This window comes from Marmota monax, unplaced genomic scaffold (assembly GCF_021218885.2).
Source record: "Marmota monax isolate L192 unplaced genomic scaffold, Marmota_monax_Labrador192_F-V1.1 WCK01_AAM20220418_F8-fsc00228, whole genome shotgun sequence".
Taxonomy (NCBI): Eukaryota; Metazoa; Chordata; class Mammalia; order Rodentia; family Sciuridae; genus Marmota; species Marmota monax.
Genome location: NW_026695240.1, coordinates 2,828,520 through 3,065,783, shown reverse-complemented (window position 1 = coordinate 3,065,783; position 237,264 = coordinate 2,828,520). Strand labels below are relative to the sequence as shown.

Sequence of the window (237,264 nt, the reverse complement as noted above, 5' to 3'; positions counted from 1 at the left end):
CTCACCCAGAATTGATTTCTTATTGTTTTTTTTAAGAAGTTGAGGAAAACAGGAATACAAAGAAAAATATAAAGACTATTTCAATGCTATTTTAATCCTGCTGACCAGAGATGACAGCTTTCAAATTATTACAACAGATCTTTCCAAACTTATAAAGTGTAATCATAACCCTGGTGCAGTGGTGCACAGCAGCCCAGGGGGCTGAGGCAGGAGCATCACGAGTTCAAAGGCAACCTCATTAATTTAGTGAGGGCCTAAGAAATTAGTGAGACTCTATTTCTAAATAAAATACAAAAATAGGGGATGGGAATGTGCCTCAGTGGTTAAGTGCCCCTGAGTTCAATCCTTGGTACCAAAAAAAAAAAAAAAAAAACCAGTGCAGGGCAGGGCTGTAGCTCAGTGGCAGAGTGCATGTGTAAGGCACTGGTTTTGATCCTTAGCACCATATAAAAATAAACAAAGGCAATCTGTCCATCTGCAACTACAAAAAAAAAATTTAAGTGCAATAATAATAGGCATGGTATATCATAATTTTCTTTTATCATGCCGGAATGTACCATGGGAGTCCAGTTTGGTGGTGCAAGCCTGAAATCTCAGCACATCGGGATGCTAAGGCAGAAGAGCCGAGCATGGTGACGCACACCTGTAATCCCAATGGCTTGAGAGGCTGAGGCAGGAGGATTGTGAGTTCAAAGCCAGCCTCAGCAAAAGCGAGGCGCTAAGCAACTCAGTGAGACTCTGTCTCTAAATAAGATACAAAATAGGGCTGGGGATGTGGCTCAGTTGCTGTGTGTCCCTGGAGTCAATCCCTGGTACTCCCCTCCCCCGCCAAAAAAAAGGATACTAAGACAGAAAGATCACAAGTTTGAGGCCAGCCTCAGCAACGTAATGAGATACTGTCTCAAAATTGAAAATAAAAAAGGGGGGGATATAGCTCAGTAGTACAGTATACCACTAGTACCCACTCAATCCCCAGGGATTGAACTCCAGCACATGGGAGTGGTGTTCAATACCTGATACCCCCAAATCAAAATATACCATGATTACTATTTCAGAAAATAGCATCTTTATCATTATTTTTAATGCTGTTATAATGTCTGGCTGTCAACTTGTGACAACTATTATGTTGTCAAATAACTACTGACAAACATGGTATACATTGAAGCTTTTCAATTATAAAAGTTGTCCTCTAAATACAACTGTAATGCTTTTTTAAAAAAATTATATGTGGAAATAATGAACATTTTTCCCTATAAAATCTTGCCAGTACATTTCCAATCCTTGTTGTAATCATGTTATCAGTTTGTTTTTTTCTTCCAGAATTTTTTAAAAAATTTATTTATTTTTTAGTTTTTAGGTGGACATAATATCTTTATTTTGTATTTTTATGTGGTATTGAGGATTGAACCCAGCGCCCCGCGCATGCCAGGCAAGCGGGCTACCGCTTTAGCCACATCCCCAACCCCCACTTCCAGAATTTTACTGTATGTACATACATATATGTATGTGTATATATGTAAATACTTATAGAGAAATGCAGTTGCTTTATAATTTTCTGTATAAATATGTATGGATATATACTATTGTGTGTGTTGGGTTACTCAGAAGTAAATGAATTAAGAAATGCAAAGTGTTGGGACTGTTTCTACTATGTAATAATATCTAATGAAAGTTATCCAATACTGATATTAGTAGCTTTTATTGCTATTATTGTTTGTGGAAAAGATTTTAACAATGCTATATACCATGGTTTATATCAGAGAATTCATGATGAGAATTTTAGAAAAGCTATTCATTATTTTGTAGAAAAGTTGCCACTGATTCAGGAAACAGCTGTCTGTTGCTATTCTCTCAATCAACATGGTGGCATTCATAAAAAAAGAGCGGCACCATGCAACCAGTCTTGGTGGATTGGGAGCCACTGTTTTCAAAGAAGTGCTGGAAAGGCTGATTCCCCTGCGTGGGGCAGAAACCAGAAAAGCCATGGACTGGGCATGAGGCAGGTTTCTAGCATTGGGTCTCCCATGTGCTGGAGTTTGGAAAGAACATTGATAATGTTTTGGAATAATTTTTTAAAAACTTTTTTAGTTATAGATGGACATAATACCTTTATTTATTTATTTATTTTTATGTGGTGCTGAAGATTGTGCCTCACATGTGCTAGGCAAGCGCTACCACTGAACCACAACCCCAGCCCTGGGATAGTTTCTTGATTCAGTAGGAATACATCTCCTTTGATGTGGTCTCCAACATTCCAGGCACATTCCCTGTCTTAGGGTATTTGCATTTGCTGTTCCCTCAGCCTGGAACAATTTTTTCCCAAAAGTTGCATTATTAGATCCCTCACTTCCATCAGGTCTGTATGCAAAGGTCACATTTGAAGACTTTCCTGGTTACTGTATATAAAATCTCATTCCCCTATTATTTAATATTCCCTTGTCTTATTTATTTTTTGCCTTTTTTTTGGTACTAGGGATTGAACTCAACCACTGAATCACATCCCCAGTTCTTCTTCTTTCTTCCTTTTTTTTTTTTTTTGTAATTTATTTAGAGACACAGTCTCATTGAATTGTTTAGTACCTCACTATTGCTGAGGCTGGCTTTGAACTCATGATCTCCTGCCTCAGCCTCCTGAGCCTCTGGAATTAGACGTGCGCCACCATGCCCAGCTTATTTTTTGGTCTTGACAATTAATGTTTCCCTTCTGTTTTCTACTCTCCAGATCCTAAAAGAGTGCCTCAATCATAGAAAGCACTCAGTTTGTATTTATGTATAAATGAATATATTAATTCTATTTAGTGGAAAATTTGCACCAAGTGTGTCTGAATGTACAGTCATAAAGCCTAGCAGATACATGTTTCCCTGAGAAGGTAGTAGGGTCTAAGATGACCCCCACTGATCTCAGCTGACTGGTAGTCTGAAAACGGAAATTACTCACAGAAGTAGAGTATAATGGTGATTCAGAGGCTGGAGGGTGGGGAAAGAGATGTTGGTTAAAGGGGACAAGTTTCAGTTAGGATGAATAAGTTCTGGAGATCTGTCAGACAGTGTGGTGACTAGAGTTAATGTATACTTAGAAACTGCTAATAGATTAGATCTTGATTGTGCTCACCATACAAGATGAGGTGATGGATATATTAATAAACATGATTTATTATGTCACAATGTATACATATTTCAAAACACTGTTCACTATATATAATTCGTCAATTATAAATTAATAAAGCTGGGGAAGAGGTGGGATGTGATGCACTGAGGATATATCACTTCTGTGGTATTATGATTTGAATATGAGGTGTCCTACAAAAAGCTAAGGAGACACTGTAGCAATGATCAGAGGTGAAATGATTATGACAGCTGTAGCCTAATTGGTGGATTAAACTATTAATGAATTAATAATCTGAAAGGACTTCTGCACTGGTTGGTTTTTGGCAGGTGGGGCATGGCTGAAGGAAATGCCTTTTGGGGTTTATATTTTATCCCTGATGCCTCCATCTCTCTCCTTCCTGGCTACCATGAGCTGAGCAGCCTTCCTCTGCCATACCTTTCTGCCATGATGTTCTGCCTCACCTCTGGCTCAGAGCAATGGAGTCAACTGACCATTGATTGCAACTGAGAAATGGTAAGCCAAAATAAACTCATATTCTTAAGTTGTTCTTGATAAGTATTTTGGTCATAGCAACAAAAAGACAACTATTAATGTGGTATATAATGTATAACCTTAATATAATAAACTCACATTGAGAAAGATGCCACAAAATAATTGGCCAGTATTCTTCAAAAAATATCTAAGTTATGAGACAAGACAATACTGAGGAACAGTTGCATGTTGGAGAATAAAGAGAAGTAGCAAGTAATGTGGGACCCTGGACTGGATGTCAATCTAGACAACATTTGAATTCAAGTAAGGACTAAAGTTTAATTATGATTATTATATTAATGTTAATTTCCTTTTTCAGAAATTCAACTGTGGCTATATATTAATATAGAAGAAACTGGGTAAAAACTAAGAATTGTTTTGTTTTATTTAGTACCAAGCATTGAACCCAGGGGCAATTAACCACTGATCCACATCCTCTGACCTTTTCATTTTTTATTTTGAGATGGCCTCACTAAATTGCTGAGGCTGGCTGCAATCCTCCTGTCTTAGCCTCCTGAGTTATTGGGATCATAGGCATGTGCCACTGTGCCCAGATTATAAGAATTATGTTGTAATGTTTTTATAAAAGTCAAATTATTTTAAAATAATATTTTAATTTTTTTAGTCATCAATGGACATTTATTTATTTGCAGTGCTGAGAATCGAACCCAGTGTCTCACACATGCTAGGCAAGTGCTCTACCACTGTACTACAACCCCATTCCTAAAAATAAATTTAAAAAAAAAAGATATTACTTGGGGGTTTCTCAAAGCCTTTCTTTTGCTCTTCAGATCTGCACCTTTCCTTTTATCCTCTTGATGTCCCCAGGATTGAGTATGAGGAAAGGGAATAGATCAGGCCAATGTGCCATCTTGTCAGAAAATAGAAACATTTTCAATGCTTCATGTATTTAGAAATGTCTTTCCTCTTTATTTTGTTTTACAAATTACAAATGCAATATATGTTAACAAGTAATACAAAACAAAGATATACAATGAAATAAGTACTTATATTCCCCTTCTCCACCAAGGTAACCAATGCTAACAACTTGGTTGTCTATCCTTTCACAATTCCTTGTTCATGTAAACATATACATGCATATATACACATAGGGGAGGTTATTTTTTATTTATTTTTGACAGTGCTGGGGATCAAACCCAGGGTCTTGTACATGCTAGGCAAACACTCTACCACTGAGCTACATCCCCACTCAGATTTTTACTATAAAAATAGAATCTCATACACTATGCAGTTTGTCCAGTTCACTTAACAATATACCATAAACATCTCTACATATGAGAGTTCTAGCTCCCTTTCCCTATTCCTATACCCAAATTTCTTTACTTATTCACACATTTGAGATATACTTGGTTCGGTCATTTACATGGTTTTCCTTTTGTGTCCCTTTTCCCCCTCCTCCTTCTCCTCCTGATTCGCCATAAGCTGCATGCATTACCCACCCCACAACCAATGCAGTCTTCCATAATTTTTCCATGCATATAAAATCGTACATAAACATACATGGATACATGTTTATCCTTTAAAAACAACTAGAGACATTTTGTTACTCATTTACAAAAAGGGTCATATTTTATATACTCTGTATCTATCCATCTTTTTTTTTAACTGAACATTGTGTAATTCCATTCAAGTCCACTAGCGTAGTTTTAATTTGTCCACTTTATTGCTTGCATAAACATTCTATGTGATGGATATTCCTTCACCCAATTTCTCCACCAATAGGGCATTTATATTGACTCTAGTGATTTTTTTTTTTTTGTCATGAGGAACAATTTTAAAATAAATGTTCACTATTCTTTGTGTATTGGAGCATATGTGTGTGTGTATGTGTGTGTGTGTGTGTGTGTGTGTGTGTGTATTTGTTTGTTTGTTTGTACTGGGGAATGAACCTAGGAGTGCTTAACCACTAGCCACTCCTGGCCCTTTTAATGTTTTTATTTTGAGACAAGGTCACCTTGAACTTGAGAGCCTCCTGCCTCGGCCTCCCAAGTCACTGGGATTACAGATACCACTGCACCTGGATGGGACTTTTACTTCTAAGAAGATTCTCCAAATTGACAAAAGTATTTTAAGTTTTAGAAGATATTACAATATTGTTTTTCAAAAAAGCAATTTGAATTGCTTTTTGAAATTTAAGTTTCAAAAAAAAAAAAAAAAAAACTATATTAAGAACAATCTTTGTTCTGAAAGCCAAAAGCAATCTTGAATAGTATTATCTCATTCCAACTTTAACCTATATTTCCTAAAAATGATTGAAGCTAAACATTTTTTAAAATATTTTTTTAGTTATAGTTGGACACACTACCTTTATCTTATTTATTTATTTTTATGTAGTGCTGAGGATTGAACCCAGTGCCTTGCATGTGCTAGGCAAGGACTCTACTGCTGAGCCACAACCCAAGTCCCAAAGCAAGCATTTTTTGATAGTTCATTAGCTACTATTCTCACAAGTGTATTTAATATTCTTGGCCATGTCAATTTGAAAAATCCTTTCTCCCTAATTACCTCTGAAAATATTTCCCCCAATTAATTACCTATTGATTTTGTTGGCCGCATCTTTACTATTTATTTAATTAAATGCAGTGCTGGAGAATTGAACCCAGCACCTCACATAAGCACTCTATTCACTGAGCCACCACCCCAGCCCCTTTTTAATGGCTTTTAAGTGTCCTATGTTAGTAAAGTTAATCTTTCTGAACTGCTAGATTGTGTGGTCTCTGACTTATTTTAAGAATTTTTAAAAAATATTAAATCTAAACCCACCTGGAATTTGCTTTTGGATATTATTTGTGCTATTGATCCAACTTTTTATTTTTCCAAATTGAAAGACAATCGTGCCATAATTCTTTTTAAAAAACTAGTTTTCCACCCCCCTGTGGTTTGAGAGTATATGTTTTCTACACATGAAAATTCATATACACCAAGGTCTACTAAATTTTCTATTCTGTTCTATGGATATATTTTATTTATCTGTTCCCTTGCCAATAGTTCATTAGCATGATTTCATGTTGGCTTCTGGTAACTGGTGGACTGGTGTGCCATATTCATTAGTAATTTCATTAGCATGATTTCATGTTGGCCTCTGGTAACTGGTGTGCCATATTCTTTTTTCATATGGTTGTTCTCTAGATTCTCAGGCTTTTATTTTTCATATTAAATTTAAGATCATTTCACACATAAGTAAAAAATCATTTAAGGCAATTCTAAAAAAACATATAGTTAATAGGTGTTATATTGTTAGTAGACAGAACAGCTCTTGATTTCTGTCATCCTACATTCTTAGAAAATTACCTTAAATTAAAACAAATAAAATCTCTTTAGTTATTGGTATCCAACCATATCATCAGCAATCAGGGATAGCTTTACCTTTTCCATTGTTTATATTAAATATTTTTCTATTGCCATCACTGGAATCTCCAAGACAACATTAAACTACTGATTTTAAAAATATGACTTCAGCTTACCATATACTATGAGACTTTGTTAAAGAAATCCTTTTAAGTGGTTACTCTTGGTTACAATTTAATTTATAGGATATAAGATTAAATGCCTTTTTTAGAATTTTTTTTAGTTGTAGATGGACATAATACCTTTATTTATTTATGTTTATATGGTACTGAGAATCAAACCTCACATGCAAGGCAAGTGCTCTACCACTGAGCTACAACCCAGCCCCTTAAATGCCTTTTATCATCTATTGATAGTTAAGAGTCTTCTCTTTATTAACCTTATTGATATATTTCCCATTACTGATCTGGCTCTACATTCTTGGGATAACTCTTACAAGGTCATCATATTATATCATTCTTTAGGTATATTATAGCTGAATTCTATTTGCTGTAATTTTATTATTTCTATATTCATGAGTAAAACCAATAAGGAGTTTTCTCTTTTCCAATTATATCGACTTCATAAAATAAACTGGATTATACAATCTATGGATTGAAATATTGTAAAAACACTGGTAATGCTTTCTTTAGAAGAGTGGACAGAATTAATCATGAAGTTATTTGGGCCTGAAGCATTCTTAGATTATAAATCCTTAATCACATTACCAAATTCTTCAATGGTACTTGTTATATCAAGTTTTCTATTCCTCCTTCCTTTCTCCCTCCCTCCCTCCCTCCCTCCCTCCCTCCCTCCCTTCCTTCCTTTCGCACCAGGGATTGAACCAGGGGTGCTTAATCACTGACCCAAATCCCTAGCCCATTTTATTTATTTAGAGACAGGGCCTCATTAAGTTGCTGAGGCTGGCTTTGAACTCTCGATCCTCTTGCCTCAGCCTCCCAATTGCTGGGATTATAGGTGTGTACCCATGCCCAGCTACAAGTTTCTATTTCATATTGCAATTTATATAACATATAGTTTGCTAGAGAGGATCCATTTCCTTTATTTTAAAAACATTTTTATTTAGAGTTATACAAGAATCTTTTTATTACTCTTTTAATCATGTCTATATCTGTGATTATATCTCTTTTCATTCAGATCAGGCAATCATACAGGGAGGCAAATCTTGAAAAGTATGGATTTCAAGTCCATTTCTTTTCTTATAAGGACAACATGGCAGCTCAAAGAAGCAGATGTTTTTAAAACACTGGAATGATGGAAAACTTGGAGTACAGTGTCCAGGACAATCACAAGGAAAGGTATGGGGGGAAAAAGTGGATGCTGCATCAATTTGCAATAAAAAAAAGAAATTCCACTTAATTGATTTCTGTGTAAAATATTTCTGAATTCTAAGACCTGTACAAAAGGTGTCTCTTATGCTAGGTGTGGTGGCACATGCCTGCAATCCAAGCAACTCTGGAGGCTTAAGCAGGAGGTCAAACTCAGCAATTTAGCAAGACCCTGTCTCAAAAAAAAAAAAAAAAAAGTAACCCTTCTAAGTTGCTGAAAGATATTTTTAATTAGTACCAAGAAAATAAAGTGTCAATTATAACAGGGCAACACTTGTTTTGGTCAAATATTGTACCCAGTAATGAACTTTACAAGTGTTTTGTTTATACAATGTCAGGATGGTAAACTATTCCTTAGCTTTCATTTTCAACATAAACAACCACACTTTCAGTATAGTTTGTAATTGGCATCAAAATACATTAAAAACATTGCTTTATTATTCAGAAAAGGGGTCAATAACAACTGCTTTGCCATTTATGTTTATTACAAACAAGGCAGAGAAAATGCAGCTGGTGTAATATATTAAGAGTTCTCAAAATAGTTGGGCTGTAGTGTTATTATTTTTTAAATTGTTAACACAATAAAAGATACTGGTGATATTTAAAATGGAAAATTTTGGTAAAATGCACTCTAATAGACTGTGACATAGGGTTTGACAGTCATGATTTATATTAAATTCACATTTACAATGCTAAAATACAAATAGTTTTTATTATGCAGCTCGCTGAGGAATGTACCATATATACTTCTAAGTCTCTTTGCATACATTTTGTGTTCTGCTTGCATTCTATCTAATAAATCTTTAAACTTTTCTCTGCCAGAGTAACCATGTGTATATATCATAAAGTATTTTCTCTAACCTTTTCTATATGTTCATATCAAATTGGAGCATGGTTTCCCTTGTAATAAAACTCTTTTTGTCCAAATTCATTAAATTGGTAAATTTCTCCTACAGTTGAATTCCTCCAAACCCAATGAAACTCTGTGTCTTGCTCAAGGCTTTTCCACAATTATTAAATTTTCATTCCTATAGGCATTCTTCCTAGCATGAATTTTCTGATGTCTACTGAGGTTTGGCTTCTGATAGAAAGCTTTGCCACATTCATTACAACCATAGGGTTTTTCTCCTGTGTGAGTCCTCCAGTGTTTATTGAGGCATGACTTCTGGCTGAAACATTTTCCACATTCTCTGCAACGATAGGGTCTTTCCCCTGTGTGCATTTTTCGATGTACATTGAGATATGATTTCTCACCAAATGACTTGCCACATTCACTGCACACAAAGGGTCTCTCTCCTGTATGTGTTCTCTGATGTTCTGTGCGATGTGACTTCTGGGTAAAGGCTTTACCACAAAAAAAGCATTCAAAGGGTCTTACCCCAGTATGAATTCTCTGATGCTTAATAAGTGTTGACTTATGTGAAAAGGCTTTCCCACAGTCAGTGCATCCATAAGGCTTTTCCCCCGTGTGACTTCTCTGATGCCTAATGAATTCAGACTTGTAGCAGAAGGCTTTCCCACACTCACTGCAGACATGGGGTTTCTCTGTAGGTGGAACCCTCTTTGGTCTGTACACAAGAGAATTGGTTGTTGCTGGTTTATACATAACTGCTGGATTACAGCTGAGAGCTTTCTCACACAGACGGCAACCCCAGGGCTTTTCTCCATTAGATCTTCTATCATGGTCTGTACGCTGTACCAATTTCTCATATCCATAACATCCATCTTGCTTTTTTGTAGAGTTTTTCTTACAACAAATCAAGTCTAAATTATGGTTCAAGCTCTTTCTACAAGAATCCCAGTTATTAGGGTTTTGAATTGAAGAAAAAAGATCAGTGCTCAAAAGTGGTATTTTCTCAAACTTATTACATTCATGGGGTTTTCCCGTGGGCAGTATTTTCTTGCTGATGAATGCACCTTGCCCCAGAAGCACATCTTGCTGTCTATTCCTCTGGATATTAACTGACAAGAAGTCTTCTGTAGAAAGTACAAGTGAATCATCCCTTATAAATGTCTGTACTTATGATCTGGAATAAAACTTTAGAAATGCCCTCAAAATTTAAAGGATTCACAGAACTTGAAGAGACAGAATGAATGATATCTGAAGAGCACAATACAAGGGAGAAGAGTTCTAGGAGTGGTGAATATTGGGAACACTAGCACAAATAGAGGGGAGTACATGCAGAGAAATAATTCCAAAGAAGATGGGATGATGCACAGCAGGGGTTGGCAATGAGGGCTTTTGTTTTGTTTTGCTTGTTTGTTTTCTGCTGAACTGGGGATTAAACCTGTTACACTCTACCACTGAGCTATATCCTCATCCCTTTTTGTCTTTTACTTTGTTGAGACAATGTCTCCATAAGTTGCCCAGGCTGGCCTTGACCTTGTAATCCTCCTGCCTCAGCCTCCTGGGTAGCTGGGTTATAAATATATTGGTGGCAATCATGTTCTTTAAGAGCCAGACAGTGAACATTTTAGGCTTTGTGGACCATTGGGTCTTTATCACAATTAGTCAATTCTCCCATTGTAGCAGAAAAATACGAACCATATGTAAACATATGACTCTGGCTGTGTTTCAATAAAACTTTATTCACAAACATAGATGGCTGATCTGTAGGCCATGGTTTTCTGAACCCTGCTATAGAAATACAGTTAAATGTTGTACAGAACCTTGCTATTCAACACAAGGGTCTTTAAGGGGGCACCTTTGGCCTTATTTGGGAGCTTGCTAGATATGCCTATCTCAGACCTTACTCCAAATCTGCTGAATCAGAATTTATTATTATTTTTTAAATTTTTTTTTAGTTGTAGATGGACATGATACCTTTATTTATTTTTATGTGATACTGAGGATCAAACCCAGGGCTTCACATATGCAAGGTGAGCACTCTACCACTGAGCCCTAGAATTTATTTTAGCAAAATGCCTAAACGACTAACATGTCAGAGTCTGACAAGCATGGATACAGAAGTTATCAGAGTTTATCCTGACAGGCTAGCTAACTATAAATAGCAAAGTGCACTAAGGATACTGTATTTTAGTAATCTGTTTCTTTCCTAATCTTATTATTTTTTATTTTTATGTGTAAAAAAATGGATATTCAACACTGCTTAAGAAGTCCATGGCACAAAAGCAATTAAGAACCCCTGACTTAAAGGCACGCAGGCATGAGATAAACTGGACATGATTTTAGGAGATGTCAGTGAAAAATGGGGAGAAAGCCATTTCTATAGAAAGAAAAAAAACAGCATATGTGGGAAGAACAATCAGAATGGTAGAAGAGGGAGACTCTAAATGGGCACACACAGGTATGGTCTGGGATGAAATACAAGGTGAAGCTGAGTGCTGCGGTGCACGCCTATAATCCCAGCTCCTTGGAAGACCGAGGCAGGATTTCAAGTTTGAGGTCAGCCTAGGCTATCTGGCAAGATTCTATCTTTATAAAAATTTTTGGTAAAGCACCCCTGGATTCAATCTCTAGTATATATATTAAAACACACACACATACACAAAAGGAGGAGGAGGAGGGGGAGGGGGAGGGGGAGGAGGGAGGAACGCAAGCAAGGCGTGAGGAACAGCTAGGACAAATAATGATGACCTTAGTTTTTTATATACAAAGAACAGGGTAAGTGGGCACTCCTGTGGAAATGATCTACAGACTGGTAAAATGGGAGCTGGATGAGGGTACAAAAGGCAAAGGAACCAGTTACGTCGTGTGGTCTCAGAATGTATGAGTTCTTTAAAGTGACATGACTAGGAAGAGAATCAACTTATGAAAACCAGGAAAGGCAGCCCCTTGGAAGGAGAAGGCTGGATGTAGAGAATACAGAGCACTTAGAAAGCAAAGCTGATAAGGCATATTTTTTGTGGGATTTGCAGTTATAAAATTCTCAAAAGAGGGAGAAGAATAGTTGGTAGCCAGGTCATCTTGGTTTCAGGAAGATGGATGGGCAGTTCAATGAAGCAGAAATACACCCCAGAGGACACCAAGTGTAGAGGTCAAGAGCAGTGGTTCTAGAACCTGATGACCTGGATTCCAATTCTTGTTCTGTCCCTTACTTGTATGTTCTCTTATCATTCCTGATTTGTAAATGGGGTAATAAAGTAACCTGGGTTCACAGGTGTTGTAAGGGTTCAATCAGTCGATCCATGTGAAGTGCTCAGAGCAGACCACAGCACATGGAGAACACAGGCTGCCACCCAATAATTCTAATGCTGTACTGCTACTGCAACCCTGCAACCTGATGGGAGTAGTTAGAAAATGTTTTGAAGAGAAATACTAAAATTATTAGTTTTTTAGTTTATATAATATTTAATTCAATTGTGTAGTTAACGACAGCAAAATATAAGTGGTATAAAGAGATCTAGGAACAGAACAGAGGTCCCATTCAGGGCCTATTCAGGAATTGTCTCTTGCAAAACCCATACTTGTTTGTTTGATTTTTTTTTCTTCTTTTCTTTTTTTTGGTACTGGGGATGGAACCCAGCAGCTTTGCTGCTGCATTACATCCCGAGTCCTTTTTATTTATTTATTTCTTAGGGCCTCACTAAGTTGCTAAGGCTGGCCTCGTTCTTGCTATCCTCTTGCCTCAGCCTCCCAAGTTGCTGGGAATACAGGCTGTGTACCCCTGTGCTTGGCTAACCTCCCCTACTCTTGTGGAGAAGCAGTACTTCAGAGGCATCCCTAAAAGTGGGTCACCAAGGGGCTGGGTCTGTAGCTCAGCAGCAGAGTGCTTGCCTAGCATGCGTAAGGCACTGGGTTCGATCCTCAGCACCATGCAAAAAATAAACATATAAAATAAAGGCATTGTGTTTATCTACAACTACAAACAATTAAAAAAAAGTGGGTCACCAGGGCTGGGATTATGGCTTAGTAGTAAAGTGCTTGCTTAGCACATGTGAGGCACTGGGTTCAATCCACATAAAAAAACTAAATAAACAAAGTTACTGTTTCCATCTACAACTAAAAAAAAAAAAAGAAAGAAAGAAAAAGAAAAAAGTGGGTCACCAACCCTTAATGTACCATGGGTATTGTTGGAATATTTTACATTTAGAAAATTCTGAGGGTTAATTGTAAGTAGTTAAAATGGGCCCAGTTTGCTGGGTGTGTTAGTGTATTCCTATAATCCCAGTGACTCAGGAGGCTGAAGCAGGAGGATCAAAAGTTCAAGACCTGCCTTAGCTTTAGCAAGGCCCTAAGGACTTAGCAAGACCCTTTCTCAAAAATAAAACAAACAAAAAAGGGGTTAGAGATGTGGTTGAGTGGTTAAGTGCCCCTGGGTTCAATAACCAGTACCAAAAAAAAAAAAAAAAGGACAGGGCCCAGCTCATCCCATGTGGAGTTCCCTGCTTCCTCCTCTGCAATCCCATACTCTTCCATCTATAGGAGTACTTCAATTTGAGTTCAAGAAGTAAGGAAATGAGGGGTAATAGACTGTGGATACAGCAGGCAGATCTCCAAGGCATTTCATTGAGAAAGTGTTAGAACAGAGAGCAGGAATGCAAGAATCATAGAATTATTTGTGAGAACACCAGAATGTTTATGACACATGAGGGATACATGACCTCAACAGATAGACCAAGGATTCTGGATGAAGGGAGACGGACCAAGCACATAAGGGCAGAGCTGAGATTTAAAGTGGAGGCAGGAGGAACACACCCAGATATAGTGTGGGGACACATGGAGGTCAAAGTGTCATCAAGAAGGTTGAGGTGTTCAGAAAAATGTCAGGCAATACCCTAAACAAAACTTTAAAGGTGCCGGCTTCCCATGGTACCCCTTCTGCTAGAGTTATCACACTTACCCTGACAATGGCAGCCCGGGCACACTGCCTCACAAATCCATGGTGCTTCTTCCTGCTCCAGCCTGAGGATCACATCTGGTTTGGTGCCTTCATAACCTGTTCCAGGAAGATAACCCAGGCTTTGGGCTGAGCTCCTTGGTCTTCAGAGTCTCTCAAGCAGCTTTGAATGCTGCACAACAAATGCTCTTGGGAGGGAACTGTATACTCATCCAGAACCAATGGAATTAGTAATCTAGGATGATTGAAACTCAGGCCAAACCCACTGAGGCAACACAGCACAAAGGTTAGAAATGCCTTCTGTAGCCAAGCTGCTGGGATCAAATTCTGGCTCCACTGTGTTCCTGGGGGGTGACTCTGGGCAAATCAGTGCACTTCTCTGTGCCTCGGTTTCCATTTGTGCAAAATAATGGTACTTAAAAGTACCTACACCTCATAAAGTTTTTTTAAAAGGTTTATTTCCAATCTTTTCTTGCTCTCTGACTTTAGGCTACAGTGTGATGGGTACAACTAACATTTTTTAAAAATCCAACATTCTGGCTTTCAATGCCACTTCACTATGTAGATAAAGAAATACTGTGGAAAAGTTAAAATATAATGTTTAAGAAGCTGACTAAATCTATATGCTTTTAAAATGCTAGTATTTGGGTATTTTCTGTAGGAATAGTTCGACTGAAGTTATTTTCAGAACTGTCCTCTGGTATTGACTACTAGAAGGTCAAGAAGCACTTCTACTGTAGTTACAAAATGGTATCCTGCCAGGTCTGGTGGCACATGCCTATAATCCCAGCAACTCAGGAGGCTGAGGCAGGAGGTCAGCCTTGGTAACTGAGCAAGTCATGTATACTCTGAATTGTATAATGAAGCTGTTCTTACCCACTGAGACCAGGTTACTATAGGTCTCCAGCATTACGTCCCGATATAGGGCCCTCTGAGCAGGATTCAGCCGGCGCCACTCCTCTTGGGTAAAGCCCACAACCACATCTTTGAATGACACAGGTCTCTGCTGAAGCTGAAATGACAGTAAATTATGTGGAAAACTGTTGGTGGAGGTGGATGGTGTTGACTTATACTTCTCACAGGTCACAGCTTATCAAGGCCATCTACCTAGGATGTCCTTTACATTCCTACCTTTGTGCTATATTTGGTGGCAAAGATAAAAATCATGTTGGAAGCCACCCGCCCATTGTCATTCATACTTTGAGTCAACAACCCACCATGTGTGGCCTAGTGCTGGCTGGTGGGAACACAGTGATGGATGATTCCTGACCTCATGGGGCTACTGTCTGGCATAGGGAGAACAATTTGTAGAATCATCAGCATGGAAGTGTCATGACAGCTGTAATGGCAGGACACCTATGCTATAGCATGCAGAGAAGGAACTTTTCCGGGTCTGGTTAAGCTTCAGAGCTCAGGGCTGTGTGGACTTGAGTCTTCTCTACAGGAAGTGAAGAGCACCCCTTGCAGGGAGCTGTGTGAACAAAGGCATGGAGGCAAAACAGTGATTTTAAAGGTGGCAAGTTACTCAGAGATATGGGCAAAGTACACAAAGGCCTTTGAGTGATGAGATGATGGATAAATGTGTGCACAAAGCACATCTGGGAGGACATGGGTGAGTGACATGGTGTGATATAACTCTAAGCAGACTGGAAAGTTAAGGTGCATATTGTATTCCTAGAGTAACCACTAGAATCATAATGCAAACAGGTACAGCTGAAATAAAGTGGAGTTCTAAAAGATGTTTAATGAGTCCATACAAACACACACAAAAAAAAAAGAAAAAGAAAAGAAAAAAGAGAGAGAGGAAGAAGAATTAGAAGAAGAGGAGGAAGAGGGGAAATAGAAATAGAAGATGTACAACCCTATAATCCCAGTGACTCAGGAGGCTGAGGCAGGATAATCGCAAATTTGAAGCCAGCATCAGCAATTTAGCCAGACCATGTCTCAAAAAATAAAATGGGGGTGGGGTGGGGTTGTAGCTCAGTGGTAGAGCACTTGCCTAGCATGCATGAGGCACTGAGTTTGAGCCCCAGCACCACATAAAAATAAAACAAATGAAATAAAGGTATTAAAAAAAGAGTATTTAAAAAAAACTAAATGAACTGGGAATGTGGTTCAGTGGCTAAGCACCCCTAGGTTCAATCCCAAGTATCACAAAAAAAAAAAAAAAAAAAAAAAGTAGGTAGGAAGATTATGTTCTGGGGTACTACTGCATAGCAGGGTAACTATAGTTAACAAAAATGTACTGTATAGTCAAAACAGCTAGAAGAGGGTTTTTGAACACTTTCACCACCAAAAAATGAAAAACATATGAGGCAATGTGTACTTTGCTGTTCCTGAGTCAACTTTGTTTTAAGAGAGTTGGTCTCTTGTTGCTCATTTTAGGTGAACATCTAACATTATGTATGTGGATTACAAATGACAGGGATTTAGAACTTCCTATGACTCTGACAACAATAGCAACACTGTCATATCATTGGGGAGCAAAGGACTCCAGAGTTTTTGCATGGGAAACACTAATGAACCTCTACATTAATCTTATTTCTGCGTTTATTATTGTTAAGAACTCTACCATATTACTGCTTCTCATACCTTGGGTGCAAGGATCACCCAGAGCCATTTAAAAACAGAATCCCAGGACCACCCATAGAAAACCCTCTCCAGGAAGTCTGGGGTGAGGCCTGCCATTCTGTATTTCTAACAGCCTTCCAAGGAGATACACCTGGCCACTCTGTAAGCAGCAGCATTGTTCTGCCTCAGCCTCTCAGGAAAATGTCTTCATAAAGAAGCACCTTGAAAAGCTAGCTTTCCCCTAGAGATATACATGTGCTTCTTCTTCAGGAGCAATGCAAACCAAGCACTAATTTGTCTTTGCCTTTTTGTGGAACTCCAAGGAAAATCACAGTTACTGACCTCTTCTTGGATTCTTTACTTTGTACATCTGTATTCCAAACAAGAAATGTTCCTTGCATTGGTGCTCATAATATCAAACTTGAAAACTACCTGAATGTGCATTAAACCAGAGACTAGCTAAGTCAGTCATACCCCATGTATTCTCTATGAAGTATTATATACCTGGTTAAAAAAAAAGTTGTTTTAAGTACTAATACTATGGGTATAGCAGTATGTTTAAGTGTCTTTTCATCATGTTTACGTGTAGAAAGGGGGCTGTGGTATTTCACCCAAATCCTCCTGAAAGACTGGATGCTGCAGGCTCGAAACCTTTCTGAGATTTATCTTTGGCCAGTGGGAACTTCCTACCACAGTTCAGGAATATATCCCAGCTCTACAGTTTCTTTTTTTTTTTTTTTTTTTTTAAAGAGAGAGAGAATTTTTTTTAATATTTATTTTTTTAGTTTTCGGCGGTCACAACATCTTTGTTTGTATGTGGTGCTGAGGATTGAACCCGGGCCGCACGCATGCCAGGTGAGCGCGCTACCGCTTGAGCCACATCCCCAGCCCTACAGTTTCTTTTTGTTTGTTTGGTAGTACTGGGGATTGAACCCAGGACCTTGAGCATGTCAAGCAAGTGTTCTACTACTGAACTACATCCCCAGACCTTTCTTTTTATTTTATTTTATTTTTTAATTTTTAGACAGGGTCTTGCTGGCCTCAAACTCCCACCTCTACTGGTACGACAGGTGTACTACCATGCCCAGCTACCACCATGTTGTAAGATCAGCTCAGGCCTCTGTTTAGAACTCCCTCTGCCTGATCCTGCTTTCTTCACTGCCTCAGGGGAATTCCAAGATCCCCCTCAATAAACCCTCTGTGTTAAAATATCCATCTCCAAATCTGTTTTCCTGAGAATCAGCCCATGACAAAGTGTCTATGCGTATAATGGGTACATTGTTTTCTAGAACACTTTCCCCAAGAAGGGAAATTTGGCCACTTATTATCACACTCACCTGGTACTCAATCATTTTCTGCTGTTCTTGGAAAAAGAGTGGAAACCTGTGAAGGTAGAGACGGGGAGGAAGAGGATGGAGGAAGAATAGAAAACAGCTGTGAGGATCAGATCTGACTTGGAACTTGCAAATTCCCTATGTAAATCTTCTGTGTTTTAAATCACTGTGGTAAAAAAATAAAATGGTTGCCATTCAAGTCAGAATGTGAACGCATAAAAACAGAACTTTTAAGGAGGAAAAGCTTCTACTAAAAAATAAGTAGAAGTTTAAAAAAAATACCCTTAAAAATTAAATAATTAGATCTAAATGTATTCTGAACAAGGGATAACTTATAAAAATATTACAAAGAACTCTGCCACGCGACCAGCGCAAGCTTCATAAAAGAAGGTTCGATGCATAAGAAATTGCTAGTGAGTTTTAAATTAAAGAGTCAGACTCTCATTACCTTTAACACAGCTCCAAGACTGCTTCTCCTAGCTCCCGCCTCCAGCCAACTAAAGTGGTGGCGAGGTTTAAAGAAGAGACTAGCAAGAGAGGGACATGCCAGGGAGTGAGCTTTTATTGGGGAACAAAAAATTCAAGGGAAAAATCCCATCCAATGAAGGTTAAGGGGGGCAGCATCCAAGGTCAGGGCCGGCCATTGGGTCTTCAGGTCAGTGGCCAGGCACACCTCTGCACGGACAAGTCCTCGGACCTGGGAAAGGTGTGGGATGGCTTTAACACAGCTGTGTCTAAGTGCCTGTCACCCAGCCAGGGAGGTAATTCAAATCACGTGCGAGGATGGCCTCCCACAAAGAACCCAAAGAAAAACAAACTCACTGTAAAACAGTAAAATATACTCAAAATATGGCCCTAAATAATTAATGGAAGCTATACCTTGTTATCCATTTAGTAGATTATTCAATGTGGTCGTAAAAATAATTTTAAGGGGCTGGGGTTGTGGCTCAGTGTTAGAGCGCTTGCCTAGTATGAGTGAGGCACTGGGTTTAATCCTCAGCACCACATAAAAATAAAAAATAAAGGTTATTTTGTCCACCAACAACTAAAAATCAAAAAATTTTTTTCTTTATTTTCAGTGCTGGGGATTGAACCCAGGGCTCTGTGCATGCAAGGCAAGCATTCTACCAACTAAGCTGTATCCCCAGCCCAAAAAAACAAATATTTTAAAAATATAATTTAAAAAAATAATTTTCAGGGACTGGGTTTGTGGCTCAGTGGTAGAGCACTCGCCTTGCATGTGTAAGGCCCTGGGTTCGATCCTCAGCACCACATAAAAATAAATAAATAAAATAAACATATTATGTCCAACTAAAAAAAATATTAAAAAATAATAGGGGCTAGGGTTGTGGCTCAGTGGTAGAGCACTCACCTAGCATGCACAAGGCACTGGTTTCAATCCTCAGCACCAAATAAATGTAAAATAAAGATATTGTGTCCACCTAAAACTAAAAAATAAATATTTAAAATAATAATAATAATAATAATAATAATAATTTTCAAAGCCAGGTGCAGTGGCATAGTCCCAGCTATTCAGGGGGCTGACACAGGAGGATCACTTGAGTCCAGGAATACAAGTCCAGCCTGGGCAATATAGTAAGACCCTCAACCGGAAAACAAAAATAAAAACAAAAAACAATTTTAAACATAAAACAATTATGTTGTTTTTAATCCAGATGTTTAAGAAATACTATGACTTGACAAATTTTAAAAGAAAATGGCAAATTATAGTTTGAGAGTATAAACAAATATTTTCTGATGAACCTGAATGTTTAATTTTAGAACTGTGCTAAAACCACCAATATAATAAGGTCTAAGTTTTCAAATTAGGTTTTTGTGGCCATTCTCACTGAAGTGATCTAGAAAAGCCTAATATTCCCAGCTAGCATCCAAATTATGAACTCTACTACTAATTTTCAACAAATAGAAATGGAGCTCCTTGGAAAATGGCTGATTATACATCTGGAACAAAGATACAAGATATACCTCCACAATTTTGAGCATCAAAAAGCAAGGATACTACCTCAGTGGGTGGGTCATGGCAAGGGACACAGGAGCTAGCCATAAGAGACTCCAGCCATACAAGAATGAGTGTTAAGACTGGTCATATCTACTGAAGCTAAACATATGAATATCTTATGGTCTGGTGCTTTCATATGAATGCACATGTCACAGAATTTTAGCCTGTAAAAACTATGAATTTGTAGTGATATTTAAAAATCACAATATTAAATCCAATATTTTTTTTTTTTTTAAAAAAGAGCTCTGGGATTGATCACTACACAAAAGGAAGGTGGGGAGGGATGGAAGAAAGAAGAGACACTAAAGTGTCAATTAAAGGCAGCATGTGATCCTGATTGGATCCTGGAACAAAAAAAGAAAAGTAGCTATAAAACGACATTATTAGCTGACATGTGAATATAGACTGTCTTACACAACAGCCTTAAATCAATGTTAACTGCTTGGTTCTGAAAACTGCTGGCTATGTGAATATTCTCATTCTTAGGAAATACACACTAAGGTATTTATGGGTAAAGGAGCATCATGTCTACAACTTAACTAAAATAGTCGAGGTAAAAAAGGATAAGAACCTCGACTATTTTAGTTAAGTTATACTCACACACACACACACACACACACATCAAAAAGCAGTCACATGGGCTGGGGTTGTGGCTCAGTGATAGAGTGCTTGCCTCATACACGTGAGGCACTGAGTTCGATCCTCAGCACTGCATAAAAATAAAATAAATGTATTGTGTTCACCTACAACTAAAACAATATTTAAAAAAACACAGTCACATATCACAGAGAGCATATCACACACATATCTCTCACATACACACACACACACGCATACACATAGCTTTATCTAGATGAATCTATATGAAGGATACGTATGAGCCCTATACATAAAAGATACAAAAGTAATATTCTTTAAAGTTTTCCAAATAAAAATAATTTCCAAATAAAAATAATTTTTTAAAAAAATTACAGACAGTAGGTCCACAGATCCCGCTACTACCATCATTCTGAGGTTTCAGGGATTTTTCTGCCACTGGTTCAAGACAGAATTAATTCCCCATACTCCTTGAGGCCAAGTGAAGTGGCACAAATGACAAGTGGCCACATACCATCCCGTACGATGATAGAATGAAAAGCTAGACAGATGTGCCTCTGAAAGAACATGCCTATCACATCTACAATGTGACCATGGCCTTCCCTGACTCTCCCTCACTCTTAGTCTCCCTGGATCTTGGGGTCAACTCTTCTCCCATCATTTAGCCACAGAGGTTCCATGGAAGAAGGAAAAGAATAACATCCTTACGTTGGTTCTTGCTTCTAGCTCAGGGATGATGCTGTTTCCTTATACCTGGCAGGCAGACTTTGCTCTGGCAAGAAGTCTGGGATTGCTGTGTGTGATGGCACATGTCTGTAATTCCAGTGGCTTGGGAGGATAAGGCAAGTTCAAAGCCAGTTTTTGCTAAGCAACTCAGGAAGACCCTGTCTCTAAATAAAATATGAAAATGGACTGGGAATGTGGCTCAGTGGTTAAGTGCTCATGGGTTAAATCCCAAGTACAAAAAATAAAGAAAGAAAGAAGTCAGCCAATCCCAGTTGCTTGGGAGGCTGAGACAGGAGTATTGCAAGTTCAAAGCCAACCTCAGCAAGGTGAGGCACTAAGCAACTCAGTGAGATCCTGTCTCTAAATAAAATACAAAATAGGGTTTGGGATGTGGCTCAGTGGTTCAATGCCCCTGAGTTCAATCCCTGGTACCCCCCCCACACACACCATAAACAATGTCTTGGACCTTGTTGACCCCTTCATATGAGGATTTTTGTTCCAAATTTCCTGTTCCTAGACCAGATGGGATCTTTTACTTGGCCTGCCAACCCCTGACAGTTTCATCTCACAACATTCACTCACCCTTAGCTGCAGACACTGGCGGGGTCTTCTGCAGGGGTGGACGAATTTCTGTGGCCCTGAAGGCTGTCAGGAGCTGGATAGCCCTACTGTCCAGCAAGATGGCAGGATCCAAACATCTGCAGGACACCTGGGAACCTGAAAATAAGCAGATCCCTTGGTGAGTATCAGCCAAGTCTCCCTCCCCAAATATTTCCTGGGCCTCAAGGGGAAAGCCTGCAGAGACCTGTGGAGAACACAGCTGAGTGATAGTTCTGCTCTGGATTTGAGTATTTCCAGAAAGACCTGAGCCTGGGAGTGACAGACACAAATTTGAAGCCAAGAATTTCTCTGATTGCTGGAATCTAGGTCAGACACTTTGCCTCCCTAGGCCTATTTCCTTATGTGTAGAAATAGAAACAGGCTGTCAGGTGCTAGACAGCCTGGGTTCAAATGCAATCTCTAACATTTATTGGTGTGTGACACTGCATGAGCTACTTAGTCACTCTGTGTCTCAGTTTCCCCATTACTTACTTCTTATTTTTCCCTTCTTTGACTTACAATGAGAAAAAAAGACATTTTTCTCATATATTGTCCACTTGCCTCTCATAAACAATCTATTATGTTCTTTTTTGCTCACTTTTTGAAACCAGGGATTGAACTCAGAGGTTCTTAACCACTGAGTTACATGCCCAGCCCTCTTAGTTTTTTATTTTGAGACAGGGTCTCATTAAGTGGCTTAGGACCTTGTTAAGTTGCTGAGACAGCCTCAAACTTGCAATCCTCTTGCCTCATCCTTTGGAGTTACTAGGATTACAGGCATATGCTACCATGCCTGGCTGTATATTCTTCTTTCTTTCTTTTTTTTTAAATATTTTTTTAGTTGTAGTTGGACACAATACCTTTATTTTATTTATTTATTTTTATGTGGTGCTGAGGATCGAACCTAGTGCCTTGCACATGCTAGGCAAGCGCTCTACCACTGAGCCACAGCCCCAGCCCTCTTTCTTTCTTTTTTTTTTTAAGAGAGTAAAACTTTATTTTAGGGCTCAAAGTTTCAGAGGTTTAGTCCATAGACAGCTGACTCCATTCTTTGGAGCCAGAGGTGAGGCAGAACATCATGGCTGAATAATGTGGTGGAGGAAAACAGCTGGGAACATGGCACCAGGAAGCAGAGAGAGAGCTGTCCTCACCTTGACAAAATGTAAACCCCAGAGGCACACCTACCTCCCAATGACCTACCCTCCTCTAGCCACACTCTACCTGCTTATACTCACCATCCAGCTAATCCCTACCAAAGGATTAATGCACTGGTTGGGTGACAGCTCTGATAACCCAATCATTTCACCTCTAAGTCTTCTTGCGTTGTCTCACATGAGCTTTGTGGGGACACCTCATATCTAAACCATAACATTCCAGCTCATACCTATCTCTCAAGGCAAAATACATTTAGTCCATTTCCAAGAATTCCCATACAGCTCCAGGATTGCCCAAAAAGTCCAAGTCCAAAGTCTCCTCTGAGACTCAAGGCAAACTTTCAGCATGAACCTCTGTAAAAGCAAGTTACAAATATCCAGTATATAAAGGTACAGAGTAAACAGCTCCATTCCACACAGGAGAAATAGGGGCATAAAAAGAAGGGATGGGACCAAAGCAAGACTGAAATCCAGTTGGGCAAACAAGTCCTGTGGTTCATGTCTGGCATCTGGAGCGCGTAGCATGGTGATGTTCTCTGTCCAAAGCCAGCTCCACTCTGGCTTTGCTGGCTGCAGCCCACATGGCCTCTCTCTTGGCTTGTTTCTGCTTGGTTCCTGCAGCTTTCCTCATATTTCCACATTTGAAATGTCTGGTATTACACTTAATCTTGGGGGGTCTCCACTGCAATTTTGGCTTCCTGCTCACATCTCTACAGGGGCTGCCTACAGGGACTTCAAGCCTGCTACAGCCTGCCTGGCCCCCTAACTCCAGAATTCTGCATTGCTGCAGAACCAGCACCACATGGTTGGCACCAAGGTCTGCCACCATCTCTAGTAGTAGCCCAGCCCCCAGGGACCATGGCTTCAGCAGCCTCTGAGTACCTGTGTGGCTAAGCATGGTAGAACAACTTCCTAGGCCCCTCTGTATAGTCTCTCTGCAAAGGAATTTTTACTTTTACACCCTTGAGCCTGAGATGGGTGTGGTCTTGCCAATGCTTTAGATATACTCAAGCCATCTTTCTTATTGTCTCTGGGCAGTCATTAGCATTTCTTTAGTGGCTATAATGTCTTTAACAACCACATTCCTTAGCTCCAGTTTTAAAAACTGCAAAGTTTTTAAAATCTTTCTGCTTTGCTTTCTGCTCCTGACTATCACAATTAACTTGGCTTTATAAAAGCCACCTAATCGATTAGTATAAGGGAAAAGAATGAAGGTACAAGGAACTTCATCTTAGTTTTACTTGTAAAAATAAAATATTGGAAGCAATAAAAATGTCTTAGCAATTGAAGAATGATAATGATAAACCACAGAATGGAACATTAGGTAGACATAATGTCTACCTGAAATAATAATAATTGAAGGCTGGGGATAGAGCTCAGTGGTAGCTTGCTTGGTTAGATGTGCAAAGCCCTGAGATTCAATACCTAGCACTGAAAACAACAAATAATGACAATAACAATAATAATGAGGATGATGTAAAATCTGGGTGTGGTAGTAAACACCTGTAATCCCAGCTCCTCAGAAGGCTCAAGTAGGAGAATCACTTGAACCCTAGAGTTTGAGACCAGCCTGGGAAACAAATCAAGATTTTTGTCTCAAAAACAAAACAAGGGCTGGGGATGTGGCTCCAGTGGTAGCACGCTTGCCTGGCATGCACGAGGCACTGGGTTCGAGCCTCAGCACCACATAAAAATAAAATAAAGATATTGTGTCCACCTAAAATTAAAAAATAAATTTAAAAAAACTAAGAAAGAAAGAAGAAATAAATAAAAATGGAGAAGTATGAAGGTACAAGGAACTACTCACTGACTTGGAAGAGCATTTGTGATATACACTGATGTATAAATTATAACAGTGTGAAAGCAAGATTTTTTTTTTAAAAAATTATGTAAGTCTAAATCTATGAAGATATGGACTGCTGTTTTTTCTGAGTTAAGGAATTGAAAGGAATTTTCCTTTTTGATGCTTTAATTTCTTGACTTTATCAATATCCTCATGTTTATATATTTATTTGAATACATACTAATATCAATAGTAATAATAGTAAAAATCATGATAAATCAAAATAAGCAGTTTCACAGAGGAATGCAACTGTTCTTAGGAAAGAACAAATAAAACTGTGATGCATTGAATAAAATAAAACATTATTGAAACTGAGAAGGTAGATATAGGAAAAAATAAACTGGGCTTGTATTTATTAGGCCCTGACCTCAAATAAGGTACTCAATTATTTCCACATATTGACTCATTCAATCCTCACACTCTCCTCTAAACCAGGTACTACTCCATTTACAGACAGGACATAGTGCCCTGCAGAGGTGAAGTAATTAGGCAGCACTGAGATTCAGATCCACTGCAGACCATGTGCTTTTGGTTTCTCGGTTTTACTGTCTCTCCAAGAGAAGATAGGTTTCTCTTCTTCTTCTTCTTTTCTTATTTTTAGTTGCAGATGGACATAACACTTTTTAAATTTATTTGTTATGTGGTGCTGAGAGTCGAACCCAGTGCCTAACGTGCTAGACAAGCACTGTACAGCTGAGCCACAACCCCAAGCCCTAGGTTTCTCCTCTTCTTCTTCTTCTTTTTTTTTTTTTAAAATATGTTTTAGTTGTAGATGGACACAATACCTTTATTTTATTTGTTTATTTTTATGTGGTGAGGGGGATCAAACCCAGTGCCTCACGCATGCTAGGCAAGCGCTCTACCACTGAGCCCCAACCCCATCCCTAGGTTTCTCTTCTTAAAGAACTATACATCTGATATGCACACTGAATTGAACTAAAATCACCGCTAGCCTTCGATTCTAAAATATAAAATTGATACAGATGGTGAAACTATGAAGAATTTTTTCTCCAAGATGTTTTCTTATGAAGGTCTGAGCTTTGGCTCACTATCTAACACAACATTTTTAAAGTTTTGTTAAGTTTCAAATATGCAGCCCCTATCTTATTTTGTTGATACTGTACTTTGAACCCAGGCATGCTTTACCACTGAGCTACATCCCCAACACTTTTAATTGTTTATTTTATTTTAAATATTTTTTAGTTGTTGATGAACCTTTATTTCATTTATTTATATGTGATGCTGAGAATCAAACCCAGTGCCTCACACATGCTAGGCAAGTGCTCTACCACTGAGCCACAACCCTAGCCCTAATTGTTTATTTTGAGACAGGGTCTCACTAAATTGCCAAAGTTAGGTTTGAACTTGCCCAGCCTCCTGAGTACCTAGGATTATAGGCATGTGCCACCTGGCTACAACCCCTATTTTATTGCAAAAAGGACATATTACTACATTCATACAAATAAATGCAAAGAAGATAAAGGATAATAAATGTAGAAGGAATTATGTAACTACAAAATCACCATTTGGCAACTATAATAATAGTAATTAATTCAGCCCAGAATCATTATGGATTCTTGCCTAACACTAGTGGAAGAAACTTTGAGCTTATTTACATGGTCTCAAATGATCTCTCCACAAGTTAGTTATTAATATAATTTTACAGTGGAGAAGTCTGGTGGACATAACCTTAACCAGGTGATTAAAGTTAACATCACCATTAATGTGACAAACTGACAATATCATGTACTTGATGGAGCACATTGAAAAGGATACAACGTTACTTTTGTGGTATTCTTGTCAGAGATGTACAACATGACTCTCAATAAGAGGAAAAATCAGAAAAATTCAAATTGAGGTACATCCTATAAAAATAACTGGCCTCTACTCCTTATAAATGTTATGGTCAAAAATGATAAAATATAATCATGAGAAAATTGTCCGAATTAAAGCAGTCTTATTGTGCTGTAGGTGTAGATCAGTGATAGAGTGTTTGCCTAGCACACTCAAGACTCTTGGTTCAATCCCCAACACTGGAAAACAAACAACAAAACAAAAACAAAAACAAAACAAAAAACAACAAGGAGTCCAAGGAATCATGTAATCCTAGATTGGAATCCTGGATCACAGAGAACATAAAAGACATTACTGGGCCAAGTGGAGAAATCTAAATAAGGCCTGTGATTAGATAATAATATTTTAATTTTAATATTTATGCTTTCAACAATTTTATTGTGGTCATGTAAGAAAATGTCCTTGTATTTAAAAATTTTTTTTATTTGTACATGGACACAATGTCTTTACTTTATTTATTTTTATGTGGTGCTAAGGATCGAACCCAGTGCCTCACACATGGTAGGCAAGATCTCTACCACTGAGCCCCAGCCCCAGCTCTGTCCTTGTATTTAAGGAGCCAAAGGGTAAAGGATCATGTCTACAAATTACTATCACATGGGTCATAAAACAAATATGCACATATATACAGAGAAAAAGAAATTATTTGCACACATAGCAAAATGTTAACAGAATCAAGATGAAAGATATAACAGGAATTTTTGTTCTATTTTGTAACTTTTCTAAGTCTGAAATTATTTTAAAACAGAAGCAAACAAAACAAAAAAACCACCTTTGTTTGTAGAAAATGAACAAGATGGAAGGGAAGACCTGTGAGTTGAAGGAAGAGGTTCACTTTTTCTCAGATACATCAGTTGAATGTGAGAGACAGAAGCTTGTTCTCCGCCTCAAAGTAAATGTACCATCTTCCTGGATCCCAGCACAACAGTCTCCCTAAACATGCAGCATTTTTTGAGCCCTTATGCCTTGGACCCAGGCCAGAAACCCCTTTAAGATCTGTTTTCCATTTGCTTTGCTCAGGTCTCTGCATACAATGGTCAGTCCCTAAGAGATAGAGGATTTTGACCAAAGGAACTCTGAAATTCCAGACTATCTGTTGAGAAGAGGCTTCCTCACTTGTCAATTTGTTGAACTTGTTAACTTCACTGATAGGATCTTGGCCCGCAAATCCACCCCAAACTCTATGAGTCCACTTCATTGTGCAAGTTTTTGGCTTGTGGAGAGAATAACCTAAAACAGGCAATCTTAGGGGCTGAGGTTATGGCTCAGCGGTAGAGCACTCGTCAAGCACATGCAAGGCACTGAGTTCGATCCTTAGCACCACATAAAAATAAATAAATAAAATGAAAGTATTGTGTCCAACTATAATTTACACACACACACACACACACACACACACACACATATATATATATATATATATATGTATATATATTTTTTTTTTTTAAAGAAAAACAGGCAATCTTACATGGCCAATTTTATCCTGGTGTTCGGCTTCAGATTATATGATTCAATTTGAATCATATCACATTCAAATTATATGAATATATGATTTAATTCAAATTCAAAAATAGGCAAAAATAATCTATCAATCCCCTAATGAGGAAAAATAGGTAATATACCCTAATAGATACAACCAAAGAAAATGAAATCACTATGTTGAACAGACAACTATACTTCCATGTTTATTGTAGCACTACTCACAATAGCCAATATTTAGAATAAACCTAAATGTCCAACAGATGAATGCATAAAGAAAATGTGGTACATATATACACAATGGAATACTGTTTATTCACAACAAAAGGATCAAATCCTGTCAGCTGTGATAACATGGATGGACCTGGAGCACATTATGTTAAGCAAAATAAGCCAGATACAGAAAGACAAATACTATATGATTTCACTCATATGAGGAATGTAAAGAAGTTGATGTCAAGCCAGGCAGGGTAGTAAATGCCTGTAATCCCAGTGGCTTGGGAGGCTGAGGCAGGAGGATCACATGTTCAAAGCCAGCTGCAGCAACTCAGCAAGGCTGTAAGCAGTTTTGTGAGGACCTGTCTCAAAATAAAAAATAACCCTGGTGCAGTGGAGCACACCTGTAATCCTAGCAGCTCTGGAGGCTGAGGCAAGAGGATCATGAGTTCAAAGTCAGCCTAAGCAACTTAGCAAGGCCCTGTATCCAAATAAAATACAAAAAAGTGATGGAGATGTGGCTCAGTGATTAGGTGCCCCTGGGTTCAATCTCTAGTACCAAAAAAAAAAAAAAAAAAAAGAGAGAGAGAGAGAGACAGAGAGAGAAGTTGTTGATTTCATGGAAGTAGAGAATAGAATAGTGATTATAGTGATTACCAGAGACTGAAGAGGGTCAAAGGAAGGGAAAGATGGGGAAACGCTGGTTGATGGGTACAAAGTTAAGAGTAGACAGGAGGCTGGGCGTGATGGCACACACCTGTAATCCCAGTGACTCAGGAGGCTGAGGTAAGAGGATTCCAAGTTCCAGGCCAGCAACTTAGTGAGGCCCTGAGTAACTTAGTGAGACCCTGACTCAAAGTAAGAAATAAATAAAGGGCTGGGAATATAGCTCATAGTTAAGCACCCCTAGGTTAAATCCCCAGTACAAAAAAAGAAAGAAAGAAAAGCAAAAAGTAGAGAGAAGCAATATGTTTTGGTGTACTACTGCAGAGCAGGGTGTCTATAGTTAACAATAATGTATTGTATATTCAAAATAGCTAGAAGAGGGGCTGAGGTTGTGGCTCAGTGGCAGAACGCTTGCCTTGTATGCGTGAGGCCCTGGGTTTGATCCTCAGCACCACATAAAAATAAATAAAAATAAAAACATTGTGTCCATCTCCAAAACAAAATGCTACAAGAAAGCTTTTGAAAGCTTGCACCACAAAATAATGATAAATATATAAGGCAATTTATACTTTCCCTGATTTGATCATTATACAATGTATACATGTATTGAAACCTCACACTATACTCCATAAGTATAATCGACACAATTATAATGTGTCGATTTAAAAAAAATAGCCAGGCATGGTGCCACACACCTGTAATCCCAGCAATTTAGGAGGCTGAGGCAGGAGGATCGCAAATTCGAGGCTAGCCTTGGCAATTTAGTGAGGCCCTAAGCAACTTAGTGAGAACCTATCTCAAGATAAAAAATAAAAAGGGCTGGGGATGTGGCTCCTTGGTTAAGTACCCCTGGGTTCAATCCCTAGTACACCCCCCTGAAAAAGAAAAGCAACTAAAATTAATCCATTGTTTTAGATACCCAGAATACCTCTGGGTGGCCTTGGGCACTGACTAGTAAAAAAGGCTTTAAGAAATAATATATATATACACATTTATTTTATTGGGGGGGTATCGTTGATTGAGCTCAGGGGCACTTGACCACTGAGCCACATCCTCAGCCCTATTTTGCATTTTATTTAGAGACAGGGTCTCACTGAGTTGCTTAGGGTTTCGCTAAGTTGCTGAGGCTGGCTTTGAACTCTCGATCCTCCTGCCTCAGCTTCCCAAGCCCTGGGATTACAGGTGTGAACCACTGCGCCCAGCTGAAATAACATATATCTTGATCTAGGTTGTGGCTACATGATTCTGTAATATAAAAATTCATTAACCTGTACCCTTAAGATAAGCATATCTGATATATGTAAGTTATATCTCAGTTTTTTAAAAGGAATATTTAATTACCTGGATGAATGTCTGTTTTAGAAATGAAATATTCTAGATTGAAACTTAAAAAGTTTGTTCAAACAGAGCTACATCTTGCTTCTATACTATTCTATTCCCCCAGTGAGAGTTCAGTTAAATTAGAATTCAAAATAGGTCAAATTAGCTTGTGATATAAGAAGTTGGGAGAAAGGTTCCCATTGGCTGGGTGACTAGAAGGGAGCATCATGAGGACCTTCAGGGTGCTATAATACTGTTTTCTGATCTGAGTGTATTAATGACCAGTGCTCCCTTTGTGACAATTCATTAAGCTGTATATTTATGTTAATTTTTGCATGCATCTTAAATCTCAATAAAAGGTTTATGTTACCATTATTTGCTCCCAAATGTAATACTGAGCACAGTGTTGGTAATAAGGGAATTTGCTTGGAGAACAAGGAAATACCTGAACACCTTATTCTGGCTTATGACTTCAGCTTACAAAACAACTACTTATGTTTTATTCTGTGCAACTGAAAAATACTCTCTGACCTTAAAATTAAAAATTTGTCCTGTATGGTTTCTGATATATATTACCTGCCTTAGCTTCTGGCTTCCTCTATTTCTTAAGATATTATAAGCATTTTGTGTTGTCTAAAGATAACATAAGGACTGAAAAACTTTAAAATCAATTAAAATATTGTTTCAGCAATGCACCTTTTCATGAGGTTAAAATCTCTTTATTTCCATTTTATTTGTAATCATGTCTCAGCCATCTTAGTGACTATTAGTTCAATTTTAACTTAATAAACAACACTTTCTAATAGTAGCTTTAAATTTTGTTTTTATCTTTATTGAATTGCTCTACCAGTACTCATAAGGAACTGATTCATGGAGGTCAAATGTGCCATTCCTAAAAAATACATGACAAGATGAAATGACTCTTAGAACACAGTGAATTCCAGATCTAGTTTCTTTTCCTGCGGTAATTTTGTTTTTTTAATTATTCTTTTTTGTTGTAGATGGACACAATATATTTTATTTATTTTTATGTGGAGCTAAGGATTGAACCCAGAGCCTCACATGTGCTAAGCAAGTGCTCTACCCCTGAGCTACAACCCCAGTCCCTGTGATAATTTATTTTTAAGATGAATCTAGATAAAAGCATTTTCCAAACTCAGTTTGCTCTCTCAGCCAAATCTTACATTATTAGTTTAGATACTTACTCAGTAAATTCTTTGTTGTCTAACCACAGGCGCGGTCACACCCATCTTGGTTGCGTCCAAGTAAGAAACCAGGCTTACTCCTGGGATGCTGTCACAGATGGACATGTCATTATTTTTCCCCAGAAAGAACACTAAAGAAAACATTAAAAGAAATATGCATCAAATTCCTGACAAGAGCAAAAGAAGCCATATCTTTAATAACATGTTACTTTAGATAAAGTTTAGCACTTGATTTCTTTTAAAGCATTTTTATCGTGGTTAACTTTTTAAGATGGAAGTTTCAAAAGAGTTTCTAGGTGGGCCAACAAGAGGGATCTGATGCAACTGGCTGCTCAGCAGAGCAGTGTCAGAAGGGTGAAATGTTTTCCCATTATGCAGGGTGGCAGCCTCAAATTCTTGATTCTCCTGTCCCCTACCTCTGAATTTCACAGGCCTCCTCATCACCAAACCCCATAAGCGTCCTAATCATTGACATAACATGTTCCCACTCATGGGCCCCCATTCTCTGATCCCCAGAGATTCTTGAAGTTACTGATATTCCCATATGTCCAAATCTGACCACAAAACTGTGGTCAGAGACTACAAAGTTCACTGATACAATCCGGTTGCCAAACAGCAAATTATACAGATCCTAATTATGAGCCCACACTGACCTCGATATTCCAATGACCCAGGATCAATAGCTGACTTCCACAGTCCCACCCTTTTGAACAACTCAGAGTTCCAATCACTGACCCCCCTGATTACTCTTCATTCCCTGATCTACAAAAGTTCAATTATTAACACCATCAGAAACCCCAGTGGTGATGTAAAGTCTGAATCACTGATGGTCCGAAGCCCTAATGCTCTCCAAATCAATGCCTTCTAAGAATCCCACTTGGCCCCAGACCCATGAAAAACATTATAACTGACCACGCATCCTGCCAATCAAGACACTTCAAAGAACCTTCGTTTATTAATTCCAATACATTCGCAGAACATCTTCACAGAGCCCCTGACACTGACTCCTACAAACCTCCGTCCCCCGCTATGGCTCCCCCAGAGACTCGGAACCCAATCACAGCACCCCTCAGTCCCTTCGACATTGACCCTTACAGGTACCCATAACTGATCCAGTTAGGCCACCGTAGTCCCCGGTCACCATACTAGACATATCACCATACTTGACTGTTTCTCACACTGACCATTCCCTTTTATCCTGGATCGGCGCCTTTAATCTGCAATCGCCCTACCATACACCCTCACCGTGGTATAAGCTCTTCCCATCCCTAGTGACCCGTGCGCAGCCTCAGTCGCGACTTAAGAGATTGTCAGCCGCCACCCGGTAACCTTCCAGAGAACAGGATTCTGGGGTTTCAAAGCTTTAACGGGAGGCACGATGGCGGCGCCGGCATGATGAACACTGGATGGGGGCGGCCATTTTTAAAAGTCTACCGTACAACGTATGACTAAACTCTTTTCTAGACCAGAGGATGCGGCTCTAATGGAGAGAGGAACCAAGTGCCCCTGGGTCTCTAAACACAGAGGTCGCCCCTGCTTTGAGACAAAGACACCCAAGCCTCCTGTGACCAATATGGCGGGGCTCGGATCTCGAACCTGAACATTCTTTGTCTCCATTAGCTGGGACAATGAAGATGACCGCACATTTTGATTTCTCCCATGCAACGAGTACGGCCGTCTTTTAGGAGGGGCTCTCCTACAGCAAGATAAAACTTTTCCGGGGCCAGCCTTAAGACTTGGAGAGCAGCGAAGTGACTGGTTCTCAGAGGGTCTGAGGTGATCTGAGGAAAGGGCGTGGCTTCATAGAGTGGGCGGGGCGGGATAGAAGTTCTTGCCAGTTATTGGTTTGGGGGGGGGGGGGGAATATTGAAAGTGCGGTCTTTATCTTAGGTGGTTTGCCTCAGAACCCGACCTGAGACAAGAATGTAAAAGCAAGCAGTTAATTTGATAGGTAGAGGATGGGAAAGTGAGACAGGGAGGAGGAAAATCAGTAGAATGCTTCAATGAGCACATTGCCCATGAGCTATGGGAGCTCTGTGTTCTGGAGAACCCAGAGTGTTGTGTAGAAATCACCTCCACATTGCCCCACCCAGGGTCGATGAAGCCGAGACGTTTATACGCCATCTCCCCTTCCTTATTGTTTACGAGCTACATTACAGGCGTTAAAGGTCCAGATTTTCCAGCCTGCTTCATGGGCTGTTCTCGGGAAGGGTTTGTAGGTGCATTTATTAAGACGCCGGCGCTCTGCATCTGGAAATGGTGAGCACCCCAGGGAAGAGCTTGGGTATGGACAGCATTCTCTAGAGTCCTTCCTTGAATACCGTGTAAAGCAGTGTTGTGCACATCACAGGCATTGGAATATCTCTAGAAATGGTTGCTTTGCAAAAAAGGCAAGAACATTCAAGGGTGTGGGGTTTTTTTTTTGGGGGGGGGTTACTGGGGATTGAACTCAGGGGCACTGGACCACGAGCCACATCCCTAGCCCTATTTAGTATTTTATTTAGAAACAGGGGCTTACTGCGTTGCTTAGTGCCTTGCTTTCGCTGAGGCTGACTTTGAATTCATGATCCTCCTGCCTCCCAGGCCGCTGAGATTTGGTTTGCCACTGCGCTCAGTGAAAATAGGTTTAAAAAAAAAATCCTAATTTCAATTGGTCATCATAGCAATGGGGTACAACCTCCGAAATGGTTTCCAATGATTCCCACCTCCTAGTATTCACCCACTGTGTACACCCCACTCACATCATGCCAGAGTTGGTCTGTGAGATACAATACTATACAAACTAATACAATCACGGTTTAGATTAGGTTATAGAAGACATTTTTACTTGTCTTGAAGTATTCCCAATACAACCCAAATAACTTACTCTGGAGAAGTTAATTGCTGTTTTGGTCAGTTTTGTGTAGCTGTGATCAAAAGACCTGACAAGAACAATTTAGAGGAGGAAAAGTTTTCTGAGTGCTCATGGTTTCAGAGGTCTCAGTCCATAATCCACTTACTGTATGGCTCTGGGCCCAAGGTGAAGCAGAACATCAAAAGGGCTGTAGGGGCTGAGGTTGTGGCTCAGCAGTAGAGCACTCGCCTAGCACATCCAAGGCTCTGGGTTCGATCCTCAGCACCACATAAAAATAAATAGGTAAAATAAAGGTATTGTGTCCAACTACAAATATATATATATATATATATATATATATATATATATATACACACACACACACACATACATACATATACATGCTGCATAGGAAAACAGCTCAGGTCATAGTACCAAGAAGAAGAGAGAGAGAGCTCTGCTCACCTGGGACAAAATAAAAACCCCAAAAGCATGCCCATTTCCTCCATCCACATTCTACCTGCATATGTTTACCACCCCGTTAAGCCTAATCAATGAATTAATCCACTGATTAGGTCACAACTCTCTTAAACCAATCATTTAACCCCTGAATGTTCTTGCATTTTTGTTTCACTCATGAGCTTTTGGGGAATACCAAGCCATATCCAAACCATAACAGTTGCCATGTCATGAGAACACTGAGAAAACCTGTGGAGAGGCCCATGTAACAAGGACTAGACTTCCAGCCAACAACTGGGAGGAAGGAGGCCTTCAAGTGGATCATCTTTGCATCAGATTTTTCCTTTCCAATGAATTCTTGAGACAACTGCAGGCCTACCCAATAGTTTGACTGCAATTGCCTGAAAGTCGGTCAAAACCATCCATCCCAGCAGCTCAGTGGTGGAGTGCCTGCATACACAAAGCCCTAGGTTCCATTCCCAATACCACAAAAAACAAAACAATCAAAGCCCCACCCAGCTATAGTACCTGACCCTAAATTTATGTTTGTTGGTTTAAGCTTATGAGCTTGGGATAATTTGTTATGCATCAATATATAACTTCAATGCGGTGGTAAATATATTATCATTTACATTTCCGAATTCCTTAAACAAGTTCCTAAACTTGTGAGATTGTCTTATCAAAATGAAATTATTAGCAGTTTCCTCTAATTTTACCAAAATTGAATTATTAGCAGTTTCCTCTTCTTCCACATGATAGAAAAATTAAAGACCTACCTGGACATAGTAGGGCCTGCTTGTAATCCTTGCAAATCGGGAGACTAAGTCAGGAGACTCACAAGTCCAAGGCCAGCCTCAGCAACTTAGCAAGACCCTGTCTCAAAATGAAAAAGAAAAAGGGCTTAGAGTGTAACTCAGTGGTAAAGTGTCCCTGATACAATCCTCCCACCAAAACAAACAAACAAAACAACAACAAAAAAAACCAAAGCCTGTGGCTGTGCTTGTCTTTTAAATTTTAACAGTATTGCCAGCGTGGTGGCACATGTGTGTAATCCCAGAGGCTTGGGAGACTGAGTCAGGAGGATTGTGAGTTCAAAGCCAGCCTCAGCTAAAGCAAGGCACTAAGCAACTCAGTGAGACCCTGTCTCTAAATAAAATAGGGCTGGGGATGTGGCTCAGTGGTCAAGTGCCTCTGAGTTCAATCCCAAGTACCAAAAATAATAATAATAATAATAATTAAAAAAAATAACAAAGAGCTTAAGAGCCTTGTGTTGTTTGAATTAATATAACTGGTTTATAGAGTGCCTATTAATGCCTGGCCTGTTACTGTCTCACTCATTTCAAAGGCTGCTCTCCTTCTAGGATAGTTTGATGAAATAGTCATAATTGGTAAACTGTCAGTCATGAAGGCAGAGGGAAGAAGAACTTTGGAGGATCTTTTGCTGGAAATTAAATGCCCTGCCTCAGAATCTACATATATATCATTTCCTCTCATTACTCATTGGGTGGTTACATGGTCACCCTACCATGATAGTAGAAATACAGTCCAGAAAAGGGACAACTGGGCTGGGGTTGTGGCTCAGCGGTAGAGCGCCCGCCTCCCACGTTCGAGACCCTGGGTTCGATCCTCAGCACCACATAAAAATAAATAAGTGAAATAAAGGTGTTGGTGTCCAACTACAACTAAAAAATAAAATATTAAAAAAAAGAAAAGGGACAACTGGAAATATTAAAAACTGCCAACATTAAAGACTGCTGCAAACACTGTGAGAATATTTTATAATACCCAACTTACAAAAACTGCAGAGTGAGGTGACTTGTCTGTAATCACTCAGCTATAAGTAAGGCAACAAGAATCAGAGACAGATATGTCTGTTGTGTTGGTTTTCTTTTACACCTGAGATAAAACAACTTTTTAAAAGGTTTATTTTGGCTCCGTTTTGGAGTTTTCAGTTCATGATTAATTGGCCCATTGCTTTGGAAACGTTGTGTGGTAAAACTGTTCATTTCATGGCCAGTTGGGAAAAAGAGGAAGAGGAAGAGACAGGATCCCACAGTCTCCTTTTAGGGCAATGCCTCCAAGAACCCAAAGACCTCTGACAGCCCCCACCTCATAAAGTTTCTACCACCTTCCATATCCCAACAGGCAGCATGGGCTGGGAAGAAAGCCTTTAACACATAGGCTTTTGGGGGGAACATTCCAGATCTGAACTGTAGCATCTGTGTTAGACAAAGTAAAGGATCATACTATTATTAAAGTTGATTTAAAAATCTCAATATATCTAAGACACTGAATTAATGAGCAAAGAAGGGGCTGAGAACTCCAATAAAAGCAGAGTACTCAAGGAGCTGAAGTCTGGATGGGGAAGGAGAATGCCTGGATAAAGGACAGGAGTAAAAGAAGAGTGTTTATAAAATAGTCTATGGTGTATGGTCACATTTATGACATGCTCAAGAATAGACAAAACTTAGGGCTGGGGTTGTGGCTCAGTGGTAGAGTGCTTGCCTAGCATGTGTGAGGCACTGGATTCGATTCTCAGCACCACATTATAAACAAATAAATGAATAAAGGTCCATCAATAACCAATAAAAATTTAAAAAAATAAAAAAGGATAGACAAAACTATTGAATTAAAAAACAGAAAGTGGGCCTGGGGTTGTGGCTCAGTGGTAGAGTGCTTGCCCAGCATGCATGGGGCACTGGGTTCGATCCTCAGCACCACATAAAAATAAATAAAGATATTGTGACCACCTAAGACTAAAAAATAAATTAAAAAACATTTTTTTAAAAAAGAAAGCAGTCAACTTGAGGGGTTATTGACTCAGAAGGGAATGGAGAATTGTGTGAAGAAAATATTCTACCTTGTTTAAGATGGCAGTTTCATGCATCTATATATTGTCAAGATTTATGAGAGTGAACATTTATGATTTGTGCATTTATTATATGTTAATTATACACTAATTTTTAAATGAAAATACAAAAGGTTCTGAGTATTGAGTGATAATGTGGTCCCAAAACAAAGAAGGGGATGAGAGAAGTGATAGCTTCATCACAGTCCATGGAAAGATGGACCCTGTCGACTGCTCATCACTTCAGCACTTATGCTTAATATAGTGCCCTCTTTAGGCAGAGGGACTTGAGAAAGGAGCCCTCTGGGCAGACTTAGTTCCAAGGATTTGTGGCTTGCAAATTAAAGGTTGTGGGCTAACCCAGCCTGCACCGACTTCTTTCTTGCTTCCTTAGCCTGATGTGTATAGGTCCAAACCTATAGAATATATGTGGTGACCCTGGACATTGTCATCATTTAAAGGGTCCAGGAGATAGTAAAGGCTGGTGGCCAGACACTGGAAATCACTTGAGACAGCCCTGTAGATCCTAGACATTAATGTAAACTTTTCCATGAAGTTTTAGTTCAAAGGCATGTCCTTAAGTCACTCTTCTTTTCTCCGTCATTGTGTAGGTTCTGCAGTTAGGTTACACTTATCATAAGGGAAAGTGAAGAATAAAATCAAGAGTACCTTCCTTGACCTCTGGAACATCTCTTCTAAAATGAGTACCTCCTGAGATTTTTGTCTGGAGGCAGAGGTGTTGTCATCTGTCGGGACAGGTTGCCCCTGAGGATTAGGGGGGAGCTTCCTATTCCTACCTGTCCTAGGCAGCACCTGATTAACCAGGCCTTTAAAAACCCAGGCAAAAATGACTCCTGAAGCTGAGCCTTAGGGATCAGAGCAGCCCTGAGGAATATAGGCAGTCCTGTCCTCCCTGTCCCAAGGCAGACTCCTGCGGGAGACACCCTGGAAACCCTCAAGGCGGGCCTCAGACGGCCATCTGGTGCGGCCAGGACTCCATACGCTGCTTCTTCAGCCTAGCAGCCTAAGAAGGTTCCTGCTCCCCAACCCCTCAGATGCACATCTCTAGGCAACACCGTGGTCACTGTGACGCAAGCGCAGGGTCAAGCACGCGCAGGCGAGTGGCAGGGCCTGTTGAACACAGGGAGCAGGTTTTCTGCAGGCTGCCACTAGGCAGGTGGAGGGTAGTACTGCAGTATTCAGGGCGGGTCCTCTGCCTCGCTCCCCTCGGAATGCAATCCGCAATCCGCCAGACCTCTGGGTTGCTGCTCGGCCCGGTCAGTCGTGGCAGTTTCACATGAGGTGGGCACGCCTGAAACTAGTCTGTGGATCTGATTCTACAATGGATGGAAATGATGTCTTGGATGATACTGGATTGGAGAATGGGGCCCGTACAATTGAGAAGATTCTCGAGTCCCCGATTGAAATTGTTAACTGAGAACTCCTTGACTCTGAGCCCAGTGCATCACTTGGAGATGGGCCTGGGCCAACCTGGCCCTGGCCTCAAACCCTAGGGGCCCCAGTATCTGAGAATAGTCTTCCGTGAAATGAAATGGTGCATGGGTACAAACAGAAATGCAAGGTACCGCAGTGATTCACGGGCAGGTGCATTGGCAACCCAGAGAGGGAGTGGGAGAGTGCTTCACGAGCAGCTTTTGGTCCTTCCAAGACTTAAGGTGGCACCAAGGCCCTCTTTCCACTGGCAGTTAGGACAATCTCCTGCCCCAAGAAGCCTCATGAAAAGAAACTATCTGGAACCAAAGGAGGAGTCGTGCTGAAGGCCACGCTAAGGTCTGAGACAAGGAGAGATCCTCGCACTACGGGCCACCAGACCTCTATCCCATTTCTTGGTGAAAACAGGGGGACCCGAAAGTTTCATAACGTGTAAGCAGTCACATGCAAGGAAACAGGAACTGGGTATCACTACAGAATAAAAAGTGCAGAGGAAATGGCAAGTCTGAGGATGGCTGCATTTGAATGAATCTTCAGATTCTAGAACATTGTTAAACGAATGGGCTCTGAGATCAAGGTTCACCTTCACACAGAAGGTATGGAACCCAGAACACTGAGGTCATTTTGTTTGTTTCTGAGACAGAGTTCTGGCTGCTTTGCTCAGGCTGGCCTCCAACCCATGATCCTCTTGCCTCAGCCTCTCCTGTAGCTGGGCAGGACTCCACACACTGCTCAGTATATGTGGATAGGGCCTGGGGCTGTAGCTCAGTGGTAGAGCGCTTGCCTCCAACATGTGAGGCACTGGGTTCAGCCTCAGCACCACATAAAGATAAAGGCATGCTTCCAACCACAACTACAAAAAAAGACAGAGAAATAAATAAATATATGTGGATAAAGAAACACTAATGGAACTTATCCCCAAGGATTTTGTCCTATAATTGGGAAATCTTATTTGTTCATAACACAAATTAAGGACCATCAAAGATATTATTATAGCTATATATTATTCTGTTGTACTGGTGTAGCAAATTTCCCATTCTCCCTTGCTAAGCGCAGCCCTATGACTAAATGAAATGTCATCATAAGTGATATATGTAATTTTCTTTTTTTTTCTCTTGGTACTAGGGAGTGAAGCCCAGGGGTACTTTAGCACTGAGTCACATCCTCAGCATCCCCCACTTTTTTAACATGCTAGGCAAGCTCTCTACCACTGAACTACAACCCCAGCCCTATTTTTTGAGATAGGGTCTCACTGATTTGTTGAGGGCCTCACTAAATTGCTGAGGCGGACATGAACTTGCAATCCTCCTGTCTCAGCCTCCAGAGTCACTGGGATTAAAGACATGCACCACCATACCTAGCTGTAAATTTTTAAATAATTTCCAGTCTTCTCTGCTTATAGCCACGTATATACCCATGTTAAAACCCATGTTTATAGCAGCATAATTCACAATAGCCAAACTATGGAATGAGCCTAGGTGTCTGTCAGTGGATGACTAGAGAAAGAAAATGTGGTATAACTAAAAAGAATTTTAAAAAAAGAAAATGTGGTATATTTACACAACAGAGTTTTATTTAGTCATAAAGAATGAAATTATGGGGCTGGGGTTGTAGCTCAATGGTAGAGCGCTTGCCTCGTATGTGTGAGGCACTGGGTTCAATTCTCAGTACCGCATATAAACAAATAAAGGTCCATTAATAACCAATAAAATACTTTAAAAAAGAATGAAATTACGTCATATACAGGAAAATAGGTGTAACTTGAGAACATTGTTAAATAAAAGCCAAACTCAAAATGTCGAGTCATTTTATCTCTTATGTGGAAGCTAGAGTGGGAAAAAAGAAAAGGTTCTGTGTGTGTGTGTTGTGTGTGTGTGTATTGTGTGTGTGTGTGTGTAGGGAGCTCTCAGGAAAATCAAAGACAGATCAGTACAGGAAAGAAGGACTGGGGAAGGAGAGGAAAAGGGAAAATACTGAGGAATGATATTGGCTAAATTATATAGTTATTATCGTGTACTTGTACCAACAATATATAACAATTCCACCATTATGTATAAAAATATGGAAAAAAACCTTTTCATACAGCCTTATAGCTAGATGGACAACTTGACTGGATATGAAATCCTTGGTCCTCTTGATAGTCTCAGTTATTCAGGTATTAGTTTTAGAGCCTCTCAAAGTAAGTGGTAGTTAATTTCTTCAATATCCTTAATTGCTTCTTTTCCCATTTAACTTGTAAATAAAAATATGAAAAATGTTAGACTGTTAAATGTTATCCAAAAATCTGGATATTAGCACGGTACAGTGGCCCACACCTGTAATCCCAGCAGCTTGAGAGGTTGAGGCAAGATTGTGAGTTCAAAGCCAACCTCAGCAAAAGCGAGGTGCTAATAAGCAACTCAGTGAGACCCTGTCTCTAAATAAAATACAAAAATAGGGCTGGGGATGTGGCTTAGTAATTGAATGCCCCACTACCCCACCCAAAATCTGGATATTGATTATAACTCCAGTGACTAAATGAATTTAGGCATATCTCTTTTAATCCAGAGTTACTGTGTGTCTTCATTCTTATGTGGGACCTACTTACAATCTGAAGTGAATTTCAGTCTCCACCCCAAGCTTCTACTTTAAAGGCCTCATACCATTTCCCTTCCAGTTTCCTTTCACCACTGTCCAAATATTTTATAAAATATTAGTATACTACCATTAAGTACTGCTAGGAATTAATATGTATAATGACTCCATGTAACAAAGATAAAAATCATCTCAGAAAACTGGGTTCAGAAAGGATGATAATTGGTGCATCACAGTCCTAGACATTTAAGCTGGCACAAAAGGAAATAAGTCATTGTGCATACAAAATGGGCAATGTTTTAATGTTTTTAATTTTAAACATTAAAATGATGATGGGAAAGCTAATTAGGCTTAAAAAGCCCTTAGGCTTTTATAAAAGCCTTAGAATTTATAAAAAGTCTCAATCAGGGAAGAAGTCTTCAAATTTTCAACAGTGGTTATCTCTGGGAATTCATTATATGTGAACTTCTTTTTGAAGAAAATGGTGAATATAGGAACACCACAGACATGACTGAGGCATAGTAAAGAGATAGTTGACAAAAGCATACATCACTTACTCTTTATTTTTATTATGAAATAAATAGAAAGATACAGAGAATAAGAACCCACCCATACACCCACAACCAGCTTTATCAGATTTTAAGAATTGACTATTTGCTTATTTTAAAAGAGAAATATATGATTAAAGAGATTTCCCATTGTATTCTTTCCCCAAATCCCATTTTCCTTCTGCCCTAGAGACCACCTGTTTCAGGTTTGATTATGTCCATTAATGCATTTATATTCTCCTAATATTTAGCCATGGAAAATATAAGTAACATTGATTTACATACTTTCACCCTTTATATAAATAGGTGATACTCTATCATACAAAATACTCTCTAGCTCAATTTCATTAATACTATTTTTGAGATTTATCCATGTTGATAGTAATATTATCCATCTTAATTTGCATTGCAATGTATATTCAGCACAATGACTAATTGCTTTCAACTTTTCATTTTCACAAACAGTGTTTCAGAGGGCCTTCATGTGTATCTCCCCAAGACATAAGGAGACTACAGAGGAAATGCTGGGTCAAAGATTAAATTCTCACCTTTATTAGATAATGCCAAATTGGGCTAAATACAAAAACTTCCAATAGCATTGTATGAATGTTCCTAAAGCTCCATATCTTTCCAGTAATTGACACTGTGATGCTTTTGCCAATGTGATTTAAAATAGTTCACTGTGGTTTCATTTTGCATATCCCTTACTAGTAATGATGTATAGGGTCAATTTTTTTAGTGCTCCCCAAATCCTTTCTCTGCTGGTGTGAACCATCATTAACATATGGAAAGTTTTCACAAATATGATACATACAACAATTTTCTTGCTGTTCTTAAGAATTTACACTTCAGCTAGGTGCAATGGCGCACTTATGTAATCCCAGTGACTTGGGAGAATGAGGCAGGAGGATTGTGAGTTGAAAGCCAGCTTCAGCAATATAGTGAGGTCCCAAACAAATTAGTGAGACCTGTTTCAAGATAAAGAATAAAAGGGGCTGGGGATATGGCTCAACAGTTACCTGGATTCAATCCCTAGTACCAACATAACAACTTGTGAAATTAAAGGGCAAAAGAGTCCATTAAGAACAACTGTGGGAGGCCAACCTTACGGGTGACTGAGTTACACTCCCCAGCTGGGTGCTGAGGCGCTCAGTCACAGAAATGGGTGTGTCTTGCTACAGCCCCATGGGTAAAGCTATGCTCACCTGTTCCTTTGTAATATAACCCCTTGCCCTGTTTAGGATAGAATCTTCCATGTAAGTGCCTTGTGTGTGTCCCCTTCTCTTACTGTGCCGTTGGGTGTGGCCTACCCCGGTGTCAGTCAACCTGCTAACAGTGGACATCATGAAGATAGACTCAGCCCCCTGAAACCTGAACCCTTGCCTCATTTGAATAGCTTCTCCTCAATAAAAGGGGTCAGCGCATGCCCTCACTCTCTCTTCCTGCGGACACTTAAGGTCAGAGGAGCCGTCACAGCAACCCCAAAGAAAAAGGTATTTGTGTCTCTTGGGTGGTTATTTCGTGCAGCCCAGTTAGCCCAGTTTAACTAGAGTGACCCCTGAGCCTTTTAGTCGCGAGAACAGAAACCCGGCAAACAACTCACTTTATTAGATTCAGTCTCTTCAGCCTAGGCTATATAATGCTCCTCAATTAATTTTGTTATTCTTCAGTTTTCTGGGGTTAGAAAATCTATTGTTTTAGCGCTGGGGCTGTAGCTCAGTGGTAGAACGCCCGCCTCACATGGGTTCGATCCTCAGCACCACATAAAAATAAATAAAGATATTGTGACCACCTACAACTGAAAAAAAATTTTAAAAAAAGAAAATCTAGGGCTGGGGTTGTGGCTCAGAAGTAGAGAACTCGTCTCGCATGTGCGGGACCCTGGGTTTGATCCTCAGCACCACATACAAAAATAAACAAGTGAAATAAAGGTGTTGTGTCCAACTACAACTAAAAAATAAATACTAAAAAAAGAAAATCTATTGTTTTATATTTAAGTAATAATTTAATTGTTTCAGCCTCTGGAATTTAACTCCATTGAGCACATGATTTTCTATTGTTCATGGTTGTCTTCTCATGCCTCAAATAGTGTCTAGCAAAGACTAACTACTTGACAGTCATTGAATGAATGAAAGCATATATTATCTATATTAGCCTATTGTTGTATGCCTTTGATTACCTTTCCATTTTGATTTCAATTTTGAAATCCACAAACTTTACATTTTTTGTATAATATAAGATGACTTATGTTTTCAAAATTACCTGAATTCACCCATACAATTAGTTGGGGTTGATGCTTTTTTTTATGGCACCTATGAATTTTTTTAAGTTAATAATGACCATTTCTATTATTTCCTTGACCTAAATTTAAGTTCTGTATTCTTCCTAGTGAATCCTTATTTTCTTTATTTTATTGGTTTATACAAGCCATTCTCTTTAGAAACTTTCTAAAACTGGTTATAATAGTTCTACTACCTGTGTCTATATTGATTATTCACTCAGAATATAAAGACTGTCTTATGTTCTAAAATTTTTGTTTTTCGAATTTTGGTCTGATGTTTCCCAGGGATGCTATCTACCTTGTCCACTAATGAATATTGTCTTAAGTCTGAGGAGTGAATGAGTTAATGTATGTTGAGTATGTATAACAGTGCTTAGTGCATAGTAGGCACCCAATACATATTAGGTTATCTGATATTGTTGACATTCTATATGAATTATTTTACATGCAAATTCCTCACTTAATAGGCAACAATTTACAACAGACATAATTTCATTTAATACATTTCTACAATAGAGTATCTTTTGTCATCCCTATTTGAAAAAAAAAATCCTGATGTTTAGATAATTAAAACAAGTTGTTCAAAGTCACACAATGCCATTAGTAGTGATTTTCCAGAATCCAAGTTCTTAGTTCTGGGAAGTACCTAGTGCCTAGAAGAGACTGGAATAAAATAAGGCTATGTGGAATGTAAGAAACAGATAATGGAGAGCCTCATTGACAATTTTAAAGGTGATGACAATTTTAAAGGAGATTGAATTTATAAGACTTGGTGATTGGTTGGATTGGGTGGTTAGTTTAAAAACAATAGCTAGCAAAAATCAGTTTTTTAAAAAATATTTTTTAGATGTTGATGGACCTTTATTTTATTCATTTATTTATATGTGATGCTGAGAATCGAACCTAGGGCATCACACATGTTAGGCAAGTACTCTACCCCTGAGCCACAACTCCAGCCCTGCAAAAAAACAGTTTTAACTAGAGAGATGTTAATTCTTAGACTTTAAAACTTCAGTTTGGGTGCATTATGGGAAATGGATTTAAGGGTGGCAAAAAAAGAATACCAGAAGGCACATTAGAAAGCTATTACACTGATCTATGTGAGATGAATCTTAGACTTAAGGTAACAATATTAAAAATAAGGAGTAAAAGTTCCAGAAATATTTAGGAGATTGAATTTATAAGACTTGGTGATTGGTTGGATTGGGTGGTGAGAAGGATTCCCCAATGTGAATTCTCTGATGATGAGCAAGGTGTGCATGTTGCCTGAAGGTTTTCTTGCATTCTTTACATTCATAGGGTCTCTCTCCAGTATGAATTCTTTGATGTTGGGCAAGGGATCCACAGTAACTAAAAGCCTTTCCACAAACATTACATTCATAAGGTTTTTCTCCAGTATGAACTCTCTGATGTTGAGTAAGGGATGAGTCATTGCTGAAAGCCTTCCCACATTTAATACACTCATAGGGTTTCTCTCCAGTATGAACTCTTTGATGTTGAGCAAGGTAGGCAATCTGGCTGAATGCTTTCCTACATTCCTGACATTTATAAGGTTTTTCTCCTGTATGAATTCTCTGATGTTGAGCAAGGTGTGAATTCTGGCTGAAGGCTTTCCCACATTCCTTACATTCATAAGGTCTTTCTCCAGTATGTATTCTCTGATGTACAGTAAGGTATGCACGAAGGCTAAATGCTTTCCCACAAACATTACATTCATAAGGTTTCTCTCCAGTATGAACTCTCTGGTGTTGAGCAATGGATGATCTATTGCTAAATGCTTTCCCACATTCAATACATTCATAAGGTTTCTCTCCGGTGTGAACTCTCTGATGTTGAGCAAGATAGGCAAACTGGCTGAAGGCTTTCCTACATACCTTACATTCATAAGGTTTTTCTCCAGTATGAACTCTCAGATGTTGAACTAGATGTGCATTCTGGCTGAAGGCTTTCCTACATTCCTTGCATTCATAGGGTTTTTCTCCAGTATGGATCCTGTGATGTTGAACAAGGTTTGATCTCTGACTGAAGGCTTTCCCACATTCCACACATTTATACGGTTTCTCTCCAGTATGAATTCTTTGATGAAGAGTAAGGGATGAGCTCTGGCTAAAGACTTTTTCACAATCATTACATTTCAAAAGTTTCTTCTCTGCATAGACACTCTTGGGTTTAGTACCCACCAAACTGTTTTTTAAGCTTTTCTTATATGTTTCATGTTTATATACTTTCTCCTCTTTGGGGATTATCTGCTGTGTATGAAGCAGGGTGTTCTGATGGAAACTTCCCCAAGATTTGTTATATTCTTCTTTTCTCTCATCAATAAAGGCTTCTTCATAAGGGATTATCTCTTTCTTGAAATATGTCTTCTGATTTCCTGGTTGCCTTTCAAGAGGGCCTTCACATTTCCAGTCTTCTCTCAAACTGGAGTACTCAAACCCAAAGCTTGTAAGTTTTTCCATTATATTCTGGGATGATTGTTCTTCATAAAGTTCCTGCTTTGGCATTAATTCTTTAGTCTCATACATAGATTCCCAGCCTGAAAAAATAAGAAGAAAAAAATGTCTCTTCTATTCTGTGCCAGAAAGATCATTTCTTAAATTACATTCATAAAGTTAACCATGTAATCTGGTTACACATCTGTAATCCCAGTGACTTGAGAGAGGCTGAGTCAGGAGGATTGTCAGTTCAGAGCCAGCCTCAGGAACTTAGTGAGGCCCTAAGCAACTTACTTAGACCCTATCTCAAAATAAAAAAGGGCTAGGGATGTGGCTCAGTAGTTAAGCCCGTCTGGGTTCAATCCCTGGTATCGAAATAAAGTTAACCATGTGAATTTTATAGCAAAGAAACCCAAAAGAACATTGGCTATCCTAGTTTTGAAGTGGGCAAGAAGAGAAAGTGAAATAAGTTGAAATAATTGAAATGATAAATAAATTTAGAAACCTGAGGAGGAATGATTAGAATTATAAGAAAATCAGTAAGGTCAATTTCAGGGCAAGAAGGAATTATGGATATGGTTGGATTCGGATATAATTTTAGATCTATGTTAAGAATACAGACATGAATATAGTCTCCATTCTTATAGCTGTTTCATTTAAGAACATTCATTGGGAGCTGGAGCTGTGGGCTCAGGGGTAGAGTACTTGCCTGGCATGTGTGAGGCCCTGGGTTCGATCTTTAGCACCACATATAAATAAATAAAAGATCTATTGACAACTAAAAAATATCTTTAAAAAAGAACATTTATTGAACAAATACTTAGATTAAATATTTAGTACTAGACACTGTCCTAGATGCTTTTAATGCCATAAAACAAACATTTTTACCTTCATGGACTTTATTTCTTAGAAGGGACTGAAAATAAGTAAGTAAATTTTATTGTACATTAGAAGAAACTAAGTGCTTCAGGAAGAGGAAAGCAGGGTAAGGGAAATCAAGAGTGCTGGTGAAGTCAAAGGTAAGAATCATTAATAAGTCAGGCAGGTGTGGTGGTGCGCGCCTATAATCCCAGCAACCTGGGAGGCTGAGGAAGGAGGATGGCAAGTTCAAGGTCAGACTGGCTCAAAATAAAAAATAAAAAGGGCTGGAGATGAGGCTCAGTAGTAAAGCACTCCTGTGTTCACTCCATGGTACCAAAAGATAATAATTCATAAGTTAACATTCAAGCAAAGATATGAATGAAGTAAAGAAATTAGTCACCTATATTTTTAGGAAAAAAACATTTTGTGCAGAAGAGAGAACCAGTTTAAAAAGATGTAAAAGTAGAAACATACCTAGTGTATTCAGGGAATAGTGGGAAGGACTACTCCTTTTCACACTAGAAGTATGGCTAGAAAGGACTGAGTAGTAGGAGATGAAGCTAGGAGGTAAAGGGTGACCAGATTATTTAAATTTTATAGGCATTTTGCTCTGAATAGTCAGATGGAGTGTTCTGTGGGCAGTTGCTGTATTACGAAATTATTGTAAGGTAGGAAACAAGGGGAGAAGTAAGGAGACCTATTCGAGTCATTCTGGTGAGAGATGATAGCCATTCACACCAGATAGATATTAGTGGAGGTATGAAGAGGTGGTAAGATCCTCAGTATATTTTATAGGTAGATCCAAGAAGATATCCTGACAGACAGGATACGACATGTGATAGAAAGAGATGAATCAAGCATAATTTCAAAGTTTCTGATCTGAGCAATGAAGTATAGAGTAGCTATCAATGGTGATATGAGTATTGCAGGTCTGGGCAAAAAGGTCTGAAAGATCTGGAGTTCAGTTTTAAATGTTTTTAAGGTGTCCTTTAGAGTGGGCAAATGAACACATGATGCTGGAAGTTAAGAAGTAAGTGTGGACTAGAGATTTAAAATTGGAAGTTGTCAGCATATAAGATGGTATTTAAAGATGTATCTGAAAAAATGAGTGTAGATAAAGAGAAGAGGAAAGAGCAAGGAATGAACCCTAGAGCACTCCCAACATTAATATATACAGGAAAAGAGAAGAAATCAGCAAAAGAGAAGTGGCAAATGTAAACAAAAAGGAGTCAGGACTGCAATAATACCTCATGATAATAAAGGTATAACAACTTGTTTCATGAATATTCTGAAAAAGAATCAAATATACTTCAACATAAAAAACAAGGTATTAAAATATATTAGATAAGGAATGTCAAAAATAAATAATAGTAATAATAAAAATAAAAGTAGTTATTAAAAAGAATTTTGTGGGCTGGGGTTGTGTCTCAGTGATAGAGCACTTGCCTAGCATGTGTGAAGCACTAGGTTCTATTCTCAGCACTGCATGTAAACAAATAAATAAAAATAAAGGTCCTCAACAACTAAAAAAAAATTGGAAAAAAAAATGAATTTTGTTTATGTGGTGGTTTGGATAAAACCCACAAATGATTTTTAAAAAGAGGGCACATAATAGAACATAAGGGCTATGGGAGAGGTTATTGTTTATACATCTACATTTTTATCTAATACAAATGTATTTTCCAATTTTAGAATAAATTTAAAAATAAAATAATTAACATTAAGAAGATACCTTTAGCACTGACAACACCATCACCAAATGGGGAAAATTCGATAGAAATAAACTTTACAAGAAATGAGCAAAATCAAGTCAGGCGTGGTGGTGCACATCTGTAATCCCAGCAACTCAGGAGGCTGAAGTGGAAGGAAATGAGACCCTGTCTCAAAATGAAAAATAAAAAGGGCTAGGGGATGTGGCTTAGTAGTAAAGCACATCTTAGTTAAATCCTCTTTACTAAAAGAAAAAAAAAAACCTTGAAAAATTAAAAGGTAGAGGGGTGTAGATCAGTGAGAGTGTTTGCCTTACATCCAAGAGGCCCTGGGTTCAATAACTAGGTCCAGGAAAGAGAGAGAGAGAGAGAGAGAGAGAGAGAGAGAGAGAGAAGGCAAGAGAGAGAAAAAACAAAAGGTTGTTGAATTTTGTCAAATGTTTTTCTTTATTAATTAAAATGATCATGTGGTTTCTTTCATTCTATTATTAAGGTGTTTTATATTGATCAGTGTTCATATGTTGAAGCTTCCTTATGTTTCAGGAAGAAAAATACTCTGAAAAAGAATCAAATATACAAATATACCAAGAGCTATGTTTTGAAAAGATAACAAAACTGATAAACCTTTAGCTAGATTGACTAAGGAAAAAAAATAAAGAGAGAAGACCTAAGTAAAATCAGAAACAGTGACATTACTATCACTTTTACAGATGGGATTACAAGACAGTACTATGAATTGCTGTATGCCAGCAAACTGGGTAACTTGAATGAAATGGACAAATACCTGAAAGCTCAAACCCAAACAAAATCATAACATAATGGAAAACCTGAACAACACTACTATAAATAAGGAGACTGAGTCAATCATTTGAAATCTCCAACAAAGAAAAGGCTAGGATCAGATGGCTTACCTGATGAATTCTGTCAAACATTCAAAAAAGAGTTTATATCAATACTCTTCAAACAGAAAATCGAAGAGCAAAGATATCCAAACACATTATATGAGGTCAGCATTATCCTGATACCAAAGCCAAACATATTATTAAGAAAACCATAGATTGGTATTTCGTAAGAATACTGATGCAAAAATCCTCAACAAAATGCTAACGGAATTCAACTGTATACTGAAAGAATTATACAATACAAAGTGAGAGTCATTCCTGAAACATAAGGAAGTTTCAACATATGAACACTGATCAGTATTAAACACCATAATAACAGAACGAAAGAAAACACATGATCATTTCAATTAATGAAGGAAAACAATTGACAAAATTCAACAACCCTTTGTATCCTTTCAACTTTTCATGGTAAAAACTCTCAACAAACCAAAAACTACAAGAAAACTTCTGAAACATAATAAAAGCTGTATAGGTCTGAAAACCTCACAGCACAGATCACATTTTCAATAAAGAAAGACTGAAAATATTCTTCCAAGATCAGGAACAAGGCAAGAATGCCTCCTTTGTCCCTTTTATTAAATCACAGTACTTGAAGTCCTAGCTAGAGCAATGAGGAAAGATCAAGAAATTAAAGGCACCTGAGTTGGTAAGCAATAACTAAAATTCTACCAAAAAACTACTAGAACCCATAAAAGAATTCAGCAGAGCTGGAGTCATAGCTTAGTTTCAGGATACAAAATCAATACACAAAAACAGGTGCATTTCAGACACTAACAACAAATTATCTGAAAAGAAAATGAAGAAATAAGGAATAAACTTACCTAAGGAAGTGAAATACTTACATCCTAAAAATTAAACAATATTGCTATAAGAAATTAAAGATACCAATATATGGAAAGTCATCCTCTGTTCATTCACTAGAAGATTTAATATTAAGATGTCAAAACTTCCCAAAACACATGTGAGGCAACTGCTCTACGACTGAGCCACAACCCCAGCCCCCATGAATAGTACTTTTAAAGTGCTTTGAACAGTGGGACTGGGGTTGTGGCTCAGTACACGTGTTCAATCCTCAGCACCACATATAAATAGACAAATAAAATAAAGGTATTGTGTCCATCTACAAATAAAGTGTGTGTGTGTGTGTGTGTGTGCGCGCATGCGCGCGCGTGGTTTGAACAATTCCATCTTATAGTATGAACTCAATAACTATTAGCTGCTATTAATAATAGTAGTTTCCAAACTAATTTTTTCTGAATGATCACTTCATTTACCTTTAATCAACATTTTTGAATTTTCATTTTAAACAGGGTTTGAATCCTATTCCCCAGCTCACTCCCCAAGATGCTCAGGTGTTATTTGTATGTATAAATAATCAAACAATTAACAGGCTAGTAGCAGAAATATGATATAGCTATAGAACAACACATTTGAAGAGAAAGCTGACATCAGAGAAGCTCAGAGAAAAGGTGAGAGGCAGAAGAGTACAGGTAACTGTTAATGAAAACAGAGGTCAGCAGCTAGAAAGCATTGAAGGGAGAAGAGACTAAGAATTTAGTATTGCAATGTAGGAAGGAGTGTCAGATAGACATAAGAAACAGGTCAAATGAAAGACTAATGTTCATTGTAAACATTCTGTCAACTCCATTCCCCAGGTCACTTCTCAGTTGCCTCTACCCAATCCTTTATGTCTTTGATCAATTTTCTAAGAAAAAAACTTTACTATGTAACTATAGTTTCAAAGGACATATTATTAAATTTCGTTGATTAATATTATTAGATGAATCACACAAATATACATTATCACATGTATATAGTTTAAATAATAGAAAAAAAATCTATTTACTACTACTATGTTTTCTTTTGTGGTACAGGGAATTGAACTCAAGGCCTTGCACATACTACACAAGTATTCTACCACTGAGCTACAATCCCACCCCTTTTTATACTTTTATTTTGAGATAGGGTCTTGATAAGTTTCCCATGTTGGCTTCAAATTAGCAATCCTCCTGCCTCAGGCCTTCTGAGTAGTGGGGATGACAGGCATGCACCACTATGCTCGGCTCCACCTAACTGCTTCTTAGCTTGAGAGAAAATGGTCAATGCCATTGCAAGCCCTTGAGGGCCTCTTTGTAATGATACATGACTCCTCTACCATGGCCCATCCCACCCTCACTGGGTATCCATTATCTTATGATTTTGCTTATCATGTCCTGGCTTTTCTTTATAGTTGTGAGATCCTAAAACAAAATGTACACGTGTGTGTGTGTGTATGTGCATATATACATATATATATATATTTAATCCATATTAAAATTCCAACAATCTTTTTCTAGAAATAGAAAATCTGAAGGAATTATTAATAGCACAATGGTGAAAAACTGAAGAAAGTCAGAGGTCTCACACTTTCTGATTTCAAAATTTACTACAAAGGTACAGTAACTAAAATAGTGTTCTACAGACATACAAACCAATGGAATATAACAGGGAACCCAGAAGCAAACCCTCACATATGTGGTTGAATTATTTTCTGCGAGAGAACCAAGACCATTCAATGAGAAAGGACACTCTTTTCAACAAATGGGTTTGGGGAAAGTTGGGTATCCACATGAAAAATAATGAAGATGGACTCTTACCTTACAAGGTATACAAAGATTAACTCAAAATGAAAAAAAGAAGACCTACTCTATAAAACTCTAAGAAGGAGGGGAAAAACTTCATAACATCAGATTTGACAATAAGTTCTTCGATATAACACTAAAAGCAAGGCAACAAAAGAATAAACAAATTGGACTAAAAACTTAAAACTTAAAAAAAATATATTTTTAGTTGTAGATGGACACAATACCTTTATTTAATTTTATGTGGTGCTGAGGATCAAACTCAGTGCCTCATACATACGAGGCAAGGGCTCTGCTATTGAGCTACAACCCCAGCCTTCAAATCTAAAACTTTTGAAAGTGAAAAAGCAAGTAACAGAATTGAAGAAAATATTTACAAATCATTTATCAGATAAGGGATTAATAATCAGAGTATATAAAGAACTCCTACAACTCAACAACAAAAACCTAGTTCAAAAATAGGCAAAGGACTTGAATAGACATTTCTCCAAAGAAGATATTCAAATAGACAACAAACAAGCACTTGAAAATATATTCAACATCATTAATCATTACGTAAATGCAAACCAAAATCACAATTAGGATGGCCACTATTAAAACAAAATGAAACAAAACCAGAAAGTTGGTGAGGATGTGGAGAAAAGTGGAATACCTGTGCATTGCGGGTAAGAATGTAAAATGGTGCAGCCACTATGGGATACAGTATGATAGCTTCTTAAAAAATTAGAAATAGAATATCATGGGAATCTAACAGTTCTACTTCAGTTCTACACTCATTCATAACCGTGTTTTACACACTAGCCAAAAGGTGGAAGCAACCAAAGTATCCAACAATGAATGAATAAACAATGCGGTATACACATAAAATGAAATTTAATTCAGACTTAAAAGGGGAAGAAATTCGGACATATGCTACGTGAATGAACATATTAAATCCCAAACACAGTTAAATATAAAGAGGACTAGGGAGTATAGCTCTGTGGCAGACCTCGTAGTTTATCATGTATGAACTATAGGGTTTTATCCCCAGCATAAATAAAATAAAACAAACAACAAATTTATATCTAGATACAATACTGAAAATAGAATAACAAGGGCAAGAGAAGAAAGTTCTTAAAAGTAGGAAGGAATAAGACATTAATGAGAGTTGACTTCTTTAATATCAATAACAAAAGTCAGAAATGTGTGGAAAGACCTTAAAATTTTTTTTAGTTGTAGATGGACACAATACTTTCATTTTATTTATTCATTTTTATGTGGTGCTGAGAATTGAACCCAGTGCCTCACACATGCTAGGTAAGCACTCTACCCCTGAGCCACATCCCCAGCCCCTGGAAAGATATTTCTAAAGAGATTAATATCTATCAATCTGTTCTTGTATGCGAGACAGAAAAATCAACACACAAAACAAATGAACAAAGCAATAACAACAATAGCAAAATAGTTTATATGAATAATATGCCTCTAAAATATTTATAAATAATTTGCTTTTGCAAAAAGTTCTGGGATAGAATGGTGAAAAAAGAAAATGACAAATATAAATCTATACAACACAACAAAACAATGTTCTAATGTATAACTTCATAAGAGAAAATAAATTATAACATTAAAATAAAGCCAGGTTCAGTGGTACATGCCTGAAATATGAGAAGCTCAGGACTCAGGGGCAGGAGAATTGCAAGTTCAAAGCCAGCCTCAGCAACTTAGCAAGAGTCTAAGCAATTTAGCCAGACCCAGTCTCAAAATAAAATATAAAAAGGGCTAGGGATTTGGCTCAGTGGTTAAGAGCCCCTGAATTAAAAAAAAAATCATTAAGTACACATAAGATTTGTCCAGAACAGTCAATGAAATTAATCAAATGAACATATATCAAAAACTATGCTCAGCTGTGGTGGTGCACACCTGTAATCCCAGCAGCCTGGGAGGCTGAGACAGCAGGATCACAAGTTCAAGGGCAGCCTCAGCAACTTGGTGAGGCTATGAGTAACTCTGCAAGACCCTGTCTCAAAATAAAAGAATAAGAAAGACTAGGGATATGACTTAGTGGTAAAGTGTCTCTGGATTCTGTTCCCAGTACCAAAACAAACAAAAAAAGTTAGGGTTAGGGATGGGGTTATGGCTCAGTGGTAGAGTGCTTGAGTAACACACATGAGGCACGGGGTTTGATCCTCAGCACCACATAAAATAAAATAAAGGTGTTGTGTCCACCTATAACTAAAAAGAAATAAATATTTTTTAAAATGTGGTACTTTATATACACAATGGAATATTACTCAGCATTAAAAGAGAATAAAATCATGGCATTTGCAAGTAATGGATAGAGTTGGATAACATTATGCTAAGTGAAGTAAGCCAATCCCAAAAAACCAAATGTTTAATGTTTTCTCTGATATGTGGTGCTGATCCACAGTGGGGATGGGGCGGGGGGTGGAGCATGGGAGGAATGGAGGAACTTTGGATAGGGAAAAGGGGAAGGAAGGGAAAGGAGGGGACAGGTGGGTAGGAAAGACAGTGGAATGAGATGGACATCATTACCCTAAGTACATGAATGGAGACACAAATGATGTTATTCTACTTTGTGTACAACCAGAGACATGAAAAATTGTGCTCTATATATGTACTATGAATTGAAATGCATTCTGTTGTCATTTATAACAAATTAAAATAGATAAATAAATTTTTAAAAATTTTAAAAATAAAAAAATGTAGTACTTAAAATGGAATAGGATGAAGCTCAAAATCACACACATAAATATAGTAAAATTTGATATATTACAAGGTAACATTCAGAACCACAGGCAAAAAGAGATCATTTATTCAATAAACATCTAGGACATTGATTTTTCATAAGGCACAGAAATTAAATTCTTACTTCAAATAATCCTCAAAAATCAATCCCAACTGGATCATGGGCCTAAATATATAACAAAAATCTTTAGATGACAAATTTCAAATATTTATATGACCTCACAACATACCTAAGAATAATTTCTTAAAACTATTATAAAAAATATGAACTACAAATATACAAGAAAAATATATATGTATTGTCATACATGCACGTGCACACATACATACACACAAACACTTTCCTTAAAATGAGCAAATGACTTCTTCACAAAAAAAGAAATCCTAATGGCTATTATAAATGGGAAAAGATGGTCTATATCTTTAGTAATCAAATTGTAAGTATAGGGATATTATTTACCTAACAGGTTGGCAAAAAATCTTGAACTCACAAATTATGAATGTTGAGCAATGGGTGCTCTCATACACCACTTTTTGAAATGTAAATTAGTACAAGCATTGTCTAATAAATTCATGGCTACACTGTCTACATGAATTCCAGCATGTGTACACCAGCAGTCATGTATAAGGTTCACAGAAGTAACATTTATAATAATATAAAGTGTAAACAACTGAATTGACCATCAGTGGATAAAATCCACAATGGAGGACATTTAAAAAAAATTTTTTTTAAATTTATTTTTTAGTTGTAATTGGACACAATACCTTTATTTCACTTATTTATTTTTATGTGGTGCTAAGGATCGAACCCAAGGTCTCGCACGTGCGAGGCGAGTGCTCTACCGCTAAGCCACAACCCCAGCCCTAAAAATTTTTTTAAAAATCAATCAATTTGGGCTGGGGATGTGGTTCAAGCAGTAAGGCGCTTGCCTGGCATGCGCGGGGCGCTGGGTTTGATCCTCAGCACCACATAAAAATAAAAATAAAGATGTTGGGTCCACCGAAAACTAAAAAATAAATTAAAAAAATAAATCTATGGACCACAGCTATAAAAGTCAACATGGATTAAATCTCAGGGACATAATTTCAATTATGAAAGAAAAAAGGTCACTGAATCACATGCATAGAATGTTTTCATCTATAAAAAGAATGTGTATATATATATATATATATATATATATATATATATATATACACACACACACACATACACACACACACATACATACAGGATATATAAATATAAATATAAATAAATACATAAAGTTGAGAATATATATACTCAGTATATATATATATATATATATATATATATATGAAAATATACTATGCATAAATATACTATTTATATTTCTCTCTATCTCTCTCTGTATATTTTCAACTTTTTTATTCCCAATTCTTTTTATTTTTTGAGACAGGGTCTCACCAAGCTGTGGAGGCTGGCCTTAAACTTGCGATCCTCCTGCCTCACCTCCCGAGTTGCTGTGTGCCACTGCACCCAGTTATATTCTCAACTTTTTTTTTCTGACTCTCATTATTGAGATTTTATTTATTTATTTTTAGATCTATATGACAGTAGAGTGTGAGTATAACTTATTCTAATTAGGTTCCCATTCTTGCAGTTGTATGTGATGTGAAGTTTCACTGGTATATTCTTAACTTTTTTTTTTTTTTTAACATTTTTTAGTTGTTGATAGACCTTTATTTTATCCATTTATTTATATGCAGTGCTGAGAATTGAACCCAGTGCCTCACACATGTGAGACAAGCACTATACCACTGAGCCACAACCCCAGCCCCATTCCCAACTTTCTATGGAAGAAAACATACTATGTGTGTGTAAATGTATATATATATATATATATATATGTATACATGCACATACACACACACACACGTGTGCATTTTGTTTTAGGATCTCACAACTATAAAGAAAAGCCAGGACATGATAAGCAAAATCATAAGATAATGGATACCCAGTGAGGGTGGGATGGGCCATGGTAGAGGAGTCATGTATCATTACAAAGAGGCCCTCAAGGGCTTGCAATGGCATTGACCATTTTCTCTCAAGCTAAGAAGCAGTTAGGTGGAGCCGAGCATAGTGGTGCATGCCTGTCATCCCCACTACTCAGAAGGCCTGAGGCAGGAGGATTGCTAATTTGAAGCCAACATGGGAAACTTATCAAGACCCTATCTCAAAATAAAAGTATAAAAAGGGGTGGGATTGTAGCTCAGTGGTAGAATACTTGTGTAGTATGTGCAAGGCCTTGAGTTCAATTCCCTGTACCACAAAAGAAAACATAGTAGTAGTAAATAGATTTTTTTTCTATTATTTAAACTATATACATGTGATAATGTATATTTGTGTGATTCATCTAATAATATTAATCAACGAAATTTAATAATATGTCCTTTGAAACTATAGTTACATAGTAAAGTTTTTTTCTTAGAAAATTGATCAAAGACATAAAGGATTGGGTAGAGGCAACTGAGAAGTGACCTGGGGAATGGAGTTGACAGAATGTTTACAATGAACATTAGTCTTTCATTTGACCTGTTTCTTATGTCTATCTGACACTCCTTCCTACATTGCAATACTAAATTCTTAGTCTCTTCTCCCTTCAATGCTTTCTAGCTGCTGACCTCTGTTTTCATTAACAGTTACCTGTACTCTTCTGCCTCTCACCTTTTCTCTGAGCTTCTTTGATGTCAGTTTTCTCTTCATATGTGTTGTTCTATAGCTATATCATATTTCTGCTACTAGCCTGTTAATTGTTTGATTATTTATACATACAAATAACACCTGAGCATCTTGGGGAGTGAGCTGGGGAATAGGATTCAAACCCTGTTTAAAATGAAAATTCAAAAATGTTGATTAAAGGTAAATGAAGTGATCATTCAGAAAAAATTAGTTTGGAAACTACTATTATTAATAGCAGCTAATAGTTATTGAGTTCATACTATAAGATGGAATTGTTCAAACCACACGCGCGCGTGCACACACACACACACACACTTTATTTGTAGATGGACACAATACCTTTATTTTATTTGTCTATTTATATGTGGTGCTGAGGATTGAACACGTGTACTGAGCCACAACCCCAGTCCCACTGTTCAAAGCACTTTAAAAGTACTATTCATGGGGGCTGGGGTTGTGGCTCAGTCGTAGAGCAGTTGCCTCACATGTGTGAAGCACTGGGTTCAATTCTCAGCACCACATACAAATAAATGAATAAAATAAAGGTCTATCAACAATTTAAAAATATTTTTTAAAAAGTACTATCCAATTTTGGAGATGATAAAACAAAAAGCACAGGTTAAAGGGCTTGGATTGTAGCTCAGTGGTAGAGCATTTGCCTACCACGTGTAAGGCTCTGGGTTCGATCCTCAGCACCACATACAAATAAATAAATAAAATAAAGGTATTGTGTCCATCTACAACTAAAAATATATTTTTTAAAAAGCACAGGTTAATTAATATTCCTAAAATTTCACTGGCATGTAAGTTTCAGGCAGGATTTGAACCTGGTACTTCATTTAGGGCTATCTGAATGGCTCAAAATCGGGAAAAGTTGTTTGTTTCATTTTGTTTTGTATTGGGGATTTAAACCTCCACCAGCCCCTGCTCCTTTTTAAGTATTTTTTAGTTGTAGAGGGATACACTACCTTTTTATTTATTTATTTATTTTTATGTGGTGCTGAGGATCGAACCCAGTGCCTCACATTTGCTAGGCAAGTGCTCTACCACTAAGCCACAACCCCAGTCCCCCTTTTACTTTTTTTAAATTTTGAGACAGGGTCATATTAAATTGCTCAGGCTAGCCTTGAGCTGGCAGACCTCCTGCCTCAGCCTCCTGAGTCACTGGGATTACAGGTTTGTGCCCAGCTTGAGAAAGATTTTTTTAGAGACTGGAAGAGGAGGGCTGGGGATAGAGCTCATGGTGGAGCACTTGCCTAGCTAGCATATGTGAAGCCCTGGACACAATCCCTAGTGCCAGAAGAAAAAAAGAAAAAGAAAAAGAAAAAGAAAAGACTAGGATAAGATTATGAAACAGAAACGAAACAGGACTCAGAGAATATTAAACAAGTTATAAGAAAGAAGAGGGCAAAGTGTGAAAGGAGAGTTAACAATAACACATGTGGGAGAACATCCTAGAAGGCCCCAAGTTTCTATTAAGCCCTAGAACATGTGAGAGTAGGCCCACAAATAATAATGAAGAGGTGATTTCTTTGAATCAAACTGAGCTGTCATTTGCAAAGGTTTTTTTTGTTGTTGTTTTTCAGTGCTGGGGATGGAACCCAGGACCTTGTACATGCGAGACAAATGCTCTGCCAATGAGCCACATCCCCATCCCACCTGCAAAGGTTTTTTCCTGCCTATTCCTCTTCACTCACCTGAACACAAGCCATTTGTGAACTCTCTCTTCACCATCCATGGCTCTTTTCCTTGTTCCAACAATAATATCACATTTGGCTTAGAAAAGCAAAGACCTGCACATATGGAAAGAAACAGTACTTGGTCATGCTGTGGATAGCCCAAAACTCAGACTGGATCCTTGGACAGTCAGGGAAGATGGAGCTTACAGGAAGTCAAAGAAAAATGTGTAAAGGACATGTATCAGAAGGACAGGGAAGATAAAGCTTCAGACATAGGTCAACAGTAGACTTGTCCACTACCAATGTCACAAACATTAAACCATTTGTTTGGCACAGCCAGCAGACACTTTTAGATAGCAGCTATCCAAAAGTTTACAAAGGTGGTAGCAAAGAGCACCTTATGAGTACAAGTACAGTTCTGTAAGGGGAAGATATCCTTACCCAATGACACCAAGATTCTATAGTTTTCCAACATCACATTACTGTATAAATGCCTCTGAGAGGAATCTAGACAATTCCACTCTTCTTGGGAGAAGTCTACAGCCACATCTCTGAAGGTCACCAAATCCTGAAAGAAAATAAATGAATTAACTTCCTCCCTTATCATACTCACCTCATTTACTCTGACCCAAGCATACAGGGTTCTCCCTTATACTACATCCTTAAATACGTCTGCCGTGTTCCCCCTGAGGGCCTACGTCTCAGATTTTCTGTATGAAAGAGAAATGCTGATCAGGCATGATGGTGCACACCTATAATCTCAGGTACTAAGAGGCTGAGGGAGGAGGATTTGCAAGTTTGAGGCCAACCTCAGCAACTCAGCAAAATCTTGTGTTGGGAGCTGCCCTGGATGCAAATGTCCTTAAGTCCTGAAGCACTGGGTTCCGACCAATTATTGCCTTCAGTCTGGAACAGCAGTGCCAAGTAGCAGTAACTTGGGTGTTACCCTGCTTGGATAGTGAGGTGTGGCTCTAGGTGTAAGCATCACCCACGGGGAGGAGAGGGTTTGAGCTACATTCACCTGTTCCTTTGTAATCCTACCCCTTGCCTCATTTGAATGGCTTCTTCCCAATAAAAGGGTTCAGCTCATGCTCCTTCTCGCTCTCTTTCTTGCCTGCCTTGCCCCCCTTGTGGGAGCTGCAGCTGAGGAGTGGGCACTAACTCAAAGGAAAGGTACTTTCTGTGTCTGTATCTTTATTTATTCCCCAAATTCACTTGGAGTGATCCTGACTAGTTTAGTCATGAGACGCAACAATCTTGTGTCAAAATAAAAATAAAATAAGGACCAGGGATATAGTTCAATCCCTCATATCTCTCTCTCTCTCTCTCTCTCTCTCTCTCTCTCTCACACACACACACACACACACACACACAGCCATGCTCCTAATCCAATCCCCTGTTCTCATAACCCTACTTTATTTTCCTTCAAAGTACTTATTTTGTTATTATTGTCTGTCCTCTTTCCACCACTAAAATTCAACCTCCATGAGGGCAGAGTGCTTTTGCTTTGGTCACTGGTGTATCCTCAAAGGACAGCATGTGATCCACATGAGGCATTCAGATACCGAATAACCTGAATCAATGAATGAATTGTTTGAAAATTTCAAGAGCTATAGGGGTTTAAAGAGTGACATCAGGAAGTATTCGGCATATTTCTAAAAACCAAGCATAGAAAATCATCAATTCTATTAAAATTCAAATACTTGAATCCAGATTTTTGAGTTTTTGTGTAAAGAAATGTGTTTTGGGCTGGGGTTGTGGCTCAGTATAGAGCGCTTGCCTAGCATGTACGAGGCCATGGGTTCGATCCTCAGCACCACATAAAAATAAACAAAATAAAGATATTTTAAAAAATAAAAAATAAAGAAACTAAAATTTAAAAAAAGAAAAATGTGTTTCTTTAATGTGACCACTTGCTGATGCAACTAATATAATGTGTGAACTTTTAATTAATTTTTGTTTTTACAAAAGTAAAAGATGTGACTATGTCAAGGGCAATAAAAAAATGACTTTTTGTTATATTTGATAGTTTTGTCTCCATTAAAGGAACTGTACCCATAGAAACAAAAGTTTCCCAGAGTTTTTCAACTCAGTAACATTTTTTTCTCAATTATATGAAGTACAATGTGAATAGTTTCCTCTCTACAACTGCTAAAGGTTTGGCTGGTATGGTATATATTCTTACCAAAATGTTTCCTTAGCTTATATAAACATATGTAGTAAATGTACACATTTATATATGACATTTTTCACTGATTCTTTGATTTAAATTAATTTACACAGTCAACAAAAATAAAAACCAAGTCAATATAAGGAGTTTAAATTCTAAACTTAAAACATTTAACCCCTAACAAATTATGATAATATAGTTATCCTTCATATTTGTGTGTTCTACATCTGCATTGGGATAAAAATATTTTTGGAGAAAATATTGTCTGTATTGAATTGTACAGATATTTTTTCTTGTCATTATTCCCTAAACAATGCAGTATAACCACTATGTACATAGCATTTAGCATGTATTAAATATTATAAATAATCTAGAGATGACTTAAAGTATATGGGAGGGCTGGGCACGGTGGCGATTGCCTGTAATCCCAGCAGCCTGGGAGTCTGAGGCAGGAGGATCATAAGTTCAAAGCCAGCCTCAGCAAAAGCAAGGTGCTAAGCAACTCAGTGAGACACTGTCTCTAAATAAAATGCAAAATAGGGCTGGGGATGTGTCTCAGTGGTCAAGTGCACCTGAGTTCAATCCCCAGTACCACCCCCCCAAAAAAAAATTTTTTGGGAGATTATATGAAAATATTATACTAATTTGTGACAGAGACTTGAGCATTCTTGTTTTTTTTTTTAAAAGATTCAAGGTTTTATTTATTTTTTAATATTTTTTTTTTTAGTTTTAGGTGGATACAATATCTTTATTTTATTTTTATGTGGTGCTGAGGATCGAACCCAGGGCCTCATGCATGCCAGGCGAGTGCACTACCATTTGAGCCACATCCCCAGCCCTTTTCTTCGTTTTTTGTATTGGCAGGTGTCCTGGAACGAATACTCCAGAGATTCTGAAGGACAAATATACTTCAAAAATCATTCATAATTAATTATCAATCAAACCAGTCTGAAGCAAAAAATAGTTCCCTTCACTTTTTGCCCTTAGAAAAACATGGCTTCTAGCTAAATAGACTAATTCTCTGATGCCCTGTCATCTGATGACTCTTATTTCCCACATTTCTTGTGCCATGGTATTTGGAAGTGATGCAGGTGACCTCTCTACTCCTCACATTGTTTCCAGACCATTTCCCCCTTCCGCCCTTTTAAAAGACAATTCATTTTAAACCTCATGAAATCAGACCATGTCATTCACCATCCCTCCTTATTTTAGCTGTCTAACAATGCCCAGTAGGTATCTCTGTCATTCCTCGAACACTTCAGCACCTGGTTCATTGTCACTCTATTCTTATCATAATATTTGGCCATTTCAATATCCATATAAGTAACTCCCAACAACTTGGTCTGTTAGTCCTCCCCTGCTACAATAATCTTGCCCTCCATACTTCCATAGTCATTTACTTTCATGACCAGACCTTATCAGTAAGCATCAATGCCTCCCTAATTTCCATTGTTCTACTCTGATTTATACCTCCTATATTTCAAGTGTTGCCCTCTAATACCCAGTCAGGGTAACTCTGAACCCACTAGAACTTATAATTCAATGATCTTACCACATTTTAACCATTCCTCATCCCACACAACCTCACTTTGTAATACAACAATTTGTGATAATCATCTCTTATTTTCTTTTTTAATTTTTTTATTGGTTGTTCAAAACATTATAAAGCTCTTGACATATCATATTTCATACATTAGATTCAAGTTGGTTATGAACTCCCAATTTTACCCCAAATACAGATTGCAGAATCACATCGGTTACACATCCACATTTTTACATAATGCCCTATTAGTAACTGTTGTATTCTGCTATACATCCCCCCTCCCTCCCCTCCCATCTTCTCTCTCTATCCCATCCACTGTAATTCATATCTCTCCTTGTTTATTTTCCCATTCCCCTCACAACCTCTTATATGTAATTTTGTATAACAATGAGGGTCTCCCTCCATTACCATGCAATTTCCCTTTTCTCTCCCTTTCCATCCCACCTCATGTATCTGTTTAATGTTAATCTTTTCTTCCTGCTCTTCCTCCCTGCTCTGTTCTTAGTTGCTCTCATTATATCAAAGAAGACATTTGGGATAATCATCTCTTATATATAACCTCAACTTCCCTGCCCTTCTTTTGATTGTACTGATTTGGTTAATCACAGCCATCTGTCCACTTACTCTGTGCCTACATCCAGCAGAGCTGAACTTCACTGGAGAAAATCACACCAACTATGCTAACTAGTTTCACTTTAAATTTATGATCACTAATCTCAAGTGAGCCAAAATGCTCTCTTACATGATACATTTCCTAGCGTGTTTGTTTCCCCACTCCTTTAAATGACCACTTGATACTTTTCCTCAAATCTTCAATTCCTCCTTCTCCTCCATCCTGACTCTCATATGATGATTTGGTGTTCTGTTTGTTTTTTTCTCCTAACTTAAATTTCTACTTCCATTCTTGTCCTCTTTTAGTCTATTCAAAACAGACACTATTAAAAACAAAAGCCATTTGAAGAGAAATTCCACAAACTCCCTTAACGCCAATACATTGACCATACCCACATACTCTAACTTGCCCCTATTAATATAAATGAAAGCTCATTTTCCTAGAAAAGGCTAGCCTCTCAAGCACATTTTTCCAGCAATTCCCTCCTCTCCCTTTATCTTCGAAATGTCCCTTTCTACTGAATTGTTAACATCAGACTTCAAAACATACCCATTGTGTGAGTCAGCTTTCTGCTACTGAAACAAAATACCTGCAATAATCAACTCATAAGGAGTTTAAATTCTAAACTTAAAACATTTAACCCCTAACAAATTATGATAACAGCTCCTGGTTTCAGAGGTTTCAGTCCGTGGTCACTTGGCCCTACTGTGCTGGAAACTGTGATTGTGCATTATATCACAGTGGAAGTGTATGGCAGAGGAGGTGCTCACCTGATGGGGCGGGGGGGGGGGGAGGGGAGAGAGAGAGAGAGAGAGAGAGAGAGAGAGAGAGAGAGAGAGAGAGAGAGTGTTAAGGGTCTCAAAAATCCCTTTCTAGGACATACCACTAATGACTAAGGTCTTCTACCACCTCCCTCTAGTGCTACAGGCTAGGGATCAAGACTTTAGCATGTGGGCCTTTGGGGGACATTCAAGATCCAAAGTATAGCACCCACTATTCTGAAACCTAGTTAACCACACTTTTTCCTTAAGTTATCATCCATTTTTCTCCTGTCCTTACAATAATTTGAAAGAGTTGTCTATGTTCTTTATTACTTCCATTCACATCCCATCCCTATGAAGAATATCATGAAATATATGTTCACAGGATTACTATGGCTGCTCCATTGAGAATAGACTAAAAGAGAATAAGAATGGAAGTAGAAATTTAAGTTAGGAGAAATATAGCATTAATCCAAGTGAGAAATGATTCTGAACAGAATGGAAATGCTGGTAGTAAAAAGTAGTCTGATTCTAGATATGTTTTAAAGGTAGAACAAACAGAACTTCCTAATGGAAGAGTTTAGCTTGTGATAGGGGTGTAATATAAGAGTTTCTTCGTTGATTTCCCTTTTTCTATCCTTGTTCCATTCATTTTATTTTAAACAGCAACCAGAGTGATCCTACTAAAATGAGAATCAAATGTCACTCATGCTCCCAAACTTCTATTGGCTCATTTCACTCAATTTGAGAAATGTTTGCATTTGAGATATTATGAAACCAAATGAAGATGTTGAGTAGCCAGTCAGATATAAAAGTCAAGTTCAGGAGAGAGGTCTAAACTGTATACAATTTGATGGTTGTTAGCATAATAGATGGTATGTCAAGCTATGAGATAGGATGAGATCATCTAAGAATGAGTTTAGATAGAGGAGGAGGACCAGCACTAAGCCCTGTGGTATCCAAAGTTAATAAGTTCTTAATAAAAGTCCATTGAAGGCTTGAATGATGTTTGGGAAAGGAGAAGAATGAAGAAGCTGGCTTGTATCTGTTATCTGAGGGAACAGGATGCCAGGAAGAGGGAATAGCAAGTGCAAAGCCATGCATTAAGAATGTATCTGGAGGGCTGGGAATATAGATTGGTAGAGTGCTTGCCTCACATGCATAAGGCCCTGGGTTCAATCCCCAGCACCACCAAAAAAAAAAAAAAAAAAAAAAGTATTTAACTCATTACACGGAAGTTAGAACTGACTGAATGGGTGAAATTAGATAAAGTCAAGGGGGATAGTCAGTAGGGCTCTGCAGGCCATTCTTTTATTCTGAATGAGATGGCAAGAGTTTGGAGAGTTTCCTCCCTCTCCCCGGTGCTGGGGATTGAACCCAGGGCCTTGTGTATGAGAGAAACACTCTACCAACTGAGCTATATCCCTAGCCCCTATTAGAGAATTTTGAGAAGTGAAATGATTGGCTACTCAGAAAGTTTCAGCAGAAGGAAAGTTAATATTTGTTTGTTTTGAAAAGCAAGACGGTACTTCAGGAAAGAGAAAATTCTAACTCACCTGGTACATGGCATTAAGAAGTTCAACAGCCATTCTTTCTTCCTCCTGGCTCTTCACTTGAGAAATGGCAGTGACCTCAGTTGACTGACATGGGAAAGGGAACATGAGAAACTTTCCTTGCAGCATCCAGAATTACCAGGCTAGACTTTTAGGCTTCTCTTCCTTCTGTTTGCAATCTTCCCTCAAATAAAGAAAGCATAAGGAAGAGCTAGGAATTTATTTGCATACAGTTTAATCCATTCCTAAATCACGTCCCAATTTATCATTTAGCGTATGACTTTCAGATTTAACAAAGACTCTGAGGAGTGTAATCATTTACATAAAAGACAAGTAACAAATAAGAGCATCAAGATCAGCTAAAGGTTTGACTGACTCCACAGTCCTCCTTTTCAACAGATCAGTCATTCCGAAATTTGGTGGCACACTGAAGCACTTGGCTAAGACACTGAGTGGCACACAATCTAGCTCAGTCCCTCCTATACCCCAAATCTAAAAACTATTACAGTGTTAACGACGGCTTCACACACGCCAGTTAAAGGCCAGGGGCATAAACAGTTTCAAACAGGCAGCCCCCCCCCCCCCCACACACACACCTCATGCCTCCAACAGTTAGGGTATCAGGGGCGGGGGGTGTCACACACTCTAGTCACAAAGAGGCCACGGGGACTGGAACCACGGAGGGTGGAGAACACCTACCCACTCCCGCCCCTTTCAATCTCACCCTCTCGGTACCACCGGCTCACCCGCACCCACAGTCACACAGACACGACGTGGTCACGCACATCGGGTGACACTCTCACAAGGTTCGGTACCGATCACAGTCTCACACGTAGAGTCACTCAGGGGACCTGGGAACGGGTGTCCGGGAGACCCACAGGCCATTTCTCGGCCCACACCCTCACCTGCAGAACTGAACTGCGGGAAGATCCCGTTCCCGTCCCAAGGCTCAGGGAGTCTCCGCCACTCTGGCCTCGCCCGCCTCGCTCAGCTGGACGGAACCCTGCCTAGCGGGCCAGGAAAGAAGCACCTCAACTCCCTCCGCCCGGGAGGACACAAAGAGGCCGACGGCCCAGTTCCCGCGGGGGCCGCTGGGAAACGTAGTCCGGGGGCAGAAAAGGCCGCAGCCTTGCTGAGTCCGGCTCCGCGGGAGCCACTCCGGGCTGGGTTCTCCAACTCCTGCCGCTCCCTGGCTTTCCAGAGCGGTGTCCGAAAGTCTTGATTTCTCTGGTCTCTTACTGGGCCGGGCACGGGGACTAGGCTGAGGGTCAGATTAGACGGTCTGGGTTTGAAGTGCGCAGAAAAGGCTCGACACACCTCCCTTGGCAACCTGGGTGGGGAACCTAGAGTGCGCGCTCGCCGCAGGGGAAGAGGTTTGCGCCTGGACCGCGGAGGGTGAGTGCCGAGTTCGTAGGATGCGCGGGAATACTCGAAGAAACGGGGTGCAGGGAGGAAAAGGGCGCAGGTGTACGATGCTTCTGCCCAGTCCTGCTTCCCCGCCCCAAGGCCTCTTGTCCCGGGATGGTTACCGTGAAGACTGGGAGAGGCGCGGATAGGGCAGAGAGTGTCACCCTCGGCAGGTGGTTTCTGTTTTTGTGACTTGGTGACAGTGGGTGTGAATGGTTTCCCTCCCTAAAAAGGCTCTTCTACCAGGTTTCTTGAAGTTTCTCTTACTGCATATATACAGATAGCAATGTCACACCTTCGAAGAGGCTGTTTCTAATGACGCCTCTCCCTCACACTCCACAGCTCCTTAATCTTTGTACTCTCTTAGAACACTTAATATTTAAAGTTCTTATTTATTGTCTCCCCTCAAGTCATCTGATTGTGCTTTTGCGTGTGAACACATGACCATTTGTGTCATTATATTGTGAATGTAATTGTATGAAACTTTGTGTTGGGATGAGCACACTACATTTCTATGATCATGTGTATGATTGTTACATGTATGTGACATTTTTTAAGCATATAAAGCAGGGTTTATTTTAAAAGGGGTAACATAGACTTATTCAGGGAGGGAGAAGAGGACCATACCTAGTATCATGGTATTCCAAGAAGTGAAAGTGTTCTACCTTTTTATATGAACTAGACTTCCTTTGTTCTCCTGCTCTCTTCCCGGTATCTGTCTTCTTCCTGCGTGCTAGGTCTAGGAACTGCTCCGTGGGATGGCCAAAAGGTGGGAAACTGGTGGCCTGGAGGGATCAGGGAGGAATGATCAGGGCAGGAAGTGGGCCCAGGAAGAATTAATTTGCAACTCCCTGTATGGAGGGACAATTCCTGGGACAGGTTATCTTAGCAATGGGTTGGAGCTGGGGCAGGTTTTTGATAGGGGTAGAGGAAGGGCTCTGAAGGAATTAACTTTTCAATCCCTCCATTCTCTGGATTTGACCCTTGCCTATCTGCCTGCCTAATTCTGGCTCCATTCCCCCATGTAATTTTAGGACCTCCTTACTACTGTGGCTGCTTCCAGCTGAGAGGGGTTGACATGGGTGGGGCAAGAATGTATGTGACATTTTAAATGTAAACTATGGGAATGTGCTGGGATAGGGACTGATTTGTGGAAATGGAATAGGAATGTTTGTAACAGACCTTGGAATTCTGCTCTGTGGTATAAGATTACAAACCACCTACTGTGTGCCATATGCCTTTTGAGTTGTTGGGAGAGACACAGAAACTTTCAAACAATAGTGAATAGGCTGGGCCTGTTGGCACATGCCTGTAATCCCAGCCTCTGGGGAGGCTGAGACAGGAGGATTGGGAGTTCAAAGCCTCAGCAAGAGCAAGGTACTAAGCAACTCAGTGAGACCTTGTCTCTAAATAAAATACAAAATAGGGCTGGGGATGTGGCTCAGTAGTTGAGTGCCCCTGAATTCAATCCTTGATTACCCCCCCCCCCCAAAAATTTCGAATAGAATATTAATGAGCTGAAGGGTAACTTCAAGAGGCTTAATAGATGTGTAATTGTGTAGTACATGGAAATATGGGTGTACACAAAGAAATAAAAAGCACTAGAAATGGCAACTATGTGGTAAAAAAGTAAGACATTGTTAAGTCTCTCCAAGAGATAAATTACTGTTTAAACAAAAATGAAAACAATGTAATTTTGAGTTTATAACATGTATAGAAACAATTTTTGTGAAAATAATAGCATTAAGGCCAAAAGAAGAGAAGTAAATAGAATTATTAACATTCATGTATTCTGTGTAACAAAATATCACTTAAACAGTTATTGGGGTATTTGAAAGATGTACAGTATAAAACATTTGAAAAAGATTAATAAAAGTCAATAAAAACACTAGCTATATCAGGAATGAAAAAAAATTTCTTTTCATTCCTGATATAGCTAGTCTACATCCTCTAGATATTAAAATAATTAGAGGAAATTACTAGCTTTACAACAATAACTGAAAAATTGGATAAAATGTATAAATTCTTGGGAAAATATAATTTACTAAAATCAATAAAATCCAAAAAAGTGACTGGATACCATGGTACACAACTGTAATCCCAGCAATTCTGGAAGTGGAGGCAGCGGGATCACAGGTTCCAGACTAGCCTCAGCAACTTAATGAGGCAATAAGCAACTTAGTGCCAAAATATAAAAAAAAAAGTAGTCTCACAGGAGCTGGGTAGAGTGCTGTAAGTCAATGGTAGAGTGCTCGTCTGGCATGTGTGAGGCACTCAGTTCAATCCTCAGAACCACATATAAATAAATAAAATAAAGGTATTATGTGCATCTACATCTACAAAGGTATTATGTGCATCTGTTTTTTTTTTAAAGTAGTCTCAAAGTATAAAATATCTTAGTCTCAAAATATAAAATAAAAAAGCAGGAGATGTAGCCCAGTGGCAAAGCATCCTGGGTTGAATTCCCAGTACCAAATTTTTTTTTAATCTGATAAATTAATCTATTATTTAAAAAAGAAAAAAATGGGCTGGGAGTTGTAGCTCAGGGGTAGAGCACTGGGTTCACTCCTCAGCATCACATAAAAATTAACAATCAAAATAAAGATATTATGTCCATCTATAACTAAAAAATAAATAAATAAAGATTGAGGTTCTAGGAGGAATCTTGTGATTTCTCCCTTATTTAAAAAAGAAAAAAAGAAAAGAAAAGAAACAACAGAGCTGGGAGTATAGAGTGCTTGCCTAGCAATGTGCATGTACAAAGCACTAGGTTTAACCCTGAGTACTGCAATAATAAAATAAAAGGAGAAAACAGCCCTGACAAAGAAATGCTAATAACCAGTGGGATTTTACCATAAAGTACTGCAAGAAAGCAATAAAACCAGCCAGGTGTGATGGTGCACACCTGTAGCCCCAGGTACTCAGGAGGCTGTGGCAGCAGGATCACAAGTTTGAAGCCAGCCTGAACGACTTATATTCTGTCTCAAAATTCAAAACAAAAAGAATTGGGGGTGAATCCCACTGGTGGAGTGCTACCCCTAACCCTTGGGTTCAAACCTCAGTAACACAACATAGACAGAAAAACAATAAAATCAATATTGTACACATTTTTTCAAAGACAGAAATCAGAAAGTACTTATTAACCCATTTTATGAAGCCAGCATAATCTTAGGTTCAAAACCTGAAAAGGAGGGCTGGGGATGTGGCTCAAGCGGTAGCGTGCTCGCCTGGCATGCATGCGGCCTGGGATCGATCCTCAGCACCACATACAAACAAAGATGTTGTGTCCACCGAAAACTAAAAAAAATAAATATTAAAAAATTCTCTCTTTAAAAAAAAAAACCTGAAAAGGACAATACAGGAAGATAAAATCATGGATCAACTGTCTCATGAGCATGGATGCAAAAATCTTTAATGGAGTATTAACAAAATGAAAGCCGTGATATATAAAAAGGGTAATATATAATGACCAGTGTGATAGGTCATTATATATTGTGACACCACTGTCTCACACATAAAGTCACCCAGAGTCCTAGAGATGGATGTCCAGGAGACCCACAGGCCAATTCTCAGTCTACTCCTCACCTGCAGAACTAAGCTGCAGGAAGATTCCTGCCCCAAAGTTCAAGGAATTGCCTCTGTTCAGTTGGATGGAACTCAGCCTCAGTGGACTCTGAATAGTAGTAAAGTGTTAGAGTTAACATTTGGAAAATCGATTAATGCAACACATTTCATTAATAGAAAAATAACCATTTTGATGTATGAAAAAGCATTTTACAAAACTCAACACTTTTTCATCATTAAAACAAACTTTCAACACTCATAGAAGGGAACTTTATAACCTAACAAGGGCTGGGGCTCTTGTGGCAGCTCAGTGGCAGAGCGCTTGCCTAGCACATGTGAGTCACTGGGTTTGATCCTCAGCACTGCATAAAAGTAAAAAATAAAATAAAGGCATGCTGTCTATCTACAACTACAAAAAAAAATTAAATAATCTAACAAAAAACAGTGTAGAAACTTACATGAGAGAATATACCTAACAATAAAATATGGACAATGTTTTTCTCAGCAATCGGGATTGTGAAAAGAATATTATGATTGCTTTTATTCAACATTGTATTAGCAGTCATAGAGCAAAAAGCAAGCCAAAGATAGGAAAGATTAAGATATAAAAGCCTAAAGATTGTCCAAGAAGAAATAAAACATGATTTCAGGAGAAAATTATTGTGTACAGCCAAGTGCTGTAGTACATACCTGTAAACCTAACACTTGGTAGGCTGAGGCAGGAGAACCACAGCCAAACTCAGCAGTAGCAAGGCGCTAAGCAACTTAGTGAGGCTATTTCAAAAATAAAAAATAAGGGGCTGGGGTTGTGGCTCAGTGGTAGAGTGCTTGCCTAGCATGAACAATGCACTGGGTTCGATCCTCAGTACCACATAAATATAAAACAAAGATATTGTGTCCACGTAAAACTAAAAAATAAATATTTTTTTAAAAAATAAAAATAAAAAGGTCTGGGATATAGTTCAGTGGTAAGAAGAGTACAATCTCTAGCACCAAAAAAAAAAAAAAAGAGGTTTCTGTACAAAACTAAATGAATGAACCAATGTATTACTATTAATCAGTGAATTTAGCAAAGTCTCTGGATATACGAGAGTAAAAGATTGAATGCACATATGCAACTGTTAAACAAATTGAAAATGATATTTTAAAAATGGTCCTCCTAAATCTTATAGATACTTAAGGAGATACATAGCATAGATCTATATTCATGGGGGTAACACAGATAAATTATATTATGTAAGACTTTATGTGGAATGAATAATTATTAAAGCATTACTCTTCCAAAAACTTCTTTTGAAATGTCAACTACTTATCATATATCTAAATAAAAATGTGCAAGACATTTATATTGAAATATCACAAAGTAATGTTGATAAAAATTAATAATTAAAAATGGAGGGATATACTCTGTTCACGAATTAGAAGATCCAATAATGTAAAGAGGTCAAATAGTATCAAATTATTTGTAAGAATCAATGAAATCAATAAAATTTTCAGTAGTTTAAAAATATGTATACATAGTTGGGTGCAGTGATGCTTGTCCATAATCTCAGAGACTCAACTCAGTAGGCTGAAGCAGGAAGATTGCAAGTTGGAGGCCAGCCTCAGCAATGTAGTGAGACCCTGTCTCAAAATAAAAAAATTAAAAGGGTTCAGTGGCAGAGAGCCCTGGTTTCATTCTCCAGTATAAGAAAAAAATGAAAATATGTATATGCCTATAGAAATTGAGAAGCTTATTCTGGAATTCATATAGAAAAGCAGAGGACTAAGAATAGTGAAGGCAATTGAAGAATAATGACAAAGTTGGAGAACTTATTATAGTAAATAAGATGACCTATTTGGTGTAATGTACACAAACCAGCCAATTAAACAATAGAGAATCCAGAAACAGATGACACTTGTATGGTGCATTTGTTTTCTATTGCTGTGTAACAAATCACCACAAAGTTTGAGTTCTGTAGATCAGAGTTTGGTCTCTCTCCTTTGAGTCTCAAAAAGCTTAAAACCAAGCTGTCTGCCAGGCTAGGCTTTTATCTGGAGGCTCTCTGGAGGTCTCCACTGGGAGGATGACTGTACTTTCACACTCACTGAGGTAGTCAGCAGGAATTTTTTTTTTTTTCAGTGCTGGGGATTGAATTTAGGCCCTAGCATATGCTAGGCAAGCACTGTACTACTGAGCCACATCTCCAGCCCCCTCCCCTCAGCAGAATACATTTTCTTTTCTTTTGGTTATAAGACAAGGTCTCTTGTCCACCTTCAGCTGAAAGGCTGCTCTCAGCTCCTAGAGGCCATTTTTAGGTCCTTTTCCCTGAGACCATTTCATCTTCCAGCCAGCAACACTGTTTCAAGTCTCCCTATGCTTCACGTCTCTGAATTCTCTTTTGCCATCGCCAGGGATGATTTTTTTTAATAGTTGTAGATGGACAGCATGCCTTTATTTTATTTATTTATTTTATGTGGTGCTGAGGATTGAACCCAGTGCCGCACACATGCTAGACAAGCACTCTGCCACTCATAGCCCCAGCCCAGCCAGGGATGATTTTTTACTTCTAAAAAGTTCATATAATTAGGTTAGGCTGACTCAAATAATCTCCTTATCATAGGTCAATCCATTGGTAGATTTGTGTACACCTGCAAAATCCCTTTTGCTATGTAATATAACTATATGCAGATCATGGAACTCTTTTTAGAATTCTGCTTAATTAGTATGATTACTGGATTTATGTCACAGACAACTTTGTGGCAAAGAAATGGTGAACTTTTCAATGGTGCCAAAGTCAATTGGATAGCCAAATAAAAAAAATTATATATTGATCCCTACTGCACACAATTTAGAAAAATTTAATTTCAGATAGATTGCAGATATGATTTTAAGAGGTAATTTAGGCAATCTTTATGATATGGAAAATGCAAAAGATTTATTAAACAGGAAATAAAATCAGTAAATATAGGAAAGGTTAGTGAATTGGACCATAATAAAACTAAGATATTCTCATCATAAAAAGACACCATTAAGACACCTGGGGCGCATACCTGTGAACCCAGTGACATGGGAGGCTGAGGAAGAAGTGCAACTTCTAGACCAGCCTTAGAAACTTAGCAAAACCCTCAACAACCTAACAAGACCATCTGAACACTTTAGAAAAAGGACTGGGAATGTTTCTCAGTGGTAAAGTGCCCCTGGCTTCAATCCTCAGTTTTTCGCATGCACATGCAAAAGACAGCTTGGGGATGTAGCTCAGTGGTAGAGCACTGGCCTACCATGAGAGAGACCCTGGATTTGATCCCCAGTATCAAAAAAGACACCATTAAAAGACTGAAAAAAGCAATTTTCAAACAGGGAGAATATATTCACAGTACATATATCTCAGAGGATACTCACCCAGAATCTTTAACTCATATAAATCAATAAGAAAAGTTACCCACAAGATACTCATACATTGCTGGTGGGACTCCAAATTGGTGCAACTATTCTGGAAAGCTGTATGAAGATTTCTAAATCTTGGAATGGAACTACCATTTGACCTATCATCCCACTTCTAGATTTATGCCCAAAGGACTAAAAATCATCATACTACCATACTACAGTGACACAACCACATCAATGTTTATAGCAGCTCAATTCACAATAGCTTAAACTATGGAAACAACCTAGGTGCCCTTCAATAGATGAATGGATCAACACTGTGGTACATATATACAATGGAATATTATTCAGCCTTAAAGAAGAATGAAATTATGGCATTTTCTGGTAAATGGATGGAACTAGACAAATAAGCCAATCCCAAAGAATCAAAGGCCGAATGTTTTCTTTGATATGTGCATGCTAATTCACAATGTGGGGGGAGAATAAAGGTATTTTGGACTAGACAGAAATGAAGGGCAGGGGAGGAGATATGGGGGTAGGAATGATAGTAGAATGAATCAGACATTATTACCCTAGGTCCATATATGATTACATGACCTGTGTAACTAAATCATGTACAACCATACAAATGAGAAGTCATACTCCATTTATGTATCATGTGTCAAAATGCATTCCATTGACATGTATAGCTAATTAGAACAAATTAAACATATATTTAGGGGTTGGGGTTGTGGCTCAGAGGTAGAGTGCTAGCCTGGCATGTGAGGCACTGGGTTCCGTCTTCAGCACCACATAAAAATAAAATAGAGGGGGCTGGGGATGTGGCTGGAGCGGTAGCGCGCTTGCCTGGCATGCATGCAGCCCAGGTTCGATCCTCAGCACCACATACAAACAAAGATGTTGTGTCCGCCGAAAACTAAAAAATAAATATTAAAAAAACTCTCTCTCTCTCTTTAAAAAAATAAAATAGAGGTATTGTGGCAACATACAACTAAAAAATGTATATATATATATATATATATATATATATATATATATTTAAAAATATATTTTAAAAAGTTACCCACTAGGTAAATGAGCAAAAATTTAAAAGTAATTAATGATAAAACTATGTAAAGCTAATCAAGGGAATGCAAATTAAAACCAACTTATAGGGCTGGGGTTGTGGCTCAGTGGCAGAGTGCTCGCCTAGGGTTCGATCTTCAGCACTACATAAATGTAAAATAAAGATATTGTGTCTACCTAAAACTAATAAATAAATATTTAAAAAACCCAACTTGTAATAATACCACACAACCATCACATATGCAAAAAGGATAATATCAGATTTAGCAACCATATAGGGTACCAGAATCCTCATACACTATTAATAGGAATTTTACTTGGTAGAACCATTCTGGGACACTGTTAGACAGTATCTAGTGAAATTTGACATGTGGCCATATGATATAGTAATCCTACTCTTAGTATATATCCCAAAGAAGTGAATACAATTTTGCCCAAATAATGTTGTGAAAATTAACAGTAACACATTCCGAGGGTAATGCATTGATATGCTAATGGGTTCCAATGAATTAAGCCTTTTAGCACCCCCCCTTTTTTTTTCTAGGAATTGAACCCAGGGGTATTTTACCACTGAGCTAAGTCCCCAACCCTTTTTATTTTTTGTTTGAGACAGGGTCTTGCTATATTGCTTAGGACCTCGATAGCTTGTTGGGGCTGACCTTGAACTTGTGATCCCCCTGCCACTGTTATCACATGAAGAAGCCATGTTCAGTCTTCTAAAGGATGAGAGAGGCTACCTGGAAGAGAATAAAGAATCACCATAGTAACAGCTATGGAATGGTTTTAAAGAATCGGGGAAATCTTCAAAATAACCCACGTATCCACTAATAAGGGAACATTTAAATAAACTATGACATATCTCTACAATGGAGTATTATTCACTTATTTTTTATTAGAAGGGGATATTCTATCTACTTATGTGCAAAGAACTCCAGGATGTATTACTAATGTGAAAAGAAAGGAAGGTCCAAAACAGTGTATATAGTATACCACCTTCTACATAAAATAGGAATGGCAGGGGTTGTGGCTCAGTGGTAGAGCACTTGCCTAGCATATGTAAGGCCTGGGTTCAATCCTCAACAGAACATAAAAATAAATAAATAAAATAAAGGTAATTTGTCCATCTATAACTAAAAAAAAATTTTTTTTTGGTAGCAAGGACTGAACTCAGGGGCACTATACCACTGAGCCACATCCCCAGCCCTCTTGTGTATTATATTTTAGAGACAGGGTCTCACTGAGTTGCTTAGCACCTTGTTTTTGTTGAGGCTTGCTTTGAACTTGTGATCCTCCTACCTCAGCCTCCCAAGCCACTGGGATTACATGCATGTGCGCCACCATTCTGGGCTACAACTAAAAAATGTTTTTTAAAAATAGGAATGATAGGAAAAATAAAGGTATAATAGAAGAATCAGTTATATATAGAGAAGAAAATTGTATTCCACCACTAGAATTAAGAAAGGATTAAGCTTATGTTCATGAAATAGAGCAGTATAAAGAGGAAATGTAGTAATAAAATTAGAAAGATAATAGCTTTGCTTCTATTTACCACCCATAGACAAAGAGCACCCCAGGAGTGAGGATATTCTTGTTTCCCATAGCACTTTGCTTTCCCCCATCTTAATCCAGTTAAACCCACAGAATTTCTAGAGAACAATGAACAAAAAATAATCCTTGAAGAAGCTTGTTGGGAAAATGAAGTTTAAGCCTCTGACTTTTGGACTTTTTTTTTTAAACTTTTTTTTAGATGTTGATGGACATTATTTTATTAATTTAATTATATGTGGTGCTGAGAATTGTACCCAATGCCTCACACATGCTAGGCAAGCATTCTACCACCAAGCCACAACCCCAACCCCTTTTGGACTTTTTTTTATGGTGTCCTTGGGTGCAGGGCTCTCCCAACTAAGGACTCAGGTGAACATCTAGCTCAGAAACACTATCTTTTGGAAGTGGGGTACTGTTCTATTGGGTCTTGTGATGGCTCCTCTGACCTTAGGGGTCCGTGAAAAAAAGAGAGAGCACTGCTGAACCCCTTTTTTATTATTATTGGGGAGAAGCCATTCAAATGAGGCAAGGGGTAGGATTACAAAAGGAATAGGTGAGTGTAGCTCAACCCCAGTGGGCACACGTACGCCTTGCTATCAGAGCTGGGACAATGCCCAAGTCACTACGAAATGTAGTAATTGGTCAGAACCCCCAGGATCAGGAATTGAAGGTCATCCGCATCTAGAGCAGCTCCCGAAAGGTCTTCAAATAGTAGTTGAAGCAAAATAAACTTTTACTCTTGTGCATTCGGAGTAAATTTCCAGGGTATTTTTACATTTCATTTTCTTACTGGGCTATAATAATTTCAGAAAGCAAATGTGTCTACTTTACTTTTGAATGCATCTAAAATCTCCTGACACAGGTCTTTGACTTTCCTAGATTTCTAATATTTGAGCTAAAGAATCCATTTTCAGAAATGAGACTATGGAAATAACTGTACGTATGCTGAAACATATATATTCAAGGGAAATTCCATAAAGTATGATTTTTATTTTTTGATACCAGGTATAAATAACCCAGGGTGCTTAACCACTGAGCCATATCCTAGTCCTTTTTATGTTTTATTTTGAGACAGGGTTTTGCTAAGTTGCTTAGGGCCTTGATAAGTTGCTGGGGCTAGCTTTGAACTTGTGATCCTCCTGCTTCAGTCTGTGGAATCGCCCAGATTACAGGCGTGTATCACTGTGCCCGGCCATAAAATATGATTTAGGACAATTTTTTTTTTTAAAAAGGAATCTGAAACATCAGGCTGTGTTGTATAAACCATGATATACCAGAAGGAATGTTCCTAAGCTTAAGAACAGTGCCCACAGCAAACTGGGTATAGGAAGGACAGGGAACAAACTCCAAAATGAATCACTATCTGCCCCAAGTTTTAAAATATAGGAAATGTCAGGCGGCTCTCATGGAGACAGCTAGCATGAGGCTGGGGAGCGCTGAGCCACCCATTGTGCCCTGTGATGCCCAGACTAGTCAGCATGGCTAAAGGTGACCCCAAGAAACCAAAGGGCAAGATGTCTGCTTACGCCTTCTTTGTGCAGACTTTGAGAGAAGAACATAAGAAGAAAAACATAAGAAGAAAAACCCACAGGGGCTGGGGTTGTGGCTCAGCAGTAGAGCGCTAGCCTAGCCCTTGCGAGGCACTGGGTTTGATCCTCAGCACCACATAAAAATAAATAAAATAAAGATATTGTGTCCAACCAGAACTTAAAAAGTTTTGGAAAAAAAAAAAAAAGAAGAAGAAGAAAAATCCAGAAGTTCCTGTCAATGTTGTTGAATTTTCCAAGTAGTACTCTGAGAGGTGGAAGACAATGTCTGGGAAAGAGAGATCTAAATTTGATGAAATGGCAAAGGTGGATAAAGTATGCTATAATCGGGAAATGAAGGATTATGAACCAGCTAAGGGAGGCAAGAAGAAAAAGGACCCCAATGCCTTCAAAAGACCACCGTCTGGATTCTTCCTGTTCTGTTCAGATTTCCGCCCCAAGATCAAGTCCACAAATCCTGGTATCTCCATTGGAGATGTGGCAAAAAAGCTGGGTGAGATGTGGAATAACTTAAGTGACAGCAAAAAGCAGCCATACATCACTAAGGCCACAAAGCTGAAGGAGAAATACGAGAAGGATGTTGCTGACTATAAGTCTAAAGGAAAGTTTGATGGCTCAAAGGGTCCTGCTAAAGTTGCCTGGAAAAATGTGTAAGAGGAGGAGAAGGAGGATGAATAAAAAACTTTATCCATCTCCTTAGAGTAGGGGAGCACCATGATTGACACATCTTATGTGAGATGTGTCTGTTATTCTCATTAGGTTTAATTACAGAATTTGATCACGATAGTAGTCTCTCAAAGTGCTCTAGAAATTGTCAGTGGTTTACATGAAGTGGCCCTGGGGTCCAGAGCACCCTAAAACTGTATCAAAGTTGTACATATTTCCAAACATTTTTAAAATGAAAAGGCACTCTCGGGTTCTCCTCACTCTATGCATTTTGCTGTTGGTTTGACAAGGCATTTGAAGATGTTTCTGGCACTTTTTAAAAAATTTGTAAGGTGGTGTTAACTATATGGTTATTGGTTAGAAGTCCTCAGTTACCAACTGTATGTATCTATAGTCTGTAAAAAGAACAAAACAACCAAGACAAACTCTTGATGCTCCTTGCCTAGCGTTGAGGCTGTGCGGGAAGATGCCTTTTGGAGGGGCCATAGCTCAGGATGTGCACTGTGAGGCTGGACCTGTTGACACTGTGGTGGGCATCCATTTAGCTTCATGTTGTTTTATTTTTGTATGTAGTGATATAGCAATCTGCTGCCTTTGTTAGTTGTAGAAAAAGGGGGGGTCAGCTGGCATGAGAAGTATTTAAATTTTTTTTAGTTAAGTACAGTAGATTTTAAACTTTGTTTTCAAACAAACTGTAGAACTCTTCATTGTCAGCAAAGCAAAGAGCCACTGCATCAATGAAAGTTCAAGAACCTTCTGTACTTAAATGCAATTTGCAATGTTGTTATTTTTTTTGTATGTTTAGAATGCTGAAATGTTTTTGAAGTTAAATAAACAATATTACATTTTTAAAAATATAGGAAATGTTATGTCCTGAAATACAAGCAGGTCTTAATGGTATTAATTTAATTAAAAAAAAATGAAACAGAAAAATAGGAAACCCTAACACTTTTCTTGGAGAAAAGCAGAGCTGAGGAAGGAAGTAGGAGTCATGAGACACCAGGTCTTCACTTATAACTGTCCCACAAAACAACTCAGAGGGTGTGCTCCACATCCAACCACCTGCATTAAAAGAGAGATTAAAACCATTTTGTTCCTTATTGTGAAAGAGAAAGGTCAGGCTCTCTACTGTGTGGGACTCCATTCTTCCCCAAGTTCACAGCAGCATACTGAGGAGCACTTTGGACTGGAAGTACTGTATGTTCTAAAGTTCATTAGGCTTATGTAGGAGTTCCAGTGTAAAATCTCGATTGGGGAAAATGAGAATTCCTGATATTTGAGCCTCTTTTCTTCTCAAAGAGCCTACTTTGCGTTTTTGACTGAAGTCTAAACTTCTGATTTGATCTAAACTCCTGATGAGATCTGTAAATCTCTGGCCTCAGATAAAAACTGTTATACTTGAACTGTCACTCTTGGAAACAGCTTTACCCGAATGAACCCTTTCAATTCTCACTGAAATCCTTTGAGGGAGTTACTATTTTCTCTTAATTAAGACTATTAAGAACAAAGGCAGAGAATTTAACCAGTTAGTCCAAAGTCACACTGCTGGTAAATGGCTGAGTCTGTTTAGAATCCAAATAGTCTGGAGACACTACTCCATCAATCATGCACAATTTCAGGTCATCAGTCCAGTAACACTGTCACAGATACAATCCAGGATTTCGGAAAGAATAGACCAATGTATATCATTTCAGCCGAGTTAGGTGGAGCATGCCTGTAATACCAGCTACTGAGAAAGCTGGGGCAGGAGGATCCCAAGTTCGAGGCCAGCCTGGGCAAAATTAGTAAGATCCTGGGTAAAAATAAAACTATAAAGGACTAGGAATGTAGTTCAGCAGTAGAGCGCATGCCTACCATTGTGTGAGGCCCTGGGTTCAACCTCCAGCACCGGGATCGCGGGAAGAAAAAGAAAACAAAATGCCGTTTCCGATCATGTTGCAGGTCAGTGACGAGAACACATGACGCGACCATTGCGTCACACACACACAATCACATACACACAATCTCAAAATTCACCAAACTCCAAATTCTGTGGCCGAAGTTTCACACAAACACAGTCATATTACATCACTTCTTCACAGTGCCGCTGGAAGCTTGACGTTCAGACCGACCGGGCCTCCAAGAACCTTTAATCTTTCCCCACCTTCACCTCAAAGGAGCATATCAGTCTAGGGCGGAGCCCCCACCAGACGGAACTAAACTGACTGAGCTGCGGGACTCTCACGGACCACATAGCCTAACGCCTTCAATCGGCCGATCCAGCCGACGTAAAGAGGAAGTGCCTTTTTACAGAAACTAGTGTTGTGCCGGGAAGGTTTCTGGGAGCTGTAGTCCCCAGTAAGAAAGCGGCGGACCTCTTCAGATTCTTCTCAGTATCAAGTTGCGCTCCCAGGCTCTTAAAAATGGGTTTCAAGGGAGGCAGCTCCCACAAAACCTCAAGATGATCCTCTGGCGCGGAGCCGCGTGCCCTTAAATGCCGCCGTTTGCATTCACACAGCTTGTAAATAGGAAGACCAGTCCTGCAGGGGTGAGCCGCGGGGTCCTCTGGGAAGTGTTACCCGGTATCTAACGGATCTGGCCTAGTGTTGCTCTCCGCCACTGCCACCGCCACCGCCGACCTAGGTGGCTCCCTATGATAGCCCTCGCGGGCCGTGCCACTTGGGCGGCGCCGGAGAGTGGACTCGCGGCCTGTGTCAGTGGGCTGGGTGGTGAGTCCTCGGAAACCCTGGAGCATGGAGCCTGGGACTCTTTGTGCTGGGTGGGAGTAGGGGCCTGCGGACCCGCGCAGGTGTCGTTGGAAGAGGAACGCGGTGAGGGGCGATGCCTGTGTGGTTGGTTCCCTGGGACCGTGGCAGTGGCGTGTGAAGGACCGTGACCGCATGGCGTGCTGTGATTGGCATTGCGCTTTCCCTTTTATGTTTAGTTGTGATCGTGGCTGCGAACATGCGTGACTGTGGGATCGAGAGTGAATGAGACACTGCGAGGACGGAAGGTAGGGTCGGGTTTTGTCGGTAGATGAGACTGAACGGGTGCTGCATTTGTTTCGTTTTGGTAATTGGAAGTGTATTTCTATATGAAACATCAATAGCCCCAACACTTGAATATTTTATTATTTTTAGCCTTGTTTTCATATATTAGGTGATTTATGTACGTGCGAAATTCATTTTCCTTACTCCCCTCCACTCCCCAAATCGCAGAATACAGAAAACCTCAGAGAATAAAAATCATTCATAATTCTACCAGCTTCACTACCACTGCCAACATTTATTAACCATCTTTTTACCCTACCCTTTGTGAATACATAGGCATGCATTTCTCTTTTTACATATGTGCATAATGACTTAAATATTGCAAGCTAACTTACACATATTCTATAACCTACTTTCTCATTTAACAATACATAATTAGTGTCTTTACATTAAACTATTACAAATTTATGCCTTCATTTTAGTTTTTTTTTTTTAATATCTTTCAATACATTTATCCCTGTTGGGTAGGTTGGATCTTTTAACTTATTGCAAAGTGTTATCAACACTTTGCTTATTAGGAACTATTTGGCACATTTCATAGTGGGTTTTTATTTTTTTTGGTTCCAAGGATTAAACTCCTCGGGGGCACTCAACTTCTGAGCCACATCCCCAGCCCTTTTTTGTATTTTATTTAGAGACAGGGTCTCACTGAGCCCCACTGTTGCTGAGGCTGGCTTCCAACTTGGGATCCTCCTGCCTCAGCCTCCCGAGCCCCTGGAATTACAGGCATGGGCCACTGCACCCAGCTTCAGAGTGCTCTTTTTATTTTTTTAAAATATTTATTTTTTAGTTGTACACAATGCTTTTATTTTGTTTGTTTGTTTTTATGTGTTGCTGAGGATCGAACCCAGGGCCTCACGTGCTAGGCGAGCTATCTACCGCTGAGCCACAACCCCAGCCCAGAGCTCTTTTTTATTCATTATTTTTTTGAGGGGGTGGGTAGTTTCCTAGAAGTGGAATTAATAGATCAAAATATATGTCCCAAAGAATTCCTAAATCTCTCCAATTATTCCCAATGTAAGAGTCCAATAATATGCATTATTATTGTCATTATTATTGTGATAACAATAGATATTATATTGTCTATGATAATATAATATCTATTGTTATCACACTCATGATAACAATAGATATTATAAATAATAGTAATCTTTGTTAACCTCATAGTTACAATTTTATTTTGCTATAGAAATTTAATTTTCGCATATTTGATTACTACCGAAGTCAAGCATTTTTAAAAATCTTTGTTTGTGTGTGAATTATATGTTTTCTGAAGTAGTGTTCTCTTTTCAAATTTCTTTTCCAGAGTTGTTCTTGCATTAAGGAGTATTCATAGACTCACCATGTATTGAATGCTGGCTGTGTAGCAGGCACAAATCCTAGGTGCTTGGGATATAAGTGTGAACAAGAGACAAACCTCCTGATACCATGGTACTTACGCTGTTGTGGGCCAGATAATAAACAAGGTAAGTAAATTAAATATAAAATTTATTAAATGGTGAAAAATGCTAAGAGAAAATATAATGTGGGAGCATATTTAGAATTAGAGATGGGAATTAGTGTTTTAGATGGGGCAGTCAGAGAAAGCATCTTAAAAAGATAGTAATAAAGATGTAAAGGAATAATTTATGTGTATAACTGTAGAAAGGTTATCACATGCAAAGGGAATAAGAGTTATAAAAATCCTGAGGTGGCAACATGCTTGTGGTTTAAATAAAGCAAATGAAGTGGGGAGAGTTGGGGGAAAAGAGAGATGAAATCTAAGTGGAGAGGAGGGCAGATCAGGTTTGGCCTATGGAATGTAGTAGTGATTTTGGCTTTGATGGGAAGCTGTTGGAGAGTTGTGCATGGGAGTTACATTATCTGTTTACACTTTATGAGTAGTGCTTTGTCTGCTCTGGTGAGAATGGACTACTAGAGAAAGAATGAAGAAAGGGTAGAGAGGGAGAAAGGCAAGAAGCAGAGAGACTAGTTAGGAAACTATTGCAATAATCCAGGGATATTTGAGTTGTTATTCCTGGTTCATTTAATTGTCAGAAAAATTTCCTAAGAAATAAATTTCCTTCATCAGCTTTTACTCACTCTTCTGCACTGTATGTGCAAGAGAGAATAAATGGATTCTTTCTATTTGTAGGGTTTTGGGATATTGAATTTGTTCCTCTCATCTCTTAGTCTTATTATTACCATTATATATTCATCAATTTTAACATCTTTTATGTGGTTTCAAATATTTACAGTTACTTTCATATATATATATATATATATATATATATATATATATATATATATATTTGTAGGTGGACACAATACCTTTATTTTGTTTATTTATTTTTATGCAGTGCTGAGAATCAAACCCAGTGCCTCACACATGCAAGGCAAGTGCTGTACCGCTGAGCCACAACCCCAGCCCCACAGTTACTTTTGTTTTGAAGCTCATATTCCTCATCTTTGTTCACTCTTCAGAATAGCTTCTGAGTCCTTTGAAAACATCCCCAGTAGTCTTTGATAGTGTCCTGCATTTATTTTCTTTTTGACACACACACACACACATATTTTTAGTTGTCAGTGTACCTTTATTTTATTTATTTGCAGTGCTGAGAATTGAACCAACTGCCTCAAACATGCTAGGCAAGTGCTATACCACTGAGCTACAACTCTAGCCTAGTGTCCTACATTTCTGTTATGATAGGAGACCCTGGATCATTTGGAACATTTACTGCCTGAGGCATGAAGTCAGTTTTTTGTGAGGTACCTTGATTCCTTTTAGTAGGAAATGGTATTTTAAGACCACAGTTATAGGGCTTGGGTTATTGTTCAGTGGTAGACCACTTGCCTGGCATGTGTGAGGCACTAGGCTCAATCCTCAACATCACGTTAAAAAACAACAACAACAAAAAAGAATAAATAAAATGAAGGTATTGTGTCTTTTTTTTCCAGAACTAAAAAAAAAAAAGAAAGAAAATTTAAAAACCCACAATTGTAGTGCTTATTACTATTATTATTTTTTTTTTAGAGAGAGAGAGAGAATTTTTTAATATTTATTTTTTAGTTTTTAGGCAGACACAACCTCTTTGTTTGTATGTGGTGCTGAGGATGGAACCTGGGCCACACGCATGCCAGGTGAGCGTGCTACCACTTGAGCCACAACCCCAGCCCCTTACTATTATTTCTAATTTTTGTGTGCTTGCGTGAACAGAGCTAAGAAATATTTTCTTTTTTTTTTTTTTAACAGTTCAATTAAGATATAATTCATACACATTTTACCCATTTAAAGTAGACAATTCCAAGACTCTGTCTCAAAATAAAAAAATAAAAGTGGGAATTAATGAATTCTAGATAGGGCAGAGAGGTGGGAGGGAAAGGGAGGGGGCAGGGGATTAGCAAGGATGGTGGAATGTAATACACATCATTATCCAAAGTACAAGTATGAAGACACAAATTGGGTGTCAACACACTTTATATACAAACAGAGATATTAAAAATTGTATCATATATGTGTAATAAGAATTGTAATGCATTCCGCTGTTATTTTTTTTAATCAATAAAAAATAAAATAAAAGTGGGGCACGATATGGCATGCCTACGATCCCAGTGGCTTGGGAGCCTGAGGCAGGAGGATCACAAGTTCAAATTCAGCCTCAGCAAAAGTGAGGTGCTATGCAATTCAGTGAGATCCTGTCTCTAAATAAAATACAAAATAGGGCTGGGGGTGTGGCTCAGTGGTCAAGTGCCCCTGAGTTCAATCCCTGGTACAAATAAATAAATAAATAGATAGATAGATAAATAGATAGATGGATAGAGATAAATAAATAAATAAGCAAGCAAGCTAGCTGAGGATGTAGCTCAGTAGAGCTCCCTTGGTTTCAATTTCCAGTACCTAAATAAATGAAGTATACAATTCCATTAAAAAATATACATATGTGTGAATGTGTGTGTGTATATACACACACACATTCACACATATGTATACATACATACACACACAGGGCTGTGAAACTATCACCACAATAAAATTTTAGAACATTTTTTTTGTCTCTGCTAAAAGTGACATTGTACTCATTAGCAGTTATTCCCATAATATTCCCTCATTCCCACCCAGCCTAACCAACCATAATCTGCCTTCTGTCCCTTTACATTTCTTTAGCATATTCCAAACATTTCATAATGCATGAAGTCAGACAATCATGTAACCTTTTTGGATAGGCTTTTTTTCACTTGTCATGGGTTCATTAATCTTATAGCAGGAAATATATTCTTAACAAAATAGACATGAGTTCATACTGTTCTTTCTATTATTTAAAATTTAGAATTACAGGATTTTAACTTTGGTATTGTTTTTGTATCTTTTATTTGCTTACCTATCCATCCATATATGTATGTATAAATAGATAGTTTCAGGCCAGGTTTAGTGGGGAATGCCTATAATCCCAGCAGCTCCAGAGAATCAGGCAGGAGGTTTGCAAATTCAAAGCCAGCCTCAGCAATTTAGCAAGGCCCACAGCAACTTAGCAAGACACTATCTCAAAATTAAAAAAAAAAAAAAATTTAAAAGGACTGGGGATGTGACACAGCAGTTAAGCGCCTCTGGGTTCAATCCCTGGTACAAAAAAGTAAAGTTTCAGAACAACTTTATCAGTACTTAACATTCCTACTAAAACTAATTTTACTTTTTTTTTTAATTGGTACTAGGGATTGAATTTAACCTGAGTCAGTTAGTTAAAATGGTACTCAACCACTAAGCCACATCCCCAGCCCCATTTTTGTATTTTATTTAGAGACAGAGTCTCACTAAGTTGCTTAGGGCCTTGCCAAATTGCTGAGCCTGGCTTTGAACTTGTGATTCTCCTATCTCAGCCTCCTGTGTCACCGTGCCTGGCTCACATTTCTTTATAGATCTATTGTTATAAGGGTAGATCCCTCTAGGGAAGTTTAGTCCAATTATTGTGCTTTAAAATAACTAGAAGTAATTTCTCTTTGGTTAAGCTACAAACTGATAAATGATTCACTTTATTTGTTTTATTTTGCTTTTGCTTTTTAGGTATAGCTTTTGTTTTATAATTATATAAAATATTTATATGGTTAGAAAGTCAAATATATAAAAATCAATTATATTAAAGTATATATATATAAAACAAATATAAAAAGCAAAGAGAGGGCTTGGGTTGTGGCTCAGTGGTAGAGTGCTTGTTTCACATGTTTAATATCCTGGGTTTGATAACCTAAGCACCACATAAATAAATAAAATAAAGTATTGTGCCCATCTACAACTTAAAAAAAAAAAAAAACATAGGGCAAAGAGAAGTCTTGTGTTTATTCTGTTAATGTCTCTACCACCTTGTTCTTTCCATATTCCTTTTAGTTACTTTTTTAAATTTGTTAATTTTTATTTTTATTTTTTTTAGTTGTATATGGACATAATAACTTTATTTTTAAGAGGATTGAACCCATGTCTCTCACATGCCAGGCATGTGCTCTACCACTGAGCTACAACCCCAGCCCAGTTATTTTTAGGTTTTTAAATTTAAGCAATCATTTGTAGCTTTCTAACCTTGTTCTTTTTCATCTCATTTTCTCTAGCCCTTTCATCTTAAATAAATTTGAGGGTTGGCTTAACAAGTTGACTTATATATTTTTTTTGGTAATTATGATTGGAATTACATTAATCTTGTAGATAATATAGGGAAAATGGGCATCTTTGCCAACCTGACTTTTCCTATTTTTTTTTTTTTTTTTTTTTTTTTTTTAAATTTATTTTATTTTATTAGTTTTCGGCGGACACAACATCTTTGTTTGTATGTGGTGCTGAGGATCGAACCCGGGCCGCACACATGCCATGCGAGCGCGCTACCTCTTGAGCCACATCCCCAGCCCCTTTTCCTATTTTTAAAAGTTGAGTACAGGAGGCAGACACCTATAATCCCACTGACTTTAGAGACTGAGGCAGAAAGATTGTAAGTTCAAGGCTAGCTTCAGGAACTTAGTGAGGTCCTAAGCAACTTAGTGAGACCCTGTCTCAAAATAACAAAATATAAAGCATTGGGGATATGGCTCAGTGGTTAAGCTCTCCTGGGTTCAGTCCCCAGTAACCCCCGCTACCCCCTGCCCGAAAATTTACTCATTTAGTTCACTTTTATGAACTTCTATAAATGGAAGAAGTTTTCTTGGTTAGGCCCTTACACAGCTTTTGTTTGGATTATTTCTAATAATGTCTCAGACTTTTTGTCATTTTTATGAATTCTGAATAGGTTAGTTAAAATGGCATCCAGATCTCCTACAGTGTTTCAGTCAACTTTCTCCTGGTATTTTCTTTGGTATAACTTTTGTCTCCCAGAGTTCTGTAAAGTTAATTCTGACAGGATTTTGTTGTTGTTGTTGTTGTTGGTACCAGGGTGCTTTACCATTAGCCAGGCCACACTCAAGAGTTCCCTCTTATTTCATTTTTGTTGATGTTACTCCCATTCCCATCGCCATTTTGTGGTACTTGGGATTGAACTCAGGGCCCTTTACAATTGAGCTATATTCCCAGCCATTTAAAAAAAAATTTTTTTTTAAATTTTTTAATATTTATTTTTTTAGTTTTAGGTGGAGACAATATCTTTATTTTACATTTATGTGGTTGTGAGGATGGAACCTAGTGCCTCATGCATGCCAGACAAGCACTCTATCACTGAGCCACAACCCCAGCCCCATTTTTATTTTTTGAGACAGGATCTCACTAAATCGCAGAGGCTGACCTGCAACTTGTGATCCTCTTGCCTCAGTCTCCCATATAACTGGGATTACAGGCATGTGCCAATGCAACTGACACATGCCTTTCTTTTTAAACTGTTTATGTTTAAAGTGGGGCTTTTTTGTGGACACATATAATTAGGTCTTGATTTCTCATCTCCTCTGCGAATCTTATCTTTTAATTGGGGTTTTCAGACATTTTACCCTTGTAATTTTTTGTACCACTGATTAAATCCACTGAGCCACATCCCCAGCCTTTTTATGTTGTGATTTTTTTGAGACAGGATCTCACTAAGTCGCTTAGAACCTTGCTAATTTGCTGAGGCTGACCTTGAACTTGCTATGCTCCTGCCTCAGCCTCCCATGTAGCTGGGATTATAGGCATATGCCATGAGCACAGGGCTACCCTTCTAATTTTTTATGCAGTTGGATAATATCTACCATCTTTCTAATTAAATTATTTTGTTCCATTTGTTCTACTTGCTTTTGTTTTCCCCTTTTTGTTTGGTCTTAATTGAAATTTTTATATGATTTCATTTAATCTGTTTTATTATATAATTTATACTTCTTTTTAAAACTTTTTAAGTGTTGCCTCTGAATTTTCAATATTATTTTTAACTAATCTAAGTTCACTTAAAGAAAGTGCTAGACTGCTTCATACACAGTGTGGAAGCCTTATAACTGAGTGTTCCCAATTTCTCTTTCCCATTCTTGTTGACATTCCTGTTATTCAGTTCACCTATCCATGTGCTATAATCAGCCACTACATTGTTATCACTGTTGCTTTAAATGAACATTTATCTTTTAGATCAATTAAGAATAAAAGAACCAAAATATTTTTATTTTACTTTCATATTCCTTCCTTGTCTTCCTTTCTTTATGTAGATTCATTTTTTACATATAGAAATTTTCTTCTTCCTGAAGAATTCCTTCTTAATAATTTATTCAGGGTAAGTCATCTTGATAAATTATCTTAGTTTTTCTTTGTTTGAGAAAGCATTTTTCCTATTCATTTTTTTAAATATTTTATTTTTTAGTTGTAGTTGGACACAATACCTTTATTTTATTTATTTATTTTTATGTGGTGCTGAAGATCAAACCCAGGGCCTCACACGTGCTAGGCGAGTGCTCTACCTCTGAGCCACAACCCCAGCCTCTCCTATTCATGTTTGAAGGATGATTTCTTTCTTTCTTTTTTTTTTTTTTTTATTTAGAGACAGGGTCTTGCTGAGTTGCCTAGCACCTTGCTATTGCTGAGGCTGGCTTTGAACTTGAGAGCCTTCCTCAGCTTCCTGAGCCACTGGAATTACAGGTGTGCACCACTGTGCCCAGATCAGGATAATTTTCTTCGACAGAAAATTCTAAGTTGATGGTTTTTTTTTTCATTCCACTCTTCTTGCTTGGGTGCCATTGTGCCTCACTATTTAAAGTTCATTGCACAAACTTTACTATATCTTTTCATATGTAAATTATTGTGCCAGGCCTAAAAACATGAAGCCATATGAGCAGTCCTTCCCATAAATGGTTCACAATCCTAGGAAAATAGACAAATCAACTGATACTGTTGCAGAGTGAGAAATGCCACAAATTGGGCAAGTTCAAGTGGTACAGGAATATAAATAGATTCTATAGATACAGATATCCTAGTCAAGTGATAAAATGTTTTTTTTTTTTTTCTTTAAGAACAGGAAAGCATTGATCAAAGGAAAGATGAGCTGGTCAGAAATCAGGAGATGGTTCTAGGTATGGGAACATGATGTGCAGTGGTTAGGAAGCAGTTAGTGTTTTGTGTATTTTAAGAAAGGCAAGTCATTGTATATGGCTGGAGTTTAATTTCTGGGGGTGAAACGCTGCCCCTGTTCAGTGTGGGTGGCTGAACCAAAGTCACTCATATGAATTTGGGATGATGCAAAATACCACACAGACACAAAATACCTTTTATAAGCTTCAGGATGGTTTCCCCATCTCCCGGCCTCAGGCTCCCCAAGAAGGGGGCAAGAGAAGATCACAAGAGGCTGGAGAGAGAGAAAAAGAGAGCGTGCGCACTTTAGGGAGTGGGCTTTTATTTGGGGGGATGCTGTTTCTTAGAACATTCTATCTGAAAAAGGCAGAAGGGGTAGGATTACAAAGGAACAGGTGAGTGTAACTCAACCCCAGCAGGTGATGCCTACACCTGGAGCCACGCCTTTTTATCTGAGCTGGGGTAACACCCAAGTTACTGAGGAAGACAATAATTGTTCAGGACCCGTGTGTCAGGACTAAAGGCGCATCCATCCAGATCGTCTTCCCACAGTGAAAGATAAGACTAATAAGGCATTCAGACAAAATTGTTAAAGAAGTCACATTGAAGAAGTGTAAGCAGGAGAGTGTTTAAGATGTGTTTTATAGGTATAGAATTATTGATTAAATCCTGGAATTTTTTTTAAAAAAGGATTTAAAAGATATTTTTGAAATAATTAGGAAGATAGAAATAGAGATAATGTATTAAATTTTATTACTTTGGCAGAGTTCAGTAATTTTGGTGTGGTAATGGCAGTATGTGTAGGAGAATTTCATACTTTTTAGAAGTACAAACTGAAGGAGCTAAAGGTAAAGTTTTTGTTTTTAGAGAAGGAAAGAGTAAATGTGGTAAATGAAAGCAATTGTTAAATAAATTGTTAAATACAGGTGAAGGATTTCACAAGTATTACTTGCATTTATCTTTCAATATTTCTGTAGTTTGAGTTTTTAAAATTAGATGTAAATTGGGAGAAAAGTATGCATATAAATGTGTTTATAAATGTGAGCTAGAGGAAAGGAAGGTTGGAGACAAACTATTTTTGGAAGCTTATTTCTCATTTTCAACCTCTTATCTAAAGAAAAAGTTCTGTTAATAGGGAGTTCTGTTACTTAATACTTAACAAAGATGAGCGGGAAACTTCCTCCTCAAATGAGAGGGCCCCGACATTCCCTAAGAGCAAGGAAAGGCTTATAAACAAACCTTGGTCCTTTCATTATTGACTTTGTTTGCAAAAGCCTATTTCTGTTTGTTTATTTTATTTTATTTACTTTTTGCTGGGGAGGGTACCAGAGATTGAATTCAGGAGCACTCAACCACTGAGTCACATCATCCTCAGCCCTATTTTGTATTTTATTTAGAGACAAGGTCTCACTGAGTTGCTTAGTGCCTCACCATTGCTGAGGCTGGCTTTGAGTTTGCAGGCCTCCTGCCTCTGCCTTCTGATCTGCTGGGATTATAGGTGTGTGCCACCATGCCCAACTTTATTTATTTTAAACTAGTGATTTTATTATTTGAAGTGAATAAACATACATGGATATACATACATATTCAGACCTTAATACACACACATACATGCATCCGTATCTATATATATTCACATATGCAAAGACCCAAAAATATATTCTTTTTCTACATATATGTTTTTTCCCCTGAAGGTTGCCAAATGATATAAAATGGGAAGTAAGACAGGCATGGTGGTGCACACTTGTAATCCCAGAGACTCGGCAGTCTGAGGCAGGAGGATCACAAGTTCAAAGCCAGTGCCAGCAACTTAGTGAAGTTCTAAGCAACTTAATGAGACCCTGCCTCAAAAATACAAAATAAAAAGGGCTTGGGTTGGTTGTGGCTCAGCAGAAGAGCACTTGCCTAGCATGTGTGAGGCACTTGGTTCGATTCTTGGCACCCTATATAAATAAATGAATAAAATAAAAGCCCATCAACAACTAAAAAGATATGTATAAATAATTTTTTAAAAAGGGCTGGGGATGGGACTCAGTGGTTAAGCACCTGGATTCATCTCTTGAACCAAATAAATAAATAAAGTAGAGAGTAAGACACTGTTTTGCTCTAGATACCCATTCCCCTTCTATCAGGACAAATACTGTTTGTCTCTTATTTATCTTGGATCTATATGTATTTTGACTATTTTTAAAATTGTGAATAAAAAAGCTTGACCATTTTCCCAGAAGAACTGTTACATTATTCACAATTTTCTTCTGAGCTGTTAACTCTTTTGGGACCTTCCTTATCATTTCAATCCCATGTCTTGGGTGTGAGCTGAGAATCCAATCCCTCTCCCTTATTAGGAATGTAGTAATTTCCGTTTGTTTCCTCATTTGTAGAATGGAGCTCTAATTTTTAATAAAAAGTAAAAAATTAAGAATGTATTTCAAGCCTGGCAGTGCTGATCTGTAATTCCAGTGACTTGGAAGGCTGACACAAGAGAATCACAAATTCAGCAACTTAGTGAGATTCTAGTCTCAAAATAAAAAATAAAAGGGACTGGGGGTGTAGCTGAGTGGTAAAATATCCATGGGTTCAATTCCAGCACCCCGGGCCCTTCAAAAAGAAGAGGAATGCATTTAAGTGTATATGTGGACTTTGCTTCCTGGTGAAAATAGCCCTTCCTCCCATAACTCTAAAGTTGGAAGTATTAGAATACTTTACATTTTGGTACTTGTTTGTACATGAAATTTTGCTTTTCATATTGTTACAATCATACAAATATGTATATCTGCAAATTGATTCTAAATATAAGCATAAAATATAAAGCCTATTTCTTTTTTTTAATATTTACTTTTTTTTTTTTTTTTTTTTTTAGTTTTAGGTGGTCACAATGTCTTTATTTTACATTTATATGTGCTGAGGATCGAACCTAGTGCCTCATGCATGCTAGGCAAGCACTCTACCACTAAGCCACAACCCCAGCCCTAAAGCCTATTTCTTAATGTGGACCTTTATTAATGAAGTTTTAAAGTCACTGCTTTAGAACATTTTGAAGGGCTGGAGTTGTAGCTCAGTGGTAGAGTGCTTGCCTCGCATGCATGAGGCTCTGGGTTCGATCCTCAGCACCACATAAAAATAAATGAATAAAATTAAGATTTTGTGTTCATCTACAACTAAAAAAATATTAAAAGAAAAGATTTTCAAAACCGTGAAAGACAGACATGGCAAAAAACTACATTTATTTCTTTTTCTTTCAAGCTCTCCACTAAAATAGCAATAAAATAATTTAAAGGGTATTAGATGATAAGGGAAAAAAGTAAAAGAAAATGAAAATTCCATGGTTGAGAATTTATAACATCATTTTAAAAGAAGAAAATTGAACAAAGTACTTAGAACACTACCAGAAACTACAATTAAATTGCCTACTGATGGGGCTGGGGATGTGGTAGCGCGCTCACCTGGCATGCATGAGGCACTGAGTTCGATCCTCAGCACCACATAAAAATAAAGATATTTTAAAAATGGTCAAGATGGTAAATTTAAAAAAATAATAAACTGCCTACTGAGGACAATACTAAAAAGAAGTGAACTATTAATATTACAATACCTCTGAAAAAACTATAGACCTAAATTTAGCAGGTACAGGGCAACATGGGGGGGGGGGTGTGCTGAGCTAAAAAGTGGGATTAGAATTTTTTTTTTTTTAGAGAGAGAGAATTTTTTAATATTTTAGTTTTTGACGGACACAACATCTTTGTATGTGGTGCTGAGGATCGAACCCTGGCCAACCGCTTGAGCCACATCCCCAGCCCAGGATTAGAATTTTGTAATCAATTATTAGACTGCCAGGGACCCTTTCCACACCCTTCATAGCCAGGTGATTATACTGCTTCTACCTCACAGAAGTGAAGGAGTGTGGAGGTATATTTTTCTTAAACCTGAATCAGAAAAGTCTAGACTTTGTTGACTCCAACCAAAGTAGACGATATGGGTGAGGTTTGGGATTGAAGTGGGAATTTCAGTCTATATTCTGAAAAATGTGACTCTCCTGCACTCTTTCTCTGGCCTTCTTTTAGAAAGTGGTAGCAAGTTAACTGATTTTCCTTTAGAGAAATGTGTGACCCCCCAAAGGAAAGAATTCCAAGAATTGATATTTGGCAGTCCCCAGTGAAAAGATTAGTTTATTATCCCACTGGCACATTGAAGCCCATCCAGCCAAGAAATGAATCATATACACAGACTTTATAGTCAACTTTGTAATGCCTCTATTAAATATGAACAATTAGGGATCACGGTAGAGTTGAAGAATATATCTATCATGAAAGAGAAAAACCTAAACAATTAGAAGGAAGAAATGTGAAGAAAATAATAGAGGAAACAAAAACTTTTTTTTTCAAACAGCAAAAAGCAAAGTATCTTCAAAGAGATATCAGATAGTAAATCTATTTAAAATAGCATTTAATGCATGAGAAAGATGGCCTCAATATTATATATGATGTCTGAATTAAGGATACACACATATGTCATAAAGATAGATAAGAGCAAGAAAATCTCTTAAGGAAGAGAAAAATGAAAATTTAAGGAGGCAAAATATAACATACTTAGATGATCAGTTTAAGAAATGTCATCCAATTCATGAATTGTACAGAAGGGAAAAATAAAGGAATTACAACAAAAAGTACAATAAAGTTTCCTAGATTAATATCTACATTGAAATACTCTACTCACTGAGCATTTCAATGAGAAAAAAAATAACTACTAAAAACAAACACAAGAAGGGCCAAAAACTTACAGAGGAAAGAAAATTAAAATGATTAATACTTTCTGTCACCATTATTATTCTTTCCAGCAGCATTAGAAGTCACTGGAGACATTTCTTCAAATCCCTGAGGAGAAAGGGTTTCTTTTAGAAGCCTACAGTTACCAAAAATTGTCATTTGATATGAGAGCAGAATAAAAAATGTTTCCAAACCTGCCAACCAGATTGAAGAGGAAACAAAGTAAGGACACTTTTGAAGGGGCTGGGGTTGTGGCTTAGTGGTGGAGTACTTGCCTAGCATGCCTGAGGCACTGGGTTCGTTTCTCAGCACCGCATATAAATAAATAAAAAGGTTCACTGACAACTAAAAAAAATATATTTTTTAAAAAAGATACTTTTGAGAAATTAACTTTTGGTGGGCTGGGGTTGTGGTTCAGAGGTAGAGCGCTCGCCTACCATGCATGAGGCACTGGGCTGGATCCTCAGCACCACATAAAAATAAAATAAAGATATTGTATCCACCTATAACTAAAAAAAAAAAAAAGAAATCAACTTTTGGACTGTTGTAGAATGCAGCATTGGATCCACAGAGTTTAATCCTATTCTTTCATCACTCAGCAGGAGCTAAAGTCCTTGTTTTATCTGTCACCTGCCTCCCTATTCCTTATGTTTTAAACATACTTTGCAAAATGTGGTGGTAAGACCTAGAACCTAAGGATACATGGTAATAGTAGTCAGGAGATTAGGAAACTGTTGGGGTGATGATAGAAATAAAATATTTTTATCCACTGTGGAGCCATGTTTCAGCGTGCTAGTTAACTCCAGCTGTTTAGAGAATTGCTGTGGTTAACACTTCCAGGAGTAGAGTTCTCAATGACTTTTAGGTAATCAAAATTTTGATTCAACCAAGCATGGTTTTAAAACAATATTCCTATGTAGGTGGTATCCAAGTCATTATAAATAACATTTGATATCAATATAATATCTAGGCTGTGAATTTGTTTCTGAAATTATTCTGCTTAACTTTGAAATCCTCCAATATACTGTATTCTCTTTTCTCTGAAGCCTTGCCTATTGCCATCACTTGCCTATAATACTTTCTCACCCCACACTCACCCTAGTGACTTTACTTTATACTATTATCTTAATCCTAACTTTGTGTAAAAGGTGTTTTTGCCCAGTGTCAAAATAAACTGAGGGACTTTTGCTCAGTGCTGTCCAAGCACACACTTCTCAAAGGTTTTTAATTGAGGCATCTTTAGGTTTCTCTGAGTGATATATAGACCTAGAAAGTCATCCTTACGATGAGGAAAAAATCTGGACAAACTACAAATACTGACTTTTCTTGATCTTGTCAAAGAACTGAGGTCACAGGACAACCAAGTAATTTTGAATCTGGGTGAGAACAGATGGCTTGCTGGGAAAGACAGGACTCAAGTTATACTTCCCTAATATGAACAATTCCAGACAGCACATAAGCTAAAAAGAAAAAAATTTTAGCAAATCATTAAAGATTGAATGCAAGCTAGTAAGAATGTGAAACTACTAGGTATTTGCAAAATTAGAGAGTTTTCAAATTGTAGACTTCTCCAGAAATGTCTCTAAGGCACTCACAGGTAGGATGAGGTAAGTACTAAGAAATTTTTCCTTGTTTTTCTAGCTGGAAATGAGGAATAGCAGTCCAGACCTTCCTTCCCTGTCTCCCCTGTAGAACAGAAACTTTAATCTACATAAAGAAAAACAGCAAAAACTGTTGCCTTAGGGTACTTGTGGAAACTGCAGTTTAGGAAAGCGACCAGTAACAGAAAAGCACTACCTCTAGGGGTAGGGGAGGAATGTGTGCTAGGTCTACCACTACAGCTGGAGGAGAGGCAAGAGTACTTGTGAAGGCCACATACCCAAGGTTCAGAGACTCAAGCCAGTCCAAGATTGAGGCTTAGTGATAACTCCTACCTGGCCCAGACCAAGATAATAAGAATCAAGGAAAAACAATAGAAGAATGCAGCTGGGAGGTCTTCAAGAGAGATTTTCTATGGAAAGCAAACAGAATACTCAAAGCAAAGGAAGAATCGTTCATTGAGAAAACAAGCATGGCAAACCAACCCTTACCTAAACAAAGATATTAAAAGAATTTGAAACCACTAGTGAATTGGGAGTAATAATAGCAATGACAAATACATTGACTAGATTATCATAAATTCATGCAAAGGAAAGCATGTCCTCTTGATGCACAAAAATACTTACCTTCGTATCTTTTTTTGTTATCCAAGGTGTCTAGATTTCAACAAAAATTAGGAGGCATGTGAAATGCCAAGAAAAAACATACCTCAATGATACAAAACAAATAATTATAACCAGACTTAAATATGACAAAGATGTTAGAAGAAACCATCAGTAATTTAAAATAACTGACTAGCCAGGTGCAGTGATGCATGCCTATAATCCCAGCAACTTGGGAGGCTGACTTAGGAGGATTGCAAGTTCAAGGCTAGCATAAACAACTTTACAAGGCCCAAAGCAACTTAGTGAGACCCTACCTCAATATGAAAAATAAAAGGGCTAGGGATGTAACTCAGTGGTAAATCTGGGTTTAATCCCCAGGACATTAATAAGAAAATAAATAAAGTAATTAATTAATAAAATAGCTACTATATAATGAACCATATGGTTAATTGCAACAGAAATGGAAACTGTATGGAAGAATCAAATAGAAATATTAAAAATCAAAATCATAGTTAACAGAGATCAGTAATGCTTAGAACAGGCTCATTAGTAGATTGGACACAGCTGAGGGAGGAATCTGATTTTTTTTTTTTAAAGGTAGGTCAATAGAAGTTCTACAAACTGAAGCACAGTGCAGAAAAGGAGGGGGGAACAGAATAGAGTCTTTAAGAGCAATGGAACATACCTACAGTCTCACATAACTGTAATTGGAATCCTAGGAAAGAATGAGGAAGAGAATAATTGAAGAAAAATGGCTGAGGATTTTCCATAATTGGCGACAGTAAACCATAGATCCAAGAAGCTCAGAGAACAACGAGCAGGATGTATGCCAAAACAAACATATGTCTAGGCATATCTTATTTAAACAGTTGAAAACCAAAGATAAAGAAGAAATCTTGAAGGTAAGAGAAAAAGAAATTGCCTATGAGGAACAAACATAAGATTATGTATATAATCTTATCAGACACCGTGCAAGCTAGAAAATTCAAAGAAACATTTTTTAAAAAAATATTTTTTAGATGTTAATGAACCTTTATTTTATTCATTTATTTGTGTGTGGTGCTGAGAATCAAGCCCAGTGCCTCACACATGCTAGGCAAGTACTCTACCACTGAGCCACAACCCCAGCCCATCAAACATTTTTAAAGTACAGAAAGAAAAAGAAGTTGTCAATCCAGAACACTATATCTAGCAAAAAAAAAATCCTTCAAAAATGAAGGAGGGAAGTGACATCAGCAAGGTGGTAGAGTAGGAAGGCTTGGACCCTTCCCCATTCCCCCAAACACTTCCATTCAGTAACAGTTCATGGCAAATTTCCTTTATGAGAAAACAGAAAGCAATTGAAAAAGCCTCTACATCCAGGAGAACATGAAACCAGACTCACTGAAGCCTGAAAGCAGATTTAGTACAACTTCTTGCTGGACACTCTGCCCCTGGTAAAGCTATATAACCAGCACAGGATTTTTTCACTCCCAGGCTCACCCAAGAGAGGGGAGGGGATCATTTGCAGGTCCACTGCCCCATCTTCTGGAGTGGGCTCCTCAGAGGACTGGCTTTTGTCATACCAAACTTGAGGTCTGAGGAGTCTGGCATAGCCTTGCTGCTCAGGGAGGATGGAGGCAATAGCAGGCTGGTAGATATCATCAGTCCTCCTCCACTGTTCAGCACAGGGCTAGCAGATAACATGTCTCAGTTCTTACCTACCTTCTGGGGAAGGAAAAAGTTGATCTGTTCATTCCACACCTCAACTTCTCAGGGGCTGCTCAAAGAACTAGCATCTCTCTTGTCAGTTTTAGAATTCTGAGAGGACTGGCACAGGGGAAGATGCAGATGGTATCCTGGGCTGGTAGATGGCATAGCTCCCCACACACTGGTTTGGCACAAAGTGAGGAGACAACTGCAGTTGCCCCTTAAGAAGATAGAAGCCCCTAAAATCTCTGACCAGGCTACTTGGTGGAGTCTTCTCCTGTTCAAGGCCAGTTCGTGAAGACTAGGAGAGGGACCTACTTTGTCTAATATACAGACAATACAGGACAAGAGTGTCAAAGAAAATGAAAAATAAAAAAAGAAAAACAGGCAAAGATGTTCTAAACAAAGGAAAGTGATTGGTTTTCAGAAACTAACCTTAATGAAATGGAGTTATATGATTTATCTGATAATTAAAAATAACTCTCTTAAAGATCCTCACCAATGTCAAGAGAACAGTGTATGAATGAAGTGAGCATTTCCACAAAGACAGAAAAAATGTAAGAAAATGCCAAATTATGGAACTAAAGAACACATCAATTGCATTGAGGAAAAAAATTCATTAAAGAGATCAGCACCAGACTAGATCAGGCAGAAGAAAGAATCAGCAAGTTCAAAGACTCTGGAAATAATTCAATTAGAGAAGCAAACTGAAAAAGATTAAAAAGAGTGAGAAAATCTTAAGGGAATTATGATGTCCCATCAAGCAGACCAGCTTGTACATTATGGGAATTGAAGAATAGAGGCAAAATGGTCAGAAAGCTGATTTTTTAAAAAAGTGGCTGAAAACTCCCTAAATCTGGAGAAGACTCAAGGAACCCAAAGAACACAATTAAGACAAAACCAAAAATAAGAGCACCAAGAGAAAAGCAACTTGTTCCATACAAGGGAACTTTGATAATGTTGTCAATGGATTTTTCAACAGAAACTGCAGGACAGAATAGAGTAGAATGATGATATTCAAAAAGCTAAAAAATTGGGGCTGGGGTTGTGGCTCAGTGGTAGAGCACTAACCTAGCACATGGGAGGTCCTGGGTTCGATCCTCAGCACCACATAAAAGTAAATAAAATAAAGATATTGTATGCAACTACAACTAAAAAAATAAATATTAAAAAAAAGAAGCCAAAAAATTAACCAACCTAGATGCCCTTCAGTAGATGAATGGATTAAAAAATGTGGCATATATACACGATGGAATATTACTCAGCAATAAAAGAATAAAATCACGGCATTTGCAGGTAAATGGGTGGAGTTGAAGAAGATAATGCTAAGTGAAGTTAGCCAATCCCCAAAAAACAAATGCTGAATATTTTCTGTAATATAAGGAGGCTGATTCATAGTGGGTTAGGGAGGGGGAGCATGGGAGGAATAGACAAACTCTAGGTAGGGCAGAGGGGTGGGAGGGAAAGGGAGGGGGTAGGGGTTTAGAAATGATGGTGGAATGTGATGAACATCATTATCCAAAGTACATGTATGAAGACACAAACTGGTGTGAATATACTTTGTATACAACCAGAGATATGAAAAATTGTGCTCTATATGTGTAATATGAACTGTAATGCATTCTGCTGTCACATATTAAAAGATTAATTAAAAATAACAAAAAAGCTAAAAAATAATTAATTAATAAAAACCAACTAGTAATACTATACCCAGCAAAACTTCCTTTAAAAATGTAGGTAAGAGAGTTGGGGTTGTGGCTCAGTGGTAGAGCCCTAGTACATTGAGGCACTGGGTTTAATTCTCAGCACCATATATAAATAAATAAAATAAAGGTTCATTGACAACTAAAAAATACTTCTAAAAATGTAGGCGAGGGCTGGGATTGTGGCTCAGTGGTACTTGCCTAGCACATGCAAGGCCCTGGGTTTGATCCTCAGCACCACATAAAAATAAACAAACAAAATAAAGGTATTGTGTCCAACTACAACTAAAAAATAATAATAATTAAAAAAATGTAGGCGAGATAAAACCTCCCAAATGAAAGATGAGATAATTCACCACACCACCACTAGCAAGTTAAAATGGAAAAGCACTAAATTCAACATGATAGTATAAGATAGGAGGAAACTAAGGCTGGAATGTAGCTCAGTAATAAAATGTTTGCTTAACATTCTCAAAGCCCTGAGTTCAACCCCCAACTCCAAATAAAAAAAAAAAAAAAGAAAAGACAAGCTGAGCGTGGTGGCACATGCCTGTAATCCCAGTGATTTGCAAAGCTGAGGCAGGAGGTTTGCAAGTTCAAGGCTAACTTCAGCATTTTAGTAAGGCACTAAGCAACTTAGTGAGACATTGTCTCAAAATCTCTGGTACCAAAAAAAATAGGAAACTTATTTAGTTAAATATATAGACAAATGTGTACTGTATTATTGTAAGGACAGGCAAATCACTTTCAATTGTAGTGTAACTGTTAAAAGACAAAAGTATTAAAAATAAATAAAATATGTTAAAGGATACATAATATGAATAGATGTAAATTGTGTGAGCAATAACAAAGTGTGTGGAAGAAAAGTTAAAATATATTTTTGTATGTAATTGAACTTAAGCTATTATAACCTTAATATAGACTTCCGTGTATATATAAAATGGCCCTCAGGCAACCAACCATACTTGCAAACTATTGAAGTTATGCAAAACAAAAAGAGGAGTCAAAACACATCAATATAAAAAAATCAGCAGAACACAAAGGAAGACATCAAGAGAGAAAAAAAATGAAGGAACAGGACTAATAGAAAATAACTAACAAAATAGCAATAGAAAAATCCTTTTCTAACAATAATTACAGTAAATGGATTAAACTCCTCAACCAAGGGACACAGACTGAGTAGATGGATGTAAAAACAAGACCCAAGTATATGCTGCCCAAGAAACTCACTTATTATTTAAGGACATAAATAGGCTGAAAGCGAAGAGATGGGGGAAAAAAAAAAATAATCCAAATTTGGGCTGGGGCTGTAGCTCAGTGGTAGAGTGCCTGCCTCACATGTGTGGGGCATTGGGTTCGATCCGCAGCATAAAAATAAATAGGAGATGATATTGTGTCCATCTACAAGTAAGAAAATATTTTAAAATAAATAAATAAAATAATAATAATAATATAAATTATAATTGTAACCCAAAGAGAGCAGGGTGAGTAGACAAAAAAAAAAAAACTGAGTCAAAATTTATGAGTTGAAGGACATTTTCTAATGAGAAAAGGCAGATATAACAGTTATAAATATATGTGCATCCAACACCAGAACACCCAGATCTATAAAGGAAACATTGACAGAACTGAAGGGAGAGTTGCATGGCAATAACATAGTAAGAAACTTAAATATCACATTTTCTCTTCTCCCTCCTCCTCTTTTTCTTCCTTCATTCTTCCTCTTCTTTTTTTTCCTTCTTTGTCTTAGTTGGGATTAGAGTCATGTTCCACCACACCCAGCTTAATACCTAATTTTTAATAATAAATGATACATCCATTGAGAAGATCAATAAAGAAACAGGGTTTTAATAACACTATAGGCCAACTGGACCTAACATACATAGAATGTTCTACCCAACAGCAACAGAATACCTATTCTTCAGCACAAATGGACCTTTCTCCAGGATACATCACACGTTAGATCACAAAACCTTAACAAATTTAAGAATATCGGAGTTTTACAAAACCTTTAAGGAAGAATTAATACCAATACTTTTCAAGTTATTTCAGGAAATAGAAAAAGAAGGAGCTCTGCCAAATTCATTCTATGAGGCCAACATCACCCTGATTCCGAAACCAGACAAAGACACCTCAAAGAAAGAAAACTACAGACCAATATCTCTGATGAACATAGATGCAAAAATCCTCAATAAAATTCTGGCGAACCGGATACAAAGGCACATCAAAAAAATTGTGCACCATGATCAAGTTGGATTCATCCCTGGGATGCAAGGATGGTTCAATATACGGAAATCAATAAATGTTATTCACCACATCAATAGACTTAAAAATAAGAACCATATGATCATCTCAATAGACGCAGAAAAAGCATTCGACAAAGTACAGCATCCCTTTATGTTCAAAACATTAGAAAAACTAGGGATAACAGGAACTTACCTCGACATTGTAAAAGCTATCTATGCTAAGCCTCAGGCTAGCATCATTCTCAATGGAGAAAAATTGAAGGCATTCCCCCTAAAATCTGGAACAAGACAGGGATGCCCTCTATCACCACTTCTATTCAATATAGTTCTCGAAACACTGGCCAGAGCAATTAGACAGACGAAAGAAATTAAAGGCATAAAAATAGGAAAGGAAGAACTTAAATTATCACTATTTGCAGATGACATGATTCTATACCTAGAAGACCCAAAAGGGTCTACAAAAAAACTACTAGAACTAATAAATGAATTCAGCAAAGTGGCAGGATATAAAATCAACACGCATAAATCAAAGGCATTTCTGTATATCAGCGACAAAACTTCTGAAACAGAAATGAGGAAAAACACTCCATTCACAATATCCTCAAAAAAAATAAAATACTTGGGAATCAACCTAACAAGAGAGGTGAAAGATTTATATAATGAAAACTACAAAACCCTAAAAAGAGAAGTAGAAGAAGATCTTAGAAGATGGAAAAATATACCCTGTTCATGGATAGGCAGAACTAACATCATCAAAATGGCGATATTACCAAAAGTTCTCTATAGGTTTAATGCAATGCCAATCAAAATCCCAACGGCATTTCTTGTAGAAATGGATAAAGCAATCATGAAATTCATATGGAAAAATAAAAGACCCAGAATAGCAAAAGCAATTCTAAGCAGGAAGTGTGAATCAGGCGGTATAGCGATACCAGACTTAAAACTATATTACAGAGCAATAGTAACAAAAACAGCATGGTACTGGTACCAAAACAGGAGGGTGGACCAATGGTACAGAATAGAGGACACAGAGACTAATCCACAAAGCTACAACTATCTTATATTTGATAAAGGAGCTAAAAGCATGCAATGGAGGGAGGATAGCATCTTCAACAAATGGTGCTGGGAAAACTGGAAATCCATATGCAACAAAATGAAATTGAATCCCCTCCTCTCGCCATGCACAAAAGTTAACTCAAAGTGGATCAAGGAGCTAGATATCAAATCAGAGACTCTGCGTCTGATAGAAGAAAAAGTTGGCTCCGATCTACATATTGTAGGGTCGGGCTCCAAATTCCTTAATAGGACACCCATAGCACAAAAGTTGATAACAAAAATCAACAAATGGGACTTACTTAAACTGAAAAGTTTTCTCTCAGCAAGAGAAACAATAAAAGAGGTAAATAGGGAGCCTACATCATGGGAACAAATTTTTACTCCTCACACTTCAGATAGAGCCCTAATATCCAGAGTATACAAAGAACTCAAAAAATTAAACAATAAGAAAACAAATAACCCAATCAACAAATGGGCCAAAGACCTGAACAGACACTTCTCAGAGGAGGACATACAATCAATCAACAAGTACATGAAAAAATGCTCACCATCTCTAGCAGTCAGAGAAATGCAAATCAAAACCACCCTAAGATACCATCTCACTCCAGTAAGATTGGCAGCCATTATGAAGTCAAACAACAACAAGTGCTGGAGAGGATGTGGGGAAAAGGGTACTCTTGTACATTGCTGGTGGGACTGCAAACTGGTGCGGCCAATCTGGAAAACAGTATGGAGACTCCTGGGAAAGCTGGGAATGGAACCACCATTTGACCCAGCTATTGCCCTTCTTGGACTTTTCCCTGAAGACCTTAAAAGAGCGTACTACAGGGATACTGCTACATCGATGTTCATAGCAGCACAATTCACAATTGCTAGACTGTGGAACCAACCCAGATGCCCTTCAATAGATGAATGGATAAAAAAAATGTGGCATTTATACACCATGGAGTATTACGCAGCACTAAAAAATGACAAAATCATAGAATTTGCAGGGAAATGGATGGCACTAGAGCAGATTATGCTTAGTGAAGCTAGCCAATCCCTAAAAAACAAATACCAAATGTCTTCTTTGATATAAGGAGAGCAACTAAGAACAGAGCAGGGAGGAAGAGCAGGAAGAAAAGATTAACATTAAACAGATACATGAGGTGGGATGGAAAGGGAGAGAAAAGGGAAATTGCATGGTAATGGAGGGAGACCCTCATTGTTATACAAAATTACATATAAGAGGTTGTGAGGGGAATGGGAAAATAAACAAGGAGAGATATGAATTACAGTGGATGGGGTAGAGAGAGAAGATGGGAGGGGAGGGAGGGGGGATGGTAGAGGATAGGAAAGGTAGCAGAATACAACAGTTACTAATAGGGCATTATGTAAAAATGTGGATGTGTAACCGATGTGATTCTGCAATCTGTATTTGGGGTAAAATTGGGAGTTCATAACCAACTTGAATCTAATGTATGAAATATGATATGTGAAGAGCTTTATAATGTTTTGAACAACCAATAAAAAAAAAATTAAAAAAAAAAAAAAAAAAAAAGAATATTGAAATCAAACTAAGAATCTTTTCTGACCATGATGGAATGAAATTTGAAATCAATATCAGAAAGAAAACTGAAAAATTCACAAATACATTGACATTAACAGAGTTTTGAACAACCATTAGCTCAAAGAAGAAAATTAGAAAATATTTGAGATCAACAAAACCAAAAGTACAACATGTGAACACTTATGGGATATAGCAAAAGGACTAAGAGTGGGTCATAGCAATAAATCACTACACTAAAAAGAAATAAGGCCAGACGGGTGGCCCACACCTGTAATCCCCAGTGATTCGGGAGGAGGCAGAGGCAGGGATATTGCAAGAGGTCAGCCTCAGCAACTTAATAAGGCCCTAAACAAATTAGTGAGATCCTGTCTCAAAATAAAAAGTTGGGCTAGGATCTAGCTCAGTGGTAGTGTCCCTGGGTTCAATTCCTAGTACCAATAAATAAATATGAAAAAATGATCTTAAATAATAAACACCTAAATTTAAATCTCAAGGAATTAGAAGAAGAACAAACTAAGACCAAAGATAGCAAAAAGAAGAGATGAGAGTTGAAATAGAAAAATTACATCAATGAAAAATAACAGTATTTTTTGAAAAAAATAAAATTGACAAACCCTTGGTTAGACTGAGGAAAATTAAAAGAAATAAACAGAAGACTTAGGTAAATCAGAAATAAAAGTGAAGTTATACATTTGATGACACAGAAATTTAAAAGATCATAAGAGAGTACTGTGAACAATACTCAGCAAACTGGATAACCTAGAAGATGTAAACTCATGGAAACTTAGAACCTACTAAGTCTAAATCATGACGAAATAGACTTTTGACTACTATTGAGATTGAATCAGTTATCAAAGTCCTGCCAAACGAAAACAGCTCACGGGCTGGGGATGTGGCTCAAGCGGTAGCGTGCTCGCCTGGCATGTGTGCAGCCCGGGTTCGATCCTCAGCACCACATACAGAGATGTTGTGTCTGCCGAGAACTAAAAAATAAAACATTAAAAAAAATTCTTTCTCTCTCTCTCTTTAAAAAAAAAAAAAGAAAACAGCTCAGGACCAACTGACTTCACTGGTGAATTATACAAAACATTTAAAGAAGGGTGCAAATCCTTCTCAGAAATCTCCCAAAACATTGAAGAGGACAGAACACTTCCAAACTCATGAGATCCAAATTAACAAGATACCAAAGCCAGAAAAACATCACAAAAAATGAAAACTACAGGCTAGCATTCCTTAGGAATACAAAGGCAATTCAAAATACTAGAAAACTGAATCTGATCATTAAAAGGTTATAGAGCATGATCAAGTGGAATTTATCCTTGAGAAGGTTCAAAATATGAAAATCAGTTTATGCAGCATACCATGTTAACAAAATAAAGAACAACAACAAAAAAAGAATAAAGTCACATGATCTCAATAGATGCTGAAAAAGCATTTAACAAAATTTGACACTCTTATGAGAAAACATTGAAACAAATTAGGTATACAAGGAATGTATAGCGACATAATAAAGGCCATATATGACAAGTTCATGGCTTACTCCATACTTAACTATAAAAAGTTGAGAACTTTTTCTCTAAAATCAATATTAAGATTAGCCAGTCTTGCCACTTCAACGTAGTACTGGAAATTTGCATCATATTGGATATATAACAAGAGCCAGTAGAGAAGGCAAAGAAAGAAAAGGCATCTAAATCAGAAAGGAAAAAATAAGCCAGGCACGGTAGCACACGCCTGTAATCTCATTGGCTCAGGAGGCTGAGGCAGGAAGTTTGCAGGTTTGAAGCCAGCCTCAGCAACTTAGGGAGGCTATAAGCAACCTAGTGAGACCCTGTCATAAAATACAAAGAGCTGGGGATGTGGCTCGGTGGTTAAGTGCCCTTGGGTTCAATCCCCAGCCTCCCCACCAAAACAAAAAGAAAGGAAAAAATAAAATTGTCTCTGTTTGCAGTATAACATGATCTTTAAAAAAAGAAGAAATGAATTCACTACAATTGCAGGATATAAAATCAACATGCAAAAATCACTTGCATTTTTGTATGCTAATTATGAACTATTAGAAAAAGAAATTAAGAAAAAATACAGTAGCACTAAAAGGAATAAGATACTTAAATAGGGAATTGAAAGACTAATATACTGAAAACCACAAAATCTTGGGGAAAATAATTAAACAACAAAAGCGGAACGATGTCCAATGTTAGTGGGTTATACAAATATTGTTAAAATGTCCACACTACTTAAAGTGATCTACAGAATCAATGCCAAAATAGAAAAAGTTTTATAAATCATGAAACCACAAAAACTACAAATATGTAAATCAATCTTGAAAAGAACAAATCTGAATGGATCACACAGATTTCAAAATAGAGTATAGGGGACTGGGGTTGTGGCTCAGTGGTGGAGTGTTTGCCTCGCATGTGTGAGGCAATGGGTTTATTTCCCAGCACCACATAAAGTGAATAAATAAAAGTACTGTGTCCATCTACAACTGAAAAAATATTTTTAAAAAATAGAGTATAGAGGGGCCAGGGTTGTGGCTCAGTGGTAGAGTGCTTTCCTAGCACATGTGAAGCACTGGGTTAGATCCCCGGCACCACATACAAATAAAAAGTAAAATAAAGGTATTGTGTCCAATTAAAAAATAAATTAAAAAAATCACAGGTAAGAAAAGCTGAAACAAGTGAGACTACATCAAAATGAAAGGTTTCTGCATAGTAGAGAAAAGCACAGAGGGAAAAAAACTGTGAAAAGGGTTTGCATGCCATATATCTGAGAAAGGGTCATTGTTCAAAATGTATAAGGAACTTCTACAACTCAGTTGTAAAAACAGAAATAGAATACATGCAAATGGCCAGCAGGTATATGAAAAGATGATCAACAACATTATCAGGGAAAATGCAAATAAAATAAAAAACAAAATGAGATATCATCCCCACCTAACAGGTGGTTATTATAAAAAAAAAAAATCAAGGAGCTGAAATTGTGGCTCAGCAGTAGTGCTCACCTGGCGCAGGCAGGACCCGGGTTCAATCCTCAGCACCACATAAAAATAAAGGCATTGTGTTGTGTCCATCTACACCTAAAAAAAATAAATATTTAAAAAAATCAAAAGGTAACAATAGTTGGTGAGGATATGGGGAAATTAGAATCTTTATACTGTTGGTGGGAATATAAAATGGTATAGCCTTTTGAAGCTCCTTAAACAATTAAAAATACAGGGGCTGGGGTTGTGGCTCAGTGGTAGAGCACTTGCCTATCATGTGTGAGGCACTGGGTTCAATTCTCAGCACCACATAAAAATAAATAAAGGTACTGTGTCCATCTACAACTAAAAATACTTTTTTTGAATTAAAAATAGAACTACCATATGATTAAATAATCCCACTTCTGGGTATACATCCATAATAATGAAATCAGAGGAATTTGAAGAGACTTTATCACTGCTATGTTCATTGCAGCACTTAATATCCAAGATATGGAAAAAGCCTAAATATCCATAAACAGATTAATGGATAAAGAAAATGTGGTACACAAGAAGAATGAAATTTGAAGAAATTATGCTAACATGAAACAGCCATAGATAAATACTGCATGGTTTCACTTATTTGAGGTATGTTAAATAGTCAAATTCATAGAATCACAGTTGCCAGCCAAACTATAGAACTAGCCTAGGGGCTGACGACAGGGAAAATGTGGAGTTATTAGTGGGCATAACATTTGAGTCAAGCATGATTTATAAACTCTGTAGATCTGTTATACGTTGTACCTAAAGTCAACAATAATGTATCATACACCTAAGATCTCAAGTTTCCTGACCACAATGAAATAAAATTTTAAAAAGAAAGAAAAATAAGGACTTCCTTAGACAAATAAATTCATTTTCCGCAGACCTTCTCTATAAGAAATGCTAAAGGAAGTTTTTGTTTTTTGTTTTGTTTGTTTCTAGCAAATAGAAAATAACCAGGAGGATGGTGGACCTTAATTCAACTATCTCAATAATCAATTTAAATATCACTATTAAATAACACATCAGTTAAAAGATAAGATAGAACTTACCACCTTTCATAAAAGCATTTGTCTAGCTGCTATCTATAAGAAACCATTTTAAACATACAGATGGGGTCGGGGTGTAGTTTACTGGTAGAGTGTATGCTTTATAAATGCAAGGCCCTGGGTTTAATCCCCAGTACCCAAACACACACACACACACACACACACACACACATACACTCTCTCTCTCTCTCTCTCTCTCTCTCTCTCTCTCTCTCTCACTGAATGGTATGGAAGAATATACCACAGAAATACAGTAATAATCAAAAGAAAAATAGGGTGTCGATTTTAATATTAGACAAAGTAGGCTTTAGAACAAGTAATATCATCAGGGAGATATTACCTAATAATCAAGGGAGCAGTTCTCTAAGAAGGGATAATACTTGTTAATGTGTATGTAGCTAACAACAGAGCTTCAAAATAAATGCAAAAACTGATAGAATTGAAAGGAGAAATAGGCATACACACAATTATTAAGGACTTAATACCTTTTTCATAGCAAAGAATAAGGAAACCAAACCCCTCTCTCATTAATTGATGGAAAACGAAAGAAGAAGAAAATCAATAAGATTTCAGAAGACCCCCCGCAAAACATCAGTATTCAAATGTTGAATGTCAGTTTTTCAACGGACATTTGACATTTATAGAATACCAAACAGCCAACTACATGTCGTCTTCTTTTTTAAAAAAATTTTTAGTTGTACATGGACACAATACCTTTGCTTTTTATTTATTTATTTTATATTGTGCTAAGGATCGAACCCAGGGCCTTGCATGTGCTAGGCGAGCACTCTGCCACTGAGCCACAACCCCAGCCCCTACATATCTTCTTCAAGTACATGTGAGCATTCATCAAGATAGATCATATATTGGAACATAAAACAAGCCTCAGCAATTTTTCAAACAGTAGAAGTCATTCAAAGCATGTTCTCAGACCATAGCTGACTAAAAGTAGAAATAAAGCACAGAAAGATACCTAGAAAATCTCCAAATAATTGGCTATTAAATATACTTCAAAACAGGGCATGGATAAATGAGGAAATCTTAGAGGAAAAAATACTTTGAGATACTTTGAAAATGAAAATACAGTATATCAAAATGTGTGCAGTAAATTAGTGCTTATATGGAAATTTATGGCATTAAATGATATAAATAATTAGAACTCCAATTAGTACTATACTTCTACATTAAGAATCTAGACAGGAGGCATTCTTCTTGCAAACCAAGGAAGCAAGAAGCAATGCACACTTCTCCTTCTACCCTAAGACTTAGCCTGCTTCCCATTGTCCCATCCCTCTTGGGAGGGTACTAATAAGAAATATTGTCTGAAGTTTCACAGAAATGCCTCAGCATGGCCCTATTCAAAGCCAACCAGAACATCTTTCCTGCCACACCAGGCCCAACTCCCACTACACATTCCTCCAGTATGCCCCTGAACTGGGTTGCAGCAGATGTTTTCTCCATTAACTCAACTGGATACTTTCAGAAAAGATGGGAAATCCTGACATAAACCATCTTAAGTAACACAATTAGGGGAAGAGAACATCTACTCTGAAGGAAGAGCAAGAAATTATTGAACATGGCTACACATTCTCTTTTGTGTCCTTCCAATAATCTATTTAATTAAATTGTCAAACTGATTGACATGTTGTCCATAATACACCATTATTAGTATTTTAATATGTACAAGATCTGGAAGATTTATACTCTTTGTTTCCTTCTTTCTTTTACCGACGTTGGGCTTATATTGTTTTTATGCCTTAGAAGTGCTGATTTTAATTAGAGAAAGGCTAATCAAAACTACACTGAAATATCATCTCAAACCAGTCAGAATGGCAGTCATCAAAAATACAAATAATAATACTGAGGAGGATGTGGAGAAAAAGGAACACTTTTATACTGTTGGCAGAATTGGAAATTCTGCCACTATAGACATTCAACCACTATGGACATCAGAATGGAGGCTTCTCAAAAGACTAAGCATGGAACCACCATATGACCCAGCTATTCCACTCCTCGGTATTCTGAAGAATTAAAAGTCATCATACATGCATAGCCATGTTTTTACAGTAATACAAGAGCCAAACTATGGAATCAGCCTAGGTGTCCATCAACAGATAAATGGATAAATAAAATGCGGTTATACATAATGGAGTTTTATTCAGCCATAGAGAAAAATGAAATTATGACATTTGTAGGAAAATGGATGGAACTAGAGACCATTATGCTAAGTTAAATAAGTCCCAAACTTGGGAAGGTTAAGTGTCGTGTGTTTTCTCTTATGTGGAAGCTGGAGAGGAAAAAGGAAAAGAAAAATGGGGGTGGATCTCATGAAAATCAAAGTGAGGGCTGGGGTTGTGTGCCTCAGCTGTAGAGCACTCACCTAGCACATGCAAGGCCCTGGGCTCGATTCTCAGCATCACATAAAAATAAAAGTATTGTGTCCAACTACTTCTAAAAAAATAAATATTAAAAAGAATCAAAGGGAGATCAGTAGAGGAAAGAGACCAAGGGGTTAGAGGTTCAGAGGGAGGGGGAAGTGCTTGGAAATGATATTGACCCAATTATATTGTGTATTATGTGCATGTGCAAACATGTAACAACAAATCTCATCAGTATGTACTTAATACATAATAAATGTAATGCCCCAATAAATGTGGGGAAAAAAGAAGCGTCTGTTCCAGGATGAACATTAGCATGCAAGGACCTACATTTCTGTGAAATATTTTAATTGCACAACACAACTTTTTAAAAGTTATGTTCTAATTTTCACTGAATTTGTAACTTCTTTTGTATTTGAGAATAAGGTAAGAACATACCCTCTCATCTCTTCTATTAGCATTGTATTGATATTCCTAGCCTGTACATTAAGGGAAGAAAAAAAATAGTCATATAGATTAGAAAGTAAAGGGCTGGGGGGGGGGAGCAAATCAAACTCAAAGTAATAAAAGGATTTTTTTTTTTTTTCTCACAGTACTGAGGATCAAAGCCCGGGCCTCCTGAATGCTAGACTAAGGAAGCAATATTAATGATTAGAGCAGAATTCTATTAAAAAATAAAAGAAAATCAGTGAACCAAAATCAATTTGAAAATCATTAACTGTGTAATTCACCATAAAGGGGACTGAAGAACCATTTGTACATCATCCCAATTGATGCAGAGAAAGCACTTGACAAAATTTCTTGATTCATGTAAACAAAAATAGAAACAAAAAAATCCTGGATCTATCTTTACTAAAGTGTATCTACAAAAATTAACTTCAATCATTAACTCATCTTTTTGAGTTTGAGATACTGAATAAACAATGCCTGGCCTCATCCAAACAGTGGGATAGTTTTGTTTGGTTTTGTTGTTTTATTTTGTTTTACTAGTAAAACAACAACAACAACCAAACAAAATCCTCACACCAGCATACTAGCCTCAGTGACTACAGATACTGTGAACCATCACCACTTGATTTTCATTCTCTCTGTCCCCATTGATCAACCCGCAGCCTCCTTTTCTTCCCAAGAAGACGGAGGTCTATGTTAATATGTGATTGAAGTCCTTCCACAAGCTTGCTCTGGGGCCTCTATGAGTAATTCTGTCCCTTCAGAGTAATATCAGTATTTTCTGGAATGTTGACACTGATTGCTAATAAAAGTCTTCATTCCAGCAATGGATGCAGCCTATAAAACGGTTTCAACTAGATATTATAAGGCCAAAGTCAAAAACAAGTTACTCAAACACTGTAATCTGATTGGTTTAGGTAAGTGGATTTAAGTAGACTATGGACTCTGACGCTGTTTTATTTGTATATTAATGTTGAATAAATAAGTATGTTGTAGAGTGTAAGAGCCAGATATCTCTTGCAGGAAAAGAAGTTACAGGGCTTGGGTTGTGGATCCGTGGTACAGAGCCTGCCTAACGCCACATTAAATAAATTAATTAATTAAAGTTATTATGTCCGTCCACAACTAAAAAATGTTTGAAAAAGAAAAAGAAGTTACAAATAAGCCAAAAGGAATATTATAATGAACCCGTTGGCTCTGGACTAAAGTTCAAAATAACAGTTTGAAGTTGTGTTTAATATAAATGAAAGGTAGATTCAGAAATATGTTTTTTACACGAGGGGTGCTTGTCGGTTTTAAAAGAGAAGCACACTTGCTCAGAGATAAGGGAGGCGGAGGAAGGGAAGTGGATGAGGAGGGAGATGAAGAGACTTGCTTTGTTCGGGAAGGGATCCTTGACGAAAACTGAGGGCTTACCTCCCCTCAAGCACACACGCACCACCCCAATTTGTTACCCCTTTGGTTTGCTCAAATTACAAAACGTGCCATTTTACCACTAAACTTGTTGTACTTAGAATAATTTTTGGCTGAACCTAATAGGGTATTAGACAATGAAGGCATTTTTTATCTCCCTTACGACTGTGCCAGGCGCAGTGGCGCCCACTTGTAACCCCAGCAACTCTGGAGGCTGAGGCAGGAGAATCGCAGGTTCAAAGCAGCCTCAGCAATCTAGCGAGGGCCTGAGCAGCTTAATGAGCTCCTGTCCCTGAGTAAAAAACAAAAAGGGGGATGTAGCTCAGTAGTTAAGGACCCCATGGGGTTCAATGGCCAATAGCAAAGAGAGGAGAGGATGGGGTGGACACTAAGAATGTGTATGTTGGTGCGTCATAGCGGCGGGGGGGGGGGGGGTGCGTCACAGCCGGCAGAAAGCCGGGGTCCCTTTGTTTGTGTTAGGTGAAGACAGAACCAGAGCTGGTGCGGCAGTGGACTTTGTTCTGCCAGGAGCTAAAGATTACTGTAAATGTGTACTTGTCAGTCACCGGTGATGACCCAAATCGACATGACATGCTGGTCTAGTTGGTCTCAGCATTTGAATCTGGCAAAGATCGAACAGGGGGCTCGGGGACTCCCTATGGACTGGCTGTTCCCTGAGATTCCAAGCTAATCTGAAACACGAATAGGTTCAGAACTTCAAAATACTACAAGCAGGTTTTAAGAGGATGGGAGTTGACAAAATTCCTGTGGATAAATTAGTAAAGGAAAATGCCAGTACAATTTTGAAGATTGAGTGGTTGAAGAAGTTTTTGATGCAAACTACGGAGGGAAAAAGTATGACCTTGTGGCTGCCAGACAAGGTCAAGGAACTGTATTGGCTTCCTTATTGCTCCAGCTCTGAACAAACCGAAGAAACTGCTGAAGAAGTTTCGGTCCACAGAGCCCATCACCGCAGAAAACCACTGTGACTCCTAAGGCTGGCCCAGGGTGGTGCGAAAGAATCCTAGTGTGGGCAACAGCCCCACAAAGTGGTCAAATCGATGTAGCAGATCAACGTGTTGAAACTTACTGTGAGGACTTGGAGAAAGAGATTTCTACTTCAGGAAGGTAAGGAACATTGGACTGATTTACCAGGAGAATGAGGAGGCAAACCTCCCTGCATTGCAGAGGACTGTAGAAATTTCCTGCCATAGATGAAGGTTTTGTGATACATGATTGAGGCCCACCAGAGAAACAAGAGTATTAACAGCCTGGACTAGCAGAGCAGCATCGGAATTTCGTACTCTAAATTATGTGCTTAAATGTGAAATACACCCTTTTACAATTCTTAGGGGACCACTTTTTTGGTTTATTTTTGTTTTTGTACATCCGCCACATCCGCAGCCCTTTTTGTATTTTATTTAGAGACAGGGTGTCACTGAGTTGCTGTGGGATCTACAAGGCTAGGGTGTTTTCAGTATCTGCCATCCACATCTCTCCACTATCATGCGAATACTTTGCCAGTGTACTAATCTATTTGGAGATAAAATTCACTGATGTGTTACAAAATGTGAGTTTCTTTTGCAAAAAATACAGTACCATGTCTGGGCTAATTATTAATATTTAAAATATTTCTGTCCTTAACTCTCCCTCATTTTCTTTGCCCATGGCCTATTCACTCCCTTTGTCAAAATTCTGCAAATTTTTCTCAGTAGTTACCCACTGCTGAGATTGTTCAGTTCATGATGTGTTTGTATTGATTTGTCTATGGTGGTAGCTTATGTAGGAAACAAATGTTTTATGATCAAATTGCTGTGTAATACATTATCTGTGTGGAATTCAAAGAAAAACCCACACTTATTAATTAATAATTTAAAAAAAATGCAGGTAACTAACCATTGTTCCAATGGTACTGTTTCTCTTCTGTGACCTTTTAGACTTTTGTGGACATAAAATTCTATTTTATTAGGAACCCATTTTCCACCTAGTCTTTCTTGACAGGATTTCTGTCTACTTTTAAATATTTTCTAAATAAAATTAGGTATTTCAAGAAAAAGAAGGAGAATACTGTAAGATTCCAGTCTATTTCAGTGGTTTCTTATATCATCAAATCTTCATTTTTTTTTTCTTTGATCCACCGCCTTTAACTGGTCACTGTTGGTTCCTATACCTAACACTTCAAGGTTATAAAGCTAACTGCCAGATATTTATTTTTTTAAATTGTTTTGAAATTGTAGATGGACAGCCTGTCTTTATTTTATTTATTTTTATGTGCTGCTGAGGATCAAACCCAGTGCCTCATGCACGCTAGGCAAGCACTCTACCACTGAGTCCCAGCCCCAGCCCCCAAGTATCCATTTAGATGTGAGCCATTCTCATATCCATGTCTAAGTCAAAAGGAAAGAGTTGAGCTTGATTATAATGCCTTTTTTTTTTTAATCAGAAAACAGCTGGGGATATACCGTTTAGTGGTAGAATGTTTGTCTGGTATCCACAAGAACCTGGGTTTGATCCTCAGCACCAATAATAATAATACCAGAAAACAATTTTTTATAACTCCTCCCCTGAGCAGATATTATCTATTATCCAATACTGTTTCATATGATAACTCAGCTGTCAGGGAAAATAACTGGCAAAAGGGAATGAGATTGCCCTCCTTAACCTAGATTAATCATAGTTCATCCCTGGGAGAAGGCAGATTGCCACTGTGGCAAAATTGAGGGTTGATTTGCAAGGACTAATGTGTAAGCATTTAGACAGTCACAGTGTCTATTATAACTTCACAGTGCTGGTGCAGGCATGCGGTTCTCTATCCTTAGCAAGATACCAAGTTTCTCACAACATTCAAGCTTTCTAGATGTCCTGAGGTGACAGTGTATCATTAAAAAGTAGAGCCAGTGAATTAGCCAACTTGTAAATTTTACATCTTTTTGTTATACCTGATGGAAAAGATGCATCCTGGACATGGAATTGTGATGCCCTGGGCAGTGAATATCAGGACTGTCGATTAGGCTGCAGCAGAGGGGCAGAAGGAGCATGTAGGGAAAGGCAGGAGCAAGTGCTCAAGGATTTACATTTTGCTCTGACCACTGCTGTAGGAGCACTTGCATTCACTAGGAACGTCTTTCTTGCTAATATTTTGATAGTAGAAATCTCATAATGAACATGTTTGGGGGGCTGGAGATGTGGCTCAAGTGGTAGCGCTCTGGCCTGGCATGCGCGAGGCACTGGGTTCGATCCTCAGCACCATATTAAAAAAAATAAATAAAGATATTGTGTCCACCTAAAACAAAAAAATATATATTAAAAAAAGAAATATGATTGGTGTACTCTGTTGTTTTGTCTCATAAATTGAGGATTAAGGGAATACATTATTTTAGTTGTGACTCTGCTAATAATACTTCTGTCTAGAGGTCTGTTGCCATTTCTGTGTTCATTGAAATTTTTGTACCCAAGAAAGGCCCCAGTTTTTTCCTAACAAATTGAATTGGTACAGTATATTCTTGTATAGTATATTCATGTAGCTCTGGGATTTTGAATTAGTGAATATTCGTGATGTGTGGAAAAGCATGATACACTGATCTCAGTCACACAAAATGGGATGCTGTGTGTGTGCACACAGGACCTGGAAGGACACATCCAACTAAGCTGCTCATGACTGGATGACTATTCTTTGCTTTTATTTTTCTGCTTCCTATAATGCACATATTAACTTTTTAAAAAATAAAAGCTGTTTTAAAAACATGAAGGGAAAAAAGAAAAAGATACCAAGTTTTCCTTACAGAACTTCACAATGCTGGTGCAGCTGCTCAGAAACCATCTTATTCTGCTATCTCTTTAAAGTTTCATTATAATGATTGTAAGAAACCAATCCCAGGGTTACAGTGCTTATTATTGGCACAGGAAAGACTAGAAGGAAAAATCTCTTTGCTCCCAGGCAAATTTCCTTTTCTCACTATAATTTATCTGGCCAAATTTTCTTTTAAAAGATCTTTTTAGGGAAAATCTTCAAATGAACAACAAAAGTTATTTAAAATAAGTCAACAACAACAAAAATTGTTAGACAGTAAAGTAATAGATGTAGACTTAATGGTGCACGCCTATAATTTCAGAGACTGGAGAGCTGAGGCAGGAGGATCACAAGTTCCAGGCCAGCCTCAGCAACTTAGTGAGAACCTGTCTCAAAAAAAATAAAAAGGACTGAGGATGTAGGTCAATGGAAAAGTGTCCCTGGGTTCAATCCCAGTACCCCTGCTCCCATGAAGCTGTTTTTTCTGACACAGAGTTATTGATATATTCATGGGGTATCTCTCATATATGCATTCCTGTTCCTATCCATCCCACAACTAAGTTCCCTAGAACCATACTAGTTATACTCTGTGGGTGTGAATATTTTTGACCTTTCTGATAGATCCAAGTATCATTCTGCTAGAGGTGGTGTTTAATGTACCTATGGAAACAGGTTTCTGAAACACAAGTCAGGCCTCTCCTAATTAAGGACTTTTACTCTCTTCCCCAGCTCTGCCTCTTTGGACCCTGTCCCTTTCTAGAAAGAAGAGGAAATGACTGAGTCCCAGGTAAATATTAAATTTTCTCTTTGTTCCCTGCCTTATTCTGCAATGCAGTTTTAAGGAGATGGCAATAATCCATATAGTAAATTAGAAAGGCCTATATATAAAAAAAAAAACATTTTCAGAGGAAATAGAAGATTAAAACTAGGGAAGAGTTCAGATGTGGCTATTTTATGAAATGGGTCCATTCAGAGAGATTAGGCTTCAAAAATGAATTTCATTAAAAAAGTTTTTAGTTTGTTGATGGACTTTTTTTATGAATTTCATTTTTATAAGTACAGCAAACTAAAGCAGAAATTCATTACTTAATTTTCATTGTACGTACACAAAAAAACAAACATTTCCTAACAGAAATAAGCTTTTCTTTTTAAAAAATATTTATTTTTTAGTTATAGTGGACACAATATCTTTATTTTATATTTATATGGTGCTGAGGATCAAACCCAGTGCCTCATGCATGTTAGGTGAGCGCTCTACCTCTGAGCCACAATCCCAGCCCTAGAAATAAGCTTTTTTTATTGCCACTTTGATTAATGAAAATTGTGTGACTTATTATAATCGATAAGCTAGCTTTCAGTTGGTCTGTTTTGATCAAAGATAAAATAAAGAATATCTGAATTGCCTTAGCATTAGAATGCAAGTGAACATCAGAAAAAAAATTGGAATAAAATATAGTATTTCATATGATAGAATACTACACAATAAAAAAGACTACATTACTGGTACATGCAACAAGATGGGTAAATCTCATCAACAGAGCAAAAGAAGCCAGAAACAAAAAGTATATACAAAAGGTTTCATTTATATAAAGTTCAAAAGCTAGTAAAACTAATCTACTTTGATAGAAGTCAGAATAGTGGTTCCTTATGAGAGGGTATTTACTGGGAAAAGGCATGAATTAAGCTGAAGTGTTAAAAATGTTTAGTATTTTGACTTTGAGTAAACATGTCTGTAAGTGTCTCAAAAGTGTATCAGGTTGTACACTTAACATCAGCACATTGTACCACATTAATCTATGCATGCCATACCTCAATTTTAAAAAATTAGACTATCTGAAGAAAGATGTGGGCTATGTGGCTTTCAAATGACCCTATGTAATTGTCTTTTTCAGTGGGCATTTGCTTCTGATAGAGCCACAATGTAAAGTAATAATTTCTGGTAAATTCTTGTAAGTGTAGTTAACTAGACTGTGAGCAGGGAGTGTGTTTTACTTTGTTTTCTGCCCTATCTTCATCACCTAGTACACATTTTGTTTGAATATTCATAGTTTTAATGAATTGAACCCACAATCCCTTATTTCTTTTTTATTGACCCTTAGACTAAGTGATATTCTAATTCCTCTTCACGGATAATTCCTTTTTCTCAGAATTTAACCCTTTTGCTTCACACTTCTTTTGTGATCTTTCTCTCTCACATTTACCCTACACTCTCAGATATTGAACATCTCTCTCACTGCCTTTTCACCCTCAGCTCAAAGCTTTTTTGTACTGAGATATACAGTGTGTCTTTGATCTCAGTTAATTTCATCATATATTATTATTCAGTTATGTAAATAAACCACATTTTATTCATATGAGTTCCTGTTAATGGGCATTTAGATGATTTTTATGTTAGAAAAATTATAAGTAGTTGCTGTGAACTTTATTGTAGATGTCCATTTTGGACACATGCACATGTTCCTTAGGATATATACCAAAAGATGAACTTCTGCATCATAAGTTATATATGAGGTCAACTTTTATTGAAAACAGTTTTCCAAAGTAACTGTCAACAAATATACCCTAACAATATCTGAGGGCTCCCAGTCACTCCAAGATAACCTTCTTGAGTATATTTTCTATCCTCACAAGTTTGCCTTTTTGACATAATATGAACTCATAGGTGATAAAAGAGAAACTCAATTAAATCTGGGTCTACAAAAACTGTATTCTTTTTGATACAATAACCATAAATAAAATAAACCAATAACAATTTTAGTAATATATAGCAGACTAATCTAGTATTTAAATATATTTATAAGCCAGTAATTAAAATGAAATCTGGTAGAAAACTGGGGACATGAAAGAAATTATTTGCAATTGAAAAAATAAAAAGGAAGGGCTCATAAAAGTTACAAATAATGATATAAAGAATGTCAAAGTTTTACATAGATTATAAAATCTTCATAAGGAGTCCAAGAGGTGAATACTCTCATTATTTCCATGTTTCAAATACAATGGATAAAAAGGATAGAAAGATTAAGAAACTTGCTTAAGGTTGTAGATTGTATTAGAATCAGGAGTCTGAACAGTATTAATGTGGAGCCTTTGTTCCCAGCCACTTTCCTCTATGACTTCAGCTACCCTCATGATTAATAAAATGCAAATAAGATTTTTTAAACTATCAGATTAATCTAACTTACGAAAGACCAATCATACCTCAGATCTGGTCACTGAATAATACTACTGTGGGTCATGTAGCCCACATCACGTTATCTCTTACCTGGAACTACTTTGGTACCTTCCTACTGATCTCCCTTCATTTATCACTGATCATCTATAGTTCATTTTCTGTAGAACATTGAAAGGGAACACTGAAAACCTAAGGCATTAACTTCCCTGCTTAAAATCATCTCATGGCTTCCCATTATGCTTGGGATAATGTCCTTCACCAAACCAAACCCTTCAGGATATGCCTTCTGCCTCCATCTTTACCACTGTCTTGTGCTATACTGGTCTCTTATCTATGATGTTTCAGCCACATTGAATTTTCCCACCTCTGAAGAGATAAAGTTTATACCTAAAGAAACAACTTTAAACATATCATTATGTTTTATTATCCTGCATATTTTTTATAACTTTATTTTTTATGTGGTACTGAGGATCAAACCCAGTGCCTCACACATACTAGGCAAGTGCTCCACCATCAACCACAACCCCAGCCCACCATCCTGCATGTTTATATGACTCTCTTTATTCTGGTTGTAGCTGAAATATTACCCTCTTCAACAGCTTCTGTTACCAAATTCAAAGTATATTATTTAAACCCATTATCTTATTACATTTTAATGATTTATTACTATTATACTTTGTCTTGCTTATTCACTCATTTATTTTTTCATTTCCGTGTGCCCTAAGTATAATGTAAGTTCCAAGAGGACCAGAATGTTGTCTTTCTTACTGCTATCCTTAGTATCTAAATCTGTGCTGGATACATTCTAATAACTAGGTAATTATTATTATTTTTAGTTGTAGATGGACATAATATCTTTATTTATTTATTTATTTATTTAATATATGGTGCTGAGGATCAAACCCAGGGCCTCACACCTTTGAGGCAAGTGCTCTACCACTGAGCTACAGCCTCAGCCCTCAGTCATTTATTTTTTTGATTTAAAAATAACCCCAGAGCTCAAGTAAGAATTTCATGATATTCATAATGAAAAACCTCAAGTACTCCTAGACCCTAAATTAGCCTATAAGCTATTAAACAATATTTTCATTTTAACCTTTATGAGCTTCTCTCATATGTGGAAACTAGAGAGAAAAATGCAAGAAAACAAAAAGAAGGGGAGGGCTGTGGCTGTGGCTCAGTGGTAGTGCACTTGCCTGGCATGTGTAAGGCACTGGATTCGAGTCTCAGCACCACATATTAATGAATAAAATAAATGTCAATCAACAACTAAAGAAATATTATTTTTAAAATATCTTTATTTTATTGTTTATTTTTATGTGATGCTAAGGATTTAACCTAGTGCCTCACACATGTGAGGCAAGTGCTCTAGCACTGAGCTACAGCTATAACCCTATAGAATTATTTTTTAAAATTAAAAAAAAAATAGATGGGTGCATTGGCACATGCTTGGAATCCCAGCAGCTCGGGAGGCTAAGTCAGGAGGATCTCAAGTTCAAAGCCAGCCTCAGCAAAAGTGAACAACTCAGTGAGACCCTGTCTCTAAATGAAGATGTGGCTCAGTGGTTAGTTAAGTGCCCCTCAGTTCAATCCCCAGTACCCAATAAGTAAATAAACAATAAGTAAATAAACAAACAAATAAATAAATAAAACAAAACAGAAGGAAACCAATAGGATAAAGGGGATTGGAGAGGGACAATGGGAGGGAAAGCAAAGATATTGGGAAATGAAATTGAACAAATTATATTAGGTCCATGTTTGAGTATATCACAATGAATCCCACTATTGTGTATAATTATAACCCAATAAAACATTAAAATAAACAAATAAATGGACTTTAATTGGGAAAAGTAAAATCTGTCAAAGACTATTTTAAAGAATGGACTCTGTCCCTTTTCCATTGGCTTTTCCTGCCTAGCATTTCTATTTTTATTTTTTATTTTTTTAATGTATATTTTTTAGGTATAGATCGACACAACACAATGCCTTTATTTTTATGTGGTGCTGAGGATTGAACCCGGGTCCTGCCCGTGCTAGGCGAGAGCTCTACCGCTGAGCCACAATCCCAGCCCCAAGCCACAATCCCAGCCCCTCCTGCCTAGCTTTTTTAAAAAATAACTTTCCTAAGTATAGGATTCTTTATTTAAAGCTGCTTTTTTTTTCTTTCAACACTTTGAATATATTGTCCCTTTGTTATTTGGTCTCCATTGATTCAGCTGTTAATTTTATTGTAATTCCCTTGAAGATAATGAAGTTTTTCACTTGCTGCTCTAAGATTTTATCTTTACTTCAACCTTGAACTATGATGTGTCTAGGTGTGTACCTTGTTGTTTATCCTACTTGGAGTTTGTCTAGCTCCTTAGATAGCAGTGTTAAGTGTTTTTTACCAAATTTAGTAAGTTTTTAGTCATTATTTCTTACAATATTTTCATGTACTTTCCTCTCTTTAAAACTTCATCCTTGGGCTGGGGTTGTGGCTCAGTGGTAGAGTGCTTGTCTGGCATGTGTGAGGCACTGGGTTCTATTCTCAGCACCACATAAAAATAAATAAATAAAGGTATTGTGTCCATGTTACAACTAAAAAATATATTTAAAAAACTTAATACTTGGGCTGGGGATGTGGCTCAAGCGGTAGCACGCTCGCCTGGCATGCGTGCTGTCCGGGTTCAATCCTCAGCACCACATACAAACAAAGATGTTGTGTCTGCCGAAAACTAAACAATATATATATTAAAAAATTCTCCCCCCCCTTTAAAAAAAACTTATACTTTAGTACTGAAATCATATATATTTTGATGCTTTTACTGATGTCTCATATTCCTCTGAGTTTGTATTTACTTCATGCTTTTTTCCTTCTTCAAAATGCATAATTTCTGTATTATAGATATTTTGTATTTTATTGATGCATTATAACTATACATAATAGTGGGACTTGTTGTTATGTATTTGTACATGCACACAATATAACAATGTCACCAGTTTCTTTCCATAGGACCTCCCCCTTTCCTTCCCCTCTTCCCTCACCCTGCTCCCCTTCCTCTACTCTTCTGGTTTCCCTTCTGTTTTCATGAGATTCCTCACCTTCCTTTTCTCTCTAGGAGCTTCTGCTTATAAGAGAAGACATGACCTTTGACTGAGTTTGGCTTATTTCAGTTAACATAATGCTCTCAATTCCATCCATGTTCCTGCAAATGCCACAATTGCAGATTCTTTCTTCTGCCAATTCAGACTGTCCTGTGTCTGTGAGAAAATCTCATCTAGACCAGTGAGAAGTTGCTGACCAAAACTTTTCTATTAGGGGGATACTGTAGGTAGCAATAGTCTACAATCCAGTGCCTCCCCCCATGTTCAGTCTTTGGCTGGGTGCAATGTTTGGCTCTCAAACTGCAGGCTGTTTGCCAACTCTATTTGGGACTCTCAGCTGTGCATACCTCCATGGCTGCCACAGACATGGTACTTGAAGTATTCTCTTCATGACGTGAGTATTTTTATGTGTCAGGATTATAATTAACTGCCTGTAGTAGAAATCTCAGAAAACATTTCCATAACAGGACAGAAGTTTATTTCTTGTGTTGAATTTTAGGTGATAGCAGACTAGGGCTGGTCCTCTACCTTCAAAGGCCAGGGAACAAGATTCCTTCTGTTTTATTGCTCTGCCATTCTCAATAGTTGACTCCTACCTCATCATTCCACATGGTTACACTTGCCCTAGCATCATAATTATTTCAAGTGTCCTGACCTTCAGCAGGAAAGGTTTCCTAGAGATGATATCCCATCAGTGCCGCAGCTTTCTCTGAACCCTTAGTATTAATGGATATTCATATTCATGGAGTCATAAAAGATCCTAAAATAAATTCTTAGAAGGGCTGGGATTGTGGCTCAGTGGCAGAGTGCTTGCCAAGCATGTGTGGGGCACTAGGTTCAATCCTCAGCACTGCATATAAATAAATAAATATAAATAAAAGGTCCATTGACAACTAAAAAATATATTTAAAAATAAATAAATAAATTCTTAGAAACATTGGGAATTAGCTGTTGGGGACTTCTATCTCATCCCATTTCTGGTAGAAATTCCTCAAAAGATAAGGAAATACATTTTCTCTCTTTTTTCCAGTGCTGTTAAAGATTTTTTTCTTGTGTTCATATTCTTTGGGGCATTTTAATTTTGAACTAGGAGGGACTGTTAGATTTCTGTATTCAAATCACATTGCTTTTAAGAGTTTTTCTTGAAAATCTCTCATTTCTGAAACTCACACTATAACTATCTTCATACTATTTTCTCATAGTTGCAGGTATACTTTCTAGTGCTGGCCATTTATCAGGGCATCTTTTTTTTGTTGTTGTTGTTATCTGTAGGATTCTGTGACCCTCTTTCTCAATGTATGTAAGCTCTTTGAGCCATCAGATCTTATTTTCATGGCTACAGACACATACTAAAGGATGATAAACTAATTTCCAACAAAGATTTCTCTTCCTCTTGCAAGGGCATGGTGGACATGCCTGTAATCCCAGCTACTTGGGAGGCTGAGGCAGGAGGATTACAGGTTCCAGACCAGGCTTAGCAAGGCCCTAAGCAACTTACCAAGACCATGTCTCAAAATAAAACACAAAAAGGAATGGGTGCAGTGGCACATACCTGAAATCCCATTGGCTCAGAGGCTGAGTCAGGAGGATTGTGAGTTCTAAGCCAGTCTCAGTAAAAGCAAGGTGCTAACAACTCAGTGAGACTCTGTATCTACATAAAATACAAAATAGGGCTGGGGATGTGACTTATTGGTTAAGTGCCCCTGAGTTCAATCCCTGGTACCCCCACCCAAAAAAATGGGTTGGGGATGTTGTCCATGGGTTAAGACCCCTGGATTCAATCCCTGGTACCAAAAAAAAAAAAAAAAAAAGAAAAGAAAAGAAAAAAATTTCTCCTCCTTTTGAACAGTATGTACAATTGGTAAATTAATGTCCTGTTAATTTAACCTCAAATTTTACTGCTCATTCTCTCCCTGCTTTTGCCACCATCCAAATCCTGCTTTCATTTTTCCTGCCCTTGGTATTTAGGAGGTCCCAAGAGAGTTAAATTGAAAGTTTTATTTTTCCATTTCTTTTACACTCAGTATAAATTGGTACCCGATATCTTCTCTTTAACCCTTGATAGTTATTAAAGGTATGTACTTGCTAAATCAGTGAATGAACATGAACTGACAGAATGTTTCTAATATTACTGTTGTTGTTTTTTTGTTTGTTTTGGTTCTTTGGAAAATGATAACAGGCCAGGTTCTTTTAACCTCTTATTTCTGATAGTATCTGAACAAGGTTCAATATATTGTCAACATCCCCTGAGATGGAGACTTCAGATTGAACAGGAGTGTGTTGTTACAGGGAACAGTGACATTCAAAGATGTGGCCATTGCCTTCACCCAGGAGGAATGGAAGCAATTGGACCCTGCTCAGAGGAACCTGTACCGGAATGTGATGTTAGAAAACTATAACAACTTAATCACAGTAGGTAAGACTAGTTTACTATATAATTCAAATTCTAGAAATATGAATTTTTCCATATTTTTAAAACCTATTTGGGAAAATGTTTTTATATGGAAATAAACATTTTGGGAAAATATGTCTTAAATATATGGAACTTTTCAATTTTTTCTTTGTCATAGTTCTGAGGATTGAACCCAGGGGCACTTTACCACTGAACTCTCTCAACCCCATCCCTTTTTATTTTTTATTTTTAGACATGGTCTTGTTAAGTTGTCCTTGAACTTGGGATCTCCCTTCCTCAGCCTCCCAAGTCACTGGGATTACAGGTGTGCTGAACACTGTGCCCGGTGGGAACTTTTAAATGCTTTTTGGCTGTGAGATGCTTTTGTTCATGTGGCTGCTGACACTGCAGCTTTCAAAACAGAAGATCATCCTTGGTTATGAAAAGACACCAGGGCAGCATTCCCAGAATCCTCATTTTCTTGTCTGTCACAAAGCCAAGTTTTCCTGGGCCAGCCTGGATTCTTGGTTTGTTCTTTGTTCCCGGTATATGTGCCCAAATCTCTGTTATTTGTTTGACAGGCTATCCATTCACCAAACCTGAAGTAATTTTCAAGTTGGAGCAAGAAGAAGAACCATGGGTGGTAGAAGAAGAAGTATTTAGGAGACACTGTTCAGGTTAGTGGGAGGGAACCAGACAGGTAAGGATGGGGATAAAACACTATGAATGGTTAATTAGTGAGCAGTTGATCCAACCCGAAATGTTCTCCAGAGGTATTTTCTAAAACCCTGTAGACTTTTGTAGTAATAGCTGGTGTGGACTCTATAAAACAAAGATGTCATTTTTAAAAAATAATTTTTAGTTGTCAGTGGACCTTTATTTATTTATGTGCAGTGCTCAGGATCGAGCCCAGTGCCTCACTAGGCAAGCGCACTGCCACTGAGCCACAACCACAGCCCTAAGATGTCATTTTTTGATAGTATGCTTTCCTCAGAACTTAGAGGTCTGGGTTGGCCTTCTAATCTGGGTGCTGGGCAGTAACCTTTTCTAATCAGTTTCCAACCCGACTTTAATAATATTCTGTTATTGTATCTAAAATCTCCCTGTCCACCTTTTTAAAAAGCATTCTTTACTTTTGTATACTGACAATCATGAACTTTGAGTTGTTCAGATAAATCTGTTGACATTTATAGTCCTTTACTTCCTACTCTGTTTGTTGTTTGGATCATAGTCATACTTTCTACTATAGTTTTAGCTTTTGCTTTCATACTTTAATTATGATTACCCCCTTATCGTCAGTAAAAATTTTATTCAGTGCTGATTTTCCATTAGCTTCTTCTATATTTCCATTTTCTTCTATATTTGTCACGTACATAAGAGAACATGTATGATGTGTATATACATATACATGGGTACACATACATCTATACATGCATTTACATATATGCATAACATGCATAAACACATACACATGTATTTTTTTACCCTCCAAAGAGACTAATAATTTATATTTCTACCAATAATTTCTGTCAACATAGTCTGTTTAAAAATTCTTTGCCAACGTGATAGGTAAAAATAACTGTGATTTTAATTTATATTTCCTTTATTATGAATGAAGGCAAGTATTTTTTTCATATGTTTAAAATCTATATTTCTGGACTGAGGTTGTGGCTCAGCAGTAGAGCGTTCATCTAGCACGTGCAAGGCCCTGAGTTCAATCCTCAGCACCACATAAGAATAAATAAATAAAGATATTGTGTCTAACTACAACTAAAAAAAATATTTAAAATCTATTTCTTTTTATAAACAGTTTATGTCTTTTGACCTTTTCTCTTTTAAATTCTTAATCTGTATGAACGTTTAACACAGTAGGGTGACTGGCCTTCTATGTGTTATATATGTTTTTTCATATTTTTCCTCAGTTATTTTTTTATGTACTTTTTATCACCATCACTTTTTTAAAAATGTAATATTTTCCCACGGAAGATTACCCTGTTTTACTCCTCCTTTATATATGGTGTAATTATATTTACATAATTGTTAATAATGATTTATCTTCACATTTACTCCAAAATTAAATAATTGTTCCAACTTTGACATCAAGGCTTTGATGTCAGTGGCACACTGATATCGTAAATGGAATTTGGAAGTGTTCTTTCATGCTGTAAAATAATTACACAGCACTGGTGTTATAATTTCCTTAAAACTTAGGTAGATCTTACCTGTTGAACTATGTGGAACACGTGGATTTTTTAGGGAAAATTTCCTTGACAACTCTTTTTATTTTTCTTTTTATATTTATATTATCCTATTCAAATGTTTTAGTCTTTTTTGGTATTAACATCTTCCAATTTACCTTAGATTGTGTTTATGATCTGTTTAACGCAACTATTTTATTTTGTAAAGTCAGCAGTTGTATTTTGTATTTTTATAAATTCTTTCTTTCCTTTTTTTAAATCTTGCTGGATATTTCAAATAATTCCTGTGTTTTATTCCTCTTTATGTTTTTATCCTGTACTTCTTTAGAAATTCTATACTATATATATAGCTCTTTTATATTCTGTATTTCTGACAGTTCCAGTATTTAATTTTTTAAAGATATATTTTTTAATTTTTTAGTTGTAGTTGGACACAATGCCTTTATTTTATTTAGTTTTATATGGTGCTGAGGATCGAACCCAGTGCCTCACACATGCTAGGCAATTGCTCCAGTCCTATTTTGTATTGTATTTAGAGAAAAGGTCTCACTGAGTTACTTAGTGCTTCGCCATTGCTAAGGCTGGCTTTGAACTCACAATCCTCCTGTCTCGGCCTCCAGAGCCGCTATGAGATTTAATTTTGATGTCTCACTTGTAGTTGCTTCTTCATGTATTTGATTGCTGATTGTGAGTTCAAATGGCGTTTATCCTGATTCATAATAATCTTGTTCTAATTTGAAGTTGCTTTCTCCTGAGGATGATTTGCACATGCCTCTGGGGGATAGCAAGAAGCATAACCAATTCATTCTTTGTAGGAGCCTCAGTTAAGCTTCTGTTATTGACCCAAGGCTTATACTTCAGTTAGCAGATTTTTGATGTTTTTTTGTGTTTTTTTTTTTTTTGGCCTCGACATCAGACCAAACCCATCCTCCAGCTTACTTACTAATTTCCTTTCCCAAATCTGTTTTTAGCTAACAGTGATCTTTGTTTTTTTCTTTTAAAAAAAAAAAAAAAAGGCGGTGTGTGTGTGTGTATGTGCTGGGGTTGCTCAGCGGTAGAGTGCTTGCCTCGCACATAGGAGACCCTGGGTTCGTTCCTCAGCGCCACATAAAAATAAATAAGTGAAATAAAGGTATTGTGTCCAACTACAATTAAAAAAGAAAAAAAAAAAACACCTGGGGATTGAACCCAGGGGACCTTTACCACTGGAGCTACATTCCCATCCCTTTTTATTTTTGAGACGGGGTCTCTCTAAGCTGCAAAGGCTGACTTCAAACTTGGGATCTTCATGCCTCAGCCTCCAAAGTAGCTAGGATTACAGGAGCATGCCACCACTCCAGATTTTTTATTGTGTGTATGTGAGAGATAGGTGGGTGATTTATAGGTATAGAGGTTAATGCTACTTCCCACAAGCCTAATAATGCATCACAATGTCCATTTCATCCATCATCCTGTTGTTTTTGCAAGATGAGGTTATTGTACCATAATTCTGATAGTAAAGTCTTACTTTTTTCCTGCTTGCATAGTATTGTTCACTTCAGAGGTGGCTTTGTTTTCTTCTCTTCTAATTATTTTCTTGGTTCTACTGGTAAGCATTTTATCCCTTTAAATTTTTTTTTAAGTTGTAGAAGGACACAATACTTTTCTTTAAATTTATTTTTATGTGGTGCTGAGGTTCGAACCCAGTGCCTCACACGTACTAGGCAAGCGCTCTACCACTGAGCTACAACCCCGCCCTTATTCCTGTTTCTTTTCCCATTGTTTCTTCCTCATGCATTCAAATTTCTATTTGGGGCCTAGATTTACATATGTTGTTTTAAAAATTAGCTTTTAAAAATTCATGGCAATATTTTTTAGTCAAGATTATCACCTGTGGATTGCAAACTTTTTTAGCTTGTATTTTTGTCTGCTTTCTTTATGCCAAGATAATTTTTTTGTAATATTTATTTTTTAGTTTTTGGCGGACACAACATCTTTGTTTGTATATGGTGCTGAGGATCGAACCCTGGCTGCACACATGCCAGGCGAGCATGCTACCACTTGAGCCACATCCCCAGCCCTTATGCCAAATTCTTTTCTATTAAAATTTTTGTGATCTGATTCTAATTCTTTCTCATTTCTCAGTTTTTCTTTAACCTACTATTTTAAGAAGGATAATATTGGAGGAAAAAAAGGAGTGTTCTACTTTAGAACAAAGGTCAGCAAACTAACCAAGTCTAGGCCAGGTACTTTTTATTGTAACTAAAGTTTTATTTGGGACATAGCCACATACAGTTAATTATATCTTGTCTGTAACTGCTTGCACATTACAATAGCAAAGTTGAATACTTGCAATAGACTATGTAGCCCACAAAATCTAAAATATTTACTATCTAAGGCTTTAAGAAAAAGTTTGCCAACCATTATCTATAGAAATGTATCTCTACTTCATTTTGAAGCCCTTTTATTCTTTGGAAGTTTTTTTGTTCTTTTTAGTTATACAGGACAGTAGAATGTATTTTGACATATCATACATATATGGAATATACCTTCCCATTTTTGTGGTTGTATGTGACGTGGAGTTACACTGGTTGTGTGTTCATATATGAACATAGGAAAGTTCTCAATCCATTCCCATCTCCCTTCCCCTTCCCCCGACTCTTCACTGTCCAATCCACTGAACCTCTACTCCTCCTTCCCTCCTGAAGTCCTTTATTCTTGATGCTTGTGGGTGAATACGTATGTTTAGGCCTTATTTCTTCTCATTCAGAAAGGAACTGGAGCTGCAAGTCTAAATATCACACCTTCTGTAAGATTACAATAAACCAAACTTACATCAACAGGTGAGGCGTTTTCTTGTTCAGTTCTGCCTTTTCTCATACATCAATAGTCTCCTTGATCTGTACTCCCAAATTCCTACACTGTAAGCAATGGTTAATTTATTCTGACATTGAAGGTGCGATTTCTTTTTCTTTTGATACTTCAACTGCTTTTTTGCCCAAGATCAGCATGAATAGCTGGCTTCTCTTGGAATCTTTCCCATTCCAGTCTTCATCATATTTGTCTATATCAAACTCATTTATTATAACTGGGTCTCCAGCTACCTCCTTAGGTCATACTTCTTTTTTGTAGAAAGGAAAAGATAACAAAGACTTTTTGTACTCCATCTAAAACATGGAATCTTTTCTGTCACATTTGATATTTTGGTCTTGTCTTTGAAGTTCTCTTTCACTTCTGCTTGGATAATACCCTGATGACCTGATCTTACCTTCTCCTTCCACATCTTTTGCTTGATTGTGCTTCTCTTCTTCCAAGTACATGAGGTGATCTAAGAGCTTAGTATTCTGTCCTTATAACCTGCAGCCAAGCCTCTTAATATTCCTGCTTCCAGGACAATTTCACAGGAATTTTTCCCTCGCTTCATGCTCAGTCTGGCAGAAAGGGAGAAAAATCTCCATTTTGCCACTGGAAATATTGTGCCACTCTTTAGTATATAGACTTTCACTTAGTCTCCCTGTGTTCAAGCCAGTTTATTTTTCTTTCTTTTATATTCCTCTGCCGAGTCCCTGACTCTGGAGCCTTTTTTGATTCCATTTCTCTAAAACCAGAGAGTAGTCTCCCATCTTCTCTAGGATAAAGACATAATAGGCATCTCATGCACAATGTAGGCATCTGTTTTGCCATCTGGACTTGCAGTCAGTCCTCTAGTTTTTTAACCCCCTCATTCATTCTTATCTTTCATGGTACAAGATTTCTTTCTTTCTTTTTTTTTTTTTTGTACCAGTGATTGAATGCAGGGGTGCTTAACCAATGAGCCACTTCTTTAGCCTTATTTATATTTTATTTAGAGACAGGGTCTCTCTAAGTTGCTGAGGCTGACTTTGAACTTACAATCTTCATATCTCAGCCTCCCAAAATGCTGGGATTACAGGCGTGCAACACTGCGCCCATGTGATTTCTCTTAATTCTTGAGCCTTTCTCTAGTTATGTCATGGGAATTGGATTTTGCTTTTTGATATCTTCCTCTGCAGACACTTGAGTTTCAGCTCTCTAAATTCTTCTTTATATAAATATTTCTAATTGTCAGTGGATTTTTACTTTTTTTTTTTTTAGATTTATTTATATGTGGGGCTGAGGATCGAACTCAGTGCCTTTCACATGCTAGGCAAGTGCTCTACCACTGAGCAACAACCCCAGCCCTCTAAATTCTTCTTACATGTAACAGTTCTTCATCATCTTCCCATCAGCTAAAAATTATCTTTACATTGGTCATCAATTGTTGTCTCATTGGTTTTGTCTTTGTTAGTTTATACCTTTTTATTTATCCTTATTACAGTCTGTGGTGGAATAAGAGAAAAACCCATGTGTCTACTGTACCGTATTTAATTTTAGTTTTCCACTGTGTTTTACCCCCCCCTGCTCACTATATTTGTACTCTATTCTGTCAACCTAGGTGGGCTCCTCCATTTTTATGCTCCAATTCTTAATACTACTTTTTACCTTCATGTTCTTATTTTATTGATTTCTACAATGTTCAGAACAATTTACTTATCCACCTTTTTGAATATACAGCACATTCTCATAGTACAACAATTTATATACATACATAAATATATAAACACAAACATACACATATATATATATATGTATATGTATGTATATTTAGTTTTAGATGGACACAGTACCTTTATTTTATTTACTTTATGCCATGCTGAGGACTGAACACAGTGCCTCATACATGCTAAACAAGTGTTCTACCACTAAGCTACAAACCCAGCCCCTCATAGTACAAAGTTTTTAAAGTAGAAAAGGTAATTCTTCTCTTACCTATTTATCCTCTATAGTGGCTACTGCTCATTTCCTTTGAGCTATTACTTATATTTTCAAAATTTTATATTGAAATCTCTAACTTGTGATTAATGTCATCTTTATATACTAGTGAATGTTCTTATCCAAGAATGTAATACCTTTTCCCAGGGCTGCTGAAACAAAGTACCACAAACTGGGTGAGTTAGAATAATAGAAATTTATTCTTACAGTTCTGGAGGCCAGAAGTCTAAAATCAAGGTGTTAGTAGGGCCATAATCTGAAGAAGTATCCTTTCTTGTCTCTTTTAGCTTCTGGTAGTCCCACCTCTTCCTTGGTTTGTGACAGCATGACTCCAATCTGCATCTCAATATCATGCAGCAGTCTTTTAAAAATATCTCACATTGGATTAGTAGTTTACCCTATTCTAGTAATACTTTATTAATCTTCAGTGACCCTATGACCAATTGAGTCCATATTTTGAAATACTGGGAGTTAGGACTTCACCATATTTTTAATGGGGCCCGCATAATACCTTTCCATTTGTTCATGTATATATGTTCATTTTAGTTTTCTTTTTATGGTTTTTGGAAATTTCTTATTTTTTCCTTTTTTTTTGTATATTTGTAGTCTATGTAAATGTGGTTCTTCTTCTATTATTAATAGTTGTTGTGTATATACAAAGGTTATTGAAACTGAGTATTAATTAGTATTTAGTGAATTTCTTACCTCTTATAATACCTTTTCAGGTGACTGGACTTTTCAGGTAAATAGTTTTATTGACGAATTATGTTAATTTTACCTTTATAAATTTTTATATCTCTGGTTTATTTCTTTTATTTAATTGCACTTATAGTGTAATACTAGTGGTGATAGTACTCATCTTTTCTTATTCCTGACTTTGATTTGCTTCTGGATTTTACCCAGGAAGTACAGTGCTAATGTTTGTGTAATACATTACTTCCATTTCATAATGTTTTTTTTTAATGAAAATAGGCATTGTTTTTGCATCTTTTAAATTATCTGTGGATTATTTGCTTTTTCATTATTGACCTGTGAACATACTTCCATGTAACAATAGAGCTTCTGATAGTAAAACAAAAAACATACTTATCATAATTATCTACACAATTATGATATGTATTACACTTACTGTGCATCTGGGTCACTTTTTTCCCTCTGGATCACTCTGATATTTTACATAGAATTTTTAAATTAGTTTTCATAAATGAAACTGGTATATAGTTTGCGTTTTTGGTTCATCATCTTGGTAAAGTTGTAGTATTAATATTATGTTTCAGACACAAAAATAGGGAATTCTTCCATTTTCTTCTTATTATTTATTTTATTGTTTATTTGTTTTGTAACATTTTACACAGAATGGAGTTTTATCTTAAGTGTTTTTTGTAATTCCCATGTCAATCTCTCTGGATAAATTGTCTTTATGTTCTGTTTTTAGGAAGTTTTCACACTTTCCTCTTCATTTAATGGAAATTGGTGTATATAAGTTTTCTACATCTTCTAGAATCAGTTATCATAATTTACATTTTCCAGAAAACTATTCACATCAGTTATAAAACTGCATTTAAACTGAGTTCTACAACACCTGAGTCTTGTGATTTTTTTTTTTAAGTTTCCTGGGTTTTTTCCCCCTCTATCATTATTTCTTCATACATTATTTGTACATTATCTAACAGGTTATTTTCTTGCAGATCTCACTTAAAAATACTCAAAACTGTTTGAATTTATAAATATCTAACTTCACTCACATTTACTTTCCTGAAATTCCATTCTCAAAACTGAGAAGATAGGAAATATATGCTCTTGAAATTTGTTTAATAATGGAAGACAAAACACTAAATCAAGAATCAATCCCATTGTAACATTTTTTGACCTTATAATATTGGAAAAAATTCATAAGTTGCATTTATTTGCAATCTGTTTTAGGAGAAATATGGGGAACTGATGAGCATCAGAAAACCCAGGACAGACTTTTGAGACAAGTTTTCAAGAACACACTCACTGAAGAAAAAGTCAAAGAATATCCTAAGAAATTTGCAAATGCATTTACTCCAGACTCAGATTTTATTCCTACTAGACACAATCTCTATGAATATGACTTGTTTGGAAAGTGTTTAGAACATAATTTTGACTGTCATAATAATATGAAATGCCTTATAAGAAAGGAACATTTTGAATATAATGAAGCTGTGAAATCTTATGACAATAAGTCATCTCTCCTTGTAGTAACCCCCTTTAAGTGTAATCATTGTGGAACAGGCTTTAGTCAAACATTGGACCTCATCAGACACCTAAGAATTCATACTGGAGAGAAATCCTATGAATGTAACAAATGTAGAAAAGTCTTCAGTCACAAGGAAAAACTAACTAAACATCATAAAATTCATAGTAGGGAACAGTGTTTTGAATGTAATGAATGTGGGAAAGTTTTCATTAAAATGTCAAATCTCATTAGACACCAAAGAATTCATACTGGAGAAAAGCCCTATGCATGTAAGGAATGTGGGAAATCCTTCAGCCAGAAATCAAATCTCATTGATCATGAAAAAATTCATACTGGGGAGAAACCTTATGAATGTAATGAGTGTGGAAAAGCCTTCAGCCAGAAGCAAAGCCTCATTGCACATCAGAAAGTTCACACTGGGGAGAAACCTTATGCATGTAATGAATGTGGCAAAGCCTTCCCTCGAATTGCATCCCTTGCTCTTCATATGAGAAGTCATACAGGGGAAAAACCTTATAAGTGTGATAAATGTGGAAAAGCCTTCTCTCAGTTTTCAATGCTTATTATACATGTGAGAATCCATACAGGTGAGAAACCCTATGAATGCAATGAATGTGGAAAAGCCTTTTCTCAGAGTTCAGCCCTTACTGTACATATGAGAAGTCACACAGGTGAGAAACCCTATGAATGTAAGGAATGTAGAAAAGCCTTCAGCCACAAGAAAAACTTCATTACACACCAGAAAATTCACACTAGAGAGAAACCTTATGAATGTAATGAATGTGGGAAAGCTTTTATTCAGATGTCAAATCTTGTCAGACACCAGAGAATTCATACTGGAGAAAAACCCTATATATGTAAGGAATGTGGCAAAGCTTTTAGCCAGAAGTCAAATCTCATTGCTCATGAAAAAATTCATTCTGGAGAGAAACCCTATGAATGTAACGAATGTGGTAAAGCCTTCAGCCAAAAGCAAAACTTTATTACACATCAGAAAGTTCATACAGGAGAGAAACCTTATGACTGTAATAAATGTGGTAAAGCCTTCTCTCAAATTGCATCCCTTACTCTTCATTTGAGAAGTCACACAGGGGAAAAGCCTTATGAATGTGATAAGTGTGGGAAAGCCTTCTCTCAGTGCTCACTGCTTAATTTACACATGAGAAGTCATACTGGTGAGAAGCCCTATGTATGTAATGAATGTGGAAAAGCATTTTCTCAGAGAACATCCCTTATTGTGCATATGAGAGGTCACACAGGTGAGAAACCTTATGAATGTAATAAATGTGGAAAAGCCTTCTCCCAGAGCTCATCCCTTACTATACATATACGAGGTCATACGGGTGAGAAACCCTTTGACTGTAGTAAATGTGGAAAAGCCTTCTCTCAGATCTCATCCCTTACTCTCCATATGAGAAAACATACAGGTGAAAAGCCCTATCACTGCATTGAATGTGGTAAAGCTTTCAGCCAAAAGTCACACCTTGTTAGACACCAGAGAATTCACACTCATTAGGTTCCCTGTGGTATGGGAAAGCCTTCAAAGGAAGGAACACCTCATGGCACATTACATGACTGATTCTAGAGCAGAGAACTAGGAATGTGGGAAACCCTGATGAAGATGTCATTAATTTATGAAACATTAGAGATTTCTTTTCAAGGTGACCTATTGGAGGAAAAAGCTGACTGTCACAATCTTCAGCAGACACCTTATTGATAATAATGTTCTCATTTAAATCTGAAAGAAAATATCTGCTTTCAGAATATCAGCATTATAGTTGAGCTCAGCAGTACACTAAGCAAGAAAAAGAAGATGGAGGGGGTAATAAAAACTATAAAATAACATTTTATGTAAGAAATAGTTCAGTAGAAAATGTGTTGATAAAAAATATCTAAGAATAACACAATCATGAGTAATGAGACATTTATATCTACAAAGTTATAAACCATGTTGAAGGGGCACAAAATAACACTTGAAAGTGGAGGGAAATGAAATTATGTCTGAAAAGACTTGACATTTGTAAGAATGCAAGTTCTCTCTCAACTCTCTAATGTACTTTCACTCAAAACTTACACCAGTTATATTTTAAAGAATTTCACAAACTGATTTTAAAATTCTATATGGATGGTAAAGGTCCACACTCAGCTGCAACAAACCCAAACATCTAGAAAAGGATACACTCTACTACTATATATCATCATGTGCTTTACTTAAAGCTGTTGTCACTTAAACAGTGTCATTGAAACAAGGATTTATACAGAATTCCAAGAAGATATGGGAATTTTATATATGACTATTCTATTGAAATCATTGGGGTAAGGATGACCTGTTCATAAATGGAAGATTTGCATGAGCAAGTTAGCTCTCTCCCTTATACCATATACAAAAATAGAACCCAGATGTAAAAAGTAAAACTCTAAAACTATGTTGAATATATTAAAGTAATAGGATTTTTTCAAATCACAAACATGGAATAATCAATTCTCTTTTGTTATACCAGCCCCCAGAGCACCCACAGATGTGTACAAAGGGATTGATCACTGTGTTCACTGCATCATGGCTTGGATTACCCTAAATTGGACTTTAACATATAAATCTCCCTCAAGAGATGGATAGATCAATACAATGTGTTCATTTCTATGATATAATGCTACACAATATTTAGGGAGGAGATACAAAATTCACATATAGTTACATGGATTGATCATAATTTTAATAGAGAAAAATGCAAACTGCAGCGAAACCTGGTATAACATTTGTATAATTAAACAGTGCAAGGGACAGTACTGTATGTTGATCATGGGTCCATATATGCTATCGGTTGCCTTTTGAGATGTGGAAAGGTTTTCTGGGAGTTGTTACACTGATCTGTAATATTTCTTAATAAAAGAATGAAAGCAAATATAACAGTGGTGACAAATCTGGTCGTCAAAATTAGAAATATGGAGTTTTAAAAATTTCCTTCTTGCCTTTATTTTCCTTTTTAAATAAGGATCAGCTAGGTGGGGGAAACATGGGCCTATAGAAACAATTTTAAAATGGATTTTTATGATTGATCATATACTAACATTTGTAGAAAATTCTCTTTACGTAAAACAAGCCTCACTTAAGGTATTGCTTTGTTTACTCTCTTGATGACATTAAATTTGGATGAAAATTATCAGTATAGATAGCATTGGTTTGAGGCTGAGTTTTAAGATTTTAAATAATTTTTAACACAAGTTTTTCCCCAAGTTGAAAGCAATAAAGCAACAAAAATTATTTAATTTGGGAATAATTTAACTTTCCATCTGGGAGAAGAAGAAAAAAGTTCACCTACATTTGGGATTGTTTTGGAGTGGGGGAAGAGACCATTAGTTAATATTTTAATGTCAGGACATGGGTAGTTACCAGCATCAGAGCAGGAGCAGTTTCAGTATATCTCAACAAAGCTTTCTTCAGTTTCTAGATTCTTAAATGGGCGTTCAGATCAGACAATTAGAGACCAGTTATACAGGGACAAAATACAAAAGCACTCCCAGGCCTTAAGTTATGACCTGACAGCCACTGAAAGATTGTACAGCTGGTGGTGCTTGCCTGTGATCCCAGCAATTCAAGAGGCTAAATCAGGAGGATCACAAGTTCAAGGCCAGCCTCAGAAATTTAACAAGACCCAGTCTTAAAGCTTGTTTGCTATTAAAAGTTTCATGTGCATGGTGTGGTGGCACACACCTGTAATCCCAGCAACTCAGGAGGCTAAGGCAGGAGGATCACAAGTTCAAAGCCAGCCTCAGAAACTTAGTGAGGCCCTGTCTCAAAAAAATAAAAAGGACTGGGGATGTGGCTCAGTGACTAAGTGCCCCTGGGTTCAATCTCCAGTCCAAAAAAGAAAAGAAAAACCAACTTCATGGGTGCCTTACAAACCATCTCTATCAATCAACCTTATCAGTTTCAGAGACCAAGTGCACCATTAGAGCCAGGATGCTCTGGCTGTGACTCTGCGGACAAACAACAAAAGGAATAAAAACTGTTGAGGGGCCATCAAAATGTAAAATTCCCAGGGCCCTTCACTTGTTACTTGCCATGATTTGTTACTTCCATTTCCCACCTATGTGTTCTCTGAACAGCTACAGCAGCTCATTCTTGTCACAAGGCAGAGAGGTTTATACAGGATGCAGCATTGACATAGACACTAACATTTGGCTCCAGGAAAAACAACTGACTTTGCCTTCCTCAGTTAAGGTGCCCTCACAGGAAAAGAAAAACACCTTTGCAGTGTACCTAAAGCCAAGGAACATTCCTAAACCTCAGCCCTCCCTTTCACATGATTAAAACTAACTCTCCCTTTGTACCCAAAGCCAGCCTGACCCTCTGTTGTCAGTACTGGGTCTCCCTCTCAAGTAGAGCCCTAATAAAGGGTCTTGCCTGTATGCTCACTTGCCTGACTTACCTTCACTTCTGCCGTCACCAAGTCAAATTCCCATGTCCAGCATCACAGGTACAGATTTTGTTTGTTCCAGGTAAGGGCCCAGTGAATGTGCAAAGCTCACTTCCTGTTGGAAGAAGGTTGGGCATTCAACTTGCTTTATCATTCAGTCATCTGGAAGCTAAGATTCTGGGTTTTGTTTTCACATGGCATGGCTCTCCAACTATAGGAGATGAGGTTTCTTTCAGGATAGACAGAAATTTTCACATCATTTTATGATGCACTTTGAGCTAGTCATTTAAAGCCCTGAGGTCAAGGGTTTCTTTCCTCACTTTGTCCAGCCCAGTTAGCAACAACCCCTCAGTTTCATCATACTCATTAGTTGGGCCAAAATATTCAAAGGTATCAAATACATGGTCATTCAGAACCTTGCCTTTTTTGATTACAAATACCCAATGGTGATATGCTTCTTATTTCTTGCTACATCTTGCCATGGACTATCAATGCCCTCGTCATCACTGAAAAGTAGAGTTGCTAATGCCTTGAAATCATATCAGATTAGATAATCAATTCCAGAGACCCCAGAACCTATTAAAACTCATCTTTCATGGGGCTGGGGCTCAGCGGTAGAGCACTCACCTAGCACATGCGAGATGCTGGGTTCGATCCTCAGCACTACATAAAAAATAGATAAATAAAGATATTTTAAAAAATAATAAAAACCCATCTTTCATATTGCCTTGAAAGCCATTCTTGGTTTCAAAAATCTTCATCAGGTTTTCCCAAAAGAGATTTATATAGGTTTATAATAATACGATATATTAAAATTATATCATGTGTTGTCACACATATATTTAATATATGATTTTAATGTACAATTTTGCATTTTTAAATGAATTTTTTTGGTACCAGGGATTGAACCCAGGGTTTCTTAACCACGAAGGCACATCCCAGCCCTTTTTATATTTTGTTTTGAGACAAGGTCTCACTAAGTTGCTGAGACTGGCCTTGAACTTGTGATCCTTTTGCCTCAGTATTCACTGGGATTACAGGCATGTGTCACCACACCAGCCTATATTGATACTTTTTAGAAAATACATATACATACTTCTGAAATTCATTCTAATAGTTACCTGTGCAAGAAGACAGGATAGATGAGGAAAGGAGTGACAAGAGGAAGAGGTTTAAAAACAAGTGTGATTGTAAAAAAATACCATATATGTCTTACTTATATAGAGGCGATCAATGAAAAGGTTTATAATTTACATGACCTATCAAAAGCAATACAATGTCTCTGTTGAGAGAAAACCATTATCCTTTCAAGACCTGGGTAAGCAGAAGTGCTTCAGACCACCTAACAGCCCAGCACAGCCAGTCAAAAGCCTCCCAGGCATGGAGGCTAACCAGACTATTGCAGGCTGAATGCCAAGGCCTGTGGCATCAAACATTATCACCATACCAAGAAGAGGTGGCCAGTACTGGATATTGGTATGCTGCCATAGACAGCCTTTCTCTCAATTTCCCTGAAGGAGGAAGATCAATATCAGTGTGCCTTTACATAGAATGACTTGCAGTTTACTTTTTACTGTCCTCCCATAGGGGCACCTTAACTCCCAGACTTTTGTCAAAGGGTGGGGCTTGATTAAAGGAAGCCCAAGTCTTGTCACAAGTTTTGGTCATACTTTATGAAGATGACTTTTCTTTCTTTTTTTTTTGGTACTTTATCCCCAAGCTGCATCCCCAGCCCTTCTTTTTACATTTTGCATTTTTAAATGAATTTTGTTGGTACCAGGGATTGAACCTAAGGGAGCTTAACCATGGAGCCACATCCCCAGCCCCTTTTATATTTTGTTTTGAGACAGGGTTGTAGAGATTGGTCTTGAACTTGCAATCCTCTTGCCTCAGCCTCCCAAGTTGCTGAAATTTCTTTGGACCACGAGGAAAGGAAAAACAGAATATTCTAGAGAAAGTTAAACAGAATTTCCTCTTCCTGATTGTACCCAGTAATAAGAAGGAAGCACAACAGCACGTAGGCCTCTTCTGATACTGAGGATAGTGCATGCTCCATCTAGATAGCTTCTGGTGATATTTCAGGGTGACATGAAAGGCAGCCATCTTTGAAGCTCAACATCAAGACTGGAAGCCATTCAACAGGCCATGGTGGAGTCACTCACTGCCTTTGAGACTTTGTTGCAGCCTTCAAGCCCAATGGAAATATAGGTGTCCACAACCCTTATGCATTCTGATTGGAATCTGTGGCAGCAGGAAACTGTCAACTGGGGTGTGCAGATTTGGAAAATGCCCATGGCCTGAACCTTCCTAGAAATATGCCCTTTGGGGCTGGGTTTGTGGCTCAGTGGTAGAGAACTTGCCTATCACATGTGAGGCACTGAGTTCAATCCTCAGCACTGCATAAAAATAAACAAAACATTTTATAACTACAAAGTCTTTTTAAAAAGAAATATGGGAGCATCTCACTTGCACCTAGAATCTGATGGAGATGGAATATCTCACCAGAAAAGCATCTTATTTAACTCTGAGACCTGAACTTCCCATCCTTTCCTGTGTACTTACCAATCCCACTAATAAAACTAGCCATTAGCTGGTTGCTGAGGTACATACCTATAATCCCAGCAATGTGGGAGACAGGGGCAGGAGGATTGTGAGTTCAAAGCCAGCCTCAGCAACTTAGCAAGGCCCTAAGTAACTCAGTGAGATCCTGATTCTAAATAAAATGCCAAAAACCACCAGTCTGGGGATGTGTCTCAGTAGTTAAGCACCCCTGGATTCACTCCCCAGTACCAAAAACGAAAAATCAAGATAGGTCAGGACCCCTAAGCAGGTGGCCAGAAAGCATCTCATAGGAGATGCCCTGGCCTCTCTCATAGCTACCTGGGGGAGATAGAAACAATTTGACCAAGTATGGATGAATACATGGTCTAGTTTATCAGTGGTTCTGGGCAACTGAAAGGTGATAGATTCTACCACTGCTATCATCTGCCCCTTGGGTAGAGGCTACCTCATTCAAAAGTGGATAAGGATACCCCACCCAGGGCACTGAGTTGCTGCAGTGGTGATAACTGAGTTACCCCACCTGATATGTCTTGCTGCATCTCTATTTATTCCTGAACCAATGTAAATGGTCCAGCCATTTGGTCAGGAGACTAGCAACAAAAATATCAGATTATTCAGAAATTTGAATTACTACAATGAAATATGCGATACAAGCTACTTATGAGGTCAAGAGAGGTCTATATGTTCCAGGGGTAGCAAGAGCACCTTAGAGAAAGCAGAGAGAGGATGGCCTGGATCCAGCAGTCACATTTGGGGCATTCCCTACAATGACCTAAGCACCTCTCACCAGGTTCCACCTGCTAAGGGTACACTGAACCTCTCAATACCACCAACCTGGGGACCAAGGCTTTACCTATGGACATTGTGGGAATATTCCTTCGAAACAAAGCATCCTGTGTGGGAACAAGGACTGTAGCAACAACTACATGAAGTGAGCAAATCTTTGTCATTTGTGTGGATGCTCACTGAGGAGGGACTTTCAAACATGAATATAAAGGGAGTTTTAAGCTGACAGAGGCTGTGTACCAATTGTAGTGGTCGCCAGCCAGGTGCATCAGTGAACCAGTCATGGAAGTCCACCTCAAATTCAGGAATAGGCCAAACCCAGGGGAGTAATCCTTAAAGATACAGAAGCCAAGGATGTGATTCAATCTTGATTTCTGCCAATAAGTGAGAGAGATACAGGGTCCGAAGCCATATATAAATTATGGGTTTGTTTGAGCCAACATAAGGCAGGGAAGCTGCTTTTCTGCTTTTACTGGGTGAGATTCCCCATTTCAAGAAAGCTCAGAGCATGCTGGCACCCTGCCTTAGCTCACAGCCCTAGGATCAAACAGGCGTCCAGAGATGGGTGTAATCTGCCAAGCACCAAACAAACTGTTTACTTCAAGACCCCTGCCACGCTGAAACCTTTGATGTAGTTCCCCTTAAATAAAGGATTGGGGGCTTTGTAGTAATTCAGTTCCAGTTCCTATCAGGGCTGGAAGACCCATCAGATGCCCCCTTTTTAAATCTAATTTCTGGCTTTGTCTTTATTTCTTACTGATTATTTCAGACTTTTTATTTTCCCAGGTGACTCATACCTCTGAGCAGGAATCTGTTTTACCGGGTGCTGGTTACCCTAGCATAATACAACATGGAGAATTAGGATACAGCAAGGGCATCAGCCCAACTTGGATCTGGCATTTGATCACACTGGACCTTTAATACAAGTTATGAATTCCTGGTACCTCACAAGAATTGACATCTACTATGACCTGGAAATTCATGTTTTAGTCTGTTTTGCATTGCTATACTAAAATACCCAACAGGAACAACTTAGAGGAGGAAAAGTTTATTTTGGCTCACAGTTTCAGAAGTCTTAGTCCATAGACAGCTGACTGCATTGGTCTGGGCCCAAGGTGAGGCAGAACATCATAGGAAAAGGGTGTGGCAGAGGAAAACAGCTCAGGACATGGCAAACAGGAAGCAGAGAGAGCTATACTCATCAAGGACAAAATATAAACCCTGAAGGGATTCTTCCAGTAACCTGCTTCCTCCAGACACGTCTATCTGCCTACAATTACCACCCAGTTAACCCATATCAATGTATTAATCCATTGATTAGGTTACACCTTGAATAATCTATGATCATTTCATCTCTGAAAATACTTGCAGAGTATTGTCTCTCACACATGAAATATGAGGGAACACCTCATGTCTAAATCATAAAACCATCTGCATATGGTATATGATGCTGGTACCACTGTGTTACCTTAGACAAAATCTCTACCATTTTAACAAACAAGAGATACAACAGTGGGCATAATCCCACACCATGTGCTGGACCTTCCATGCTCCATACCCACAAACTAATGAAACCATTGAACAACAAAATGGAAAACTAAAATAACAGTTAAAGAAGGGGCATCAAGATAGATTGTTAGTAGGATGGCATTCTGGCCTCACTAGAATCATTTGGACACTCAACACTGTACACTAATGAAAGAGAAACAGCACTGCAATGCATCTTGATAAATATAAGTGTGGAGAAAATGGAGGACCAGTTGGTCACCTGACTAGGCTATGGCTGAGGCATCCCAATCTTGGTTTACCCAAACATTCTTTTTCTCTTTTCCACTCTGAAACACTCTGCCCAGGGGTGGTTTGTGATCCATTCAGCTGTTATGCCTTACATAGCTCCTCATGCTTCCTCACAGAGTGTTTACCTCCCTTAGAACCCTGAGGGAAAGGGGAAGAAAGCTATAGAATGTCAGAATACCAGAATTACCTCGGTTACATCAGGAGTTCTCAACAGCCCTGTACAGGAGTAGAGGTTGATGGTGCTGTATAACATGCATACTTTGTACAGGACCTTACCTTATTGCCTGGATTCAGTGATCACAGCAGTTCAAGGGACACAGCAAGGGCAATGGATTCATCTCCATTAGGATACTTTGGACAATTCAAACTTCAACTGATGGAACAGGAGTTTCTCTAGCCGTCGAAGTTATCAGGAGTGAGGGCAGAAGCTGGGGAGGAACACTGCCATCTTTTTTCTCCTCTCAAAGACTCCTGATAATACTTGGGTTGACAACAACCTCATCAAAATCAGCACATCCCTACAGATAGTTTAAAACTCTTTGTGGCTTCCTTCCATAGCCTCTGATTCATATATATGAAGATTCCTGAGCCTAGTAAACCCTCCAGAGCTGGGGTTGAGTCTCTCAAACTAAGAAACAGCTTGCATTTTTTTTTCTATTTGGAGATGGGATTTTACTGTTTCCCAAATTGAACTCAAAACTGTTGGGCTCAAGCAGTCCTCCTGCCTCCTGGCTCTGGGACCACTGGTGCATGCTGCTGTGCCTGGCTTTGAGGCCATAGAACTTGCCTTAGGATACAAGAGAGGGAGAACACAACTTTGCCTCTTCTGAATAAGGCAAATATACCTCAGAGATGCTCAAGGATTGTGTTTAAGTAAACTTCATAATGCTAATAGCAATGATTTAATGATACTAACAAGTAGGTAAGGACTTTGTATATATTATTACCTCATCTGATCTTCAAACAATTAAAAAATAAAATTAAATTAAAAATAAAGACATAGAAGTGCAATGTTAACTATTTCCTCCTCTTTACAGATGATGGATACTGAGAAAGGTTAAGCTAACTTATCTAAAGTCATATTGTTTGTAGGCAAAGGAACCCAGAATAGAATTCAGGTTTCTCCAATTCCCAAACTAATCTTCTTTCCATAAGAAAACGCGCCTATAGGAGAATATTTGCCTTCTCTTCTAAGTTATATGGAGTCACATTTAAGGATTCTCATTACAAGACCAAGTCTGCAACTCATGAAGACATCTCTGTACTCGGAAACTTCAACATGAGACTCAAAATCCTGTCTTCTCTCCCAGAAGTGAGTTTTCCAGAGATTCTTTAAGGAGAAGAAAGAAGCAGGGATTCACAGCTGTAGACATCTGAGTCCTTAGAAAATGGCTCTGCAAGGCTACTATCATACTCCAACAATAGACACTGATGTTGCTTGTACCAACCTAAAGGCATGGCACTGGAAGGGGCAGGAACACAGAGATGAACGCTCGGAGCTTCCCGAGGAGGCCGATTTTTTAAGGCACTCTACCCTTCTTTGGCAGAGTCTGCCACTATTTGAGGCAGAGAAAGAAAATGCTCCTAATCACTAACAGCACAGAAGCTTGAGGTTACTAAGGGTTACTCCAGCAGCAGCCACGCAAAAGCTCCTTGCCACACGGGCACAGCTGCCCTTGGTCACAGCAGCTCACCAGCCTGGCGACAGCAGCGTCACACAGCACGCGATCATCCCGCTTTAGTCACACTCATGGTCACGCACACACTAGGTCCCACGTAGTCTCCCGCGAACAAACGGTTCCGGTCCCACGTGCAGACCTCACGGCACCCCAGGACCGCGCAGAGCCAAGGAAGACGCGCGGCCAAACCAGACCCACACGGACACGGATACTCAGGCGCCCCAACACTCGGGCTCAGACTCTCCCTGGTCCTCACGGCTGGCCCGCGGGGAGCACCCGGACGCCCCATCTGGTGCCCTGCCCGCCCCACCGCACGGGCCAATGTCGCCGGTAACCGCTCCCCCTCCCCGAGACAGCCGCCACATCACGGAGATGATCAGCCGCAGTGGCGTCTGGGAAGCGTAGCTCTGGCCGGGGAGGGCGAGAAACGCTCCGAGCGCAGGGTCCTGGGGGACGGCCCCGCCCCGTCCCACTGTCCAGCGGGACGCGCCAAAGCGGCTGCTTTCGCCGAGAGGGGATTTGGGGCGAGGGGAGGAGCGGAGGGCACCCAGTCAGAGGCGGAAAGGAAAAGGCTCCATAGGGTTTCTAAGGACCTGATGTCCACCAGCAAGCTCCAGGGCGCCGTCCTAGGAAGCCCCAGGCTCCTGGAAGAGGAGCCCTGACGAGGCTTGTCCAAGCGGATCAACAAGCCGACTCGCCAGTTAACGTTAATTCCCGCCCTTCGTTGCGTTAGGCCCAGGCCCAGACCCTGGAAGGTAACGTCGGGAGGCTTGGTTTTCCCGGGGTCTTTATTTGCCTCAAATCCAAGGGAGCAGGAGAAAGGGACTCCTGAGAGTTCCGGAAACAATGAAAATGCCTGGCGCCTTGGAGGACACGGAACTCCTGTCTCCAAGGAAGAGAACCTTGAGGGGACGCTAGGTCAGGCGCCCAAGTTGCAGGTACAGTCTTTCACAGGTGTTAGGTCCCTAGGGGAGTTGGCAGAGGGAAGCTTTGGGGGGAACTTACAGCAACAGGGTTCACCAAAATTTACCCGAGGTGCTGCCCAAGAAAAGACAATGGCTTCCTATGGCCAATACCCACCGTAAACTCAACTTTTCTGCAAAAGTCTATTTGGGAGCAGAATGAGCTAAATACCTAGGTGGGTATTTACTTCCAGTGGTATATACTTCCACTGCTCTTTCTGGAAGAATATGTGAAGAGTTTCTGTGCAAATGCCTTTTAAAAAGCTGACCAAGATTCTCCTGGTGGCACTGGAGAGGCTAGCAAAAGAAGTCAAGATTTGGGGAAGTCACAATGCTTCCCAACCATCCTCATGACACAAGTGGAAAATAGTAATATTTGTATGGCACACTGGATTGTACATATTAGGGAGTAAGTTGAGCTGATATAATAAAGATCCCAAAATACAATGGCCTGAATAACATATCTTTATTCCTCCCTCACGTAACGGGTGGGCAGTCCCCAGCTGGTAAGATAGCCTTGCCCTCCTGAATAAATGTTTTTCATCTTTGGGGCAAGAAGGTTCTTAAAATTCTTATATCCAAGCCAACAGGGCAGGGAGGGCAGCAGAAGCAGAAACAATACTTCCTAGAGTTGCAACCCAGAAATAATCATCCTTTTGGCTTCTCTCTCATTGCTAGATAAATTGGACTTCATAAAATTAAAAATGAGCATCAAAGGGCATTATCAAGAAAGTTAAAAGATAACCTACAGAAATGGGAGGAAAAAATCTTAAATCAAGTACAGGATGAGGATCTAGTATCTAATTCATATAAGGATTCTTTATGACTGAACATGGCAAACAGCCAAATTAAAATTTGAGCATAGAACTGGACTAGACATTTCTCCAAAGAAGATATACAATGTCCAACAAGCATATGAAAAGATGTTTAACTTGTTAGTCTTTAGGAAATGCAAATCAAAACCACAGGTATCATTTCACATATAATAGGATGGTTATGATTTTTAAAAAGGAAAATGAAGTGTTATTGATGTAGAGAATTGGAAATTATCACATCACACAGAGAGCTCTGAGAAACTTCAGGTTTGAACAGAAGGGCCTAGGACCATTGTTGTTTGGGACTCAACCCATATACAAGAGATGAATTCACAATTTTATCTCCCATTAACAACTAGCTCTCAGACCATTCAATTTCCTGTGCTTGATTTTATCATTAGTAATTTCTGTGTTAACTATTTGTATATGTTACATTCTTTGAAGTAATTCTCACAAAATCTTAAAAGGCTGGAGTTATTCTAGTTGTACAGATGACTAAACTGTGCCTGAAAGAAAGAAAATCACTTCAAGTTCTCCTAATCTAACACTACACATAGGTCTTATTCAAAAGCCCATATTTAGGCCAATAATAATAATAAAAAAAAGATACTTCCACTGCTACTTCTGGAAGAATATGTGAAGAGTTTCTGTGCAAATGCCTTTTAAAATGCTGACCAAGAAGGTAACTCATCCTTCTTATCACTGAAGTACAGGAAGTCATCTCATGGCTTCAAAGAATTTACTTTTATCCACCATCTAGTCTATTACCCCTTGTATTGAGCTCTGTGAATAAAGAAGAAAATCTTAGTAGATATAGCAAATTGATGTGTAAGTAGCACTAGAAATCAATGAGAAAGCATGTCCTTAAAGGGAAGCATTTAGTCCAGCTGTCTCTAAAAAGGGTTAGGTCAAAATGGCAGCAATTTTGTTAAAAATCCCTGCACAGTCCTACCATTCAAATTTAGAAGCTGCTAAAAGGGCCCAGGAGGGCTGGAGATGTAGCTCAGGGGTAGAGTCCTTATCTAGCATACAAAAAGCTATGTGTACCACATGTACACAGTACAGCATAAGGGACCAAGACTTTACGAAAATAATAAACTACACAAAGTTTTGCATTGTTTTCTTTAAAAAAAAAAGTGATCTGAAATACTTTGAAAAGAAAGAAAATCTTCTGTATGAGGGAGATAGCAAATGTCATGCATGTGAAGAAATGTAGTCTCACTTCCTTGGGGCTCATTTACAGTTACTTGAACCAAATAGTCATTTAAAAAATTTTTAGATGTTGATGGACCTTCATTTTATTCATTTATTTATATGCAGTGCTCAGAATTAATCCCAGCAAGCACTCTGCCACTGAGCTTTAGCCCCAGCCCTAAGCCAGATATTTTACTGAGAGAAAAAAAAAAATTCCTATTTTATGGGGAAACTCCTATTTCTAATTTTGTAACTTCTTGTTCTCTCCAAACCTAAATTTTTCGTGAATTTGGATGGGAAACACTGAGAATGAATCCAGAAAAACAAATTATTGCCAGAGAGTAAGAATCCATGCCAAGATGTCAAGCACTGCTGGGGAAGGAATCATTTCCCCTCAGTGTGGCCCAGAGTGTCTGTGTCCTGAAAATTTAGCATCAAAGTATATCCAATTAAATAAAAGTTGTTATGATTGTGAAAGGTCACACATTCATCTGACTCAAAATAAAAATGTTGAGCTGGGGTTATGGCTCAGTGGTAAATCGCTTGCCCAGCATGTGTGAGACACTGGGTTCGATTATCAGCACTGCATATAAATAAATGAATAAAATAAAGGTCCATCAACGACTAAAAATGTATTAAAAATTAAAATAAAAATGTTAAAATGCAATATTCAAATACCTAGACATATAAAACCATGAAGTTAGCAGAGTATTAAAAATATAGGAGGAAGGCTCCCGCCGTGCGCCAAGCCAGCCCCGGAGGAGGAAGGCTCCCGCCGGGCACCAAGCCAGCCCTGGAGGAGGAAGAAGCCCGGCGCCAAGCCAGACCGGAGGAGGAAGTCTGGCCCCGCCCCGTGTGCTGGTCTGGAGGAAACCCATCAACCCTTAAAGCCCATAAAAGAGGGTGTGGCTTCCAACACCGTTCTGCGGCTGATCCAGGTACCCGGTTTCCAACTCCCCCACCCTTAGCTGCGATAACTCAAAATATTTCCCACAAGCTTTTGGGGGTTGTAGCTATCAACGCAAAACAACAACTGTTCAGGCACCTGGTTTCTACCTCAGAGACTAGAAAAGGGAAGATACAGGTGGAAGCTCATTTCCTTTCACACTGGCTATACCCACCACCCTGAATACAGAGGCTCAAGCTAGGAATAGACAATGTCACCTACTGGAAGCAAGGAAAACAGAGTTCTGAGAGACTTTTTTTTTCCTCTTTCTTTCTCTCTTTTCTTCTCTCTCTTCCACAACTTCAACATATGTGAAACCAAGAACTGTGCATAAACAACCGAATTACCAAGTAATATAATATAGAGGAAATGCATATACCCCACCTTCCCCCCATTTTTTCTTTATTTCTATCTTACTTTCCTTTTCCTTCTCTTATTTCTCTTTTCTTCCTTGTTATGTTTTTTCTCTTCTTTCTCTTTCATATTCTCTCTATCCCACTTTCAATCTCCTAACTTTTGCTATCTATACGTAGGGTAACTATCTAAATACAGATAGGAGGTTGAATCTATAAATTCTTCCATAAATTACCAGCCTATTGGTTAGAATTCTCCAAAGATGCTAAGTTAGTTTAACCTCATACCCTCACTCCTTTCCCTCTAAGTATAACATCCTTCGTCTGAAATTAAGTTTTCTATAAGCCACCAGATATGGTACGCCTTTTATGAAACTAATGAATATATTCTTAAGTAATAATTAAAACCAATATCTATAGACTTAGAATCTAACTATAAATGTTTTAAGAATGAAAATTTGTGCTTAGATAATGTGCTGTTGATATTGGGAACTGTTAATATTGTCTTTCTCCGCAAAAGAGGGATTTTGGAGCTATACAAGAACAATACAAATATATAAGGGGAAAAACATTAACACAACAGTTTCACAAAACTAGAAAGAATCATGAGCAGTATGAAAAGACAACGAAAGAAAGGACCACAAACAATACAGGTCAATTCAACAACAGACGAGGTAATATCTGCAGCGGATGGAATGTCAGACAAAGAGTTCAGAAAATACATGCTTCAGATGATCTGGAGTTTCAAGGAAGACATTATACAGCAAATTCAGACAATGAAAAATCACTTTGACAATGAACTACATAAACAAATCCAAGAAGCAAAAGATCAACTCTATAGGGAGATAGAGGATATAAAAAACAAACAGAAATCCTGGAAATGCAGGAAACAATAAACCAAATTAAAAACTCAAATGAGAGTATTACCAGCAGAGTAGAACACTTAGAAGATGGAACAAAGTTTTTCAACTTGAAAAGAACATAGACAGCTCAGCGAGAATGTTAAGAAATCATGAGCAGAACATCCAAGAATTATGGGATAACATCAAGAAACCAAACCTAAAAGTTATTGGGATACAAGAGGGTATAGAGGTCCAAACCAAGGGAATGAGCAATCTATTCAATGAAATAATACTAGAAAACTTCCCAGACTTAAAGAATGAAAAAGAAATCCAAATACCAGAAGCCTACAGGACACCGAATGTACAAAATCATAAGAGATCTACACCAAGACATATAATAATGAAGATGTCCAACATACAGAATAAGGAGAGAATTTTAAAAGCCACAAGAGAGAGGAAGCAGATTACATTTAGGGGTAAACCAATCAGGATAACTGCTGATCTTTCAACACAGACTCTGAAAGCTAGAAGATCCTGGAATAACATATTTCAAACGCTGAAAGAAAATGGGTTCCAACCAAGAATCATGTATCCAGTGAAATTAAGCTTCAGGATTGAAGATGAAATAAAAATCTTTCACGATAAGCAAAAGTTAAAAGAATTTGCAGCTAGAAAACCAGCTCTTCAAAACATCCTTGGCAAAACATTACAGGAAGAGGAAATGAAAAATAACAAAGAAAACCAACAGCGGGAGGTAGTACAGTAAAGGAAAAACTAAGCATAGAGGAAAAACAAATCATGTTAAACAACTTACATAATCAAATATGGCTGGAAATACAAAACATATCTCAATAGTAACCCTAAATGTTAATGGCTTAAATGCACCAATCAAAAGACATAGGCTAGTAGAATGGATTAAAAAAAAAGATCCAACAATATGCTGCCTACAGGAGACTCATCTGATAGGAAAAGACATACACAGACTGAAAGTGAAAGGTTGGGAAAAATCATATCACGCATACGGACCATGGAAGCAGGCAGGGGTATCCATACTTGTATCAAATAAAATAGACTTCAAGCCAAAGTTAATCAAAAGGGATAAACAAGGACACTACATACTGCTCAAGGGAACCATACACCAACAAGACTTGACGATCATTAATGGTGCAGCTACGTTCATCAAACAAACTCTTCTCAAGTTCAAGAGTCAAATAGACCACAACACAATAATCATGGGAGATTTTAACACACCTCTCTCACCACTGGACAGATCTTCTAAACAAAAGTTGAATAAAGAAACGATAGAGCTCAATAATACAATTAATAATTTAGACTTAATTGATATATACAGAATATACCACCCAACATCAAGCGGATACACTTTCTTCTCAGCAGCACATGGATCCTTCTCAAAAATAGACCATATATTATGTCACAGGGCAAATCTTAGCAACTACAAACGAGTTGAGATACTACCATGCATTTTATCTGATCATAATGGAATGAAATTGGAAATCAATAATAAAATGAGAAAGGAAAAATCCTACATCACATGGCGATTAAACAATATGCTACTAAATGAACAAAGGGTTACAGAAGACATCAAAGAGGAAATTAAAAAATTCTTAGAGGTAAATTAAAACTCAGACACAACATATCGAAATCTCTGGGACACTATGAAAGCAATACTAAGAGGAAAATTCATTTCACGGAGTTCATTCCTTAAAAGAAGGAAAAGCCAACAAATAAATGACCTCACACTACACCTCGAAGCCTTAGAAAAAGAAGAACAAATCAGCAGCAAATACAGTAGAAGGCAAGAAATAATTAAAATTAGAGCTGAAATCAATGAAATCGAAACAAAAGAAACAATCGAAAAAATTGACAAAACTAAAAGTTGGTTCTTTGAAAAAATAAATAAGATTGATAGACCACTAGCCACGCTAACAAAGAGAAGAAGAGAGAGAACCCAAATTACTAGCTTACGGGATGAAAAAGGCAACATCACAACAGACAATTCAGAAATACAGAAGATAATTAGAAATTATTTTGAAACCCTATACTCTAATAAAATAGAAGATAGTGAAGGCATCGATAAATTCCTTAAGACATATGAACTACCCAGATTGAGTCAGGAAGATATAAACAACCTAAATAGACCAATATCAAGTGAGGAAATAGAAGAAGCCATCAAAAGACTACCAACCAAGAAAAGCCCAGGACTGGATGGATATACAGCAGAGTTTTACAAGAACTTTAAAGAAGAACTAATACCAATACTCCACAGTCTATTTCAGGAGATAGAAAAAGAGAGAGAACTTCCAAATTCATTCTATGAGGCCAATATCACCCTGATTCCCAAACCAGATAAAGACACCTCAAAAAAAGAATACTACAGACCAATATCCCTAATGAATTTAGATGCAAAAATCCTCAATAAAATTCTGGCAAATCGGATACAAAAATATATCAAAAAGATCGTGTACCATGATCAAGTAGGATTCATCCCTGGGATGCAAGGCTGGTTCAATATACAGAAATCAATAAACGTTATTCACCACATCAATAGACTTAAAGATAAGAACCATACGAGCGTGTGGGAGGAGGCGGTGGCCAGGGTGAGGCGCGAGGCTGAGCGCTCGAGAGCCGACTTGGAGGAGCGGATGTAAGTCAGAGTATAGCAGAAAATGTCCACTGAACGGACTTCTTGGACAAGCATGTCCACTATTCAGAAAATAGCCCTGGGCCTTGGGATTCCAGCCAGTGCAACAGTTGCCTATATCCTATACCGCAGATACAGGGAAAGCAGAGAAGAGCGGCTGACATTTGTTGGGGAGGATGACACCGAGATAGAGATGCGAGTTCCCCAAGAGGCTGTGAAGCTCATCATTGGTCGGCAAGGAGCCAATATTAAACAGCTTCGGAAACAGACAGGTGCACGGATTGATGTGGACACAGAGGATGTAGGCGATGAGCGAGTGCTGCTTATCAGTGGTTTTCCTGTTCAGGTGTGCAAGGCCAAAGCAGCAATCCACCAGATCCTGACAGAGAATACCCCAGTGTCTGAACAGCTCTCAGTCCCCCAGAGATCTGTGGGCAGAATCATAGGGAGAGGCGGCGAGACAATTCGTTCTATCTGTAAGGCGTCTGGAGCCAAAATTACCTGTGACAAAGAATCAGAGGGCACATTACTATTATCAAGACTTATAAAAATCTCAGGAACACAGAAGGAAGTGGCAGCAGCCAAGCATTTGATACTGGAAAAAGTTTCAGAAGATGAAGAACTTCGGAAGAGAATTGCCAATTCTGCAGAAACCAGAGTCCCACGCAAGCAGCCAATCAGTGTGAGAAGAGAGGAAGTGACAGAGCCAGGTGGAGCTGGAGAACCAACTTTATGGAAAAACAGCAGTTCTAGCATGGGGCAAGCTGCACCCCTGGCAACTTCTCCCCGCAAAGGAAGTGGTGACATGGCTATTGTAGGCCCAAAAAATGGTTCCAAGGAGAAACCTAATGGTGACAGCTTTCAGAAGTCTGGAGACCAGACCAGTCCTGAGATGTCCATGTTTGAAATCCCCAGTCCCGACTTCAGTTTTCATGCTGATGAGTACCTGGAAGTCTACGTCTCTGCTTCCGAACATCCTAACCACTTCTGGATCCAAATTATTGGCTCCCGCAGCCTGCAACTAGATAAGCTTGTGAGTGAGATGACCCAGCACTATGAGAATAGTCTGCCTGAAGACTTGACTGTGCATGTAGGAGATATTGTAGCAGCACCTTTATCTACAAATGGTTCCTGGTATCGAGCCAGGATCCTTGGCACCTTGGAGAATGGGAACTTGGACCTCTACTTTGTTGACTTTGGAGATAATGGAGATTGCCCATTGAAGGACCTCAGGGCTCTCAGGAGTGACTTCCTAAGCCTTCCATTTCAAGCAATAGAATGTAGTCTGGCACGGATTGCCCCCTCAGGTGAAGAGTGGGAAGAGGAAGCTTTGGATGAGTTTGACAGACTGACTCACTGTGCTGATTGGAAACCCCTGGTGGCCAAAATCTCTAGCTATGTCCAGACTGGGATCTCAACTTGGCCAAAGATCTATTTATATGACACAAGCAATGGGAAGAAACTTGATATCGGGCTAGAATTAGTTCGTAAAGGATATGCAGTTGAGCTTCCTGAAGATGTGGAAGAAAACAGAGCTGTCCCTGACATGTTAAAGGATGGGGCCACAGAAACAGATGCCTCTCTTGCCAGCATGCTCACTGAATCCAAAAAAAGCCCTGGAGAGATGGCACATACCCTGTCCTGCCTCAGCTTATCAGAAGCTGCCTCTATGTCTGGTGATGATAACCTTGAAGATGACTACTTACTCTGAAGTCTGGGCTTCCAGTGGCTCAGCCATCTGCTTTGCTGTGATTAGGCACATGATTTGGTGCCTGGAGAGAAGAGTCTAAGAGATCCATACAGTCCTTTATTACACAGTGTGGCTTGCTGTGGACCAGATCCATTTTCTCCTTCCATTGAATTACCAGAAAGAGTGTGGAGGAGAGGAAGACATCACCCACCTCACCTCCTTCTCCATCCCTCCCCTATCTTTCAGTGTTTGGATGCTGTGTCCTCTGCCAGTCGTAATGCACATCACTGCTAGACTGTGTTCTTTTTCAGCTGGGAAACAGCCAGAGTTTGGTCATTAGAAATGATTCTGGAGACTTATGACTCGCCTCAAAAGGTGACTGGTTAAGGGAAGTGTTTGAACAGGGAACTCGAAGACTGTAGTTGAAATCAGAAGGCAAAGGCAAAAATCAGCCTAAATGTATTAAAAAAATTTTCAGGAGGTGAGAAGAGAATGCCACCTCTCAGACTCAATTGCTGAGTGTTGTTGGAGACAGGTTTTGGGAACAAGCTCCAGCTATTTCTTTGTGAACTTTAGTTAAAATACAAGTAGAAAAGGAGAAATGTGACTCAGGAAATACTCTAAATTGCTAGTATAGTACTTGTATGTGTATATACACACCTTGAGAGAAAACACACATGTATAGTTCTGTTTAAATCATTTGGAGGGAGTCTTTGCTTAATAAAGTTCTCAAAAAAATAAAAACAAAACAAAAAAAAAAAAACCATATGATCATCTCGATAGATGCAGAAAAAGCATTCAACAAAGTACAGCATCCCTTTATGTTCAAAACACTAGAAAAACTAGGGATAACAGGAACTTACCTCAACATTGTAAAAGCTATATATGCTAAGCCTCAGGCTAGCATCATTCTAAATGGAGAAAAACTGAAGGCATTCCCTCTAAAATCCGGAACAAGACAGGGATGCCCTCTCTCACCACTTCTATTCAATATAGTTCTCGAAATACTGTCCAGAGCAATTAGACAGACAAAAGAAATTAAAGGCATTAAGATAGGAAAAGAAGAACTTAAATTATCACTATTTGCGGATGATATGATCCTATACCTAGAAGACACAAAAAGGTCTACAAAGAAACTACTAGAGCTAATAAATGAATTCAGCAAAGTGGCAGGATATAAAATCAACACGCATAAATCAAAGGCATTCCTGTATATCAGTGACAAATCTTCTGAACTGGAAATGAGGAAAACCACCCCATTCACAATATAAAAAAAAAATAAATAAATAAAATACTTGGGAATCAACCTAACAAAAGAGGTGAAAGATTTATACAATGAAAACTACAGAACCCTAAAGAGAGAAATAGAAGAAGATCTAAGATGGAAAAATATACCCTGTTCATGGATAGGCAGAACTAACATCATCAAAATGGCGATATTACCAAAAGTTCTCTATAGGTTCAATGCAATGCCAATCAAAATCCCAACGGCATTTCTTGTAGAAATAGATAAAGCAATCATGAAATTCATATGGAAGAATAAAAGACCTAGAAGAGCAAAAGCAATTCTAAGCAGGAAGTGTGATTCAGGAGGTATAGCGATACCAGATTTCAAACTGTACTACAGAGCAATAGTAACAAAAACAGCATGGTACTGGTACCAAAACAGGCAGGTGGACCAATGGTATAGAATAGAGGGCACAGAAACGAATCCACAAAATTACAACTATCTCATATTTGATAAAGGGGCTAAAAGCATGCAATGGAGGAAGGATAGCATCTTCAACAAATGGTGCTGGGAAAACTGGAAATCCATATGCAACAAAATGAAACTGAATCCCTTTCTCTCACCATGCACAAAAGTTAACTCAAAATGAATCAAGGAGCTTGATATCAAATCAGAGACTCTGCGTCAGATAGAAGAAAAAGTTGGCTCCGATCTACATATTGTGGGGTCGGGCTCCAAATTCCTTAATAGGACACCCATAGCACAGGAGTTAAAAACAAGAATCAACAAATGGGACTTACTCAAACTAAAAAGTTTTTTCTCAGCAAGAGAAACAATAAGAGAGGTAAATAGGGAGCCGAAATCCTGGGAACAAATCTTTACTCCTCACACTTCAGATAGAGCTCTAATATCCACAGTATACAAAGAACTCAAAAAATTAAGCAATAAGAAAACAAATAACCCAATCAACAAATGGGCCAAGGACCTGAACAGACACTTCTCAGAGGAGGATATACAATCAATCAACAAGTACATGAAAAAATGCTCACCATCTCTAGCAGTCAGAGAAATGCAAATCAAAACCACCCTAAGATACCATCTCACTCCAGTAAGATTGGCAACCATTATGAAGTCAAACAACAAATGCTGGCGAGGATGTGGGGAAAAGGGTACACTTGTACATTGCTGGTGGGACTGCAAATTGGTGTGGCCAATTTGGAAAGCAGTATGGAGATTCCTTGGAAAGCTGGGAATGGAACCACCATTTGACCCAGCTATTGCCCTTCTCGGACTATTCCCTGAAGTCCTTAAAGAAGCATACTATAGGGATACTGCTACATCGATGTTCATAGCAGCACAATTCACAATAGCTAGACTGTGGAACCAACTTAGATGCCCTTCAATAGATGAATGGATTAAAAAATGTGGCATTTATACACAATGGAGTATTACTCAGCACTAAAAAATGACAAAAACATGGAATTTGCAGGGAAATGGATGGCATTAGAGTAGATTATGCTAAGTGAAGCTAGCCAATCCCTAAAAAACAAATGCCAAATGTCTTCTTTGATATAAGGAGAGCAACTAAAAAATGAGCAGGGAGGAAGAACATGAGAAAAAGATTAACATTAAACAGGGACGGGAGGTAGGAGGGAAAGGGAGAGAGAAGGGAAATTGCATGGAAATGGAAGGTGACCCTCATTGTTATACAAAATTACATATAAGAGGATGTGAGGGGAAAGGGGAAAAAATATCAAGGGAGAGAAATGAATTACAGTACAAGGGGTAGAGATAGAAGATGGGAGGGGAGGGGAGGGGAGGGGGGATAGTAGAGGATAGGAAAGATAGCAGAATACAACAGTCACTAGTATGGCAATATGTAAAAACATGGATGTGTAACCGATGTGATTCTGCAATCTGTATACGGGGTAAAAATGGGAGTTCATAACCCACTGGAATCAAATGTATGAAATATGATATGTCAAGAGCTTTGTAATGTTTTGAACAACCAATAAAAAAAAGAAAGATGAAATAAAATAAAATAAAATAAAAATATAAAAATATATCTGTATATAAACACAAATATGAATTTCCTTTACTTTAATTTTATAAGGTATATAAATATGTCTACATATGTGTCTGTATACATAGTGTGGACAGATGGGTCTATTATTTGTCTCAGGTCTTAACTCCAAAGTCAACTTCATATAACACATAAACACAAATTTCAGAGGATCCTAATAACAATCAGATACTAATAAAGCATAATTTCCACTGATGCCAAAAGATGAAGTTAATGTATCAACATGAGATAATAAGAAGAATAGTTGCAGATAAACAAAATTTAGTACCTCATGATGAAGAGAAACTTCTGATTACAACATACAAACCCATGCTAAAAACACAAGTAAAAAAAAATTTTTTAGCCGCATTATAAGTGAAGTTCAGCTGTAAAAACAAAGGGTTAACCAGAGGCTTGGGTTTATGTCACCTCTGAGTAAGAAATCAGCTGCCACACTTAGACCAAAAATCAGTGAATAATTCAGATTTTCACTGGTCTGGGTCATTATTCTTTTTTCTTAAAGCCTGATAATATTATTGTACACCTTGGGAAATTTTCCAAAATAAGTTACTATTCAGTACTTAAAAATTATTAAGTATTCAAAAAATAAGTATTCCTGTACCTTAGGAAATAGAAAATAGAGAAATGACATGAATTAAACATAAGATATTAATCCATTTTAGGTTACATATAAGTTGGGCAATGCTTAATAATCATACTTGTTTCTGTTTAAGGTCTGAATTACTAAATCATATTAAATCTGTAGTTTATGTTGTATAAAGTGAAATTATCAGTATTTAAGAAAATTAATTTTCTGAATTTGGAATATGTATAAATTGACTGTTAAATTATGAAAATAGTAATCAGTTTCACTCCATGCCATGCACATATATAAATCCTCCATTCTTGCTTGATGTCTGTTCTAATCTTTTTTTATATATAAATATTCTTTTACAGATTCTAAGTGGTTCCAGCCGCTCAAAATAACTAAGTTCCCATTTCACCAAAGTTTGTTTCCCTATATACATTAAGATATAACATGAGGACTGGGGTTGTAGCTCAGTGGAAGTGAGCTTGCCTAGCATGTGTGAGGCACTGGCTTTGATTTTCAGTACAACATATAAATAAGTAAAAGCCCATCAAAAACTAAAAAATATTTTTTTAAAAAGATATAACATGAATATATTATCTCATATACTCATCCTCCCCAACACTCTGAAGAATAGTAATGATTTGTTGTCTAAAAGTTTTAGGCATCAAATGTTTAAGTCTTATCATTTGTTGAAAATGGCTCATTCTTTCTGTCATTTCAAAGAAGTTATCTATAAATCAAGGTTACAGCCCACCCACAAACAACCCCCTTTTATAATGCTACCTTATCATATTCTGTCACATAGCATGTTTAAAACTCATACTGAAAGAAGAAAATCAAATAATTCCCTTAAGAGGGCTGGGGATGTGGCTCAAGTGGTAGCGTGCTCGCCTGGCATGCGTGCTGCCCGGGTTCGATCCTCAGCACCACATACAAAGATGTTGTGTCCGCCGAGAACTGAAAAATAAATATTAAAAAACTCTCTCTCTCTCTCTCCCTCTCTCTTTAAAAAAAAATTCCCTTAAGATGGGAGTCATTCATTCAATCGATGGATTCATAATTCTCTTAGATTCTGGTCTTTCTTTACAGGCCTATGTTGAGTCATTTCTACAAACTATTTTTTAACTCCTTTAGGGAAAGCCTATTAAGGAATTTTAAAGTTTTCACCCTTTCTGTGAAAAAGACTAATACTCACTAAATTTTTATTTTTTAATTGTCAATTTTTTTTTTAAACGTGGTGTTGAGGATTGAACCCAGAGACTCAAACATTCCAAGCAAGAGCCTTACCATTGAGCTACAACTGCAGCTTCACATTAAATTTTTATCAACAAATTGAACAATTATCTCAGCTTACAGAAGGTTGTGTACTCAATTTTCACATAATTGTTATGTTTCTCCTTTGGATAAGCCCTATATTTTTTCTTGAACTGTGAATTAAACCCAGTGGTGCATTACCACTGAGCTTCATCCCTAGCACTTTCTCTCTTTTATTTTTTGAAACAGGCCCTCCCTAAGTTGCTGAGGCCAGCCTTGAATTTTCAATCCTCTGCCTCCTGAGTCCCTGGGATTATAGGCATGTGCCATTGTGCCTGGCTTATGCCATATAAAAGATTAAGTATTACAAACATAGGGTATATGAGTTGGTATTCTAATTCCAAGAGGCAAAAATCTAATTCAAATTACCATAAGCAAAAAAAAAGGAAATTTATTGAATCATGAAAACAAAAGTAAAGGATGTGCAGTCAATATGTATGACTGGTTCCAGATCAAACAATGTCATCAGATTTCTGTTTCTCATGTCCATTTTCCTCTATTAGAAATCTCTTTGGGAAGGCTTTCCACATGGGGTGGCAAAGGCTACTGGTGAGTTTTTAACCCCATTAAATCCTCAAAGCTTGAAATTCCAAAAAGAGAAATTATCTCTTTTACTACTCTTAACAATACTTCAAGGGCTATATTGGTCCAGAAGGGGCCATCTTATTAATATCTAGGTTGAGGGGAAATAATTGGCCAGCCTGTGACCAATCTACTGCTGTCCTTGATTAACAGTTTCATCCGAATCATAAGCATTGAGTGTGGGGTACTGAACAGGTGAGAAAGTCTACTACTCCAGTCATTTCAAATAATGGATGATGGTGAACTAAAGGCTTTTTCATATGGACTACATAGTAGACTTTACTAATCAAACAGAATTCACTGATATTCGATAAGGACTGGGTGGTGACTAAATGATTTATTTCCTATATTTGTTATTATCATAGTGTTTCTCTATTATGAATTCGCTGATGTCGTCTGAGAGCTGAGGCACAGCTAAAATTATTCTCACATTCATTACATTTATAGGGTTTCTCTCCAGCATGAATTCTCTGGTGTAGTCTAAGGGACAAGATCTGATGGAAAGCCTTCCCACATTCATCACATTCATAGGGTTTCTCTCCTGTATGAACTCTCTGGTGTTGGTTAAGGTAGGAGCCACAACTGAAGGCCTTCCCACATTTGCTACATTCATAGGGTTTCTCTCCTGCATGGCTTCTCTTATGGTGAATTAGAACTAAAGCATCACTGAAGGCTTTCCCACATTTACTGCATTCAAATGGTCTCTCTCCAGTATGAATTCTATGATGTCGATTAAGCTGTGAGTCAGTCCTGAAAAACTTGCCACACTTGATGCACTCATAGGGCTTTTCTCCGGTATGAATTCTCTGATGTTGATTAAGGTGTGAGCGATAGCCAAAAGTTTTCCCACACTCATTACATTTGAAGGGTTTCTCTCCTGTGTGAATTCTTTGATGAAGAGTGAGGGCTATGCGTCTGCTGAAGGCCTTTCCACACTGATTACATTCATAGGGTTTCTCTCCAGTGTGAATCCTCTGGTGCTGATTAAGGTGTGCGCTCTGTCTGAAGGCTTTGTTACACTCCTTACATTCATATGGTTTCTCTCCTGTGTGAATTCGCTGATGTTCAACAAGGAAGGCATAACGGCTAAAGGCCTTCCCACATTCATTGCATGCGAAGGGTTTCTCTCCAGTGTGGATTCTCTGGTGCTGAGCCAGGTGTGCGCTCTGCCTGAAGGCTTTGTTACACTCCTTACATTCATATGGCTTCTCTCCAATATGAGTTCTTTGGTGTTCACTGAGAAAGAAGTCATGGCTAAAGGCTTTCCCACAGTCATTGCATGCACATGCTTTCTCTCCACTGTGAATTCTCTGAGGTTGATTAAAGAATGAGCAACAGCTTAAGACTTCACCACACTCATCATATTCATGGGGTAATTTTCCAAAATGATTACATTGAGTTGGATGTTCAGTAAATAATGAGTGGATACTTAAGAAATTTGAAAAATTATTAGGTTTATAAGGTTTCTCACCAGAAGGAATTCGTGTATCTTTACTAAAGTGAGTAATTTGATTCAGTTCTTCATATTCATTACCTGTCAAAGATTCCTTCTCAGCATGGAGTCTTTCATATTCAATTATAACTGAATTTTGGGTGAAGAATTTATCATACATATCAAATTTATGGGCTTGTTTTACTGTGGAAATTCTCTGTTGTGCTAACAGTACTGACTTCAGGGGGAGGCTTCTCCCAGAATTATTATATTCATTGTGTCTTTTCCCAGTAGAGATGTCCTTAAGAGTTGTCATTTGCCTGAAATGGCTCTCCTGATTTCCCCGATACCACTCAAACCCCTCATATTTCCAGCCTTCTCTGAAACTGCAGCATTCAAGGCCATGACTTGTGAGTCTTTCTGTTACCATGCACTGGGATATTTCTTCCTCATCAATGAACAATTTTGGAGACAATTCCTTCATTTCACACCATGACTCCCAGTCTGAAAAATATCAAGAAAATGAATGTCTTCTTTTTTTCACTTTTCTAGGAGAAAGGAACCTTTAGGGAAAATTTAATTGAGGGAAAAGAAGGAATAAAGTACATGGTTCTAGCATCTCCCAAATATGGCCATGCTATATGAACAAAATACAAAGAATAAAGAGGTTGATCAAAGACAGCATATGTGTTGGGGAGGCAGTGATAGCAAATCAGGTACAAAGTAGGGCATAAGAGGCAGACAAAGCTAAATGCCAGAAAGATAAGGAATTGAGGATGACTGATTAAGTCTTTTTTTAATATTTATTTTGTAGTTGTAGTTGGACACAATACCTTTATTTCACTTATTTATTTTTTTAATATTTATTTTTTTCACTTATTTATTTTTTGCTGAAGATCAAACCCAGGGTCTCCCATGTGCGAAGAGAGTGCTCTACTGCTGAACCACAGCCCCAGCCCTGATTAAGCCTTGATTATTTTCTCTACCTCTAGTCTTTAAAGACTCCAGTCCACCCTGCACTGATATTCATATGACTGAAAGTTCCACGAGGGTATGGACTTATATTTATTCCATTTTCTTCTTATGGTGGCATGTCATGCCTGGAGCAATGACATCTTGATGAATGGATGCTGCTAGATTAACATCTTGTAATATTTTCCACTAATACTGCTCAAAAACTTCTAAAATTTTATCAGGGTCCAGAGGAAAATTATTGTTTTCTAAAGTATCTAGAAGAAATAAGATTTTCAGTTTTTCTCATCAAGAGAAAAATGATGCCTGCCAAGTAGAAAATACTTTTAGGAAAGGATCTTGGTTGAACCAAGGTGAAAGGAAAGCTTTTCTAAAAAAATGACCTCAAAAAAGAGGAAAATAAGAAAATCCTTTTAATTTAATTTAATTTTAATTAACTTAATTTTAATTTAATTTAATTTTAGACAATATGTTAAATATACAGAATCTATGACTATATGCCTAGGACCTAGTAGAGGGGGAAAAAGTCTGGGATAGTGTCCTCCCTTTTGTAAACTCTAAAAAGAGAGATAAAACTTGTGCATACAATGATTCAACATGATACATAATGCAAGACTAGCTAATATGAGATAGATCATCATTAGAATAGATGTTAAGGAAAAAAGACATCAGAATTCACTAAAGAATAATTTCTGGAGGCTATAGCTTGGTTTTCAAGATTTTGATCAGGCTTCCAAAATATGACAACTATTTTACTAACTGAGCCATTTTCAAATTAGGATATAATGTGGGATTATTTTAGAACTGCATATATTAGCATGTTGGGGTTAATGAGATGAACTCTTCCCCAAAACAGTTTCCCATCTGTTGAAAAGGAAATCTTCCTCCAGACTATATAAGCACAAAACTGAAAGGCAAAAAACAGAAGATGTCTGTATCTGTATCTTCCTTCTTTCCAACACATCCACCACACAGGAAAAGCCCCCAACCTCGTCAGTTCTCCTGTGCACAGCCTTGGATCCTCTCCTACATGGGCCCCTATATAAGCCCAGGCCTGAGAGGGCTTTGCTCACTTATTTTCTGGTAGGTACTTAACTTTGTTCATTCTTTCTTCATTCTTTCTTTTTGTTCGCTTGCCCACACTCCTAGACTTCCTGTCCTGTTATAGGACAGCAATGTCTAAGCCCATTATATTCCTTCTTACCACTAACAAATTTTTCTCTACGCCAGACAAATTTATAAAATAAAAATGTTTATACAATGTCTAAGTGTAATGCCAAGTAAAAGAAGCCTAAAGGGAGAAGACTACAGGTATTTTTCAACCTGGGGGATTCTGAGGTGCCTAGAACTCCAACCACTTAAAAAAAGGCATATGAATACTGAAAGGGAATGAATTCCTCATGGGAGAATGTCCTGGGGAAAGTAGAGAGCAGGAAATAATAATTGTATGTGTGGAAGACATATTCACTTTGATGGAGTAGAGAAATACTTAGGAGCCAATGATATCATAATAGCATTTAACAAAAAAGAAAAGGAAATTCACCTACATCAGTAACTGAGGAGAAAAAGGAAATATGGTTTCAGGTAAAATGGAAAAGAATCAAATGGACACCCATGTGGCACAGTAAAACAACACACTCTTTGGGGCCAGACAAGGATGGGATTGAATCCTATCTCTGTATCTAGGTAGCTACCCTCAACAAACTGATTAACCTACTTCTTGAGTCTCAGTTTTCTATTTGACAAAATGAAGTTACCTTGCAAGAATGATATGAGAACAAGAATATTTATAACACATCCACCAGTGTTGGGCTTATTACAGATACTTAATGATACTTATCATAAAATAATTCAGTACTCAGTAACTCTTGTACCCACATCACTAGTAGACTCAGATATTATTATTACATCAATGTTTGAATAGGGATTATGCAACAGGCTGACAAGTGACAAGACAAAAAATAGGAAAAGTAAACTCTTTGGGGTTAAAATGAATCCAGGCAATGTTATTGATATTAGAGATATGTAATTCCCAGCTAGTTATATTGTATAACTGGATGGAAGTTAGAATCACAGTATGATCAACTTTGGAATCCAATGAGAACCATACAGTAAGTAGGCTGATCTAAGACATTAGAAGAGGAAAAGTTCTTACTAGATCATGGACCTAGTCTCCCATATGCTGATCTGGTGGGCAACAGACAAATTGATATACAGCCAGCCCTCTGTATCTGCAGGTTGCACATCCATGGATTCAATTAACTGTGGATTGAAATATTAGAAAAAATGTATTTGTACTAAACATTCGTAGACATTTTTGTCATTGTTTGCCAAACAATATACTCCAACAACTATTTACATAGCATTATATTGTATTAGGCATTATAAGTAATATAGAGATGATTCAAATTATATGAGGATGTGCATAAGTGATATGCAAATACTATATCATTTTATATAAAGGATTTGAGTTTCCATGTGTTTTGGAATCCACAGAGGACCTGGATCCAAAAACCTGCAGGCACTAAAGGACAACTATATTGACAAAGTAAATCATCATTACATTACTGGCATGAAACTCAGGAGATTTTGGTGGGAAGTCTGGGGAGAAAAGTCTGGGACTTGCGGGAAAATCTTAAGAAGGAAAATAAAATTCATTGCTAACATCAAATTTTGTTGCAAAGAATAGCCAAACCAATGACACAGACTTACAGATTCAGTCCCCTTCTTTAAAAGACTATATAGGGCTATACTGCCCAATATAGCAGCCATTAGCTATATGTGGCATTTAAATATTTAATTAAAATTAAAAACTTAAAAATTCATCTCCTCAATCACACTAGACACAATGTGGCTGGCCAAATGTGGCTAGTGGCTTCTGTACTGGAAAGCACAGTCATATATTATTTCCATCATTACAGAAAATCTTATTAGCACTGGAGAGAGATCCAAGTTAATGTGATGATGATCTTATGGTTAATAAGGAAAGACAGAAAAGTAGGGACAGAAGTCAGTTAAAGGCATAAAAAAATCAGAAAAGAGTTTTGAAAAGAGAAAAAAGATAATGGTCAGAACTACCTTATGCATCTCAGTAAGCTGAGGAGTATAAAAACGAAGCAAAGTACCTGGATTTAGTCAAACTCTATATATAGAGGGGCAGAAGCTACTCTGCAAGTGGCAAGACAGTGGGAACGAACTTGAAGTAAAGGCAGTAAGGAAAGATTAGAAATGACATAAGTAATTACAAGAGAGAAGGGTGTATGGTTTGCAGGAACACTAAAAAGGTTCTAGAAAATAGTATATGTATGTGAAAGAAGATTTAAACAAACAAATGTACAATATAACTGCACCAAAAGAAAAAAAGTAATGTGTGCATATTTTTACCTCATGTTAATTAAGCCAGGTAAATATCAATCAGAATTCTGCAAGGATTTTATTTCTGAACTTAGAAAATTAAAGAACACATGGACAAAATGATCAATAATATAAAAGAAAATTCTGAAGAAAAAAGAGGTTTCTAGAACTAATAATATGGCCCAAGACATTGCATTTTATACTTTCCTCCCATCATCTTGGTGAAAGGGTGAAACCAAGATGATTTGAAAAAGTCACTAACATTGTGGAAAATGTCAAGAGAAACTCACTTGAAGCATAAATACTCATGTGACACAGAGAATAGAGTAACACAGAGCCTGAACCTGCGAACGGCATTTGGTTGAAGGGAATCTCACAGGGAGAATGATACATGGAAGGATTTCCCTGTCATTCTGGATCTGTCTGGGCGCTGCAACTAAGAATCAGCATTAGAGCTGCTCCTTAATATTTTTCTTTTTAAACAAATAAAAATACTCACAAAATTTTAAAAATCTACAAAGAAGATTCTTTCAAAATATCCTCCAAAACCACGACCGTTGTTAGCTGATGTCAACATTTAATATCCTCCTAGAATTCTCTTTCCCTGTACAGACAAATATATACAATTTTTACATACATACTATTTACAACCTGCATTTTCCTCCAACAAAACACTATAGATATCTCTCAGAGTCAGCATCAATAAAAATATCTCATTCAAAGGCTGATTGAGCCATACTTCAGGTAATAAAACAATAATATATTGATTTTTGCACTTGTATCCCCCAAACTCAGTTACTTACAAGCCAAGAATCAGTTCTGCCCTCAATTTATTTAGTTCAGTTGTATTTAGTATTTATAATTATGTGCTTAAATATTTAATTAATTGGGTGCTAAAAGAAAATTGTTTTAATGAAAACCGTTAAAAGCTTTAGAAAAATAGAGCAGAAGCAAGTTGCTTAAAACTTGTTTTTGAATTAGGTAAAAAATCAAATTGTAAATGCCTGATAAAAACAAACTCTACAAAAATTCTGTACCCACATTGGTTTGTGTTTTGCAATGGAAATCATACATGATGAATGTAGTTTATATAAGAAAAATGAAAGCTGAATTCCAATCAACAGACCATATTCAAATAAAAAGCACTGGCACTATACCAAAAGGCTAATGAAGGAGCTGGAGTTGTAGCTCAGTGGTAGAGCAGATGCTTAGAATGTATAAGGCTATAGGTTCAATCCCCAGAACCAAAAAACAAAAACAAAAATAAAAGCTAGTGAGGGGATGGTACTGTGGCTCAGTGGCAGAGTTCTTGCCTAGCATGTGTGAGGCACTGGTTTTGATCCTCAGCACCATATAAAAATAAACAAAGGCATTCTGTACTTATACAACTACAAAAAAACTTTTTAAAAAAAGCTAGTGAATATTCATTTATGTTTTAAAGTTAAACATATAATATTTAGTTCAGTTGTACTTGGTGTTTATAATTACATGCTTAACATAAACATGAAGATACATATATCTCACATATATATCTTTACATATGTATCTTAATGTGAAACATGTATTTTTAAATGTGTTTTTATTACTCCTTGCAGTCAACACTTGAAAAAAATTAACCACTTAGAAATCAAATACTGGGGGCATGGGCTATGTAGCTCAGTGGTAGAGTGCTTGCTAGAATGTGTGAGGCATTGGGTTTGATTCTCAGCACCACATATAAATAAATAAAAGTCCATAAGCAACTAAAAATAAATTATTCCTAAAATGAAAAAGAAATCAAATACTGGGGAATGATCTTCGTTAAATTATATTGTAATATTGTGTGCATGTACAAATACGTAACAACAAATCCCAAACATTACATATAACTATAATGCCCCAATAAAATAATAGGGAAAAAAAGAAATCAAATAAGTAACTTCTAATAATGTGTTTTTGTATAATTTTGCATTTCTCCAAGATCCATTTCTAAAAGTAGAAGAATTAAATTAAACTGTACATATTGAAAATATTAATATTCTCTCAAACTGCCTTCTAAAAAATTTATCAACAGTATAGAAAGAGCACATCTCAAAACCCACCCACAGGCTAACAATATCTTAAAATCATTGCCTACACAAGTAAAGAGTACCTCCCTGTTCTTATAATTTTGATTATAAAATTGAGTATCTTTTTATGCAAATTTATATATCTTTTATATATATTATGATGTCTTTTTGCATACATTTTAATTGAACTATATATCTTCTAGGTGATTTGTAGAAGTTACTTATATATTTAGGGCATTAAGCCTTTGTAAATATTTTCCCTTTTCATCACTTTTTATTGTTTTATGTCCTCTACATTTACAGTGTTTTAATAAAAAAATTTAATTATGTAAACTTAAAGCTCTCATTTTTTCCATTATAGATGCTGGCTTTGATGTCATTCTAGGAACAACTTTCTAAAATCTAGTATTATACAAATATTATTCATAACTTTTAAGAAACTCTTTGCCTCACTGATTTGAAAAGCTACCCGTTCTTATTATAAATTCTCATATAAACCTGAGTGTTTCACTGATCTACTCATTGTTCTTATGCTCTCTATATTTTCTATACTGTTCCACTAGTTTATTTCACTGTTCTGATACCAGATCAATCACCAAAATTCTTACATATTAAAAATTCAATCTTTATATTAAATTTAATAATCCACATGATCAAATATGCAATTCAGAAAGGCAAGAACAGTTTGGCAACAAAAAAACATTGTGATAAATTATTATAGAATTTCTCTTCTATAAGTCTTTTTCTATTTATTTGGTACTAAGGATTAAAAAATTGGGGTGCTTTTTCATTGAGTTATATCCCCATCCTATTTATTATTTAGTTCTGAAATAGGGTCTCACTATGTTTCTTAGATCTCCCCCCTAAGTTGCCAAAGCTGGTCTTGAATTTTGGTCCTCCTGCCTGAGCCTCCGAAGTAACTGGAATTACAGGTGTGCAGCACTGCACCTGGCTCTTTAAATTTTTATAGAAGAAAAAAAAACATTAGAGAAAAATTAATTACCTCAAAGATGCTAGAAATATATAAAAATAGAAAATACCTTGCTATTTAAATGTTTACACATGTGTGTGTGTATATGTGTATGTGTGTACACATTTAAGATGGAAACAATTCCTTAATGTCAGAAAGAATAAAAACTGCACCTGTAAGACACAGATAAGGAAACTGATATAGTCAAATTAAAAAGGAGAAAAAGTAAAGGAAGATAAAAATACTAGAAAGGAAAACATGTAGCAAATATTTTTCCTTTTCCTCCTAGGTACACAAAAATTGCATCAGCCAGCCTTCTCTTTTAGCCATATGACTAAGTTTTGGCAAATCAGAAGTGATAGGCATCACAAATGTCAATTCCAGGTTGGCCCATTGAAAATGTCCTGAGAGATCCCTCAACATCCATTCATTTTTATCTCGTTTCTCTTTTTGTGTGTATGTGTGCCTTAATCTCCCCTCTGCCCTTGGCCCTGCCCCATGCCCTTTTTCTCTTTCTCTTCCTCCCTCTCTGCCTTGCTGGCTTCAGTATAAGATTCCAAGGACATAATGATCCCAACAGACGAAAGGGATCTGAATGTCAGTCTGAATGACAGCATGCAGCAGAGGTCCCAGATAATGGCATACTGGATTATAACATGTCCCCCCCAAAAAATCTTTACATTTTTATTCACTAAGACTTTGTTAAAGCAATAAGCATACTCTAAGAAATTCAGAGAAGTGAATAAAACAGTACAACAAGCTGGCTAGATAGAGATGAATACATGCAAATTAATATTTGCTCTACATGCCAGTGATAACCACGTAGAACACTAAAGGGATATTAAGCTATATAGTAAGGAAAACAGTGTAGCACTGGTTTAGAAATAAACAGTGGAATGAAAAGCAGAGGGCAGATGTAAGAATCACACAAATATAAGAACTTGGCATGCAGATGAAGGCAGCATTATCATCATCAGTGAAGAAATGCATTAGTCAATTAATTCACACACCATATTTAAAAATTAAAGTCCACAGAGATTATAGGCCTAAGAGTAAAAAACAAAACCTTAAAACTATTAAAAACAATACAAGAGAGTGGGGTACAGTGGTGCCTGCCAGTAATCCCTACTACTTGGGAAGCTGAGATAGATGCATCACAAGCTTGAGGCCAGCCCAGACAAATTAGTAAGACCGTCTCAAAATAAAAAATAAGAATAAAGGGCTGAGCTGGGTATGATGGCACAGGCCTGTAATCTCAGTGACTCGGGAGGCTAAGATCACAAATTCAAGGCCAGCCACAGCAACTTAGCAAGGCCCTATCTTAAAATAAAAAATAAAAAAGGCTAGGAGTGTAGCTCAGTGGTAGGTGCGGCACCCCTGGGTTCAATCTCTGGTACTGCAAAAAACCAAACAGGAGAATATTTTTATGACCCTAGTTACTAGGGGAAGATTTAGTAAATGAGGCTACAAAGTACGAACTATAAAGAAAAAGATCTGACATTAACATTAAAAACTTCTATGTTGGAAAAGAAATCACAAGTTAAAAGGCAAGAGACATTCTGGGAAAAGAAAACAAACACATTTTCTATAGAAAAATGAATAATACTCAGAATATATTTTAAAAAGCTCTACAAATAAATAAAGACAAATAACCTAATTCCCCAAAAATGTGCTGCAAATAAGATACAAGAAACTATGCATACATCTGTAGTTTGAATGTAGTTAGGAAATTTGTATTTTACAGATGAATAAGTTAGAAAATTTAGGGTATATATTTTATGTATATACTAAAACGTTTGAATCAAATGAGTAAATTTATATCTCAGATGAATAAACCAGAAAAATTAGTATATATATTTCACATGTATACTAAAATTGAGCAAGTAAGTAAATATATTGTTTATCATTGTCAGAAAAGGAAATTACAAATAAGTAAAAGAGGAAGGCTACAATTACCCCAGCTTGGAGTTACACTAGAATCTAATTACTAATATAAATGAAGAGTTTTAATATATAAAGAGACAGAGGCAGAAATAAAAATAGAAGTTTGTGTATATACATACATTTATTTCCTATCTCTATCTGCTGTGATGGCCTGACAACAATGAGCACATCTAGAATCCAGATTTTGGTTTCTAAACACCATTTCCCAACAAAAAGAACCAGGTTTCTTGGAGAAGTGACAGATTCAAGGCTGGGGCAAGGAAAACAAGATGAACCTGGGATACTCTGTAGTGCCAGAAGGAAGGAAATGCTCAAAAAATGGAGGGGAACATGTGAAAAGCTCAAAGGAACTAACATGGAGATTCTGATGGCCAAAACTGGAACAAACTGAGCAACAAAATAATGATTCATTGGATTTAACTCCATAGGAAAAAATCCATAAATCTAGCAATATAAAGATGAATCTCTTTAAATTCTATGAAGTCTTTATTTCATAGAAAAAATCCATAAATCTACAAATATAATTGAATGCATAAGTAAATGGGGGAGAAGAAACAGTTCTTCCACATAGAATGATCCTATTTTTTATATGTGTGTAAACAGATATATAAGAATAGACATATTCCTGTGGTGCTAAAATCAATAAGCAAAAGTTTTATGAGAAGTTGAATAGTCTCAAAATATTTCCCACAAGATAGTTATTAATTATTAATAGAAAAATAAGAACTTTATAATGGAAAAAACAAGTAGACACCACCTTCACTAGGCAAGCAAATAAGTATCGTAGATAATAAGGCACATCAACATTATAAATTCTTTGATATGATGTATTGAGGGACACAATATTATTTCTGTGGTATTCTTTCAAAATATGCATACTCGACCTAATCATAAGAAAATATCAGATAAATCCAAATTGAGTACAAGTAGATGTAATGGACCATTCGTCTAGAGTGAAGCATCTCTTAAGACTCCAGGAGAGATTTTTCCAAGATGAAACTGACAGGTTACCTAATGTGTCTGAGTATCTCGAGAGTTTTAGAAATTGAAGGGAATTGGGAATTGAAATATATGAAGTTAAACAGAAGATAAAACAAAATCTCCAGATCATTATTAACTCTGGGGAAAACAAAAAGTTTTTAAGAAAAAGCAATATTGATATGTGTACAATTTGTCTATGACTAGCATTAAATAAATAAATACCCATTAACAATGTAAACACTGAATAATGAGTCAATCAAAATTATGATATCAATAAGATAGGAGGGTTGATATTAATATCTGTACATGTGTTGGGTTCAGAATAAGAAAGTGCTAAATCTTTATTTTCTCAGTAAAAAGGTATTGGATAAGGATTAAATCTGAAAAAAAATCAGGAAATAGCAATATTAAACATATTTTTAGAGACATGAAGGAAACACCAAAAGAAGTTATAAAAGAAAGTAGATCCCTCTACAGAGACAGCAACTGGAAAGCAGAGTAAATGAATTCCTTTTTTTAAAGAAAACTAGCTTTGTCAAACTACTGGGTTTTTTCCTAAAGAGCGTGCATGTATATCTTTAATAACATTTTTTTTTTAGAGAGAGAGAGAGAGAGAATTTTTAAATATTTATTTTTCAGTTATCGGTGGACACAATATCTTTGTTTGCATGTGGTGCTGAGGATCGAACCCGGGCCGCACGCATGCCAGGCAAGCGCGCTACTGCTTGAGCCACATCCCCAGCCCCTTTAATAACATTTTTGACAAAAGTAAAAGGTCAAAAAAAGGAAATCTAGAAAAGAATGCAATTCTGACCACAATAGAGAAAAAGAAACGGAAAGGATTAAGATTTAGGGTATAGGTAGAAGACTAGAAAATAAAATGTGATAAAATTGGAAGGAAAAACCCCAAGGTGAAGTTGAGGTTTCTAGGGAGCACATGCTAAAGAGGTGTCCTTGCCACCTGAAGTTCAGGGAAGCCTCCTCAGGACCACTTGTGTAGGAACCTTACAATGGCCTTCCCTGCCCAGTTATCTGTCACTCACCTGCACACTGATCATGTGACATCTTTCTTTCCACCATCCAAGGTTCCTTTCCTTGCTCCAATAAGGAGATCATGTTGGGCTTAGAAATGGAGAGGCCTATTTATAGGGTAAGAAAAATGAAAGCCAGAGACAGACAAATCAACATGCTGCAGTTGTTCCAGGTCCCAGACCCAATTTCTTGATCATCAGGCAAAAAATGACCTTCAAGGGTCAAAGAATGGAATGGTGCTTGTACATAGGATGAGGAAGGTGAAGCTATTCCATAGCAGTGGCTCTCAAAGCTCTACAATAGAAGTAGCCATCACCTCGGCACTAATTTGAAATGCAAATTCTCAGGCCCCAACTCAGACCTACTGAATCAGAAACAACATTGGCTATGGAACTTTGACAGGCATCAGGATCATTGGAGGACTTATTAAAAGTCAGATTACTAGACACAGTCCCTGAATTTCTGATTTTGTAGATCTAGAGTGGGGTCCTATAATTTGTATTTAACAAATTCCCAGGGCATGCTGATGTTGCTGTTTCAAACCACCATTCTATAGCAAAGGGAACTACTCATTTCCAACTCTATAAAACTATTTCCAATCACTTCCTGGAAACAGAAGGTAGAAATTCAAGTATCTTCAAAATGTCCTAGATACTATTGATTGAGGAAATAAAAACATCTCAGAAGGAAATTTTGGATTTATCAGGGAGAAACATCCTTACCAAGCCATACCAAATTCCTGTAGTTTTCAAACATGACTTCTCTGTATAAATCCTTCTGAGATGGGTCCAACCATTCCCATTCCTCTTGGGAAAAGTCTAGAGCCACATCTTTGAAAGTCACCAACCCCTGAAATAAAAATAAATTCTTATTCACCAAGTGCTTAGATTCCCATATGGTCCCAGTAAAAAAGATAAATTCATCCAGAGTTTAAAGCTCTAAATAATCCAGGAAAATAATTTTATTAGAAAATAATTACATGTGCCAGGTGCAGTGGTACATGCCTCTGATCCCAGCAGCTCAGGAGGCTGAGGCAGGAGGACCACAAGTTGGAAACCAGCATCAGCAACTTAGACAGGCTCTAAGCAACTTAGTGAGACCATGTCTCAAAATAAAAAATAAAGAACTAGGGATGTAGCTCAGTAGTTAAGCATCTTTGAGTTTAATCCCTGGTACAAAAAAAGAAAAGAAAAAGAAAAGAAAAGAAGTATATGTTCAGGTTTGTAAAATATTTTGAAGGAAGAGAAATATTGAAAGAGATTCACCACTTGAAATTTCTACACTTTTGTGAAAAAGACATATATACACATACAAGAAAATTAGCTTATAACATGAAAAAGTATAAGTATATGAACAAGGGCTAAGTTGTAAGTTGTACATACTAAGTTATAAAAAATTTATTATGTGGAAGATTCCTTTATATTCCCCAAACTGGGATATTAGGCATAGCAGAGTAGTAAAGGAAGGCCTTGAATTGTACTTTAACAAAAGAGTATGATCTGAATTTAGACTCTTTAAATAAGGAAAATTTCCAGAAATATATCCTGAAGAAATAATGAAGAATAAGTAAAGAAATTTAGATAAGATTTTTCTTTAGAAGATTATACAAAAAAACATAGAAACAATTTACATGTCCAAAAATAGAGTGTAGTCACTGAATTCTAAGCTGCATGAAGGGAAGTCTGTTTTAACTGACAGATATCCAGTGTCCATTACAAAACTTATCATATTGAAAAAACTATTTCTCACTCAGTGAAAAAAACAGTGAAATTTTCTATTTCTGTATGAAGGAATACACAATGCTTAAAAATGATGAGGTTCCAGTCTATATAATGTGTTTTCATTTCTCCCCAAAATAATGAAATTTCAAATATGTAAATAGAGATAATTGTATCTGGAGAAATAAAATTATACAACTAGATAGTGTGGTGTAATTTCCATGTGCTGCTCTTTCTTCTGTGGCTGGGAGGCTGACCTACATTGACAGTATCAAATAAGCTCCCTTGACCCCTGCTATTTTCAGCTGTGTTCAGGTGCTTGAAAGAGATGTGAGGGAAAGTGAACAGGGTTATATATTTACTCCAGGATCATTGGAGGACTTATTAAAAGCCAGATTACTAGACCCATTCCCTGAATTTCTGATTTTGTAGATCTAGAGTGGGGTCCTATCATCCTAGGTGATCTTTGTTCTTCATTCAAAGCTCACAGTACCTATCAGGAGGCTTCTCCATCCAATTTTCTGCTTTAATGAGTCCCAGGATACAGTGCTACCCTTTTTAGTTTCTCTATACCCTGATAATACCTTATAAATTGTCCTTTTGAGTTTCTTGCTAGAATCCTGATTGATGAACATTTTGATCTCCAGAACAGAGATTCCTCAAACTCTAAGACTACTCTACTATACTTTCCTAAATATTCACTCTCCTGTTATCCTGATAACTATTTCATACCATCTGTTTCTTTCTCAAGCCACCAACTTCTCCCTTGTTCTCACTTTGAACTTGATCCTCCTGCCTCCCTATGTACTTGGCAATCTATCTATACTGTATACACTCTGTCTTTTCTCTTGTTATGGATAAACTCCAGCTTCTATATACAGCCAATCCTTCACTTGTCCACACCTTTTTTTTCTTGTATTACCAACTTTTCTCACTTTACTGGATCATTCCTATCAATATACAATCTGGTGCAATATCTTCCATTTTACAAAGAAATATATAAATAAGTAAATTCCCTTCCATGATCTCACTCTAATTATTGTTCCATTTCTCTATTCCTTTTTTTTAAATATTTATTTTTTTAGTTGTAGTTGAACAAAACATCTTTATTTTATTTATTTATGTTTATATGGTGCTGAGGATCAAACCCAGAGCCTCGCATGTTCGAGGCAAGCACTCTACCGCTGAGCCATAACCCCAGCCCTCTCTATTCTACTTAATAACAAAACTTTTCCAGGGGCTGCGGTTGTAGCTCAGTCGTGGAGTGCTTGCCTCACACATGTAAGGCACTGAATTTGATCCTCAGAATCACATTAAAATAAAATAAAGGTATGTGTTCACCTACAAATAATAATAATAATAACAACTCTTCCAAAGAGTTGTCTAGACCAGGGATATCCAAAAGAAATATGTGAGCCACATATGTAATTCTAGATTTTCTAGTAATCATATTTTAAAAAGTAAACAGAAATAAATTAAGTCAACTTAATAATACTTTTCATTTAAGCGATGTATTTAAAATGTTATTAAGATATAATTAAAGATATTTCAGATGTAAATTATATAATTGATACAGAAAATTATTAATAGGACCTTATTCTTTTTGTACTAAATCTTCAAATTATGACATATATTTTAAAATTACAGCACATCTTAATTTGGAGTAGTCATATGTGGCCACTGGCTACATTATCATAGGTCCAGACTCACGTTCTCCATTTTTCCTTCCCTTTCATTATCTCTTGAACCCATTGCAATAATGCTTTTATCCCAACTGCTCTATGAAGTAGTTCTTGTCAAATGAATCAGTCACTTATTTTAAAAAACAAGCAAACAATGTCACTCTCTCAGAAGAATTTAACTTGGCTGATCATTCTCTTTTTAAACATTTTCTATTCTTGGCTTCTAGGACCCACACATTCTGGTTGTCCTTCATCAGTCCTTCTCTCTTCCCAAGCCTCCCTCTCTCTCTGATCTTGAACTTCTGGACTCAAGTAATCCTCCCACCTCAGCCTCCTAAGTAGCTAGAGCTATAGGCATATTCCACAACACTCGGTTCTTTTCAATCTCTTGCTGATTCCTCCTCTTCTTGACTTGTTAAAATGTCCCAAACTTGGTCTTTGGATCTCTTTCCTACCTACATTTGCCAGAACCTTGCCTTCAAAATAATTTTATCTTGTCCCATGGCTTTAAAATCACATCTCTAGTCCTGAACTGCAGACATATAGTCAACATTCCCTTTGGTCTCCATCATGTATCCAAGAGTCTCCATCATGTATTTCTGAGTAAATGGGATGACTATTTGTGTAGCTACCCAGCCAAAAATTTTTGTAGTCATCCTTGACTTCTTTTTTCTTCTTACACTCCACAACCAATCCTGGATCAAATTCCATTTTCTATCTTCAATACATACACAGAATTTCTCCAGCTCTAATGCTCCCCACAGGGTTCAGATTGTTATCACCTGCTTTTACCCTATTTCCCATGCTTTCTATTTATTTTAAAACATCAAATCAAATCATATCACAAGCTCCAATGGCTCTCCTTCACATTTAGAACAAAACTCAAAGTTCTAATGAAATTCAATTGCCTACAGAATCTGGCCCCTAGTTACACCTGTGACCTCATAGTGCTGACTCCCTCCCACCCCCAGGACACTGGCTCAGTGCTATTGCTGGATCAAACCAAACATGCTCCCACCAAAATAACTTGGTCCTTGCTATTCTTTTTTTAATCTTTATTTTTTTATGTGACACTAAGGATCAAACCCAGTGCCTCACACATGTGAGGCAGATGCTCTATCACTGAGCTACACAGCCCCAGCCCAGTCCTTGCTATTCTTGCTACCCTAATTTCTACAAACTTACTCTCTACTTTCACTGAAGTTTTGCTTTGCTGTAGTTTTTCTCTGCCTCTCAGAGAGGCTATCTTTGATCTCCTTGTTTAATAGAGCACTCATCCCCAACTCAATAAATCACAGTCTGTCTAAAGAATATAGTTCAGATTCATCACACATAAAAAAGATATTAAAAGTTTGGTAGATGGATTAGGTAAATAAATGGCAGAGAAAACTGATGAAGATGCCCTGGGAAATTTGTGATTTTTCCCTGTGGCCTCAAAGTTCTGAAAAAGGAGGTGAAATTTCTGAAAATATTAACTTACCTGGGACATGACTTTACAAAGTCCAACAGCCATTTCCTCTTTTCTTCTTCAGTTTGCTTTTTTGATTAAGAACAAAGTCCTAAGAAGGGAGAGTTAAGAAAAATGATATCCCAGTTCTACTTTACTATATAAGACCCACAAAGATAGAATTATTGCCCTTTGATGGTCCCTATATCCTTCTTTTAAATGATTTTATTCTTGTAATTTTATTAATAATGCATAAATGGTTAATGGACAACATTACCAACATGACTGACCTAAATTAACTATCCTGTGGAAAAAGCATTTTCTAATACTATCCAACTTACCAATGATTATTAATAATCTGGCTAAAAATGGCATATTGGACCCAAGTTTACACAATAAATAAATTTAGGGCTGGAGTTGTGGCTTGGTGGTAGAATGCTTGCCTAGCATGTGTGAAGCAATGGGTTTGATTCTCAGCACTGCATATAAATAAAATAAGTAAATAAAGGTCCATCAACAACTAAAAAAACATTTTAAAATAAATAAACCTAACTTTTACAATAACCCATTTTATCTTTAAAAAACAAGCAAATAATGTCACATTTCTTCAACTTTTTGTGTGTATATGTGGGTACCAGGGATTGAACCCAGGGGCACTCAACCAGTGAGCCACATCCCCAGCCCTATTTTATATTTTATTTAGAGACAGGGTCTCACTGAATTGCTTAGTGCCTCACTTTTGCTGAAGCTAGCTTTGAATTTTCAATCCTCCTTTCTCAGCCTCCCAAGCCAGTGGGATTACAAGCATTGCCACCACACCTGGCCTTCTTCAAGTTTTAAAACACTTGCCCAAGTTCCTTGCTGGGATTAGAAACACAGGGCTGACAAAGAAATATGAGATAAAAATTTCTGTGAAACTGTCCATCATTAATGCTTTTCTGATGGGCAGGACTTATACTGATATGTCAAAAATACATTTTGAAGAGTAATGGAAAGAAGACCCTTGTTTATTTCTTCAATTTCTTTTTAAAATTTTTTTATATTTATTTTTTAGGTGTAGATAGACACAACACAATGCCTTTATTTTTATGTGGTGCTGAGGATCGAACCCGGATCCCGCCAGTGCTAGGCAAGCGCTCTATCGCTGAGCCACAATCCCAGCCCCTATTTCTTCAATTTTTTACCCCTTAAGTGTCCACATTAATCCATGTGAAAAATCATAACACGTGAGTTATGCAATGTTTACCATAGCAAAGAGCAGATCAATAGCCAAGGGCCTGGCAAGTTGGGGAATGCTACACAATCCCCATATCCTTTTTATATGAACAAGAATCATGCTTTCCAAGATCAGAGGAAAAGGCCAATGCTGAATTTAACCCCAAATGACATAAAACCCAACTCAACAAAATCTGTAGTCTATCCCAGGGCCAACAAGGTGGGTTTTGACTTGGCCCCTGGCTGCTCATCTGACCTCATTTCTTATCCTTCTCCTTTTGCTCCCTTCTCTTCAGGTACACAGGTCTCCTAATTGTTACTCCAATGCTATGGACACTCCACCTTCACAGCTGTTACCTTTGCTTTTCCTTTTTCCTGGAATACTCTCCTCCCAAAAATCAGCAAGGCTTTCTCTTTCTCTTTATTCCTGTGTTCAACTGTTACTTCATCAGAGGAAGTTCCCTGAAAATTCTATCTGAAGAGAACACTATTCCAGTCACTCTTTTTCCTTATCGTGATTTATTTTTCTTCTTAGCATTTATCACCATTGAAAATGTCACATACATTCTGTTTATTGTTTGCCTTTTCACACAAGATTGTAAGATCCAAGAGAGAGAGGATTTGTTTGGTTCACTGAACCATTGTAGGTACTCAAAAATACTGGATAAGTGAAGAAATAAATCTTGCTGTGCTTCCTGTAATATACAGTGATATTATGCATGCTATCCACGCCATTATCTTGTGCAACACTTAAAAGACTGCAAAAGTAGATACTATTATTTCCATTTTACTGATAAGTGAACTTAAGTCAAAACAACCAACTGAAAGTCATGAATCCAACTGAAGTGAGATTCAAAAACTGACCTTTCAAGAATCCACAATGTCTGAATAGAATATAGTCAACAAAAACCTGAAGAACCAATGCCATTTGTTCCTTAGAGCAGCATCTTCAGAGATGACAGATGTTATCTATTACTCCACAGAAAAGCAGCCTGAGGAAAAAATTGCCAAACTATAATTCCAAACCAACAACAAACTGTAACTCAAAATAACCTGCTTGTCCTCTCAGAGCCAACATTTTTTTTTCTTTTTGAAAATGGGAAACTTCCCAATTGACCTAAAATTTAGGATTCACTACCCCCAGATTCTGGGCTATGCTGTACTAGCCAGCTCTGGGGAGCTTGGAATATTCCACAAAAGCTTCTGCAAGCTGAGAGGAGAAGCAATATATTCTGCTTGGCATCTGAAAGCAAAAGCCTTAAGTAGCATCTACATAAAAGAAATTTCTTTTAAGTTTTTGGATTTCTTTTTTATCCAGAAAACTGAGTATCCCTTGGGCAATATGTTTCTAAGTTTGAAGTGGGCCATCAGTCTTTGCAAGAAGGGCAATGGAAAGACTGGGGTTTTATATAGTTCCCAGGCCCAGGTTGACTTTTCACGCCTTCTCTCACTGGCAGTTTGAACTTGGGCAAGTTAATCCATCTTTCCAAATCTTTCTTTCCTCAATGTCAAGATTGCATGAAGCAGAATGAATCCAACATAACTTTCCTATGTTCATAGATGTTCCTATGTTCATACATGACCAGTGATATTCCACATCATGTACACCCACAAGAATGAGAATTAGAATAAATTGGAATAATTTATAAATAATAATAATTTGGGCTGGGGATGTGACTCAAGCAGTAGCGCGCTTGCCTGGCATGCGTGCTGCCCAGGTTCGATCCTCAGCACCACATACAAACAAAGATGTTATGTCCACCGAAAACTAAAAAATAAATAAATAAATGTTAAAATAAAAAATAATAATAATAATTTATTCCTAATTAGAATAAATTATACTCCATGTATGTATGTCAAAATACACCCTACTGTCATGTATATCTAAAAATAACAAATGAAAATAAAAAAGATTGCATGAGCCAACATATGACACAGAGAAGTGTCACCCTTGCTCCTGCTTAGATTTTATACTCCCATTTGGAAATGAAAAGAGAACTTTTTTTTTATTAACTGAGAAAATCAAAACCAAAACCAGCTCACTTGGTACATCAGAAAAAGAGCCCACATCAGCCTCTCTTAGCACCAAACATGGAAGTTTTGACAAGGACCCAATGACCTAAGTGGAAGATGATTGGGCTTTCAGATTGGGCTTTTCTCCCCTAAAAGTAGCCAATTTGTGGAAGGTCTCAACACAATGTCTTTAGGTTGTGTCCTGTGTAAAGAAGCAAACCAGATTATGTATCCACGTTTCAATGGTTCACAGTAGAAAACCAGAGATAATCATCTCCACCACTCTCAGAATCCAGAGCTCCCATTATTCATTCTTACAATGTGTGAAAAATCAGTTTATTCATTAAAAGCAAGAACTCTTCATCCAAACTGCTCAGTTTTGAGTCCTAGTTCTATCATTTATTAACTGTGGTTTGAGTCAGTTAATAAGTGTTGTCACTTATTAACTGTGTGAACTTAAGTAATTTTAATTTTTCTGTTCCTCACAATCACAAACTAGGTCCTGGACAATCAAGCCCACCATCTCACATACACGTTCAAATTCTCACCCAATCATACACATACACAGAGTCTCACAGTCACACCCATAATCACACACAGCCATATTAGCACAAAGATAGGTGGTCACACACAACAGAGAGACAGTTACACAGTCACAGTGGCACACCACTCAAGGTCATAATCTTGTCACAATTACTCATATAAAATTAAAACTTCACAAACTGATGGGCATGTCACAAAATTACATCTGCTGTCACAAACATTCCAACACAGGTGTATCCAGAGACAGGTGGTCAAACATATTCACAGACACACAATGTCATACCTCGGTCTCCCACAAACCCATTCACAGTAACACACAGCTACACCTGTAGGGACAGTCACACACAAATACACATAGTTTTTCCCCGAAGAGACAGATGGTCACAGTCATACACAAGCCACACAGGCACGCACACATACCGTGACACACGAGATAACAGCGTCACACCCGCAGCCTGTCACATAGTTGTACACAGTGACATTGACACACAACCTCTCCAGCTGCGCCTGCGGAGTTCCCACCCCCGTCCCCTGCCGCACACACTGAGCCCAGCCCCCTCTCTTGACCTGGGGCAGAGCCCAACTCACCTCCCGGCGCCGCGGGCTATGGAAACCAACCCCACCACCCGGACCGACGACGTCATTGCCCAGAATCCTCCGAGAGGTGGAGCCGGAAGAGGACCCAGGCTAGACTGAGCTCTGCGCCATCTGAACTAGCTTTCTGCGAATGCCTCATGGACCACGAGCTCCAGAATGCTTTGCGCCGCGGCCTTCTTTGACTAAACTACATTTCCCAGACTGAGCTGCGCCCACCACCTCTTCGCGCTTGCGCCTACAGGTGGCCACTGTCAACCCTGCACGTGCCGGATACTGTGCAAAATCCTAAGCACTTGCTTTTTGAGAAACCGGTGTGACTCGGCGAACCGGTGACTGTGATTCAACGCTTGGGTGTGCTTGCTGCAACCCTATGTTTGAGCACCAAGGGGCGAAGGATTCTGTCAGCACACTGAGCTTCTGAATTTTAAATCACACGCCTCGATTGTGGGTTGTTTTGACAAATTTTGGATGTGTGGCGCGGAGGTCAAGAGTATGTGAGCGAAACTGGCGGTTTATTTATTTACACACACACACACACACACACACACACACACACACACACAGGAGGGGGATGACCGTTCACTGGGTTCTTGTTCCAGAAGTCGTCTGCAAAAGTCTGCGAAGGTTCTTCATTTCTGGGCTTGCCATTAGGGCCAATGTATGTATCTCTGTGTGTGGCTAGTTGTCTCCCAATCTAACTTTTCTTCCACCCCATCCTTCGCTGGGGCAGGCTCAGAGTTCCTTTTATATGCCCTCTCTCCTGTACCCCAGTGGGGTAATTATGTTCTACTTGTGTGAAGTTTCTCTTTTGCACCAGACCAGACCAGTTGGTAATTTGGTAGTCCGAGCTCTGGTGTACCTCTGATGTTTGCACTTTTGGGGGGAAAGGAGGGATGGTAACCTGGGTTTGAACTCAGGAGCATTTAACCACTGAGCCACATCCCCAGCCATCTTTTGTATTTTATATAGAAACCGGGTCTGAGTTGCTTAGAACCTAGCCTTTGTAGAGGCTGGCTTTGAACTTGCAATTCTTCTGGGTCAGCTTCCCCAGGATCACAGGTGTGCGAGACTTTGTCCAGCTTGCTTGCACTTTTTTTTTTTTTTTTTTTTTTTGGTGCTGGGATTGAACCCAGGGCCTATGTGCATGCAAGGCAAGCACTCCACCAACTGAGCTATATCCCCAGCCCTCTTACTTGCACTTTTGATTCTACCATTTCAATTAGGGCCCAGCTTTAAGAAAATTGCCCAGTCAGGAGAACAAGAATTTGAGTCCCTGAGAGAAAGTTCCAGACAAACTTTATCCCCCCTCCCTAGGTCATGGAAGATCTGGAAGGAGCACCCAAGACAAGATTCTAGTAAGTAGGGGTGTGTGGAAGCAAGAGAAAGTTCTTGAGATTCCATCCTTAAGTAATACATAGGGTCATAGGCAAATGAGTCTGGCTACTACAGTGAAATGATTGCTGTTTACTTTGAAATTAGGCATTTCAACTTTCAGAGAAAAGCAATTTTTTTTAAAAAAAACTTTTTTTAGGTTGGCGATGAACACAATACATTTATTTATTTATCTATTTATTTATTTATTTTTATGTGGTTTGAGGATTGAACCCAGTGCCTTCACACATGCTAGGCCAGCACTCTACCACTGAGCTATAATCCCAGCTCTGGCTTGGTTGTTGTATTAGTGTTTTGTTAACGAAACAAAACACTTGACATAGGCTGCTTGTGAAAAAAAAATAGTTTTATTTAGCCCAGTTTGTGGGGCTGAAAGTCCAAATGGCACAGCACAGGCCCTTGGGATGCATTATCCCATAGCATGGATAGCAGTGGTGCAGTCTGTGGCAGGAGAAAGCAAGTGATTCATTTTAGCAGGAGCACAGAGGCTGTCTGGGGCTAGATTTTCTTTCTTTTTTTTTTTTCCTGTAGTGCTGGTGATTGAACCCAGGGCCTTGAGCATGCTAGGCAGCACTCTACCAACTAAGCTATATCCCCAGCCTAGTTTGCACTTTTTTATAAGAATGCTCTTCTTAGGTGGTACAATTGCACATGCCTGTAATCCAAGCAACTTGGGAGACTGGGCAGGAAAATCACAAGTTCAAGACTAGCCTCAGCAATTTAGTGAGACCCTATCTCTAAATAAGAAGTTACAAAAGGGCTGTGGATGAAGCTCAGTGGTAGGGGCACCCAAGAAATACTTCAATCCCCCGTGCCCCCCGCCCAAAAAAATCCTGAAAATTCAAGAGGTTGCAGGAAATCTGCCTCTAGAGAGTACTCCCCCCAATGACCTAAGGCCCTCTCACAAGACCCACCTCTTAAAGGTTCGACCACCACCCTATACTGCCACCCTGGGGACTACACCTCTAATACATAACCTTTGGGGAAATACAAACCATTATCCAAACTACAGCACTTATATATGTTTTATTTTGAAGACCACTGAACTTATTCTGATGGTTGGTTGAATTAGGGTAGTAAAGGGTAAAAGTAATGATAAATGGTGAAATTGGGATACAATTTGAGTATAGAATTTACAGGAGTTGCTTATGCTTGGTTGTGATATGAGGGGAAAAGAATACATGAGTAATGCCTAAACATTTGTCTTGAGCACCTGGATGAATAGTAGTATCATTTAACAAGATAGGGAACAATGGGTATATAGCAAGTATCTAGGATGGGGGGGGGGGCTGATTCTGTTAAGTTGGTGACACTTGCTGGATATCAAAGAGGTGATGCTGAATGTGAATTTAGATATGTGTGTGTGTGTGAAGCTCACTGGAAAGGTTGGCACTGGAGATACAAATTTGGGAATTTCAACTAAGATGATTTTAGCTGGAAATATACAACGCTCAACTGAAAGTGACTTAGACAATAAAGCATTTATTTCTCCACTTAGCTGACTTAACAGGTACATAATCATTTCAAGAACCCAGCCTCTTACCTTTTTTCCTGCTCTGTAATCCTCAGTGTGATCCCAGTGTCTCTCCACACAATTGCAAGTTGGCTGCAGCAGTTCAGGTCCTCACCCAACAAAGTCACAAATGCTGAGAAAGTGAATAGTTTCCACTTTCAGCATCTCTTATAAGATATGAATTCTGCCAGCCAGGAAGAAAGCTGATTATGTATTATTCAGGAAAGGAATGATTACTGTGTGATCACCCACAGAGTGTGCCACAGTGGGCCACCCTCTTTTAGATGCTTTGAGAGATATGGGAGATCATTCAGGAGAATATGTGAACAGAGAAAAGTGTTGACAACTGAGCTCTGTACATGTTGAAAAGAGAATCCGGTAAGGAGACAGATGGAATAGCCAATAAGATATGGAGGATAGGGCTGGGTTGTTGCTTAGTGGTACGACGCTTGCCTAGCATGTGTGCGGCACTGGGTTCCATCCTCAGCACCACATAAAAAAATAAATTAAATTTTAAAAAGATTTCTGTTTAAAAAAAGACATTGGGGAGAACTTCTGAGTATACTGTTTTGTATAGTTTTGACTGTAGAAATGTGTTTTGCTTACTAAGAAATAGATACAAGAAATATAATTATTTATTTATTTTTGGAACCACGGATTCAACCCTGGGATACTTAACCACTGAGCCGCATCCCCAGCCTTTTTTTTTGAAATGGTCTCCCTACATTGCTTAGAGCCTTACTAACTTGCCGAGGCTGGCTTTGAACTTTAGATCCTCCTGCCTCAGGTTCCTGAGTCTCTGGGTTTATAGGCATGTACCATCACACCTGGCTTAACAAGTGTATTAGTTTTTTTTGTTATGTAACAATTTACCACAAATCATTATTTCACAGTTTCTCTGGGTAGTTTTTTTTTAATCCCATCCTAACATTAAGACCTCTGAGGCTCTATAAATGCCTCCAGAGCATGTTTTCACTGGGCTACTCTAAGCAAAATGTAACAAGAAGTCACTGTTCAGCTAAAAATGAGCCAGAATTATTTTCACAAATCTCTCTAATTCCTCATCACCTATCAGTACACCATTCCCACTCTGAAATTTCTTCTGTCCCATCCTAGGAAATATTTTTTTCTAGTCCAAATTCAGGTGCAAGGGCTAACTCAGTTAAGCCAGAAGTTACAAGAAGGGAGAGGCTCCTCCTTCTACCTCACTCAGCATCTCAAGGACCTCCTCACCCAGACTGACAGCCACTAGGGACAGGGCCTGAGAGAGCAACTGGCTGAGGGCTGTAGGCTGGGAGAACACCAAGGAGTCCATAGGCTCATTTCAGGTGAGGCGGCCATAGGCCTGATTTGCTCCAAGGTCACCTGCTCACAGGATATTCCACAACTCCACTAGTAACTTTCACGAGCTGTCCTGGATTCCACATCACAACAAAGGCTATGGCAGGATGAGTAGAACTTGGGTGGTAACAGAAAGGAGAACTGTACTGTATTGGAGGTTACAGCGTTCCAACAGTTTCTATCCTCCCTTGGTGGTGTGTGTCCTCTGGGGTAAGAGGCAGCATCCACCAGTGCTCAAAATCTGAAATCAGATCCCCTTTTTTAATATTTTTTTTTTAGTTTTAGGTGGACACAATATCTTTATTTTATATTTATGTGGTGCTCAGGATCAAACCCAGTGCCTTATGCATGCTAGGCAAGCACTCTACCACTGAGTCACAACCCCAGACCCTGAAGTTAGATTCTTAATAGTGCTGAGAGCCTGGCCTCTGGAGACATTTCATTGGGTCCTCTTCTCAGAGTCTTACAAAGCTGAAATTAAAGTGTTAGCCATTCTCATGTAGGCTTGACTAGGAAAGAATTTGCTTCCAAGCTCTCTCAGGTAGTTGGCATTAAATAATTTCTTTGTGGCTATAGAATTCATGACAGTTTGTTTTCTTGAATGTTTCAAAGCATTGAACAGAGAAACAGAGGCAGAGGGAGGATCTTTGCTGCTTGAAGTCTCTGACTTCTGGAAAAGCCTACACCCACACCTTTGCTATATAACTTAACATAAAAACAAGAGTGACATTCCACAACTTTTGCCATATCCTGTTGGTTAGAAGCAGTTCACAGGTCCCACCTGCACTCAAAGGGATGGCATTACCCAATGGTGTGGTTACCAGAGGCAAGACCAAAAGTATGATTTAGGAGTTTGGGGAGTTAACAACAGTAGTGTATTTCAACATTGCATTTCTAAAATTCAGGTGAGAAGTCTGAACTGGAGTTATAAATACGGGAGTTCTCAGCATATAGATGGTTTTTAAGAAGTGGCTAAACCTTGGGGCTGGGGTTGTGGCTCAGTGGTAGTGCACTTGCCTAGCACGTGAGAGGCCCTGGGTTCGATTCTCAGCACCACATAAAAATAAATAAACAAAATAAAGGTATTGTACCCAACTACAACTAAAAAATAAATATTTTTTTAAAAAAGAAGTGGCTAAACCACACCAACAACTTAATGAGTTTAAAATAGAAAAAAGAAAATGCTGAAGCACAGTGTAGTGACATTTAAAACTCAGAAAGATGAGGGAGACCAGGAAACGAGGCTGAGAAACAGTGACCCAAAAGGGAGGAAAAAAATACCAAGTATGTTGTCCTATAACCCAAGTGGCAAAGTCCAAGGAAGAGAGTGATCAGCTCTGTAAAATGCCATTGATAGCTCAAGTAAGATGAACCAATAATTGTTGAATTTAGAAACATGGAAGTCATTTGTGATATCGATAATAAATAGCAGCATATAGTGTGAAAACTTTAGCTTGAACATGCTTTTTTTTTTTTTTGCTCTTGATGTCTAATTGTTCTGCTGCCATTTTTAAAATAGCTCTCTTTCCTTCATTGAATGGCTTTTACACTTTTAGAACAGATCCATTATGCCCATTTCTGTATATCTGCTTTAGGTTTGTAATTCTGTTCTACTGACCCTTGTTTCAAACCCTCCACAAATACCACAGTACAGTTATACTTGATAACTGTTGCTACAGATTAAATCTTAAAACTGAATTGTATGATCCTTCCAACACTATTTTTCTTTTACATATTCCTTTACCTGTGCTATTTCATTGCCTTTCTGTGGGAGGCCAACCTTGCACTTGACTGAGTCACTCCCAGGCTAGGTGCTGAGACACTCCATCACAGAAAAGTGGCAGAACTTTCCCCACCCTTCTTGGGTTTGAGGGACCAAGTCTCATGCATGGGTGTGTCTTGCCACAGCCCCATGGGTGGAGCTATGCTCACCTGTTCCTTTGTGATATAACCCCTTGCTCTGTTTAGGATAGAATGTTCCATGGAAGTTCCCTTCTCTTATTGTGCCCATGGGTGTGGCCTATCTAGATGTCAGTCAACCTGCTGACAGCAGACATCATGAAGCTGAACTCAGCCGCCTGAAACCTGACCCCTTGCCTCATTTGAATATAAAAGGGGTCAGCACATGTGCGCGTGCTCTCTCTCTCTCTCTCTCTCTCTCTCTCTCTCTCTCTCTCTCTCTCTCTCTTCCTGCGGACCCTGAAAGTCAGAGGCGCCCTCACAGCAGCGACCCCAAAGAAAAAGGTATTTGTGTGTCTTGTGTGGTTATTTTGCTCAGCCCAGTTAGCCCAGTTTACCTGGAGTGATCCCTAAGTCTTTTAGTCGCAAATGAAACCTGGCACCTTTCCTTATAAATGTTAAAATTTATTTATATCACCAAAAAAATCTTGATAGGTCATTGATCAAATTATGTCACATCTATAAGTCAGTCTTAAGAAAATTGATATATGTACTTGGCTGAGTCCTCTAATCCATGAACATGGTATGTTTCTCAGTTTGTTTACATCTTTATTTTGTTCATCAGAGTTTTGTAGCTTTCAGCATATATGTTCTATATATGCTTTCTTAGATTTATACAAAAGTATCACTTTGGGGCTGGAGTTGTGGCTCAGTGGTGAAGCACTTGCCTAGCATGTGAGGCACTGGGTTCTATTCTCAGCACTACATAAAAATAAATGAATAAAATAAAAGTCCATCAACATCTAATAAAATTTTTTAAAAAGTATCACTTTGGGGGGGAAACTATAATTTACATTGTGTTTTAAACTAATGTTTCCAGTAATTCATTACTAGAATAAAGAAATGAGATTTTTTTGTGTTAACCTTGTATCTCGTAACATGCCTAAATTCACTCATTTGTTCCAGTTGATTTTTTAGTAAATTCTCTGAGATCTTTTATGTAGACAATCGTGTCATCTGCACATAGGGAAGTTTTATTTCTTTCCAATCTTTATGCCTTCAATTTGCTTTTACTGTTTTTTTGCACTGGCAAGAAGTTCCAGTGCTATCTTGAAAAAGGGTGCTGAAAGTATATATCTATTTGTGCTCAATTTTAGGAGGAAGCATTCAAAATTTCACCATTAAGTCTGGTTTCACCAGGATATTTTTAAAAATACATGCTCACAGCTGGGTGCAGTGGCACATAACTGTGCCACTCCCAGCAACTTGGGAGGCTGAGACAGGAGTTCAAACCCGAGCTCAGCAATGGCAAGGTGCTTAGCAACTCAGTGAGAACCTGTCTCTAAATAAAATACAAAATAGGGCTGGGGATGTGGCTCAGTGATCGATTGAACTCAGAGCTGCTGAGTTCAATCTCTGATACCAAAAACAAACCGAGGCCAGCCTCAGGGATTTAGTGAGACCATAAACAACTTAGCAAGACTGTACCAAAATAAAAAGGACTGAGGATGTGTATCAGCAGTAAAGCACTCCAAGATTCAATCCCCAATTAAAAAAAAAAAAGTCTTTATTCCTGTCTGAAGTGGATCAACACATATGTTGATTTTTTTTAAGAGAGAGAGAGAGAATTTTTTAATATTTATTTTTTTAGTTTTCGACGGATACAACATCTTTGTTTGTACGTGGTGCTAAGGATCGAACCCAGGCCACACGCATGCCAGGCGAGCATGCTACCTCTTGAGCCACATCCCCAGCCCTGATTTTTTTTTTTAAGATTTTGACTGACTTTATTTGCAATTCTAGGATCAGGCAACACTACATTCCATGAAACAGAATAAGTATTTCAATGGGCTGAGCAGAAGACATTAGTTTTATAAATAGGTAAGAGCTAAAGAAAGCAAAAATAAATAAAGAGCAACTGGTCATTTTGTTATCCACAAATTGTTGGCCTGCCCTGTAGGATGAGACCCAGCCCTCTAAAGGGGATCACTTTTTTCTGTTTGGTGTTGCAAACCAGAAGGCAAAACCTGAATTGTGCACCAACAGCACAAGACTGTTCACTAGCTAGAGAATGGAATTTGATTCTAATGAAGATAGAAGTTGTCTAGTGGACACTCAGTCAGCCATCTTTGATCCCTCAGTTTTGGCTAGCCCAACTGGTGAGGAAATTCCTCTCCTCAAAGATAAACAAAATTAGGGAGGGAGAGATAAACAAGATCAGCGCTTCTCCCTGATGCCAATCCAATAAGAAGGACACAGTTTTGAGGAAAAGGAAAAAGAATTTTATTGCTTTGCTAGCAAAGGAGAAGCATGGGGCCTTCTGTCCCAGAGGCTGTAATTATGCCCATGAAGGGGAGCATTGAGTGTCAAGAGCCGTCCATGAGTTGCATGTGGGTCACTGCGCGTGGAAGCCTCATGGATAGAGACACGTGGTAAATGGGAGTGGCCAGTAAACACTTCCTCTGGTCAACTGCCCATGGACAATGTGAATTTCTTTCCTACTCTGCCGTGGCCCACACAGCACCTGAGATGGGTGTGACCTGCCAAGATATCAATCAATCTGCTGACTGTAAGACATCTCGAAGCAAGACTCAGCCCTTGAAACCTTATCCCTGCCTTTGATGGACCCCCTTAAATAAACCAAGGGAGCCATTTTCCCTTTATCTAGTTCCAGAACCCATGTGGACTAGATCAGGGGCTTCGCTTTCTGTAAATACTGAGTATGTGTTTTTTTTTTACATACTAATTATCTAAAATTGTTTAGTTTTAGGGTGGCTTGGATTATCCTGGGCAGGAATAAGTACCCCTTAATGAGATGCTGGCCACCACCCTTCATGAAAACAGGCTTTTAAAGAGGTGATTCAAAGGCTACATTCCACGCAAAGTCTACATTCCATGTGTTCTATCCAGACTAGTAACTCACTTGTTGATTTGGGAGATGTTAATTTCTGAAATCATTGGTGCCATCCTCAAAGTCTGAATTACTTTGTTCTGTGGTGGGTGCATGCTCAAGGACAGATAACTCTGCCTAGGATGGGGAAGAAAGGGAATCCTGTTTCCCCTGAGATTAGGGAAGGGGAGAATTAGGGAACAGCAAGGGGAGAGGAAGAGAAAGAAACATATCCACTTTAAAAATAAGTGGCAGTGGCAGAGCAGCAATATCTCTGAATATAGCAGAGAGCTATATTCAAAGCATAAAGTGGTCCACTGTTATATTTCCCCCACTGTCAATTTCTACATTCCCCTTCCATGAAAAAAAAAATGGGTGACAACATCTCCAAGCTGCTTCCTGCTGAAAGAGGGCCAAGTAACCCAAAGACTTTGTTCTCTATCAGGTGGGGCATGGACAATTAAGAGTATTAAGCATCAGGGCAGTTCAGAGATCTACAGTGGCAAATGGCAGGTTACTACACAAGGCTTACATAGGGCAGGGGTCATGCAAACCGCTAAAGGTGTTGTGACTTTACTGAGTTCAGTTTCCTTTTTCTCAAAGTGGACCATGATAGGGCAATGGCTCTCAACAAGTTCTGCAACCAACTTGCATCTTACAGCCATTGGGGTTCCTTGGAGAGCCAGGCCTGCCCAAGAAAGCTGGCATGGAGGCTGGTCTGGGGCCTCAACCGGGGTGCCAAATTTGTTACCCAAAGCTGTCCTTGTCTGAGATGCCAATCTATTAACAAGGACAGTTTTGGGAAACAGGAAAAAAGTTATTGATCTGCTAGCAAAGGAGAAGCAAGAGGACTCCTGTCCCAGAGGCTGTGATTCTCAGGTGATTTTGTTACTAGTCTTCTAATATAGAGAATTATATTATATGATCTTCAAATACTGAACCAGTCTTCTATTTCTCTTTTTTTGTTTGTGTTCATAAGGGATACCTGTCTCTGTTTTGTGCTTTGATTTTCCTGACAGGATAATGTGGGCCTCATAAAATGATTTGCAAAGTGCCGACTCCTGTTCTACCAGAGATTTCATGGAATTGCAGTTAATATTTCTATCGATATTTTAGAATTTTTCAGTGAAACTAGCTTGGTCTGTAGGTTTCTTTTTTAGAAATTTTAAATTATGAATTTAATAGTTTTATAGGACTATTCATATTATAGTGGTCCTTTCTTATCCACAGGGGATATGTCCCACGGTCCCAGTAGCTGCTCAAAATTGGATAGTACTAAACTGGCTACAGCTTGGATATAGTGCAATTGTTCATATTATTAGTTTTTAAAATTATTTTAATTATATCATGTGTCTCTTCCAATTGGATTTTACAATTCAGTTATTGTATTTTTCAGCTCCAAAACTTCTTTTTAATTATTTTTAAAAGTAACTTTTACCTCCTTTTTTTATATTCCTTACTTGATCATATAGTGGTCTCCTTTAATTTTTTTTTGTCTGTGGTCTCTCGTTGGGCATTTTAAAGGCAGTTAAAATCTAGATAAATCTAGTTAGTCCAACTTCCTGAAGCATCTAGGTGCCTCAGGAATAGTCTGTCCTTTTTTCATGCTAATTGACTATATTTTCTTGTTTATTTGTATGGTTTGTACATTTTTTTTTGTTGAGAATTGGTGCTCCGGTCAGGGATGGTTGCTGATTTTAGAGGTATAGAGTTGTCCATTCATTTGGTGATTTTCTCAAATTTTTGCAGATTGTATTCCTTGTCATTTGTCTTTACTGAAGTTTCTATTCCATTATCTCGAGGATCAGTTAAGGAATCTCCTTAAATGAATCCAGTAGGAAAAAAGCAAAGTGTCCTGTCTTTTAAAATTAATTTGACAGATGCTACCTAGGAAGCCTGTTCAGCCCAAGAGGGTTGAAATGGTGGTTGGAATTGGTGTTGGTACCTCAGGGCACTGCCAGGCAGATAAAAAAACAGCTCAGATTATCAAAGGACAAGGATCTTTAAAAAAAAAAAAATATATATATATATATATATATATATATATATATATATATATATATATATATATATATTAGTTGTAGCTGGACAAAATACCTTTATTTATTTATTTTTATGTGGTGCTGAGGATCAAACCCAGTACTCACATGTGCCAGGTAAGTGCCCTGCCACTGAGCCAAAACTCCAGCCCCAAAGGACAAGGTTCTTATTGCCAACCCTAGCACTACAATACAAAGCAGGGTAATAAACTGCCTTCCTCCAAGGCAGCCTGCTGTAGGCTGGGATTAGGGCCTAATAACTGGTAATCAAATACTGATATTCACCAAAATATATATGCATTGTTCTTCATTAAGTAATCCCCTGGGTGTTGCAAGTGTTTGAACAGACTCAAGAGTTCTGAAATAATCAATTGTGTTCTTGCCACCTCAATACTTGTTTTAGTGGGCTGGGGATGTGGCTCGCGGTAGCGTGCTCACCTGGCATGCGTACGGCCCGGGTTCCATCCTCAGCACCACATACAAACAAAGATGTTGTGTCCGCCGAAAACTAAAAAATAAATATTAAAAAAATTCTCTCTCTCTCTCTCTCTCTCATACTCTCTCTTTAAAAAAAAAACTTGTTTTGGTGAATGGAATAATTCCTGGAGCTTTTTACTCTGCCACATATGCCATTTAATTCATTCACTTGTTTTCGTTTTTTGTGTGTGTGGTGCTAAAGATTGAACCCAGGGCCTTGTGCAAGAAATCTATCAACTAAGCTATTTACCCAGCCCCAATTCATTCACTTTTTTAAAAAAATATTTATTCTTTAGGTGTAGTTGGACACAATGCCTTTATTTTATTTACTTATTTTAATGTGGTGATGAGAGCCTCGCACGTGCTAGGCTAGGCGACAATCTACTGCTGAGCTACAACCCCAGCCCCAATTCATTCACTTTTAATCCACCTAAACCACTATATTTGAAACTGATTTCTTGGAGACAGGATATAGTATCATATTTTTTATCCACTCTGCCAATCTGCTTTAAATCAGTATATTCAGTTACATTTATGCAATAATTAATAATTTAGGACTTAAGTCAGCTACTTTATTACTTGTATCTGTTTATTCCCTATTTTAGTGTTTTTTCCAAGGGAAAACAGTACATGTATGTGACATATCACAGTCTAATAATATTGACATGTTGCCAATTTAAGTGAAGTGGCATTCTATTTAAAGGTACACTCCATTCACAAAACAAGAATATCAAGATGAAAAAGAAGAAGTCAGAAAAACAAATTCTACCAAAAAAAAAAAAAAAACAAGTGCAGCAATACAAAGCAGATTAATAAAATCATTAAATGGGATCTGGGATTGCTCCATGACTTTAAAAAGAAAAAAAAATCATCAAGAAGAAATACTATTGGGCTGGGGCTGGGTTTCAGTGGCAGAGTGCTTGCCTAGCATGTGTGAAGTACTGGGTTCAATCCTCAGCACCACATAAAAACAAACATATAAAATAAAGGCATTCTGTCCACCTATAACTACAAAAAAAATTAAAAAGAAGAAATACTATTAATTTCTAGACATATAAATAAAATAGATTTGAAATCTGCTGAGAAAAATTTGATGGAAATATTAGAGAAATGTTTACTGATGTGATTACAAGTTTATTTAGTATACATAAGTGGAAGTATTATTTTTTTTTTAATTAAGACATTTCTTCTGCTGGGGTGGAAACATTAATGTTGGTTCTAATATTGTTTATATCTACATTTAGAACACAGATTTAATTATGTTAAACATATAATATAGATTAATAAAACGCAGGCAAATCATTAATATAACCACAAACCATACATCCATAAAAAATTAAACATTGGGCTGGGGATGTGGCTCAAGCGGTAGCCTGCTCGCCTGGCATACGTGCGACCCGGGTTCGATCCTCAGCACCACATACAAACCAAAGTTATTGTGTCCACCAAAAACTAAAAACTAAATATTAAAATTCTCTCTCTCTCTCTCTCTCTCTCTCTCTCTCTCTCTCTCTCTCTCTCTCTTTAAAAAAATTAAACATTAAGAAATTGCATTAAATAAATATATACATTTAGCCATTTGTAAGTTCTCTGTAAGTTATTCTTAATTAGAAGAAAAAATAAAAATTGAAATTATAAGCCATTGCCTGGCATGGTGGCACACACCTGTGATCCCAGCAGCTCAGGAAGCTGAGACAGGAGGATCATGAATTCAAAGCCAGCCTCAGCAACTGTGAGGTGCTAAGCAATTCCGAGATACCCTGACTCTAATAAAATAAAAATAGAGCTGGGGATGTGGCTCAGTGGCCGAATGCCCCTGAGTTCAATCCCCAGTACCAAAAAAAAAAAAAAAGAAGAAGAAGAAGAAGAATTTATAAGCCACACAGAAATGAACTGACTTTCAAATAACAGTAAAAAGAAACAAGATAAATAAATTATTATTATATTAGCATGATAAAGCAATAAAATTAGGAAATCAGTTTGAAGAAATTAATAATATAAACTAATGAAATTTAAAAGAAAAGAAAAACACTCACCAGGGCTGGGGTTGTGGCTTAGTGGTAGAGCACTTGCCTAGCATGTGCGAGGCCCTGGGTTCAATCCTCAGCACCACATAAAGATAAATAAATGAAGTGTAGGTATTATGTCCAACTACAACTAAAAAATAAATATTTTAAAAAACATACACCAAAGAGATGATTACAGTCACAAAGCTAGCCATACACAGTGGTATATGCCAACAATCCCAGCCACTCCTGACAAGACAATTGCAAGTTCAAGGCCAGCCTCAACAATTTGGCAAGGCCCTAAGTAACTCAGCAAGAACATGTCTCAAAATAAAAAATAAAATGGGCTGGGGAGTGTGGCTCAGTGGTAAAGTATCCCTGGTTCACTCTTTAGTATCACTCCTCCCCTCAAAATTGTAGTAAGCCATACAGGATATTAATGTAAATAGAATGTTTCTTCTTATGGCATGTAACTTAATGTCTAAGTTACTAGAAAACAGCTGTTATTTAATATGTACCCTTGCATTTAACCTGTGAAGATAAGAGCCAGGCATGGTGGGGCACTCTTGAAATCCCAGGGATTCTGGAGACCAAGGTGGAGGATTGCAACTTAGAAGAAAGCCTTGGCAACCTAGAAAGAACTTATCTCAAAATATAAATAAATAAATAAATAAATAAATAAATAAATAAGAAGGCCTAGGGGTGTAGCTGAGTGGTAAAGTGCCCCTGGGTTCAAACAAAGGGAAGGGAAGGGAAGGGGAGGGGAAGGGGAAAGGGAAAGGAAAGGAAAAAGAATAAAAGAAAAAAATGAAAATCTGGCCTAACACAGATATAGAGTTAGAAGATAAAGGAGTATTTTAATGGCATTTTCAGATACTTTGTTGATATTAGTCTTTGACAGCACATCAAATATCAATAGGGCATTATAGCGCACACCTGTTGAAAGATCCACAGATCCCAAACCCGGAATGAACCACACGAGACACTGGCTGCAAAAAGCAGGAGGCGTTTATTCTCACACAGGTGCCTGCGGGTGCACAGCAAAACCTCAGCCGGAGCTTCGGTGAACTGGCACACCGGGCTTTGGGGTACAGATTTTTTTTATAGGAAACAAGCGGGTTAGTTCTTAGCACAGCAACAGCCTTTCTATTGGTTCCTCTGAATCCAGCCACTGGGTCACCTAGGGGGTAAACTTGTTTTTTCACTTTATGCTCTCAGAAAAACCCTAAAATTACATCCTGTCTTTTCAGTTTCTGTTTTTAAACCTAGTTCTCAAGTTTAACCAGTAGGGCTGTCTAAGAGGAACATCTTGTGGTAGGGGGCCCGTTAGGGTTATCTACATGGAACATCTTGTGGTAACATTGTGCAACACCTGAGGTGCTACGTGCTGCTGGAGGGGTTTTGACATGGGGGTTGGGTGAGGAAGCGTCTTGCAGCTTTGAGGCCTAGGGGTTTGGTCACCTAATGCTGGGCCTGGGTCTTGAGGTCCTACATTCCCCCCTTTTTCTTTATCCGGGATATAATTTTATATCCATTGATCTACCTGCTCAGAGTCCGGTATTTGCTCAGCTGATGGTTCAGGGTGCTGTGGGAGTACTTGATATTGCTGCGCGAGGACCATAGTTTGAATTACAGACAATCTTTCTTTTATAAATTGCATTAATTTGTTAAATATGCAGGGCCCAAATGTTAAGATCAGCAGCAATACAATTAAGGAACCGGCTACAGTAGATAATATAGTAGTTAACCAAGGGGAGTTATTAAACCAGCTTTCAAACCAACTTTGGGAGCCTTGCAGAGACCTTTCCCTTGCATCTAGTCTTTCTCTAAGCTTTGTCATAGACTCCCTTACTACCCCTGTGTGATCGGTGTAAAAGCAACAGTTTTCTTTTAAGGCTGTACAAAGTCCTCCCTCCTTCAAGAATAATAGGTCCAGACCTCGTCTATTCTGCAAGACAACTTCTGATAAGGAGGTTAGGGATTTTTCTAAAGCAGTTACAGAGGTTTCTATTGCTCTTAGGTCTTGTTGGATTGAAGCTTCTAGAATCCCTAGCTGTCGGGGGCCCTCAACCAGAGCTGCAGCCCCAGTCCCAATTCCTGCCAATACTCCTGCTCCTAACAAGACTGCCAGGGTAAGGCTGATAGGCTCTCGGGTGTATCGAATCCTGCCCATGAAATGTCCTTCAAATTCCTCTGAGGAATAATAGAATAGTCGTGGGTAGATTCGGACTAACACACAAAAATCAGTGGAGGCATTGAGGATTGCCGTGGAAATACAGGGGGTCAGTCCAATGTTGCAGGCCCAATAAGTTCCGGGGGGACCCCACAAATAATTATTTTGTGAGCCATTTGTCAGGAGGGTGGTGTTACAGAGAGGTTGATGTGACAGGGGTATATTTCCTACACAGATCCCTTGTCCTGAAACTTCAGTGATGGTGAGTTTATAGCCAGGCAGGGACATACATTTAGGATCAGGGTTTATGTTACTGTTCCAGTCAGACATTATTGCTATTCCTTCATAGTAGGGTGGGCCGAAGGTGAGACAGAGCCAACATTCCCGGGTGCGGTCTGGGTCGGTGGCATTGAGGGCATAAAAGGCTCCTTGAATCAAATCTAACAATCGGTTTTCGTTTCCAGGGAGTGTGGGTTCGGGGGAGTAACTAGAGGTTTGATAGTCTATGGTTACAATTTGAGACATGGGTGGCTCACTGGGAGGTACTTTGGGCAGACTTTTTGATTGTCTGGGAACTGAGGGAGCTCTTTGGTCCCTGAGAGCAGGATTAGGTCCTATTGGGCTCATCAAAATTGGGGTTAGAGATAATTTGATTCTGAGAATTACACAGAGATCATCTCCTTTCATAAACCATCTAAGGCCCCATGTTCTCCCAGTGAGCCAGGGATCTAGCTGTTCTTTTCCTTTTTCTGTAAACTGTATCTGTAGGGGCAATGATTTATCCCCTTGGTAGTAAGATTTAGGGGGGGGGGGATAGCAATCAGAGGGGCGCGTGCCATGGGGAGTGAAGTTTTTGAGTATTGTTATGAATTCCTTATCAGAAGAAGGTTTCCAGTGAGCGTCCCCTGTGGTTTCACAGCCCCAGGAGGAGCAAAAGTATGTTTCATAATTTCCACATCTACGTGCTTGGGTTCGGTTTCTCCCCTCTTTGGGACAAACGTAAAAGTCATGTTGACCCAGTCTGCATCTTGTTATGGGGGTAGAACAATAAGTACTGAGGTCATGTGAGTTGCCGGGAATATCCCAAGAGTCTGATTCAGCGGCTAGTTGGCAAAAGTCTGGGGTCAAAGTAGGCCACCATGTGCCAGGGATGTGGGCTGCTGTAATAGACCAAATTATTTTCCCGGTTTCGGAATACACCTGCCAAGTCAACTTTATGGGGGTATGGGGATTACTACCTAGGACGAGGGGAGTAGCGTAGAGAGCAAGAGTGATTAACAGCGTGTAAGTCTTATCTTTAGCGGGTTTTGGGTGCGTTGCAGCTTCCATTCTGGATCCAGAGAGGCGTCTGTGGGCTCCTGCGGATGTGCAGCTTTCACGTGGGAAGCGTGGATCCAAGCGGTGATGCCGTCCACTTTGATTGCAGTGGGAGTGGTCAGCAGGATGGTGTAAGGTCCTTTCCACCGCGGTTCGAGGTTCTTGCTCTGGTGCCTGCGTACCCAGACGGTGTCTCCGACTTTGAAGGGATGTGGCAGCGAGGGGGTTTTGAGTTCCTCCTTGTATGCTGCGGCTAGAGGCTTCCAAACCTCGTTCTGGACCAACTGCAAGGCACGCAAATGAGTCTGCATAGATGGGGTGAGGGAGGCATAAGTTTCAGTTTCATAAAAGTTAACAGCAGGTGGTGGTGCACCGTACAAAATCTCAAATGGGGTTAGCCCCTGTGGGACTGGGGTGTTCCGGGCCCGGTATAAAGCTAAAGGTAGGAGTTGTACCCACTCTCTAGTGCCAGTTTCAAGCGTTAATTTAGTTAAAGTCTCCTTGATGGTTCTATTCATCCTTTCTACCTGTCCTGAACTTTGGGGTCTATAAGCACAATGTAATTTCCAATTAATCCCCAATGTATTGGCCACCATCTGACTTACCTGGGAGACGAAGGCAGGCCCGTTATCTGACCCAATGGTCCCAGGTACTCCATACCTGGGAAAGATTTCTTCCAGTAATTTCTTTGCAACCACCTTAGCAGTCTCATGCCGAGTTGGGAATGCCTCTGTCCATCCAGAGAAAGTGTCAACAAAAACCAAAAGATATTTGTAGCCATACATACCAGGTTTGATTTCAGTGAAGTCTATTTCCCAATGGGTTCCAGGCTTATGGCCTTTCACCCGGATCCCTGTTCCAACTTTGATCTTACCAGCATTTACCTGGGCACCTGCTTGACAGTTTTCTGCTTCCTGGCGCAGAAGTTGATCCCTGTTTGGAAGATATAAAGTACCTTCCCCACGCTCTAAGAGCTCCTTCATCTTTTTAGCCCCAAGATGTGTCAGTCTGTGTAGGGACTTCACTAATTGTTTTGAATTTTTGAGGGGCATGATAGTCTTTCCTCGATATTTCCAGACATTTTTTCTGGGGTCATAAGTGGCCCCCAGTTTCTGTATGGCATTTAAATCTTTATCTTCATAGACCCAGTGCTCCTCATGGTCATCATGTTGTGGGTCTGCTCGTTGGGGCAATAGAGTCACTATCAAAAGCTGTGGCCCTAGGGCTGCCTTCTTGGCTGTTTCATCTGCTAATCTGTTCCCTTTGGCCTCTGGAGTATTACCTTTTTGATGACGGGGCAATGCATGATACTTAACTTTTTAGGCAAGAATAAAGCTTTAAGTAAAGCTAATATTTCAGCCTTATTTTTGATCTCTTTTCCTTCTGAGGTTAGTAGCCCCCGGCGTCTGTAAATTTCTCCGTGTATGTGAGCAGTAGCAAAGGCATATCTACTGTCAGTGTACACGTTTAGTTTCTTCCCCTCTGCCAACTTTAACGCTTGAGTCAGCGCTATCAGTTCTGCCCGCTGAGCTGATGTTCCGCCCGGAAGTGCACTCGCCCATATTACCTCAGATTCGGTGGTGATGGCTGCTCCTGCTCGTCGTTCTCCATTGAGCAGATAACTGCTTCCATCTGTGTACCAGACCAGCTCCGCATCCTTCATCGGTTGGTCGGTGAGGTCTGGCCGGGTTCCCTGTGTCTCTGCAAGAATCTGCTGACAGTTGTGAGGATCTGCTTTTCCTGGGAGCGGCAGGAGGGTCGCTGGATTCAGTGTCACCATGGGACCAAACTGAATTCGGTCGGTGTCCAATAACAAAGACTGGTAATGGGTGAGTCGGGCATTTGACATCCAGCGATCAGGCGGCTGGCGAATTACAGTTTCGATGGCATGAGGGGTTAACAGGGTTAATGGCTGTCCCAAAGTCAGTTTAGTGGCATCCTTAATCAGAAGAGCCACAGCTGCAATCATCCGGAGGCATGGTGGCCATCCTGCTGCCACTGGATCTAATTTCTTTGACAGGTAGGCTATAGGTCGCCTCCAGGGCCCTAGTTTTTGGGTTAAAACCCCTTTTGCATAACCCCGTTTTTCATCTATAAATAGATCAAAGGGCTTGGTAACGTCCGGTAAGCCCAAAGCAGGGGCTGACTGAAGAGCCAATTTGATGTGATCAAATGCCAATTGATGTTCCTTAGTCCAAGCAAAGGAGTTACCTTGCTTAGTTAGTAGATACAAGGGGGCTGCTATCTCAGCAAACCCAGGAATCCAGAGTCTACAGAAACCTGTGGTCCCCAGGAATTCCCGCAGTTGCTTGGGACTCTGGGGGGTTGGTATACTTGAGATAGTCTCTTTTCTGGCAGTTGTCAACCATTGTTGACCATCATGGAGTTCATAGCCCAGATAGGTAACTTTTGTCTGACAGATTTGGGCCTTCTTTGCTGACGCCCTATACCCTAGTAGTCCCAAAGTTTGCAATAATTCCTCCGTACCTGCCTGGCAATCTTCCTCGGAGGTCGCAGCCAGCAAGATGTCATCTACATATTGAAGCATGATTAGGGAAGGGTGTCTTACACGGAAGTCTGCCAAATCCTGATGCAAAGCCTCATCGAAGAGTGTTGGGCTGTTTTTAAATCCTTGTGGCAGTCTCGTCCAGGTCAGTTGTCCAGAGATTCCTCCTTCGGGATCTTTCCATTCAAATGCGAAGAGAGCCTGACTTTGGGGAGACAGTCTTAGGCAGAAAAAAGCATCTTTCAGATCCAGAACAGTATACCAAGTATGAGTAGGAGGCAAAGTGCTAAGGAGATTGTAAGGATTTGGCACTGTGGGGTGAATATCTTCTACCCTCTTGTTAACTTCCCTTAAGTCTTGGACCGGTCTGTAATCATTAGTCCCCGGCTTTTTAACTGGCAGTAATGGGGTGTTCCAGGGTGATTGGCAAGGTGTTAGGATGCCTTGGTCTAGGAGGCGTTTGATGTGCAGCTTGATGCCCTGATAGGCCTCTCTTGACATAGGATATTGTTTGATATTAATGGGAGTAGCAGCGGCCCTCAGATGAATGACTATTGGGGGCCGTTGTTTTGCCATTCCCATTCCTCCGGTTTCAGCCCAGGCCTCCGGGTAGGAACTAAGCCAATAGTCCATGTCTTTCATAGATACCGAGGGTTTGTCAAAAAGTTTATATTCGTCTTCCAATTTGAAAGTCAATACATGTAAGGGAGTCTGGTTTGGCCCCGTGATGGAGACGCTCCCATCTTTAAAATAAATTTGGGCTCTCAATTTAGCCAATAAATCTTTTCCCAACAGTGGATACGGACAGTCAGGCACGTGTAGGAATGAATGGGAAACCTTACCTGTGGCAAGGTGTACTTCTCTCTTGGTGGTCCACCGGTAGGGTTTGCTCCCAGTGGCGCCTTGGACCCACGTCGTTTTGTGGCTCATGGGTCCTGGTGTCTGTGTCAGCACCGAGTGTTGGGCTCCGGTATCCACTAGGAAGGTCACAGGTTGCTCCCCTACTTGTAGAGTTACCTGGGGCTCAGGGGGGAGCTCCTGGCCCTGACTCCCCTAATCTTCATTTAATGTCAGCAGTCGGGGAGCCCGGTTGGTATCTCTCCTGGGGTTGGGGGGTCTCTTTGGGCAGTCTTTTACCCAGTGTCCTTTTTCCTTGCAGTAGGCACATTGATCTCGGTCTACACGGGGTCTGCTTTGCTCCCTGTCCCTGTTTACTTTGTTTCCCTGATGTCCTGCCTGAACTACGGTGGCCAATATTTTACTTAGTTCCCTGTTACGCCTTCGTTCTCTTTCTCTTTCTTTTTTGTCTGATTCCTCTCTAAGCTTAAGTTCTCGTTCTTCCTGCATCTTTCTGATCCTGTCCTCTCGTTCTTCTGGAGTTTCTCTTTTGTTATATATCTTTTCGGCTTCCTTCAGTAAGTCTGCCAGAGAAAAATCTTGTAAGTTATCTAGTCTCTGCAATTTAGACCTGATATCTGGGGCGGACTGCCAAATGAAAGCCATGGATACATTTCCTTTTTGGTCCTCACTATCAGGATCAAAAGGAGTAAACCTCCGATATGCCTCTTTTAATCTTTCTAGGAATGCTGTCGGGGTTTCTTCTGCCCCTTGGGTAGTCTGTCTTACCTGAGCCAAATTGGTGGGTCGTCGCCCTGCTGCATGGAGACCCGCTATGAGTAACTGGCAATAGAGACGTAGGTGGTCCCTACCTGCTTCAGTCGCATGGTCCCAGTTTGGCCGGGTTAAAGGAAAAGATTCATTAATCAAATTTGGGAGTTGGGTGGGACGCCCATCGTCCCCTGGCACATTTTTGCGAGCTTCCAAAAGAACTTTTTGTTTCTCCTCTGAAGTGAGGAGAATTTGCAGGAGCTGCTGGCAATCATCCCATGTTGGCTGGTGAGTTACTAGGATAGACTCAATCAAAGAGGTTAGAGCTATAGGGTCTTTAGAAAAGGAAGGGTTATGGGTTTTCCAGTTATAGAGGTCAGAGGCAGAAAAAGGCCAATACTGATATTGGCCGTTGGGGCCTCCCGTCTGTCACAGGGGGAGAACTCTGGAGGTGTCTCCTGAGGCAGTGTGATCCCGGCGTCCCCGGAGCCATCCCACCATGGGAGATGGATCCGGGGGAGCATTGGTGACTGGGCCTTCTTGGTTCTCGTCCTCGGAGGATGCTTGATCAGGTTCAGGGGCTTGTAAGGGCTGGGGCTGATAGGGAGGAGGCTCATCAGTCAGCAAGTCAATCAGAGCTGAGTCCTCCGGCGGTAGAACCTTCTTTGGTGTTGTCCCTGTTTTAACTGAGGTCTCAGATTTGTTAAGAACAGGGTAAAGATGAGAGGTTTGGGGAGGGGGAAGTGGAATGAGGGGAGCAGAGGGTTCAAGGGGAGAATGGAGAGGGGGTTTGGGTGGAGAGAAAGGAGCAACCCAAGGGGGGGGGGGGGTTGGAGGCTAAGTCCTCCCAGGTAACAATGTAGGGTATCTGGTCAGGGTGTCCATGAGGACCATGGGTGAAGATTCGGGTTTTCACCTGGAAGATAAGATCAGTATTAAAAGTCCCTTCTGCTGGCCAGCTGGTGTTGAATGTTGGCCATTCTGAAGTACAGAGAGTTTTCCATTTTTTCTTTTTGACTGTCACGGACAGGTTGTCTGCCCGATCTTGAACGTCTTGCCAATGATCTAGAGTTAGGCTCAAAGGGGTTGTTAGTGATTGTCCCATGTTACTCTCAGAGAGGAAATAGAGAGACAGACACAACGACACAAAAACGAAACCAAACAGTGAGATCGCTGCGCGGCTTCGGTGGAAACCGAAAAAATCAGATGGCCTGGGAGAAGTTCGTACTTCTCCGTCACCTACAAAGATGGTGTAATCCTCGGAAACACCGGGGGCCCCAAAGAAATGGACCCCTCTGATCCCTGGGATGTCTCCCAGGGTGGCAGGGGAGAAGTCCGAGTTCGTCAACTCCTTCTCAAACTGCCTCAGAATACTAGATGACTACAGAACTGCCTCAGAATACTAAATGACTATGCCTAGGATCATATAGTCTTACAGACGCTGCGCGGAACAAAGAACACATAGCCAACAGGACAACAAGACAGAAAGTTCGAGCTGGCCAGCTTACCTCCCAGTGATGTCGGGTGTCCTCCGGATAGGGATCGGGATCAGAACCGGGATCTTGGATCTCGGTGGAACCTCCAAAATGAAAGATCCACAGATCCCAAACCCAGAATGAACCACACGAGACACTGGCTGCAAAAAGCAGGAGGCGTTTATTCTCACACAGGTGCCTGCGGGTGCACAGCAAAACCTCAGCCGGAGCTTCGGTGAACTGGCACACCGGGCTTTGGGGTACAGATTTTTTTTATAGGAAACAAGCGGGTTAGTTCTTAGCTTAGCACAGCAACAGCCTTTCTATTGGTTCCTCTGAATCCAGCCACTGGGTCACCTAGGGGGTAAACTTGTTTTTTCACTTTATGCTCTCAGAAAAACCCTAAAATTACATCCTGTCTTTTCAGTTTCTGTTTTTAAACCTAGTTCTCAAGTTTAACCAGTAGGGCTGTCTAAGAGGAACATCTTGTGGTAGGGGGCCCGTTAGGGTTATCTACATGGAACATCTTGTGGTAACATTGTGCAACACCTGAGGTGCTACGTGCTGCTGGAGGGGTTTTGACATGGGGGTTGGGTGAGGAAGCGTCTTGCAGCTTTGAGGCCTAGGGTTTTGGTCACCTAATGCTGGGCCTGGGTCTTGAGGTCCTACACTGTAATCCCAGCAGCTCAGGAGGCTGAGGCAGGAGGATCACGAGTTCAAAGCCAGCCTCAGCAAAAGTGAGGCACTAAGCAACTCAGTGAGACCCTGTCTCTAAATAAAATACAAAATAGGACTAGGAATGTGGCTCAGTGGCTAAGTGCCCCTGAGTTCAATCCCAGTACCCACCCCCCAAAAAAATCAACAAGTATAATTTCTTAAAGCTTACTTGTAATGTGGAATGAATTGGACATTTACTAAATTAAAATCCATTTGTCTATTTTATATGTAAAATAAATCTTTACCCAGGTATGATTTTACAATATCACATATTAATCATTTGGAACATTGGCTCTGTGAGGTAAACAGATTCCAAGGTTGATAAATTGTATTATTTGTTATTACAGATTCATATTCACTAATATTACTATCAGTCTCATCATAAAGAACTAAGTATTGAGAAACTGTCACATTCACAGGGGAAATACTTTTTATTGTAATTCAAATTTTTTGCTTAAAATTAGCAAAAATTCCTGTCAGTTTTTAAAAAGTCAACTTTTTGGTGTGAATATATGTTGCCGCAGTCCGGCTGCAGCAAAATAACTGGGGGATGACGAACAACTTGTGTAGATTGATACAGCAGGAGTAGGAGCCGTTTAGTGCAGGACAGGAGCAGTATTTATACATTCCACACAGCTTATCTAATTAGCATAAACTAGATACAGCAGTCAACCAATCAAGAATCTCCACACTTAATGACTCGCTTTTGTTACTTCTCAAACCACTCCCTCTGGCATTTTGCCAGGCACCATCCAGACTTGTTTACGAACTCTAACATTCCCCTGGCAAAATGCCAGGTGTTATTTTGACTTGTTTATAGACTCTAACATTTCCCCCTTTTGTTTAATTTAAATAACGACCATAGTGGTTTTTACAGAAACACCATAAATAACCTGCTACAAACAGAAAGGGAGGATACAAAATGCCACAATACCAAGCCAATTGATGGCTCCATGCAAGAAGCCCTTGGAAAAATTATACCAGCAATGACACTGTTAGCAAAGATACCGAGTTACAATTTGTTATAGATTACAGTTTGTTGTCTCAGTCCAGGTAAAGCAGTGTCTCGATAGACACACTCGGCAGCCGCGTCTCCGCTTCACGCACCCTCCGGTAACGAAAAGTATTTAGTAATAGCCTTTTGCTGCAACTTTTTTCCTGATAATACTTCTTCTTCTGAACTTTCTTTTTCTTTCTGACTAGAGTTCCTGGGCTCTTATCAACACATGCCTTAACTATTCTTGGTTCCACTGGGGTGTCTTCTTCCCTTAGAAATTTACTTCTCACCCCTTCCATATTTTCATCACAAAGACAATACAATACACTGAGACAAAACAAGACACAAACATACTGTATCAATCTTTTCCATTTTCTCGAAATGGCCATTTTTCCTCTCGCCCTATCTGCCTAGGGACGAGCAGATTTGCTCCCGTCCTATCTATGGATGAGTAGCTTTTTTTCGTCACTTACCCCCGAGTGTCCCGGGGCTCCGGGTACAGGCCACCAATTGCCGCAGTCTGGCTGGGCACAAATCACGAGCCACTGAAGCAGGAACAAACTTTATTTTTGAACTGCAGGAAAACACTTCACACAGCTCCTGGGGAATCCTCCCGAACGCCACGCGGCTTGTCCAGGAACCCCCAGCCGGAAATATCTCTCCTGGAAATCCCTCCTCCTGCACTTCCCCAACCAATGGGAACTCTCGGGAAATCCCCGTGAGAACTCTAAAATAGTGCAAGAACCCAAAAATAGCGGCAGAGGCAGATAGTAATGCCTCGCCTGTCAATCAATACTGTTGGCAAAATGCCAGGGGCCATACAGACTCCGCCTTGGCTCTCAGCAATATGTAGTACTGGGCACTGAACCCAGGGCCTTGTGCATGCCAGGCAAGTGCTCTATCACTAAGCTACATCCCCAACCCCCAAATATCACTTCATTTTTGACCAAATGTCTACTGAATGTGTGTGAATCAATCTTTCAAATAAAAATAACATCCTTATTAACGTGGCTACTTCAGCTTACAACTCACATAAGTGTTTCCTTGAAACAACCTATTGTTCTTGAAGATATAGAAGAGCTTTGTGTGCATTTCCCATTTCATCACAGAAAATAGTTTTGAAAAGTACACATATCAGTATCTTGCTTGTGATACTGTAATGTGGAGTTTAAAGACTGGGCAAACAGCTGGTCATGGTGGCTTGCCACATGCCTGTAATCCCAGTGGCTTGGGAAGCTGAGGCAGGAGCATCATGAGTTCAAAGCCAGCTTTAGCAAATCAATGAGGCACTAAGTAACTTAATGAGACCCTGTCTCAAAAAATAAAAAGGGCTGGGGATGTGGCTCAGTGGGTTAGGTTAATTCAGGGGCACTTAACAAAAAATTTTTTTTAAAGAATTGGGCAGGGCTGGGGCTGTGGTTCAGCTGTAGTGAACTTGCCTGGCATGTGCGAGGCACTGGGTTCGATTCTCAGCACCACATATGAATAAATAAAATAAAGATCTATCAACAACTAAAAATATATTTTTAAAAATTGGGCAAACAGTACAAAGGATCTCTATATATAATTTCTTACAACTGCACATAAATCTACAATCATCTCAAAATAAAAACTGTAATTATAAAATATTGTATTCAAGGACTGATAAAAACTTGTATGCTTTATGGGAAACTTACTATTTTCTTTTACAGTGTTGGGGATCAAACCCAGGGCCTTGTGAAAGCTAGGCAATGAAGAGGAACTTCAGTGGAACTTGCCTTTTCTAACTCCAGTGTATGCTGGCGAAAAAATATCTCCCAGTACAGTTTAGTGACACTGCCTTGATTTATGCAAAGGCCCCCTTAGTTTCACTCACTATTGCTTTTGCACCATCAGTGCAAATTTCAGCACAGCGGAAAAAAGTATCATGAGTATAATTATGAAATTTGTTTTAATCATTCAAATCCCGGAAAAGGTCTCAGGGCTCTAGAAGTCATCTGACCATACTTAGATCTAATGACTGTTACATAATATTGAATTAAAATAGAATTAAATTACATTTAATTAGCAATTTTAAAACTCATTACCACCTCTTTTTTTTTTTAATGAAACCTTCTAATGGTGACCATAACTGTTGAGAGCCACAGCCAAAGGGGCCCCAGCAAACCTTTCAGACTGCCAGCTGATGATTGGCTCACAGTGGCCCCAGCAACATCTAGCTGATTGGTTCCTCTGCAGTGATGCTCATTGGGCTGTTTCCCTGCCCTTTCAGACCACGGTGCTGCTCATTGGGGGACTTTTTTGGCTCCGCCCATGCGACCCAGCCAATCGGCCTCAAGAGCAGGAGGATTGGGGGAGGTGGAGAGGCTTGTGGGTGTGGGAGAGGCTTGTGGGAAGCCGGTGGTGGCAGTTGGGCTCTGAGGGTTTTTCCTGAGGAGCTGTTTTGTTTGGCATGTGTGGTTCTAAAAATAAAGTTTGTTTCTTTTGACAAGTGGCTCCTGAATTGTGCCCAGCCAGACTGCGGCAATAACAGACATGGATTTAAATATTATTCATTGTTTCACACTGTTTACTATCCTTTCTTCAAAATTTTCAACATAGTATAGTCTCTACTTATCATGGGAGCAATGGATGCTAAGTAGTTGGCTCTGGGATACTTTTTTGCGTATAAACATTTAGAGTTGTCACCTTCAGTATCTTAAAGATGAGGCACTAGAAAATGGCCCTCTAAACCCATATTGGGGAGGTAAAACCCACAGAAGACTGTGAAGAATAATTATCTGAGGAACCAACATTAAATCAGCTATGCTGTCAGCCAAGTCTTTGTTCTCAGTTAGAAGGTCACACAGACTTCAAAAGACAAGCTCTAGTACTGTCATGAGGGTATGAGGGAAGGAGTGTTAAAGTGTCCTTGGAAAACAACACAGAAATAGTCTCCATTCCCTATTTAAAGGACTCCACAATAAAGCACGCCCACTAGAGAAGGCCAAAGCTCTTGAAAATGGGCCAGCAATCCTCCTTTAGATGAACTGGAAATGCAACTTTCACCAATACAGTGGCGTGCACACTACCGTCAATTGTAAGATGTCTCCTCTGTGGTGTTTTAGCAGTGGCTGACTGAAACCATAGTTCTGTGCATGTCCTCTGCTGTCTGATGAAGTGTGACATCTTGCTAAAGGCTTCATTACACTACTTATACACACAAGGTTTCTATCTTGAGTGTATCCTCTGATGAAAGATTTGACTTCCGACTAAAACACCCCACATTTCCTGCAAACATAAGGTTTCTCTCCTGAATGGCTCCTCTGGTATCTAATGAGGTGTGACTGCCAGCTAAAGCCCTGCCCGCACTCCCTGCACACGTGGGGCTTCCCCCCTAAGTGTGCCCTCTGGTGTTTAATGAGAGTTAACTTATCACAAAAGCCGTGCCCACATTCCCTGCAAACAAAGGAACCCGAGTGTGTCCTCTTATGCCTAAATAGGTTTGGCTTCTGCCTAAACCTTCTGCTACAATCTCTGCACATGAAAGGCTTTTCCCCTGAGTGTGTCCTCTGATGTGAAATCAAGGTTGACTTATCATTAAAGCCTCACCCACACTCCCTGCATACAAATGGCTTCTCCCCAGAGTGTGTCCTCTGGTGTATAATGAGGGTTGACTTCCTGGTAAAGCCTCACCCACACTCTGTGCATATAAAAGGCTTCTCCCCTGTGTGTGATCTCTGGTGTTTGTTGAGGTTTGACTTCAGGCTAAAGCATTGCCCACACTCTAAGCACACATAAGGTCTAACTCCTGAGTGAGTCCTCTGGTGTGTCTTGAGGTTTGATTTCCAGCTAAAGTGACGCCCACATTCTGCGCATATGTAAGGTTTCTCTCCTGTATGTGTCCTTAAGTGTCTGAGGAGGTGGGACTTCTGACTAAAACTTTGTTCACACTCTCTGCAAACATAAGGCTTTTCTCCTGAATGTGTCCTTTTATGTCTGATGAGGTGGGAATGCTGGCAAAAGCCATGCCCACATTCCTTGCAAACATAAGGCTTCTCCCCAGTGTGTGCCCTCTGATGTGTGACTAGGTTTGATTTTAGGGTAAAGCTCTGCCCACATTCCTTGCACATGAAAGGCTTGACTCCTGAGTGTGTTCACTGATGTGTGAAGAGGTTTGATTTCCAAGTAAAGCCTCGTCCACAATCCTTACACACATAAGGTTTCTCTCCTGAGTGTGTTCTCTGGTGTGTGATGAGGTTTGATTCCAGGTAAATCCTCTCCCACATTCCCTGCACACATAAGGCTTTTCTCCAGGGTGTGTCCTTGGGTTTTCGATAAGGACAGACATACTGCTGAAGCTTGGTCCCCACTCTGTGTACACGTACGGCATCTCCCCTGTGGGTGTCTTCTGGAGGCTAAGTAGGTTTGACTCCTTGATAAAGTCTGGCCCAAACTCTTCAAATTTGATTGCTTCAAATCCTGAGACTTCCAAACCATGCAATACTTTGTCCCTTTCCTCAAGGTCGGCCTTCTGTTCCAGGCTGGGCCTTATATCCACCATTGTGTTGCCTTCCTTGGACTTTACTGGATGTTCTTCACTTGGGTTTGTAAGGGTCCGGCGAAGCGTCGGAGAAAGAGACCACCAAGAGACCACTCATGCAATTGGCAGAAGGGGATTTATTGATCTAGCATGCTAGGGCTCCGTGCCCACTCAAGAAGGGAGAACAGCCCAGAGCCCTGTGCAGGGGCTGAGCACTGCTTAAGTACACTTTTTTGGGGAGGGCGGGGATTTTACATGCATCACAGTCTCCTTTAACAAATCATCATACACCGCGGGAAAGTCAAACAATAATTCTTAGACTTGATTAGTACATACATTGGCGGGAACAGGTCAGGCTGGAGTGATAGGTCATTCCTAAGGAGGGGGTTACATTCAAACTGATTGGTCCAGGCCCTGCAATGCCTACTTGACAAGCTGCACAGGGTCTTGAATGCTATAAATCAACTAAATAGCCAGTAGGGCATTGTCTTAACTGCCTCAGGAATTTTACCCAGCCTTTGCAGTTTAGAAACTTTACAATGCCCGGTCTTTTACACTTTAACTTCAATTTCTTTTACCCTTACAGGTTGGAGGACGACTTTGATATGTCATTTTTACTTGTGCCCCCAAACAATGGCTTGGAGTCTTGTTCTCTCTCTTGAATTTTTGTTTTGTCAGTCAAGCAGGATTGATTAAAGGGTTGTTCCTGTGTTTTTTTCTGATATTCTGGGTACTGATTCCCTGGGTGGAGATGATTTCCTGCATATAAACTTGAAAAGAGCTGAGGCAGATGACAGCTGCAGTGGACATTGGTTTCTCCTTTCCATTATAAATCAAGTGAGCCCCTCTAGTAGCAGCTAATGACTTGGTGGCCTCACAGTAAGCTACCACATTAACAACTAAGCTAGTCAAACCTCAAATATCACACATGTTGGCTAAGGACTTGCTGACTGGAGAGTACCAGAGGGCAGGAAGGACAAGGTTGAATTTCTAACTTTGATCCTGCTGAATAAAGAACATTTTCAGAGAAGTCATAAGTAGGGCTGCCTAGGCCATTTTGCCATGTCCACTGGTGATTCATAATATTACAAGCTATCTCCCAAGTAGAAATCCATCATAAGACCTATTTTTTATTTCTCTTTATGCATTACATTTTCTGTTGCAGGAGTTGGCAAACTCATCCAACAGGCCAAATCCAGCTTGCAACCTATTTCTGTGGGCCTCCCAGCTCTAAAAAAATTAAAATAAGCTGGGTATGGTGGTACATGCCTTAATCCCAGTGGCTTGGGAGGCTAAGACAGGAGGATCGCAAGTTCAAAGCCAGTCTCAGCAACAGCAAGATGCTAAGCATAGTGAGACCCTGTCTCTAATTAAAATACAAAACAGGGCTGGGAATGTGGCTCAGTGGTTGAGTGCCCCTGAGTTCAATCCCCAGTACTTAAAATAAATAAATAAATAGAATTCAAATTATCTTGGGGGAGGAAAGAAGACAATCTGACAAGATTGTATGTGGCCTTAAAAGCTTAAATATTTACTACATAGCACTTTATCGAAGTTTGACATCCATACGATTATAATGTAGAAAATTCATATCAAGAGCTTTTCACATTATCACATTATTCTGGTACTGTTCAGCAGTACCAGAAATCAACCAAAGACAAAAATAAATCAAGACGTGTTTATTCATGAAAAACACTGAACTCAGGTAAGAATAAGAGTTTGCTACATTATTGCTATAACTGTATATTTAATCATCTGGGGAGCACTAAAACAGACATGTAGACCAATGGTACAGAATAGAAGACTTAGAGACAATGGTACAGAATAGAAGACTTAGAGACAAACCCACATAAATACATTATCTCATACTAGACAAAGGTGCCAAAAACATACATTGGAGAAAAGATAGCCTCCTCAACAAATGGTGCTAGGAAAACTGGAAATCCATATGTAGATGGCTGTCACTCCATCCTAGCTTAGTTGTTAATGTGGTAGCTTACTGTGAGGCAGGCCACCAAGTCATTAGCTGCTACTAGAGGGGCTCACTTGATTTGTAATGGAAGGGAGAAACCAATGTCCACTGCAGCTGTCAATACAAGTTAAGGTCTAGGTAGTAAATGAACAGGGAAGACAAGCAACTGCTTTCTGAGGATTACAGTCTTGAAGAAAAAAATTGATAGACTATCCAAAATTTAACAGGGAGACCCTGAAAATGAGACAACAAGAGAGAGGCTTGACAAACCCTCCACACAACCCTGGCATTAGAAAGCTGTGGGCTGGGTGGGCCTGGGCTCTCCACACATCCCTGCCTGACAAGGAAATGACAACCAGGGTAAAGGGAAAATAAGAGGGCTCAGTGGAAAGTAGAATGCCAGGAAAGACACCCCCTCCCCAGTACTGGGGATTGAACCCAGGGGTGCTTTACCACTGAGCTATCTTCCAAACCCCTTTTTATATTTGATTTTGAGATGGGGTCACAATAAGTTGCTTAGAGCCTCACAAAGTTGCTGAAGTTGTGATCTCAAAGTTGTGAAGCTCCTGCCTTAGCCTTCCAAATTGCTAGGATTACAGGAGAGCACTACCATGCCCATCTCAGGAAAGATTTAAAACAACCTGACCTTTGAATTTTCTCCCCAACCCACACATTTAACCATAAATATAGATAGGAAGCCTTTCTAACTCAAAGTCTTTGAGTACGTATATGGCCAATTCTTACAGATCACTACGTTCTGCAGTTACAAGACTGACATCAAGGAAGCAAGAATTAACACTACCCAGGCGTGGTGGTGCACACTGTAATCCTAGCAACTAGGGAGACTGAGGCAGGAGCATTCCAAGTTCAAAGCCTCAGCAATTTAGTGAGTCAAAAAGGGGTGGGGGGCGGGCACCAGAGATACAGCTCAGTGGCAAAGCACCCCTGATTCAATCCCCAGTACTGGGGGAGAAAAAATATATATACACATATATAAAACAATCAAGCAAAAGCATCATCTTCACAGAGGAAACATGTTTCACAGATTTCATCTAGAAAAGTTAACTAAAACAAACAAAAAGCAGCAAAAACAATCTTCAGCCAGGAAATATATTCAGGTACCAGAGGAATTATAATATACTATCTAAAACATCCAGTTTAACATAAATATGTTGAAAGAACTAAAACAATATGTGAAAAATTAAAGCAAAGTATGTATCAATGACTCAATAAGAAGAGAACCTTCCTAAGAACAAACTATTAAAAAGAAACAAAAGGAAATTCTGGAATTCAAAAGCAACACAACTGAAATTACAAAATTATTAGGTATATACAAAAGTAAATATTTAAGTGTGCAAAAGAACCAGTGAACTTGAAGACAGATCCACAGAAATGAACTAAACTGAAGAAGAGAGGAAAACAAAGATTAAAGAAACCAAAAGCCTCAGAATAAGATGCCTATAAGCAACCAACCTATATGTGATGGGCACTCAGGAAGAAGAGAGAGAAAAGATCAGAGAAAAAAACTCAACAAAAAATAGCTGAAAACTTCCCAAATTTAATGAAAAAAAAATTGGTCTTTAAATCCAAGAAGTTCAATCAACCCCAAGTAAGATAAACATAAAAAGATCCAGCTAGGGATGGTGTTGTGGCTAGCACTTGCCCAGCACTTGTGAGGCACTGGGTTTGATTCTCAGCACCACATAAAAAATAATCAAATAAAGGTATTGTGTCCATCTATAACTAATAAAAATAATTAAAAAAAGATCCCAGCTAAAGATATCATAGTCAAAGTGTGGGTGAAAAAAAAAAGAGAAAATCTTAACAGAGGAGCAAAAGAAAAATGATTTAACATGTACATGAGGAAAAGCCAGTATAAGTCATGTTTCAGCCAAAATGCCAAAGAAGAAAAGGTGAGGCAGGCAGGCCATGGAGAAGAAGAATCAAAGGCATCTAAATTAAAAAGGAATAGGTAGGGCTGGGGATGTGGCTCAAGCAGTAGCGCACTTGCATGGCATGCGTGCGGACTGGGTTCGATCGTCAGCACCACATACAAACAAAGATGTTGTGACCGCCAATAAATAAATAAATATTAAAATTCTCTCTCTCTCTTAAAAAAAGAGGAATAGGTAAAACATTCTTTTGCTTACAGATGATAAGACCTTGTATGTACAAAATTTCAAACAAGCAAACAGAAATAATTGTGTTTAGTAAGGTCATGTGATACAAGATCAATATACAAAAATATACAAAAATATTTCCATATACCAGCAATGACTATTCCAAAAATGAAATTGAGAAAACAATACCATTCACAATATCATAAGATAGTAGAAAAAATAATAAGGAAATGACAAAAGTAGCAATAGATTTATAAACCATAAATCCTAAATAAAGAGAAAGATACTCATGGATTACAAGACTCAATCTTATTAAGATGGTAGTTCTCCCCAAAACTGATCTATAGGTACAGCGTAATCCTTATATCAAAACCACAGGTGGCCTTTTGTTTTCCTATTAATTGACAATATGACTCTAAAACTTATATTGATATTCAAAATACATAAAATATGCAAAGCAATGTTGATAAAGAAAGCTAAGGGAACTGAGGTTGTGGCTCACTGGTACAGCACTTGCCTGGCATGTGTGAGGCCCTGGATTCCATCCTCAGCACCACATATAAATAAATAAATAAAGTGAAAAATCCATGTGCAACTAAAAAATATTAGAAAAAAAAAAGAAAATTAAGGAACTTAGACAATCCAACTTCAAAACTTAATATAAAGCTGGGCAATGAAGATAGTATCATAAGGAGGAGGTGTCATAAGAAGGATAGCTTCAGTGGAAAAAAAATTGGAAGACCAGAAACAAATCTCTAGATTTCTAGTCAACTGATTTTTTAATCAATTGAAAGGTGCCAAGGTAAATCAGTGGGGAAAGAGAATACTCTTTTTAAACAAAGAATGTCAGGACAATGGAATATTCACATGCAAGAAAATAAGCTTAGACTCTCATCCCCACATAATATACAAAAAGTAACTCAAAATGGATCATGGTACTAAATGTAAGCACCAAAAGCATAAAACTTCTCAAAGAAACCAAAGAAGAAAGAAATTTTTTGTGATCTGAGTTAAGTACAAAATTCTTAGTTAGAAAACCAAAAACACAACATATTTAAAAATAACAACAACATAAACAGCAATAGGGGCACAATGGAAGACCTTGAATAGCATGCATGAGGCCTGGTTCCATCCTTAGTTCCACCAAACAAGACCAAAAAACCCTGATAAATTGGATTTCATCAAAATTTCAAACTTTTCTGTTTGAAAAGACATCATTAGAAAAGTGAAGATAATCTACAAACATGGAAAAATATCTGCAAAGGGGTGAGAAAAAAAATAGGAAGAGATAACCGAGAAACTGACTCTTAAAGAGCCACATGGAGTAAGATCTATAAATCAGCATTTTCAACTGAATATATTCTACAAACAGCTCAGAGGGGAGGGAGTAAAGAAGACTTATGGATCTGAAATACCAGAAAACCAAAAGGCCAGAAGAATAACTGAGAATTACTGAATCCTTAACAACAAAGAAACCACTAAAAGTGTAGCCCTAAAAACTGCATGTGGTCTCTGCCCAAATCCTCAGATGAAAGGCAAATTACGTAGATATGTGAGAGATTGCCAGAAGGCCAGCTAAAAAAGAAGCTATTTAAAGCAACAGGAACAAAGCAGGAATACCAGCTGTTACATATTGCTGAGGAGACCAAAGTTTACATTTCGAATTCAGATGAGAAACAGAAAAGTGTTGACCATATGATGGGGGAAAAAGTGGACAAGGGAGTGGGTCCAGTTGTTAAATTTAGCATACAAAGATTTCAAAGAAGCCATTGTATTTTCAACTAACTAAAGAAAATTATATTCAAAGAAAAAAGGAAAATAGGTTATCAATATTAGAAAACATATAGAATTATAATAGAGAAATTGACACATTTTTTAAAAAAGAAATTACCCAACTGAAACAAACAATAACTAATTTAAGAATTCACTTGAAAGGTTCAGTAGCAGACTGAAAATGGAAGAAGAAGGATTAGTAAATATGAAGATGAATAAATAGAATTTACCTACTCCGTTCCAAAAAAAGAGAGAGAAGAGATTGAATAAAAATGAACAGAAGTTGTAAGAAAGTATTCACTTTCAGAAATGTATGGGCAACATATAGTAGCCCAATATACTGGTAAACTGGAGTTCTAGAATGAGAGGAGAATAAAAGGGGCAGAAAATACATTGAAATAATTGCCATATATTTTACCAAATGAGTAGAAAACCTAACTTACAGATTCAAGAAGCTTCATAATGCCCAGGTAGTGACAACACAAAGAAAACTATCTCTAAGAACATCACATACTATTGAAAACCACTGTTGAAAAGATCGAAAACAATCACAGAAGATAAATTACATATAAAAGAAAAACTAACTATATGATAACTTCTCAAAAGATATTATAAGTTCCAGGCCAGTGCAGAAAACTTATCAAGACCCTGTTTCAAACATAAAATTTTTAAAAGGGCTGCAGATATAGCTCAATGGTAGAGTACCTACCTACCATGTATGAGGTCCTGAGTTCAATCCCTAGTACCACCAAAAATAACAATGAAATCAAAAGTTGGTTCTTTGCAAAGATACATAAAATTAATCTCTAGCTAAAATGGACAAGCTGAAATATACAAATTTTAAAAGTTGATATAAAAAGAAACAAAGAATAAAATAGTCATATATCTATTAAGTAAATAAAATCTGAAATTTAAAATCCTCCCTCAAGGAAAACCTCACTGGCAAATTCTATCAAACATTAAAGAAAGAATACTAATTCTAATAAACTTTCAATAAAACAAAGGAAGGATACCTCTGACCTCATTTTATGAAGTTACTATTACTTTCAAATCAAAACCAGACGAACACTTAAGGAAACTACCAATCAAAATCCCTCATGAACACTGATAAAAATTCTTAGCAAAACATTTGCAAATCAAACTCAATAAAATTTTTAAAATATATATAATATGATGAAATAAGGTTTACTCCAGAATGAAAGGCTTATTCAGCTTTCAAAAATCAATCAAGGGCTGGGTTGTGGCTCAGTGGTAGAGCGCTTGCCTAGCATGTGTGAGGCACTGGATTCAATTCTCAGCACCACATAAAAAATAAATAAATAAATATATTGGGTCCATCTACAGCTAAAAATATAAAGTATTTTGTCCGCCTAGTAAAAAAAATCAATACAAATTGACCATATTAACAAACTAAAGAAGAAATGCCATATTATCTCCTAAAGCAAGGGTCTGAGATTTTTTTTTCTTAAAAAGTCAAACAACATACATTGGCTTGTGAGCCACACAATGTTTGTTTTAAATACTCAGCTGTACTGATAATATGAAAGCATTGAGAGACAACAAGTCAATTAAATGGGTATGGCTGTTTTCTAATAAAACTTTATTTATATGAACTCTATTTACAAAGAAAAAACATTACCATCCCACTGAAGTGGCACCCCCTTTCTCCACAGAAAAGCCCTCTTCACCATGGCTAATTTAAGGACTATCAGCAAAAGAGTCCATTGTAGATAAACTTCCTATTTTCATATCACCCTGTTTACTTGGCCACTGGCGGAGAAGATACCAGCACTCCAGGTGCTGGACACCCCCTTACTGGTTTTCACAAACATATCCAGTATAGTACTTTGAAGAAATGTGCAAACAAGGCCTCTGGGCCTTGAGCTGGGTTCACAGAGATGTCTACATTTTTAAGATAAGTTACAAATGGGCCCATGGTAACAGCTGGCAGGGGGAGGAAAGAAAGGGGAGATGAAGCTCTCCCCTTCTCAGGTGTTGTCCTTGAAGAGTTAACTTGCCCAGAACAGTGAAAGCAAAAGCTGCTTTTATGTGAACTTCTGCAGACTGTGAACTTCTGAGCCTCTCCCCTTACACACTGGGTATAAAACTCTGAAACTCCCTGAACTTGGGAAGCAGGGGATTTATTGATTACAGGGCTGTACCCTCTGAACCTGGCTGCAACCAAATAAAACGGTTTCCTGCTATCTTCGGTGCCTTGCTTCGTTTGTCCCTACAACACCACAGGTCTAATTTTGTGACTTCTGATCTAAATAAAAACATAACAGTCATGTGAAAAAATTCAACACTCATCCATGATTAAAAAAAAAAAAACTCAACAAAACAGGAACAAAAGGGAAATACATCAACCTGATAAAAGTAACATCATACTATATGATGAAAAAGTGAACTCTTGCCACCCAAGATACAGAACAGGGAAAGAATGTCCACTTTCACAACTTCTATTCAAAATTGTACCAATGGTCCTAGCAATTGCAATAAGGGAAAAAAGAGATAAATGGTAATAAAAAGATAAAGAGGGAAAGATGGAAGGATGAAAGAAGGGAAGAAAAGGATGGCGGGAGGAAGGATCAAAAGCACGCAGTATAAAAAGGAAGAGCAAAACTGACTTTTTATTCATAGATGACATGACCTACACATGGAAAATTCTAAGAATCTACAAAAAATACTATAATTAATAAGTGAATTAATCAGAGTGACAGGAAACATGGGCAATATATAAATAATATTCTTGCTATACTAGCAGGGAACAACTGAAACTCAAAATTTAAAATACATGGGCTGGGATTGTGGCTCAGAGGTAGTGCGCTCCCCTAGCATGGGTGGGACCCGGGTTCGATCCTCAACACCACATAAAAATAAAGGCATTGTGTTGTGTCCATCTACACCTAAAAAATAAATAAATAAATGTTTTAAATAAAATAAAATACAATTCCATTTTGAATAGCATATAAAAACATGACAACATGAATATAAATACCTAGAAATAAATGTACCAAAACATATGCAAAATATTTGTACCATGTTTTAAATTATTTTATGAGATGCTCAGTCAGGTATGGCCAAAAGAAAATACAAAGGAGAGGATCAGGAAAAAAAATAAAACAAAACAAAAATTTTTAAAGTTTATTATATTTACAAGTTCCAGAGAAACCGAATTGGGCATTATAAATCCCTAACATTGTTATAAATAGGCATTATAAACCCGTAAACAGTTCTCTTTTGGCAGGACATCAGGAAGGTATGTGATACAATCTGGAAATAGTTAGATTATGTTTTATTTCTTAAACTAGAGTGCTGGCACATGAGAATTATTTTATTATTATTCATAGCTTTCTATAATCTGGAGAAGTAGAGATAATCAGTTATTTTTAGTATAAGAGAAAACAGAAAGTATCCAGAAGTGTCACGAACTGTCCATGGGCTGTGTGTGGATTGTGTTGTGCATAGTAGCCTCTTGAGGGGATAGGCCTGCACTGCCAACACCCTGTCAGAGACTGATTGCATGATGCAGGTGTGCCTCCCCCTCTAGCTCTGCCTAAGATCCCACACAGCACCTGAGATCAGTGTGACTCACCAAGATGTCAATCAATCTGCTGACCACAAGAAATCATGAAGCAAGACTCCACCCTTGAAAACTTATTCCTCTCTGATCCCCCCCATAAAATAAAGGAAATGCAGGCTCATGCTCTTTCCAGCGCTCTTTCTAGCCCTTTAAGGTCACAGAGCCATCCTGCCCTTGGTTTAAAATCTATTTTCGCTGCTTTCTTAGCTTAATGTTGCTCTTTTAAACCCAGTTCAACTCGTCTTCATGGGTCGTAGTCGAGACAAAATGTTGGTAGATTTAATGTCAATGAGGTAGGTACAGTTTTTAAGATCCAGAGGAAAGAAAAAAAAAGACTATGAACATGGAAAGCATTATAGAGGAGGCAAGACAAATGAGGAAGGGAGGTTTTCAGGAGGAGGGAAGAGATCCTCCCTCAGAAAAGTCCCTCCCCAACTGAAGAGTATATTCTGCAAGGAAACCAAAGCTACAAAGCCTTACCAGTGGCCTAGAAGGCCTGCAGATGAGCTTCTTCTCAGGATCTGAGAAATGTCTCTTCCTTCTCTATCTGCCAAACTGTATGCTAGATAGATGTAAGCATCTATCCCATGCTCACACTCACCTGGACAGAGGTCCGGCAGATGTTTTCTCACCTCTCTCCAGGGCTCTTCCCCTTGCTCTAGCTGAGTAATGAGTTTTTGTTTGGAAAATGCAATTTCAGTTCATAGAGAAGAAAACAAGGAGATACTTGATTATGAGAACTCACAAGGTTACAAAAGACCTATGATAGTTAATTATTCAAAGTAGGAAAGCTGAGTGAGGAAAGGCAGTTCCAGAAATGAATCATACTAAAGATAAAGTAAAAAGAGAGCCAAGCCTTGGGAAAGAGGCCTGGAAATGCATGAGTGATATCATACATAATATGAGTAAATCAAGCTATCTGCTTCAACTCTATTAAATCTATATTTACTAATAAAGTAAAAAAGGTAAATCACTATTTTTAAGCGCAACCCAAAAGAATAATTTCTCATGACACATGAAAAATATCATGTGGGACAAATTTTAGTGCTAAGGGACGTCATACTTACCTAATGATATCAGGTGGCTATAATTCTCCAACATCACTTCCCTGTGTAGGATCTTCTGAGCAGGGCTTAACAACCTCCACTCCTCTTGGGAGAAGTCCACAGCCACATCCCTGAACACCACAAAAGCCTTTAACAAAAAATACATCCCTGTTTTATCCAGGAGCCACCTTGCCTGAAGCTTAGAATGAGAGGTCAAAAGGCTCCCTAAAGCTAGAGAACTACTCAGTGGTCCAAAGCAAAATGCTGGCTATAAACTGTGTTTAAAAGAGTCATTACTCTCCTCTCTCCATGTCTCAATTTCCTTATAAGATCGATATTATAATAATATTTAACTTACAGGGTCATTATCCAAATATCCTATAACTCTGAGGGAAATGAGCCTGGATGAGGCTGACACGTGGGAGAACAAAATGGAGAAGTCAATGAATGCCAGACCTTGGTAAGTATATAGAACTACAGGACCAACCTTAAGGTGTGCCCTCTCTCTGGACTTCCTTCTATATGATCTAAATTATTATTTTTCAGCCTAAGTGGGGTTTCCTATTGCTTCCACTCAAAAACATCCTATTGGTTGACTGTTTCAGTGAAGACCTCCAGTGAATCATACCTGTCTCTACCAATTTATGAATTTTCCCTCTAAAGTAACCCTGGGCTTGATCACGTGATTTGGTTTATGAAATGGGACATTAACAAATATGATGTAAGCATTACTTTAGAGTGTTTGGTTTGGGGACTGGCTTTCATTCTTTCTGTGCAGGATACCTGGAGACCATCATGTGAATAACATTAGCTTTTCAGTGAAAAAGGCCACATGGAGAACCAAGAACTGAAGCAACCCAGCCAACCAGCCTGTCAGCTTCGAGACACGTGAGGTCGCCCAGCTCCAGCTCAGGAGCCAGCTGACTAACCACATAAGAATCAGCCCAAATGTGCTAGGCCTATTTGCTGACCAACAGAATTGCAAACTAATAAATGGTTTCATTTTAAGCCACTAAGTTCTTTTTTTTTAAAGGAAGGAATTTTTTTTAATACCTTTATTCTATTTATTCATTTGTATGTGGTGCTGAGGATCAAACCCATGGCCTCACATGTGCTAGGTAAGCACTCTACCGCTGAGCTATTGCCCCAGCCCCAGCCACTAAGTTCTTTAAGCCCCTAAATTGGTGCATAGAATTGAACTGCTTCCATAAAAAAAATACCTAAAACATGTGGCATTAGTTTTGGGAGCCTGATGGGGGCAGAAGCTTGGAAAACTGTTATCGCAGGTTATAAAACTAGTAAACAAAATGTTAGCAGAGACTGAAAAAGTAGTAAAGACACTGCTACAGTAGTTTGAAAAAAGGTTGTTATATATACAGTAAAACTACTGCTGCATGAACTTGGGAAAAAAGAATATATAACTGATGATCTCTCAGATCTGGCTAAGGAAATCTCCAGAGAGCCAGCTGAAAATTTCAGCTGTGGGCTGGGGATGGAGCCCATATAATAATGTATAGAAATAGAAGCATTGTAGAATTATTATGGAATTAGTAAGCTAATTTAGAGGAAAATATAAACATGACAGGACTTGCTAGGTATATTAGTTCGGCTTCACATTACTATAACAAAATACTTGAGGCAATTCACTTAAAAAAGGTTTATTTAGCTCACAATCCTGGCATTTCCAGACCCAAATCAGGTGAAGAAGCCTTAGTCTCCTTGAGTTCAATCCCCAGTACCAAAAAAAAAAATCTATATTAAGGAACATGTTGATTATATGACTCTTCCGGCTTAAGAGTATGAGAGTGAAAAAGGTAATAGGAAAAATCAGCTGACACAAACTTTTGGCTTTTCATAGTACATCAGAACATTTCCTTATTAATAGTAAATGAGTGGTTAAGATAGCACATCCAGGGCTGGGTTTGTGGCTCAGTGGTAGAGCGCTCACCTAGCACATGTGAAGCCCTGGGTTCAATCCTTAGTACTACATAAAAATAAATAAATAAAATAAAGGTATTGTGTCCAACTACAACTAAAAAATAAATATTTTTTAAAAAGATAGCACATACATAAAAGATTCAATATTATCTTGGAAAATTTCTGAGTGGGATTTCTTATGCGTTCTTGGTGTTAACACTTTCAAGTGAATGAAATATTTTACAAACAAGAAACACTGAACTCTCAGTGTTGCTCTGAAAACATGTAGGAACATATAAATCTCCACCAAAGGAGTCCAGGATTAAACTAAATACAAATCTCTTTTCTATGTAGATTTTACTCTCATTGGCTGATAAGCATAGTCAATTAGCCCATATCAAAAATGATAGTAAGTCATTCTGGTAACTATATCCATATTCAATAAATCTTCATTTAATTAAGTCAAGGTCATCCTAGTCACCATTCTCAAGAATTAGAAGGCATCCCCTAAATTCCTATAGTCCGCCAACCACTATTTTCCCACATACAACTGATTTTCTGATGCTGAGTCTCTTCGTAATATCCTTCAAAACCCAGCTTACTCAAAGACAAAATCTATACTCCTCAGCCTGGCACAGGGAATTCCGTTTGATCTGTCCCCACTCAAACTCATGGTGGAGGAAAAAATTTCTCAGAGACCAGGGAGGTTATAAAATGAGAGAGGCATGCAAAAATATTACCTTGAGAATGATTTTAACCTCTGTATAGAGAAGACTATAGGAAGTGCCACAAATAGACCCTACAGGTTCTGTCCAAATGATGAAGATAACATCCTGGTAAAACTTCCTGACACCAAAAGACAATGCAGGTTTAGGGCAGATATTTTTTAAAATATTTATTTTTTAGTTGTAGGCAGACACAATATCTTTATTTCATTTTTATGTGGTGCTGAGGATCGAATCCAGTGCCTCACCACTAGGCATGCACTCTACCACTGAGCCCCAGCCCCAGCCCTAAGGCAGATTTATTTTTAGAGAAGCAGGACCTCCAGAACTGCCCATGCCAAAAGTGCTCTCATATGTAAAATTCAGTTCATACCATATCAAATTCCTCCTGCTCCATGTGTGAATAGCTAGTCTCTATCACATATATTTTTAAATTAACCTTAAATAGGTCTATTGGCTACTATATTCCTTCCACACTGGGGCAATGGTAGTATGCCCAGTGGCCCTGTCTCTGAAACAAACTATGCTTCTGGTCCTCTTCCCCCCAGCTCTCCAATTTACCAAACCCCCCAGCTACAACTCAGACAGTCCTACTTCTCCTCCTTAACCGCTCAGGCCACAGGTGTCTCTGCTGTTCCCGTTTTTAATCCATATCACTGGACAACTGCGCTTGGATGTCCCTGTATTATTATTGAAACTGCTGTGTGTGGTGTTCACATTAACTTGAATGACTGAGCAATGGATGCAGAAGAAGGGTATGCTAAAGGAAGACACCAGGTATGAACCACTTTTCATTTTCAATGAAATTTGTCAGCAAGGCAGCCTCCAGGGCAATAAAAATAAAAATAAAAGTGGGGCAGCAGGGATCCTGATGACAGCCAAGATGTAATTACAGATAATTCTCACCTCTTTTTTGGCTCTCAGGAGCCCCGTGGCCATTTTCCTGGTCTCCACAGTGCTCCCCCTGTTGAGTGTCTAGGTGGAACCTCCCTCCCAACGTGTTAAAAAGGCATCTACTCCAAAGCCCCACAATTAGAGGTCGGAGATGCCACAGAAATCAACAGCGCAGCCAGTTCCAACCCAGAAATGGAGAAAGGGGGTCTAGGATGCCCCAACACTCTCATGCTCAGCTCCAAACTGACCAGAGAGTGAAGCCCTTGTCCCCAGCAGTGCAGTGAGTTTGTCTCTAACCCTATGGGCTTCAACGATGGAAAAACGGCACGGTGTGCCTACAGGAGAGCGCTCTCCCAGTTTGTCTCCGTGACTAAAATGGGGGCAAGCAGAGACTCGTGCTGACTAGACAGCACTCGCGGAACGTGGGGTGCACGTCACGGATCCTGAGGCCGAAGCTCGAGGAAATAAAGGGCAGACACGCGGGAAAAAAACGAAACAGGGAGCCCGGCCCAACCACAAACCAGCCCAATGGGCCTAACCAACTGGCCGGAAGTGCCTCTGTAAGTAAGCACTACGTCAGAGGGACGGCAGTAAGAGAGGACGGAAGTGACCCCAGAGGCCTCTGGGAAGTGTAGTTTTGGAGAGAGGCGGAGGGCGTGTTGGCTTCTACCTGAATTCTGAGATACTTCAGACCCACTTTCGCCGCTCATACAATCAAGTTTAGAAGCCCCTTGTTAAAATTCACTGGCCGCGAAGTTCACAAGTGTCTTCTCCCAAGTTCCAATTAGATCTGGTATTTTCAGGATAGCAGGATTGGCTCGGTCCCAACTCCAAGAATGGGGTTGGGAGAAACTGACTGGTGTGGTCCCAGGATTTTAGGTGAAAGAATTCCCCACGCAAAGACAGTTCACCGGGAGAATTCCAATTTTATTGCAAAAAGCAGTGTGCTTATATAGAACTAAGGGGGAGATGAGGGCTTAGATAAATGGCAGGCAACCCATTTATTGGCAAGTTCTTTCAGATATCAGCTCCAGAGCCCAGGAATTAGTTCTCATTGGGGCTAAGGTTCCCCGCCAGTGAGATTTGAAATTGGCACCGGCGGGAGAGTTCACACGGGCGGGAACTTTTCGCGCCACTGCAGAAAAGAAGAAGGTAGGAAGAAGAGGTGCTTAGGCGCCATGTTGGGGTTTTTTCTCTGGGGTATGGCTGCCATTTATACTTTTCCCAACATTCCTCCCTTTGTGTTTTCTTAGGAAGTGGGGCGTCGTTGGTCAGATCCCACCGCTTCCTGCTGTGTAGGGGCGCTGTGGGGCCTAGAAAGGAAAGTGGAGGAATGCTCGGGGGGCAGGTCTGGGGATATCATGGCAGCCAGAAATAAAACCCAGTGGCTATAGACAGCTACTTCCATAGGGGTGAAGTCTGTGAAAGTTCCCTGAAGCCACAAGTTGTCGATGGCATGGAACCAGTCCTGGATGGAGGAGATTGTTGGTATCAGCCACTGGTCCTGTAACAGAGACTCTAGGAAATACTGGAAGCGTTGCCTGGACATGGCGTTACCAGCACCTGAAGAACATCAGAGCGAATAAAAACAGAATGAAGATAAAAATTAAAGCAAAGGTCAATTTTTGGCAGAAGTTCCATGTTGGGGGACTGACAGAGAAGAGGCCAAGGGCCATGAGGAAGCTTAGAAGGACATAAAGACTCATGAATCCAGGATGGCAGATTAAGAGGTTCTCCGAGCTCGTTGTCTCCCGCTGTCTGATGTCCGTTGCATTCCATCATGCCTGGTAGTGAGCTTCAGCACTGAGTGAACTGTTCTCTTGGAGATGTTGGGGGTTCATCGGTCATCAGAGGCTGGTAGTGCCTAAGCGGAAGCTGGTTGAAAGTTTGATTAGAAATTTTCTGCAATCGGGTTTGAAGGAACTTCATTATACAGGGCAAGAGAGCACAAAAAAGGAGCATCCCAATAAGGGGCCCCAAGATAGGTAGTAAGTACGTGGCAAGAGAGGATTGGAAGAACCCCGTTATGGGATTAGAGGAGGTGGGTTTGAGCAGTTGGGTCGATAATTCCTGCAATTTAACAACATTTTTTTCTATTAGCCCAGACTCATTAACATAGTAGCAACATTCCTCTCTGAGGAACAGGCATGTACCCCCTTTTTCTGCAGTGAGAAGATCAATCGCCCTTCAGTTTTGTAAAGCCACTTGTGCCAATGAAGTAACTTGCCGCTGCAAGGAGCCCAGAGACTCAGCAGTGGTATCGAGTGCTTCCTGCAGCTTTTGTTGCAGGTCATTGGATGCCCATAGAGCATGACCTATAGCTCCACCAGAGAGTCCGAGACTCACCACTGAGGTTGTTAAAGTGAGGCCTACCAGAACCCGCAGAAAGACTGCCCTACGGGTGCGGGAAGGTAGGGCCAGCTGCCAGAATTCGGTGGGAGTATACAAAGACAGCTGAGGAACTACAGTAACCAAGAAACAGGTGCCAGAGACATTGATCGTTGAGGTACTTAAAGACCCATTACACTAGAGGAAATGTCCAGGTTGCATAAACGCAGGGCTCGATGGGGTGCTATAGCTCAAGGAACAAATGGGTAAAGGATTCATTGTTGGCAGGTGGAAACAGATGAAAGGAAATGAAGTATTGGTGGAATAACTTTCCCACAGTGGGATACATGTCACATGTAGGGGTTGTCCTTTCTTAGAGAAATTGTAGGTTTTTGCTGAAAAATTTCCTGCCGCTAATGGGACCGCTGCTAGAAGTGGACGACTAAGTGAAGCACAGAGAAAGCACTGAGAAGTAGGCACAGAAAGAGAGGTGGAGTTTAATAATCGAAGAGTTTGGTGTAGCAAATTGAGCCATGTGGGAGGGGGGCCTAAGGGGGTTGAAGGCTCTGAATCCTCTTTGGATGGGCTATGGATAAGATCTCGAAGTTTTGATTCTGACTCCTTGATGTGTTCGACTACCGGGATGGTTGCCTTAGGTGGCGTAATCAGGGTGCAGCCAACAGTCATCCACCCTGTGGGTCTGGCTGAGGTTGTCCGAGCATAGACAGCAAACTCAACATAGTCCCAACGTTTGGCCTTGGGGTCAGGTATATCTAAAGTATACCATCCATTGTTATCAGATGAAGAGCCTTTATGCCACTTTAGGTAACTAGAAGTCCACCCTTCAGGGTAACCAAGTGAGTGGTAAGAATAGCTACCACATTCATCATGGAACCTGCATGACCAATAGGGGCACCCATTATATATCTCAGGCCACCAATGACAATAGTCTTTGGTTTGATCAAAAAGGAAGCAAATGAAAGGCCAGTTCCAGCTACCAGGGACGAAGGTCCTTGAAGGTGACAATTTTAGGGAAATAGAGGTGCAGTTGTGGATGAAGCAAGTAGTTGCATCCACTGCGCGGACCTTCTGCATGCCATGTTCTGAGTATTGTTCCCGAAGAGTGAATAAATACATGGTAGGAGAGGAGGGTAAAGACCAGTCCCGACAGAGCACAGAAAATAAGCAGAGCACAAAAAACAAGCAGAGAGAGAAGACTAGGGTGTTGGGAGAGCTCATTGTGCCTTCTTTAAGAGGAATTGGGCTGCGGGGCACACCATGTGAGCCGCAACTTAAAGGGGTGAGATGGGTGTGGAGAGCAGGAGTAAAGGGGAGGTTCAGGAGGTGATTCTTGGAGTTCCTCTGGGGAGGTCCTGTCATCAGCAGGTGGGGCCTCCTGGTGATATGGCTTCAATCTAGAAATGTGAATCCAGGGAGTGAGACGGTTGTCTGGTAAGGAGAGTTTGGCGGCCGTGGGGGTACAGAGAATGACAGGATAGGGGCCTTCCCATTTTGGGGCAAGAGGCCCTTTCTCCTCTGGGGTATTATAATAGACTAGACTCCCAGGTGTTAAGGGAGGAGTGTTTGGAGAGGAGACTGGGTCCGGAAGAAGCCAGTCCTGATATTTCCAGAGTTCCGAGCAGAGATGAAACAAGAGAGGCAAAGACAAATCTCGGGTGAGAGGTCCTTGTGAAACGACAAACCCAGGGGGTATAAGAGGTCTTCCATACATTATCTCAAAGGGAGACAGTAAAGATGGTTTCTTAGGGAGAGCTCTGATTCGAAGCAAAGCCAAGGGAAGGAGTTTGACCCAGTCTAAGTTTAATTCCATTGTCAATTTGGTAAGGACTTCCTTTAGAGTACGATTTACCCTTTCCACTTTCCCTGAAGCCTGGGGGTGATATGGACAGTGGAAATGCCACTTGAAGGAGGGGGCTTGAGAGACCTTTTGTGTGATCCTAGAAATAAACTCAGGGCCATTGTCAGATTGTAAGGAAGTGGGCATACCAAACCTGGGGATGATGTCTGTCAGTAAGATTGAAGCTACAGTGGAAGCCTTTTTATTGGAAGTGGGAAATGCCTCAACCCAACCAGAGAAAGTGTCCACAAAGACAAGGAGGTATTTAGTGCGCCGTACTGTGGGCATGTTGGTGAAGTCTAACTGCCAGTCAGCAGCGGGAATGTGTCCCTGGGCTTGGTGGGAAGGGAAAGGTTTGGGCCTTAAAGGAGTATGAGGGTTGGTCCGCTGACAGATCTGACAATTAGAGGCTATATTTTGGAGCATGGCTTTGTCAGAGGGGGTGAGGGAGAAGAAGCTCTGTAAAAAGAGGGTTAAAGACTGAGAATTGGAATGGAATACAGTATGAAGGAACTTGAAAAGATCCTTGTTCTTACTGGAAGAAGTAGGGGCTTCAGATGAGCTGTCTAAGGTGGCCATTATATGTCCCCCAGGGGGGCCATAATTGGAAGTGGTAGCAGCCATTCGTGCCGCCTGGTCAGCTTTGGCATTGCCCTCAGTGATGAGAGAGCCGTCCTTCTGATGGGACCTACAATGGACAACTCCCAACTGGGTGGGTAAGTGGGAGGCCTCTATCAGATTGGTTATAAGAGCCAAATTAGTGATCGCATTACCTTTGGTGGTAAGTAGGCCTTGCTCCTTCCATATTGCAGCATGGGATAATAAGATATGGAAGACATATTTTGAGTCAGTATAAAGGGTGAGGGATTTGCCTTGTGCTAGAAGGCAGGCACGAGTGGCTGCTATAAGTTCAGCCTGCTGGTTGGTAGTTCCTGAAGGCAGAGCTTTGGCCTCTATAATCTCAGTGGCTGAAACTACAGCGTATCCAGAGTAATGAGTGCCGTTCTGCCTAAAGGAACTGCCATCAGTGAACCAGATAAGGTCAGGCTTGGTGAGTGGTCCCTCAGAAATGGAAGAATGACAGGGGAGGAAATCATCTAAGGTTTCCAAGCAATTATGAGTTAGTGTGTTAGACTTGGGAGTCATTGGGAGCAGTGAGGCAGGGTTCAGTGCAGAGCAGGGGAGGAAAGTAATATTAGGGTTTTCCAGAAAGGAAGTGAGGAGCGACAGAACTCTGGACGGAGGAAGGGTTTGAAGGCCCTTATAAGCTAAAAGATCCTTCAAGTGATGTGGGGAGTGGATAGTTAAAGGGGCCCCAAAAGTCAGCTTAGAGGCTTCTTTGTGTAAAATTTGTCCAGCAGCCAGAGCTCTTAAGCAAGGGGCCCACCCATGGATGGTAGGGTCTAGTTGCTTGGACAAATATGCCACAGGTGCAAATGTAGGCCCATAGTTTTGACCTAAGACCCCAAGTGCTTGTCCCCCTTTTTCATGGACATATAGATGAAATGGTCTTGAAAGATCAGGAAGGTGAAGGGCGGGTGCCTTTAGGAGGAGTTGCAGAAGCCTGGGGAAGTGGTAGTTGGGGGAGGAGGCAAGAGATTCACTAGGGGGTCCCTTTGCTAGGTCATACAGGGGTTTGGCTAGAAGAGAATAATTTGGGATCCAGGCCCTAAAATAACCTGCTAGTCCTAGGAATGATAGTATTTCGGCTTTCGTATGGGGCACTGGAAGATCAGAGAGGATTTTGCCTCCTATCCAGTGTTATTTCCTTTTTTCTGGGTGTAAGATGAAAACCAAGATAGGTGACAGAAGACTGGGAAACCTGGGCCTTGTGGGGAGACACCCTATATCCCTTATCTGCTAGGAAATTGAGGAGCTGGGCGGTGTGGGATTGAGAGTGTTCCCAAGAGGGACTACATAGAAGAAGGTCATCGACATATTGAAGGAGAGTAGAGTCAGGACAGGTGGGGTGAAAGGATGTGAGGTCCTGGGCAAGAACTTGGCCAAAGAGATGGGGGCTATCCCTAAATCCCTGTGGGAGGACAGTCCAGGTAAGCTGACGAGAATGGCGGGTATGAGGGTCAGTCCACGTAAAAGCAAAGATATCCTGAGATTCTGAGGACAAGGGAATAGAAAAGAATGCATCTTTTAAATCTAGGACCGAGAAGTGGGTAGTAGTGGCAGGGATCTGAGAGAGGAGGGTGTAAGGGTTGGGCACTAGTGGGTGGATGCGGACCACAGAGGAGTTGACAAGGCGAAGGTCTTGAACCAGCCTATAGGACCCGTTAGGTTTCTTAACTGCCAGAATGGGGGTGTTGAAAGGAGAGTGTGTAGGCCTAAGATACCCCTTTCGTAATAAATCCTGGATGATGGGTTCTAATCCGAGGAGGGCTGTGGTTGTGAGTGGATATTGTGGTTGACTAATATATCTTGAAGGGTCCCGTAAGACAATATGAATAGGACTGCATTTAGCCATAGAGGGTGTAGTTGTGTCCCAAACCTCAGGGTTAACTGGTTTAGATAGTTGTGGAAGAGTGCGTGAAGGAGGTGTATCTGCCCCTAGGAACATCATGAGGAAATGAGAGGTAGGAGAGGTGTGGGGTGATATGTGAATGGTGACTTTCAATAGTGAGAGTATGTCCCTTCCCAGAAGGGGAATGGGGCAAAAGCTCATAACGAGAAAGGAGTGTGTGAAGGACAAAAGGGATCCCTGCATATAACATGATGGGGGGGGGGTTTCAAGGAAAAATCTATTTACCTCCTACCCCGACAATAGGAGTTTTTGAGGGTGTGGTAGGACCCCAATACTCCCTCAAGACCGAAAAAGCGGCACCAGTATCCAAGAGGAAGGTAATGAAGCGTCCATCCACCAGGAAGGTGACCCTAGGCTCTTGCTTCTTGATGGTAATAGTCGTGAGGGAAGGCCCAGGGCTCCATCAATCCTCCTCTGCCAAGCCCAGGAGAGGCTGGGGTTGCCGGGCAGCTGACCAACCTCCCTTCCGGGTTGTTGGGCAGTCTGCCCTCCAGTGTCCCCTTTGATGGCATTTTGGGCAGGGGTTGGAGGGTGTCCTCGGCGAAGGACAATCCCTGGCCCAATGTCCCTCCTTACCACATTTGAAGCAAGCTCCAGGGGGTGTCTTATTAGGACGGCGTGGTGATGACCTTCTCTGAATGACCTGGGCCAACATTTGGAATTTGGCATTTTCAGCCCTCTGCCTACGGCGTTCACTTTCATCTTCTCTACCATGAAAGACCTTGAAAGCGACAGTGAGGATTTCAGTCTGAGGAGTAGCAGGGCCCTGTTCAAGCTTTTTAAGCTTGGCTTTAATGTCAGGGTAGCTTTGGGCCAGAAAATATGTCATTAAGACATGATGGCCATCAGGGGTTTCTGGGTCGAGGTTTGTGTACTGTTGAAGGGCCTTGGTTAGTCTATCCAGGAATTCTGAAGGTGTTTCCTCCTTTCTTTGAATGACCTCCTGCACCTTTTGAAAGTTAACAACCTTTCGGGTGGCCTTTTTTAGGCCCGCCAAGAGGCAGGATGTAAAAAGGTCACGAGACTGTAAGCTTTCAGGGGTGTTGTAATCCCATAGGGGATCCTGCTCTGGGACAGCATGAGGGCCCGTGGGGTGGTTAGGATTGGTCCTATGATTTTCATCAGCATGGGCTTGGGCTAGCTCCCAAACCCGTCGCCTTTCCTCGGGGAGAAGTGTATTGGCCAAGAGCATGTAGATGTCATGATGAGTGAGGCTATATGCTTGTAGGACCCATTGAAACTCCCGAATGTAAGTGGTGGGGTCAGTGGTGAATGAGCCTAACTTCCTCTCTAGCTGAGTAATGTCCGACATGGACAAGGGCACGTGGACTCTGATGACACCCTCGGGACCAGCTACCTCACGAAGGGTTGCGATTGTCTTGGGGGTGGGAAGGAGTCCCTTAGACCTGGTAACAGGAGGACTGAAAGAGGCAGGCGGCGGACAGGAAGGAGAGGGAGGGGAAGGGAGTGTCTCTGTGGAGGAGGAGGTGGAGCAGGCAGAATAGGGCGGAGGGGAGGGGGATGAAACGGAAGGCTGAGGATCTGTGGAATCAGGCAGAGGAAGAGGAAGGTATAGCGGGAGAGAAGGGGCAGATGGGGCTGGGGGATAAGGTGGGGGTTCATCTGCTGGGTCGAATGAGGAAGAATCTGCGAAGTCAGGAGTAGAAGTAGGGGAAGAGAGGGGTTTGCAAGCAAGGAGGACCTGAGAGGGAGGGCAGGAGGAGCAGAGAGCAGGGTGCTGTGCGAGAAGGCTAAAACCTTCAACGCAGGGAATCTCCTTCCACTTTTTCAGACGCTGGCAATAGTTAAAAAGGTCCTGGAGGAGGTTTGGATCTAAGGAGCCTTCTGGAGGCCAATGATTGCCATTATCCAGTGGATATGTAGGCCAATCTTGGGTACAGAATTTGATTAGAAGTTTGGGCTTGATGTCTGGTGTGAGGGAGAGTGTGGCCAGATTTTTTATTAAACATTTGAGAGGTGAGGCTTCAGGTATAGACGAAGAGGTGCCCATAGTCACAGGGAAAGATGGAAGAGAGAGAGAGAGAGAGAATAAGAGTGAGCGAGAGAGACAAAGAGAAAACCCGGGCTGGACCGGCTTCCAGGAAGCCCAGGGCGAACGGGGGTCAGGTGAGCGTCCCCAAAATGACCAGCCGTCGCGAGGAAATACAGAGGGCACTACCTGGTCGTCACCAGTGAAGTGCGATCTGTGAGACCCAATGGGGTCAGAGCCCGGGCAACCTGACGTCAGGAAAGTTTTCGACCGCAGTGGAAGAAGTCAGTAATGAAAACAGAACTCCGGCTCCGGAAGAACTCAGTTCCAGGCCGGGAGTTCAGTTTTCCCCAAGCAGAGAGGCAGCTTCAGCCAGACACAGCAGCCCCGCAGGA

At 38.7% G+C, this 237,264-nt stretch overlaps 5 protein-coding genes and 2 pseudogenes across 31 annotated transcripts; 4 read left to right on the top strand and 3 right to left on the bottom strand.

Moving 5' to 3' along the window:
* Positions 1-7,813: 7,813 nt before the first annotated feature.
* Positions 7,814-68,491, bottom strand: Znf570 (zinc finger protein 570). Of its 7 annotated transcripts, XM_058577636.1 has the most exons (8): positions 32,636-32,790; positions 31,724-31,854; positions 21,969-22,103; positions 19,416-20,407; positions 18,047-18,092; positions 15,015-15,150; positions 14,142-14,237; positions 7,814-10,314 (listed from the first exon to the last, which is right to left on the bottom strand). In XM_058577636.1, the coding sequence occupies exons 5-8, from the start codon at positions 18,059-18,061 to the stop codon at positions 9,332-9,334; spliced, it is 1,230 nt and encodes a 409-aa protein (XP_058433619.1). In that variant the 5' UTR covers positions 18,062-18,092; positions 19,416-20,407; positions 21,969-22,103; positions 31,724-31,854; positions 32,636-32,790; the 3' UTR covers positions 7,814-9,331. The 7 variants fall into 7 exon arrangements, with proteins under 7 accessions (XP_058433619.1, XP_046296195.1, XP_046296194.1 ...); XM_046440239.2 differs by lacking the exons at positions 19,416-20,407; positions 32,636-32,790 and adding an exon at positions 32,969-33,255; XM_046440238.2 differs by lacking the exon at positions 19,416-20,407.
* Positions 68,157-140,109, top strand: LOC124089938 (zinc finger protein 569). Of its 16 annotated transcripts, none has more exons than XM_046440211.2 (9): positions 82,481-82,705; positions 84,514-84,673; positions 86,257-86,327; positions 96,515-96,662; positions 99,364-99,546; positions 119,701-119,758; positions 127,517-127,643; positions 128,201-128,296; positions 136,550-140,109. In XM_046440211.2, exons 6-9 carry the CDS (start codon positions 119,744-119,746, stop codon positions 138,361-138,363), a joined length of 2,052 nt encoding a protein of 683 aa, XP_046296167.1. In that variant the 5' UTR covers positions 82,481-82,705; positions 84,514-84,673; positions 86,257-86,327; positions 96,515-96,662; positions 99,364-99,546; positions 119,701-119,743; the 3' UTR covers positions 138,364-140,109. The 16 variants fall into 16 exon arrangements, with proteins under 16 accessions (XP_058433612.1, XP_046296178.1, XP_046296167.1 ...); XM_046440212.2 differs by having other exon boundaries at positions 96,512-96,662; XM_046440210.2 differs by lacking the exon at positions 86,257-86,327.
* On the top strand, positions 79,444-80,190 carry LOC124089950 (high mobility group protein B3-like; annotated as a pseudogene).
* On the top strand, positions 98,043-119,694 carry LOC124089876 (microtubule-associated protein RP/EB family member 1-like; annotated as a pseudogene).
* A 12,690-nt stretch (positions 140,110-152,799) lies between the features above and the next one.
* Positions 152,800-157,780, top strand: LOC124089945 (tudor and KH domain-containing protein). The gene has a single exon (XM_046440243.2). It carries the CDS (start codon positions 155,889-155,891, stop codon positions 157,572-157,574), a length of 1,686 nt encoding a protein of 561 aa, XP_046296199.1. The 5' UTR covers positions 152,800-155,888; the 3' UTR covers positions 157,575-157,780.
* A 3,074-nt stretch (positions 157,781-160,854) lies between these two features.
* On the bottom strand, positions 160,855-185,403 carry Znf527 (zinc finger protein 527). 6 transcript variants are annotated; one of them, XM_046440227.2, is made up of 6 exons: positions 185,271-185,403; positions 182,991-183,118; positions 180,945-181,023; positions 176,787-176,913; positions 176,076-176,171; positions 160,855-165,267 (listed from the first exon to the last, which is right to left on the bottom strand). In XM_046440227.2, the coding sequence occupies exons 3-6, from the start codon at positions 180,975-180,977 to the stop codon at positions 163,691-163,693; spliced, it is 1,833 nt and encodes a 610-aa protein (XP_046296183.1). In that variant the 5' UTR covers positions 180,978-181,023; positions 182,991-183,118; positions 185,271-185,403; the 3' UTR covers positions 160,855-163,690. The 6 variants fall into 6 exon arrangements, with proteins under 6 accessions (XP_046296183.1, XP_046296184.1, XP_046296185.1 ...); XM_046440228.2 differs by lacking the exon at positions 185,271-185,403 and adding an exon at positions 185,103-185,188; XM_046440229.2 differs by lacking the exon at positions 182,991-183,118 and having other exon boundaries at positions 185,271-185,394.
* A 27,456-nt stretch (positions 185,404-212,859) lies between these two features.
* Positions 212,860-228,205, bottom strand: LOC124089873 (zinc finger protein 875-like). Its single transcript, XM_046440103.1, is given in 7 exon segments — positions 212,860-213,854; positions 213,857-214,204; positions 214,728-214,927; positions 215,045-215,132; positions 224,180-224,276; positions 224,647-224,772; positions 228,173-228,205. Coding segments are annotated over 7 exon segments (1,887 nt in total).
* Between the last annotated feature and the right edge of the window lie 9,059 nt (positions 228,206-237,264).

Bases quoted from the DNA above. Each gene is read 5' to 3' on its own strand.
- Znf570 (XM_046440242.2), bottom strand. From the start codon at position 67,143: ATGCTGCAAGGAAAGTTTCTCATGTTCCCTTTCCCATGTCAGTCAACT. The intron at 60,489-60,815 runs GTAAGGATATCT...CCATATGTGCAG, and splicing joins TAGAATCTTGGTGTCATTGG to GTCTTTGCTTTTCTAAGCCA. The intron at 9,885-45,942 runs GGAATCCTTCTC...GGTTCCACCTAC, and splicing joins CATCAGAGAATTCACATTGG to AGAGAAACCCCATGTCTGCA.
- LOC124089938 (XM_058577629.1), top strand. The intron at 127,644-128,200 runs GTAAGACTAGTT...TTTGTTTGACAG, and splicing joins TAACAACTTAATCACAGTAG to GCTATCCATTCACCAAACCT. The intron at 128,297-136,549 runs GTTAGTGGGAGG...AATCTGTTTTAG, and splicing joins ATTTAGGAGACACTGTTCAG to GAGAAATATGGGGAACTGAT.
- LOC124089945 (XM_046440243.2), top strand. From the start codon at position 155,889: ATGTCCACTGAACGGACTTCTTGGACAAGCATGTCCACTATTCAGAAA.
- Znf527 (XM_046440227.2), bottom strand. From the start codon at position 180,977: ATGGCTGTTGGACTTTGTAAAGTCATGTCCCAG. The intron at 176,914-180,944 runs GTAAGTTAATAT...TTTTTATTTCAG, and splicing joins TTTGTAAAGTCATGTCCCAG to GGGTTGGTGACTTTCAAAGA. The intron at 176,172-176,786 runs GTAAGGATGTTT...CCCTATAAATAG, and splicing joins CAGGAATTTGGTATGGCTTG to GCCTCTCCATTTCTAAGCCC.